At 44.2% G+C, this 288358-nt stretch overlaps 3 protein-coding genes and 1 pseudogene across 10 annotated transcripts; 2 read left to right on the top strand and 2 right to left on the bottom strand.

Moving 5' to 3' along the window:
- The window catches only part of LOC106594926 (major histocompatibility complex class I-related gene protein-like), a 1743-nt pseudogene extending 1320 nt beyond the window's left edge, over positions 1 to 423 (bottom strand).
- Positions 424 to 27154: 26731 nt separating this feature from the next.
- On the bottom strand, positions 27155 to 28625 carry LOC123730791 (cortexin domain-containing 1). Its single transcript, XM_045708759.1, has one exon. The coding sequence runs from the start codon at positions 28539 to 28541 to the stop codon at positions 28359 to 28361; it is 183 nt and encodes a 60-aa protein (XP_045564715.1). The 5' UTR covers positions 28542 to 28625; the 3' UTR covers positions 27155 to 28358.
- A 57000-nt stretch (positions 28626 to 85625) lies between these two features.
- Positions 85626 to 197794, top strand: LOC106587844 (aryl hydrocarbon receptor nuclear translocator 2). 8 transcript variants are annotated; one of them, XM_045708572.1, is made up of 21 exons: positions 85626 to 85941; positions 90651 to 90765; positions 105105 to 105152; positions 107362 to 107412; positions 111600 to 111801; positions 112122 to 112154; positions 112726 to 112939; positions 134938 to 135040; positions 138663 to 138728; positions 140762 to 140847; positions 144823 to 144899; positions 149558 to 149692; positions 151928 to 152002; positions 163836 to 163987; positions 172495 to 172570; positions 176189 to 176312; positions 177118 to 177220; positions 177506 to 177644; positions 182814 to 182964; positions 195066 to 195211; positions 196334 to 197794. In XM_045708572.1, the coding sequence occupies exons 1-21, from the start codon at positions 85911 to 85913 to the stop codon at positions 196430 to 196432; spliced, it is 2226 nt and encodes a 741-aa protein (XP_045564528.1). In that variant the 5' UTR covers positions 85626 to 85910; the 3' UTR covers positions 196433 to 197794. The 8 variants fall into 8 exon arrangements, with proteins under 8 accessions (XP_045564528.1, XP_045564527.1, XP_045564532.1 ...); XM_045708571.1 differs by having other exon boundaries at positions 111588 to 111801; XM_045708576.1 differs by lacking the exon at positions 107362 to 107412.
- A 28513-nt stretch (positions 197795 to 226307) lies between these two features.
- LOC123730786 (alpha/beta hydrolase domain-containing protein 17C) lies at positions 226308 to 273518 on the top strand. Its single transcript, XM_045708747.1, has 3 exons — positions 226308 to 227184; positions 264010 to 264189; positions 272689 to 273518. Exons 1-3 carry the CDS (start codon positions 226700 to 226702, stop codon positions 272906 to 272908), a joined length of 885 nt encoding a protein of 294 aa, XP_045564703.1. The 5' UTR covers positions 226308 to 226699; the 3' UTR covers positions 272909 to 273518.
- Positions 273519 to 288358: the final 14840 nt, after the last annotated feature.

Raw genomic sequence — 288358 nt, 5'->3', positions numbered from 1 at the left:
ATTTTTTATAACATAACAAATCATTAAATGAGTTATGAGAGAAAGTAGATAGTCCATCTTACCTGCGTTGACAACGGTGTAAAACGAATGAATAAATAAAAGGACAGACAGTTTGGCCATGATTTTGAAATGTTCACTACTTTTCCAGTATCCTCACGTAGCAGGTTTCAAGCTCTGAAGTGTCTGACAGACTTTTCTTTTCACTTGTCAAAACAAGGTACGGTACTTTAATTCTGTTGAACGAATCAAACAAGTGAAGGCGGAAATTTAAGACAAAATTAAGCTGAGGGGAGAATGAGGAAGAGAGGGTGAGTCATGCTGCATGTTGCATGTTGCGCACACAGCGAAACACCAGTCAGATGATACTGTAAATGAATTACAAAAAATCCTTGGACCTGAATGTGTGCGTGTGTGTGTATGACTGTGTTCATGTTCTGTCTGTCTGTGTTTGATTCAAATGTGTGCTAGAGTGTGCAGCATGTGTGTGGCTTGAGTCCACAGTGTGTGTGTGTGTGTGTGTGTGTGTGTGTGTGTGTGTGTGTGTGTGTGTGTGTGTGTGTGTGTGTGTGTGTGTGTGTGTGTGTGTGTGTGTGTGTGTGTGTGTATTAGCCTGCTAATCCCGCCCCTCTCTCTGTTTTGCCTGTCCAGCTCTCCTCATACACAAACATACACACAACCACTCCTCCCTCCACGTCTCCTCTCAGATTGTGTGTGCAGGAATGGGAATTTTTAATACCACCTTCTGAACACTTCCCAATCCAGACAAACTTATATAAGAGGCCAAGAAAGATTGTGGACCACTTTGCAAAAAAAAATGTAATCAATGAAACAGTCAAATATTAACCACCATTAGGTATTGTGCTTTGGAATGGGGACTTTGAACCAGTTAGTTTAGGTTGTTTGTGCTTTGGAATGGGGACTTTGAACCAGTTAGTTTAGGTTGTTTGTGCTTTGGAATGGGGACTTTGAACCAGTTAGTTTAGGTTGTTTGTGCTTTGGAATGGGGACTTTGAACCAGTTAGTTTAGGTTGTTTGTGCTTTGGAATGGGGACTTTGAACCAGTTAGTTTAGGTTGTTTGTGCTTTGGAATGGGGACTTTGAACCAGTTAGTTTAGGTTGTTTGTGCTTTGGAATGGGGACTTTGAACCAGTTAGTTTAGGTTGTTTGTGCTTTGGAAGGGGGACTTTGAACCAGTTAGTTTAGGTTGTTTGTGCTTTTGAATGGATATTACAGTAGCCATCTTTTGTTTGAAATTGGCAGGGTGACAATAAATGATGTATGAATTATATTGCCATACACATTTTAAAAACAGCAGCTGTTCATATAAAAGTATGACCAAATACAGTAAATTGCTTATGTTTAGTTGCTATAACTTTCCAACCCTAGACTTTTATAATAGACTTTTCAACAACTAACTAAGTAGTGACTTATTGTAATTTTTTCAGGATGTGGAATGGTAGAAAACAGACAGTCTAACCAAGTTAGGGTTGCAAAATACCACTAATTCCCAACTTTGGGAAAGTTACCAGGATTTTTCAACCCCCATGCAGAGCCAAGACAAGATGGGGCGGCAGGTAGGCTAGTGGTTAGAGCATTGGACTAGTAACTGAAAGGTTGCAAGATTGAATCCCTGAGCTGACAAGGTAAAAATCTGTCGTTCTGCCCCTGAACAAGGCAGTTAATCCACTGTTCAAATCAAATCAAAGTTTATTTGTCACGGGCGCCGAATACAACAGGTGTAGACCTTACAGTGAAATGCTTATTTACAGGCTCTAACCAATAGTGCAAAAAATATATTAGGTGAACAATAGGTAACTAAAGAAATAAAACAACAGTAAATAGACAGGCTATATACAGTAGCGAGGCTATAAAAGTAGTGAGGCTACATACAGACACTGGTTAGTCAGGCTGATTGAGGTAGTATGTACATGTAGATATGGTTAACGTGACTATGGATATATGATGAACAGAGAGTAGCAGTAGCGTAAAAGAGGGGTTGGCGTGTGGTGGGTGGCGGGACACAATGCAGATAACCCGGTTAGCCAATGTGCGGGAGCACTGGTTGGTCGGCCCAATTGAGGTAGTATGTACATGAATGTATAGTTAAAGTGACTATGCATATATGATAAACAGAGTAGCAGCAGCGTAAAAAGAGGGGTTGGGGGGGCACACAATGCAAACAGTCCGGGTAGCCATTTGATTACCTGTTCAGGAGTCTTATGGCTTGCGGGTAAAAACTGTTGAGAAGCATTTTTGTCCGAGACTTGGCACTCTTGTACCACTTGCCATGTGGTAGTAGAGAGAACAGTCTATGACTGGGGTGGCTGGGGTCTTTGACAATTTTTAGGGCCTTCCTCCTAGGCCGTCATTGAAAATAAGAATTTGTTCTTAACTGACTTGCCTAGTTAAATAAAGGTAAAATAAAATAAATAAAAAATATAATATAAACCGTTTCAATGTCAGGGAAACTCTTCTCTGACTGCAGCTGAAGCCTTGTTTATCATTCTAAAGTATTGTTGCCAGAAGCAGTGTTATATTCCATAATGTTCCATAACTATGTGTTTGCGACCTGACATCTAAAAAAATATACATTTTTAAACTTTCCTGTGACTTTGTGTTTTGTCTTCATCCTATTGATTTACTGAGTGACATCTTTATGGTGGAAAATACTGTAGGTAAAATCTGTGCAAAAGTACTGTAAAATGCATTATAAACTGGGTGGTTCAAGCCCTGAATGCTGATTGGCTGACATATATACCACGGGTATGACAGAACATATATTTTTACTGCTCGAATTAAGTTGGTAACCAGTTTATAATAGAAATAAGGCACCTCAGGGGTTTGTGGTATATGGCCAATATACCACGGCTAAGGGCAGCACGTTGCGTCGTGCTTTAAAAACAGCCCTTTGCTGTGGTATATTGGCACTATACCACACACCCTCGGGCCTTATTGCTTAATTATAATCTGGCAGTATAATTTCATTTGACTCTTTTCTTGAACAATGTGCATTATACAAAGGTGATTATTTAACTAGAGTTTAATGAACTGAGTAATGCATAATTAATCCACAGTGCCTGATTATAATGAAATCTAAAGATGTTTTTACACAGATCTATAGTATTTGTCCAGTCATATGGTCCATCACATTAGATGTTATATAGTATCTGTCCAGTCATATGGTCCATCACATTAGATGTTATATAGTATCTGTCCAGTCATATGGTCCATCACATTAGATGTTATATAGTATCTGTCCAGTCATATGGTCCATCACATTAGATATTATATAGTATCTGTCCAGTAATATGGTCCATTACATTAGATGTTATATAGTATCTGTCCAGTAATATGGTCCATCACATTAGATGTTATATAGTATCTGTCCAGTCATATGGTCCATCACATTAGATGTTATATAGTATCTGTCCAGTAATATGGTCCATCACATTAGATGTTATATAGTATCTGTCCAGTCATATGGTCCATCACATTAGATGTTATATAGTATCAGTCCAGTAATATGGTCCATCACATTAGATGTTATATAGTATCTGTCCAGTCATATGGTCCATCACATTAGATGTTATATAGTATCTGTCCAGTCATATGGTCCATCACATTAGATGTTATATAGTATCAGTCCAGTAATATGGTCCATCACATTAGATGTTATATAGTATCTGTCCAGTAATATGGTCCATCACATTAGATGTTATATAGTATCTGTCCAGTCATATGGTCCATCACATTAGATGTTATATAGTATCTGTCCAGTCATATGGTCCATCACATTAGATGTTCCATAATACCAGTCCAGTAATATGGTCCATCACATTAGATGTTATATAGTATCTGTCCAGTCATATGGTCCATCACATTAGATGTTCCATAATACCAGTCCAGTAATATGGTCCATTACATTAGATGTCCCAAAATACCAGTCCAGTAATATGGTCCATCACATTAGATGTTCCATAATACCAGTCCAGTAATATGGTCCATCACTTTAGATGTCCCAAAATACCAGTCCAGTAATATGGTCCATCACATTAGATGTCCCAAAATACCAGTCCAGTAATATGGTCCATCACATTAGATGTTCCATAATACCAGTCCAGTAATATGGTCCATCACATTAGATGTACTTATATTGTTTTCTTGAAGGTGGATTTATGTTTTGCCTAAGAAATGGAAGTTGGTAAAGAATTCATTCAGTGATAGCTCTGTATAAAACTGTTGATTTAAGGAGATTTGTTCTAGGCCTGGGAGGATCAGATTCAATGAATTTGACTGTCTGTTTAAATGTTATGTTTGTTGCTAGTGTAACAGGATTGGTTATGGTTCCTCTTGCAGTTTTTGACTGCAGAAAGACAGTACCATAATTTCCGGACTATTAAGCGCACCTGAATATAAGCCACACCCACTGAATTTAAAAAAAAAACATTATTTTGAACATAAATAAGCCGCACATGTCTATAAGCCGCAGGTGCCTACCGGTACATTGAAACAAATTAACTTTACACAGGCTTTAACGAAACACGGCTTGTAACAAAAATAAATAGGCTTTAACAAAACATGGCTTGTACAAAAATAAATAGGCTTTAACCTGTTGGGGATAGGGGGCAGTATTTGCACGGCCGGATAAAAAACGTACCCGATTTAATCTGGTTACTACTCCTGCCCAGTAACTAGAATATGCATATAATTGTTTGATTTGGATAGAAAACACCCTAAAGTTTCTAAAACGGTTTGAATGGTGTCTGTGAGTATAACAGAACTCATATGGCAGGCCAAAACCTGAGAAGATTCCAAACAGGAAGCGCCCTCTCTGACCATTTCTTGGCCTTCTTTGTCATCTCGCTCTCAGAAGGCGCCAGAACGTTGAATGATGACTCTGCAGTTACTGGCTGAAAAACAGTAGCGCATTTGGTAAGTGGTCGATCTGAGAACAATGAGACGGGTGCGTACGTGCACGTGAAGGGTCCATTTTCTTCTTTGAGTCTTTGAACGAAAACAACTTCTCCCGGTCGGAATATTATCGCTATTTTACGAGAAAAATCGTATACAAATTGATTTTAACCTCTATGGGCTAGGCGGGACGAATTCGTCCCACCTACGTAACAGCCACTTGAAGCCTGTGGCGCGATTTTCAAAACCTTAAAAATCCTATTACTTCAATTTCTCAAACATATGACTATTTTACAGCTATTTAAAGACAAGACTCTCGTTAATCTAACCACACTGTCCGATTTCAAAAAGGCTTTACAACGAAAGCAAAACATTAGATTATGTCAGCAGAGTACCAAGCCAGAAATAATCAGACACCCATTTTTCAAGCTAGCATATAATGTCACAAAAACCCAGAAGACAGCTAAATGCAACACTAACCTTTGATGATCTTCATCAGATGACAACCCTAGGACATTATGTTATACAATACATGCATGTTTTGTTCAATCAAGTTCATATTTATATCAAAAAACAGCTTTTTACATTAGCATGTGACGTTCAGAACTAGCATACCCCCCGAAAACTTCCGGTGAATTTACTAACTTACTCACGATAAACATTCACAAAATACATAACAATTATTTTAAGGATTATAGATACAGAACTCCTTTATGCAATCGCGGTGTCAGATTTTAAAATAGCTTTTCGGCGAAAGCACATTTTGCAATATTCTGAGTACATAGCCCAGGCATCACGGGCTAGCTATTTAGACACCCGGCAAGTTTAGCACTCACCATAATCATATTTACTATTATAAAAGTTTGATTACCTATTGTTGTCTTCGTCAGAATGCACTCCCAGGACTGCTACTTCAATAACAAATGTTGGTTTGGTCCAAAATAATCCATCGTTATATCCGAATAGCGGCGTTTTGTTCGTGCGTTCCAGACACTATCCGAAATGGTAAAGAAGGGTCGTGCGCATGGCGCAAATCGTGACAAAAAAATTCTAAATATTCCATTACCGTACTTCGAAGCATGTCAACCGCTGTTTAAAATCAATTTTTATGCCATTTTTCTCGTAGAAAAGCGATAATATTCCGACCGGGAATCTCCTTTTCGGCAAACAGAGGAAAAAATCACAAAGACGGGGGCGGTCAGGTCACGCGCCTAAGCCCAGAGTCCCTTGATCGGCCACTTGAGAAAGGCGCTAATGTGTTTCAGCCTGGGGCTGGGATGACGACATTCAGGTTTTTCCCGGGCTCTGAGCGCCTATGGACGACGTAGGAAGTGTCACGTTAGAGCAGAGATCCTTAGTAAAAGATAGAGATGGCAAAGAAGTTCCAGAAATGGTCAGACAGGCCACTTCCTGTAAAGGAATCTCTCAGGTTTTGACCTGCCATTTGAGTTCTGTTATACTCACAGACACCATTCAAACAGTTTTAGAAACTTTAGGGTGTTTTCTATCCATATGTAATAAGTATATGCATATTCTAGTTACTGGGTAGGAGTGGTAACCAGATTAAATCGGGTATGTTTTTTATCCAGCCGTGTCAATACTGCCCCCTAGCCCTAACAGGTTAAACAGCGTTTGACATGCTTCGAAGTACGGTAATGGAATATTTTGAAATTTTTTGTCACGAAACACGCCGGGCGCATCACCCTTCGTTACCCTTCGGATAGTGTCTTGAACGCACGAACAAAACGCCGCTATTTGGATATAACTATGGATTATTTGGAACCAAACCAACATTTGTTGTTTAAGTAGAAGTCCTGGGAGTGCATTCTGATGAAGAACAGCAAAGGTAATCCAATTTTTCTTATAGTAAATCTGAGTTTGGTGAGTACCAAACTTGGTGGGTGTGAAAATAGCTAGCCTGTGATGGCCGGGCTATCTCACGTTTATCGTGAGTAATTTAGTAAATTCACCGGAAGTGTTCGTTGGGAATGCTAGTAACATGCTAGTCACATGCTAACGTAAAAAGCAAAACCACAGCTAAATGCAGCACTAACCTTTGATGATCTTCATCAGATGACTCTCCTAGGACATTATGTTATACAATACATGCATGTTTTGTTCAATCAAGTTCATATTTATATAAAAAAAAGCTTTTTACATTAGCATGTGATGTTCAGAACTAGCATACCCACCGCAAACTTCCGGTGAATTTACTAAATTACTCATGATTAACGTTCACTAAATACATAACAATTATTTTAAGAATTATAGATACAGAACTCCTTTATGCAATCGCGGTGTCAGATTTTAAAATAGCTTTTCGGCGAAAGCACATTTTGCAATATTCTGAGTATGTAGCCCAGCCATCACGGCTAGCTAATTTGACACCCACCAAGTTTGGGGCTCACCAAACTCAGAATTACTATTAGAAAAATTGGATTACCTTTGCTGTTCTTCGTCAGAATGCACTCCCAGGACTTCTACTTCAACAACAAATGTTGTTTTGGTTCCAAATAATCCATAATTATATCCAAATACCTCCGTTTTGTTCATGCGTTCTGGTCACTATCCGAAGGGTGACGCGCGAGCACATTTCGTGACAAAAAAATTCAGAATATTCCATTACCGTAGTTCGAAGCATGTCAAACGCTGTTTAAAATCAACTTTTATGCTATTTTTCTCGTAAAATAGCGATAATATTCCAACCGGGCGACGTTGTATTCATTCAAAGGCTGAAAGAAAAAAATTGAGAATTCTCATGAATGCGCATCTCCAGTGTCACTGTTCCCAGGCTCACCACTCACAAATTCTCCTGCTGTTCTTCGCCCAGAGACAGCAGACACCCCATTACACTTTCTGGTGCCTTCTGAGAGCCAATGGAAGCCTTAGAAAATGTCACATTACAGCAGAGATGCTGTATTTTCGATAGAGATGCAACTGAAGGACAACAAATTGTCAGACAGGGCACTTCCTGCTTGGAATCTTCTCAGGTTTTGGCCTGCCATATTAGTTCTGTTATACTCACAGACACCATTCAAACAGTTTTAGAAACTTTAGAGTGTTTTCTATCCAAATCTACTAATTATATGCATATTCTCGTTTCTGGGCAAGAGTAGTAACCAGTTTAAATCGGGTACGTTTTTTATCCGGCCGTGCAAATACTGCCCCCTAGCCCCAAAAGGTTTTAATACACACGGGAAACTGTTAAGCATGAAAACCCCAGTAGGGTTGCAGTTCTTAAGTATGGTCCACCACCAAAAGGACATCCAGCCAATTTGACACAACTGTGGGAAACATTGGCGTCAACATGGGCCAGCATCCCCGTATAACACTTTCAACACCTTGTAGAGTCCATAACCTGACAAATTGAGGCTGTTCTAAGGGCAATATGTGTATGTGTGTACGGTACCTGTTAGATATTGGGGGCATCCTGGGATGTGCTTTTGTATGTTATTGCTGTAAGAGCGCGTTAGCTAGCATGCTCTAACAGTATGTTATTGCTGTAAGAGCGAGTTAGCTAGCATGCTCTAATTGTAATGGTGGCATTAGCTCCTTGCTAATTCAGTTATTATTACAGACAAATCACAAATCTACACCCATCTAATGTGCTTTCTTGTGTCTATCATCAGGAATAAACAGCAATCAACTGGGATCTCTGGATAGACATCCTTTCTCTATTACTCAAGAGATTTACGAAGGACGATCACACTCGGTTACACTGGTGCCGAGACCAGTCTTCTGGTCTTCATGGAGCATCTGTTACACTGGTGCCGAGACCAGCCTGACAGATCACATCTGTTACACTGGTGCCGAGAACCATCTTCTTGTCTTCGTGGGACATCTCTTACACCAGTATACACTAATTGGTCTGAGAAATACTGTGGTTTCTAGAAAAATATAACATTCCTAAAGAAAATCAAAAGACTTGATAGTCATTTGTGTTCAACAGAGAGCCATAAGATATTCTGGTGCATTTTGTGGACATTCATTTGAACAAAGCATTAAAGAATTAATCCGGCAGCCGTGTTTTGAGTGAGTTGGAGTTGGTTTAGGTATGTTTGTTCCTGCAGATGACCATATGACAGGACAATACTCTAAATGTGATAGAACCAGAGATTGATCGTGGACTACAGGAAAAGGAGGGCCGAGCACTCCCACATTCACATCGACGGGGATGTAGTGGAACAGGTCGAGAGCTTCAAGTTCCTTGGTGTCCACATCACCAACAAAATATCATGGTCCAAACACACCAAGACAGTTGTGAAGACGGCACGACAACATCTTTTCCACCTCAGGAGACTGAAAAGATTTGGCATGGGTCCTCAGATCATCAAAAAGTTCTACAGCTGCACCATTGAGAACATCCTGACTGGTTGCATCACCGCCTGGTATGGCAACTGCTCGGCATCTGAATGCAAGGCGCTACAGAGGGTAATGCGTATGGCCCAGTACATCACTGGGGTCAAGCTTCCTGCCATCCAGGACTTCTATACCAGTCAGTTTCAGAGGAAGGCCCTAAAAATGGTCAAAGACTCCAGCCACTCTAGGTATCGACTGTTCTCTCTGCTACCGCATGGCAAGCGGTACCGGAGCGCAAAATCTAACAGCGTCTACCTCCTTAACAGCGTCTACCCCAAAGCTTTGTTATGGCCACTCCAATACCTTGACTTTGCTGTCCTTAAGCCATTTTGCCACAACTTTGGAAGTATGCTTGCGGTCATTGTTCATTTGGAAGACCCATTTGCGATCAAGCTTTAACTTCCTGACTGATGTCTTGAGATGTTCCTTCAATATATCCACATGATTGTCTTTACTCATGATGCCATCTATTTTGTGAAGTACACCAGTCCCTCCTGCAGCAAAGCACCCCCACAACATGATGCTGCCACCCCCATGCTTCATGGTTGGGATGGTGTTCTTCGGCTTGCATGCCTCCCCCTTTTTCCTCCAAACATAACGATGGTTATTATGGCCAAGCAGTTCTATTTTTGTTTCATCAGACCAGAGGACATTTCTCCAAAAAGTACGACCTTTGTCCCCATGTGCAGTTGCAAACCGTAGTCTGGCTTTTTTTTATGGCAGTTTTGGAGCAGTGGCTTCTTCCTTGCTGAGCGGCCTTTCAGGTTATGTCGATATAGGACTCGTTTTACTGTGGATATAGATACTTTTGTATCCGTTTCCTCCAGCATCTTCACAAGGTCCTTTGCTGTTGTTCTGGGATTGATTTTCACTTTTCGAACCAAAGTACGTTCATCTCTAGGAGACAGAACACGTCTCCGTCCTGAGCGGTATTACGGCCGTGTGGTCCCATTGTGTTTATACTTGCATACTATTGTTTGTACAGATGGACGTGGTACCTTCAGGTGTTTGGAAATTGCTCCCTGGGATGAACCAGATTTGTGGAGGTCTACAATTGTTTTTCTGTCTTGACTGATTTCTTTTGATTTTCCCATGATGTCAAGCAAAGAGCCACTGAGTTTGAAGGTAGGCCTTGAAATACATCCACAGGTACACCTCCAATTTACTCAAATAATGTCAATTAGCCTATCAGAAGCTTCTAAAGCCATGAAATCATTTTCTGGATTTTTCCAAGCTGTTTAAAGGCACAGTCAACTTAGTGTATGTAAACTTCTGACCCATTGGAATTGTGATACAGTGAATTATAAGTGAATTAATCTGTCTGTAAACAATTGTAGGAAAAATTACTTGTGTTATGCACAAAGTAGATGTCCTAACCGACTTGCCAAAACTATAGTTTGTTAACAAGACATTTGTGGAGTAGTTGAAAAATTATTTTTAATGACTCCAACCTAAGTGTATGTACATTTCTGACTTCAACTGTATACACTACCGTTCAAAAGTTTGTACTTAGAAATGTCCTTGTTTTTTAAAGAAAAGCACATTTTTGGTCCATTAAAATAACATCAAATTGATCAGAAATACAGTGTAGACATTGTGTCCTCCTCCCAGAGTGCTAAGAGCCTTGGTGTGACCCTGGACAACACCCTGTCGTTCTCCGCTAACATCAAGGCGGTGACGCGATCCTGTAGGTTCATGCTCTACAACATTCGCAGAGTACGACCCTGCCTCACACAGGAAGCGGCACATGTCCTAATCTAGGCACTTGTCATCTCCCGTCTGGATTACTGCAACTCGCTGTTGGCGGGGCTCCCTGCCTGTGCCATTAAACCCCTACAACTCATCCAGAACGCCGCAGCCCGTCTGGTGTTCAACCTTCCCAAGTTCTCTCACGTCACCCCGCTCCTCCGCACACTCCACTGGCTTCCAGTTGAAGCTCACATCTGCTACAAGACCATGGTGCTTGCCTACGGAGCTGTGAGGGGAACGGCACCTCCGTACCTTCAGGCTCTGATCAGTCCCTAAACCCAAAGAAGGGCACTGCGTTCATCCACCTCTGGCCTGCTCACCTCCCTACCTCTGCGGAAGCACAGTTCCCGCTCAGCCCAGTCAAAACTGTTCACTGCTCTGGCACCCCAATGGTGGAACAAGCTCCCTCACGACGCCAGGACAGCGGAGTCAATCACCCCCTTCCAGAGACACCTGAAACCCCACCTCTTTAAGGAATACCTGGGATAGGATTAAGTAATCCTTCTAACCCTCCCCCCCTACCCTCCCCCCCAAAAAAGATATAGATGTACTATTGTAAAGTGGTTGTTCCACTGGATATCATAAGGTGAATGCACCAATTTGTAAGTCGCTCTGGATAAGAGCGTCTGCTAAATGACGTAAATGTAAATGTAATGTTAATACAGTGTAGACATTGTTAATGTTGTAAATGACTATTGTAGCTGGAAATGGCGGATTTGTAATTGAATATCTACATAGGCGTACAGAGGCCCATTATCAGCAACCATCACTTCTGTGTTCCAATTGCACGTTGTGTTAGCTAATCCAAGTTTATCATTTTAAAAGGCGGATCATTAGAAAACCCTTTTGCAATTATGTTAGCACAGCTGAAAACTGTGAGCCTGATTAAAGAAGCAATATAACTGGCCTTCTTCAGACTCGTTGAGTATCTGGAGCATTAGCAATTGTGGGTTCGATTACAGGCTCAAAATACCCAGAAACAAAGAACTTTCTTCTTAAACTCGCCAGTCTATTCTTGTTCTGAGAAATTAAGGCTATTCCATGCGAGAAATTGCCAAGAAACTGAAGATCTCGTACAACGCTGTGTACTGCTCCTTTCACAGAACAGCGCAAACAGGCTCTAACCAGAATAAAACGAGGAGTGGGAGGCCTCAGTGCACAACTGAGCAAGAGGACAAGTGCATTAGAGTGTCTAGTTTGAGGAAAAGATGCCTCACAAGTCCTCAACTGGCAGCTTCATTAAATAGGACCCGCAAAACACCAGTCCCAACGTCAACAATGAAGAGGTGACTCCGTGATGCCTTCTAGGCTGAGTTCCTCTGTCCAGTGTCTGTGTTCTTTTGCCCATCTTAATCTTTTCTTATTATTGGCCAGTCTGAGATATGGCTTTCTCTTTGCAACTCTGCCTAGAAGGCCAGCATCCTTGAGTCGCCTCTTCACTGTTGACGTTGAGACTGGTGTTTTGCGGGTACTATTTAATGAAGCTGCCAGTTGAGGACTTGTGAGGCGTCTGTTTTCTTTATGTTTTAATTTTTTTAATCAATTAGTATATTTGAGTTTAACTACAATATTTGTTGTATTATTTGTTCTGTCTTTTCTGGTGGATTAAATTGAAATTGCAACCAACTTTCTATGGCTTGTTTTAAAAATAGCGATATTTGGGAAATTATTTCCTTTTCAAACAAATGAAAGTGAGAGGTTGTAATCTGAATAAAGGGAAAAAGGCCCTTCTTGAACATTGGTTGAGACAATTTTACTAATTTGCTAGAGAACCAGTTCGGATTTAAGTATAACTTTTACATGAATGAAGCCTTTAGTGAGAGCTCTAATGCTTTAATATTTAATTTCAGTCCTCTGAATTTGTATTCATTATATAAATAGGCCGTTTAATTTTGTCTGGCTTGCCGTTTCAAAAAACATCCTCTATGAGGCTGTGGAGGGATCCAACTTGTGGATTTAAAAGAAAACATGAATCATCAGCGTACAATGACACCTTTGTTTTTAAGCCCTGTATTTCTAATCCCTTGATATTATTTGTGGATCTAATTTGAATAGCTAACATTTCGATGGCCATAATAAATAGATATGCCGATAGTGGACAACCTTGTTTTACTCCTCTTGACAGTTTAAAATTTTCTGAGACATAGCCATAGTTGAATATTTTATACCTAGGGTTACCATACATGATTTTAACCCATTTTGTAAGAGATTCTCCAAAATTGAAATGTTCCAGGCATTTATATATAAACTCCAGTCATACTTTATCAAATTCCCTTTTCAAAGTCTGCTATGAATAGCAGGCCTGGTTTCTCAGATTTTTCATAGTGTCCTATTGTTTCCAGTACTTGCCTTATATTATCTCCAATGTATTGTCCATGTAAAAAACCTCTCTGATTAGAATGAATAATGTTGGACAATACCTTTTTAATTCAATGCACTATACATTTTGCTGGAATTTTTGCATCACAACACTGAAGTGTAAGGGGCCTCCAATAATTTTAAATGGACTGGGTCTTTATATTTCCCACTTGTCTCCTGTTTCAGTAATAATGAAATCAGACCTTCTTGTTGAGTGTCTGATAATCTACCATTTACATAGGAGGGGATAAAACATGCTAATAACAGTCCTCTGAGTATATCAAAAAAGGTTTGGTATACCTCAACTGGCATGCCATCCAGCCTTGGAGATTTCCCGGACTTAAAGGCTTTAATTTCATCAAGAAATTCCTCCTCTGTAATTTCACCTTCACATGAGTCTTTCTGTATGGCTGTTAATTTTACATTATTAAGAAAAACAATTGATTCAGTTAGAGGAGATGGAGGAGACTGAAATGAAAACATATACTTAAAGTACTTTACTTCCTCTTTCAAAATGTTGGTGGTGAATCCTAGGTGACTGGATCATTTGTAACAAGTTTCAGTAAATTATTTTTGGTAGCATTTCTTTGTTGAAGATTTAAAAAACTTATTTGGTGCATTTTTCCCTATTTTCCATACAGCTTTATTATTACACTTGATCTTTGTTGAATAAGTTCCTCCATTTCTTTGAGTTTTTTTTCTCTAACTGATTCTGAGCCTCTAAGGGTCAGTTTTTATTGCTATCTATCTGTTCTGTTAGACCTTCTATTTGCTTTGTTAGTATGGACTCCTTTGACCAAAATGTATTTTGCTTTTGAGATGAGTACTGAATTGCATGACCTCTAAAGGCACATTTAAAAGTGTCCCATACAATAAGCGGATTTGCTGTACCATTGTTATGGTGGAAGAATTCTGTTAGAAATGTCTCTGTCCTAGTTACAAAAAAATATATCATCCAATAGGCTTTGATTAAATTTCCAATATCCTCGCCCACGTGAATATTCCATAAGAATAATGTAATATACCTGCTCCAGCAGGTATATTTCACTGGTCACCCCCAAAGCCAATTCCTCCTTTGGCCGCCTTTCCTTCCAGTTCTCTGCTGCCAATGACTGGAATGAACTGCAAAAATCGCTGAAGCTGGAGACTCTAATCTCCCTCTCTAACTTAAAGCACCAGCTGTCAGAGCAGCTTACAGATCCTTGCACCTGTACATAGCCCATCTGTAAATAGCCCATCCAACTACCTCATCCCCATACTGTATTTATTTATTTATTTTGCTCCTTTGCACCCCAGTATCTCTACTTGCACATTCATCTTCTGCACATCTATCACTCCAGTGTTTAATTGCTTTATCGTAATTACCTCGCCTCTATGGCCTATTTTATTGCCTTACCTCCCTTATCTTACCTCATTTGCACACACTGTACATATACTTTTTCTACTGAATTATTGACTGTAATGTTTGTTTATTCCATGTGTAACTCTGCGTTGTTGTATGTGTCGAACTGCTTTGCTTTATCTTGGCCACGTCGCAGTTGTAAATGAGAACTTGTTCTCAACTAGCCAACCTGGTTTAATAAAGGTGCATTTTTTTTATTTTTTTAAATACCAATTATCTTATGGTCCGACCACATTCTATCAACACTTTGTTCACTTTTTGTGCCAACGAGAATGACAAGATGTCAAAACGACTAGCTTGATTGAGCCTCTGCCATGTATATCTCACTAGGTCAGGATATGTAAGCTTCCAAATATCCACTAGTTCCAATATATATCCATGACATTCATGATTTCCTTAAGAGCATGAGGGTGATAGTTTGTAGTGTGATTTCCTTTACGGTCCATTGAGGTATTTAAAACAGTATTATAATCTCCCACCATAATAAGAGTCTTGTATTGCTTGCCCGGTGTAACGGCTGTCTGTAAGAGGGAACCAAGTTGCAGCAGAGGATGTGTTCATCATTAGAATTTTTATTCAAAAAAGCAAGAGAACACTACAAAATGAACAAAAACGACAGCAAACAGTCCTGTTAGGAAAATACTCTAAACAGAAACAATTACCCACAAAACCCAAAGGAAAAACATGCTCCTTATGTGTGACTCCCAATCAGCAGCAACGAGCTTCAGCTGTGCCTGACTGGGAGCCACACACATGGCCCAAAACAAAGAAATACCAAAACATAGAAAAAGGAACATAGAACGCCCACCCAATGTAACACCCTGGCCTAACCAAAATAAAGAACAAAAACCCCTCTCTATGGCCAGGGCGTTACACCCGGTTAATCATTTATTATACACTGCTCCAAAAAATAAAGGGAACACTTAAACAACACAATGTAACTCCAAGTCAATCACACTTCTGTGAAATCAAACTGTCCACTTAGGAAGCAACACTGATTGACAATAAATTTCACATGCTGTTGTGCAAATGGTATAGACAACAGGTGGAAATTATAGGCAATTAGCAAGACATCCCCAATAAAGGAGTGGTTCTGCAGGTGGTGACCACAGACCACTTCTCAGTTCCTATGCTTCCTGGCTGATGTTTTGGTCACTTTTGAATGCTGGCGGTGCTTTCACTCTAGTGGTACCATGAGACAGAGTCTACAACCCACACAAGTGGCTCAGGTAGTGCAGCTCATCCAGGATGGCATATCAATGCGAGCTGTGGCAAGGTTTGCTGTGTCTGTCAGCGTAGTGTCCAGAGCATGAAGGCGCTACCAGGAGACAGGCCAGTACATCAGGAGACGTGGAGGAAGCCGTAGGTGGGCAACAATCCAGCAGCAGGACCGCTACCTCCACCTTTGTGCAAGGAGGAGCAGGAGGAGCACTGCCAGAGCCCTGCAAAATGACCTCCAGCAGGCCACAAATGTGCATGTGTCTGCTCAAACGGTCAGAAACAGACTCCATGAGGGTGGTATGAGGGCCCGACATCCACAGGTGGGGGGTTGTGCTTACAGCCCAACACCGTGCAGGACATTTGGCATTTGCCAGAGAACACCAAGATTGGCAAATTCGCCACTGGCGCCCTGTGCTCTTCACGGATGAAAGCAGGTTCACACTGAGCACATGTGACAGACGTGACAGAGTCTGGAGACGCCGTGGAGAACGTTCTGCTGCCTGCAACATCCTCCAGCATGACCGGTTTGGCGGTGGGTCAGTCATGGTGTGGGGTGGCATTTCTTTGGGAGGCCGCACAGCCCTCCATGTGCTCGCCAGAGGTAGCCTGACTGCCATTAGGTACAGAGATGAGATCCTCAGACCCCTTGTGAGACCATATGCTGGTGCGGTTGGCCCTGGGTTCCTCCTAATGCAAGACAATGCTAGACCTCATGTGGCTGGAGTGTGTTAGCAGTTCCTGCAAGAGGAAGGCATTGATGCTATGGACTGGCCCGCCCGTTCCCCAGACCTGAATCCAATTGAGCACATCTGGGACATCATGTCTCGCTCCATCCACCAACGCCACGTTGCACCACAGACTGTCCAGGAGTTGGCGGATGCTTTAGTCCAGGTCTGGGAGGAGATCCCTCAGGAGACCATCCGCCACCTCATCAGGAGCATGCCCAGGCGTTGTAGGGAGGTCATACAGGCACGTGGAGGCCACACACACTACTGAGCCTCATTTTGACTTGTTTGAAGGACATTACATCAAAGTTGGATCAGGCTGTAGTGTGGTTTTCCACTTTAATTTTGAATGTGACTCCAAATCCAGACCTCCATGGGTTGATAAATTGGATTTCCATTGATTATTTTTGTGTGATTTTGTTGTCAGCACATTCAACTATGTAAAGAAAAAAGTATTTAATAAGATTATTTCATTCATTCAGATCTATGATGTGTTATTTCAGTGTTCCCTTAATTTTTTGAGCAGGTTAATGAGCCATATCTGTTTATGGTCCAATTACATATTTAAAATAATCCATCTACCTTGCAGATCTGTTTGGACAATTTGCACATTCGGTTCTAAATTACTGTTATTTAATATCATCAGAGATGTGTTCATCTTGTGTGATTTTAATATAAATTGGAAGGATCATAATAATTCAAATAGAACTAAAATGATGAGATATGCCGAGAACTGTGGTTTGAAACAAATGGTTAATGATACTACTAGATCATCAATTAAGTTGGGTCACCATTCGGACACATGCATTGATTTGATCTTCTGTAATATACCATTGCAATGCTTGGAAGCCAGATCAATGCCAGTGGGCTGGACAGACCATAATATTGTGACCATAACCATGAACACCAAGGTTCCAAAAGAAACCCTGTGGTCAAGAGAAATTTTAAAACATTTAATCATGAGCTATTTCAAAATGATTTAGCTGCTGTACCCTGGGAGCTGATATATCTAGAAGATTATTAAAATCACGCTACAGAATGTCTTATTGATTTGCTCACTGATGTAATGGACCATCATGCCCCATTAAGAAAGAGTACAGTTGGGGCTCGTCCATCTCCAAGGACTGATGATGTCCTAGGTTCTCAAAGAAATATGGCAAACGTTTTCGCAGCCAAATCTAAACTAGAAATTGATGAACAGAATTATAGAACACTACATAATTATGCAGTTAAATTAAATCATAAGAACATTTATTTATTGATTGTAAAAATTGTTCTGAAAAGGTATGAAATACAGTAAAGGGCGTATTTGGCACATCTATCTCATCATGCCCATCTAGTGTGGAGGTTGGCGGGAGAACAATAGCAAAACCAGCTGATATTGCCAATAATTTAGCTGATTTTTTAATAAAATTAATTTACTGAGCAATAATGTAAACAACCATTCTTCAAAACAAGCTATTGTCCAATGGATTGATGATCACAAAACCTGCTCTTTTAGTCTACAAATGGTGTCAGTAGAGGAGGTGTTAAACCTATTGAAGTCATTACCCGATGGTAAATCTACAGGTTATGATCTTATGGACAATTTTTTACTTCGCTATGCTGCTCCCCAGATTGCAGCTCCACTAAAATACTTATTTAATTGATCACTGGAAAAGGGGATGTTTGCAGAAGTATGGAAGCATACTAAACTGTGTCCTATTCTGAAAGACAGTAAAGAACCCATTACTCCTGCCAATAGTCAACAAATTAGTCTACTCCCTTCACTCAGTAAGATATTGGAGGGTATTGTGAGTAGACAAATATGGGAGTAAGTGGAAAAGAATGATCTGATTACAGCCAATCAACATGCTTACCGCAAAAATAATTCCACTACCACAACACTGGTTGACATAACTGACCAGTGGCTCAATGCTATGGATAATGGCATGTTTGTGGGTGTACCATATTTAGATTTTAGTGCAGCATTTGATAGTGGATCATGAAATAATTTTGACAAAATTATTATGAACTCAGCAAAAAAAGAAAAGTCCCTTTTCAGGAACCCGTCTTTCAAAGATAATTCGTAAAAATCCAAATAACTTCACAGATCTTCATTGTAAAGGGTTTAAACACTGTTGCCCATGCTTGTTCATTGAACCATAAACCATTTATGAACATGCACCTGTGGAATGGTTGTTAAGACACTAACAGCTTACAGACGGTAGGCAAATAAGGTCACAGTTATGAAAACTTGGGACACTAAGGAGGCCTTTCTACTGACTCTGAAAAACACCAAAAGAAAGATGCCCAGGGTCCCTGCTCATCTGCCTGAACGTGCCTTAGACAACGCTACAGGGAGACAGGACGGACAGATGATCATCCTCGCAGTGGCAGACCTCGTGTAACAACACCTGCACACGATCGGTACATCCGAACATCACACTTGCGGGACAGGTACAGGATGGCAACAACAACTGCCCGAATTACACCAGGAACGCATAATCCCTCCATCAGTGCTCAGACTGTCTGCAATAGGCTGAGAGAGGCTGGACTGAGGGCTTGTAGGCCTGTTGTAAGCCAGGTCTTCACCAGACATCACCGGCAACAACATCGCCTATGGGCACAAACCCACCATCGTTGGACCAGACAGGACTGGCAAAAAGTGCACTTCACTGATGAGTCATGGCTTTGTCTCACCAGGGGCGATGGTCGAAATTGCGTTTATCGTCGAAGGAATGAGCGTTACACCGAGGCCTGTACTCTGGAGCGGGATCGATTTGGAAGTGGATGGTCCGTCATGGTCTGGGGCGGTGTGTCACAGCATCATCGGACTGAGCTTGTTGTCATTGCAGGCAATCTCAACGCTGTGCATTACAGGGAAGACATCCTCCTCCCTCATGTTGTACCCTTCCTGCAGTCTCATCCTGACATGACCTTCCAGCATGATAATGCCACCAGCCATACTGCTCGTTCTGTGCATGATTTCCTGCAAGACAGGAATGTCAGTGTCCTGCCATGGCCAGTGAAGAGCCCGGATCTCAATCCCATTGAGCACGTCTGGGACCTGTTGGATTGGAGGGTGAGGGCTAGGGCCATTCCCCCCAGAAATGTCTGGGAACTTGCAGGTGCCTTGGTGGAAGAGTGGAGTAACATCTCACAGCAAGAACTGGCAAATCTGGTGCAGTCCATGAGGAGGAGATGCACTGCAGTACTTAATGCAGCTGGTGGCCACACCAGATACTGACTGTTACTTTTGATTTTGAACCCCCCCCCCCTTTGTTCAGGGACACATTATTCCATTTCTGTTAGTCACATGTCTGTGGAACTTGTTCAGTTTATGTCTCACTTGTTTAATCTTATGTTCATACAAATATTTACACATGTTAGGTTTGCTGAAAATAAACGCAGTTGACAGTGAGAGGACGTTTCTTTTTTTGCTGAGGTAATGGTTTTAAGGAGGTAGCACTGAAATGTGTACAGTCATATATAACTGACAAGAAACAGTCCATCTACATAAACGGTTAATTTTCTTCCCCTCATCCTTTAAACTGTGGAATACAACAGGGCAGCTGCCTTGGGCCACTTCACTTAATATATACCAATGAACTTCCTTATCCGAAACTCAAGCTACTATATTTGCAGATGATACCACAATTTATACAGCAAGACAATCAGTACAACAAGCTCTACAAGTAGATTTGGAAACTATCAGGGAATGGGCTTGCTGGAACAAACTTGTTTTAAACACCAAGAAAACCAAAGATATGGTGGTCTGTTCCACCAGGAAAAGGCCAACTAATAACAGAGCTGTGAGTCAGGAAGCAGGCGCAGGTGAAACGTTTGATAAAACAAAACCAGTAACGAGACACATACATAAGGCTATGGACATTTGACATTTTATAACATAAAAAAAAACATTAAATTAGTTTGAGAGAAAGTTAAGTCCATTTTACCTGTGTTGACAATGGTGTAAAACTAATGAACAAACAAAAAGACAGACAGTTTGCCCATGATTTTGAAACGTTCACTACTTTTCCAGTATCCTCACATAGCAGGTTTCTAGCTCTGAAGTGACTGACAGACTTTTCTTTTCACTTGTCAAAACAAGGCAAGGTACTTTAATATTGTTGAACGAGTCAAACAAGTGAAGGTGGAAATTTAAGACAATGAAAACTGAGGGTGGAATGAGGAAGAGAGGGTGAACCATGTTGCATGTTGCACACACAGCCAAACACCAATCAGATTTACATTTACATTTTAGTCATTTAGCAGACGCTCTTATCCAGAGCGACTTACAGTAGTGAATGCATACATTTCATTTCATGCATTTTTTTCTTCTTTTTTTTTCTCTTACTGGCCCCCCGTGGGAATCGAACCCACAACCCTGGCGTTGCAAACACCATGCTCTACCAACTGAGCCACAGGGAAGGCTATAACACTGTAGATGACACTGTAAATTAATTACAAATAACGTTCAAATCAAATTTTATTTGTCACATACACATGGTTAGCAGGTGTTAATGCAAGTGTAGCGAAATGCTTGTGCTTCTAGTTCCTAGTTCCGACCATGCAGTGATATCTAACAACTAATCTACCAATTCCACAACAACTACCTTGTACACACAAGTGTAAAGGAATGAATACGAATATGTACATAAAAATATATAAATGAGTGATGGTAGAACGGCATAGGCAAGATGTAATAGATGGTATGGAGTACAGTATATACATATGAGATGAGTAATGTAGGTTATGAAAACATTATATAAAGTGGCATTGTTTAAAGTGGCTAGTGATACATCTAATTACATCAAGATGGCAAGATGCAGTAGATGGTATGGCGTACAGTATATACATATGAGATGAATAATGTAGGTTATGTAAACATTATCTAATATAAATAATATAAAGTGGCAAGTGATAAATTGATTACATCAATTTCCCATTATTAAAGTGGCTAGAGATGAGTCAGTATGTTGGCAGCAGCCACTCAATGTTAGTGATGGCTGTTTAACAGTCTGATGGCCTTGAGATAGAAGCTGTTTTTCAGTCTCTCGGTTTCAGCTTTGATGCACCTGTACTGACCTCGCCTTCTGGATGTTAGCGGGGTGAACAGGCAGTGGCTCGGGTGGTTGCTGTCCTTTATTATCTTTTTGGCCTTCCTGTGACATCGGGTGGTGTAGGTGTCCTGGAGGGCAGGTAGTTTACACCCGGTGATGCCTTGGGCAGACCTCACTACCCTCTGGAGAGCCTTCCGGTTATGGGCAGAGCAGCTGCCGTACCAGGCGGTGATACAGCCCGACAGGAGGCTCTCGATTGTGCATCTGTAAAAGTTTGTGAGTGTTTTTGGTGACAAGCTAAATTTCTTCAGCCTCCTGAGGTTGAAGAGGCGCTGTTGCGCCTTCTTCACCACGCTGTCTGTGTGGGTGGACCATTTCAGTTTGTCCGTGATGTGTACGCCGAGGAACTTAAAACTCTTCACCCTCTCCACTACTGTCCCGTCAATGTAGATAGGGGGGTGCTCCCTCTGCTGTTTCCTGAAGTCCACAATCATCTCTTTTGTTTTGTTGACATTGAGTGCGAGGTTATTTTCCTGACACCACACTCCAAGGGTCCTCACCTCCACCCTGTAGGCCGTCTTGTCATTGTTGGTAATCAAGCTGTAGTGTCGTCTACAAACTTGATGATTGAGTTGGATGCGTGCATGGCCATGCAGTCGTGGGTGAACAGGGAGTACAGGAGAGGGCTGAGAACGCACCCTTGTGGGGACCCAGTGTTGAGGATCAGCGGGGTGGAGATGTTACCTACCCTCACCACCTGGGGGCGGCCCGTCAGGAAGTCCAGGACCCAGTTGCACAGGGCGGGGTTGAGACCCAGGGCCTCGAGCTTAATGACGAGTTTGGAGGGTACTATGGTGTTAAATGCTGAGCTGTAATCGATGAACAGCATTCTTACATAGGTATTCCTCTTGTCCAGATGGGTTAGGGCAGTGTGCAGTGTGATGGCGATTGCGTCGTCTGTGGACCTATTGGGTCGGTAAGCAAATTGGAGTGGGTCTAGGGTGTCAGGTAGGGTGGAGGTGATATGGTCCTTGACTAGTCTCTCAAAGCATTTCATGATGACGGAAGTGAGTCACTGGACTCACCAGGCTGGGGAGACCCACTGGAGGCCTGGTCCGTGGAGGAGGCACAGGACTGACCAGGATGGGGAGACCCCCTGGAGGCCTGGTCCGTGGAGGAGGCACAGGCTTGACCAGGATGGGGGGACCCACTGGAGGCCTGGTCCGTGGAGGAGGCACAGGACTGACCAGGATGGGGAGACCCACTGGAGGCCTGGTCCGAGGAGGCACAGGATAAACCGGGCTGTGGGGGAGCACTGGAGTTCTGGTACGAAGGCTCTTTACCCACACTCCGGGCTGAATGCCCACTTTGGCCCGGCACGGGCGGAGCGCAGCTATTGGGCGAACTGGACCCTCCCAGCGCCCTGGAGACACAGTGCGCAGAGCCGGTGCAGGATAACCTGGATCGAAAAGGCGCACTGGAGACCAGACGCGCTGAGCTGGCACAATCCGTCCTGGCTCGATGCCTGCACTCGCATGGCACTTGCGGGGGGCTGGCCTATAGCGCACCGGGCTATGAACGCGCACTGGAGACACCGTGCACTTAACCGCATAACACGTTGCCTGACCAGTACTGCGCTGCCTCCAGTAAGCACGGGGAGTTGGCTCAGGTCTACCGCCTGACTCCGCCAATCTCCCCGTGTGCCCCCCAAATTTTTGGGGGGGGGGCTGCCTCCAGTGTCCGTCGCTCTCCCTCGGCAGGTTGTTGCAGTGGTCAAATAATTGATCCCATGTCCAGTCAATCCTTGACGCCAACACCTCCAGCGACCAGGATGCCATGACCTCCCGAGCACGCTGCTTCATCCTCTCCTTGTGCTGCTCCTTCCTCCGCTGCTTGGTCCGTTTTTGGTGGGTGATTCTGTAACGGCCGTCGTTAAAGAAAGACCAAGGTGCAGCGGAGGATGTGTTCATCTTGAATTAATTTTAATTGAAAAAAGAGAACACTTGACAAAATAAACAAAATGACAGCCGACAGTTCTGTCAGGTACTAACAACGAAACAGAAAGCACTAAACAGAAACAATCACCCACAAAAACCCAAAGGAAAAACAGGCTATTTATGTGTGACCTCCAATCAGCAACAACGAACTACAGCTGTGCCTGATTGGGAGCCACACACGGCCCAAAACAAAGAAATACAAAAACATAGAAAAATGAACATAGAACGCCCACCCAATGTAACACCCTGGCCTAACCAAAATAAAGAACAAAAACCCCTCTCTATGGCCAGGGCGTTACATTATGCTTAGCTTGTTTGATCGCCTTGCGGAGGGAATAGCTACACGGTTTATATACGGTCATGTTTCCGGTCACTTTGCCCTGATTAAAAGCAGTGGTTCGCACGTTCAGTGAAATCATTAGACCTGAATGTGTGCTTGTGTGTGTGATCATGTTAATTTTCTGTCTGTCTTTCTGTGATACACATATCTGCTAGAGTGTGCAGCATGTGTGTGGCTTGCGTTCACTTGCGCGTGTGTGCAGTAGCCTGCTAAGTCTGCCCCTCTCTCTGTTTTCCTACTGCCTGTCCAGCTCTCCTTATACACACACACACCCACTCCTCCCTCCCCGTCTACTCTCAGAGTGTGTGTGCAGGAATGTGAATTTTTAATGCCACCTTCTGAACACAATTTAGAATCCAAACAAACTTCTATAAGAGGCTAAGTAAGATGTGGAGCACCTTGCCAAGAAAATGACTGACTGTTGCCTTTAAATCAATGAAACAGGAAGAGGAAGGGAAAGTTTTGGGGCCACTCTTGACTTGAATAGACTTGTGGAAAAGATCAGTTTCCAATACAGCTGGTCAAATATTAACCACTATTAGGTATTGTGCTTTGGAATGGGGACTTTGAACCAGTTAGTTTAGGTTGTTTGTGCTTTGGAATGGGGACTTTGAACCAGTTAGTTTAGGTTGTTTGTGCTTTGGAAGGGGGACTTTGAACCAGTTAGTTTAGGTTGTTTGTGCTTTTGAATGGATATTACAGTAGCCATCTTTTGTTTGAAATTGGCAGGGTGACAATAAATGATGTATGAATTATATTGCCATACACATTTTAAAAACAGCAGCTGTTCATATAAAAGTATGACCAAATACAGTAAATTGCTTATGTTTAGTTGCTATAACTTTCCAACCCTAGACTTTTATAATAGACTTTTCAACAACTAACTAAGTAGTGCCTTATTCTTGTGGTAGAAAACAGACATTCTAACAGATTTAGTGTTGCAAAATTCCACTAACTTTCCCAGAATTCCCATGTTTACCAGAAAGAGTGTTTTGATGATTCCTTCTTATTCCCTCCTGATTCCGGAAATCCTCCAACCAGGATTTCTGGAAAACCTGGGAATTTTTGTAAAGTTACCAGAATTTTGCAAACGTAAGCAAAGCCAAGACAAGATAATAAAAACAATTTCAATGCCAGAGAAACTATTATCTGACTGTAGCAAAAGCCTAGTAATGGGTTCAAGTGGAGTCATTTCCCTGGGCGGCTGAACCGACACGCTAATTAGCTAAACGTATTCCTCATTCCTCCTTGCTCGGAAAACCACAGGGATTTCAGACGTCAGATCTCTCCTCCTTCCCCCAGCCGTTTGACTTGGTTTGATTCTGTCTTTGTGTTTGAGGGCAATTTCACACCTGAGTGTGAGATATGAGGGAGATAGGAGGAAGGTTAAGCCCTAAAACGATGGTGTCTGTGTGTGTCGTGAGATGTCACTCGTTTGCCTTCGTATAAAATGGGATCGCGCAGTATGTTCTAGATTAAAGGCTTGTGAGATTCAGCTGGCTGGTGTGACTGTGTGTGTGTGTTTCAAGTTTCAAGTTATAGTGTCACGTGAACAAGTACAGTGAAATGTCTTTGTTGGTGAACTCTTTCCCAACAATGCAGTAATCAATATCAGTAGTACTATGAAGTAAAGTAGATTAAAAAAAATCACAAGTAAGTAAGCTATATACAGGGTCAGTGCCAATACCATCTTTACAATGTGCAGGTATTGTGTGTGTGTGTGTGTGTGTGTGTAGAGTCAGTGCAAAAATAAAAGGATAAATTCAGATAGTCCCTTTAGCCATTTTGTTAGCGATTTAGCAGTCTAATGGCTTGGGGGTAGAAGCTGTTCAGGAGACTGTTGGGGTCAGACTTGGTGCACTGGTACCGTACAGTCAGTCAAGATGCTCTCAGTGGTGCAGCTGTAGAACTTTTTGAGGATTTGAGGGCCCATACCAAATATTTTCTACCTCCTGAGGGGAAAGAGGCGCAGTCACGTCTTCTTCATGACTGTGTGCATTTGTGTGGACCATTTTAAGTCCTGGAGTCATGCGTGGCCACGCAGTCATGGGTGAACAGGGAGTACAGGAGGGGACTAAGCACACACCTCTGCATAGAGAGATTGGGGTTTCACAAAGACAACTGAAGGGACAACTGTTTGCTCCGCTACAGAAGGGGAGTAGAGGAAGAGGGGAGGAGGAGGGAAGGAGGGGAGGAGAAGGGAGAGTCAAGGGAGGGGGAGGAAGGTGTGAAAGAAGACTAAGCATGAGATACAATGACGGAGTATCACACACGCATGCTGAATGTAATAAATGTTGTAGTTGTGCCCCTGAAAGCATGTTCAACAGGAGAACAACTCCGACCTTTACCACAGACTGAGTGTCAGAGCTGGAGGCCTCATTCTGCTGTGGAGAGAAACAGGCTTAGAAAAACAGAGGGAGGGAGGGAGGGAGGGAGGGAGGGAGGGAGGGAGGGAGGGAGGGAGGGATTTATCCTTAAAGGAGTTAGACCATCTACATGACAGCCTGTCTCCCTGAGGAACATTTATTTCCTGAAACTTTATTTTATTCTAATTTAACCTGATTAGCATAATGCTCGTATGTATTAGCTGGTTTGTTTGCAGACAGTGGACCTAACCTTGAAACCTCAAGATTGTCGAGATTTTACATCAAGGATTTGTCCCAAGTGGCACCTTATTATTGTTTTAGTACCCTTGACCATAGGGCTCTGGTTAAAAGTAGTGCACTAAATAGGGAATAGGGTGCCATGGGTCCCATACCAATAGTGTGGTGAGTTGGACTCGAGCTGCAACACAGAATTCAAAATGGTAGCAGCACACTAACTATTTCTAAGTCTTCTATATGAAATAGGAGTTGATGAGAATGGCCCTTAGGGAACTTAGAGAGTTACCCGTGGGTGAACACTGAGCGAAATGTCATCGGGCTTTCCACACGACCCAATTACATGTCCAGATCAAGTAAGATTAGATTCCGTTAGGTTTTCATTTACAGCTAATTACAATCTCACACCAAGACAACTCGCTCATCCAAAAGAGGGTTTTTGTAATTCATAATCATCTTTATTATAGACAGGCTAAATGTAGCACAATCTGGGTTCATATCAAATCGTCACTTGCCGCTAATTTGCCGGTTAATGCTTGTCAATAATCTGCTCAAATCCAAACCGACCCTAATCCCTACCCCCTCTACCCCCTATGCACCGATGAACGTATCGGACAGGTTAAATCACATATCATGGTGATTGCCTTGCTTCATCTTGCCTTCTGATTGGCTAGGAGGTATATTCACCCTATTGCTCACACCTATCCATAGAATAGAGGAGAGGAGTTGATTTGAAATTCAGCCAAGCTTGGCTATTCTGTGGTGTCAGCTGAGGCACTTCATTACATGCAAGTCATACAATCGTTTCACAAGTAATAAATGCACTGGCTAGAGACATAAGTCATCATAACAGAACATAACCATTTTGTGCTTAAACTAATGGGCAGACAGCAGCCGCAAACAAGGATGATTTATGACTGGAAGAGGACAAGGCTGGGGATGATAGCCACAAGTTATTGGAGTGAGGTGCCTGCTCTCAGTTTGGTGGGCAGTGTAGTGTGTGTGTGTGTGTGTGTGTGTGTGTATATAGACTGTAACAGATGACATTATTTCCCACTACTTTGCAATACTGTTGCCTGACACACATTTTCAGACATGACGCATGGATAAAGTTTCTCTGAGCCTTATTAGTCTATAAGCTGAAAAACACAGGCCCTGTTTCATGAGCAGTACTATTATGTAGACAAAGTCATTGTTATTTTCCTTATAAAATGTACAAAACTTCAGATGTTTTTGTAAGATCAATAAATTAACTGAAAAAAGTCCTAAAGTACTAAATAGTCTTTCTCTTCATCATCATCATCATGACCAGTATTGCCTAGTGTGTACAGGAAGCAGTTTACAGGGTGAAGGTGTAGACACAGACTGTAATGCGTCCAGACCATGGTTGATTGTCATCCAGTCCAGCGCTTCTCAAGTACTGACTGATACCAGACAATAGATGTGTTGACAGGCAGTGTTACTGTTTGGGACCATAACTCTCTTCTCCTTTCTTCTACTCTCCTCTCTGGTCAAGCTCTCCTCTCTTCTCCTTTCTTTTGTGCATGTGCGTGTTTACCCACGCTTGCGTTCATGTGCATGTCCCTGCGTGCCTATGCGTCTGCACCCTCACAGGTGTGGTTATATGTGTAACAGCACAGCTTGTTCCCCGCTAGTCATCCAGGTGCTGCTCCTCCCAGGTGGAGGTGGGTATAGCGCTGTAGGGGTCCATGATGACCCGGGCACAGCGGATGATCATGGCCACCAGGAGAAGGCAGAGGAAGGCCACACAGGCCAGCGTCATGCCCTGGTCCACGTCCACAAACTCTGGGTCGGGAGTGGCCCCCTCCTCCATGCCTGCTGCTGCTGCTGTCGTTGTGTCTCTATGTTGTCACTGTCCTCCGCCGCACACACACACACCTCTACCATCCTGAGAATGGTTCTGGAGGAGGGGGAGGAGGCGGGGGAAGGGAGGCGGCAGGAGGGGGAAAGGGAGGAGGCAGGAGGGAGAAAAGAGAGGAGGCAGGAGGGAAAAAGAGAGGAGGCAGGAGGGCAAAAAGGGAGGAGGCAGGAGGGGACAAAATGGAGGAGGCAGGAGGGATAAAAGAGAGGAGACAGGATGGGGAGAAGGGAGGAGGCAGGAGGGAAAAAGGGAGGAGGCAGGAGGGGACAAAAGGGAGGAGGCAGGAGGGATAAAAGGGAGGAGGCAGGAGGGATAAAAGGGAGGAAACAGGAGGCAGGAGGGTTAAAGGCAGGAGGGGGAAAAGGGAGACAGGATGGCCAAAAGGTAGGAGGCAAGAGGGGGAAAAGGAAGGAGGCAGGAGGGGGAAAGGAAGAAGGCATTACGGGGAAAAGGGAGGCAGGATGGACAAAAGGGAGGAGGTAGGAGGGGGGAACAGAAACAGACAGAACAGAGGGCAAAAAGTTGAATATGGTAAAGACATTCCCAACTACTTCTAGCCAGTCAGTAAGCTTTACGTTGTTTTGACAGTAAATGCTAACAGGAAGTTTCTAACTTTAGGACAGTACCTGATAAATAAACCACATCAAAATGACTGTTGATTTTTTATTCAAATCAAATTGTATTTGTCACATGCGCCGAATACAAACAGGTATAGACCTTACAGTGAAATGCTTACAAGCTCTTAACCAACAATGCAGTTTTAAGAACAAATAAGTGTTAAGAAAGTATTTACTAAAATAAACAGAAGTTAAAAAAAGTATAATTAAAAAGAAAATAGGAAAATAACAAATAATTAAAGAGCAACAGTAAAATAACAGTACCGAGGCTATATACAGGGGGTACCGGTACAGAGTTAATGTGCGGGGGAACCTGTTAGTTGAGGTAATATGTATGTGTACGTAAAGGTAAAGTTACTATGCATAGATAATAAACAGAGTAGCAGCAGCGTAAAAATGGGGGTGGGGGGTCAATACAAATAGTCTGGGTAGCCATTTGATTAGCTGTTCAGGAGTCTTATGGCTTGGGGGTAGAAACTATTAAGAAGCCTTTTGGACCTCCAGTACCGCTTCAAATCAAATCAAATTCTATTTGTCACATACACATGGTTAGCAGATGTTAATGCAAGTGTAGCGAAATGCTTCTGCTTCTAGTTCCGACCATGCAGTAATATCTAACAAGTAATTTAACCTAACAATTTCACAACAACTACCTTATACACACAAGTGTAAAGGAATGAATAAGAATATGTACATAAAAATATATGAATGAGCGATGGCCGAACGGCATAGGCAAGATGCAGTAGATGGTATAGAGTACAGTATATACATATGAGATGAGTAATGCAGGGTATGAAAACATTATATAAAGTGGCATTTTTTAAAGTGGCTAGTGATACATTCATTACATCCATTTTTTCATTATTAAAGTGGCTAGAGATGAGTCAGTATGTTGGCAGCAGCCACTCAATGTTAGTGATGGCTGTTTAACAGTCTGTTGGCCTTGAGATAGAAGCTGTTTTTCAGTCTCTCGGTCCCCACTTTGATGCACCTGTACTGACCTCGCCTTCTGGATGATAGTGGGGTGAACAGGCAGCCGCTCGGGTGGTTGTTGTCCTTAATGATCTTTTTGGCCTTCTTGTGACATCGGGTGGTGTAGGTGTCCTTGAGGGCAGGTAGTTTGCCCCCGGTGATGCGTTGTGCAGACCTCACTACCCTCTGGAGAGCCTTACAGTTGTGAGCGGAGCAGTTGCCGTACCTGACAGGATGCTCTCGATTGTGCTTCTGTAAAGGTTTGTGAGTGTTTTTGGTGACAAGCTACATTTCTTCAGCCTCCTGAGGTTGAAGAGGTGCTGCTGCGCCTTCTTCACCACGCTGTCTGTGTGGGTGGACCATTTCAGTTTGTCCGTGATGTGTACACCAAGGAACTTAAAACTTTCCACCTTCTCCATTACTGTCCCGTCGATGTGGATAGGGGGGTGCTCCCTCTGCTGTTTCCTGAAGTCCACGATCATCTCCTTTATTTTGTTGACATTGAGTGTGAGGTTATTTTCCTGACGCCACACTCCAAGGGTCCTCACCTCCACCCTGTAGGCCGTCTTGTCATTGTTGGTAATCAAGCCTACCACTGTAGTGTCGCCTGCAAACTTGATGATTGAGTTGGATGCGTGCATGGCCATGCAGTCGTGGGTGAACAGGGAGTACAGAAGAGGGCTGAGAACGCACCCTTGTGGGGACCCAGTGTTGAGGATCAGCGGGGTGGAGATGTTGTTACCTACCCTCACCACCTGGGGGCGTCCCGTCAGGAAGTCCAGGACCCAGTTGCACAGGGCGGGGTCGAGACCCAGGGTCTCGAGCTTAATGACGAGTTTGGAGGGTACTATGGTGTTAAATGCTGAGCTGTAGTCGATGAACAGCATTTTTACATAGGTATTCCTCTTGTCCAGATGGGTTAGGGCAGTGTGCAGTGTGATTGCGATTGCGTCGTCTGTGGACCTATTGGGGCGGTAAGCAAATTGGAGTGGGTCTAGGGTGTCAGGTAGGGTGGAGGTGATATGGTCCTTGACTAGTCTCTCAAAGCACTTCATGATGACGGAAGTGAGTGCTACGGGGCGATAGTCATTTAGCTCAGTTACCTTTGCTTTCTTGGGAACAGGAACAATGGTGACCCTCTTGAAGCATGTGGGAACTGCAGACTGGGATAAGGATTTCCGTGTGGTAGCAGAGAGAACAGTCTATGACTTGGTGTCTTGAGTCTTTGGAAATGTATAGGGCCTTCCTCTGACACCCTCTGTAGTGCCTTGCGGTCAGAGGCCGAGCAGTTGCCATACCAGGCGGTGATGCAACTAGTCCGTATGCTCTCGATGGTGCAGCTATAGAACATTTTGAGGATCTGAGGACCCATATAAAATCCTTTCAGTCTCCTGAGGGGGAATAGGCATTGTCGTGCCCTCTTCACGACTGTCTTAGTGTGTTTGGACCATGATAGTTCGTTGGTGATGTGGACAACAAGGAACTTGAAGCTCTCAACCTGCTCCACTACAGCCCTGTCGATGAGAATGGAGGCGTGCTCGGCTCTTCCCTATAGGCTGCCTCATCGTTGTCGGTGATCAAGTCTACCACTGTTGTGTCGTCAGAAAACTTAATGATGGTGTTGGAGTCGTGCTTGGCCATGCAGTCATGGGTGAACAGGGAGTACAGGAGGGGACTGAGCACGCACCCCTGAGGCCCCACCATGTTGAGGATCTGCGTGGCAGATGTGTTGTTATCTACCCTTACCATCTCTGTGTGTGTGTGTGTGTGTGTGTGTGTGTGTGTGTGTGTGTGTGTGTGTGTGTGTGTGTGTGTGTGTACGTAAATGAGTGTGTCCACATAAATGCATCTGTGAAGCAGTGTGTCCATTTGTGTGTGTGTGAGCATACGCGCAAATGTTTGTATGTGTGCGTACTGTGTAGTGTGTGTGTGTATCCGTTTGCACATGAGCTCTCAGAGGGCACACCGCTCAACCGCACTATTAATAAACAAGGTAGCTGATCAATTCCCCAAGGCTCTGTCCACTACAGGCTGAACTTTCAGCAAGCACATGCAGGACCAGTGACATTTCAGGACTACAGTGCCTTGCGAAAGTATTCGGCCCCCTTGAACTTTTCGACCTTTTGCCACATTTCAGGCTTCAAACATAAAGATATAAAACTGTAATTTTTTGTGAAGAATCAACAACAAGTGGGACACAATCATGAAGTGGAACGAAATTTATTGGATATTTCAAACTTTTTTAACAAATAAAAAACTGAAAAATTGGGCGTGCAAAATTATTCAGCCCCTTTACTTTCAGTGCAGCAAACTCTCTCCAGAAGTTCAGTGAGGATCTCTGAATGATCCAATGTTGACCTAAATGACTAATGATGATAAATAGAATCCACCTGTGTGTAATCAAGTCTCCGTATAAATACACCTGCTCTGTGATAGTCTCAGAGGTCCGTTTAAAGCGCAGAGAGCATCATGAAGAACAAGGAACACACCAGGCAGGTCCGAGATACTGTTGTGGAGAAGTTTAAAGCCGGATTTGGATACAAAAAGATTTCCCAAGCTTTAAACATCCCAAGGAGCACTGTGCAAGCGATAATATTGAAATGCAAGCGATAAAAAATGCAAGCGACCTACTCTACCATAGAAAATACAGCTTTCTATGGTCAGGACGTGACAGGAAGTTAAAGCCTGGTAGCAAATGGGTCTTCCAAATGAACAATGACCCCAAGCATACTTCCAAAGTTGTGGCAAAATGGCTTAAGGACAACAAAGTCAAGGTATTGGAGTGGCCATCACAAAGCCCTGACCTCAATTCCATAGAACATTTGTGGGCAGAACTGAAAAAGTGTGTGCGAGCAAGGAGGCCTACAAACCTGACTCAGTTACACCAGCTCTGTCAGGAAGAATGGGCCAAAATTCACCCAACTTATTGTGGGAAGCTTGTGGAAGGCTACCCAAACGTTTGACCCAAGTTAAACAATTTAGAGGCAATGCTACAAAATACTAATTGAGTGTACGTAAACTTCTGACCCGCTGGGAATGTGATGAAAGAAATAAAAGCTGAAATAAATCATTCTCTTTACTATTATTCTGACATTTCACATTCTTAAAATAAAGCGGTGATCATAACTGACCTAAGACAGGGAATTTTTACTAGGATTAAATGTCAGGAACTGTGAAAAACTGAGTTTAAATGTATTTGGCTCAGGTGTATGTAAACTTCCAAATTCAACTGTACTGTATTCTATACCATCTACTGCATCTTGCCTATGCTGCACGGCCATCGCTCATCCACCTATTTATATGTACATATTCTTATTCATCTCTTTACATTTGTGTGTGTAAGGTGGTCATTGTGAATTTGCTAGACTACTTGTTAGACATTACTGCACTGTCTAGACTAGAAGCACAAGCATTTCGCTACACTCGCATTAACATCTGCTAACCATGTGTATGTGACCAATAACATTTGATTTGATATGAGAAACGACAGTCTATCATTACTTTAAGACATGAAAGTCAGTCAATCTGGAAAATTTCTAGAACTTTGAAAGTTTCTTAAAACCTGTTAGGGCTAGGGGGCAGTATTTACACCGCCGGATAAAAAACGTACCCGATTTAATCTGGTTACCACTCCTACCCAGTAACTAGAATATGCATATACTTATTACATATGGATAGAAAACACCCTAAAGTTTCTAAAACTGTTTGAATGGTGTCTGTGAGTATAACAGAACTCATTTGGCAGGCAAAAAACTGAGAAGGTTTCATGCAGGAAGTGGCCTGTCTGACAAGGTGTCGTTCTTCTTGTCTCTGTTTATTGAAGAGTGAGGATCTTAGCTGTCCCGTGACACTTCCTACGGCTGCCATAGGGTCTCAGAAGGCGGTAAAAAGCTGAATAGTGGCTTTGCAGGCTCTGGCTGAAAAAAGTAGTGCGTTTGGGTAGTGGCTGGTTACAGTACTGTGAGACTCAGGCTCGTGCCCGCGTCGACCGAAAGCTTTGTTTACTTTCCTCTGTTTAGCTAAATGGACATTCCCGGTCGGAATATTATCGCTTTTTTTTATGAGAAAAATGGCATAAAAATGGATTTTAAACAGCGGTTGACATGCTTCGAAGTACGGTAATGGAATATTTAGATTTTTTTTGTCACGAATTGCGCCATGCGCGCGACCCTGATTTACCATTTCAGATAGTGTCTGGGACGCACGAACAAAACGCCGCTATTCGGATATAACGATGGATTATTTTGGACCAAACCAACATTTGTTATTGAAGTAGCAGTCCTGGGAGTGCATTCTGACGAAGACAACAAAAGGTAATCAAAGTTTTATAATAGTAAATGTGATATTGGTGAGTGCTAAACTTGCCGGGTGTCTAAATAGCTAGCCCGTGATGCCTGGGCTATGTACTTAGAATATTGCAAAATGTGCTTTCACCAAAAAGCTATTTTAAAATCGGACATATCGAGTGCATAGAGGAGTTCTGTATCTATAATTCTTAAAATAATTGTTATGCTTTTTGTGAACGTTTATCGTGAGTAATTTAGTAAATTGTTAGCGAATTCCCCGGAAGTTTGCGGGGAATTTGCTAGTTCTGAATGTCACATGCTAATGTAAAAAGCTGGTTTTTGATATCAATATGAACTTGATTGAACAAAACATGCATGTATTGTATAACATAATGTCCTAGGGTTGTCATCTGATGAAGATCATCAAAGGTTAGTGCTGCATTTAGCTGTCTTCTGGGTTTTTGTGACATTATATGCTAGCTTGAAAAATGGGTGTCTGATTATTTCTGGCTGGGTACTCTGCTGACATAATCTAATGTTTTGCTTTCGTTGTAAAGCCTTTTTGAAATCGGACAGTGTGGTTAGATTAACGAGAGTCTTGTCTTTAAATCGCTGTAAAATAGTCATATGTTTGAGAAATTGAAGTAATAGCATTTCTAAGGTATTTGAAAATCGCGCCACAGGATTCAACTGGCTGTTACGTAGGTGGGACGAATTCGTCCCGCCGGTCCCATAGAGGTTAAAGTGCAGTCGCAAAAACCATCAAGCGCTATGATGAAACTGGCACTCATGAGGACTGCCACAGGAATGGAAGACCCAGAGTTACCTCTGATGCAGAGGATAAGTTCATTAGAGTTACCAGCCTCAGACGTTGCAGCCCAAATAAATGCTTCACAGATTTCAAGTAACAGACACATCTCAACATCAACTGTTCAGAGGAGACTGTGTGAATCAGGCCTTCATGGTCGAATTGCTGCAAAGAAACCACTACTAAAGGACACCAATAAGAAGAGGAGACTTGCTTGGGCCAAGAAACACGAGCAATGGACATTAGACCGGTGGAGATTTGTCCTTTGGTCTGGAGTCCAAATTTTCGATTTTTGGTTCCAACCGCCATGTCTTTTGTGAGACGCGGTGTGGGTGAACGGAGGATCTCTGCATGTGTATTTCCCATCGTAAAGCATGGAGGAGGAGGTGTTATGGTGTGGCAGTGCTTTGCTGGTAACACTGTCTGTGATTTATTTTGAGTTCAAGGCACACTTAACCAGCATGGCTACCACAGCATTCTGCAGTGATACGCCATCGCATCTGGTTTGGGCTTAGTCCCACTATCATTTGTTGTTCTACAGGACATTGACCCAGCCCAACTCCAGGCTGTGTAAGGGCTATTTTACCATGAAGGAGAGTGATGGAGTGCTGCATCAGATGACCTGGCCTCCACAATCCCCCGACCTCAACTAATTTGAGATGATTTGGGATGAGTCGGACCGCAGAGTGAAGGAAAAGCAGCCAACAAGTGCTCAGCATATGTGGGATCTCCTTCAAAACTGTTGGAAAAGCATTCCAGGTGAAGCTGGTTGAGAGAATGCCAAGAGTGTGCAAAGCAGTCATCAAGGCAAAGGGTGGCTATTTGAAGAATCTCAAATATAAAATATATTTTGATTTGTTTAACACTTTTTTGGTTACTACATGATTCTATATGTTATTTCATAGTTCTGATTTCTTCACTATTATTATACAATGTAGAACATAGTGCAAATAAAGAAAAACCTTTGAATGAGTAGATGTTCTAAAACTTTTGACCGGTAGTGTATATGGGCAATTGTACCTTGTTCTAGAGCTGTTTATACGGTGTCCATATTAGGACAGCCTCAGTCTCAGTAGGAGTTATTACATGGACACTGTAGTATACCCTAATTCTACTAGCCAGAAAAAAACATTTAGAGTTACAGCTCCTTAATCATTACATGTCTTTTTAAGAAAAGAAATCCCACCACCAGAATGAGTGATACTGCCTTGCCAGTTTTACACAGGGGGATATACAGTATAGAATAGAGAGTGCAAAGTGAAATAATCAATTGTGGCTGTGTTCAAAGCTTCTGGAAATAACGGAGACACTTAGTCGATATCTGGTGTTATGAAGGATTAGAGCATCCATCACTTTTAATATCCAAGCAGAAAATACAAACAAACCAGGTCTCATGAAATTCCCATTAGTGGTAAACTCTACTTCTCCGCAATTAATACTGTCCACCAGGCCCATTCACAACTGATAGATAAACAAACAAACAAATAAGCAAACATCCTTATCGACAGTAATAAAGACAACACAATAACGCTTTTAATAACGTCCTTTAATTAATCGTTTAGAGAAGTATTTGTTAATAGTCGGTACAGCATCTAATAAATGGTTTATAAATTATTTATTAGAGGCGATTATTATAAAGTATTACTGAGTATTCAACACGTCTGTATGCTGTAGTGAAGGTCAGGATACAACTACACGGAAGCAAAATATGAACGCAACATTTAAAGTGTCCCATGTTTCATGAGCTGAAATAAAAGATCCCATAAATGTTCCACACACACAAAAAGCTTTTTTTTCTAAAATGTTGTACACAAATTTGTACACATACCTGTTAGTGAGCCCATACCATAAGCCCATGAGCCCGTCCTTTGCCAAGATAATCCATCCACCTGACAGGTGTTGTCAGGAAGTCTGTGTGTAGCTGGTGTATAGGAGTCAAGTGCAGGACAGCAGATATGAGTAAATAAAAAGTATTTTACTCAACATATAAACATTTACATTTACATTTTACATTTAAGTCATTTAGCAGACGCTCTTATCCAGAGCGACTTACAAATTGGTACATTCACCTTATGATATCCAGTGGAACAACCACTTTACAATAGTACATCTAAATCTTTTAGGGGGGGGTTAGAAGGATTACTTTGTCCTATCCCAGGTATTCCTTAAAGAGGTGGGGTTTCAGGTGTCTCCGGAAGGTGGTGATTGACTCCGCTGTCCTGGCGTCGTGAGGGAGCTTGTTCCACCATAGGGGTGCCAGAGCAGCGAACAGTTTTGACTGGGCTGAGCGGGAACTGTGCTTCCTCAGAGGTAGGGGGGCCAGCAGGCCAGAGGTGGATGAGTGCAGTGCCCTCGTTTGGGTGTAGGGACTGATCAGAGCCTGAAGGTACGGAGGTGCCGTTCCCCTCATGGCTCCGTAGGCAAGCACCATGGTATTGTAGCGGATGCGAGCTTCAACTGGAAGCCAGTGGAGAGAGCGGAGGAGCGGGGTGACGTGAGAGAACTTGGGAAGGTTGAACACCAGACGGGCTGCGGCGTTCTGGATGAGTTGTAGGGGTTTAATGGCACAGGCAGGGAGCCCAGCCAACAGCGAGTTGCAGTAATCCAGACGGGAGATGACAAGTGCCTGGATTAGGACCTGCGCCGCTTCCTGTGTGAGGCAGGGTCGTACTCTGCGAATGTTGTAGAGCATGAACCTACAGGATCGCGTCACCACCTTGAAGTTAGTGGAGAATGACAGGGTGTTGTCCAGGGTCACGCCAAGGTTCTTAGCACTCTGGGAGGAGGACACAATGGAGTTGTCAACCGTGATGGCGTGATCATGGAACGGGCAGTCCTTCCCCGGGAGGAAAAGCAGCTCCGTCTTGCTGGGGTTCAGCTTGAGGTGGTGATCCGTCATCCACACTGATATGTCTGCCAGACATGCAGAGATGCGATTCGCCACCTGGTTATCAGAAGGGGGAAAGGAGAAGATTAATTGAGTGTCGTCTGCATAGCAATGATAGGAGAGACCATGTGAGGATATGACAGAGCCAAGTGACTTGGTGTATATGCAATACAAAAGCAGAGCCCACAATAACGGACCTTCCTATATAGAAACAATCACTCGCAAACAAACATGGGGGAACAGAGGGTTAAATAATGAACAGGTAATCGGGGGATTGAAAACAGGTGTGTAAGACAAAGACAAAACAAATGGAAAATGAAAAGTGGATTGGCAATGGCTAGAAGGCCGGTGACGTCGACCGCCGAACCCTGCCCGAACAAGGAGAGGGATCGACTTCGGCGGAAGTCGTGACAGGTGTGGCATATCAAGAAGCTGATTAAACAGCTTGAGCATTACACAGGTGCACCTTGTGCTCGGGACAATAAAAGGACACTCTAAAATGTACAGTTTTGTCACACAACACAATGCCACAGATGCCTCAAGTTTTGAGGTAGCATGCAATTGAAATGCTGATTGCAGGAATGTTCACCATAACTGTTGTCAGAGAATGTAATGTTCATTTCTCTACCATAAGCCGCCTCAAATGTCTTTTTAGAGCATTTGGAAGTACGTTCAACCGGCCTCACAACCGCATGTGTAATGTCAGCCCAGGACCTCCTCATCCGGATTCTTCATCTGCATCTGAGACCAGCCACCCGGACAGCTGATGAATCTGTGGGTTTACACAACTGAATCATTTTTGCACACAGTCAGAAACCACCTCAGGGAAGCTCATCTCCGTGCTTGTTGTCCTTACTAGGGTCTTGACCTGACTTCAGTTTGGCGTCGTAACCGACTTCAGTGCGAAAATGCTCACCTTCGATGGCCACTGGCATGCTGGAGAAGTGCGCTCTTCCTGGATTAATCCCGGTTTCGACTGTGCTGGGCAGATGGTAGACAGCTTGTATGGCGTTGTGTGGGCGAGAGGTTTGCTGATGTCAACTTTGTGAACAGAGTGCCCCATGGTGGCGCTGGGGTTATGGTATAGACAGGCATAAGCTACGAACAACGAACACAATTCCATTTTATCGATGGCAATTTGAATGCACAGAGATACCGTGATGAGATCCTGAGGCCCATTGTCGTGCCATTCATCCAACTCCATCACCTCATTTTTCAGTATGATAATGCACAGCCCCATGGCGCAAGGATCTGTACACAATTCCTGGAAGCTGAAAACGTCTCAGTTTTTCCACTCACCAGACATGTCACCCATTGAGCATGTTTTGGATGCTTTAGATCGACGTGTACGACAGGTGTTCCAGTTCCCGCCAATATCCAGAAACTTCACACAGCCATTGAAGGTGAGTGGGTCAACATTCCGCAGGCAACAATCAACTGATCAACTCTATGCGAAGGAGATGTGCCACGCTGCATGAGGTAAATGGTGGTCACACCAGATACTGACTGGTTTTCTGATGCACGTCCCTACCTTTTTTTTGAAGGTATCTGTGACCAACAGATGCATATCTGTATTCCCAGTCATGTGAAATTGATAGATTAGGGCCTAATGAATTTATTTCAATTGACTGATTTCCTTATATTAACTGTAACTCAGTAAAATCTTTGAAATTGTTGCATATTGCGTTTATATTTTTGTTCAGTGTAAATATAAATTCATTACAGTGAATATTAAACTGTATAAAACACAGCTTTCAACAAATAATGACTTTGTGGAAAATAAAAGCCTGGCCAGTGCAACATGTTTAAGTTTTTATATCGTTACTCCTTTAGTATTCTCATCATACAAAGACTATAAAACATGATTAAACTAAGACAAAGTGTTAAACGAGTAACTTTGTGAAAAAGCAGGTTCTGAGTCATCCTGACCAGATGTCTATAAATCCATCTACTGTGGAAATTAGATAAGGAACGCAACCCTAAATTAAGCTATAAAGGAATTGAAAGATGGATAATGAAAGACAGAGGCCACATTTTCACCTCTGATGTTCTTCACATACTCCGCTGCCTGTTGTTTGTATGTCCCTTTTTGTTATTTGCTTGTTTATCCTTTTTACAATGTTTTTTCTTCAGTTACTATCTTTAAAACACAAAGCTATTATTACTTTGTCTCTATTGCTTCCATAATGTCATCCAATGTATTTGTCATGTTCAGTTTTTTATAATATAAAAACATTGACATCCCAGACCTGTGTTATATTACTCCTCTAGTACAGTATATATACAGACCTGTGTTATATTACTCCTCTAGTACAGTATATATACAGACCTGTGTTATATTACTCCTCTAGTACAGTATATATACAGACCTGTGTTATATTACTCCTCTAGTACAGTATATATACAGACCTGTGTTATATTACTCCTCTAGTACAGTATATATACAGACCTGTGTTATATTACTCCTCTAGTACAGTATATATACAGACCTGTGTTATATTACTCCTCTAGTACAGTATATATACAGACCTGTGTTATATTACTCCTCTAGCACAGTATAAAAACAGTAGCATACAGTAGGAGTTCATTTTGTTCAGTTATACAGGTGTAGGATCTTCATTTGATCACCCTTTTGCTGCTGAGACTTTTCCTGCAGTGCAGAAAATTTAGATGAGCTTTGTGATTTACATAGATTCACTGAAAACCCGCACTAACACATGGTTATATTAACAGTATTGCACTTCTCATGTAGTCTAATTTTGTCCAGCTAATAGCCTTTATGGAATAACTGTTCAAATCCTGCTGCTGCTGGATTATTTTGCTGCTACAATACTGGTCAAATGAAGCACGTACACCTGTATATCAGTACTATTCAGCTTCTGAATAACACTATAAAGACAGGATAGTCTTTTAGTTATGGCAACCCCTCTGTATACTACACCCACTGCCAAGAGATCTAGTCCTTAATGACACAGGAGATTGTGCTTGCCCTGTAAACGCCCTCTTCAATCACTGCTTTTATTAACTCCCAAAGATGCATACATGTACAGTATGCGCTACATGTGCAAATTTGAGGTTTTTCATGAATAATAATGATACAGCAGTATCTGTTCATTCGGAAAGGGCTTTTCAAACCAACTAAACTACACTAACTTACTAAAACACGATGATGTGTACTAAGAGCTTTGCAGCAAGACAATCTACCTGTATCATGGTCTATGTGGTGAGCCAGTGAGCCGATCTGTCAGCAGTAAGTACTCAGTGTCTGTGCGTGTGTGTGTGCTTCTATGAGCAGTTAGAGCTCAGACAAACCCAGTCTGGTATAGCAGCAGTGTTCCTGACTAACCCAGTCTGGTATAGCAGCAGTGTTCCTGACTAACCCAGTCTGGTGTAACAGCAGTGTTCCTGACTAACCCAGTCTGGTATAACAGCAGTGTTCCTGACTAACCTAGTCTGGTATAACAGCAGTGTTCCTGACTAACCCAGTCTGGTATAGCAGCAGTGTTCCTGACTAACCCAGTCTGGTATAGCAGCAGTGTTCCTGACTAACCCAGTCTGGTATAACAGCAGTGTTCCTGACTAACCCAGTCTGGTGTAACAGCAGTGTTCCTGACTAACCCAGTCTGGTATAACAGCAGTGTTCCTGACTAACCCAGTCTGGTATAACAGCAGTGTTCCTGACTAACCCAGTCTGGTGTAACAGCAGTGTTCCTGACAAACCCAGTCTGGTATAACAGCAGTGTTCCTGACTAACCCAGTCTGGTATAACAGCAGTGTTCCTGACTAACCCAGTCTGGTATAGCAGGATGTTCCAGACTAACCCAGTCTGGTATAGCAGCAGTGTTCCTGATTAACCCAGTCTGGTGTAACAGCAGTGTTCCTGACTAACCCAGTCTGGTATAACAGCAGTGTTCCTGACTAACCCAGTCTGGTATAACAGCAGTGTTCCTGACTAACCCAGTCTGGTGTAACAGCAGTGTTCCTGACTAACCCAGTCTGGTTTAACAGCAGTGTTCCTGACTAACCCAGTCTGGTATAACAGCAATGTTCCTGACTAATCCAGTCTGGTATAACAGCAGTGTTCCTGACTAAACCAGTCTGGTATAACAGCAGTGTTCCTGACTAACCCAGTCTGGTATAACAGCAGTGTTCCTGACTAACCCAGTCTGGTGTAACAGCAGTGTTCCTGACTAACCCAGTCTGGTGTAACAGCAGTGTTCCTGACTAACCCAGTCTGGTATAACAGCAGTGTTCCTGACTAACCCAGTCTGGTATAACAGCAGTGTTCCTGACAAACCAAACTGGTATAACAGCAGTGTTCCTGACTAACCCAGTCTGGTATAGCAGGATGTTCCTGACTAATCCAGTCTGGTATAACAGCAGTGTTCCTGACTAATCCAGTCTGGTATAACAGCAGTGTTCCTGACTAACCCAGTCTGGTATAGAAGGATTTTCCTGACTAATCCAGTCTGGTATAACAGCAGTGTTCCTGACTAACCCAGTCTGGTGTAACAGCAGTGTTCCTGACTAACCCAGTCTGGTATAGCAGAATGTTCCTGACTAACCCAGTCTGATATAACAGCAGTGTTCCTGACTAACCCAGTCTGGTATAACAGCAGTGTTCCTGACTAATCCAGTCTGGTGTAGCAGCAGTGTTCCTGACTAACCCAGTCTGGTATAGCAGGATGTTCCTGACTAACCCAGTCTGGTATAACAGCAGTGTTCCTGACTAACCCAGTCTGGTATAGCAGGATGTTCCTGACTAACCCAGTCTGGTATAACAGCAGTGTTCCTGACTAACCCAGTCTGGTATAACAGCAGTGTTCCTGACTAACCCAGTCTGGTATAGCAGGATGTTCCTGACTAACCTAGTCTGGTATAACAGCAGTGTTCCTGACTAACCCAGTCTGGTATAACAGCAGTGTTCCTGACTAACCCAGTCTGGTGTAACAGCAATGTTCCTGACTAACCCAGTCTGGTATAACAGCAGTGTTCCTCTGACTAACCCAGTCTGGTATAACAGCAGTGTTCCTCTGACTAACCCAGTCTGGTATAGCAGCAGTGTTCCTGACTAACCCAGTCTGGTATAACAGCAGTGTTCCTGACTAACCCAGTCTGGTATAACAGCAGTGTTCCTGACTAGCCCAGTCTGGTGTAACAGCAGTGTTCCTGACTAACCCAGTCTGGTGTAACAGCAGTGTTCCTGACTAATCCAGTCTGGTATAGCAGCAGTGTTCCTGACTAACCCAGTCTGGTATAGCAGCAGTGTTCCTGACTAACCCAGTCTGGTATAACAGCAGTGTTCCTGACTTACCCAGTCTGGTATAACAGCAGTGTTCCTGACTAACCCAGTCTGGTATAGCAGGATGTTCCTGACTAACCCAGTCTGGTGTAACAGCAGTGTTCCTGACTAACCCAGTCTGGTATAACAGCAGTGTTCCTGACCAACCCAGTCTGGTACAACAGCAGGATGTTCCTGACTAACCCAGTCTGGTATAACAGCAGTATTCCTGACTAACCCAGTCTGGTATAACAGCAATGTTCCTGACTAACCCAGTCTGGTATAACAGCAGGATGTTCCTGACTAACCCAGTCTGGTATAACAGCAGGATGTTCCTGACTAACCCAGTCTGGTATAACAGCAGTGTTCCTGACTAACCCAGTCTGGTATAACAGCAGTGTTCCTGACTAACCCAGTCTGGTATAACAGCAGTGTTCCTGACTAACCCAGTCTGGTATAGCAGCAGTGTTCCTGACTAACCCAGTCTGGTATAACAGCAGTTTTCCTGACTAACCCAGTCTGGTATAACAGCAGTGTTCCTGACTAACCCAGTCTGGTATAACAGCAGGATGTTCCTGACTAACCCAGTCTGGTATAACAGCAGGATGTTCCTGACTAACCCAGTCTGGTATAGCAGCAGTGTTCCTGACTAACCCAGTCTGGTATAACAGCAGTGTTCCTGACCAACCAAACTGGTATAACAGCAGTGTTCCTGACTAACCCAGTCTGGTATAGCAGCAGTGTTCCTGACAAACCCAGTCTGGTATAGCAGGATGTTCCTGACTAATCCAGTCTGGTATAACAGCAGTGTTCCTGACTAATCCAGTCTGGTATAACAGCAGTGTTCCTGACTAACCCAGTCTGGTATAGAAGGATTTTCCTGACTAATCCAGTCTGGTATAACAGCAGTGTTCCTGACTAACCCAGTCTGGTGTAACAGCAGTGTTCCTGACTAACCCAGTCTGGTATAGCAGAATGTTCCTGACTAACCCAGTCTGATATAACAGCAGTGTTCCTGACTAACCCAGTCTGGTATAACAGCAGTGTTCCTGACTAATCCAGTGTGGTGTAGCAGCAGTGTTCCTGACTAACCCAGTCTGCTATAACAGCAGTGTTCCTGACTAACCCAGTCTGGTATAGCAGGATGTTGCTGACTAACCCAGTCTGCTATAACAGCAATGTTCCTGACTAATCCAGTCTGGTGTAACAGCAGTGTTCCTGACTAACCCAGTCTGGTATAACAGCAGTGTTCCTGACTAACCCAGTCTGGTATAACAGCAGTGTTCCTGACTAACCCAGTCTGGTATAGCAGCAGTGTTCCTGACTAACCCAGTCTGGTATAACAGCAGTGTTCCTGACTAACCCAGTCTGGTATAACAGCAGTGTTCCTGACTAACCCAGTCTGGTATAGCAGGATGTTCCTGACTAACCTAGTCTGGTATAACAGCAGTGTTCCTGACTAACCCAGTCTGGTATAACAGCAGTGTTCCTGACTAACCCAGTCTGGTGTAACAGCAATGTTCCTGACTAACCCAGTCTGGTATAACAGCAGTGTTCCTCTGAATAACCCAGTCTGGTATAACAGCAGTGTTCCTCTGACTAACCCAGTCTGGTATAGCAGCAGTGTTCCTGACTAACCCAGTCTGGTATAGCAGCAGTGTTCCTGACTAAGCCAGTCTGGTATAACAGCAGTGTTCCTGACTAACCCAGTCTGGTATAACAGCAGTGTTCCTGACTAACCCAGTCTGATATAACAGCAGTGTTCCTGACTAACCCAGTCTGGTGTAACAGCAGTGTTCCTGACTAACCCAGTCTGGTATAGCAGCAGTGTTCCTGACTAACCCAGTCTGGTATAGCAGCAGTGTTCCTGACTAACCCTGTCTGCTATAACAGCAGTGTTCCTGACTTACCCAGTCTGGTATAACAGCAGTGTTCCTGACTAACCCAGTCTGGTATAGCAGTATGTTCCTGACTAACCCAGTCTGGTGTAACAGCAGTGTTCCTGACTAACCCAGTCTGGTATAACAGCAGTGTTCCTGACCAACCCAGTCTGGTATAACAGCAGGATGTTCCTGACTAACCCAGTCTGGTATAACAGCAGTGTTCCTGACTAACCCAGTCTGGTATAACAGCAGTGTTCCTGACTAACCCAGTCTGGTGTAACAGCAGTGTTCCTGACTAACCCAGTCTGGTACTACAGCAGGATGTTCCTGACCAACCAAGTCTGGTATAACAGCAGTGTTCCTGACTAACCCAGTCTGGTATAACAGCAGTGTTCCTGACTAACCCAGTCTGATATAACAGCAGTGTTCCTGACTAACCCAGTCTGCTATAACAGCAGTGTTCCTGACTTACCCAGTCTGGTATAACAGCAGTGTTCCTGACTAACCCAGTCTGGTATAGCAGGATGTTCCTGACTAACCCAGTCTGGTGTAACAGCAGTGTTCCTGACTAACCCAGTCTGGTATAACAGCAGTGTTCCTGACCAACCCAGTCTGGTATAACAGCAGGATGTTCCTGACTAACCCAGTCTGGTATAACAGCAGTGTTCCTGACTAACCCAGTCTGCTATAACAGCAGTGTTCCTGACTAACCCAGTCTGGTATAACAGCAGTGTTCCTGACTAACCCAGTCTGGTATAACAGCAGTGTTCCTGACTAACCCAGTCTGGTATAACAGCAGTGTTCCTGACTAACCCAGTCTGGTGTAACAGCAGTGTTCCTGACTAACCCAGTCTGGTACTACAGCAGGATGTTCCTGACCAACCCAGTCTGGTATAGCAGCAGTGTTCCTGACTAACCCAGTCTGGTATAACAGCAGTGTTCCTGACTAACCCAGTCTGGTATAACAGCAGTGTTCCTGACCAACCCAGTCTGGTATAACAGCAGGATGTTCCTGACTAACCCAGTCTGGTATAGCAGCAGTGTTCCTGACTTACCCAGTCTGGTATAACAGCAGTGTTCCTGACTAACCCAGTCTGCTATAACAGCAGTGTTCCTGACTTACCCAGTCTGGTATAACAGCAGTGTTCCTGACTAACCCAGTCTGCTATAACAGCAGTGTTCCTGACTTACCCAGTCTGGTATAACAGCAGTGTTCCTGACTAACCCAGTCTGCTATAACAGCAGTGTTCCTGACTTACCCAGTCTGGTATAACAGCAGTGTTCCTGACTAACCCAGTCTGGTATAGCAGGATGTTCCTGACTAACCCAGTCTGGTGTAACAGCAGTGTTCCTGACTAACCCAGTCTGGTATAACAGCAGTGTTCCTGACCAACCCAGTCTGGTATAACAGCAGGATGTTCCTGACTAACCCAGTCTGGTATAACAGCAGTGTTCCTGACTAACCCAGTCTGGTATAACAGCAGTGTTCCTGACTAACCCAGTCTGGTATAACAGCAGTGTTCCTGACTAACCCAGTCTGGTATAACAGCAGTGTTCCTGACTAACCCAGTCTGGTACTACAGCAGGATGTTCCTGACCAACCCAGTCTGGTATAGCAGCAGTGTTCCTGACTAACCCAGTCTGGTATAACAGCAGTGTTCCTGACTAACCCAGTCTGGTATAACAGCAGTGTTCCTGACTAACCCAGTCTGGTATAACAGCAGGATGTTCCTGACTAACCCAGTCTGGTATAGCAGCAGTGTTCCTGACTAACCCAGTCTGGTATAACAGCAGTGTTCCTGACAAACCAAACTGGTATAACAGCAGTGTTCCTGACTAACCCAGTCTGGTATAGCAGGATGTTCCTGACTAACCCAGTCTGGTATAACAGCAGTGTTCCTGACTAATCCAGTCTGGTATAACAGCAGTGTTCCTGACTAACCCAGTCTGGTATAGAAGGATTTTCCTGACTAATCCAGTCTGGTATAACAGCAGTGTTCCTGACTAACCCAGTCTGGTGTAACAGCAGTGTTCCTGACTAACCCAGTCTGGTATAGCAGAATGTTCCTGACTAACCCAGTCTGATATAACAGCAGTGTTCCTGACTAACCCAGTCTGGTATAACAGCAGTGTTCCTGACTAATCCAGTCTGGTGTAGCAGCAGTGTTCCTGACTTACCCAGTCTGCTATAACAGCAGTGTTCCTGACTAACCCAGTCTGGTATAGCAGGATGTTCCTGACTAACCCAGTCTGCTATAACAGCAATGTTCCTGACTAATCCAGTCTGGTGTAACAGCAGTGTTCCTGACTAATCCAGTCTGGTGTAACAGCAGTGTTCCTGACTAACCCAGTCTGGTATAACAGCAGTGTTCCTGACTAACCCAGTCTGGTATAACAGCAGTGTTCCTGACTAACCCAGTCTGGTATAGCAGGATGTTCCTGACTAACCCAGTCTGGTATAACAGCAGTGTTCCTGACTAACCCAGTCTGGTATAACAGCAGTGTTCCTGACTAACCCAGTCTGGTATAGCAGGATGTTCCTGACTAACCTAGTCTGGTATAACAGCAGTGTTCCTGACTAACCCAGTCTGGTATAACAGCAGTGTTCCTGACTAACCCAGTCTGGTATAACAGCAGTGTTCCTGACTAACCCAGTCTGGTGTAACAGCAATGTTCCTGACTAACCCAGTCTGGTATAACAGCAGTGTTCCTCTGACTAACCCAGTCTGGTATAACAGCAGTGTTCCTCTGACTAACCCAGTCTGCTATAACAGCAGTGTTCCTGACTAACCCAGTCTGGTATAACAGCAGTGTTCCTGACTAACCCAGTCTGGTATAGCAGGATGTTCCTGACTAACCCAGTCTGGTATAACAGCAGTGTTCCTGACTAACCCAGTCTGGTATAACAGCAGTGTTCCTGACTAACCCAGTCTGATATAACAGCAGTGTTCCTGACTAACCCAGTCTGGTGTAACAGCAGTGTTCCTGACTAACCCAGTCTGGTATAACAGCAGTGTTCCTGACTAACCCAGTCTGGTGTAACAGCAGTGTTCCTGACTAACCCAGTCTGGTATAACAGCAGTGATGACACACTGTTGTCCCTAGGTACAGGGTCTTGACCTGTCTGTTCCTGACTAACCCAGTCTGGTATAACAGCAGTGTTCCTGACTAACCCAGTCTGATATAACAGCAGTGTTCCTGACTAACCCAGTCTGGTGTAACAGCAGTGTTCCTGACTAACCCAGTCTGGTATAGCAGCAGTGTTCCTGACTAACCCAGTCTGGTATAGCAGCAGTGTTCCTGACTAACCCAGTCTGCTATAACAGCAGTGTTCCTGACTTACCCAGTCTGGTATAACAGCAGTGTTCCTGACTAACCCAGTCTGGTATAGCAGTATGTTCCTGACTAACCCAGTCTGGTGTAACAGCAGTGTTCCTGACTAACCCAGTCTGGTATAACAGCAGTGTTCCTGACCAACCCAGTCTGGTATAACAGCAGGATGTTCCTGACTAACCCAGTCTGGTATAACAGCAGTGTTCCTGACTAACCCAGTCTGGTATAACAGCAGTGTTCCTGACTAACCCAGTCTGGTGTAACAGCAGTGTTCCTGACTAACCCAGTCTGGTACTACAGCAGGATGTTCCTGACCAACCCAGTCTGGTATAACAGCAGTGTTCCTGACTAACCCAGTCTGGTGTAACAGCAGTGTTCCTGACTAACCCAGTCTGGTATAGCAGAATGTTCCTGACTAACCCAGTCTGATATAACAGCAGTGTTCCTGACTAACCCAGTCTGGTATAACAGCAGTGTTCCTGACTAATCCAGTGTGGTGTAGCAGCAGTGTTCCTGACTAACCCAGTCTGCTATAACAGCAGTGTTCCTGACTAACCCAGTCTGGTATAGCAGGATGTTGCTGACTAACCCAGTCTGCTATAACAGCAATGTTCCTGACTAATCCAGTCTGGTGTAACAGCAGTGTTCCTGACTAACCCAGTCTGGTATAACAGCAGTGTTCCTGACTAACCCAGTCTGGTATAACAGCAGTGTTCCTGACTAACCCAGTCTGGTATAGCAGCAGTGTTCCTGACTAACCCAGTCTGGTATAACAGCAGTGTTCCTGACTAACCCAGTCTGGTATAACAGCAGTGTTCCTGACTAACCCAGTCTGGTATAGCAGGATGTTCCTGACTAACCTAGTCTGGTATAACAGCAGTGTTCCTGACTAACCCAGTCTCGTATAACAGCAGTGTTCCTGACTAACCCAGTCTGGTGTAACAGCAATGTTCCTGACTAACCCAGTCTGGTATAACAGCAGTGTTCCTCTGAATAACCCAGTCTGGTATAACAGCAGTGTTCCTCTGACTAACCCAGTCTGGTATAGCAGCAGTGTTCCTGACTAACCCAGTCTGGTATAGCAGCAGTGTTCCTGACTAAGCCAGTCTGGTATAACAGCAGTGTTCCTGACTAACCCAGTCTGGTATAACAGCAGTGTTCCTGACTAACCCAGTCTGATATAACAGCAGTGTTCCTGACTAACCCAGTCTGGTGTAACAGCAGTGTTCCTGACTAACCCAGTCTGGTATAGCAGCAGTGTTCCTGACTAACCCAGTCTGGTATAGCAGCAGTGTTCCTGACTAACCCTGTCTGCTATAACAGCAGTGTTCCTGACTTACCCAGTCTGGTATAACAGCAGTGTTCCTGACTAACCCAGTCTGGTATAGCAGTATGTTCCTGACTAACCCAGTCTGGTGTAACAGCAGTGTTCCTGACTAACCCAGTCTGGTATAACAGCAGTGTTCCTGACCAACCCAGTCTGGTATAACAGCAGGATGTTCCTGACTAACCCAGTCTGGTATAACAGCAGTGTTCCTGACTAACCCAGTCTGGTATAACAGCAGTGTTCCTGACTAACCCAGTCTGGTGTAACAGCAGTGTTCCTGACTAACCCAGTCTGGTACTACAGCAGGATGTTCCTGACCAACCAAGTCTGGTATAACAGCAGTGTTCCTGACTAACCCAGTCTGGTATAACAGCAGTGTTCCTGACTAACCCAGTCTGATATAACAGCAGTGTTCCTGACTAACCCAGTCTGCTATAACAGCAGTGTTCCTGACTTACCCAGTCTGGTATAACAGCAGTGTTCCTGACTAACCCAGTCTGGTATAGCAGGATGTTCCTGACTAACCCAGTCTGGTGTAACAGCAGTGTTCCTGACTAACCCAGTCTGGTATAACAGCAGTGTTCCTGACCAACCCAGTCTGGTATAACAGCAGGATGTTCCTGACTAACCCAGTCTGGTATAACAGCAGTGTTCCTGACTAACCCAGTCTGGTATAACAGCAGTGTTCCTGACTAACCCAGTCTGGTATAACAGCAGTGTTCCTGACTAACCCAGTCTGGTATAACAGCAGTGTTCCTGACTAACCCAGTCTGGTATAACAGCAGTGTTCCTGACTAACCCAGTCTGGTGTAACAGCAGTGTTCCTGACTAACCCAGTCTGGTACTACAGCAGGATGTTCCTGACCAACCCAGTCTGGTATAGCAGCAGTGTTCCTGACTAACCCAGTCTGGTATAACAGCAGTGTTCCTGACTAACCCAGTCTGGTATAACAGCAGTGTTCCTGACTAACCCAGTCTGGTATAACAGCAGTGTTCCTGACTAACCCAGTCTGGTGTAACAGCAGTGTTCCTGACTAACCCAGTCTGGTACTACAGCAGGATGTTCCTGACCAACCAAGTCTGGTATAACAGCAGTGTTCCTGACTAACCCAGTCTGGTATAACAGCAGTGTTCCTGACTAACCCAGTCTGATATAACAGCAGTGTTCCTGACTTACCCAGTCTGGTATAACAGCAGTGTTCCTGACTAACCCAGTCTGGTATAGCAGGATGTTCCTGACTAACCCAGTCTGGTGTAACAGCAGTGTTCCTGACTAACCCAGTCTGGTATAACAGCAGTGTTCCTGACTAACCCAGTCTGGTATAACAGCAGGATGTTCCTGACTAACCCAGTCTGGTATAACAGCAGGATGTTCCTGACTAACCCAGTCTGCTATAACAGCAGTGTTCCTGACTAACCCAGTCTGGTATAACAGCAGTGTTCCTGACTAACCCAGTCTGGTACTACAGCAGGATGTTCCTGACCAACCCAGTCTGGTATAGCAGCAGTGTTCCTGACTAACCCAGTCTGGTATAACAGCAGTGTTCCTGACTAACCCAGTCTGGTATAACAGCAGTGTTCCTGACTAACCCAGTCTGGTATAACAGCAGGATGTTCCTGACTAACCCAGTCTGGTATAGCAGCAGTGTTCCTGACTAACCCAGTCTGGTATAACAGCAGGATGTTCCTGACCAACCCAGTCTGGTATAGCAGCAGTGTTCCTGACTAACCCAGTCTGGTATAACAGCAGTGTTCCTGACTAACCCAGTCTGGTATAACAGCAGTGTTCCTGACTAACCCAGTCTGGTATAACAGCAGTGTTCCTGACTAACCCAGTCTGGTATAACAGCAGTGTTCCTGACAAACCAAACTGGTATAACAGCAGTGTTCCTGACTAACCCAGTCTGGTATAGCAGGATGTTCCTGACTAACCCAGTCTGGTATAACAGCAGTGTTCCTGACTAATCCAGTCTGGTATAACAGCAGTGTTCCTGACTAACCCAGTCTGGTATAGAAGGATTTTCCTGACTAATCCAGTCTGGTATAACAGCAGTGTTCCTGACTAACCCAGTCTGGTGTAACAGCAGTGTTCCTGACTAACCCAGTCTGGTATAGCAGAATGTTCCTGACTAACCCAGTCTGATATAACAGCAGTGTTCCTGACTAACCCAGTCTGGTATAACAGCAGTGTTCCTGACTAATCCAGTCTGGTGTAGCAGCAGTGTTCCTGACTAACCCAGTCTGCTATAACAGCAGTGTTCCTGACTAACCCAGTCTGGTATAGCAGGATGTTCCTGACTAACCCAGTCTGCTATAACAGCAATGTTCCTGACTAATCCAGTCTGGTGTAACAGCAGTGTTCCTGACTAATCCAGTCTGGTGTAACAGCAGTGTTCCTGACTAACCCAGTCTGGTATAACAGCAGTGTTCCTGACTAACCCAGTCTGGTATAACAGCAGTGTTCCTGACTAACCCAGTCTGGTATAGCAGGATGTTCCTGACTAACCCAGTCTGGTATAACAGCAGTGTTCCTGACTAACCCAGTCTGGTATAACAGCAGTGTTCCTGACTAACCCAGTCTGGTATAGCAGGATGTTCCTGACTAACCTAGTCTGGTATAACAGCAGTGTTCCTGACTAACCCAGTCTGGTATAACAGCAGTGTTCCTGACTAACCCCGTCTGGTATAACAGCAGTGTTCCTGACTAACCCAGTCTGGTGTAACAGCAATGTTCCTGACTAACCCAGTCTGGTATAACAGCAGTGTTCCTCTGACTAACCCAGTCTGGTATAACAGCAGTGTTCCTCTGACTAACCCAGTCTGCTATAACAGCAGTGTTCCTGACTAACCCAGTCTGGTATAACAGCAGTGTTCCTGACTAACCCAGTCTGGTATAGCAGGATGTTCCTGACTAACCCAGTCTGGTATAACAGCAGTGTTCCTGACTAACCCAGTCTGGTATAACAGCAGTGTTCCTGACTAACCCAGTCTGATATAACAGCAGTGTTCCTGACTAACCCAGTCTGGTGTAACAGCAGTGTTCCTGACTAACCCAGTCTGGTATAACAGCAGTGTTCCTGACTAACCCAGTCTGGTGTAACAGCAGTGTTCCTGACTAACCCAGTCTGGTATAACAGCAGTGATGACACACTGTTGTCCCTAGGTACAGGGTCTTGACCTGTCTGTTCCTGACTAACCCAGTCTGGTATAACAGCAGTGTTCCTGACTAACCCAGTCTGGTATAACAGCAGTGTTCCTGACTAACCCAGTCTGATATAACAGCAGTGTTCCTGACTAACCCAGTCTGGTGTAACAGCAGTGTTCCTGACTAACCCAGTCTGGTATAGCAGCAGTGTTCCTGACTAACCCAGTCTGGTATAGCAGCAGTGTTCCTGACTAACCCAGTCTGCTATAACAGCAGTGTTCCTGACTTACCCAGTCTGGTATAACAGCAGTGTTCCTGACTAACCCAGTCTGGTATAGCAGTATGTTCCTGACTAACCCAGTCTGGTGTAACAGCAGTGTTCCTGACTAACCCAGTCTGGTATAACAGCAGTGTTCCTGACCAACCCAGTCTGGTATAACAGCAGGATGTTCCTGACTAACCCAGTCTGGTATAACAGCAGTGTTCCTGACTAACCCAGTCTGGTATAACAGCAGTGTTCCTGACTAACCCAGTCTGGTGTAACAGCAGTGTTCCTGACTAACCCAGTCTGGTACTACAGCAGGATGTTCCTGACCAACCCAGTCTGGTATAACAGCAGTGTTCCTGACTAACCCAGTCTGGTATAACAGCAGTGTTCCTGACTAACCCAGTCTGGTATAGCAGCAGTGTTCCTGACTAACCCAGTCTGGTATAGCAGCAGTGTTCCTGACTAACCCAGTCTGGTATAACAGCAGTGTTCCTGACTAACCCAGTCTGGTATAACAGCAGTGTTCCTGACTAACCCAGTCTGGTATAACAGCAGTGTTCCTGACTAACCCAGTCTGGTATAGCAGCAGTGTTCCTGACTAACCCAGTCTGGTATAACAGCAGTGTTCCTGACAAACCAAACTGGTATAACAGCAGTGTTCCTGACTAACCCAGTCTGGTATAGCAGGATGTTCCTGACTAACCCAGTCTGGTATAACAGCAGTGTTCCTGACTAATCCAGTCTGGTATAACAGCAGTGTTCCTGACTAACCCAGTCTGGTATAGAAGGATTTTCCTGACTAATCCAGTCTGGTATAACAGCAGTGTTCCTGACTAACCCAGTCTGGTGTAACAGCAGTGTTCCTGACTAACCCAGTCTGGTATAGCAGAATGTTCCTGACTAACCCAGTCTGATATAACAGCAGTGTTCCTGACTAACCCAGTCTGGTATAACAGCAGTGTTCCTGACTAATCCAGTCTGGTGTAGCAGCAGTGTTCCTGACTAACCCAGTCTGCTATAACAGCAGTGTTCCTGACTAACCCAGTCTGGTATAGCAGGATGTTCCTGACTAACCCAGTCTGGTATAACAGCAGTGTTCCTGACTAACCCAGTCTGGTATAACAGCAGTGTTCCTGACTAACCCAGTCTGGTATAGCAGGATGTTCCTGACTAACCCAGTCTGGTATAACAGCAGTGTTCCTGACTAACCCAGTCTGGTATAACAGCAGTGTTCCTGACTAACCCAGTCTGGTATAGCAGGATGTTCCTGACTAACCTAGTCTGGTATAACAGCAGTGTTCCTGACTAACCCAGTCTGGTATAACAGCAGTGTTCCTGACTAACCCAGTCTGGTGTAACAGCAATGTTCCTGACTAACCCAGTGTGGTATAACAGCAGTGTTCCTCTGACTAACCCAGTCTGGTATAACAGCAGTGTTCCTCTGACTAACCCAGTCTGCTATAACAGCAGTGTTCCTGACTAACCCAGTCTGGTATAACAGCAGTGTTCCTGACTAACCCAGTCTGGTATAGCAGGATGTTCCTGACTAACCCAGTCTGGTGTAACAGCAGTGTTCCTGACTAACACAGTCTGGTATAACAGCAGTGTTCCTGACTAACCCAGTCTGGTGTAACAGCAGTGTTCCTGACTATCCCAGTCTGGTATAACAGCAGTGATGACAAACTGTTGTCCCTAGGTACAGGGTCTTGACCTGTCTGTTCCTGACTAACCCAGTCTGGTATAACAGCAGTGTTCCTGACTAACCCAGTCTGGTATAACAGCAGTGTTCCTGACTAACCCAGTCTGATATAACAGCAGTGTTCCTGACTAACCCAGTCTGGTGTAACAGCAGTGTTCCTGACTAACCCAGTCTGGTATAACAGCAGTGTTCCTGACTAACCCAGTCTGGTGTAACAGCAGTGTTCCTGACTAACCCAGTCTGGTATAACAGCAGTGATGACACACTGTTGTCCCTAGGTACAGGGTCTTGACCTGTCTGTTCCTGACTAACCCAGTCTGGTATAACAGCAGTGTTCCTGACTAACCCAGTCTGGTGTAACAGCAATGTTCCTGACTAACCCAGTCTGGTATAACAGCAGTGTTCCTCTGACTAACCCAGTCTGGTATAACAGCAGTGTTCCTCTGACTAACCCAGTCTGGTATAGCAGCAGTGTTCCTGACTAACCCAGTCTGGTATAGCAGCAGTGTTCCTGACTAACCCAGTCTGGTATAACAGCAGTGTTCCTGACTAACCCAGTCTGGTATAACAGCAGTGTTCCTGACTAACCCAGTCTGGTGTAACAGCAGTGTTCCTGACTAACCTAGTCTGGTGTAACAGCAGTGTTCCTGACTAATCCAGTCTGGTATAGCAGCAGTGTTCCTGACTAACCCAGTCTGGTATAGCAGCAGTGTTCCTGACTAACCCAGTCTGCTATAACAGCAGTGTTCCTGACTAACCCAGTCTGGTATAACAGCAGTGTTCCTGACTAACCCAGTCTGGTATAACAGCAGTGTTCCTGACTAACCCAGTCTGGTGTAACAGCAGTGTTCCTGACTAACCCAGTCTGGTTTAACAGCAGTGTTCCTGACTAACCCAGTCTGGTATAACAGCAGTGTTCCTGACTAACCCAGTCTGGTATAACAGCAGTGTTCTCGACTAACCCAGTCTGCTGTAACAGCAGTGTTCCTGACTAACCCAGTCTGGTACTACAGCAGGATGTTCCTGACCAACCCAGTCTGGTATAACAGCAGTGTTCCTGACTAACCCAGTCTGGTATAACAGCAGTGTTCCTGACTAACCCAGTCTGGTATAGCAGCAGTGTTCCTGACTAACCCAGTCTGTTATAGCAGCAGTGTTCCTGACTAACCCAGTCTGGTATAACAGCAGTGTTCCTGACTAACCCAGTCTGGTATAACAGCAGTGTTCCTGACTAACCCAGTCTGGTGTAACAGCAGTGTTCCTGACTAACCCAGTCTGGTGTAACAGCAGTGTTCCTGACTAATCCAGTCTGGTATAGCAGCAGTGTTCCTGACTAACCCAGTCTGGTATAGCAGCAGTGTTCCTGACTAACCCAGTCTGCTATAACAGCAGTGTTCCTGACTAACCCAGTCTGGTATAGCAGTATGTTCCTGACTAACCCAGTCTGGTGTAACAGCAGTGTTCCTGACCAACCCAGTCTGGTATAACAGCAGTGTTCCTGACCAACCCAGTCTGGTATAACAGCAGGATGTTCCTGACTAACCCAGTCTGGTATAACAGCAGTGTTCCTGACTAACCCAGTCTGGTATAACAGCAGTGTTCCTGACTAACCCAGTCTGGTATAACAGCAGTGTTCCTGACTAACCCAGTCTGGTATAACAGCAGGATGTTCCTGACCAACCCAGTCTGGTGTAACAGCAGGATGTTCCTGACCAACCCAGTCTGGTATAACAGCAGGATGTTCCTGACTAACCCAGTCTGGTATAACAGCAGTGTTCCTGACTAACCCAGTCTGGTATAACAGCAGGATGTTCCTGACTAACCCAGTCTGGTATAACAGCAGTGTTCCTGACTAACCCAGTCTGGTATAACAGCAGTGTTCTTGACTAACCCAGTCTGGTATAACAGCAGTGTTCCTGACTAACCCAGTCTGGTGTAACAGCAGTGTTCCTGACTAACCCAGTCTGGTACTACAGCAGGATGTTCCTGACCAACCCAGTCTGGTATAACAGCAGTGTTCCTGACTAACCCAGTCTGGTATAACAGCAGTGTTCCTGACTAACCCAGTCTGCTAAAACAGCAGTGTTCCTCATTAACCCAGTCTGGTATAACAGCAGTGTTCCTGACTAACCCAGTCTGGTATAACAGCAGTGTTCCTGACTAACCCAGTCTGGTATAACAGCAGTGTTCCTGACTAACCCAGTCTGGTGTAACAGCAATGTTCCTGACTAACCCAGTCTGGTGTAACAGCAGTGTTCCTGACTAACCCAGTCTGGTATAACAGCAGTGTTCCTGACTAACCCAGTCTGGTGTAACAGCAGTGTTCCTGACTATCCCAGTCTGGTATAACAGCAGTGATGACAAACTGTTGTCCCTAGGTACAGGGTCTTGACCTGTCTGTTCCTGACTAACCCAGTCTGGTATAACAGCAGTGTTCCTGACTAACCCAGTCTGGTATAACAGCAGTGTTCCTGACTAACCCAGTCTGATATAACAGCAGTGTTCCTGACTAACCCAGTCTGGTGTAACAGCAGTGTTCCTGACTAACCCAGTCTGGTATAACAGCAGTGTTCCTGACTAACCCAGTCTGGTGTAACAGCAGTGTTCCTGACTAACCCAGTCTGGTATAACAGCAGTGATGACACACTGTTGTCCCTAGGTACAGGGTCTTGACCTGTCTGTTCCTGACTAACCCAGTCTGGTATAACAGCAGTGTTCCTGACTAACCCAGTCTGGTGTAACAGCAATGTTCCTGACTAACCCAGTCTGGTATAACAGCAGTGTTCCTCTGACTAACCCAGTCTGGTATAGCAGCAGTGTTCCTGACTAACCCAGTCTGGTATAGCAGCAGTGTTCCTGACTAACCCAGTCTGGTATAACAGCAGTGTTCCTGACTAACCCAGTCTGGTATAACAGCAGTGTTCCTGACTAACCCAGTCTGGTGTAACAGCAGTGTTCCTGACTAACCTAGTCTGGTGTAACAGCAGTGTTCCTGACTAATCCAGTCTGGTATAGCAGCAGTGTTCCTGACTAACCCAGTCTGGTATAGCAGCAGTGTTCCTGACTAACCCAGTCTGCTATAACAGCAGTGTTCCTGACTAACCCAGTCTGGTATAACAGCAGTGTTCCTGACTAACCCAGTCTGGTATAACAGCAGTGTTCCTGACTAACCCAGTCTGGTGTAACAGCAGTGTTCCTGACTAACCCAGTCTGGTTTAACAGCAGTGTTCCTGACTAACCCAGTCTGGTATAACAGCAGTGTTCCTGACTAACCCAGTCTGGTATAACAGCAGTGTTCTCGACTAACCCAGTCTGCTGTAACAGCAGTGTTCCTGACTAACCCAGTCTGGTACTACAGCAGGATGTTCCTGACCAACCCAGTCTGGTATAACAGCAGTGTTCCTGACTAACCCAGTCTGGTATAACAGCAGTGTTCCTGACTAACCCAGTCTGGTATAGCAGCAGTGTTCCTGACTAACCCAGTCTGTTATAGCAGCAGTGTTCCTGACTAACCCAGTCTGGTATAACAGCAGTGTTCCTGACTAACCCAGTCTGGTATAACAGCAGTGTTCCTGACTAACCCAGTCTGGTGTAACAGCAGTGTTCCTGACTAACCCAGTCTGGTGTAACAGCAGTGTTCCTGACTAATCCAGTCTGGTATAGCAGCAGTGTTCCTGACTAACCCAGTCTGGTATAGCAGCAGTGTTCCTGACTAACCCAGTCTGCTATAACAGCAGTGTTCCTGACTAACCCAGTCTGGTATAGCAGTATGTTCCTGACTAACCCAGTCTGGTGTAACAGCAGTGTTCCTGACCAACCCAGTCTGGTATAACAGCAGTGTTCCTGACTAACCCAGTCTGGTATAACAGCAGTGTTCCTGACTAACCCAGTCTGGTATAACAGCAGTGTTCCTGACTAACCCAGTCTGGTATAACAGCAGGATGTTCCTGACTAACCCAGTCTGGTATAACAGCAGTGTTCTTGACTAACCCAGTCTGGTATAACAGCAGTGTTCCTGACTAACCCAGTCTGGTGTAACAGCAGTGTTCCTGACTAACCCAGTCTGGTACTACAGCAGGATGTTCCTGACCAACCCAGTCTGGTATAACAGCAGTGTTCCTGACTAACCCAGTCTGGTATAACAGCAGTGTTCCTGACTAACCCAGTCTGGTATAACAGCAGTGTTCCTGACCAACCCAGTCTGGTATAACAGCAGGATGTTCCTGACCAACCCAGTCTGGTATAACAGCAGTGTTCCTGACTAACCCAGTCTGGTATAACAGCAGTGTTCCTGACTAACCCAGTCTGGTATAACAGCAGTGTTCCTGACTAACCCAGTCTGGTATAGCAGCAGTGTTCCTGACTAACCCAGTCTGGTATAGCAGCAGTGTTCCTGACTAACCCAGTCTGGTATAACAGCAGTGTTCCTGACTAACCCAGTCTGGTATAACAGCAGTGTTCCTGACTAACCCAGTCTGCTAAAACAGCAGTGTTCCTGACTAACCCAGTCTGGTATAACAGCAGTGTTCCTGACTAACCCAGTCTGGTATAACAGCAGTGTTCCTGACTAACCCAGTCTGGTATAACAGCAGTGTTCCTGACTAACCCAGTCTGGTATAACAGCAGTGTTCCTGACTAACCCAGTCTGCTAAAACAGCAGTGTTCCTCATTAACCCAGTCTGGTATAACAGCAGTGTTCCTGACTAACCCAGTCTGGTATAACAGCAGTGTTCCTGACTAACCCAGTCTGGTATAACAGCAGTGTTCCTGACTAACCCAGTCTGGTGTAACAGCAATGTTCCTGACTAACCCAGTCTGGTATAACAGCAGTGTTCCTGACTAACCCAGTCTGGTATAACAGCAGTGTTCCTGACTAACCCAGTCTGGTATAACAGCAGTGTTCCTGACTAACCCAGTCTGGTATAGCAGGATGTTCCTGACTAACCCAGTCTGGTATAACAGCAGTGTTCCTGACTAACCCAGTCTGATATAACAGCAGTGTTCCTGACTTACCCAGTCTGGTATAGCAGGATGTTCCTGACTAACCCAGTCTGCTATAACAGCAGTGTTCCTGACTAACCCAGTCTGGTATAACAGCAGTGTTCCTGACTAACCCAGTCTGGTATAGCAGGATTTTCCTGACTAACCCAGTCTGGTATAACAGCAGTGTTCCTGACTAACCCAGTCTGGTATAACAGCAGTGTTCCTGACTAACCCAGTCTGATATAACAGCAGTGTTCCTGACTAACCCAGTCTGGTATAACAGCAGTGTTCCTGACCAACCCAGTCTGGTATAACAGCAGTGTTCCTGACTAACCCAGTCTGGTATAACAGCAGTGTTCCTGACTAACCCAGTCTGGTATAACAGCAGTGTTCCTGACTAACCCAGTCTGGTGTAACAGCAGTGTTCCTGACTAACCCAGTCTGATATAACAGCAGTGTTCCTGACTAACCCAGTCTGGTATAACAGCAGTGTTCCTGACCTACCCAGTCTGGTATAGCAGGAGTGTTCCTGACTAACCCAGTCTGGTATAACAGCAGTGTTCCTGACTAACCCAGTCTGGTATAACAGCAGTGTTCCTGACTAACCCAGTCTGGTATAACAGCAGTGTTCCTGACTAACCCAGTCTGGTATAACAGCAGTGTTCCTGACTAACCCAGTCTGGTATAACAGCAGTGTTCCTGACTAACCCAGTCTGCTATAACAGCAGTGTTCCTGACTAACCCAGTCTGGTGTAACAGCAGTGTTCCTGACTAACCCAGTCTGGTATAACAGCAGTGTTCCTGACTAACCCAGTCTGGTATAGCAGCAGTGTTCCTGACTAACCCAGTCTGGTGTAACAGCAGTGTTCCTGACTAACCCAGTCTGGTATAACAGCAGTGTTCCTGACTAACCCAGTCTGGTATAACAGCAGTGTTCCTGACTAACCCAGTCTAATATAGAAGGATTTTCCTGACTAATCCAGTCTGGTGTAGCAGCAGTGTTCCTGACTAACCCAGTCTGGTATAGCAGCAGTGTTCCTGACTAACCCAGTCTGGTGTAGCAGGATGTTCCTACCTCAGGAGGTGAAGTGCGGTCTGGCTGACTGGAACTGACTTGCCTGATTGGACTGAAAGCCCAGGTCAGGCTGCACACTGAAACTCTCAATGGCTTTTACAGGAGACACCTGAGTAGCAGCAAGAGTTTCTCTTTCTGTCTCCCTTATTTTTCACCTCTCTCTCTTTATCCAGGATGAATCACGTCCGGTCGTGATTGGGAGTCCCATAGGGCCGTCATTGTAAATAAGAATTTGTTCTTAACTGACTTGCCTAGTTAAATAAATGTTAAATAAAAATAAATAAATAAACACATCCCTCTGTTGATTTATCAGTCTCTCTCCCGTCTCTTTCTCTCTCTGTAATCTACAGACCTAAACCACATGTCAGTCTGTCTCAGTGGCTTTAACACATACAGGCCTCCGCTGGTTGTTACAGTCCAACCCCTATTCAGACATTCAGACAGAGGCCTGTAGCAGTCCTTTACCCTTTAGCAGAAACTATCTTCTACTAGCAGACATTTTCCCTTGACAGGTGCACTGCACTGTGTACCATTGTGTACCGTACTGACCCAGCAGTTCTGTCCATCTGAGAGAGCAAGAGACAGAGCGACCGAGATCAGACCAGAGGGGAAAGGAGAAAATAATCAGCTTTAATAATGCATCTCTCCCTTTCCCATCTATCACATGGCTTTCAAAGAGCCTATTTGGTTCTGTACCTGAGAGACCAAGGAAAAGGTTAAGAGGGAACCTGTGTCAGCACCTTTGAGATTACCGTACATTCATCACCCTAATAATAAGGAGTTTTCTTACACAGAAGAGTTCAGTTAACTTTTTTTCTTGCTGTTGTTTGTCCTTATGAAAGGGTGGATCTCTCTCTCTCTCTCTCTCTCTCTCTCTCTCTCAGCTGTAACCTTGGTAACTCCATTAGCAATTTAATGGAGAATTCCAGCTGACTCCGTCAACCAAAGCCTTTTCTGACAAAACAGCCTCCTTTCATCTTTGAATTAACTCAGCCAGCGCAGAGGCAACATGTACAACCGTACAGCTTTGATATGTCCATCTGTTTATGCAAATATACACAGACAGAGAGAAAGAGAGAGAGGGGGGTGAGACAGAGAGAGAGGGGAGAGGAAGAGAAATAGGGAGAGAAAAGATAGAGCCAGACCCATCAAACAACTCCTCCAGTTTGTCATTGTAAAGAGAAACACCCGACATTTCTGAATGATACAGTTTTCTTTTTTCCTTGAGTTCAGAGGTCATTTGGATGTATTGCCTGGCCTTTGAATGACTGTAATCTGATATATTATATCAGAAAGTGTTTTGGAAGATATGTAAGTGGGGGGAAGATAAGACACAATATATTGAATATAGCTCAGTACAATTAATGATATTCTAAGGTCTTAGCACCCACCCCAACCCCCCTCTGTCTTCTCAGTGGAAACTGCCGCCACCTTCAGCATACAAATCAACCAGATTAGTGTGTTAGCCGAAGCAAGGTAGAATAAATGGAATGTTTTTAATGATAAAACTTATTCCAGGTTGTCTCTGGCATGCAAATTTACTTGAAAAAAGACAACTCCAATTGTCTAAAGAGTGGGAGTGATTTATATTACTGTCATCAGCCTACAGCATACATACCGTACCTAAAGAAAAACTCTGGACCCTTGGTAAAGGCCATAACTACTATAGAAGAGCTTCACTAAATAAGATCATACAGTGATGACAAACTGTTGTCCCTAGGTACAGGCTATAACTACTATAGTAGAGTTTAACTCCATTAGATCATACAGTGATGACAAACTGTTGTCCCTAGGTACAGGCTATAGCTACTATAGTAGAGTTTAACTCCATTAGATCATACAGTGATGACAAACTGTTGTCCCTAGGTACAGGCTATAACTACTATAGTAGAGTTTAACTCCATTAGATCATACAGTGATGACACACTGTTGTCCCTAGGTACAGGCTATAACTACTATAGTAGAGTTTAACTCCATTAGATCATACAGTGATGACACACTGTTGTCCCTAGGTACAGGCTATAACTACTATAGTAGAGTTTAACTCCATTAGATCATACAGTGATGACAAACTGTTGTCCCTAGGTACAGGCTATAACTACTATAGTAGAGTTTAACTCCATTAGATCATACAGTGATGACACACTGTTGTCCCTAGGTACAGGCTATAACTACTATAGTAGAGTTTAACTCCATTAGATCATACAGTGATGACAAACTGTTGTCCCTAGGTACAGGCTATAGCTACTATAGTAGAGTTTAACTCCATTAGATCATACAGTGATGACAAACTGTTGTCCCTAGGTACAGGCTATAACTACTATAGTAGAGTTTAACTCCATTAGATCATACAGTGATGACACACTGTTGTCCCTAGGTACAGGCTATAACTACTATAGTAGAGTTTAACTCCATTAGATCATACAGTGATGACAAACTGTTGTCCCTAGGTACAGGCTATAGCTACTATAGTAGAGTTTAACTCCATTAGATCATACATTGATGACAAACTGTTGTCCCTAGGTACAGGCTATAGCTACTATAGTAGAGTTTAACTCCATTAGATCATACAGTGATGACACACTGTTGTCCCTAGGTACAGGCTATAGCTACTATAGTAGAGTTTAACTCCATTAGATCATACAGTGATGACACACTGTTGTCCCTAGGTACAGGCTATAGCTACTATAGTAGAGTTTACCTCCATTAGATCATACAGTGATGACACACTGTTGTCCCTAGGTACAGGCTATAGCTACTATAGTAGAGTTTAACTCCATTAGATCATACAGTGATGACACACTGTTGTCCCTAGGTACAGGCTATAGCTACTATAGTAGAGTTTAACTCCATTAGATCATACAGTGATGACAAACTGTTGTCCCTAGGTACAGGCTATAGCTACTATAGTAGAGTTTAACTCCATTAGATCATACATTGATGACAAACTGTTGTCCCTAGGTACAGGCTATAGCTACTATAGTAGAGTTTAACTCCATTAGATCATACAGTGATGACACACTGTTGTCCCTAGGTACAGGCTATAGCTACTATAGTAGTTATAACTAAGGCCCAGAGTAAAAAAATAAAATAAACAAACAAAAACCTCCTGGCCCCAAGCATACAGCAGCCAGATAGAAGAGCCAGAGTCAGAGTCAGAGCCAGTCAGAGCCAGAGCCAGAGCCAGAGCCAGAGCCAGAGCCAGAGCCAGAGCCAGAGTCAGAGTCAGAGCCAGAGCCAGAGCCAGAGTCAGAGCCAGTCAGAGCCAGAGCCAGAGCCAGAGCCAGAGCCAGAGCCAGAGTCAGAGTCAGAGTCAGAGCCAGAGCCAGAGCCAGAGCCAGAGCCAGAGCCAGAGCCCAGTGTGACATCAAGTGCATTGGTGTCTTTCTAACAGCACACAGTGATCAATGATAATGACTCCTATATCAGTGGCTAATTACAATGGTGAATAGGCTTCATTATGAAGTGTTTCTGCTTAAACCACTAGGCAGGGCCATATGGGCACCCATCCATTAGTAAGTAAACACACACACACACACACACACACACACACACACACACACACACACACACACACACACACACACACACACACACACACACACACACACACACACACACACACACACACACACACACACACACACACACACACACACACACACACACACAAATGCATGTGTACGCATGCGCACACACGCATGCACACACATTCAGACACACACACACCGTCTCACCATCTCTCATGTACCTTGCATTGGAGGTGGTGTATTTATACATGAGGGGGTCTGGGAAGCATTACCCCCATACAAAGAGACGAGAGGGAGAAGTGGAGAGAAGGAGGAAGTGGGGGAGACAGAGAAACTGAGACAGAGTAGGATAGAGAGAGAGAGAAAGACACAGAGAGAGAGAGATACAGAGAGAGACACACAGAGAGAGACACAGAGAGAGACACAGAGAGACAGAGAGTGGTAGAGATGGAAAGCAGAAGAGACAGAGAGAGACAGTGCTCTGTGGAAGTAAATAAATGGCTTGTGTCTGCATTATTTCAGCTGGACTACAGTTTGACACAAACAACCTCTCATAACGATCTGCTATGATTAACAAGCTGCAATCGTGGGAAGAGCATAAATGAATCCCCAGTCAGTCATTCACACAGACACAGACACAGACACACTGATAACCTCTCCCCTGTGTGAGCCCTGGGTAGAAGTGTCAATCAGTCAGTCAGGGATTAGAAGGCAGGAGAGAAATGGCAACCTATTCCTTACTGGCCCTGCTCAACAGTAGTGTACTATATAGGGAATAGTCTATGGGCCCTGCTCAACAGTAGTGTACTATATAGGGAATAGTCTATGGGCCCTGCTCAACAGTAGTGTACTATATAGGGAATAGTCTATTGGCCCTGCTCAACAGTAGTGTACTATATAGGGAATAGTCTATGGGCCCTACTCAACAGTAGTGCACTATATAGGGAATAGTCTATGGGCCCTGCTCAACAGTAGTGTACTATATAGGGAATAGTCTATGGGCCCTGCTCAACAGTAGTGTACTATATAGGGAATAGTCTATTGGCCCTGCTCAACAGTAGTGTACTATATAGGGAATAGTGTGCCATTTGGGACGCAGTCAGAGGCTGATTTAGAGGAAGAGTTTCATTGGTTAAGCTATTTGCTGTATGTATGTCCTACAGCAGAGTTCATTCCATCCTACCATGCAGAAAAATAACACATAGAATTGAGTTTTACGTCTTTCCTTAATCCAGTAAACATGAATGTATTGCCTAGTCACTCAGTCACCGCTATAAAGCAGGCTTTTTGGCAGTTAGACACAACTACAGTGTTTTCCTCTATGATTTCGTGTTTTCGTCTATGGATTTTTTTGAGTGAAGGAAGAAATTGCTTTGAATGTCTGCGCAAGACGGATAACGGCATCCGTATGACTGTCAGCCGTGAATGAGTTCTATTGTGAGTTTGTTTCCACAGTGCATGTTTGGTTGAATTGTTTAGAAAAGCCTTAATCTCTGTGTATTGTATGGTGTTGTCTGGTGTGGTGTAGGGGTTAAAGAGTCTAGCTGCTGACTCTATTCATCCTTACCCATCTGCCACAGGAGAGGGAGGGGAAGAGTGGGTAAAGGGAGAGAGAGACAGAGTAACACTTGAGAGATAGAGGGAAGGAGAGGGAGGGGCCGTGCAGAAAGGGGTGGCAGAGGGAGAGGGAGAGAAAGAGAGAGAGGGAGAAAGAGAGGGAAGGAGAGAGGGAGAGAAAGAGAGGGAGGGAGAGAGGGAGAGAATCAGAGGGAAGGAGAGAGGGAGAGAATGAGAGGGAGAAAGAGAGGGAAGGAGAGAGGGACAGAATGAGAGGGAAGGAGAGGGACAGAATGAGAGGGAAGGAGAGATGGAGAAAGAGAGGGAAGGAGAGAGGGAGAAAGAGAGGGAAGGAGAGAGGGGGAGAGAGAGAGAAAGAGAGGGAAGGAGACATCAAGAAAGAGGAATAGATGCAGGAATAACCAGAGGGGAGAGAGAGAAATAAACAGAAAGAGGAAGAAGAAAGAGAGGAGAGAAAGAGAAAACAAGAGAGAAGGGGGGGTTGAAAGAGAGCAAAAGAGAGTGTAAGGGTGAAAGAGATAAAGAGACCAGGGAGAGAGGGATGAAAAGACAGAGAAACCAAAGATCTGTTCTGTGTTCATGTTCACTGACTCCTCTGTCTGAACAGGATCTCTCTCTCTCTCTCTCTCTCTCTCTCTCTCAATAAAACATTTTTAAAAAGAAGTGAAAGAGCTGGAGGGGTGAAAACGACAAAAGTCTGTCTCCTTATTCCCACAGACAGTGTTACAGTAGAATGATGCTTGGGGCCAGATGGAACTCGATAATAGTTCAGGGAAAGGCCTGGCACTTTGATTCCACACAATACTATTCCACATAACCCCTCGCTGGAGTCGCTAGCTAACAAATTAAAGCTAACCGCTGAGGTGGCATGTTTTCTTGGGGGGTGGGTGGGAAAGGAAACTAAAACACCATAAATCTATGTCCCTGTTTGTTGTGGCCTTGACAGGACCAATGATTTCCCCCTGGGTCCCTGATTGTCCGTTAAGGACTCTTTAGGATTTTCCTGCCCCAGCAAGGTGACCCCAAACCTGGGTAGGATTTCACCTGGAACCACCCTGCTGGTACTACACAAAAGAGACCTCTTGGGTTGATCTTTTATGCCCCAATAAGAGTTTGTTGCCTATACATTAATGTCAACTTTAAAGCAGCGGGTGGCTGGGTGATAAACTGCTGGGTTTAGACTAACGGTGGTGATTCAACATGTAGAATTGTCAGGAAAGGAATAGAAAATGACGGCCGATGTTCTGTGGTCAGAGGTGACAAGACGGCCACCGTCTTCTTTCAGCCGTTCAGTGTTGTTATTCCCTCCGCAAGGCATTCAAACAAGCGAAATGTCGGTATAGGGACAAAGTGGAGTCGCAATTCAACGGCTCAGACACGAGACATATGTGGCAGGGTCTACAGGCAATTACGGACTACAAAAAGAAAACCAGCCACGTCACAGACACCGATTTCTTGCTTCCAGACAAACTAAACACCTTTGCCCGCTTTTAGGATAATACAGTACCACCAATGCACCCCGCTACCAAGGACTGCAGGCCCCCCATCCTTCTCCGTGGCCAACGTGAGTAAGACATTTAAATGTATTAACACTCGCAAGGCTAGGATCATATCACCTCCACCCTACCTGATACCCTAGACCAACTTCAATTTGCATACCGCCGCAATAGGTCCACAGAAGACGCAATCACCATCACACTGCACACTGCCCTATCCCATCTGGACAAAAGTAATACCTATGTAAGAATACTGTTCATTGACTACAGCTCAGCATTCAACACCATAGTACCCTCCAAGCTCATCATTAAGCTTGAGACACTGGGTCTTAACCCCGCCCTGTGAAACTGGGTCCTGGACTTCCTGATGGGCTGCCCGCAGGTGGTAAAGGTAGGAAACAACATCTCCACTTCGCTGATCTTCAACACCGGGGCCCCACAAGAGTGCGTGCTCAGCCCCCTCCTGTACTCCCTGTTCACCCATGACTGCGTGGCCATGCACGCCTCCAACCCAATCATCAAGTTTGCAGACGACACAACAGTAGTGGGCTTGAATACCAACAGCGACGAGACAGCCTACAGGGAGGAGGTGAGTGTCAGGAAAACAACCTCTCACTCAACGTCAACAAAATAAAGAAGATGATCGTGGACTTCAGGAAACAGCAGAGGGAGCACCCCCCTATCCACATCGACGGGACAGAAGTAGAGACAAACTACCTCCAGGACACCTACAGGACCCGATGTCACAGGAAGGCCAAAAAGATCATCAAGGACAACAACCACCCGAGCCACTGCCTGTTTACCCCGCTTCCATCCAGAAGGTGAGGTCAGTGCAGGTGCATGAAAGCTGGGAACGAGAAACTGAAAAACAGCTTCTATCTCAAGGCCATCAGACCATTAAACAGCCATCACTAACATAGAGAGGCTGCTGCCAACATACAGACTCAAATCATTGGCCACTTTAATAAATGGATCACTAGTCTCTTTATTAATGGCACTTTAATAATGTTTACATATCCTCTATGGGCAAGCGTCCCACCTACTCAACAGCCAGTTGAATCCTGTGGCGCGTTATTCAAATCCTTAGATATGCTATTACTTCAATTTTTCAAAAATATGACTATTTTACACCATTTTAAAGACAAGACTCTCGTTAATCTAACCACACTGTCCGATTTCAAAAAGGCTTTACAACGAAAGCAAAACATTAGATTATGTCAGCAGAGTACCAAGCCAGAAATAATCAGACACCCATTTTTCAAGCTAGCATATAATGTCACATAAACCCAAACCACAGCTAAATGTAGCACTAACCTTTGATGATCTTCATCAGATGACAACCCTAGGACATTATGTTATACAATACATGCATGTTTTGTTCAATCAAGTTCATATTTATATCAAAAACCAGCTTTTTACATTAGCATGTGACTAGCATGTGACTAGCATTCCCACCGAACACTGCCGGTGAATTTACTAAATTACTCACGATAAACGTTCACAAAAAGCATAACAATTATTTTAAGAATTATAGATACAGAACTCCTATATGCACTCGATATGTCCGATTTTAAAATAGCTTTTCGGTGAAAGCACATTTTGCAATATTCTCAGTAGATAGCCCGGCATCACAGGGCTAGCTATTTAGACACCAAGCAGGTTTAGCACTCATCAAAGTCAGATTTACTATAAGAAAAATGTTATTACCTTTGTTGTCTTCGTCAGAATGCACTCCCAGGACTTCTACTTCAATAACAAATGTTGGTTTGGTCCAAAATAATCCATCGTTATATCCAAACAGCGCGTTTTGTTCGTGCATTCTAGACACTATCCTAAAGGCTAAATAAGGGTGACGAGCATGGCGCAATTCGTGACAAAAGAATTCTAAATATTCCATTACCTTACTTCGAAGCATGTCAACCGCTGTTTAACCTGTTGGGGCTACAGGTTAGCAATGAACCCCGAGCCGGGATTGCTAACAAGGCTGGAAATTCAAAACATCAAAAATCTAATAATTTCAATTTCTCAAACAATCAACTATTTTACACAATTTAAATGATAAACATCTCCTTAATCTAACCACATTGTTCGATTTTCAAAGAGGCTTTACGGCAAAAGCATAAAGTTAGATTATGTTAGGACAGTACATAGCCACAAAAGTACAAACATCCATTTTCAATTCAAGGTCAGGCGTCACCAAAAGCAGAAACCAGCTTGAATTATGCACTAACTTTTGTCAATCTCCATCAGATGACACTCCTAGGACATTATGTTATACAATACATGCATTTTTTGTTCCATCAAGTTCATATTTATATCCAAAAACAGCATTTTACAGTAGCGTGAAATTCAGATTTTTTCTTCTCTGAAATGCTTCCGGTGAACATAACAAAATTACTATTCGAAAACATTGGTAAATTATAATATTGTCATTCAAAGAATAATATATTATCATCTCGTAATTGCTACCGAATGGCCAGATCTCAAAATAACTTTACTGGGAAATCACATTTTGCAATAAACGGGGTGCTATGCTAAGAACAACAGGCTATGCTATACAGTTAGCATCATCTAAAATCGATAATAACATTGTAAATACCCCCTTACCTTTGATTATCTCCATCAGAAGGCAGGATCCCAGGTCCGGAAGGCATTCCAGGTCCGGAACAAATGTGGTTTCTTTTGACAAAGTTCATAATTTATGTCCAAATAACACCAAGTACTTAGCGTTCATTATGCTCCCACAAAACGTGGTGGGGGCTGGTAAAATCACGCCGAAAAGCTAAAAAAACCTAGTAAATAATCTATTTATGTTCGTTCAAACATGTCAAATGTTGTTTAGCATTAATCTTTTGGTCCATTTTTAACGTTAAACATCAGTAATATTTTCACACAACCTATCCTATGTCTAGATAAAAAATGATGACAAACTCACGTTTCTCAGATTGTTGCGAAATGAATCCTTTCTCACTATGGTATCTATAAAACAATGACACTAAATAGTACAGTCACAAAATTCACATTTTTTTTGATCTATTTTTCACAGGTTTTTGCCTGCAATATGAGTTTTGTTATACTTACAGACACCATTCAAACTGTTTTAGAAAATTCAGAGTGTTTTCTATCCGAATGTGTTAATAATATGCATATCCTAGCTTCTGAGTTGGTGTAGGAGGCAGTTAAAAATGGGCACATATTTTTTTCAAAATGTCTCAATACTGCCCCCGAGCCCCAACAGGTTAAAATCAATTTTTATGCCATTTTTCTCATAAAAAAGCGATAATATTCCGACAGGGAATCTGCGTTTAGATAAACAGACAAAGGAAAACAAAGCATTCGGTCGAAGCGGGCACGCGCCTAAGCCCATAGTACTCTGAGTGGCCACTTGCCAAAAGCGATAAAGTGTTTCAGCCAGAGCCTGCCTCGATATCGTTCAACGTTTTCCCGGGCTCTGAGACCCTATGGAAGACGTAGGAAGTGTCACGTTATTGCACAGATCCTGAGTCTTCAATAAAAAGAGCCAAGATGAAACACTACTTCTCAGACAGGCCACTTCCTGCTTGAAATCTTCTCAGGTTTTGGCCTGCCATTGGAGTTCTGTTATACTCACAGACACCATTCAAACAGTTTTAGAAACTTTAGGGTGTTTTCTATCCAAAGCCAATAATTATATGGATATTCTAGTTACTGGGCAGGAGTAGTAACCAGATTAAATCGGGTACGTTTTTTATCCAGCCGTGTCAATACTGCCCCCTAGCCCTAACAGCATATCTAACATTACTCATCTCATATGTATATACTGTATTTTATACCATCTATTGTATCTTGCCTATGCTGCTCAGTCATCACTTACCCATATATTTACATGTACATATTCTTATTCCATCCCTTTAGATTTGTGTGTATTGGGTAATTAATGTGTAATTGTTAGATTCCTTGTTAGATATTACTGCACTGTCAGAACTAGAAGCACAACCATTTCACTACACTCGTATTAACATTTACGTCATTTAGCAGACACTCTTATCCAGAGCGACTTACAGTAGTGACTGCATACAGTTCATACATTTTTTTATTTGTTTTAATTTCCGTACTGGTCCCCCGTGGGAATCGAACCCACAACCCTGGCGTTGCAAACACCATGTTCTACCAACTGAGCCACACGGAATCAATATTAACTGCTAACCATGTGTATGTGACCAATAAAATTTGATTTGATTTGATTTGATTTACATACAGACACACAGATAGACACACTGACTGTTAACCACACTAAAAAACTATTCCACACTACAGCAAAGTAAACAAAATCAAACACTTTCCAAACCAAACCACAGAACAACAGAGCACAGCTAATAGTAATTTAAAAGAAATGTAATGTTGACAGTAAATAGCCACGGAAGTATACAGTATCTCCTAACTAGCTACAGAATAACTATAGCAACGGAAGTATCAGTATCTCCTAACTAGCTACAGAATAACTATTGCAACGGAAGTATCAGTATATTCTAACTAGCTACAGAATAACTATAGCAACAGAAGTATCAGTATCTCCTAACTAGCTACAGAATAACTATAGCAACGGAAGTATCAGTATCTCCTAACTAGCTACAGAATAACTATAGCAACAGAAGTATCAGTATCTCCTAACTAGCTACAGAATAACTATAGCAACGGAAGTATCAGTATCTCCTAACTAGCTACAGAATAACTATAGCAACGGAAGTATCAGTATCTCCTAACTAGCTACAGAATAACTATAGCAACGGAAGTATCAGTATCTCCTAACTAGCTACAGAATAACTATAGCAACGGAAGTATGAGTATCTCCTAACTAGCTACAGAATAACTATAGCAACGGAAGTATCAGTATCTCCTAACTAGCTACAGAATAACTATAGCAACGGAAGTATCAGTATCTCCTAACTAGCTACAGAATAACTATAGCAACGGAAGTATCAGTATCTCCTAACTAGCTACAGAATAACTATAGCAACGGAAGTATCAGTATCTCCTAACTAGCTACAGAATAACTATAGCAACGGAAGTATCAGTATCTCCTAACTAGCTACAGAATAACTAGAGCAACGGAAGTATACAGTATCTCCTAACTAGCTACAGAATAACTATAGCAACGGAAGTATCAGTATCTCCTAACTAGCTACAGAATAACTATAGCAACGGAAGTATCAGTATCTCCTAACTAGCTACAGAATAACTATAGCAACGGAAGTATCAGTATCTCCTAACTAGCTACAGAATAACTATAGCAACGGAAGTATACAGTATCTCCTAACTAGCTACAGAATAACTAGAGCAACGGAAGTATCATTATCTCCTAACTAGCTACAGAATAACTATAGCAACGGAAGTATCAGTATCTCCTAACTAGCTACAGAATAACTATAGCAACGGAAGTATACAGTATCTCCTAACTAGCTACAGAATAACTATTGCAACGGAAGTATCAGTATATCCTAACTAGCTACAGAATAACTATAGCAACGGAAGTATCAGTATCTCCTAACTAGCTACAGAATAACTATAGCAACGGAAGTATGAGTATCTCCTAACTAGCTACAGAATAACTATAGCAACGGAAGTATCAGTATCTCCTAACTAGCTACAGAATAACTATAGCAACGGAAGTATGAGTATCTCCTAACTAGCTACAGAATAACTATAGCAACGGAAGTATCAGTATCTCCTAACTAGCTACAGAATAACTATAGCAACGGAAGTATCAGTATCTCCTAACTAGCTACAGAATAACTATAGCAACGGAAGTATCAGTATCTCCTAACTAGCTACAGAATAACTATAGCAACGGAAGTATGAGTATCTCCTAACTAGCTACAGAATAACTATAGCAACGGAAGTATCAGTATCTCCTAACTAGCTACAGAATAACTATAGCAACGGAAGTATCAGTATCTCCTAACTAGCTACAGAATAACTATAGCAACGGAAGTATCAGTATCTCCTAACTAGCTACAGAATAACTATAGCAACGGAAGTATGAGTATCTCCTAACTAGCTACAGAATAACTATAGCAACGGAAGTATCAGTATCTCCTAACTAGCTACAGAATAACTATAGCAACGGAAGTATCAGTATCTCCTAACTAGCTACAGAATAACTATAGCAACGGAAGTATCAGTATCTCCTAACTAGCTACAGAATAACTATAGCAACGGAAGTATGAGTATCTCCTAACTAGCTACAGAATAACTATAGCAACGGAAGTATCAGTATCTCCTAACTAGCTACAGAATAACTATAGCAACGGAAGTATCAGTATCTCCTAACTAGCTACAGAATAACTATAGCAACGGAAGTATCAGTATCTCCTAACTAGCTACAGAATAACTATAGCAACGGAAGTATCAGTATCTCCTAACTAGCTACAGAATAACTATAGCAACGGAAGTATCAGTATCTCCTAACTAGCTACAGAATAACTATAGCAACGGAAGTATGAGTATCTCCTAACTAGCTACAGAATAACTATAGCAACGGAAGTATCAGTATCTCCTAACTAGCTACAGAATAACTATAGCAACGGAAGTATCAGTATCTCCTAACTAGCTACAGAATAAGATATTCTAGCTGTAGTAGTCCTGTCGTTCGTTGATCAAATGTCTACTCTTCCATTCCTGGCAACTTAAGAATGGGCTGTGTCCCAAATGACCCAATTTCCCCTATTTAGTGCAACAGTTTTAGTGGGCTCCTGAGTGGCGCAGTGGTCTAAGGCACTGCATCTTAGTGCTAGCGGTGTCACTACAGGCATCCTGGTTCAAATCCAGGCTGTATCACAACCAGTTGTGATTGGGAGTCCCATTGGGTGGTGCACAATTGGCCCAGCATTGCCTGGGTTTGGTTGGTGTAGGCTGTCATTGTAAATAATAATTTGTTCTTAACTGCCTTGCCAAGTTAAATAAATAAAAACATTTGAACAGAGCCCTAGTGCACTATGTTGGGATAAAGGTGCCATTTGGGATGCATCCATAGAGTCATGAGATGGAGAATTCCTGGCAACTAATCTTGCATGGAAGGCAAACCCAGGGCAAGACAACAGAGCAGGATCCTCTGAAGAGCAATGTCCAATGGCAGGTCAGATTTACTATAATGCCCTCTTTAAGTACCCATCAAGGAACTCTGATGTCAAACCTGATAGTGGTAATCATTTCTAAATAGACCCAACTGATACTGAGCCAAAGAGCAACGTGCTCTTCCCCTGCCAGCTCGGTCTCTCTCTCTCATGCCCAGCACAGACTGCCTGCTCACTCCAAAGACATAGAAATCTGAACTCTGGACTCCTGTTAGATGCAACAAATTGGGCCTGCTCAGCAGAATGTTAGGCCCGGAATCAATCTGATTGTGGGTTGTCGACAATCCGGCTTTTAAAAGGCAATGTTCCCGTATTTGCGGAGATTGCATTGTTGAATTGGCTTGGGCCTGGAAAGTGCACTAGACTATGGTAGAATTATCTAACAAAAGTAGTAGAAAAGCTATTCTAAAGAGCTTTAAGTTTTCTGATCTCTCAACTGATCGTCTCATTAGCCCAGACTGTAGCAGAGGGGGTATGAAAAACTATGCTTGTATGATGAGTAACCTTGTCTGAATACTTTCTAAAACTGAAAGAGACTTAAAATGGATTATGGATAAAGCTAAGCAGTCTCAACACTTCAGTCTACAGAGCTCATCATACATATTGAGCAGGTTGGCATTTTTTGAGATGGCTCATGTACTGGAGGCAGCTAGGCAGAGTGTCACTCGCTGACACAGCTGCTAAGTCATAACATCTGATTTGGACCCTAACCTTAACCACACTGCTAACCAAAATGCCTAACCATCAAAAAGCACATTTTTGTTTTAATGAATTTTTACAATATAGCCAATTTTGACTTTGTAGCTGGCCCATCTAGTGGAAACTCAGTTCTGCCTCCAGGACAAGACTCATGGCGATAAACGTCAACCTGCAAATATTGAGGTGATTTTTAATCAGGTGAAGGCTTGTCTCCACTACTTGTTTCATTAGGCTTACCAATCTCCTTTTCAGCTTCTTGGGCCAAACAGAGTTTTATTGTTTCCGTTGTTCATGACGGGGTGAATCTTGTCTCTGTAATTCAGATATAGAACTATAAAATTCAGTGTTGCCTCAGACAGTTCATCTGTTCTACATTCATTATGATACCTGAGCTACCCCCAGAGGGATATATTGAACTGATATATTGAACAAAACACACACATACACAAACACACTCAAGTTTGACGCACAAACGCACACAGACACTCCCGAGGGGTGCAGCAGTCTAAGACACTGCATCTTACTGCAAGAGATGTCACTACAGTCCCTGGTTCGAATCCAGGCTGTATCACATCCGGCCGTGATTGGGAGTCCCATAGGGCGGCACACAATTGGCCCAGTGTCGTCCGGGTTTGGCCGGGGTAGGCTGTCATTGTAAATAAGAATTTGTTCTTAACTGACTTGCCTAGATAAATAAAGGTTACACACACACACATTAACATATGCTCAAAATATGTATTGATATTAAAACAAAATCCTTCAAGGAGTTGATAGACTTCAGAGGGATATTTAAATGTGAAGGTTACAGTTTGGCCATTCAAGTGAAAGACAACAGGCATTTGACTGGGGATTGATCTGCTGCCTTCAGGGTTGAGCAGTCCAGGGGCAGCAGCACTACTGCTAGACCAGCCCGCATCTGGTACCTTTCCTGCTAATTGACTGTTGTTAATTATTCCCTAAGAGAAATTCTCTTTGATCTTCTCAGTTCTCTAGAAGTCAGAGATCACACCTATGGCCTAAAGGAAGCATAGACCAAAACCCATTCCTCCCCCTCTCTCTCTCTCTCTCTCTCTCTCTCTCTCTCACACACTTCTCTCTATTTCTCCTTTTGTTGTTTATCGATGACAGCATTCAATTTCTACTGCGTAGCCAGACATCCGAAGCCTCATGGATTGAAAACAGGAGTAATGTGGGTAATATCTGCAAGTCATTGGAAACAGAACGCACCAATAATCTGTGGATCAGGGGGCATATGTATCAAACGTCTCAGAGTATGTGTGCTGATCTAGGATCAGATCTCCCCTGTCCATGTAATCTTATTCATTATGATCTAAAAGGCAAAACTGACACTCTGCACTTATACTCTGAGACGCTTGATATATACAGACCCAAAGTACTGTAGGCATGTCAAATAGGGCTAGACGGACTTTCTGCAACACAGTGCTCCATCTTTGGCTAAAGCTGGCACAGACTGGTGCCCATGGGTCACGGCTAGGAGAGAATATATCTAAATCTATATTTCCCCCCACTGCAGTGAAAACATCAAAAGAGCAGATACTTTTTTTTAAGTAAAACCTCTAATGTGTCAATGTTAACATCATTTTCTGCGCCGAAATTGATCTGAGCATTGACTTCTACCTTATTGTTCTTGATGGCTGTGCTTCTGAATCAATGTTAGTGTGTGTGTGTGTGTGTGTGTGTGTGTGTGTGTGTGTGTGTGTGTGTGTGTGTGTGTGTGTGTGTGTGTGTGTGTGTGTGTGTGTGTGTGTGTACATGCGTGTTTCCATGCGTGTGCATGCATGTATGGTTTAGTGGAAAAAGGTATGCCTTATGTAAACTATGTGAGTGTGTGTGTACGGATATACTGACTCTGGAATATCGACTTGCTAAAAGCAACATATAACAGAACATAATCATGATCATTTGGACTGAACTCTCTGATATCTCAGGTCCCATTCAATTAAATAAGTGAGTTAGTTCCACTAGAATGATAGCAGGTTTAATTGGAGAAGATACTCTCTGCGTTTCTGAAGACATTTAATGACAAGTGTTTCCTCCGATAAATTTCTAAAGTGCCGACTTTGCAGTATAAAAAAACTGAAGGTTCCCAATCTCTATCCGCCTCGCACTGATTTGGGTCATAGCTACTGACTGTTGGTACAGTGCTGCAGTCATTTTTTTAGGTTTACTCACTGCAGCACTGAAACAAATGTATTGACAGAATCGTAGTAAAAAATGGCCCTTAGAAGAGAAGCTGTATCGTTCTAAACCCATAATTGTTGTTAAAGGGGCAATCTGGGATTCAACTACTATACCTATTGAAATAAGCTCATAAGTTATATTTTTCAAGAAACAATGATATATATAAATCATTTAAAAGTCTAAAAACGTAAATACTAATCCCAGATTGCCTCTTTAAAGTAGTGAATCCCCATAGTTGCAGCCAACTCACACCTAATCGACTTCAGTATTCAATGTTTGTCCAGGTCCCGTAGGATGTGGGGAGATGCCTCAATACTGTTCACTAGGGGCAACGTGAGCACCTGTTACCATCTAGTAGGCTGGCGGTTTGCTAGGGTGTTGTGGATTGGGATAGAGGAACCGCTTAAACCCCTGGCCTGATAATTGTGGGTTCAATCCCAGTGCTAGACAATCGTATTCGTTTTTTCTGTTTTAACCCTTACCTTAACCAGTCGGAATTAATGCCTCAAATTTACCATCAAAATGTGATGTTAATTCCCCCCCTGGACAAACGTTGAATACTGAAGTGAGACCGTGAGTTCTTGTTGATAGTTGAACCTTAGAACAGAAGCTGTCTTCATTCTCTCCGATATGAAGAACATGAAAGTAACAGAACAGAAAGCAATCTGTGTTCTGTGGCCAACTCAACAAGCCAAGCCTCTGGGCTAACAGCATCTCTGCTCTGGCTCCACTTGAGCTGTCACTGAGGAGAGAGAGCCACTTCGGAACAGAGAGCCGGCGAAGAGGCAAATCCACACACAGTCATATACTGTAGCCTCCACACACACACAGTCATATACTGTACCCTCCACACACACACAGTCATATACTGTACCCTCCACACACACACAGTCATATACTGTACCCTCCACACACACACAGTCATATACTGTAGCCTCCACACACACACAGTCATATACTGTAGCCTCCACACACACACAGTCATATACTGTAGCCTCCACACACACACAGTCATATACTGTAGCCTCCACACACACACAGTCATATACTGTTCTCAAACCCTACTACAACACACACACACACACACACCAGAGGACGCTGGTGGGAGGAGATATAGGAGGACAGACTCATTGTAATGGCTGGAATGAAATGAATGGAACGGTATCAAACACATCAACCATATGGAAACCACATGTTTGACTCCGTTACATTAATACCATTCCAGCCATTACAATGAGCCGTCCTCCTATATCTCCTCCCACCAGCCTCCACTGACACACATATACACACACACACTCCCGAAACACAAACCCCCAAAACAACTATACACACATTAAGACATCAACACACCCTTCACAGACATACAGAATGAAAAACTGTTGCCAGCAGGAGAGAGAGAGAGAACAGACGTACAGAAACAGAAGACACAGAGAAGAGAGAGAAAAGAGAGAATGTTCCTACCTGCTCTCCTCACATCCTGTGCTCCTGAAGGTAAGAGGGAGGGAGAGTGAACAAGAGAGGAGGAGGATGAAGAAAAAAGAGACGGCGGGACTCCAGAGAGAGAGAGAAGGGGAGAGAGACAGAAGGAAAGAGAGGCAGAGAGAAATGGTGAGAGAGGGAGGGAGAGTGGGATGAGAGAGATTGGGAGAGAGGTAGAGAGAAAAAGTAAGAGGGAGGGAGTAGAGAGAGAGGGAAAGGGAGCAACAGAGGAGAACAGAAGAGGGAGTGGCGTAACGTGTCCGATCATCATGTACACAGAGGACCACAGCACAGAAGACACTCTGTGTTAATCAAGAACACATACCGGTCCTTTACCTCAATACAGCACGCTGCACTGATTGTCACTACTGGTGGGTAGGTGTACGTGTGTGTGTGTGTGTGTGTGTGTGTGTGTGTGTGTGTGTGTGTGTGTGTGTGTGTGTGTGTGTGTGTGTGTGTGTGTGTGTGTGTGTGCGTGTGAATAGGCATGTTGCCTGAGTGTGTTTCTGTATGTTTGTGTCTGTTTCTACACAAGTTGCATGTGTGTGTATGCATTTATGTGTGTGTGTGTGTGTGTGTGTGTGTGTGTGTGTGTGTGTGTGTGTGTGTGTGTGTGTGTGTGTGTGTGTGTGTGTGTGTGTGTGTGTGTGTGTGTGTGTGTGTGTGTGTGTGTTTAGTGTATCAGCCAGTACAGAACTAGCCCCTCCTCCCCCAGCCCAACTACATCTGGCCCTTTTTTGGACACTGTGTTAACAAACCTCCAAACGAGCTTCAATGCCATACAACACTCCTTCCGTGGCCTCCAACTGCTCTTAAATGCAAATAAAACTAAATACATGCTTTTCAACCATTCGCTGCCCGCACCCGAACCTGCCCGACCGACTAGCATCACTACTCTGGACGGTTCTGACTTAGAATATGTGGACAACTACAAATACCTGGGTGTCTGGCTAGACTGTAAACTCTCCTTCCAGACTCACATTAAGCATCTCCAATCCAAAATTAAATCTAGAATCGGCCTTCTATTTCGCAACAAAGCCTCCTTCACTCATGCTGCCAAACATACCCTCGTAGAACTGACTATCCTACCGATCCAAGACTTCGGCGATGTCATTTACAAAATAGCCTCCAACACTCTACTCAGCAAACTGGATGCAGTCTATCACAGTACCATCCGTTTTGTCACCAAAGCCCCATATACCACCCACCACTGCGATCTGTATGCTCTAGTCGGCTGGCCCTAGCTACATATTCGTCACCAGACACACTGGCTCCAGGTCATCTATAAGTCTTTGCTAGGTAAAGCTCTGCCTTATCTCAGCTCACTGGTCACGATAACAACACCCACCCGTAGCACGCGCTCCAGCAGGTATATCTCACTGGTCACCCCCAAAGCCAACACCTCGTTTGGCTGCCTTTACTTCTAGTTCTCTGCTGCCAATGACTGGAACGAATTGCAAAAATCGCTGAAGCTGGAGACCTATATTTCCCTCACTAACTTTAAACATCAGCTATCTGAGCAGCTAACCGATCGCTGCTGCTGTACATAGCCCATCTGTAAATAGCCCATCCAATCTACCTACCTCATCCCCATATTGTTTTTATTTACTTTTCTGCTCTTTTGCACACCAGTATTTCTACTTGCACATCATCATCTGCTCATCTTTCACTCCAGTGTTAATCTGCTAAATTGTAATTACTTCGCTACTATGGCCTATTTATTGCCTTACCTCCTCATGCCATTTTCACACACTGTGTATAGACTTTCTTTTTTTTCTATTGTGTTATTGACTGTACGCTTGTTTATTCCATGTGTAACTCTGTGTTGTTTGTGTCGCACTGCTTTGCTTTATCTTGGACAGGTCGCAGTTGTAAATGAGAACTTGTTCTCAACTAGGCTACCTCGTTAAATAAAGGTGAAATAAAAAAATAAAAACATTTTTTATTAACTCTCTGCTGTGTTCAGTCCCTAAAGCCTTAGTCACCAGAAAAAGTACAGACAGACAGACAGACAGACAGACAGACAGACAGACAGACAGACAGACAGACAGACAGAAAGGAATACACAATACCCTCATCTCTTCACTACTCCTGAGAGACTTACGCTCTTCTCCTCTTGTCCTTTGGGACCTGTCAGCCCTCCCCACCCCCCCGGTCAAGGACAAACAAGACAAGAGGGGGGAAGAACAGTGTGTGAAGAACACAAGTTATTTATTTCTTCCTTTACACACACACACACACACACACACACACACACACACACACACACACACACACACACACACACACACACACACACACACACACACACACTTGTCATACAGCCCAAGTTTTGTTAAACTATAAGAATACAGTTTGCATAATAACACGTAAATACACCCAGTCTGTTGCAGGTTGCACTGCTTTGACACTTTACTGCAATGTTAGGAGCTAGTAACACAAGCTGTACTCACTATAACATCTGCTAAACTGTGTACGTGACCAAAAAACTTTATATTGGCTCAGGGGTAACGTTTCCCCTAGGTACAGATCTAGCATCAGCTTCCCCTCCCCCAATCCTGACTACTCCTAACCATTCCTAACTTATCCTAACCATTAGTGGGGAAATGCTAAACTGATCTAAGATCACTGTCTAGGGGGCAACTTGGGGGCAGCTTGGCTATGGGTCATTCTCTCACTCTCTTTCCCACTCAGTTTGCCCACTATTTATACTCTTATTGATTACATTAGAGAATCCCAGGAGGAATTCCCTAGCCTGGGTAGCATTCAGGGACACTCCATCATTCCCTTGTGTCAGAGCAGTTGGCTAGAGCAAAACCAGACTCCAGACTGGTACCCAGGCAAATGACAAATGAGTCTGGAGAAGGACAGCCAGATTTGGTGGGAGTCAGACATTTAGCAACCCAACTTCCAGATGAAACGAGCCCAGGGCACTTTTTGGCAGGCAAGTTTTTGTCTAGAGGATTGGTTGGCATTAAGATTTCAGGCCCTATAAATCAGAATTAATTCATGTTTTATATTATTTTATTAATCTCTTTTATTGTGTTTTTGTTTTTATGTCCTTCATTTCACTTCTTTACTGCTAAGTGTGTTGTGATAGAAAAAGCACTTTAAATGGGCTCAGCGATTATAGGCACTGCATCTCAGTGCTAGCGGTGTCACTACAGACCCTGGTTCAATCCTGGGCTGTATCACAACCGGCCGTGATTGGGAGTCCCATAGGGCAGCGCACAATTGGCCCAGCATCGTCCGGGTTAGGGATTGGCCGGGATAGGCCGTCATTGTAAATAGGAATTTGTTCTAAACTGACTTGCCTAGCTAAATAAAGGTTAAATAAATAAATAAATAAATATTTTATTTGAATGAGTTAGCCAGCTAACTTTCCAAAATATTCTGGTACAACTCCACATTGGTAAACAAAGATGGGCAAAATGGAAACTCCATAAGACATACTCCACTAGCTTCAGGTTTTTATTTTAGGATGCAGAGATTTAACGGTTATCTCTGAACGTTAGCTTGATAACTCATTGATCTTGCTTTGTGGTATCTAAGGGACCTTAACCAAACACAGCAACACAGCATGCTACCACCTTACTGTGAACAAAAAAACAAACAATTAAGGCGGTTTGTTTACAGCCAATGAGAATCCCCCAGGCTAGCCACATACAAATGAGAACTTATAACAATGCAGCAACACAGTAATAATCTGATTACTTGCATTGGCTATGTTTAATTGCAGTAAGGCCTATACATTTTAGGTATATTTATCTGGAGGCTTTGAATTAAGTCAATTGATTAGTAAATATATACAATACACTACACACTGCAGTAACAAATCCACCGGTTGACAACAAAAACATTGCACAATCAATACTGTTGTCAGACTTTATCCTCGGGCATAACTTTTACCTTGAAAACTATTCTTTCTTAGGAATTGGTCTCTTTAAATTACATTCTGCACAGCTATGTAACAAGACAAACATGTCGCTATGAAAAGTATTGTACTGCATTAGTCTCTCAAGGTAATGGTGGTTAGCTAGTAGAATACATTTATTTTATAAATCACTGTAAGTTTTCTGTATTAAATTCGTTTTTTTCCCCCACCATCTGAGAAACTGCAAGCAGAGGGCTTAACATTCTCAAAATTCCCAATAAATGTAAACTCTAGCCCTGCAGATGCTATGTGGAATCCAAACTAGATGTCTGCAATTTTGAAAGTAAATGTTTTATGTCATGTTCTACATTGTTGACACAAATCGGCATTTCCCTTCAGTGGTTTATAGTAGACCGAGACATATTCACATTTAGTCTAAAGGCATGCTCAATGTCTTATTAACACACAATGTCATACTGTAAATATGACTGACCACCAATGAAAATCAATATAAAACATAAATATATTGTAATGAATGTGGAAAGAACATTACATTTTAAACTTTGCAATGGTACTAGAATGAGTGTACAAAACATTAGGAACTCCTTCCTAATATTGAGTTTCACCCCCGTTTGCCCTCAGAACAGCCTCAGTTCGTTGGGGCATGGACTCTACAAGGTGTCGTTCCACAGGGATGCAGGCCCATGTTGACTCCAATGCTTCCCACTGTTGGTGTCAAGTTGGCTGGATGTCTTTCGGGTGGTGGACCATTCCTGATAGACACGGGAAACTGTTGAGCATGAAAAACCCATCAGTGTTGCAGTTCTTGACACACTCACAACGGTGCGCCTGGTACCTACTACCATACCCTGTTCAAAGGCACTTAATTATTTTGTCTTGCCAATTCACCTTTTGAATGGCACATACAGAATCCTTTCTCAATTGTCTCAAGACTTAAAAATCCTTCTTTAATCTGTCTCCTCCCCTTCATCTATACTGATTGAAGTGGATTTAACAAGTGACATCAATAACGGATCATAGTTTTCACCTGGGCAGTCTATGCCATGGAAAGAGCAGGTGTTCCTAATGTTTTGTACACTCAGTGCACGTAATGGAGAGGAAAACTTGAAATGTAATCTAGAGACAGACGAGTTAGAATATTTATCTCTTCTGAGAAAAACAGAGCAGTTAGGTGTGCCTTTGCCTAATGGGGGGTGTATTATCTAATGATACAGGTACAGAGCTGCAGATACTTGCAACAGGTTCATTAAAACCAGGAAAGTATTAGTAAATGTTGACCACAACCGTGTGAAATATCCTAAGGCTGCAACAGCTACACTATATTACAGTAGTTTTAGACATGAGTAGGCCTATAAATATTCAACTAAAGAATCCGCACAGTTTGGCCTACAAAACTGAAAAATATGAGACTCTCACGAACACGATGGTGTTCTCCGTTTTGCTCTACGACCCACACAAACATCATGGGACTCGTCTGAAGTTGGTACGAACTTCTGGTAGCGTCGGAACAGTTTGGCGCACAAACTATGATCCCTCTTTGGAAAGGTGAGAATCTCATGAACACCTACAGTACATATCAGTTGTTTTGCTCTAGGATGCCCACAAGCCTTACAAGCCTTGTCTAAAGTTAGCCTGGTACTAATTTAAAACACTTATGGAAGTATATGTATATTGAAGTAGTTTGTGCCTAAAAAAAAGGCAGGTGAACAGTTGGGTAGGCCAGGGGTTAAGTTTGAAATAGGAATAGGCCTACAATCAACATAATGGTCACAGATACCATCTGTAATTACATGTAGTTTGAAATTATTGGTGTAACACAGTAACTCATTCCTAGATTAGGCCTACAGAAAAATCTGAAACCTAAACCCAAGTTTACCTTCCTTTTATCTCTTTTGGAGTAAATTATCTTTCCGCTGTCTTCACTTGTGTTGCATTTTGTACATCAAATTGTAACTATAACCCTACTGACAAAATTAAAACATACATTGAAAAAAAAAGCTAATATTGTGAGTTAAATCAGGATGGACAAACTCCCAGAATCTTGCTGGTTTGTGCAGATTCTGAAACAATGCCCTGTGGATTCATCCATTTAAAATGATCTGTGACATTGGAAGTCATGCCCTCTATGCATCTCAAGTGGATTGATCTTCACATCAAACACATGGAGCTAGTTCTCGTTTCCATCTCATAGTTTGACAATGATACAATGGTGAAAAACACAAGGTCTTTTACAAAGTGAGCGCTGTTGAAGCGCCACAAATGCTTACAAAGCAAACATTTGGCCTATTTGGGATTACATTTTAGCCTACTTGATTTGGCTGTTCTATTCTATATGAAAGATAGGACCACGATTCAACAAGTGAATACTGGCAAAGGATGTTAGGCTACTGTATCTCACTGACATTAGCTGACTTTTCATCTTTCAAAGCTTAATTTGACTCAAAGCAAAAATAGTCTACACAGAATTAATTCAAGTGAAGTCTCGCGGTGTTTAGACACCTTTCAGACATCTTGCATTTTTCAGTCTGAAAGAACGAATTTATAAAATACCGTTGACTTCATCGGGCCAAGCGAACCCGAAATAACAGGGCCTTTATTGTTGATATTCGTGACTTATTTGTATTTCGACCGAATGCATGTGAGGCTATAGGTGGCTGAACCGAGAGCTCGCGTGTCAAACCACTGAGTGGATTGTCTCTCCCGGGGCTCTCGAGCCGTATTGTGCGTCATTTTCATAGCTGCATTTTGTTTTTCTATCGAGGCAACATGGCAACTCCCGCCGCGGTAAATCCATCGGGTAAGTCGCGATTTTATCTTAAGGAAAAAGCAAAAACAGTGGGGGTTTAATGGTGATTATATCTTTAAAATGTATTTTTGACATTTACCGAAATGGAAAGCTGAAGACGCGGACGTCAGGCTCACAGTGCTCCAGCTCTCCACAGCATCCCCTTCCCCCACGGTGCTATCGCAGCCTCAAAACACTTTCTGTACACCTAGAAACTCATTTTCTTCATTATAGCGTGAACATACGTCCATTGTTTACACACACAGCCTATGATAGGGGCAGAAGCTTTTTAATGTATTGCATGTATTATCTGCACGCAAAATGAGATACTGGTTGCGTTTTGGCTCAACCCAACAGGCAGCTAGTTAGCTGCTGCTACGTGCTCTGATTTCACTGAACAGCCAGTCCCCCTCACGATACAAAGGTTATTTTGCATATCCGAGCCCTTGGCCTATCGACGTAAACTCGGGCGATTTGAGTCGAGTCATTTCGATGTTTGTCACTGGTGTCAGTCACAGCGATTTGTTGGTCCATCTCCATCGCCGGTTAATTCGATAGTCATTAACTAGATGAAATCTGCAGCTTGCTGGGCGCTAACAGCACTTTTGTAGCCTGGCTTTCTTTACTCAATGTTATTTGAGGAAGAAGTTAACGTTTTTAGTGAACGGCCTAAATAGTAACCTAGTGGCCTAGCTAGTGTTATATGCATGACCAGTAAAACTAACTTTATCTGCCTGTGTTTGAACCTTGAAGCTCTATTTGTCATGTAATGACAGTCAAAGGTGTTAATTACATTGTTGCTGTTATGTAGTCATTACGTTGTTACATTGTTACTGAGCAAATAAATGTACACACAGCATACACTTTGTTTTCAGATTTGTACTGTATTACGGAAGTACTAGGCTACAATGCATCCTTAGCTGAGGTGCAGTTATATCGCTGGCGCTCTTATTAATATAATCAATTCTGGGCAATGATACAAGTTTGGTAGTGATATAGGAGAAAACATTTAGAGGAAGGCAAACAATGGTGTATATACGCATTGCTGAATTGCTGCTTGCCATCAAATATGTGTAGGCTATGGAATGTAGCCTGAGCCTTGTGTGTTGAAAAATAGTACTCTAAAAATAGGCCTAAATCTTACGTTTCCTGATGTGCATTCACTCCAGTTCTATTTGCTCTGGTTAGCCTAGGCCTGATGTCTTTTATACAGTAACGTTAACTGATTATTGAAACTAACTGTTCTACTGCCAAAAACATTTAATAAGAAATTCATCTTCGATTTTACTGTCATTTCCAATAATAACCACAACAGCAGGCCTCTCTCTCTCATTGGATATGCAAATTGAAGTGTAATGAAGAAATACCTGGGGTGTTAACAGCACCGTGGCTGCATATAGAGTTGCCATGTGAAGAGAAGCATGGAACATAGAGTGGCTGCATATAGAGTTGCCATGTGAAGAGAAGCGTGGAACATAGAGTGGCTGCATATAGAGTTGCCATGTGAAGAGAAGCATGGAACATAGAGTGGCTGCATATAGAGTTGCCATGTGAAGAAGAGCGTGGAACATAGAGTGGCTGCATATAGAGTTGCCATGTGAAGAGAAGCGTGGAACATAGTGGCTGCATATAGAGTTGCCATGTGAAGAGAAGCATGGAACATAGAGTGGCTGCATATAGAGTTGCCATGTGAAGAGAAGCATGGAACAGAATGAACAACCAACTGATTATTACCTGGGTTGCTTCCCAATAATATTTAATTTCTCTTGAAGAGTACACTCGTTAACTACTTCTCACGAATCTAAAAGCATTGCATTCAAAAATAAATGCATTTACCAAAGAGCATTATTTTTCATTAAAGCCAGATTACATAATGCATTAATCTCCTCTTATCACAGTAACAAACCTATTTGTCAGATTATGCAATAGGCTATAATCCATGTTTGTTGTGTTTTGTTGTGAGAGCCAGTGATATTATGTCGTCTTTGGGTGGATTGAAGAAGCGTGCTGAAAGATTAGGCTACACAGGGAATGCTGCTACTAGACATGGTGGCGCTGCTCCTAAGTAATGATAGGGGAAACCCTGGCTGTCCTCTCCAGTACTAGCCTCCTGTAGCCAGACACTGTGTGTCCTGGCTGTCCTCTCCAGCCCAGCCTCCTGTAGCCAGACACTGTGTGTCCTGGCTGTCCTCTCCAGCCCAGCCTCCTGTAGCCAGACACTGTGTGTCCTGGCTGTCCTCTCCAGCCCAGCCTCCTGTAGCCAGACACTGTGTGTCCTGGCTGTCCTCTCCAGCCCTAGCCTCAAGTAGTCAGACACTGTGTGTCCTGGCTGTCCTCTCCAGCCCAGCCTCCTGTAGTCAGACACTGTGTGTCCTGGCTGTCCTCTCCAGCCCTAGCCTCCTGTAGCCAGACACTGTGTGTCCTGGCTGTCCTCTCCAGCCCTAGCCTCCTGTAGTCAGACACTGTGTGTCCTGGCTGTCCTCTCCAGCCCAGCCTCCTGTAGCCAGACACTGTGTGTCCTGGCTGTCCTCTCCAGCCTTAGCCTCCTGTAGTCAGACACTGTGTGTCCTGGCTGTCCTCTCCAGCCCAGCCTCCTGTAGTCAGACACTGTGTGTCCTGGCTGTCCTCTCCAGCCCTAGCCTCCTGTAGTCAGACACTGTGTGTCCTGGCTGTCCTCTCCAGCCCAGCCTCCTGTAGTCAGACACTGTGTGTCCTGGCTGTCCTCTCCAGCCCAGCCTCCTGTAGCCAGACACTGTGTGTCCTGGCTGTCCTCTCCAGCCCTAGCCTCCTGTAGTCAGACACTGTGTGTCCTGGCTGTCCTCTCCAGCCCAGCCTCCTGTAGCCAGACACTGTGTGTCCTGGCTGTCCTCTCCAGCCCTAGCCTCCTGTAGCCAGACACTGTGTGTCCTGGCTGTCCTCTCCAGCCCAGCCTCCTGTAGCCAGACACTGTGTGTCCTGGCTGTCCTCTCCAGCCCAGCCTCCTGTAGCCAGACACTGTGTGTCCTGGCTGTCCTCTCCAGCCCTAGCCTCCTGTAGCCAGACACTGTGTGTCCTGGCTGTCCTCTCCAGCCCAGCCTCCTGTAGCCAGACACTGTGTGTCCTGGCTGTCCTCTCCAGCCCAGCCTCCTGTAGCCAGACACTGTGTGTCCTGGCTGTCCTCTCCAGCCCAGCCTTCTGTAGTCAGACACTGTGTGTCCTGGCTGTCCTCTCCAGCCCAGCCTCCTGTAGCCAGACACTGTGTGTCCTGGCTGTCCTCTCCAGCCCTAGCCTCCTGTAGCCAGACACTGTGTGTCCTGGCTGTCCTCTCCAGCCCTAGCCTCCTGTAGCCAGACGCTGTGTGTCCTGGCTGTCCTCTCCAGCCCAGCCTCCTGTAGCCAGACACTGTGTCCTGACTGTCCTCTCTGTTAAGTTCATGTTTTAAGTATCCCTATATTTCTGTTATTACGGGGCTATCACTCAGTCAAGAGTGTGCCTGCGCAGAAAGTCTGTTCGTTGATGGACCTAGCCGAGAGTGTAATGGCTACCTTGTAGTGTGTTCATACGGTATAGTAAACTTTGTTAAACTGGAACCTTGTCATTGTGTCATTTCGAGTTAACACTCTCCAGCCCTAGCCTCCTGTAGCCAGACACGGTGTTCCTGGCAGTCCTCTCCAGCCCAGCCTCCTGTAGCCAGATGCTGTGTCCTGGCAGTCCTCTCCAGCCCTAGCCTCCTGTAGCCAGATGCTGTGTGTCCTGGCAGTCCTCTCCAGCCCAGCCTCCTATAGCCAGACGCTCTGTGTCCTGGCAGTCCTCTCCAGCCCAGCCTCCTGTTGCCAGACGCTGTGTGTCCTGGCAGTCCTCTCCAGCCCTAGCCTCCTGTAGCCAGATGCTGTGTGTCCTGGCAGTCCTCTACAGCCCTAGCCTCCTGTAGCCAGACACAGTGCTCCTGGCTGTCCTCTCCAGCCCTAGCCTCCTGTAGCCTGACACAGTGCTCCTGGCTGTCCTCTCCAGCCCTGTGTAGCCAGACACTGTGTTCTCACCTAGAACCACAGTATGCCATGCTATGTCTGGCTACCACTTCCTGAGCACTAGTTATTATGCATGTATGAGTTGAAGTGTTGTTTATATACCTCTAGGCTACTTCATGAATGAATGAATTGGTTGGTTGGTTCTTTGCTGGGGTCTGCATTGGATCTGGGGTTTTTCCAAGACAGAGAAAAGTAGAAGCTAGTGGAGGAGACAGAGAGGGAAGGATAGGAAGGGGAGGGAGAGGAGAGGGGAAACGCTAGCTTGTATCAAATATTAACAAAACTGCTGGGAGCACTGGGGCAGAGAAGGGGGTTTGTTTAGCATATCCATAACATCTGGCTGAAGGAGTGAATGAGTAGACCAGAGAGAGAGTAGACCAGAGAGAGAGAGAGAGAGAGAGAAAGAGGGTGAGTTGGTAGGCCTGGGAGAAGGCACAGAGAGAGAAATTGTGATTTGGCATGCAATGTGCTTCAGCTCACCACCCAGCACGATACGGAGCGCCATATTCAGTCTTTCTGTGTCCTAAAACAGGCTGGATTTAGGCTACATTGAAAACAACAGAAAAGCCACCATTGCATGTTCTTCTGGAGGTTCCACATGGCCATGTCCACGCTTTCAGAGTAATATTAATGCAGCTGTAATACAGTCACAATGTCACACAATGACTAATGCCATGTTCTCATGTGGTACCTTTTCTCTGTCCCCTGTTCCAGAGATGGGCAGTGAGTTGCCGGGGCCCGTTACTATGCCGGGGGCGGTGGTGGGGGCGGGCCAAGTGAGGATGGGCGGAGCCATGCCGGGCCGCGGGGGCAAGAGGAGATCCGGAGGGTGAGTACTATTTTATATCTGCATTTTACCCACAAGGCTATTCCACAGGTGTTCCAGGAGTATTACACCAGTATATCAAGAGTATTCCATGTTTATCCCAGGACCAAATATCAATAGAATTGCTTCATTATTCCAATTAGCGAACTTCAGGCATGGATAACAAAAACACAGAGCAAGCACACAGGCCAATATTCCAATGTTGAATTTCAAAGAAGCTTTATTAGCAGGACAGAGTAACACGCCGGAGATATACAATGTATGATAGTTTGATATAGTGCCACCGAAAAAAGCAAACAGTAATCTCATATAGCTGCATGTATGATTAAAAAAACATTCTTAGGTTGAAGACAGAGGTAACAGAAGATTACGGGGGTATTCCACGGTACGTTAACCCCCGGGGTGAAATCAGGACATATTTACCCCATGCCCTGGCATTCTGCCTATACAACAACATACAGTGCATTCGGAAAGTATTCAGACCCCTTTACCTTTTCCACATTTTGTTACATTACAGCCTTATTCTAAAATTGATTAAACCGTGTTTTTCCCCCTCATCAATCTACACACAATACCCCATAATGACAAAGCAAAAACAGGTTGGATGGGGAGCGTCGCTGCACAGCTATTTTCAGGTCTCTCCAGAGATGTTAGATTGGGTTCAAGTCCGGGCTCTGGCTGGGCCACTCAAGGAGATTCAGAGACTTGTCCCTAAGCCACTCCTGCGTTGTCTTGGCTGTGCTCTTAGGGTCATTGTCCTGTTGGAAGGTGAAACTTAGCCCCAGTCTGAGGTCCTGAGCGCTCTGGAGCAGGTTTTCATAAAGGATCTCTCAGTACTTTGTTCCGTTCATCTTTCCCTTGATGCTGACTAATATCCCAGTCCCTGCCGCTGAAAAACATCCCTACAGCATGATGCTGCCACCACCATGCTTCACCGTAGGGATGGTGCCAGGTTTCCTCTAGACGTGACACCTAAGGGCAAAGAGTTCGATCTTGGTTTCATCAGACCAGAGAATCTTGTTTCTCATGATTTGAGAGTCTTTAGGTGCCTTTCGGCAAACTCCAAGCGGGTGTCGTGTCTTTGGCTATGCCGGATTAAGTGATATGACATGCTAACTTATAAAATGATTTCTCTGTAATTAATATTACCTGATTAAGCTAATCATGTAAATGTAATTAACTAGAAAGTCGGGGCACCACGGAAGAACGTTTATAGAGCCGTTATCTTCCGAATAAACTCTTAACCTCTCTAGGGCAGGCGGGACGAATTCGTCCCACCTACGTAACAGCCAGTTGAATCCTGTGGCGCGATTTTCAAATACCTTAAAAATCCTATTACTTCAATTTCTCAAACATATGACTATTTTACAGCTATTTAAAGACAAGACTCGTTAATCTAACCACACTGTCCGATTTCAAAAAGGCTTTACAATGAAAGCAAAACATTAGATTATGTCAGCAGAGTACCCAACCAGAAATAATCAGACACCCATTTTTCAAGCTAGCATATAATGTCACAAAAACCCAGAAGACAGCTAAATGCAGCACTAACCTTTGATGATCTTCATCAGATGACAACCCTAGGACATTATGTTATACAATACATGCATGTTTTGTTCAATCAAGTTCATATTTATATCAAAAAACAGCTTTTTACATTAGCATGTGACGTTCAGAACTAGCATACCCCCCGCAAACTTCCGGGGAATTTACTAACAATTTACTAAATTACTCACGATAAACGTTCACAAAAAGCATAACAATTATTTTAAGAATTATAGATACAGAACTCCTCTATGCACTCGATATGTCCGATTTTAAAATAGCTTTTTGGTGAAAGCACATTTTGCAATATTCTAAGTACATAGCCCAGCCATCACGGGCTAGTTATTTAGACACCCGGCAAGTTTAGCCTTCACCAAAATCAGATTTACTATTATAAAAGTTTGATTACCTTTTGTTGTCTTCGTCAGAATGCACTCCCAGGACTGCTACTTCAATAACAAATGTTGGTTTGGTCCAAAATAATCCATCGTTATATCCGAATAGCGGCGTTTTGTTCGTGCGTCCCAGACACTATCCGAAATGGTAAATCAGGGTCGTGCGCATGGCGCAATTCGTGACAAAAAAATTCTAAATATTCCAATACCGTACCTCGAAGCATGTCAACCGCTGTTTAAAATCAATTTTTATGCAATTTATCTCGTAAAAAAGCGATAATATTCCGACCGGGAATCTCCTTTTCGGCAAACAGAGGAAAAAAAACACAAAGACGGGGGCGGCCAGTGCACGCGCATAAGCCCACAGTCCCTTGATCGGCCACTTGACAAAGGCGATAATGTGTTTCAGCATGGGGCTGGAGTGACAACATTCAGGTTTTTCCCGGGCTCTGAGAGCCTATTGGAGCCGTGGGAAGTGTCACGTTACCGCAGAGATCCTTTGTAATTGAATGAGATGTCAAAGAAAGACAATAAATGGTCAGACAGGCCACTTCCTGTAAAGGAATCTCTCAGGTTTTGACCTGCCATTTGAGTTCTGTTATACTCACAGACACCATTCAAACAGTTTTAGAAACTTTGGAGTGTTTTCTATCCAAAGCCAATAATTATATGCATATTCTAGTTACTGGGCAGGAGTAGTAACCAGATTAAATCGGGTACGTTTTTTATCCAGCCGTGTCAATACTGCCCCCTAGCCCTAACAGGTTAAAATACTTTGTAATATTTTACATCGATAGCAGTCAATATTAACCCTTGTCTTATTTTCAGTCTCATAATGAAAGTTGTAAATTCTTGGCTATCTTCACGAACCCTGGCTAACAAGTTGAATCAGCAATACAAAATTGGGTTTAATTATTTATTTACTAAATACCTAACTAATCACACAGAATTACAAATACACCGAATACAAATGATGTCATACACAAACCGTCCTGGTGGACGGAACCTGTATCATGGCTGGTTACACAAAGGAAAGGGGGTTGGGCTTGAATGACAGAGCGAGAAGATTTAGGAACAAAGAAACAGCAGCTATGCTAACGTAAATACATTATCTTATGCATTCTAAATTACCGCCCATTTGGAAAAGGAAAATGCAATAAATATTTACTCTGAGCTGCGCTTCGGTAGATTGGTCGTAGATGCTGGCCGGGTTGGCCAACAGATCTTCCTGTAAACTCGGAAGAATGTCTCTGGTGGTAAATTGGATACGTGGTGGTATCTTCGTCCGTCTGTTAGACTGGATCCGTCGTCCGTCCTTTCCTAGCCCCCGTCGACAGCGGCCGCTGCTAACTCAACGGCTAGGAAGTATCACTTCTGTAGTGAATAAGCTCAAAGTTCATACCAGTTCATACCATAGCTCACGCCGAGGTTGGCTTAGTTCTGTCCTTGACATGTGTGTCCTTCTAACGTAGAGGCTGCAGACCTCACGTACTGGAACCACTGGTTATCTTTTCGTCAAAGGCTTACATAGTGGAGAGGGGGGAAGGATGTGTTTCATCGTTTAGAACCCCTCCTCTTCACAGGGGTGGGCCACTGATCAAGCAGGGCACTTTCCTTATGAAAACCCAAATCTCTCATTTGGAAGCTAAAATTACATTTAATCTCCTAACAAACAATTTCAATATCAAACATTTCAATTGCATAACAATTCCATGTTACTCTGATAACTAGAGGGCGTATACTTTCTCAGGTACAGTTTATGTCGTCCTGTCATCAATCATAATGTCTCAGATGACAACCGAACCTTACATACATACTCATTACGTTCCAAAGCATATTTCCAACTGGTTTTATTACCAAAATATGGTTCCTTTCCCCATTTGTTTGATGTTCCCAGACTCTCTATATTTAACCTGTTAGGGCTAGGGGGCAGTATTGACACGGCTGGATAAAAAACATACCCGATTTAATCTGGTTACCACTCCTACCCAGTAACTAGAATATGCATATACTTATTACATATGGATAGAAAACACCCTACATTTTCTAAAACTGTTTGAATGGTGTCTGTGAGTATAACAGAACTCAAATGGCAGGTCAAAACCTGAGAGATTCCTTTACAGGAAGTGGCCTGTCTGACCATTTCTTGAACTTCTTTTCCATCTCTATCATTTACTAAGGATCTCTGCTCTAACGTGACACTTCCCACGTCGTCCATAGGCGCTCAGAGCCCGGGAAAAAACAGAATGTCGTCATTCCAGCCCCAGGCTGAAACACATTATCGCCCTTCTCAAGTGGCCGATCAAAGGACACTGGGTTTATGCGCGTGACCCGACCGCCCCCGCCTTTGGGATTTTTTCCTCTGTTTGCCGAAAAGGAGATTCCCTGTCGGAATATTATCGCTTTTCTACGAGAAAAATGGCGTAAAAATTGATTTTAAACAGCGGTTGACATGCTTCGAAGTACGGTAATGGAATATTTAGAATTTTATTGTCACGAATTGCGCCATGCGCGCGACACTTCTTTACTATTTCGGATAGTGTCTGGAACGCACGAACAAAACGCCGCTATTCGGATATAACGATGGATTATTTTGGACCAAACCAACATTTGTTATTGAAGTAGCAGTCCTGGGTGTGCATTCTGACGAAGACAACAAAAGGTAATCAAACTTTTATAATAGTAAATATGATTATGGTGAGTGCTAAACTTGCCGGGTGTCTAAATAGCGAGCCCGTGATGCCTGGGCTATGTACTTAGAATATTGCAAAATGTGCTTTCACCAAAAAGCTATTTTAAAATCGGACATATCGAGTGCATAGAGGAGGTCTGTATCTATAATTCTTAAAATAATTGTTATGCTTTTTGTGAACGTTTATCGTGAGTAATTTAGTAAAATGTTAGCGAATTCCCCGGAAGTTTGCGGGGGGTATGCTAGTTCTGAACGTCACATGCTAATGTAAAAAGCTGTTTTTTGATATAAATATGAACTTGATTGAACAAAACATGCATGTATTGTATAACATAATGTCCTAGGGTTGTCATCTGATGAAGATCATCAAAGGTGAGTGCTGCATTTAGCTGTCTTCTGGGTTTTGGTGACATTATATGCTGGCTTGAAAAATGGGTGTCTGATTATTTCTGGCTTGGTACTCTGCTGACATAATCTAATGTTTTGCTTTCGTTGTAAAGCCTTTTTGAAATCGGACAGTGTGGTTAGATTAACGAGAGTCTTGTCTTTAAATAGCTGTAAAATAGTCATATGTTTGAGAAAGTGAAGTAATAGGATTTTTAAGGTTTTGAAAATCGCGCCACAGGCTGCCAGTGGCTGTTACGTAGGTGGGACGCAAGCGTCCCACCTAGCCCATAGAGGTTAACACAGGCTATTCAAGTCCTTCAGTAGGGTCAGAGAGGGGAAGGGAGAAAGGTATTTATGGGGGGGGGGGGGGTCATAAACCTTACCCACAGGCCAACGTCATGACACGGGCTATCAGGTGCCTTTTACTGAGGAGTGGCTACCATCTGGCCATTCTACCGTAAAGGCCTGATTGGTGGAGTGCTGCAGAGACGGTTGTCCTTCTGGAAGGTTCTGCCATCTCCACAGAGGGCTCTTGGTCACCTCCCTGACCAAGGCCCTTCTCCCCAGATTGCTCAGTTTAGCCGGGCGTCCAGCTCTAGGAAGAGTCTTGGTGGTTCTAAACGTCTTCCATTTAAGAAAGATGGAGGCCACTGTGTTCTTGGGGACCTTCAATGCTGCAGAATTATTTTGTACCCTTCCCTAGATCGGTGCCTCCACACAATCCTGTCTCGAAGCTCTACGGACAATTACTTTGACCTCATGGCTTGGTTTTTTTCTCTGACATGCACTGTCAAATGTGGGAACTTATATAGACAGGTGTGTTCCTTTCCAAGTCATGTCCAATCAATTGAATATACCAATCAAGTTGTAGAAACATCTCAAAGATGATCAATGGGAAACATGTGCCTGAGCTCAATTTTATGTCTCCTAGCAAAGGGTCTGAATGCTTATGTATATAAGGTATTTCTGTTTTCTATTTTTATACATTTTGTCATTATGTGGTATTGTGTGTAGATTGTGTGTAGATTTACATCAATTTTAGAGTAAGGCAGTAATGTAACAAAATGTGTAAAAGTCAAGGAGTCTGAATACTTTCCGAATGCACTGTATCCATTATACATCTAGCCTACACAAACATGAAGAAATAAAAGCGAAAGCCATCCAGGCAATATGGCAACTCGACATGACACGGAACACAACAGGGACCCGTCCAGGGCATCTTTTATTTACTCCTTACATGAATGTCTGTGGATAGAAAAACTGGAGTCATTTCCAGTAGGAGCCTGACTAAGACGGTCAACAACATATACTGACACAGAGTAATGATCCTCAATTTTCACTGAGATAGGCTTGTGCTCGGTGGAAGCATGCTGTATGTATACTGTATTACCTCTACTATCACGCATAACCATGCATACTGCATTACCTCTACTATCACGCATAACCATGCATACTGCATTACCTCTATTATCAGACATAACCATGCATACTGCATTACCTCTACTATCACACATAACCATGCATACTGCATTACCTCTACTATCACACATAACCATGCATACTGCATTACCTCTACTATCACACATAACCATGCATACTGCATTACCTCTATCTGACATAACCATGCATACTGCATTACCTCTCGTATCAGGCATAACCATGCATACTCCGTTACCTCTCGTATCAGGCATAGCCGTGCATACTGCGTTACCTCTCGTATCAGGCATAGCTGTGCATACTGCGTTACCTGTCGTATCGGGCATAGCTGTGCATACTGCGTTACCTCTCGTATCAGGCATAGCCGTGCATACTGCGTTACCTCTCGTATCAGGCATAGCCGTGCATACTGCGTTACCTCTCGTATCAGGCATAGCCGTGCATACTGCGTTACCTCTCGTATCGGGCATAGCCGTGCATACTGCGTTACCTCGTGTATCAGGCATAACCATTTGTACTGCATTACCTCTACTATCATGCATAACCATGCATACTACATTGCCTCTACTATCACACATAACCATGCATACTGCATTACCTCTACTATCACGCATAACCGTGCATATTGTATTACCTCTACTATCAGGCATAACCGTGCATACTGCATTACCTCTCTTATCAGGCATAACCGTGCATGCTGCATTACCTCTCGTATCAGGCATAACAGTGCATACTGCATTACCTTAACTATCAGGCATGCATACTGCATTACCTTTCCAATCAGACATAACCATGCGTTTCACATTACCTCTCTTATCAGACATAACCATGCATACTACGCTGTGACATGTTAGTCTGTGTAGGTGCTTTCTATTTCCTGGTTTCCTTGGTTACTAACCTCCCTATAACTGGAGGAGAAGATCTGAGGTCCCTCCCCTGAGACCTTCTCTCCTCCAATGCGTTTTGAGAAGGAGGCAAGGAGAGGGGACGCGGGGAATCGAGGAAAGACAGTTGAGAAAGAGCCATTGAATGGGGCAAGCCACACTACTGAGGGACTGCATGTGACAGACAGAGACAGACAGGCAAGCAGACAGAGTGATACTTAGGAATACAGAGACAGACAGCCAGACAAGCAGACAGAGTGATACTTAGGAATACAGAGACAGACAGCCAGACAAGCAGACAGAGTGATACTTAGGAATACAGAGACAGACAGGCATGCAGACAGAGTGATACTTAGGAGACAGGCATGCAGACAGAGTGATACTTAGGAGACAGGCAAGCAGACAGAGTGATACTTAGGAATACAGAGGCAGACAGGCAAGCAGACAGAGTGATACTTAGGAATACAGAGGCAGACAGGCAAGCAGACAGAGTGATACTTAGGAATACAGAGACAGACAAATTCTCATCAGTCACTTATTATCAGAAGAATGAGTAGGAGAGAAGATTATTATCACAGACTATAGCATTAAGGTGAAGGCTGTAATTACTCAGCACTCAACTCATGACACTACTCAGTGACTGTGTTCCTTTATACCTCAGTTATAACAGTAAATGGTCCTCTGTTTAACTCTATCTTGGTCCGTCATCAGGTGCGAACTCGACCGGAGGCTGAATTCAGTCAAGCCTAAGAATCATTCACAATCTCAGTCATATATGCTCTAGCTAATCAGTCATCAGATTATGTGAAATGTACTGGTGTACATTGCTTTGACACACACACACACACACACACACACACACACACACACACACACACACACACACACACACACACACACTAAGAACACAGATCGCTGTATCAAGACATCACAGGTCAGTTCAGTAGTCTGTTAGACACACAGGCGTGAGGTGAGATTGAAAAACGCCACTCTGGAAGAGTCATCACTAGTGGCATGGCAACCTTTCAACTACAGAGGCGGCCTCAGCGGTTTGCACATCCCACGCTTCCTCTATGCTCTGAACAATACCTACTTGATTGTACCTTTTTTAATAATAACAATATGTTTTATTTCTATAGTGCTGTTCATGTGAAAGGCAAACAATGCAAATTGCTTTACATTACAAAGGCAACGTGCAAAAACAGACGTAACACCTCTGGAACAGTTTGTCATTCTGACGTGTTTGTCCGTTCAGTGTGTTGACCCCCTAGTCTAAAACAGTAAGGCGTTAAAGGTAGAGGTCGACCGATTATGATTTTTCAACGCCGATACCGATTATTGGAGGACCAAAAGCCCGATACCGATTAATCGGCCGATTATTATTATATATATTTTTTATAATGACAATTACAACAATATTTAATGAACACTTATTTTAACTTAATATAATACATCAATAAAATCAGTTTAGCCTCAAATAAATAATGAAACATGTTCAATTTGGTTTAAATAATGCAAAACAAAGTGTTGGAGAAGAAAGTAAAAGTGCAATATGTGCCATGTAAGAAAGCTAATGTTTAAGTGCCTTGCTCAGAACATGGGAACATATGAAAGCTAGTGGTTCCTTTTAACCTCTATGGGCTAGGTGGGACGCTAGCGTGCCACCCGTGGTGCACTCCATCAACAGCAGGTGCATTTCAAGAGCGGCAAATTTGAATCCAAATAAATGTCAAAATTCAAATTTTTCAAACATACAACTATTTTACACCCTTTGAAAGATAAACATCTCCTTAATCTAACCACGTTTTACGATTTCAAAAAGGTTTTACGGCGAAAGCATAAATTTAGAGTATGTTAGGACAGTACATTTACAAGAGTTGTGTGTAATGTTTTGTCAATTCAAAGACAGGGTCACCAAAACCATAAAACCAGCTAAAATGATGCACTAACCTTTTACAATCTCCATCAGATGACACTCCTAGGACATTATGTTAGTCAATGCATGCATTTTTAGTTCTATCAAGTTCATTTTTATATCCAAAAACAGCGTTTTACTATGGCATTGATGTTGAGGAAATCGTTTCCCTCCAATAACCGGCAGTCAAGTCAGCGTCACAAATTAAATAATTAAAATGAGAAAACATTGGTCAAATATTATATTGTCATTTAAAGAATTATAGATTTACATCTCTTGAACGCAATCAACTTGCCAGATTTAAAAATAACCTTACTGGGAAATCACACTTTGCAATAATCTGAGCACTGCGCCCAGAAAAATACGCGTTGCGATAGACTAGACGTCATGTTGGGGAGATCTAAAATCAAAAATACTATGTAAATAATCCATTACCTTTGATTCTCTTCATCAGATGTCACTTCCAGGTATCACAGGTCCATAACGAATGTAGTTTTGTTCAAAAAAGCTCATCATTTATGTCCAAAAATCTCCGTCTTGTTAGCACATGATCTAAGCCAGCCGGACTTCTCGTCATGAACGAGGGGAAAAAATATATTTACGTTCGTTCAAACATGTCAAACGTTGTATAGCATAAATCATTAGGGCCTTTTTTAACCAGAACATGAATAATATTCAAGGTGGACGAATGCATACTCTTTTATAACGTATTGGAACGAGGGTACCCAACATGAACTCGCGCGCCAGGTGTCTAATGGGACATCATCGTTCCATGGCTCTTGTTCGGTCAGATCTCCCTCCAGAAGACTCAAAACACTTTGTAAAGGCTGGTGACATCTAGTGGAAGCAATGGGAAGTGCCAAAATATTCCTCAACCCCTGTGTTTTTCAATGGGATAGGTTTAAAGGCAATACAACACATCAGGTATCCACTTCCTGTCAGAAAATGTCTCAGTGTTTTGCCTGCCAAATGAGTTCTGTTATACTCACAGACACCATTCAAACAGTTTTAGAAAATTTAGGGTGTTTTCTATCCATATGTAATAAGTATATGCATATTCTAGTTACTGGGTAGGAGTGGTAACCAGATTAAATCGGGTATGTTTTTTTATCCAGCCGTGTCAATACTGCCCCCTAGCCCTAACAGGTTAACATGAGTCTTCAATATTCCCAGGTAAGAAGTTTTAGGTTGTAGTTATTATATTATTATAGGAATTATAGGACTATTTCTCTCTATACGATTTGTATTTCATATACCTTTGACTATTGGATGTTCTTATAGGCACTTTAGTATTGGCAGTGTAACAGTATAGCTTCCGTCCATCTCCTCGCTCCTACCTGGGCTCAAACCAGGAACACATCGACAACAGCCACCCTCGAAGCAGCGTTACCCATGCAGAAGAAGGGAAAAAACTACTCCAAGTCTCAGAGCGAGTGACGTTTGAAACGCTATTAGCGTGCACCCGGCTAACTAGCTAGCCATTTCACATCGGTTACACCAGCCTAATCTTGGGAGTTGATAAGCTTGAAGGGGTGGAACGTTCCAACAGGAATCTGTTCCAAAAAAACATAAAGTAAAAGGTTGCCAACCAACAACGCATACAAAGTAGCAACGCATACAAACCTAGCTAACTAGCTGCCGAATAGGCATCAACTCACCACGTAGCGTATTCTTAATGTTTGTCCATAGGCAAACAGACATGCGAGGACAGACATTTTTCGGAATAAACGTGATGAGTGAAAAACGCAATGAAATAGACCACTCCCTACCCGGTATCTTATTCTGCCGCTATACAACTTTGTATGCGTAGTTTTTTGGAAACCTTGTTATTTAGGAAGTTTTTGGAATAGATTCCTGTTGGAACGTTCCACAAATTATACCCACCCAGGTTGAAGTCATAAACAGAGCAATGCTTGAAGCACAGTGAAGTGCTGTTTGAATGAATGCTTACGAGCCTGCTGCTGCCTACCACCGCTCAGTCAGGCTGCTCTATCAAATCATAGACTTAATTATAATATAATAAACACACAGAAATACGAGCCTTGGGTCATTAATATGGTTGAATCTGGAAACTATCATCTCGAAAACAAAAGTTTTTTTCTTTCAGTGACATACGGAACTGTTCCGTATTTTATCAAACGGGTGACTAAGTCTAAATATTCCTGTTAGGCATTGATGTTTAGGTACATTGGTGCAACGACAGTACTTTTTTCGCAACTTGCGCTTGTTAAATCAACACCCGTTTGTCGAAGTAGGCTGTGATTCAATGAAAATTAACAGGCATCGCATCAATCATATGCAACGCAGGACACGTTAGATAAACTAGTAATATCATCAACCATGTGTAGTTAACTAGTGATTATGTTAAGATTGATAGTTTTTTATAAGTCTAATGCTAGCTAGCAACTTACCTTTGCTTCTTGCTGCCCTCGCGTTACAGGTGGTCAGCCTGTTAATCCTTGTGGAGTGCAATGTAAGGCAGGTGGTTAGAGCGTTGGACTGGTAACTGAAGGTTGCAAAAACGAATCCCCCCTGAACAAGGCAGTTAACCCCCGGTTCTAGGCCGTCATTGTAAATAAGAATGTGTTCTTAATCTGACTTGCCTAGTTAAATAAAGGTGTAAAAAAAAAGTTAAAGGTATGATTTCTTCTCAGGTTGCGTTGTAACGCTAGGGTGTAGTGGGTGCAGAGTCAGGAGCAGGAGGCAGAGAATGCAGGGTGGTTTATTTATTCAACACACAACGGCAAAACACAAGCCGCCCCAACAGCGAACTAGAGCGCACACAAAAAACCAAAGTGCCCAAACACATGGGACAAAACAGGTCGGCGGAACATACGCGCTCGCACCTCAAAATACAAATGAGCGTGCATACACAAGCAATACAGCAAACAAATAATCCCGCACACAGAGCAGGCGGGCCTCCTGGCTAAAATAGCCCAGCTAATCAGCCCAAACCAAAAACAGGTGCACACAATAAAGGAAAGGGGGAAAAGGGAATCAGTGGCAGCTAGTAGGCCGGCGACGACGACCGCCGAGCGCCACCCCAACAGGAGGGAGAGCCGCCTACGGTAGGAGTCATGACATGCGTTGTTTCTTGACACACTTGCTTACTATTTATTACATGTTGTGTTAACAGCAACCTTGAAATGTACTCAAATGCTGCATAAGAAAAGACTCCTCAGAAATGTGGCCGTAACTTAAGGTTTTTAATGCTCTTTCTGATACTCTTCAATCAAATGTCTCAGTGAAGTTGAGTTGTAGTGTTTTCATCATAACATGTCGACTGCAGGGCCCATGGGCCCTAGTCCAAAAGTGGTGCACTATAGGGGCAAAGTGTGCCATTTGAGACTCAGTCTTAGTGTCGAGGGACGCAGAGGAAATTGATTCATTTTCTGTTTGGCAGTGACTATGCATTTCACAATTTCTGTTGCTGTTGCACCAGGGCCTTGTTCAGTAGGAACAGGGGAGGAAATAAGCATTCTCATTGTTCAGTAGGAACAGGGGAGGAAATAAGCATTCTCATTGTTCAGTAGGAACAGGGGAGGAAATAAGCATTCTCATTGTTCAGTAGGAACAGGGGAGGAAATAAGCATTCTCATTGTTCAGTAGGAACAGGGGAGGAAATAAGCATTCTCATTGTTCAGTAGGAACAGGGGAGGAAATAAGCATTCTCATTGTTCAGTCGGAACAGGGGAGGAAATAAGCATTCTCATTGTTCAGTCGGAACGGGGAGGAAATAAGCATTCTCATTGTTCAGTTGGAACAGGGGAGGAAATAAGCATTCTCATTGTTCAGTAGGAACAGGGGAGGAAATAAGCATTGTCATTGTTCAGTCGGAACAGGGGAGGAAATAAGCATTGTCATTGTTCAGTAGGAACAGGGGAGGAAATAAGCATTGTCATTGTTCAGTAGGAACGGGAGGAAATAAGCATTGTCATTGTTCAGTAGGAACAGGGGAGGAAATAAGCATTGTCATTGTTCAGTCGGAACAGGGGAGGAAATAAGCATTGTCATTGTTCAGTCGGAACAGGGGAGGAAATAAGCATTGTCATTGTTCAGTCGGAACAGGGGAGGAAATAAGCATTCTCATTGTTCAGTAGGAACAAGGGAGGAAATAAGCATTCTCATTGTTCAGTAGGAACAAGGGAGGAAATAAGCATTCTCATTGTTCAGTAGGAACAAGGGAGGAAATAAGCATTCTCATTGTTCAGTAGGAACAGGGGAGGAAATAAGCATTGTCATTGTTCAGTAGGAACAGGGGAGGAAATAAGCATTGTCATTGTTCAGTAGGAACAGGGGAGGAAATAAGCATTGTCATTGTTTAGTAGGAACAGGGGAGGAAATAAGCATTCTCATTGTTCAGTAGGAACAGGGGAGGAAATAAGCATTGTCATTGTTCAGTAGGAACAGGGGAGGAAATAAGCATTCTCATTGTTCAGTAGGAACAGGGGAGGAAATAAGCATTGTCATTGTTTAGTAGGAACAGGGGAGGAAATAAGCATTCTCATTGTTTAGTAGGAACAGGGGAGGAAATAAGCATTCTCATTGTTTAGTTGGAACAGGTGAGGAAATAAGCATTCTCATTGTTTAGTAGGAACAGGGGAGGAAATAAGCATTCTCATTGTTCAGTAGGAACAGGGGAGGAAATAAGCATTCTCATTGTTTAGTTGGAACAGGGGAGGAAATAAGCATTCTCATTGTTTAGTAGGAACAGGGGAGGAAATAAGCATTCTCATTGTTTAGTAGGAACAGGGGAGGAAATGAGCATTCTCATTGTTCAGTAGGAACAGGGGAGGAAATGAGCATTCTCATTGTTCAGTAGGAACAGGGGAGGAAATAAGCATTCTCATTGTGGTATCTCTGTTTGAATGTTTTTAAATTTTGTATCCACTGGATTAGAAAGCTAGAAAGAGTTGGCTGTCAAGCTAATTTCCCTCAGCAGGAAAATATAAGCATACAGCCATAAAACAATGGCAACACACACACACAAATATGGACAGTTTGCGCACACACACACACACACACACACACACACACACACACACACCCTAGACTAGATGAGTAACTGTTTTGGTCTTTGATTGCAGGATGGACTTTGATGACGAGGATGGGGAAGGACCAAGTAAATTTTCAAGGTGAGAACAGTGAACGATGGCCGACTGATATTTCCATGTAGTAAGTGTCACTCATTGTTATAACAAATAACTCTTTCTATGAGAAGCAGTCAAGTTCTAGACTTGAAGTTGTTGCTATGAGTGTTTATTATACAGAATTCCATATTTTGTACAATCATTCCTTGTTGTCATCTTATTGCTATGGACATTCAATCACATTTACCAAACTCATTGTTTCATATTTTCAAGCGTTTTAACATTTTTGATCTGTTAAACGTTTTTTTTTGTTCCTCAAAAGCAGCTTCAGCTGTCTTCCACCCACAGGCATTCTCTCACGTGTTGTTTTTCTCCAAAGTGTGGTTTTTCCTCTATTCTGTGTTCTCTCAGATTTATCCAGAGTTCCCTGGCAGCAGTGGTCTCTGTTAGTGGAGTGGGGACAATGCCCTCTGCTGGGGAGAAGATAAACTACAACAGCATGTTGTATATAATGAGAAACACACTACTACCTCTGCCACATTACTAACTCTCTCATTTTAAAGTTGATGAGAAGAGCCTACCAAACAACCAGAGCCTATTGACCAAAAATACCACATTGATAAATAGTGTGCTTTGTTGCAGACATCCAGCATGCCACTGCTTATTATAAAAAGTGTTCTCACACACCTTCTGAAAGTCTCTTGTTACTCCATACCTGACCAGGCCACGGGAAGTCCTATTTTTCAACTTCTCTCCCCTGTCTAGTCCACTCTAGTGAGGCCTTCTTAGAGGCCAGAGAGTACCGATCCCATAGGGCTCTGGTCAAAAGTAGTGCACTACATAGGGAATAGTTAGCACTTTTACAGCCACTTAATACAACGCATGCCCATTTTCTGCTGTAACACCCATTACCTGTCCTGTGCATGTTGCTCTCATCAAAATATCTAACACTTTTTAAAGCCCATAAATAGCATGTGTATCATTCTAATTCTACACGTGTTATCCCTTATTCAGGCTACCATGTTCAGGTTACTGTGTTATCCCTTATTCAGGCTACCATGTTCAGGTTACTGTGTTATCCCTTATTCAGGCTACTGTGTTCAGGTTACTGTGTTATCCCATATTCAGGCTACTGTGTTCAGGTTACTGTGTTATCCCTTATTCAGGCTACCATGTTCAGGTTACTGTGTTATCCCTTATTCAGGCTACCGTGTTCAGGTTACTGTGTTATCCCATATTCAGGCTACTGTGTTCAGGTTACTGTGTTATCCCATATGCAGGCTACTGTGTTCAGGCTACCGTGTTCAGGTTACTGTGTTATCCCTTATTCAGGCTACCGTGTTCAGGTTACTGTGTTATCCCTTATTCAGGCTACCGTGTTCAGGTTACTGTGTTATCACTTATTCAGGCTACCGTGTTCAGGTTACTGTGTTATCCCTTATTCAGGCTACCGTGTTCAGGTTACTGTGTTATCCCTTATTCAGGCTACCGTGTTCAGGTTACTGTGTTATCACTTATTCAGGCTACCGTGTTCAGGTTACTGTGTTATCCCTTATTCAGGCTACCGTGTTCAGGTTACTGTGTTATCCCTTATTCAGGCTACCGTGTTCAGGTTACTGTGTTATCCCTTATTCAGGCTACCGTGTTCAGGTTACTGTGTTATCCCTTATTCAGGCTACAGTGTTCAGGTTACTGTGTTAGGGTGTGTTCAGGCTACCGTGTTCAGGTTACTGTGTTATCCCATATTTAGGCTACTGTGTTCAGGTTACTGTGTTAGGGTGTGTTCAGGCTACCGTGTTCAGGTTACTGTGTTAGGGTGTGATCAGGCTACTGTGTTCAGGCTACTCTTCTCAGGCTACTGTGTTAGGCTACTGTTCTCAGGCTACTGTGTTAGGCTACTGTTCTCAGGCTACTGTGTTAGGCTACTGTTCTCAGGCTACTGTGTTAGGGTTTGGTCAGGCTACCGTTTTCAGTCTACTGTGTCAAGCTACTGTTCTCAGGATACTGTGTTCAGGCTACTGTGGTACTGTGTTCAGGCTACCGTGTTTAGACTACTGTTCTCAGGCTACTGTTCTCAGGCTACCGTGTTTAGACTACGGTTCTCAGGCTACTGTTCTCAGGCTACTGTGTTCAGGCAACTGTGTTAGGGTGTGGTCAGGCTACTGTGGTCATGCTACTGTGTTCAGGTGTTTGCGTCTCAGTGAGTGGTGTCCCAGGTGTTACATGCTTTGTTCTTCTCTGCTCCTCTCTCTAGGTATGATGATGATGATCAGATACCTGGTGATGATAAGGAGAGATATGCCAGGTAGGCCTGGCCTGCTAGAGCTCCACAGGATTTCACTGACTCACCCCACCTCCCAGGGCTTGACTAAAACACTTACCTAACGTTTACAGCAGTGTCAGGTTACACCTGCTCTTTTCACCAGTGAATAAAACACTACATGTATTTTTTTTTAAACACTAACTGTTTAGCGTGGATAAAAGGGATGTTTTTACAGTTGTCTTTCATTCCTTAATGGAAATATCAGGTGTAAACTTAATTTCAAACAGTGCAGCCAAGCACTGAGTGAATTTGACCCACAGAGCTGTGGAGACTTGGATAGAATACGGTCAAAAGGAAAGCCTGAATGCCCAGGGACTTTAAATGGAAAGCCTAAATTCCCAGGGATTTCAGATGGAAAGCCCAAATTCTCAGGGATTTCAGTTGGAAAGCCTAAATTCTCAGGAATTTCAGATGGAAAGCCTAAATTCTCAGGAATTTCAGATGGAAAGCCTAAATTCTCAGGAATTTCAGATGGAAAGCCTAAATTCTCAGGAATTTCAGATGGAAAGCCTAAATTCTCAGGAATTTCAGATGGAAAGCCTAAATTCTCAGGAATTTCAGATGGAAAGCCTAAATTCTCAGGGATTTCAGATGGAAAGCCTAAATTCTCAGGGATTTCAGATGGAAAGCCTAAATTCTCAGGGATTTCAGATGGAAAGCCTAAATTCTCAGGGATTTCAGATGGAAAGCCTAAATTCTCAGGGATTTCAGATGGAAAGCCTAAATGCCCAGGGATTTCAGATGGAAAGCCTAAATTCTCAGGGATTTCAGATGGAAAGCCTAAATTCTCAGGGATTTCAGATGGAAAGCCTAAATTCTCAGGGATTTCAGATGGAAAGCCTAAATTCTCAGGGATTTCAGTTGGAAAGCCTAAATTCTCAGGGATTTCAGATGGAAAGCCTAAATTCTCAGGGATTTCAGATGGAAAGCCTAAATTCTCAGGGATTTCAGATGGAAAGCCTAAATTCTCAGGGATTTCAGATGGAAAGCCTAAATTCTCAGGGATTTCAGATGGAAAGCCTAAATGCCCAGGGACTCCATACCCCTGGACATTTACAGTAATGTTGATTAATGTGCAAGTCAAATTCAAGTAAATCATACCAATTCAAAAATCTATCAAAGCTCCCCTAATTTATATTACTAACTCTGAATACAAACATAATTTTCAAAATTGACAATTTATTAATCTGATGTTTTATTCATCATTCATCTTCATAATGTATTTATGCCACCAGACCTCTGCTATGGAAATGAAGGTTCTGTCCCAAATGGCTACCTATTCAGTTAGTGCTGACTCAAAAAGGGCTTGTATGGAAACCTCACCCTATTCAGCTAGTGCTGACTCAAAAAGGGCTTGTATGGAAACCTCACCCTATTCAGTTAGTGCTGACTCAAAAAGGGCTTGTATGGAAACCTCACCCTATTCAGTTAGTGCTGACTCAAAAAGGGCTTGTATGGAAACCTCACCCTATTCAGTTAGTGCTGACTCAAAAAGGGCTTGTATAGAAACCTCACCCTATTCAGTTAGTGCTGACTCAAAAAGGGCTTGTATGGAAACCTCACCCTATTCAGTTAGTGCTGACTCAAAAAGGGCTTGTATAGAAACCTCACCCTATTCAGTTAGTGCTGACTCAAAAAGGGCTTCTATGGAAACCTCACCCTATTCAGCTAGTGCTGACTCAAAACTTGGCTTGTATGGAAACCTCACCAATTCGATTAGTACTGACTCAAAAAGGGTTTGTATGGCAACCTCACCAATTCGATTAGTACTGACTCAAAAAGGGTTTGTATGGCAACCTCACCAATTCAATTAGTACTGACTCAAAAAGGGTTTGTATGGCAACCTCACCTATTTGGGACATTAGAAATACAGTGCCTTCAGAAAGAATTCACACCCATGGACTTTTCCCAAATTTTGTTGTGTTACAGCCTGAATTTAAATTGATTCAATTTAGATGTTTTTGTCACTGTCCTACACACAATACCTCATAATGTCGAAGTGTTTACAAATGAATTACAAATGAAAATCTGAAATGTCTTGAGTCAATAAGTATTCAATCCCTTTGTTATGCAAGCCTAAATAAGTTCAGGAGGAAACATTTGTCACAAGTTGTATGGACTCACTCTGTCTGCAATAATAGTGTTTAACATGATTTTGGAATGACTACCTCTGTACCCCACACATACAATTTTCTGTAAGGTCCCTTAGTCGAGACATGAATTTCAAACACAGATTCAACCACAAAGACCACAGAGGTTTTCCAATGCCTAGCAAAGAAGGGCATCTATTGGTATATGGGTAAAAAATAAAGTAGACATTGAATATTTCTTTGGGCATGATGGAGTTATTCATTACACTTTAGATGGTATATCAATACACCTAGTCACTACAAATACACAGGCGTCCTTCCTAACTCAGTTGCCAGAGAGGAAGGAAACCGCTCAGGGATTTCACCATGAGGCCAATGGTGACTTTAAAACAGTTAGTTTAAAACTGAGGATGGATCAACAACATTGCAGTTACTCCACAATACTAACCTAATTGACAGAGTGAAAAGAAGGAAGCCTGTACAGAATACAAATATTCAAAAACATGCATCCTGTTTTCAACAAAGCAAAGCAATTCACTTTGTGTCCTGCATAGAAAGTGTCAAGTTTGGGGCAAATCCAATACAACACATTACTGAGTACCACTCCATATTTTCAAGCATAGTGGTGGCTGCATCATGTTATGGGTATGCTTGTAATCGTTAAGGACTATGGAATTTTTCAGGATTTAAAAAAACTGAATGGAGCTAAGCACACCCCAAATCCTAGAGGATAACCTAGTTAAGTCTCCTTTCCAACAGACACTGGGAGAGGAATTCACATTTCGGAAGGACAATAACCTAAAACACAAGGCCACATCTACAATGGAGTTGCTTACCAAGAAGACAGTGAATGTTCCTGAGTGGCTGAGTTAGTTTTGACTTAAATCTGCTTGAAAATGTATGGCAAGACCTCAAAATGGTTGTCTAGCAATGATCAACAACCAATTTGACAGAGTTTGAAGAACTTGGGCACATGTTTCACAATCCAGAGATTTACCCAGAAAGACTCACAGCTGTAATCGCTGCCAAAGGTGATTGTAACATGTATTCAACCCAATGAGTCAATACTTATAAGTAAGATATATTAGTGTTTTATTTGACACATTTTTGACATTACCAAGTATTTTGTTTAGATCTTTGAAAAACATGACAATTAAATTCATTTTAATCCCACTTTGTAACAACAAAATGTTGGAAAAGTCAAGGGGTGTGAATACTTTCTGAAGGCAATGTATGTTATTCACACATGACGTTCATGATCAAATAAATGAACATAGAATTTGAGGACCCGTCTATCCGTAGCTCAGAGATTGTGTTCTGGTCTGCTGTGTTCTTTAATCCCTGTATGTTCTTTATGTCCTCAGAAGACAAACTCAAACGCTGAAAAGCAACTGAATAACTTCTCTTCTCCTAACTTCCCTTTAGTCTTCTCTAGTACAGAGTATTATGGTTCTTAGAGTACGTGCACATACTCCTATCTCCAAGAATGGCTGACAATGAATTCAGTTTAAGTGAAAGTGTGTATCCAGCCATAGGTAGGTGTTGAACAACCAAGTTTGAAGTCGGTTCACTAGAGTTTACCATACTGTATTAAAACTAACATACTAAGCTTTTAACACCCAAAGTTCCAATTCAAACCAAGGGAGGTGAATGATTTTGTAGGCAGCCTGTCCGGCCTAAGCACTGCTAGGGGAAACACTGGTATATGCAGATGGTTGTCACTGGATGCTCATGTTAGAAAAAAAACGGCATTATCATGAAATCAGAATTGGGTTTAGGGTTATGGTGCATACACATCAATGCTAAAAGAAATGCACAAACACACACCAAATCGTCCCACAGTACAGCCTCAAAGACCCCTTCTGTCTGCTCCATACTTTTCACTGATTTGTGAATTTAAAGATAAGAAATGATGTTTACATTTATATCCTGTCAACTGTGGCCAACCAGTGACGACCACCACCCCCGGGTGTCTACAGCTCTGATCTGGAGCCGTGTGATAACCCCCCCCCCCCGACCACCAGCGACGCTTCCCCCTATGTGTCTAAATCCTCCTCTCTGTTCCAGAGAGAACCACAGCGAGATAGAGCGGCGTCGCCGTAACAAGATGACCCAGTACATCACGGAGCTGTCGGACATGGTGCCCACCTGCAGCGCTCTGGCCCGCAAGCCAGACAAACTGACTATCCTCCGCATGGCCGTGTCCCACATGAAGTCCATGAGAGGGACCGGGAACACGTCCACTGACGGGGCGTACAAGCCCTCGTTCCTGACCGAGCAGGTATTATAGGTGGGGGTGACGATGGCCGCGTTTCAGGCTGACTACATTGCAGACAACTACCAGATCTCACAAAGTGTAAAGTGTTTAAGCTAACTGCATCGTATGATATCGCATGATATTGCAATCTGATAACCCAACTGCGCTGTCGATGAAATGGCACACGACCATTGGTTGATGCCATGCAATGACTGCAATGTAGTCGACCTGGAACACGACCAATGTGTGTGTGTTTTGTGGGTGGGTTGGTCATGGGGGCTGATGTGCGCGTATCTGTGTGTGTGTGCGTTTTGCGTGTGTGTGTGTCTGTGTGAGTAATTTAGCAGGGTCTACAAACCCTCCTCCTCAGCAAACAGGTAATAATAAAACAACTTTATTTGTATAGCACATTTCATACAGAGACCGCAACTCAAGGTGCTGTACATAATAAAATAGTAATAATAGTCATTAAAAAGTAAACAATAAAAAGACAAAGTAACATAAAAGGCAATAAAAGCAGCATAATATGATCAAAATGAATACAAACACATAGGAATTAGAGATGAAAAAGAGTACATAAATAAACTAGTACAAAGCCAAACTGAAAAGGTGAGTCTATGAACTGGTTTTGTTCTGTTCTCTTTGACTCTGCATTTGGGTTCTGTACGTTGGGTCTGCACATCTGTGCAGCTCTACAAATGATATCCGCTGACACAATTTCCTGTCAGCATATTGATCTTATCAATTTGAAATAAATAAAGCTTTTGCAGGCTGTCTGTCATGTCCCCTGCCTCTGCCCTTGGCGTGTGTGTCTGTTTGTCCCGGATTTTCACCAATGGTATGTCAGTCAATACTGTATATCCCTCATCTTTACTGTGACGTGTGTTTCTGCTCTGCCATCACACACGTGTGTGTGTTCTGTTTCTCTTTTCTCCTCTCGTCTAATAGGAGTTGAAGCACCTCATCCTGGAGGCGGCCGACGGCTTCCTGTTTGTGGTCGCCGCGGAGACGGGCCGCGTGATCTACGTGTCTGACTCGGTGACGCCGGTGCTCAACCACCCGCAGTCGGAGTGGTTTGGCAGCACGCTGTATGAGCAAGTGCATCCTGACGACGTGGACAAGCTGCGGGAACAGCTCAGCACCTCAGAGAATTCCATGACAGGTAGGAATACTGCTATACACATTGATATTCCCTAGTGAAAGCTATGTTGGTTCGCAATACTGTTCAGGAATACTGCTATTCCGTTAACTAGAACTCCATGTCAGAGGTAGGAATGTTGGTTGTGAATGCTGCTTAGGAATACTGCAGTTTCCCAAGCTAGAACTCCACGATAGGTAGGAATATTGGTCCGCTATACCGTTCAGGAATAACACTGTTCACATAGCTAGAAGTTCTTGCACGTGTCCTTGCCAACCAACTGCTACCCCTGTCTGAGGAAGTACTCCCAGAATCACAGTGTTGCTTCCGCCCATCCAGAGGTACTGCAGATATGATCTTCAAAGCACGCCAGCTACAAGAGAAGTGGCGGGGACAAGGCCGGTGAAAAAAGCTACACATCAGTAAAGAGCGCAGTCTGCTGATAGAATGCCCTTTTTTTAATTCTCATCTGAGTGGAGAAGTGCAACTGACGCACAAAAATAGTCTGATGCCGAGCAGAAAATATTTTTGGGGATCTGCGTTTACAAAATGCAGCAAGAGATTTCTTACGTGTTTTATATATTTGTTCCTTCGTGAAAAATTGAAGAATTCTGCGTTAACGCAACCCTTGAGTTTAAATTGCTAGTTAAGTAAGTTACTGAATTAATAAGATAACGGCCCATCATGTTGTGTAAGCTTTCTGTTTGAGAAGTCAAAGCCCTTTGGATTAATTAGCAGTGGCAGCTGTACAGATATCTTTTGATTTCCTTGCTTTTGTCTCCTCTCCGTTCTCGTCCCGAGCAACTCCAGACAGACAGAGCTGCTTCAGAGCAGACAAAACTTTGTTAATTTGTACATTGTCTCTCGTTCACATTTGTTTGTAAATGTCCAAACTCACAAAACATTACATTCGGTAGCTCCTACCTATATATATATGTAGGTAGGAGGGGGGTGGCAGGCAGGTAGCCTAGTGGTTAGAGCGTTAGGCCAGTAACTGAAAGGTTGCTGGATCGAATCCCCGAGCTGACAAGGTAAAAATCTGTCGTTGTGCCCTTGAACAAGGCAGTTAACCCACTGTTCCCCGGTAGGCCGTCATTGTAAATAAGAATTTAGTTAAATCCACTCGGGGCTCCCGAGTGGCGCAGCGGTCCCTGGATCCAAGCTGCATCACATGCGGCCGTGATTGGGAGTCCCATAGGGCGGTGCACAATTGGCCCAGCATCGTCTGGGTTTTGCCGGGGTAGGCCGTCATTGTAAATAAGAATTTGTTCTTAACTGATGTGCCTGGTTAAATAAATTAACTTTATGAGCTGGATTGTCTGTCTTTGCAAGTTTGTTTATTTTCGCACTTTTGCGCTTGTTAGCATATTTAGCTAACAGCTTCCAGGGAAATGAACTTTTACTTGTGCTAATTTTGTTAGCATTCAGGTAACGGATGCCTAATGGTCTTTTTTTTGCGCCCCCTTATGCACTAAGTCGGTAATACCGTAAACCCCGGAATGAGAGAAGGACGGTATGATATGAAAATCTAGAAACCGTACTACACACACAGCACGGCCCCTGCTAGAGCGTCACCTCTCTCTACCTCCGCTCCCTTACGCTTTATCTGCTTGAGTTAATAAAGTAGCTTAAAAATGTACTTTTCTGCTGCTTCCCTCACTCGGTTGGACCGGGTCTGGAGCCGACCAGGTCTATACGGAACAGGTCTAGTTGTCCTCGGGTCCGTTCGGAACGGGTCTCCTATTTTAAAATGTGCATATCTGTTCCGGATGGGAAAGCCCCAGGTCCATTTCGGAACGGGTTCAACTTTTTTAACCTGTGAAGGCCTTTACGCCACACTTCTGGTGGACACTAAAATACAGCTGCCCTGACAAGTTCATCGGAATACTGGTCTACAAAGCTGTTATCCTTCCCACATTGCTATACGGAGTGCATGGACCACCTACAGTAGATACCTGAAAGCACTGGAACAACACCTGCAAAGATCCTCACGAAAAATCCTGAGGATCAGTTGCGAGGACAGGCACACCAACAGCAGCGTCCTGGAGGAGGCCAACATAAACAGCATCATCACTACTACACGGAGTGTACAAAACATTGGGAACACCTTCCTAATATTGAATTGCACCCCTTTTTGCCCTCCGAATAGCCTCTATTTGTCGGTGCATGGACTCTACAAGGTGTCGAAAGCGTTCCACAGGGAAGCTGGCCTATGTTGAATGCTTCCCGCAGTTGTGTCAAGTTGGCTGGATGTCCTTAGCGGGAAACTGTTGAATGTGAAAAACCCATCAGGATTGCAGTTCTTAAGACCAAACATTTGCTTTTGAATGGGGTATGGTAGTAGGTGCCAGGCACACTGCTTTGAGTGTGTTAACTTCTCTAGGGTAGGGGGCACTATTTTGACGTCCGGATGAAAGGCGTGCCCAAATTAAACTGCCTGCTTCTCAGACTCAGAAGGTAGGATATGCATATTATTAGTAGATTTGGATAGAAAACACTCAGTGAAACCCCCGAGGACAAACCATCCTCCCCCCAAAAATTCATCCTACCACTGTTTTCAATAGCTGTCACTTTTATTATAAGGCGAAATCCTCCCCAATTGCAGTTCCTAGGGCTCCCACTAGATGTCAACAGTCTTTAGAAAGAGTTTCAGGCTGGTTTTTGCAAAAATTAGGTGCAAAAAGTGGCTCCCATTTTAGCTGTAGTGTTGCCATGCGCATGGACAAGAGCGCGTTCTTTTTGTTTATCTCCGGTAAAGACAATAACGATTCTCCGTCTTAAATTTTATCATTTATTTACGTATTAGGGTACGTAAGGTTTGATTATAAACGTTGTTTGACTTGTCTGGATAAGTCTATTAGTAACGTTTGGGATTCATTTTGTATGCATTTTGATGGAGGGAAACCGGTGGATTAGTGAATGAAGCGCGCCAGCTAAACTGAGTTTTTATGGATATAAAGAAGGACTTTATCGAACAAAAGGACCATTTGTAATGTAACTGGGACCTTTTGGAGTGCCAACAGAAGACCTTCAAAAGTAAGGCATATATTATATCGCTATTTCTGACTTTCGTGTCGCAACTGCCTGGTTGAAAAATGATTTGCAGGGCACTGTCCTCAGATAATCGCATGGTGAGCTTTCGCCGTAAAGCCTTTTTGAAATTTGACACAGCGGCTGGATTAACAAGAAGTTAAGCTTTATTTTGATGTATTACATGTATATTTTCATGAAAGTTAATTATTTATAATACTGTAGTTTGAATTTGGTGCTCTGCAATTTCACCGGATGTTGTCGAGGTGTGCCGCTAGCCGTAACAGGTTAAATGTTTTGTCTTGCCCATTCACCCTCTGAATGGTACACATACACAATCCATCTCAATTGTCTAAAGGCTTAAAAATCCTTCTTTAACCTCTTACATCTAGACGTTCCGCTAGCGGAACACCTGCTCCAATATCCAATGATGGGCGTGGCGCGAAATACAAACTCCTCTAAAATACAAAAACTTCAATTTTTCAAACATATGACTATTTCACAGCATTTTAAAGATAAGACTCTCCTTTATCTAACCACACTGTCCGATTTCAAAAAGGCTTTACAACGAAAGCAAAACATTAGATTATGTCAGCAGAGTACCAAGCCAGAAATAATTAGACACCCATTTTTCAAGCTAGCATATAATGTCACATAAACCCAGAAGACAGCTAAATGCAGCACTAACCTTTTATGATCTTCATCAGATGACAACCCTAGGACATTATGTTATACAATACATGCATGTTTTGTTCAATCAAGTTCATATTTATATCAAAAACCAGCTTTTTACATTAGCATGTGACGTTCAGAACTAGCATACCCCCCGCAAACTTCCGGGGAATTCGCTAACATTTTACTAAATTACTCACGATAAACGTTCACAAAAAGCATAACAATTATTTTAAGAATTATAGATACAGACCTCCTCTATGCACTCGATATGTCCGATTTTAAAATAGCTTTTTGGTGAAAGCACATTTTGCAATATTCTAAGTACATAGCCCAGGCATCACGGGCTAGCTATTTAGACACCCGGCAAGTTTAGCACTCACCAATATCAGCTTTACTATTATAAAAGTTTCATTACCTTTTGTTGTCTTCGTCAGAATGCACTCCCAGGACTGCTACTTCAATAACAAATGTTGGTTTGGTCCAAAATAATCCATCGTTATATCCGAATAGCGGCGTTTTGTTCGTGCGTTCCAGACACTATCCGAAATGGTAAAGAAGGGTCGTGCGCATGGCGCAATTCGTGACAAAAAAATTCTAAATATTCCATTACCGTACTTCGAAGCATGTCAACCGCTGTTTAAAATAAATTTTTACGCCATTTTTCTCGTAGAAAAGCGATAATATTCCGACAGGGAATCTCCTTTTCGGCAAACAGAGGAAAAAATCACAAAGGCGGGGGCGGTCGGGTCACGCGCCTAAGCCCAGAGTCCCTTGATCGGCCACTTGAGAAAGGCGATAATGTGTTTCAGCCTGGGGCTGGGATGACGACATTCTGTTTTTTCCCGGGCTCTGAGCGCCTATGGACGACGTAGGAAGTGTCACGTTAGAGCAGAGATCCTTAGTAAAAGATAGAGATGGAAAAGAAGTTCAAGAAATGGTCAGACAGGCCACTTCCTGTAAAGGAATCTCTCAGGTTTTGACCTGCCATTTGAGTTCTGTTATACTCACAGACACCATTCAAACAGTTTTAGAAACTTTAGGGTGTTTTCTATCCATATGTAATAAGTATATGCATATTCTAGTTACTGGGTAGGAGTGGTAACCAGATTAAATCGGGTATGTTTTTTATCCAGCCGTGAAAATACTGCCCCCTAGCCATAACAGGTTAAACTGTCTCTTCCCCTCCATCTACACTGATTTGAAGTGGATATAACAAGTGGGATCATAGCTTTCACTTGGATTCGCCTAGTCAGTGTATGTCATGGAAAGAGCAGGTGTTCCTAATGTTTTGTACACTCAGTGCATAATACAGCACCAACTCTGATGGAATTCCATGTCACCCGGATGCCCAACTCACGCCTCCCGAAGTAGCTGATGCACTCCCAGTTGAAGGAAGGTTAGTGAGCCCCTGGCGGGCAAAATAAATGCTACAAATACAACATAAAACGAACCTTAAGAAATTCCACATCACCTTCAACAACTGGGAGGAAACCATGCTAAACAGACACAACTGGGAGGAAACCATGCTGAACAGACACAACTGGGAGGAAACCGTGCTGAACAGACACAACTGGGAGGAAACCGCGCTGAACAGACACAACTGGGAGGAAACCGCGCTGAACAGACACAACTGGGAGGAAACCGCGCTGAACAGACACAACTGGGAGGAAACCACGCTAAACAGACACAACTGGGAGGAAACCGTGCTAAACAGACACAACTGGGAGGAATCCGCGCTAAACAGACACAACTGGGAGGAAACCGCGCTAAACAGACACAACTAGGAGAAAACCGCCCTAAACAGACACAACTGGGAGGAAACTGCGCTAAACAAACACAACTGGGAGGAAACCGCGTTAAACAAACTCAACTGGGAGGAAACCGCGTTAAACAGACACAACTGGGAGGAAACCGTGATAAACAGACACAACTGGGAGTAGAGGTCGACCGATTATGATTTTTCAACGCCGATTAATCGGACGATTTGTTATTTATTTATTTATTTGTAATAATGACAATTACAACAATACTGAATGAACACTTATTTTAACTTAATACATCAATAAAATCAATTTAGCCTCAAATAAATAATGAAACGTGTTCAATTTGGTTTAAATAATGCAAAAACAAAGTGTTGGAGAAGAAAGTAAAAGTGCATTATGTGCCATGTAAGAAAGCTAATGTTTAAGTTCCTTGCTCAGAACATGAGAACATATGAAAGTTGGTGGTTCCTTTTAACATGAGTCTTCTATATTCCCAGGTAAGAAGTTTTAGGTTGTAGTTATTATAGGAATTATAGGACTGTTTCTCTCTATATGATTTGTATTTCATATACCTTTGACTATTGGATGTTCTTATAGGCACTTTAGTATTGCCAGTGTAACAGTATAGCTTCCGTCCCTCTCCTCGCTCCTACCTGGGCTCAAACCAGGAACACATCGACAACAGCCACCCTCGAAGCAGCGTTACCCATGCAGAGCAAGGGGAACAACCACTCCCAAGTCTCAGAGCGAGTGACATTTGAAACGCTATTAGTGCGCACCTGGCTAACTAGCTAGCCATTTCATATCGGTTACACCAGCCTAATCTTGGGAGTTGATACGCTTGAAGTCATAAACAGTGCAATGCATTGCGAAGAGCTGCTGGCTAAAAGCACGGAAGTGCTGTTTGAATGAATGCTTACGAGCCTGCTGGTGCCTACCATCGCTCAGTCAGACTGCTCTATCAAATCATAAACTTAATTATAACATAATAACACACAGAAACACGAGCCTTAGGTCATTAATATGGTCAAATCTGGAAACTATCACGTTTATTCTTTCAGTGAAATACGGAATCGTTCCGTATTTTATCTAACGGGTGGCATCCATAAGTCTAAATATTCCTGTTACATTGCACAACCTTCAATGATATGTCATAATTATGAAAAATCCTGGCAAATTAGTTCGCAACGAGCCAAGCGGCCCAAACTGTTGCATATACCCTGACTCTGTGTGCAGTGAATGGAAGAGAAGTGACACAATATCACCTGGTTAATATTGCCTGCTAACCTGGATTTCTTTAAGCTAAATATGCAGGTTTAAAAATATATACTTCTGTGTATTGATTTTAAGAAAGGCATTGATGTTTATGGTTAGGTACAGTCGTGCAACGATTGTGCATTTTCGCAAATGCGCTTTTGTTAAATCATCCCCGTTTGGCAAAGTTGCCTGCCTTTGTTAGGAAGAAATAGTATTCACACAGTTCGCAACGAGCCAGGCGGCCCAAACTGCGGCATATACCCTGACTCTGTTGCAGAGGTGACACATGTTCCCTAGTTAAAAGAAATTCACGTCAGCAGGCAATATTAACTAAATATGCAGGTTTAAAAATATATACTTGTGTATTGATTTTAAGAAAGACATTGATGTTTATGGTTAGGTACAAGTTGGAGCAACGACAGTCCTTTTTCACAAATGCGCACCGCATCGATTATATGCAACGCAGGACAGGCTAGATAAACTAGTAATATCATCAACCATGTGTAGTTAACTAGTGATTATGATTGATTGATTGTTTTTTATAAGATAAGTTTAATGCTAGCTAGCAACTTACCTTGGCTTCTTACTGCATTCGCGTAACAGGCAGGCTCCTCATGGAGTGCAATGTAAAGGAGGTGGTTAGAGCATTGGACTAGTTAACCGTAAGGTTGCAAGATTGAATCTCCAAGCTTGACAAGGTAAAAATCTGTCGTTCTGCCCCTGAACAAGGCAGTTAACCCACCGTTCCTAGGCCGTCATTGAAAATAACAATGTGTTCTTAACTGACTTGCCTAGTTAAAAGATATTTATTACAAATAAATAAATAAAAAATATTGGCAAATCGGTGGCCAAAAATACCGATTGTTATGAAAACTTGAAATCGGCCCTAATTAATCGGCCATTCCGATTAATCGGTCGACTTCTAACTGGGAGGAAACCGCGCTAAACAGACACAACTGGGAGGAAACTGCGCTAAACAGGCACAACTGGGAGGAAACTGCGCTAAACAGGCACAACTGGGAGGAAACCGCACTAAACAGACACAACTGGGAGGAAACCGCGCTAAACAGACACAACTGGAGAGAAAAACATTTAGATTGTGACGGTCCCATCCTGGTCTATACCCAACTCTCTGACAGATAGTGATGGTCCCATCCTGTTCAATACCCAACTCTGACAGATAGTGATGGTCCCATCCTATTCTATACCCATCTCTCTGACAGATAGTGATGGTCCCATCCTGTTCTATACCCATCTCTCTGACAGATAGTGATGGTCCCATCCTGTTCTATACCCAACTCTCTGACAGATAGTGATGGTCCCATCCTGTTCTATACCCATCTCTCTGACAGATAGTGATGGTCCCATCCTGTTCTATACCCATCTCTCTGACAGATAGTGATGGTTCCATCCTGTTCTATACCCATCTCTCTGACAGATAGTGATGGTCCCATCCTGTTCTATACCCAACTCTGACAGATAGTGATGGTTCCATCCTGTTCTATACCCAACTCTCTGAAAGATAGTGATGGTCCCATCCTGTTCTATACCCATCTCTCTGACAGATAGTGATGGTCCCATCCTGTTCTATACCCAACTCCCTGACAGATAGTGATGGTCCTATCCTGTTCTATACCCAGCTCTCTGACAGATAGTGATGGTCCCATCCTGTTCAATACCCAACTCTGACAGATAGTGATGGTCCCATCCTATTCTATACCCATCTCTCTGACAGATAGTGATGGTCCCATCCTGTTCTATACCCATCTCTCTGACAGATAGTGATGGTCCCATCCTGTTCTATACCCAACTCTCTGACAGATAGTGATGGTCCCATCCTGTTCTATACCCAACTCTCTGACAGATAGTGACAGTCCCATCCTGTTCTATACCCAACTCTGACAGATAGTGACGGTGGTCTTCACTCTTATTCTCATTCCCAGAAGTCTGTGACAGATTCTATTGCGTCCTATAAAGGGAAAGGGGGATACCTAGTCAGATCCACAACTGAATACATTCAACTGAAATATGTCTTCCGCATTAAACCCAACCCCTCTGAATATAGCTCAGTAAGCCATACTTTAGCTATGGAATTCTACTCCAAACTGTTTCATCAATAGTTAAGATAGTTAAAACCTCTCTGGTTAGGATGACTAACAAGAATGACTGTTTCCCTGCCTGGAAGAAAGGTGTGCATCCATAAAACACTGTATTGTATCTGACAAGGAGGGATATACAATAACTGTTCACTAGAGGGCACTGTAGCCATGTGAATACCACCATCAATCTGTCCTCGCATAGACTCTACAGCCTCTCTTCTGAATCTAATGGTCCACAACACACAGCCATCACACACTCTTCTCTCCCTCTGGAGAATATCGAGGACGCACATGCATAGAGACTCACACTTTGATACACACACACTTACACACACGTGCCCTTTGAAGTCAGTCAGAGCATTAGAGCCTTGGCCCATTGTGAAACCTAGTGTAACTAAACTAACTATGTTTTGTTCTGTCTGGCCTTCTTTCTCCCCCTGTTTTGTGTGTGTGTGTGTGTGTGTGTGTGTGTGTGTGTGTGTGTGTGTGTGTGTAGCGTTAGCCTGCCTGCCTGCCTGCCTGTATGTGCATGATTAGAATCAAGTGTGTTTGCCAGCTCGCTGACAGAGAGAGACCAGACAGATCAGTTCAGGCTACTGTTGTTTTGTTTGGAGCAGTTGTTGCTGTCTGCAGCTTAGTGATGGAGCAGTTGTTGCTGTCTGCAGCTTAGTGATGGAGCAGTTGTTGCTGTCTGCAGCTTAGTGATGGAGCAGTTGTTGCTGTCTGCAGCTTAGTGATGGAGCAGTTGTTGCTGTCTGCAGCTTAGTGATGGAGCAGTTGTTGCTGTCTGCATCTTAGTGATGGAGCAGTTGTTGCTGTCGGCAGCTTAGTGATGGAGCAGTTGTTGCTGTCTGCAGCTTAGTGATGGAGCAGTTGTTGCTGTCTGCAGCTTAGTGATGGAGCAGTTGTTGCTGTCTCCAGCTTAGTGATGGGAGTCATAGTGATGGAGCAGTTGTTGCTGTCTGCAGCTTAGTGACGGGAGTCATAGTGATGGAGCAGTTGTTGCTGTCTGCAGCTTAGTGACGGGAGTCATAGTGATGGAGCAGTTGTTGCTGTCTGCAGCTTAGTGATGGGAGTCATAGTGATGGGAAGAGAAGGTTGTTGAGGAGGTCAATTCAGGTCAATAACTCCTTATTTCTCCCATAAGGACCAATGGTACGTTGTGGCCACCCCAAAAAATGTACAACAAAAAAAACGAATATATCTATCATTGTGTACAATGTGATGTGTTAGCATATGTAATACATGTCAGTACATGGTTATGGTCGTTGATAGGAGTGTTAGGGGTTATCCAGGGTTAGCAGAGGTTTTCAGACCTCAAGTCGTCATTTTTGCAACAGAACATCGTCTCTAATAATGTTCAGTAAACTTTGGTTTTGGAGTGGGAGTGAGACAGTGAGTCTTCTACAGTAATCCTACAGAGTGCTAACAACATGCTCCCAGTGTGAAATTCAATTGAACATGATTTCCCAAATGGTACTCGTTTCACTATGAAGTGCACTACTTTTGACACAAGTCCTATGGGCCCTGGTCAAAGGTAGTACACTATATAGGGAATAGGATGCCATTTGGGATGCATCCTCTCTCCGAGTTCCCCCTCATCTGTTCTGAGCCGCCCCATGTAAAACTCTGCTGACATTTCTCCTCCGCTCTGACACACACGGATGTTCCCGTCGCCTCCCAAACCACACGTCTCAGATTAACACCGATTGCTGCACGGGGGTGGAATATACTCCCCTGAAACTGGAACATTTAACTGATTTCATCTCCAAGCTGGTGTCTTCTCAGTGTAGCCTGATCATTTGTCCTGGAGTGGAAAACAGCTCCAGATAAAATATTTAGCCTGCATCAGCCCCTGATCAGCCTGTGATATGTTTCTCACTGATTGAGGTGTGTGTGTGTGTGTGTGTTTATGTGTGTGATTAGCCTCATGTTTCACAGTGATTGAGTGAGCCCGGTTACTCCTCCCACGCCCTCGCATGGCTAATGAGCTGTTTGCATGCCGAGGTTACTGATTGGATGAGCATGCATATTATATGAATAGGGATTGGACCAGGCCGAAAGTGAATGAGGACCCGCTGGCAAAGTGAGAGATGAAATGCTTCAACCTCCATTCCGTCTGTGGGTGTGAGGGTGGGTTGGAGAGGGGGAGGGAAAGGGGGCTGGAGTGGTAGGTATACATTTGGATTCACTTCACATGGCTTCGCTCTGAGTTTAATCTGTCAGAAAGAGATGGGGAGAGATGGATAGAGGATGGATAGAGGATGAAGGGATGGATAGAGGATGAAGGGATGGATAGAGGGAGGATAGCGGAAGAAGGGATGATAGAGGGATGAAGGGACGGATAGAGGGATGACTCGATGGATACCGGATGAAGGGATAGATTGAGATGGATGAAGGGATGGATAGAGGGATGAAGGGATAGAGGATGAAGGGAGGGATAGAGGATGAAGGGATGGATAGAGGGAGGATAGCGGAAGAAGGGATGGATAGAGGGATGAAGGGACGGATAGAGGGATGACTCGATGGATACCGGATGAAGGGATAGATAGAGATGGATGAAGGGATAGATTGAGATGGATGAAGGGATGGATAGAGGGATGAAGGGATAGAGGATGAAGGGAGGGATAAAGGAGGGATAGTTGTCTACATCTAGTCTCTGGGTCCTGTCTGGATAATGAAACTACATGTACCCCAGCCTCTGGGTCCTGTCTGGATAATGAAACTACATGTAGCCTCAGCCTCTGGGTCCTGTCTGGATAATGAAACTACATGTCTCCCCAGCCTCTGGGTCCTGTCTGGATAATGAAACTGCATGTATCCCCAGCCTCTGGGTCCTGTCTGGATAATGAAACTACATGTACCCCAGCCTTTGGGTCCTGTCTGGATAATGAAACTGCATGTATCCCCAGCCTCTGGGTCCTGTCTGGATAATGAAACTACATGTACCCCAGCCTTTGGGTCCTGTCTGGATAATGAAACTACATGTACCCCAGCCTCTGGGTCCTGTCTGGATAATGAAACTACATGTAGCCTCAGCCTCTGGGTCCTGTCTGGATAATGAAACTACATGTAGCCTCAGCCTCTGGGTCCTGTCTGGATAATGAAACTGCATGTATCCCCAGCCTCTGGGTCCTGTCTGGATAATGAAACTACATGTAGCCTCAGCCTCTGGGTCCTGTCTGGATAATGAAACTACATATACCCCAGCCTCTGGGTCCTGTCTGGATAATGAAACTACATGTATCCACAGCCTCTGTGTCCTGTCTGGATAATGAAACTACATGTAGCCTCAGCCTCTGGCTCCTGTCTGCGTAATGAAAATACATGTATCCTCAGCCTCTGGGTCCTGTCTGGATAATGAAACTACATGTAGCCTCAGCCTCTGGGTCCTGTCTGGATAATGAAACTGCATGTATCCCCAGCCTCTGTGTCCTGTCTGGATAATGAAACTACATGTATCCACAGCCTCTGGGTCCCGTCTTGATAATGCACACTGACTCTGAAGTATTTGTTTACACTCTACTTTCCTGTGTGTGTGTGTGTGTGTGTGTGTGTGTGTGTGTGTGTGTGTGTGTGTGTGTGTGTGTGTGTGTGTGTGTGTGTGTGTGTGTGTGTGTGTGTGTGTGTGTGTGTCTTTGTGTGTCAGGGTTTATGTTAGAAAAACGTGGCGCGGGACAAAGGCAAAGTTCCCCTGTCCAGTGTCTGTGTTCTTTTGGCCATCTTAATCTTGTTGTTTGTTTTATTGGCCAGTCTGAGCTTTTTCTTTGCAACTCTGCCTAGAAGGCCAGCATCCTGTGGAGTCGCCTCTTCACTGTTGACGTTGAGACTTGTGTTTTGTAGTACTATTTAATGAAGCTGGCAGTTGAGAACTTGTGAGGCATCTGTTTCTCAGCTAGACACTCTTAATGTAGTTTTCCTCTTGCTCAGTTGTGCACCGGAGCCTCCCACTCCTCTTTCTATTCTGGTTAGATCCAGTTTGCGCTGTTCTGTGAAGGGAGTAGTACACAGAACAGCGCAAACTGGATCTACACAACAAGAAAGTTCATTGTTTCTGGCCATTTTGAGCCTGTAATCGAACCCACAAATGCTGACGCTCCAGATACTCAACTAGTCTAAAGAAGGCCAGTTTTATTGCTTCTTTAATCACCACGACAGTTTTCAGCTGTGCTAACATAATTGCAAAAGGGTTTTCTAATGATCAATTAGCCTTTTAAAATGATAAACTTGGATTAGCTAACACAACGTGCCTTTGGAACACAGGAGTGATGGTTGCTAATAATGGGCCTCTGTACGCCTATGTAGATATTCCATTACAAATCTGCCGTTTCCAGCTACAATAGCCATTTACAACATTAACAATGTCGTCTACAATGTATTTCTGATCAATTTTATGTCATTTTAATGGACAAAAAAAAAAAATCTTTCAAAAACAAGGACATTTCTAAGTGACCCCAAACGTTTGAACGGTAGTGTACATATTATATTTGAGATTCTTCAAAGTAGCCACCCTTTGCCTTATTGACAGCTTTGCACACTCTTGGCATTCTCTAAACCAGCTTCATGAGGTACTCACCTGGAATGCATTTCAATTAACAGGTGTGCCTTGTTAAAAGTTAACTTGTTTAATTTCTTTCCTTAATGCGTTTGAGCCAATCAGTTTTGTTGTGACAAGGTGGGGGTGGTATACAGACAGAAGATAGCCCTATCTGATAAAAGACCAAGTCCATATTATGGCAAGAACAGCTCAAATAAGCAAAGAGAAATGACAGTCCATCATTACTTGAAGACATGAAGGTCAGTCAATCTGTAAAATTTCAAGAACTTTGAAAGTTTCTTCAAGTGCAGTCGCAAACACCATCAAGCACTATGATGAAACTGGTTCTCATGAGGACCGCCACAGGAAAGGAAGACCCAGAGTTACCTCTGATGCAGAGGATAAGTTCATTAGAGTTAACTTCATCTAGATTGCAGCCCAAATAAATGCTTCACACAGTTCAAGTAACAGAAACATCTCAACATCAACTGTTCAGAGGAGACTGTGTGAATCAGGCCTTCATGGTCGAATTGCTGCAAAGAAACCACTACTAAAGGACACCAATAAGAAGAAGAGACTTGCTTGGGCCAAGAAACACGAGCAATGGACATTAGACCACTGGAAATCTGTCCTTTGGTCTGATGAGTTCAAATGTGCGATTTTTGGTTCCAACCGCTGTGTCTTTGTGGGGCGCAGAGTAGGTGAACGGATGATCGCCGTATGTGTGGTTCCCACCGTGAAGCATGGAGGAGGAGGTGTGATGGTGTGGGGGTGCTTTGCTGGTGACACTCAGTGATTTATTTGGAATTCAAGGCACACTTAACCTGCATGGCTACCAAAGCATTCTGCAGCGATACTCCATCAGTGGGACTATCATTTGTTTTTCATCAGGACAATGACCCAAAACTCACCTCCAGGCTGTGTAAGGGCTATTTGACCAAGAAGGAGAGTGCTGCATCAGATGACCTGGCCTCCACAATCACCTGACCTCAACCCATTTGAGATGGTTTGGGATGAGTTGGACTGCAGAGTGAAGGAAAAGCAGACAAGAAGTGCTCAGCATGTGGGAACTCCTTCAAGACTGTTTGAAAAGCATTCCAGGTGAAGCTGGTTGAGAGAATGCCAAGAGTGTGCAAAGCTGTCATCAAGGCAAAAGGTGGCTACTTTGAAGAATCTCAAATATAAAATATATTTTTGGTTACTGCATAATTCCATTTGTGTTATTTCATAGTCTTGATGTCTTTGCTATTATTCTGCAATGTAGAAAATAATAAAAATAAAGAAAAACCCTTGAATGAATAGGTGTGTCCAAAATTTTGACTAGTACTGTGTGTGTGTGGTTATAATAAAAAAATATATATACAATAAAAATATGTGGCGGATTTGAAATGATGCAGACAATTACATGTATGGAAGCTACATTCTATCTGCAGTTTTTAAGCTGATCTAACCCCCCTCCAAACAAAATAAACACTTATAGGTGAAATGTCAACTGGTATTTCCATCAATGAACAGGCTAACAACCATTATTTTGCTATGTTGTTTTATTCCCGATAATTGGCCGGCGCCAGTTTTATTTATCTGCTTTTCATATTACCAACTAATGGAAACCCTGGTGTGTGTGTGTGTGTGTGTGTGTGTGTGTGTGTGTGTGTGTGTGTGTGTGTGTGTGTGTGTGTGTGTGTGTGTGTGTGTGTGTGTGTGTGTGAAACCAACCAAGTCAAGACAGCTGGCTCTGCTCTTCCAGAACCATGACTAAATATTATGTGTATAACAAACTTCTAAACCTCACTTCTCTGTAAATGATGATTGTACTACTACTTTGCATGGGAAGCTATTGTTTAGCAGTCGGCAGCAACTGAACTCTATGTAGTTGGTGGGTCTTGATCTAAACTCTTGAGTTAAACCAGTGGTAACACGACCTAGGCATGCACAGTTTGATTTCCTGTAACAATAGTTGTTCCCCATATTAGGACGTGATCAGGTATATCTTCAACAATCGTCTGTGTTCATCATTCCTTGACATTAAAGCTGCAATATGTAACTTTTTGGGCGACCTGACCAAATTCACATAGAAATCTGAGTTATAGATCTCATTTAAAGCAAGTCTAAGAAGCAGTAGACCTGTTCTATGTGCACTATTTCTATGCTTGCCGTTCTTATGTTTTGTTTTTGCGTCTTTAACCAGCTTTAAACAGCTGAAAATACAATATTTTTTGTTATAGAAAATATATTTCAGAGGTTTAGATTGTACAATGATTCTCTACACTATACTTGCTCGTTTTGTCACAAACTGAAATTAGGCAAACTATTTGAATTTTAGCATCCAGGAAATGGCGGAGCGATTTCTGCATAGTGTACCTTACTGCATAAATCCTATCGGCTGCTATCTATGTTCCAAAAGGTCTAAGCCATAGGGCTAATCGATGCCGTAACTATGGTCCCTGGAACTATGAACTATGTTGTTATTTTGGTCATTTGACTACAGGTAGCTGTGGTTGCTAAGTGAGAGAGGATGCTTGGTTGCCAGCCAGGCACATTCATCTGTGCCTGGTTATCATTCCATCATTGTTGTGTATCCCCTGGCCATTCAGAGATGGAACAATGACAGAGTTTTCACACCTGGGTTGTGTTGAATTGCAAACCGTAGTAAAACGTTTTGCAAAGGAAAAACAAATCTGTATTCAGTGTTTCCCCTAAGATTTGTTTTAACAGCAGTGGCAAAGTGTTGGTGTTTTTGCTGTTTTAAAGCTAATTTCTTACAATTCTACACATTTTGCCATGGCTTATGTCTTGTTCTTATGACTCAAACATTATAACAAAATCAGTAGAGGCACCGTGCCATGACATTGAGAATTTTAGATTCTTTCTGACTATCTAGTTTTTATTTTGATGATTGTTAGTTCTCAAAGATAATATTATTTAAATATATATAGGTCCATTATCTTTCCTACTTACTTTATATCTGGTAATAGTTGTTTTAAGTTTACACTGAAAACTTTTTACCATCCCGATTTTATTTAATCTTTTTGTATTTTTTATTTTGTTTGTCATTTTCTCTCGATTGACCCTGGTTTTCAAAATCTGACTCTTTCACTGAAAGTCGACCAGTAGAAGCAGCAGTGACATGGCAGCTGTTGAGGACTTCAGTGGCCTGTCACTGCTTTATCTTATCTCCTTTGAGTGTCACACTCCATAGACACACATGGTTTGATAGCACATACCGCACATTCCTTTTGTGTGTGTGGCGCACCTAGACCTTAAACAACCCCTAGCACTACACATAGAAACACATGGTTTTTGGACTGGATGGTAGTTGGCGTACACACACACACATATCAACACACACACACACACATCACACACAGTCTACAAATGTCTGCATGATCCCTTCATTTCCTCTCGGTTTCCCTGAAATCATCACTAAGTGGAGACCATCCCTGACCAATGGGGATCACACACACACACACACACACACACACACACACACACACACACACACACACACACACACACACTATATAAACGGGAGCTCAACACAAATCAACACACTAACACAGCTGATGGTGTCCAGACATGTGCAGCAGTGTTTTTCTTCTCCCTCTACCCTGCAGTGTTTCACATGGAATTAGTTCCAGGATAAACTTTACCTGTTGTGCTCAACTGACAGATGGAGAGAAGCAGAGGATAGCTTCACACACACACACACACACACACACACACACACACACACACACACACACACAGCAGCTAGCCCCCCAGCTTTCCTGCTAACAAGAGAACATGTTAGTCATCTCCTCCAGACAAGCCTGGGAATTCACTGATTAAACTATCTCCTCGTTAAGTCATTTACCGAAACCCAAGCCCTGTGTGTGTGATAACTTCTCTCCTGTCGCCTGTTCTCTGCTGTCCTGGAAGCCCAGCCAAGCCTAACCTCCGTCAGTTAGAACATGAGGTCACACAAACACAGCAGATGAAACTCACTCTCACACAAACAAACTTGTTTGCACTTGTTGGTGTCTTAGTGTGTGGGGGTGTGTTGATCTCTCAGGGGAAATAACATGATGTAGCCAATGTGTTCCTGGTCTGGTTTTTTGTTTGGGAAACATACCTCTACTCTCCTGTCTCCATCCTCTTCATGGTAATAATACAGGTAAATAACCTCATCTCCTGTCTCCATCCTCTTCATGGTAATAATACTGGTAAATAACCTAGTCTCCATCCTCTCCATGGTAATAATACAGGTAAATAACCTCATCTCCTGTCTCCATCCTCTTCATGGTAATAATACTGATAAATAACATAATCTCCTGTCTCCATCCTCTTCATGGTAATAATACTGGTAAATAACCTCATCTCCTGTCTCCATCCTCTTCATGGTAATAATACAGGTAAATAACCTCATCTCCTGTCTCTATCCTCTTCATGGTAAACCATGGTAATAATACTGGTAAATAACCTCATCTCCTGTCTCCATCCTCTTCATGGTAATAATACTGGTAAATAACCTCATCTCCTGTCTCCATCCTCTTCATGGTAATAATACTGGTAAATAACCTCATCTCCTGTCTCCATCCTCTTCATGGTAATAATACTGGTAAATAACCTAATCTCCTGTCTCCATCCTCTCCATGGTAAACCATGGTAATAATACAGGTAAATAACCTCATCTCCTGTCTCCATCCTCTCCATGGTAATAATACTGGTAAATAACCTCATCTCCTGTCTCCATGGTAATAATACTGGTAAATAACCTAATCTCCTGTCTCCATCCTCTTCATGGTAATAATACTGGTAAATAACCTCATCTCCTGTCTCCATCCTCTTCATGGTAATAATACTGGTAAATAACCTAATCTCCTGTCTCCATCCTCTCCATGGTTAACCATGGTAATAATACTGGTAAATAACCTCATCTCCTGACTCCATCCTCTCCATGTTAATAATACTGGTAAATAACCTCATCTCCTGTCTCCATCCTCTTCATGGTAATAATACAGGTAAATAACCTAATCTCCTGTCTCCATCCTCTTCATGGTAATAATACTGGTAAATAACATAATCTCCTGTCTCCATCCTCTTCATGGTAATAATACTGGTAAATAACCTCATCTCCTGTCTCCATCCTCTTCATGGTAATAATACTGATAAATAACATAATCTCCTGTCTCCATCCTCTTCATGGTAATAATACTGGTAAATAACCTAGTCTCCATCCTCTCCATGGTAATAATACTGGTAAATAACCTCATCTCCTGTCTCCATCCTCTTCATGGTTATAATACTGGTAAATAACATAATCTCCTTTCTCTCTTGTCTCCATCCTCTTCATGGTAAACCATGGTAATAATGAACCTTTTAGGGACAGACGTTCCGCTAGCGGATATCCAATGGTAGAGCGTGGCGCGAAATACAAATACCTAAAAAATGCTATAACTTCAATTTCTCAAACATATGACTATTTTACACCATTTTAAAGACAAGACTCTCGTTAATCGAACCACATTGTCCGATTTCAAAAAGGCTTTACAGCGAAAGCAAAACATTAGATTATGTCAGGAGAGTACCCTGCCATAAATAATCACACAGCCATTTTCAAAGCAAGCATATATGTCACAAAAACCAAAACCACAGCTAAATGCAGCACTAACCTTTGATGATCTTCATCAGATGACACTCCTAGGACATTATGTTATACAATACATGCATGTTTTGTTCAATCAAGTTCACATTTATATCAAAAACAAGCTTTTTACATTAGCATGTGATGTTCAGAACTAGCATACCCACCGCAAACTTACGGTGAATTTACTAAATTACTCATGATAAACGTTCACAAAATACATAACAATTATTTTAAGAACTATAGATACAGAACTCCTTTATGCAATCGCGGTGTCAGATTTTAAAATAGCTTTTCGGCGAAAGCACATTTTGCAATATTCTGAGTACATAGCCCGGCCATCATGGCTAGCTATTTTGACACCCACCAAGTTTGGCCCTCACCAAACTCAGATTTACTATTAGAAAAATTGCATTACCTTTGCTGTTCTTCGTCAGAATGCACTCCCAGGACTTCTACTTCAACAACAAATGTTGTTTTGGTTCCAAATAATCCATAGTTATATTCAAATAGCTCCGTTTTGTTCGTGCGCGCGAGCGTATTTCGTGACATAAAAATCAAAATATTTCATTACCGTACTTCGAAGCATGTCAAACGCTTTTTAAAATCAATTTTAATGCTATTTTTCTCGTAAAATAGCGATAATATTCCAACCGGGCGACGTTGTATTCATTCAAAGGCTGAAAGAAAAAAATGGAGAATTCTTGTGAACGCGCCTCTCAGTCTCACTGTTCCCAGGCTGACCACTAACAAATTCTTCTGCTGTTCTTCGCCCAGAGACAGCAGACACCCCATTACACTTTCTGGCGCCTTCTGAGAGCCAATGGAAGCCATAGAAAATGTCGCGTTACAGCACAGATGCTGTATTTTCGATAGAGATGCTACAGAAGGACAACAAATTGTCAGACAGGGCACTTCCTGTATGGAGTCTTCTCAGGTTTTGGCCTGCCATATGAGTTCTGTTATACTCACAGACACCATTCAAACAGTTTTAGAAACTTTAGAGTGTTTTCTATCCAAATATATTATATGCTATTATATGCATATTCTAGTTTTTGGGCAGGAGTAGTAACCAGATTAAATCGGGTATGTTTTTTATCCGGCCGTGAAAATACTGCCCCCTATCCCAAACAGGTTAAGTAATAAGGCCCGAGGAGTGGCATATGGCCAATATATCATGGTTAAGGGCTGTTCTTATGCACGATGCAACGCAGAGTGCCTGGAGTGCCTGGACACAGCCCTTAGCCGTGGTATATTGGTCGCATATAAACTGGTTACCAACATAATTCGAGCAGTAAATATACATGTTTTATCATACCCGTTGTATACGGCTGTCAGCCAATCACAATTCAGGACTCAAACCACCCAGTTTATAATGGTAAATAACCTGTGCATGCGGGTTTTAGAGAAGTGTTTCAGAGCAGTGTTTTTTTTTATTTGTTTTTTTTACTCGAACCAATGGAGCTTGAAAACCTGTCAACAATCCATGAGAAAGACCCTAGGAGATACATGTGGTAAAGCTTATCAACACGTTCAAAACCCAGAGCCCCAGGGAGATAATGTCTTTATCTAAACATAGTGGTCAGTCCATAGAGGTAGAAAGAGGTCTCATCTCGTACTTTAAAATGGTGGAAACCTTCAATGGCAATGTCCGTGCTAAGACGGGTTGTATTCGTCCAGAGCTCTCTTTCAGCCTTCAGGGGTCAGTCTCAGGAAGAGGGGGAGCTGAGATCCTTGTATCCTCTCCAATACAAGACTATAGCCAAAACTACAATCCAGCCTTTAGCTGGGGTCAAACACTGGCCGCCTCCCTCCCTTGAGGATCCACTGCAATAATAGAACAGTATAGATGACCACATCAATGCTTTGGGAGGCAGCAGAGTTAACATTGTCTAATGCTGCATTCATTACACTAATGTTACTGGCAGGTTGTCCATATGTCCAGTTTCAACATTAAACCCCCCACCTGTCATCAACATTCCTTGTCAAATGCCCCCCCGGCCTTGAATTGGCCTGTTGTGTAGTCTATAGCTGGAATGTGAATTGTGGAGAGTACGATGTGTTGTGTGTGTGTGCTCGCTCATACTCGTTTTTGTGTGTGTGTGTGTGTGTGTGTGTGTGTGTGTGTGTGTGTGTGTGTGTGTGTGTGTGGCTTGAATCCGCTCCTTGTCCTGCTGAATAACCTCTGGCTGGCGCTAGCTAACTCGATAGCTGTTAGCATGATCTAAGCCCCCAGTCATCTAACAAACAAATTAGTTGCAACGCAGCTCAGACTGACTGTGTGTGTGGAGGAGGAATTCCTCTGGAATAAAAACACTGGGGTCAGCTGGAATGGATCGCTGCAGGACACACACACACACACACACACACACAAAGCTTATTTGTCTGGAATTACTGTAGACATGTTTTTCCTACAGACTAGTCAGTAATGATGCAGCTAATAGTCTAAATGGGGTGAAGAGGAAGACAGACAGAGGGAGAGAAAAGGAAGAGACATTCTCTCCATTTATTACATTAGGCTAAATATCAGGAATTATATTGTTTTTCCTCTCCAAACACTTAATGAGAAACGAGGGAGCGATACACTGACGAGTCAATCACCACCTTCCGGAGACACCTGAAACCCCACCTCTTTAAGGAATACCTGGGATAGGATTAAGTAATCCTTCTAACCCCCCCCCCCCCCAAAAAAAGATATAGATGTACTATTGTAAAGTGGTTGTTCCACTGGATATCATAAGGTGAATGCACCAATTTGTAAGTCGCTCTAGATAAGAGCGTCTGCTAAATGACGTAAATATAAAATGAACAAAAATGTTCTGTCCCAGACGGAAACGGTGGTGCAGCTCTACTCCCGAACCTCAGGATGCCGCAAGGCTGTGTGTGTGTGTGTGTGTGTGTGTGTGTGTGTGTGTGTGTGTGTGTGTGTGTGTGTGTGTGTGTGTGTGTGTGTGTGTGTGTGTGTGTGTGTGTGTGTGTGTGTGTGTGTGTGTGTGTGTGTGTGTGTGTCTCATCTCATGTTCTTTTCTCTGTCTCAGGGCGTATCCTGGACCTGAAGACAGGAACAGTGAAGAAAGAGGGGCAACAGTCTTCTATGAGGATGTGCATGGGCTCCAGACGATCCTTCATCTGCAGAATGAGGTGTGTGTCTCTGTCTGTGTGTGTCTCTGTCTGTGTGTGTGCTAGTGTGCACGTACAATATATCAACTGGATCCATCTCTCCATCTGCGGGGGATTTAAAGTGATGAACACCTGTGTTGTAAACTCACTCCCAATAGGACTCGTCCATCCTTTAAAACTTAGTCTTCTCTGATATGTAGATACCTTCGTCTCCCTACATCAGCAATCATCCAGTCTTTGGTTCACACCTGCCTGGGAGATGCGTTCTGCATCCCAAATGGCATCCTATTCCCTATATAGTGCACTACTTCTGACCAGGACCCATAGAGTGCACTATATAGGGAATAGGGTGTCATTTGGGACGTAGACTGTGATGAGTGTGTAGCCATAATCTATTTCACCCCCCCGCGGCCATCGAACCATATGCTTTCCCCCCGCGGCCATCGAACCATATGCTTTCCCCCCGCGGCCATCGAGCCATATGCTTTCCCCCCGCGGCCATCGAACCATATGCTTTCCCCCCGCGGCCATCGAGCCATATGCTTTCCCCCCGCGCCATCGAGCCATATGCTTTCCCCCGCCGGCCATCGAGCCATATGCTTTCCCCCGCGCCATCGAGCCATATGCTTTCCCCCCGCGGCCATCGAGCCATATGCTTTCCCCCCGCGGCCATCGAGCCATATGCTTTCCCCCCGCGGCCATCGAGCCATATGCTTTCTATCCCCAAGATGAAGTGAAGACACCATTGGTTAAAGTGATGGATGCTTCCATAGCTCACACGTCATTTATGTATGACCTATCCTGCTGCAGATATTTCAATAATCAGGAATCCATAAGGTTGGGAATCCAGTTTAGAATCCCCCCTGGGTGGGTGTGTTTGTGTCATGCACCACCGCCCCCTCCCACTCGCTTCAACCCTGAGCGCTACTTTTGTTTATTTCATTCTCAGGATGTTTACAAACCGGTTCCTCTAATGCCCACAGAATGACCGAATGTTTTTGAACTTGACCGTTTGACTGGAGCGGGTTTTAAAAAACCCAGACCACCGACACGTGTTTCCCGTTGTTTCCGATGCGGCCTGGCGTGCGTAAAGCTTCGTTAGCACAGAGATGTTTGTTGTCTGCTTCACTCACATTACACAGATGCTAATCACGCTTTGTTAGGACGACTGGAATGTGTGTGTGTCTTTTGTTCCTTTTGCTATTTAGGCCGCTTGGCAAATTGAAAACAGCATGCAGGGATGACTGTCTGCACTCTGCGGTGACCACAGCTGAGAATACACAACACACACACAGATCCCCGAACAGCATGCCATGCAACCAAGTGGAAAGGAATTGTTCATTCTTCAACGTCATTTCAGGGAAGCTAATATTAGCTAACTCCAGAAGGGCAGAAGATGATGTCCTCTTGAACCTTTTGTTGATCAGTGGAAAAACCCAGGTTGTCCCTCCTCTCTGCTCTCAATGATACCTGACTCACCGGCTGAAAGAAACTCACATGTCAAATGGCTTCCATCTTGGTTTCCATAATGTGAGACTGTGTAGACTTGGTTACAGCAGTTAAAGCTGACATCACTGTCCATAAATCTCTTTTTCTGCTTCTTTTAAACTTCCTTTATCCAGGTCCTCAGGTCTCTGTGAGATACAGTCTGTTCTGTAAGAGAGACCTGGTCCAACAGTACATGTTGTTTTCCCTCTCCATTTCTATGCAGTCATCTAATCAGTACACTTGTCATTTAGCAGACATGAAAACACACACACACACACACACACACACACACACACACACACACACACAAAAAAAGCAGGTTCAGATTTCAAATGTATTGTTCTCATTGAGGAGAATCCTATCCACAGCAACATGGCAACACACCAAACAAGATTTTTCCAATAACACTCACCATGCCTGTGTTCTAAATGGCACCCTATTCCCTATATAGTTCATAGGGCTCTGGTCTAAAGTAGTACGCTATATAGGGAATAGGGTGCAATTTGTCCTGCATCCGTCGTCTCACACAGCGAACATAACAGTACATTATATAATGTCAGGCACTGGTTATTTGTTCTCTGTGTGTGTGTGTGTGTGTGTGTGTGTGCGTGTGTGTGCGTGTGCGTGTGTGTGTTCTGGTTTATGGTCCATACACCTCATCAGTGCTGTGGGTTGACATGTCCCCAGTTCAGCAGCTCATGTGTTCTAGCTCTCTGGTCTAAACATCTCTCTGATTAACATTAGTCTCTGTCTCCTCCCACTCCGTTCCTTTCTCTGTGTTTGTGTCTGTCTGTTTCTGCTTGACTGTGTGTGTGTGGGGGGGGGCCCAGAGGTACCATTGTATGTATGACGTATAGCAGGGTTCCCCAACTTGCGGGTGATTTTATTTGCCCCCAAGTATCCGTAGCAACAAAGAATTGACATGATTGTAAAAACAGTCAGCTCCAAGTGATGTACATTTTGGAAATCTGTTCCAAAGTATTCCCACGCATACCAGAGAGAGATGTGATCATATACAAATGTGAGGTTTGAAATTATTGTTTTGGTCAAATATTCTTCTTGTCAAATATGCAGTCTACAAATTATGTAATTATGTTCCGACCCCCTGAGCATCCGCTCAAGAAAAGATCGTCCCGTGTCTGAATCTAGTTGATCTCTGATGTATAGTGTCCTGTGTGTTTCTCAAAGATCGTCCCGTGTCTGAATCTAGTTGATCTCTGATGTATAGTGTCCTGTGTGTTTCTCAAAGATCGTCCCGTGTCTGAATCTAGTTGATCTCTGATGTATAGTGTCCTGTGTGTTTCTCAAAGATCGTCCCGTGTCTGAATCTAGTTGATCTCTGATGTATAGTGTCCTGTGTGTTTCTCAAAGATCGTCCCGTGTCTGAATCTAGTTGATCTCTGATGTATAGTGTCCTGTGTGTTTCTCAAAGATCGTCCCGTGTCTGAATCTAGTTGATCTCTGATGTATAGTGTCCTGTGTGTTTCTCAAAGATCGTCCCGTGTCTGAATCTAGTTAATGATCTCTGATGTATAGTGTCCTGTGTGTTTCTCAAAGATCGTCCCCTGTCTGAATCTAGTTAATGATCTCTGATGTATAGTGTCCTGTGTGTTTCTCAAAGATCGTCCCGTGTCTGAATCTAGTTGATCTCTGATGTATAGTACCCTGTGTGTTTCTCAAAGATCGTCCCGTGTCTGAATCTAGTTGATCTCTGATGTATAGTGTCCTGTGTGTTTCTCAAAGATCGTCCCGTGTCTGAATCTAGTTAATGATCTCTGATGTATAGTGTCCCGTGTCTGAATCTAGTTGATCTCTGATGTATAGTGTCCTGTGTGTTTCTCAAAGATCGTCCCGTGTCTGAATCTAGTTGATCTCTGATGTATAGTGTCCTGTGTGTTTCTCAAAGATCGTCCCGTGTCTGAATCTAGTTAATGATCTCTGATGTATAGTGTCCTGTGTGTTTCTCAAAGATCGTCCCGTGTCTGAATCTAGTTGTTGATCTCTGATGTATAGTACCCTGTGTGTTTCTCAAAGATCGTCCCGTGTCTGAATCTAGTTAATGATCTCTGATGTATAGTGTCCTGTGTGTTTCTCAAAGATCGTCCCGTGTCTGAATCTAGTTGATCTCTGATGTACCCTGTGTGTTCCTCGTCAGATGTGGCAGCACCCCACTGGACCACATCTCTCTCAACCGACTGTCCAACATGAGGAAGAGATACAGGTGAGACAAACAGACGTCAGCTCTCACTTTACTATTCATACCTTTCTTTTTTTACTAGATGTTCTTCTCCCCTGTCTCAATATGGCCTTAGAAATAAATAAACGTACCAATGATTTAGCTCTTCAGAGATTAGATCATTGGAATGTTTTTATTTAGAAGGCCATATTGCGACAGCTCCCATTTGACTTGTGTAACTACATTGTCCAGCAGACAAATGAAAACTATGGCCTGCGCTCACATGACTGTGTTTTGTTGATTGGGCCTAAGGTCCGTACAGGGCTAGGGAAAAAGCTTTCCAGTTCTCTGCACCTTTCGCTTGGAACAAGCTTCAGGTCCTGAAATTACAGGAGCTTGTCCCTTTTTAAATGAGTTTAAAGCTAGGTTGAACACTCTGATGGAAAATGAAGTTGCACCACACTTTCCAAAACTATCTTGCTGTAGTGTTTTATGTTGTAAATGTGTCTGCAACTTTGTGTGCTGCTATTTTGGCCAGGTCTTGAAAAAATCTGAGACTAACCTCGTCAAATTAACATCAAACATTTTTATAAAGCCCTTTTTATTTGAGCCGTTGTCACAAAGTGCTTTACAGATACCCAGCCTGAAACCCCACAGAGCAAGCAGTGTAGATGTAGAAAACTGTGGCTAGGAGAAACTCCCTAGAAAGGCAGGAACCTAGGAAGAAACCTAGAGAGGAACCAGGCTAGCAGATAAATCTTCTCCCTGTTCTTCTCCTCCTCTCTCTACCTCTTCTATCCTCCCCCCATCTCCCTTCATCAGGCTAAGATAACTTGTTTGTGTGTACGTTCATGTTTACATGTGCAACTTTACGTGTGTTGGGTTTTTTCTGCCATTGAAATCCTTGGGTGGCCGCATAACAATTGTTTCGGTCCAAACATTGTATATAGAAAAAGTGTACAAAACATTAGGAACACCTTCCTAATATTGAGTTGCACCCCCTTTTGCCCTCAGAACAGCCTCAATTCGTCGGGGCATGGTGTCAAGTGTTCCACAGGGAAGCTGGCCCAGGTTTACTCCAATGCTTCCCACAGTTGTCAAGTTGGCTGGATGTTCTTTGGGTGGTGGACCATTCTTGATACACGGGAAACTGTTGAGTGTGAAAAACCCAGCAGCATTGCAGTTCTTGACACACTCAAACCGGTGCGCCTGGCACCTACTACAATACGCCATTCCAAGTTTTTTTTGTTTAGTTTATTCATTCGACCATTTTAAAAACAAGCACACATTAAACTTAAAAGCCATACATGCACATGAATAAAATCATGGAGGATAACACACAATAAAGTCTGGGACTTATTTCCATTGTGGTCCTCTTGAGACAAGATGGCTGGACAATATCCAACACAGTATGGCAGTGAAATAATAAGGCAAGGCACTTAAATGTTTTGTCTTGCCCATTCACCCTCTGAATGGCACATGTCTCAAGGTTTAAAAATAATTATTTAATCTGTCTTCTCCCCTTCATCTACAATGATTGAAGTGGATTTAACAAGTGACATCAATAAGGGATCATAGCTTTCACCTGGATTCACCTGGTCAGTCTGTCATGGAAGGAGCTGGTGTTCCTAATGTTTTGTACACTCAGTGTATATTTTTTAATAATATAATCTTTGACAACTAACAATCACCAAAATAAAAGCTAGACAGTCAGGGAGAATTGACATTTCCACAATGAATTTAGCAGTGTTGATGTTGTTATTATGTTTGAGCAAAAGAACACAGCATTAGCCATTACAAAATGCATAGAAATTAGCTTTAAAACTGCAACATTTCTCTCTCAGCGTCATGGGAAAATGTATAGAATTGCAGGAAATTGGCTTTAAAAAATAGCATTTTTCACGCACACCTGCCACGCCCACCACCTAAGCCCATTATTGATCCATTAAAAACCCTGGTGTGTATTGTTAAATGTGTGTATTGTTAAATGTGTGTGTTGTTAAATGTGTGTGTTGTTAAATGTGTGTGTTGTTAAATGTGTGTGTTGTTAAATGTGTGTGTAATCTGATTGTTTCTAGGAACGGTCTGGGACCCTCGAAGGAGGGAGAGGATCAGTACTCTGTGGTGCACTGTACCGGCTACATCAAAGCATGGCCCCCAGCAGGTATCTACTGACCATACACAACCTTTTATCTCCCTAACTAGGTCAACTAATAGATTTGTTGATGCTAGCAGTGTGTGGGTTTTCCATTCAAAACATTGACAACAGTGGTGGTAGCAGAACACACACGCACACATGCACAAACGCATACACACGCATACACACACATACACATGCACACACGTGGCATCCAGGATGGATGGGGGTCAGAGATCACACATGACCTCGGATGCACTCGTTGACACACACTCCAACTCTTTCAAGTGTTTACAGAGTCACGCAACCCCCCGGCCTGGAATTCTGTCTGCAATTCCCATGAGTGTTTTGGGATTCAGAACCAGGTGTCTAAATGGGGGGGTGGGGAGCAACTTTCAGCATCACAGTATGAAATGTATTTCAACTGCTTTGAGGCTATACTGAATGATTCCCAGAATCCCCGATCACACGGACACGCCACATGTGTGTGGAAATCGTTGACACATGTTTAACTTCCTGGGACATAAATAGACCAGTGGAATGTTCTGGACTGTCAGTCTATCGCTCGCCCACTATCAGTCTTAAGGTACTAAATCAGACGCATCACCCGCGTGCACACACGCGAAAACAGCACAAGAACTGGTAGAATGTAGCTTATGTCTCATGTCAGCTCTTCTGGGTCCATGTTCAGAAAGCATCTCAGATTAGGAGTGCTGATCTAGGATCAGGTCCTCCCCTGACCATGTAAAAGGAAATCCTAGATGAGCTCTCCTTCTCTGAGTGTCTTTCTGAACAAAGGCCCTGGGGAGACTAAAGTGGACAGAGGTCAGGTAGTAGGATGGATGGTATGGCTGGGATGGAACATCAAAATGATAGTTGTGTATATTATTGAATCTAGAGTATATTATTGAATCTAGACGGATGTGTCCCAATTGGCACCTTATTCACATATGGCTCTGGTCAAAAGTAGTGCACTATACAGGGAATATAGTGCCATTTGGGCCGCAGGCTACTTCTTGCATTGACGTGGCTGGCTAGTTGGTTGACTATGCATGTAAAAGTCCTCAACACAGATTCTCTTGTTTGTTATTTATTTATTTTTAACTTTTTTTTTTATTTGTCATTTGAAAAATTATACAGACAATAAGACAAACGGATAGAAAAACACACTGATCCCCTACTGGAGGGGAGAGGAAAGGGCAGGGGAGGGGAGGGGAGGAGGGGGGAGGGAGACCTGTGAACAGTCTTCATTATGACTAATAGGTGTTTTTGTGTTGTCAAGGAAACAAGAAAGGAATTCATTACTGTGGGAAACTGATATCAACATTTAAATCAATGAAGACTTAAACTCTCTCTTGCTCATTCTCTTTCCCTCCTCTCCCTCCTTCCCTTTGTGATGTATATGAATATGGATACTGGCAGTAAGAGATTTTGGATATTTGTTCCGGATGATTTGTGTGGGTGTGTGTTTGTGTGTTTTATCTGCTTGCGCCTCAGCTGTTCTGGAGAAAGCAGCTTGTACAGCACACTGGTACGGTACTAGACTACACAGTGTCATGCTGAAAATTAGAGGTCGACCGATTAATCGGAATGGCCAATTAATTAGGGCCGATTTCAAGTTTTCATAACAATTGGTAATCGGCGATTAAACGCCGATTACATTGCACTCCATGAGGAGACTGCGTGGCAGGCTGACCACCTGTTACAGCAAGGAGCCAAGGTAAATTGCTAGCTAGAATTAAACTTATCTTATAAAAAACAATCAATCTTAATATAATCACTAGTTAACTACACATGGTTGATGATATTACTAGTTTATCTAGCTTGTCCTGCGTTGCAAATAATCAATGCGGTGCTTGTTAATTTATCATTGAATCACAGCCTACTTCGCCAAACGGGTGATGATTTAACAAGCGCATTCGCGAAAAAAGCACTATCGTTGCACTAATGTACCTAACCATAAACATCAATGCCTTTCTCTAAAATCAATACACAACTACATTTTTAAACATGCATATTTAGTTAATATTGCCTTGCTAACATGAATTTCTTTTAAATTTATTTAAACATGCATATTTAGTTAATATTGCCTTGCTAACATGATTTTCTTTTACATTTATTTGTGTCACTTCTCTTGCGTTCTGTGCAAGCAGAGTCACGGTATATGCAGCACCTGGAAGACCAATGGTGAAGACCATTTTTTCCTAACAAAGACCTTAATTAATTTGCCAGAATTGTACATAATTATGACATAACATTGAAGGTTGTGCAATGTAACAGCAATATTTAGACTTAGGGTTGCCGCCCGTTAGATAAAATACGGAACGGTTCCGTATTTCACTGAATGAATAAACGTTTGGTTTTCGAAATCATAGTTTCCGGATTTGACCATATTAATGACCTAAGGCTCGTATTTCTGTGTATTTATTATATTCTAATTCTGACTGAGTGGTGGTAGGCAGCAGCAGGCTAGTAAGCATTCATTCAAACAGCACTTTCCTGCATTTGCCAGCAGCTCTTAGCTGTGCTTCAAGCATTGCGCTGTTTGTGACTTCAAGCTTATCAACTCCCGAGATTAGGCTGGCAATACAAAAGTACCTCTTAGAACATCCAATAGTCAAAGGTATATGAAATACAAATGGTATAGAGAGAAATAGTCCTATAATAACTACAACCTAAAACTTCTTAACTGGGAATATTGAAGACTCATGTTAAAAGGAACCACCAGCTTTCATATGTTCTGAGCAAGTAACTTAAACGTTAGCTTTCTTACATGGCACATATTGCACTTTTACGTTCTTCTCCAACACTGTGTTTTTGCATTATTTAAACCTAATTGGACATGTTTCATTATTTATTTGAGACTACATTTATTTTATTTATGTATTATATTAAGTTAAAATAAGTGTATTGTTGTAATTGTCTTCATTACAAATATATATGTAAAAATCGGCAGATTAATCGGCATCAGCTTTTTTGGTACTTCAATAATTGGTATCGGCGCTGAAAAATCATAATCGGTCGACCTCTACTGGAAATATACACCACACTGGTACGGTCCTAGACTACACAGTGTCATGCTGGAAATATACACCACACTGGTACGGTCCTAGACTACACTGTGTCAGGCTGGAAATATACACCACACTGGTACGGTACTAGACTACACTGTGTCAGGCTGGAAATATACACCACACTGGTACGGTCCTAGACTACACAGTGTCATGCTGGAAATATACACCACACTGGTACGGTCCTAGACTACACAGTGTCAGGCTGGAAATATACACCACACTGGTACGGTACTAGACTACACTGTGTCAGGCTGGAAATATACACCACACTGGTACGGTATTAGACTACACTGTGTCAGGCTGGAAATATACACCACACTGGTACGGTACTAGACTACACTGTGTCAGGCTGGAAATATACACCACACTGGTACGGTACTAGACTACACTGTTTCATGCTGGAAATATACACCACACTGGTACGGTCCTAGACTACACAGTGTCATGCTGGAAATATACACCACACTGGTACGGTACTAGACTACACTGTGTCAGGCTGGAAATATACACCACACTGGTACGGTACTAGACTACACTGTGTCAGGCTGGAAATATACACCACACTGGTACGGTATTAGACTACACAGTGTCAGGCTGGAAATATACACCACACTGGTACGGTACTAGACTACACTGTGTCAGGCTGGAAATATACACCACACTGGTACGGTACTAGACTACACTGTGTCATGCTGGAAATATACACCACACTGGTACGGTACTAGACTACACTGTGTCAGGCTGGAAATATACACCACACTGGTACGGTACTAGACTACACAGCATCATGCTGGAAATCACCTCAACAACACAAAGTTCACATCTGAAACCACACATTTGCACTTTATTAGATAGCTGTCATCTTGATATCTCTCTCTTGTATTTAATATCTTTCTCTCTTTTCTCTCCTCCTTTCTCTCTATGTCAGGTATGACCATACCAGAAGAAGACACAGAGGCAGGACAGACCAGTAAATACTGCCTTGTGGCCATCGGAAGACTGCAGGTACCATCGTGTGTGTGTGTGTGTGTGTGTGTGTGTGTGTGTGTGTGTGTGTGTGTGTGTGTGTGTGTGTGTGTGTGTGTGTGTGTGTGTACATGCTCTGGTTGGGTGGGTGTATATTGTGCATGAGAAGGTGTGACCTGAGAGCACGGGGTTGTCGGGGAGCATCAGTATAGGAGGATTACAGTAATGGAGCAGACAGGTGGAACGAGCACTGAAGACCTCTTCCCATCCTACCATAACTCAACCAGTTCAACCCTTATTCCCGTGTCCAACATCTACCATCTCCTACCTTAACCTTCTCAGCTCCCAGATTTCTCTGATGTTTTAGAGGGAGTTGAACCACTACTGTCCCCTCATAGTATCCCATATACCCCCCATACTCAACTGGTGGACCGCAGTCTGTGTCCCGGCTTACTCCGTCAGGCTTCGATCCCTGGTATCATGTAAACACACATAAGACATGAAAACAATTGTCAAATTGCAGGACATTAGCTGTACAACTGCCTAGCAATTCTCTACCCCTTGCAAAATGTGTAGAATTGTGTGAAATTAGCTTGAAAACGTAAAGGGTGCTTACATGTGCATAAGACACACCAGACATGTACAGTATCTGGCTAAATGGTCAAAACAGTTCATATTTTCTGTTAAGTTTTGATAAAACCTTTTCTACTGTATCTCAAACGCTGCCAATTTAACCACTTGGGACAGTTTTCAGGGCCAATTAACCACTTGGGACAGTTTTCAGGATCAATTAACCACTTGGGACAGTTTTCAGGACCAATTAACCACTTGGGACAGTTTTCAGGGCCAATTAACCACTTGGGACAGTTTTCAGGGCCAATTAACCGCTTGGGACAGTTTTCAGGACATTGTAATCCAGATTTCGTCTCTCCTTGCTTTTGGACACAACTGAAGTCTTTATGAGACCACATCACATGCTACAACAAATCTAATGTTTATATGATCTGATGACATTAGGAAGAAACAGGCCTTTGGTGTCTTGAACGGAAGCTAATGGGGGAACAGAATTGAACACAACACATTTGCGTCCCACCTAGTCAACAGCCAGTGGAATCGCGTGGCGCGAAATACAAATACCTAAAAAATGCTATAACTTCAATTTCTCAAACATATGACTATTTTACACCATTTTAAAGACAAGACTCTCGTTAATCTAACCACATTGATTTCAAAAAGGCTTTACAGCGAAAGCAAAACATTAGATTATGTCAGGAGAGTACCCTGCCAAAAATAATCACACAGCCATTTTCAAAGCAAGCATATATGTCACAAAAACGAAAACCACAGCTAAATGCAGCACTAACCTTTGATGATCTTCATCAGATGACACTCCTAGGACATTATGTTATACAATACATGCATGTTTTGTTCAATCAAGTTCATATTTATATAAAAAAACAGCTTTTTACTTTAGCATGTGATGTTCAGAACTAGCATACCCACCGCAAACTTCCGGTGAATTTACTAAATTACTCACGATTAACGTTCACAAAATACATAACAATTATTTTAAGAATTATAGATACAGAACTCCTTTATGCAATCGCGGTGTCAGATTTTAAAATAGCTTTTCGGCGAAAGCACATTTTGCAATATTCTGAGTACATAGCCCGGCCATCACGGCTAGCTAATTTGACACACACCAAGTTTGGCCCTCACCAAACTCAGATTTACTATAAGACAAATTGGATTACCTTTGCTGTTCTTCGTCAGAATGCACTCCCAGGACTTCTACTTCAACAACAAATGTTGTTTTGGTTCCAAATAATCCATAGTTATATTCAAATACCTCCGTTTTGTTCATGCGTTCAGGTCCGTATCCGAAGGGTGACGCGCGAGCGCATTTCGTGACAAAAAAATTCTAAATATTCCATTACCGTACTTCGAAGCATGTCAAACGCTGTTTAAAATCAATTTTTATGCTATTTTTCTCGTAAAATAGGGTAATATTCCAACTGGGCGACGTTGTATTCATTCAAAGGCTGAAAGAAAAAAATTGAGAATTCACATGAACGCGCATCTCCAGTGTCACTGTTCTCAGCCTGACCACTCACAAAATCTCCTGCTGTTTTTCGCCCAGTGACTGGAGAGACGTCATTCCACTTTCTGGCGCCTTCTGAGAGCCAATGGAACCCTTAGAAAATGGCACGTTACAGCAGAGATGCTGTATTTTTGATAGAGATGCCACAGAAGGAGAACAAATTGTCAGACAGGGCACTTCCTGTATGGAGTCTTCTCAGGTTTTGGCCTGCCATATGAGTTCTGTTATACTCACAGACACCATTCAAACAGTTTTAGAAACTTTAGAGTGTTTTCTATCCAAATCTACTAATTATATGCATATTCTCGTTTCTGGGCAAGAGTAGTAACCAGTTTAAATCGGGTACGTTTTTTATCCGGCCGTGCAAATACTGCCCCCTAGCCCCAACAGATTAAACATGTTCCTGAAAAAGTGCCCCGTATTCATACAGCTTCTCAGAGTAGGAGTGCTGATCGAGGATCAGTTTAGTTTCTTAGGTCTTGATGAATTAGATTAAATGGACAGGGGGAACCTGATCCTAGATCAGCACTCCCACTATGAGACGCTTTATGAATAAGGGCCCTGAAGGCTCCAAATATAACCTTCCTAGTACTCCCATCCTCCTCCTGCTTTTTACCTTCTACTTCATAGTGCCACCTTTAATCTCTCTCACATATATCTAACTCTCCGGTCCCTCCACCCTTTAATCTCTCTCACATATATCTAACTCTCCGGTCCCTCCATCCTTTCATCTCTCTCACATATATCTAACTCTCCGGTCCCTCCACCCTTTCATCTCTCTCACATATATCTAACTCTCCGGTCCCTCCATCCTTTAATCTCTCTCACATATATCTAACTCTCCGGTCCCTCCACCCTTTAATCTCTCTCACATATATCTAACTCTCCGGTCCCTCCATCCTTTAATCTCTCTCACATATATCTAACTCTCCGGTCCCTCCACCCTTTAATCTCTCTCACATATATCTAACTCTCCGGTCCCTCCACCCTTTCATCTCTCTCACATATATCTAACTCTCCGGTCCCTCCATCCTTTAATCTCTCTCACATATATCTAACTCTCCGGTCCCTCCATCCTTTAATCTCTCTCACATATATCTAACTCTCCGGTCCCTCCACCCTTTAATCTCTCTCACATATATCTAACTCTCCGGTCCCTCCATCCTTTAATCTCTCTCACATATATCTAACTCTCCGGTCCCTCCACCCTTTCATCTCTCTCACATATATCTAACTCTCCGGTCCCTCCACCCTTTAATCTCTCTCACATATATCTAACTCTCCGGTCCCTCCACCCTTTAATCTCTCTCACATATATCTAACTCTCCGGTCCCTCCATCCTTTAATCTCTCTCACATATATCTAACTCTCCGGTCCCGCCATCCTTTAATCTCTCTCACATATATCTAACTCTCCGGTCCCGCCATCCTTTAATCTCTCTCACATATATCTAACTCTCTGGTGCCTCCATCCTTTAATCTCTCTAACTCTCCGGTCCCTCCACCCTTTAATCTCTCTCACATATATCTAACCCTCTTGTCCCTCCATCCTTTAATCTCTCTAACTCTCCGGTCCCTCCACCCTTTAATCTCTCTCACATATATCTAACTCTCCGGTCCCTCCACCCTTTCATCTCTCTCACATATATCTAACTCTCCGGTCCCTCCACCCTTTAATCTCTCTCACATATATCTAACTCTCCGGTCCCTCCACCCTTTAATCTCTCTCACATATATCTAACTCTCCGGTCCCGCCATCCTTTAATCTCTCTCACATATATCTAACTCTCTGGTGCCTCCATCCTTTAATCTCTCTAACTCTCCGGTCCCTCCACCCTTTAATCTCTCTCACATATATCTAACCCTCTTGTCCCTCCATCCTTTAATCTCTCTAACTCTCCGGTCCCTCCACCCTTTAATCTCTCTCACATATATCTAACTCTCCGGTCCCTCCACCCTTTCATCTCTCTCACATATATCTAACTCTCCGGTCCCTCCACCCTTTCATCTCTCTCACATATATCTAACTCTCCGGTCCCTCCATCCTTTAATCTCTCTCACATATATCTAACTCTCCGGTCCCTCCACCCTTTAATCTCTCTCACATATATCTAACTCTCCGGTCCCTCCACCCTTTAATCTCTCTCACATATATCTAACTCTCCGGTCCCTCCACCCTTTAATCTCTCTCACATATATCTAACTCTCCGGTCCCTCCATCCTTTAATCTCTCTCACATATATCTAACTCTCCGGTCCCTCCATCCTTTAATCTCTCTCACATATATCTAACCCTCTGGTCCCTTCATCCTTCTCCTCTGCTTTTAAGTAGCAAGGGAGGAACTTCACATTCTTAGGCAGCATGTTTTAGGAGGTGAAGAGGCCTGAGGTTTTATGTGACCATGTCCAAAGAGACATCTCCCACCTGATGAAAAGTCAAGAGGTTAAGAGAAAAAATGCACTAATAGCAATTGGGGGGATGTTTAAAGTTTCAGCAAGTCTGTCAAAACCTTTGTAACAATGTTTCATCAGTCAATTTTCCTGAGGTTTTTATTAACTCATTAATTAATTGATGGCATGTTCCCTCTCATCTCCTAGGTGACCAGTTCTCCCGTTTCCATGGATATGAACGGCCTGACGGTTCCCACGGAGTTCCTGTCGCGCCACAACTCAGACGGCATCATCACTTTCGTGGACCCGCGGTGCATCAACGTGATTGGATACCAGCCTCAGGTTGGTTCCTCCCCCTACTTATCACAATCAGGGTCGCGTTTAGTAGGGCACGATGATGCGAAACATTTAAAAAATTGCGAAACGTAACCGGAACAGCCTGTGATGCCACTCGTCAGAGTTCACAATAGAACCCCTATGGTGAACTGGAGCCGCTAATTCCATGCCCACTCATCACAAATGTTGCGATAATGTTGCAAAACATAACCTGTTTACCTGAAACGGTCTGCGAGGTCACGTCAAAGCATTCTGTTATTTTATCAAGAGGAACACATCTGTGGTCAGTAGGGATGTAACCTGTTAATAGATTTCCTACCCCCCTTGATGAAATGGAGCAGCTCGTTCGATGCCATGTCACAGACTGTTAAATGTAAAGATGACAAAAAGTGTTTTGGGGCGGTGTTTCCCCTGTCATTGGAGAATTCTGTTCAGCAGATTTCATTTGAAATTGAAGAGGCCCGAAATGTTGACATCATGGTCATTATGCACTGCCTGGAAAATAATCTATGGGAAACACCAAGTATGTACTAAATAGCTTTTTTGGGTATGCAACAATAGTATGTTTTTTAGTATGTATAATTGAAAAAAAGAAATAAGTAGACTTTAAATGCCAGGATGTCATAGTCCTTTCCTAGTATGAATTCGCTGCTCTCTATTGAGGAAGAGAATCTTCTGGCCCAGCTGATGATCAGATCAAGGAGACAGGCTGTACCAGTAGTCCTTGTTTTCAGCTGTCCCACCATGTTAGATCAGCAGTGAAAGAGAGGAAGGGACATATGCATTTTCACAGAAGCTATAGAAACCCTGGTTCCTAATATTGCCTTATGAAGAGAGATGACCCCTGTTTGATGGCTTGTAATGTAAGACCGCTGTCTGGAAGTGTGTTAGTACGTACATGTGAGTTTACAGACACAAGTTACAGTAGGGCCTTTTTAGATGACAATCCAACTGCAGCTCTTAAACATGATGACTTACAAGTGTAAACACAGACAACTATCTTTTAAGTTATTGTAAGTTATTTAAAGCTTCAATAACTTAAGATTGAAGTGTTGTCCATTTTCCCAGCCTGACTCTTGATAGGTCAGATGTTGGTTGAGACTGTAGGATAGAGTTACAGTGTAAAGAAAGCATGTACACATATAGTGTTTTTCCGAAGCGCTTGAATTTAGCCTACACCAGAATACAGACCAACATTTTAAACCTGACAGACTGTTGACCGATCAATCCATTAAACATTTAGGGTTGGACATTTTTTAATAACTTTCTACACATTCCCCGATTTTCCTGGTTAATCAATCCTGATTCCAGTTCATTTACAGCCGGGACTTCAGGAAGATCTGGGAATTTTGGTCAAATAGCGTTCTCTCCCAGTCCACCCCTCTCCTTTCCACGCCATTCACACTACAGAAACAGATTAGCGAAAATGGGCCGATTCCTGCCATAAAGTCGCATTATTAGGATGAGAAAGTGATCACTTGGCAGGATGCGAGTTTCTTTTGTGATTGATTTACCTTGTTAATGTATAATCATGTATGATTGTCTACAGCGCAGCTGCTATGTGTATGTAGGATGTTTGCATTTCGCTACAAGCATTTCGCTACACTCGCATTAACATCTGCTAACCATGTGTATGTGACCAATAAAATGTGATTTGATTTGTTTAACGAAGAGCGTTTTTCCCCCCAAATGGCACCCTAAAGCATGCACTACTTTTGTTTTTGCCCTATGGGTCCTGGTCAAAAGTAGTCCACTAATAGGCCAAGGAATAGAGTGCCATTTGGGCCGCACACCATTCATTTCTTTCCCCTCCATGACAGGAAGAATGATTTAAATATGTATCACTGGCTCGATCTCAAATCCTCTGCCCTCAATCTCCTCAGCCCTTTCTTAATCGTATTGGAGGAGAAGGTCCAAGGTCCCTCCCCTCAGACCTTTTTCTGCAATGAGAAAGAGCCGGGGAGAGCGGATGCAAGGAATGGAAGAAAGATTAATTGAGAAAAGGCCATTGACTCAAGTCCAAGGGTCTGAATGATGTATGATCTGTATGGCCTGTTGTCCTAAGTCCTGGACTAAAAGGCATTGTCAATACAGAATCTCCATTGAAAATGTTTTTTTGTCCAGGAATTTGACAAAGTTTCAAAATTAATATATTGTACATGTATTTCAGGATTTGAAATTGACCTGAAGTGTGTAGTTTTATTAATGTGTGTGTATTTATTGTGTCATTGTCTTGTGTAGGATCTGCTGGGGAAAGATATCCTGGAGTTCTGTCACCCAGAGGACCAGAGTCACCTGAGAGAGAGCTTTCAACAGGTACGGAGAGAAGGAGAGGTGGATGAGGGAGGAGGGACGAAGGGAGGGTGGAGGAGAGCGGTATGAGGAAGATTTATGTCACTCAGAGGACTACAGAGAGACCTCTTGAGAGATTTTTCTACAGGTACTACACCACCAGAGGGAGGGGGGGGGGAAGAGGAGAGGGGGAAGAGGAATAGAAGAGAAGGATGGGGTGATAACAGAAGGACATGATGATCAGAGGAGAGAATAGGAGTGACAGAGGATGGGTGGAGGAGAGAATAGGAGTGACCGAGGATGGGTAAAGGAGAGAATCGGAGTGACCGAGGATGGGTAAAGGAGAGAATCGGAGTGACCGAGGATGGGTGGAGGAGAGAATAGGAGTGACCGAGGATGGGTAGAGGAGAGAATAGGAGTGACCGAGGATGGGTAGAGGAGAGAATAGGAGAGACCGAGGATGGGTAGAGGAGAGAATAGGAGTGACCGAGGATGGGTAGAGGAGAGAATAGGTGAGACCGAGGATGGGTAGAGGAGAGAATAGGAGTGACATAATGAAATGATCGATGTGCAGGAATGCTCCTGAGCCACTTCTCTCCTCCAACCAATGATGAAATGATGAATGAAGTGCATTTGTAGGGAGATTTTCAACAAGTCTCATTTAAGCTTGGGCAGTATACCGTATGCTGGGGTAGCCACGGGGTGGGTTTTCAATACAGGCAATAGCATTGAAACTATCTCTGAAGTTTTTAAATACATTTTATTTTTTTGTAGCTAGTTTTTAAGTAAATACATGCTGTCAACTTTTGCAATACGTTAGGAGATAAAGCAGATTGCGTTCTTCATTTCACGCCACATTATTTTTCATTATGAAGCTTACCGTAGTTCCCCAGAACAGTTGAGCCAGTCACATGTTTGTAAATAGCACAACGGGAGAAAGCAGGAGCGACTGATTCCAGCTGTGTATTGACTGGGGTCACGTTTTATATTGAAAGACAAGTGATCAGTGTTAGCAGTTGATTTTACTCTTCAACCCCAAAGAAAATCAAAGGGAGAAAAATAGGTTTATTCAAAGAGAAAAAATATAGTTGTTATGCTGGGAAGTAGATGGGAGACGTTAATTCTTCCCTGTCCTCAGTGACTCTCCACAGAACAAAGGGACAGGATGTAATTTATAACCCAACCCGTAGCCTGTGGTTGCCCAATTAGAATTCATAGCAGTAAAATTGGGCCAATGGCCAAATAACAAGTATCCTGTTTCAGGCTCAATGTACAGTTGTGCCAAAAAGTTTTGAGAATGACACAAATATTAATTTCCACAAAGTTTACTGCTTCAGTGTCTTTAGATATTTTTGTCAGATGTTACTATGGAATACTAAAGTATAATTACAAGCATTTCACAAGTGTCAAAGGCTTTTATTGACAATTACATGAAGTTGATGCAAAGAGTCAATATTTGCAGTGCTGACCCTTCTTTTTCAAGACCTCTGCAATCCGCCCTGGCATGCTGTCAATTAACTTCTGGGCCACATCCTGACTGATGGCAGCCCATTCTTGCATAATCAATGCTTGGAGTTTGTTTGTCCACCCGCCTCTTTGAGGATTGACCACAAGTTCTCAATGGGATTAAGGTCTGGGGAGTTTCCTGGCCATGGACCCAAAATATAGATGTTTTGTTCCCTGAGCCACTTAGTTATCACTTTTGCCTTATGGCAAGGTGCTGCATCATGCTGGAAAATGCATCGTTCGTCACCAAACTGTTCCTGGATGGTTGGGAGAAGTTTCTCTCGGAGGATGTGTTGTTACCATTCTTTATTCATGGCTGTGTTCTTAGGCAAAATTGTGAGTGAGCCCACTCCCTTGGCTGAGAAGCAACCCCACACATGAATGGTCTCAGGATGCTTTACTGTTGGCATGACACAGGACTGATGGTAGTGTTCACCTTGTCTTCTCCGGACAAGCTTTTTTCCGGATGCCCCAAACAATCGGAAAGGGGATTCATCAGAGAAAATGACTTTACCCCAGTCCTCAGCAGTCCAATCCCTGTACCTTTTGCAAAATATCAGTCTGTCCCTGATGTTTTTCCTGGAGAGAAAGTGGCTTCTTTGCTGCCCTTCTTGACACCAGGCCATCCTCCAAAAATATTCGCTTCACTGTGCGTTCAGATGCACTCACACCTGCCTGCTGCCATTCCTGAGCAAGCTCTGTACTGATGGTGCCCCGATCCTGCAGCTGAATTAACTTTAGGAGACAGTCCTGGCGCTTGCTGGACTTTCTTGGGCGCCCTGAAGCCTTCTTCACAACAATTGAACCACTCTCCTTGAAGTTCTTGATGACCTGATAAATGGTGGATTTAGGTGCAATCTTACTGGCAGCAATATCCTTGCCCGTGAAGCCCTTTTTGTGCAAAGCAATGATGACGGTACATGTTTCCTTGCAGGTAACCATGGTTGACAGAAGGAAAAACAATGATTCCAAGCACCATCCTCCTTTTGAAGCTTCCAGTCTGTTATTCAAACTCAGTCAGCATGACAGAGTGATCTCCAGCCTTGTCCTCGTCAACACTCACACCTGTGTTAACCTCTATGGGCTAGGTTACCTACGTAACAGCCACTGGCAGCCTGTGGCGCGATTTTCAAAACCTTAAAAATCCTATTACTTCAATTTCTCAAACATATGACTATTTTACAGCTATTTAAAGACAAGACTCTCGTTAATCTAACCACACTGTCCGATTTCAAAAAGGCTTTACAACGAAAGCAAAACATTAGATTATGTCAGCAGAGTACCAAGCCAGAAATAATCAGACACCCATTTTTCAAGCCAGCATATAATGTCACCAAAACCCAGAAGACAGCTAAATGCAGCACTCACCTTTGATGATCTTCATCAGATGACAACCCTAGGACATTATGTTATACAATACATGCATGTTTTGTTCAATCAAGTTCATATTTATATCAAAAACCAGCTTTTTACATTAGCATGTGACATTCAGAACTAGCATACCCCCCGCAAACTTCCGGGGAATTCGCTAACATTTTACTAAATTACTCACGATAAACGTTCACAAAAAGCATAACAATTATTTTAAGAATTATAGATACAGACCTCCTCTATGCAGTCGATATGTCCGATTTTAAAATAGCTTTTTGGTGAAAGCACATTTTGCAATATTCTAAGTACATAACCCAGGCATCACGGGCTCGCTATTTAGACACCCGGCAAGTTTAGCACTCACCATAATCATATTTACTATTATAAAAGTTTGATTACCTTTTGTTGTCTTCGTCAGAATGCACACCCAGGACTGCTACTTCAATAACAAATGTTGGTTTGGTCCAAAATAATCCATCGTTATATCCGAATAGCGGCGTTTTGTTCGTGCGTTCCAGACACTATCCGAAATAGTAAAGAAGTGTCGCGCGCATGGCGCAATTCGTGACAATAAAATTCTAAATATTCCATTACCGTACTTCGAAGCATGTCAACCGCTGTTTAAAATCAATTTTTACGGCATTTTTCTCGTAGAAAAGCGATAATATTCCGACAGGGAATCTCCTTTTCGGCAAACAGAGGAAAAAATCCCAAAGGCGGGGGCGGTCGGGTCATGCGCATAAGCCCCGGTCCCTTGATCGGCCACTTGAGAAAGGCGATAATGTGTTTCAGCCTGGGGCTGGAATGACGACATTCTGTTTTTTCCCGGGCTCTGAGCGCCTATGGACGACGTGGGAAGTGTCACGTTAGAGCAGAGATCCTTAGTAAATGATAGAGATGGAAAAGAAGTTCAAGAAATGGTCAGACAGGCCACTTCCTGTAAAGGAATCTCTCAGGTTTTGACCTGCCATTTGAGTTCTGTTATACTCACAGACACCATTCAAACAGTTTTAGAAAATTTAGGGTGTTTTCTATCCATATGTAATAAGTATATGCATATTCTAGTTACTGGGTAGGAGTGGTAACCAGATTAAATCGGGTATGTTTTTTATCCAGCCGTGTCAATACTGCCCCCTAGCCTTAACAGGTTAACGAGAGAATTACTGACATGATGTCAGCTGGTCCTTTTGTGGCAGGGCTGAAATGCAGTGGAAATGTTTTTGGGGGATTCAGTTCATTTGCATGGCAAAGAGGGACTTTGCAATTAATTGCAATTCATCTGATCACTCTTCATAACATTATGGAGTATATGCAAATTGCCATCATACAAACTGAGGCAGCAGACTTTGTGAAAATTTGTATCATTCTCAAACCTTTTGGCCGCGACTGTATAGACCATTTGGACCAATGAGAACTTGCCACATGTAGCTATACAGTGGGGGGGAAAGTATTTGATCCCCTGCTGATTTTGTACGTTTGCCCACTGACAAAGAAAGGATCAGTCTATCATTTTAATGGTAGGTTTATTTCAACAGTGAGAGACAGCATAACAACAAAAATATCCAGAAAAACGCATGTCAGAAATGTTATAAATTGATTTGCATTTTAATGAGGGAAATAAGTATTTGACCCCTTCTCAATCAGAAAGATTTCTGGATCCCAGGTGTCTTTTATACAGGAACAGTAGCTCCACATCAGTCAGAGTGCTGTCTGCTGATAGAATGATGGAAAACAGTAGCTCCACATCAGTCAGAGTGCTGTCTGCTGATAGAATGATGGAGAACAGTAGCTCCACATCAGTTAGAGTGCTGTCTGCTGATAGAATGCCTGTTGGTGAATTGTCATCCCAGTGGAGAAGTACAGCTGAGGGACAAGGTTGCTCTGATGCCGAGCAGAAATGACAATAAGAAGAATTTTAGATCTGCATTTACAAAACACAGCAAGATATTTCTTACCAGTTTCATGCACCTGTGTGGCTCAGCTGGTAGAATATGGCGCTTGCAACGCGAGGGTTGTGGGTTCGATTCCCACGGGGGACCAGTATGAAAAAAGTATGAACATTTATAGATAAGATCGTCTGCTAAATGACAAAAATGTAAATATATTTTTCCTGTGTAAAATGAAGAATTCTTTGTTAACACGACCCCTACGCTTAACTTGCTAGTTATCTAGTATGTGGCTAAGTAAAATAAGGTGATGGGGCATCATAATGTGAACAAAGAGGTTGAATTACAACAAAGAAGTTGAATTATGCTGTCTGGCAGTAAAGCCTTTGTCTTCCTGTCACACGCCAGTGGTTCCACTCAGGTCCTCTCCTGACCCTGTCACCCCGAGGTGAAGCGGGAGGCGCTCTTTATTTAAACACCAGTAGTCTGTCATTATGGTTGAATTAGACTGTGTAGAACAGACAGCCCGTTAGAACCGACAGCCCGTTAGAACCGACAGCCCGTTAGAACCGACAGCCCGTTAGAACCGACAGCCCGTTAGAACCGACAGCCTGTTAGAACCGACAGGCCTTTAGAACAGACAGGCCTTTAGAACAGACAGGCCTTTAGAACCGACAGCCTGTTAGAACCGACAGGCCTTTAGAACAGACAGCCTGTTAGAACAGACAGCCCGTTAGAACCGACAGGCCTTTAGAACAGACAGGCTTTTAGAACAGACAGCCATGTTCACTACTTCTGACCAGGGCCCATGTTCACTACTTCTGACCAGGGCCCATGTTCACTACTTCTGACCAGGGCCCATGTTCACTACTTCTGACCAGGTCCCATGTTCACTACTTCTGACCAGGGCCCATGTTCACTACTTCTGACCAGGGCCCATGTTCACTACTTCTGACCAGGGCCCATGTTCACTACTTCTGACCAGGTCCCATGTTCACTACTTCTGACCAGGGCCCATGTTCACTACTTCTGACCAGGGCCCATGTTCACTACTTCTGACCAGGGCCCATGGGGAAAACCTGGGAAATTGGGGAAAGTTACTGGAATTGTACAACCCTAGACTCACCTGTAAATGAAACTATCAGAAACATGCTCTTTCTCAGGGGTGAGTTTCCACCAAACCATCAAGATCATCTTTAGCATTGAGACCATCGTTCATTCATTACCTACCGATGGACTTAGTAACCCACCTGGGGAATTAAAGGTCATAAATCTAGAGCCTTCGTCTGCCTAGCCTAAAGACTGGAGCCATGCCAAGGACTGGCAGACAGGCTAATACTATTGGCCAATCTGTAATGGTTTAAGATGTGCTCTGGAACACACTGCAGGGTCCAGTTTAGAAGGGTGAAACGTTCACAACTTCGCGGATAGAAATGTAAGGAATAGAGCAAACCCTATTGCCTAATCCTAATAAACTGGACTGACAGATCTGTTGTACATGATATATTTCTATCTGAGCACCCAGGTGTGTGTCCTCTGCATTGCTGTTCAGTGTGTCTGCCAGGGGAGCGCCGTGTACTGAACACCAGCAATGAGGTGAAAGGTGAAATATCAACATGTGTGTGAGAGAGACTATCCTTGAGGAATGTTTTGTTAGGGCAATATTATTTTACATGTTTCCTTGCAGGGAACAGAAACCCCACACACACTTACCTTTCTGACAGGCACACACACACACACACACACACACACACACACACACACACACACACACACAAAATGTCTAAGACACGCACTCCTTACCCTCTGACACACAGATTCTCTCATCTGGCAGAGAGCTCACATCCACCTGTCTGGCCCAGATATCTCCTGATATGAGCAGCACAGAGACCTCAGCTCTATCACCCAGAGCTAACTGACAAGCCCTGTCAGCACACACACACATACATACTGCCTGCAGCACCACAGACAGACATAGAGACAGACAGGTAGCGCCAGACAGACAGACACAGGCAGCGCCAGACAGACAGACACAGGTAGCGCCAGACAGACACAGGTAGCGCGAGAGAGACTGACAGACACGGGTAGCGCGAGAGAGACTGACAGACACGGGTAGCGCGAGAGAGACTGACAGACACGGGTAGCGCGAGAGAGACTGACAGACACGGGTAGCGCGAGAGAGACTGACAGACACGGGTAGCGCGAGAGAGACTGACAGACACGGGTAGCGAGAGAGACTGACAGACACGGGTAGGCGAGAGAGACTGACAGACACGGGTAGCGCGAGAGAGACTGACAGACACGGCTAGCGAGAGAGACTGACAGACACGGGTAGCGCGAGAGAGACTGACAGACACGGGTAGCGCGAGAGAGACTGACAGACACGGGTAGCGAGAGAGACTGACAGACACGGGTAGCGAGAGAGACTGACAGACACGGGTAGCGAGAGAGACTGACAGACACGGGTAGCGAGAGAGACTGACAGACACGGGTAGCGAGAGAGACTGACAGACACGGGTACGCGAGAGAGACTGACAGACACGGGTAGCGAGAGAGACTGACAGACACGGGTAGCGCGAGAGAGACTGACAGACACGGGTAGCGCGAGAGAGACTGACAGACACGGGTAGCGCGAGAGAGACTGACAGACACGGGTAGCGCGAGAGAGACTGACAGACACGGGTTAGTGCGAGAGAGACTGACAGACACGGGTAGCGCGAGAGAGACTGACAGACACGGGTAGCGCGAGAGAGACTGACAGACACGGGTAGCGCGAGAGAGACTGACAGACACGGGTAGCGCGAGAGAGACTGACAGACACGGGTAGCGCGAGAGAGACTGACAGACACGGGTAGCGCGAGAGAGACTGACAGACACGGGTAGCGCGAGAGAGACTGACAGACACAGGTAGCGCGAGAGAGACTGACAGACACGGGTAGTGCGAGAGAGACTGACAGACACAGGTAGCGCCAGACAGACAGACAGACAGACAGACAGACAGACAGACACAGGCAGGTAGCGAGACAGACGGACAGGTAAAGTGACAGGTGAAGGGACAGACGGACAGGTAAAGGGACAGGTGAGGGACAGACGGACAGGTAAAGGTACAGGTGAAGGGACAGACGGACAGGTAAAGGTACAGGTGAAGGGACAGACGGACAGGTAAAGGGACAGGTGAAGGGACAGACGGACAGGTAAAGGGACAGGTGAAGGGACAGACGGACAGGTAAAGGTACAGGTGAAGGGACAGACGGACAGGTAAAGGGACAGGTCAAGGGACAGACGGACAGGTAAAGGTACAGGTGAAGGGACAGACGGACAGGTAAAGGTACAGGTGAAGGGACAGACGGACAGGTAAGGGGACAGGTGGAGGGACAGACGGACAGGTAAAGGGACAGGTGAAGGGACAGACGGACAGGTAAAGGTACAGGTGAAGGGACAGACGGACAGGTAAAGGGACAGGTGAAGGGACAGACGGACAGGTAAAGGGACAGGTGAAGGGACAGACGGACAGGTAAAGGTACAGGTGAAGGGACAGACGGACAGGTAAAGGGACAGGTGAAGGGACAGGTAAAGGTACAGGTGAAGGGACAGACGGACAGGTAAAGGGACAGGTGAAGGGACAGACGGACAGGTAAAGGTACAGGTAGAGGGACAGACGGACAGGTAAAGGGACAGGTCAAGGGACAGACGGACAGGTAAAGGGACAGGTGAAGGGACAGACGGACAGGTAAAGGGACAGGTGAAGGGACAGACGGACAGGTAAAGGGACAGGTGGAGGGACAGACGGACAGGTAAAGGGACAGGTGGAGGGGCAGACGGACAGGTAAAGGGACAGGTGGAGGGACAGACGGACAGGTAAAGGGACAGGTGGAGGGACAGACGGACAGGTAAAGGGACAGGTGAAGGGACAGACGGACAGGTAAAGGGACAGGTGAAGGGACAGACGGACAGGTAAAGGGACAGGTGGAGGGACAGACGGACAGGTAAAGGGACAGGTGGAGGGGCAGACGGACAGGTAAAGGGACAGGTGGCGGGACAGACGGACAGGTAAAGGGACAGGTGGAGGGGCAGATGGACAGGTAAAGGGACAGGTGGAGGGGCAGATGGACAGGTAAAGGGACAGGTGGAGGGACAGACGGACAGGTAAAGGGACAGGTGGAGAGGGGCAGATGGACAGGTAAAGGGACAGGTGGAGGGACAGACGGACAGGTAGAGAGAGAGAGACGCTGGTACCTTTATGTTCAGGTATTGACAGTCCAATAGCTTTGGCTCTCAGCTGTGTGTCAGCTTTGATTGGTTTGTATGCGATTGACTTTTGTGCAACACAGTTTTTCTTGGCAGAAAACCATTTTTGTTTTCCCAGCCTACTGACCGTTAATTCATTTAAAATCATCAGAGGCAGGTAATGACCACACACACACACACACACACACACACACACACACACACACACACACGTAGAGTGTAGGAACCACTCCAGCTCAGGTAATGAAAGATTGAGAGATAGAGATGAGGGTTGTAAGTATTTTTCACTCAAATGCACTTCGTTCTCTTGCACACCATCTCTGTCTTGCTCTCTCTCTCCCTCTCTCTCCTGCTCTCTTTCTCTCCCTTCACCTCACCTCCTCTCTACCTCCTGTCTCTTTCTGTGTAGTTGCCACTATCAGTCCAGCCTCAGTCGCTGACAGTAGAGTAGAAGTATTGGGATAATTGGTGGTCCGTCTTACCAGCTGCGTCCCAGATGACACCCTATTCCCTTTATAGTGCACTACGTGCTCTGGTCTGAAGTAGTGCATTATGTAGGGAATATAGTGCCATTTGGGGTGCACCCTCTGGGCTGCAGCCCCATCCAGCCCTGGCCTTTCACTTCCTGGGATAGTCTCTCATACAGGTAATCATGACCTAGAAGACACAAACACACACAAAAACAGAGATACAAACAAGCACGGACACACACCTTCCAGTGTCTCTGTAGGTGAATCTCAAATCACGCTTAGTTCCATACACATAGTGCACTACTTAGCCCCAGGCTCAGGACAACAGTGGTGCAGTACATAGGGAATAGTGTGCCATTTGAGATTTGCTGCCAAGAACGACAGACTGCTCCACTATCTCTTCCTGTTACTGAGGTCACAGGTCATACATTCTGACCAATAGGATGCTCACTCCCTCCCTAGGCCATGTTTAAGCAATGAGAAACGCGGCTAATCCACATTTGCTCAAGTCAATAAGGAAATCAAAATTAGATGACATTTCTGGCCTTCTCCCACTGTTGTTTTGCTGGTGGTGCCCTCTGTGTGGAAGGAAAAACACTCTTCCATGTCTCTGAGATTGTCCACAGAGCTTTCATTACGATTGGCCATTTCAGATCCCCTAACTGAAAGCCATTTTGCATTTAGATGCAACGAAGCACATCCATTAGCCAGACTGACAGGTGAGGTTCACCGGTATGCTTATATATATATATATATATATATATATATATATATATATATATATATATATAGAGAGAGAGAGAGAGAGAGAGAGAGAGAGAGAGAGAGAGAGAGAGAGAGAGAGAGAGAGAGAGAGAGAGAGAGAGAGAGAGAGAGAGAGAGAGAGAGAGAGAGAGAGAGAGAGAGAGAGAGAGAGAGAGAGAGAGAGAGAGAGAGAGAGAGAGAGAGAGAGAGAGAGAGAGAGAGAGAGAGAGAGAGAGAGAGAGAGAGAGAGAGAGAGAGAGAGAGAGAGAGAGAGAGAGAGAGAGAGAGAGAGAGAATTTTATTTAACCAGGTAGGCTAGTTGAGAACAAGTTCTCATTTGCGACCTGGCCAAGATTGAGCATAGCAATTCGACACATACAACAACAGAGTTTCACATGGAGTAAACAAACATAAAATCAATAATACAGTATAAAAATCGATATACAGCATGTGCAAATGAGGTAAGATAAGAGAGGTAAGGCAATAAATAGGCCATGGTGGCAAAGTAATTACAATATAGCAATTAAACACTGGAATGGTGGATGTGCAGAAGATGAATGTGGAAGTAGAGATACTGGGGTGCAAAGGAGCAAGATAAATAAATAAATACAGTATGGGGATGAGGTAGATTGGATGGGCTATTTACAGATGGGCTATGTACAGGTGCTGTGAGCTGCTCTGACAGCTGGTGCTTAAAGCTAGTGAGGGAGATATGAGTCTCCAGCTTCAGAGATTTTTGCAGTTCGTGCCAGTCATTGGCAGCAGAGAACTGGAAGGAGAGGCAGCCAAAGGAAGAATTGGCTTTGGGGGTGACCAGTGAGATATACCTGCTGGAGCGCGTGCTACGGGTGGGTGCTGCTATGGTGACAAGTGAGCTGAGATAAGGCGGGGCTTTACCTAGCAAATACTTGTAAATGACCTGGAGCCAGTGGGTTTGGCGACGAGTATGAAGCGAGGGCCAGCCAACGAGAGCATACAGGTCGCAGTGGTGGGTAGTATATGGGCCTTTGGTGACAAAACGGATGGCACTGTAATAGACTGCATCCAATTTGTTGAGTAGCGTGTTGGAGGCTATTTTGTAGGTGTGTGTGTGTGTTTGTTCAGAATGGTGGGAGAGGTATGGGTGGGGAGATTAGACTGGTTGGAACCGAAAACCTAAAATCTTCTGAAGTCCACCAGATTTCCACGCTCCACACCAAAGATGGAGAAACTCTGAGGAAGACGTCAGTTTGATGGAGATGGATTAAAGCTGACCAAATAAGAAATGAATCAGCCTTTTTTTGTTGAGTACTCCCAACTCCTTCCTGCCTCAAATTACTCCTTTTTTTTCTTTGTAAGATGGAGGAACATTTCTCTCTCCTCTCTGTCTCTACAATATGTGCTGTTTTGAATTTGCTGATTTAAGCGTTTATATGTTGACCCCCCCCCACAAACACACACGCAAGGTTCCCCTGCCCTCCACTCTAGGTGGTCAGATTGTTTGTGATGTGCCTTATCTAACCTTTGTCCTCCCTCCCCCTCTCCTTCCCTCTCTCTCTCCTTCCCTCTCTCCTTCCCTCCCCCTCTCCTTCCCTCCCCCTCTCCTTCCCTCCCTCTCTCCTTCCCTCCCTCTCTCCTTCCCTCCCTCTCCAGGTGGTAAAGTTGAAAGGCCAGGTGTTGTCTGTGATGTACAGGTTTCGTATGAAGAACAGAGAGTGGATGTTAATCCGCACCAGCTCCTTCACCTTCCAGAACCCCTACTCCGATGAGATCGAGTACATCATCTGTACCAACACCAACGTCAAGTAGGTGGACGCACACACACGGACCGACGCGCACACACAGAAATATTTACTTACATTGATCACACACACAGAGATAGATACTGAATAATAAAAACGTGTGTAAATTGTTGGCACACGTTTCATGTCCTGGGACAGACATGGACCAGTGGAATGTTCTAGACCAGGGTTGGTCCTGCCCCCCTGGTGCACTTTTTTGCCCTAGAACAACACAGCTGATTTGAAATAATCCTAGCTTGATGATGAGTTGGAAAGATGTCTTCTTTTGAATGGGATTCTAACATGTCCGAAGGAAATCCTCAACAGAAATACTGTGAAATGAAACTCCTCCTGGATTCTTTTTACATCTTTGAGTGTTGTACCTTCTGCATGTGTCTGGACTGGAATGACTCTACACACACCGCTGACACTTCACTCATTGCTCTGGTTGTTAACACACAGTCACACATACACACACACACACACATGCACACACAGTGCTCGTGCAACCAACACACACTTACTGACTATTAACACCAGTGTGACAGCATACAGGTCTGCTGCCCCAGTCAGTCAGTCAGTCAGCCATAATATTGACAGTACATGGCGTTGGAATGGTAGCAGTGTGTTTTGCTACCAACTGTTAAAGGTTCAGTATGGAGGATAATATTAACAGTGTGTTATTGATTCACGCCATGTTAATAAGGTGTTAAATTAAACATTTAAGGAAAGTATGTGTGTGTGTGTGTGTGTAACTTGGCCCATTTTCCCTTCTCTAAACAGTGTGTTTTGTAGGAGACAGGTTCCAGGTTGTGTTTGTTTTGGTCCCTCAGGTTCCACAAACCTGTTGGTTGGAACTGGGAGTACTGATCTAGGATCAGATCCCTCTATCCATGTGTTTTTATTCATTGTGATCTAAAAGGCAAAACTGATCCTAAGTCAGCACTCCTACTCTGAGAGGCTTGATACATAATGTCCCCATTGAATATGTGCTGTGACCAGGCCTCCAGTCTTAAAAGCTTTCAGTTTTCTTCTGGTCCACCATGATGTGCATACCAATGGCTTTAAACACAGCCTTTAGCCATCAGCCTAGAAGGACTAGAGTGACCAGTTATAATAGTCACCTTTTTATTTCCTGCATAGCGTTTCCACACCTTTTACACTTAATTAGCGCTGTTAGCATTAGCATTTATGTTACTCAATGCCCTTACCAGTGATGCCATATTTTGTCTGTTTGGGAAACACTGCTGTAGCAGGCCCATTTATCCCCTCTAGCTGTAGCAGGCCCATTTATCCCCTCTAGCTGTAGCAGGCCCATTTATCCCCTCTAGCTGTAGCAGGCCCAGTTATCCCCTCTAGCTGTAGCAGGCCCATTTATCCCCTCTAGCTGTAGCAGGCCCATTTATCCCCTCTAGCTGTAGCAGGCCCAGTTATCCCCTCTAGCTGTAGCAGGCCCAGTTATCCCCTCTAGCTGTAGCAGGCCCAGTTATCCCCTCTAGCTGTAGCAGGCCCATTTATCCCCTCTAGCTGTAGCAGGCCCAGTTATCCCCTCTAGCTGTAGCAGGCCCAGTTATCCCCTCTAGCTGTAGCAGGCTCATTTATCCCCTCTAGCTGTAGCAGGCTCATGTATCCCCTCTAGCTGTAGCAGGCCCAGTTATCCCCTCTAGCTGTAGCAGGCCCAGTTATCCCCTCTAGCTGTAGCAGGCCCATTTATCCCCTCTAGCTGTAGCAGGCCCAGTTATCCCCTCTAGCTGTAGCAGGCCCAGTTATCCCCTCTAGCTGTAGCAGGCCCAGTTATCCCCTCTAGCTGTAGCAGGCCCAGTTATCCCCTCTAGCTGTAGCAGGCCCAGTTATCCCCTCTAGCAGAAACTGTATTGTAGAGTGTATGTGTGTGTTTGTGGATGCGTGTGCATGTTTTTGTGTGTATGTGCACGCCTGAGCATGTTTGTGTTTACGTACACGTGTTAACCTGTTAAGTGCGTGTGACTGCTTACCTGCACGGTTTTTCACCTGCACTACCAGGTCCTGGTCAGTAGGGGGCAGTAGCATCACTGTTGATTTTGTCACCGTGCCTAAATAGAGGCCAGAGAGGAAAAGGAAAGGCCTTTTAGTGGTTGAAAAATCAGAGAATGGGTGCAACCCTCATACCCCAGGACCATCAACATTGACTTTAAACTTGATCCTGACGCTTCCAACACTAACATCCCACTCACACTCCAGAGAACTGGGGAAACACTGGAAGAGTTCCGTTATTCCGTTTGGTTTAGATTGCTAGATTGTGATTGTTCTGCTCTCTCCTCCACCCGTTTGTGTGTGTGTGTGGAAACATGCTCTGAAACATCATTTTCTCAATCTCCTCAGACATTATAATGACTTAAGGAAGGTAGTAACAATGTTTCTGGAGATCAGATTAGTGGAGTAAACATTTGTGTGTGTGTGTGTGTGTGTGTGTGTGTGTGTGTGTGTGTGTGTGTGTGTGTGTGTGTGTGTGTGTGTGTGTGTGTGTGTGTGTGTGTGTGTGTCCCTGTGTGTGCTCCGTTGTGTGGCAGCGTTCTCTCTAGCTGAGGTGAGAGCCAGGGCAGTGGAAACCTGGCTGCATAAAATATCTAATCTCATTCATCAACCCTCTACAACAGTTGTGAAGCTCAGCATCTGACCACTGGGGTACCTGAGCCAGTCTCACCCAGCGACACACACACACACAGGGTTATGAGACAGACCATCTATCTGGTTGTTGGTGTAACTGAGTGTTTCTCTGTAGTAAATGTATTGTCCGTGAGAGACACCACTCTGTTTCTTCTCTCTCATCTCTGGTGTGCCCTCGTTCACTTCCCCTCCAAGATTTAAGAGTTTGATTGATGTCGAGCGACTGCCATATTTCTTTCCTATGGGCCCTGGTCAAAACCACTGCACTATGTAGGGAGTAGGATGCCATTTAGGACGTAGCCCAATGCTTTAACATTCTTGAGGGGGAGTGAATGAGTGCACACTTCATATATTAGGGAAAGAATATAGGGATCTGGACAATGTGTTTACTCTCCTGGGTTATATCCCCCTCTCATATTGGATATCTCTTCACCAACGATAGATTACACACCCAATCATTTGTGGAGACCTAGCTGGGCATATATCCATGTATACAGCCCATATATTGCCACACACACACAGAGTGCAGGCCAGGCCGTATGTCATTACTGTGGTAGCAACTACTACTGGACCAAATAAAGAAAGTAAGATGTAGTTGTGTGGGAAGCCAGTGGAGAAAGCCCTGTTATTTCAGAGCTGGCTGCAGTACACACTGTGGGCCTTGGACAATGAAAATACCATACAATGCATGGTGAATGCACCTACACTATACATACAACAGTATGTGGACACCCCTTCAAATTAGTACATTAGGCTATTTCAGCCACACCTGTTGAACACACAGCCATGCAATCTCCACAGACAAACATTGGCAGTATAATGGCCTGTAATGAAGAGCTCAGTGACTTTCAATGTAGCACCGTCATAGGATGCCACCTTTCCAAGCAGTCAGTTTGTACAATTTCTGCCCTGCTAAATCGTCTGTCCTCGGTTGCAACACTCACTTCCGAGTTCCAAACTGCCTCTGGAAGAAACGTCAACACAATAACTGTTCGTGAGGAGCTTCATGAAATGGGTTTCCATGGCCAAACAGCCCCACACAAGCCTAAGATCACCATGCTCAGTGCCAAGCGTTGGCTGGAGTGTTGTAAAGCTCACCGCCATTGGACTCTGGAGCAGTGGAAACGCGTTCTCTGGAGTGATGAATCACGCTTCACCATCTGGCAGTCTGACGGATGAATATGGGTTTGGCGGATGCCAGGAGAATGCATAGTGCCTGTTTTTCATGGTTCGGGCCCCTTAGTTCCAGTGAAGGGAAATCATAACGTTAGAGCATACAATGACATTCTAGACAATTCTGTGCTTCCAACTTTGTGGCAACAGTTTGGGGAAGGCCCTTTCCTGATTCAGCAGGACAATGCCCCCATGCATAAAGCGAGGTCCGTACAGAAATGGTTTGTCGAGATTGGTGTGGAAGAACTTGACTGGCCTGCACAGAGCCCTAACCTCAACCCATTGAAAACCATTGGGATGAATTGGAACGCTGACTGCGAGCCAGGCCTAATCGCCCAACATCAGTGCCCGACCACACTGACGCTCTTGTGTCCCCGCAGCAATGTTCCAACATCAAGTGGAAAGCCTTCCCAGAAGAGTGGGGGCTGTTATAGCAGCAAAGGGGGGGACCAACTCCATATTAAAGCCCATGATTCTGGAATGAGATGTTCAATGAGCAGGTGTTCACATACTGTTGGTCATGCAGTGTATCTGGATTAAAGGGAATCCAACATTGTAATGGAGAGTGTGTATTCTAACAGCTGCATGGTAGTGTGGTCTATGTTCCAACTGGCTTTCTGACTGTCCTTTAGCCTGCAGGAGTGCAGAAGGAGATGACTTTGGAACCATGACAGACCCACACCTCACACACTGCCCCTTCTCAGTGTGCCTCAGTTGTTGAGCAAGCCAACAGAGCCATCTGTAATGGTTAGTAATGTTGGCTGGCTCTAGGTTGGAACCATAAACTGAGATATTAGAGGCTAGCCTCCACTTCTGGGACTGTTTCTGGGACTGTTTCTCTTTAGGAAGTCATCCGTGGAGGGCTTTTGTGTGTGCGTGCGTGCATTGGCATTGGCATTGTTACCATGGCTACCAGCCTCAGGCTGCCCGCTTGCACCCTTGCTACATCCCATCAGCCACTGCTACGTGACCTGGCTGCTTCCCTCAGAACTCCACTATTAGGCCAGCTCTGAATGTGTGGGCAGAGCACACACACACACACACACATCATAGCAGCCAAGTCACCAATGAAGCCATTCCCCATCCGCTGTTTAACACCGCTGGAGTTTACCCAGGGGCATCAGAGCAGAACAACAACAAATTATTAACCTTAGTAACTCATCTGCATCACACACGCACGTACAAGTGCACACATACACACACACTTACAAACCCACACACACACGTCAGACACACACACTCTGAACCTCTGGCCCTGATGTGAAATAAATAAATAACTGGTTCCATTTTCATAATAATGTTTCTTCCCGACCGTGTGATGCAGAGTGCTGTACAGGTGCTTAAACAGGACACTGTGGAACTGTGCTGGAAACTTGGAGACGGCTTGGCTGGACTTATTTTATGCACATTCTTCAGAAGTTCAAATATCCTCTGGAGTTTTCCTGGCCAAGTGTTATCCATCTTAGTCCTCTCTCAGTCCAGGTGACCTCTGTGTGCTCACCCCTCCTCCCTCCCTACATCTCTACCTCCTATTCTCCTCTACTCTCCTCTCGTCTGGGAGAGAGAGAGAGAATATTCACTGCAGGTGTCTCTTTGAGAGGACACTAAACATAATGGGGTTTTGAAGTAGTTTGTTTTCCTCAGTGGAAGCTCTTTATTCCTAGTGACAGGTGTTTTTGATCAGGACACAAACACACAGGCATACACACACTGGCGCTCTGGCCGTCATATATTCTAGTTACTCACATTAGGTTTGTTGTCAGACGCTAGGCTCTTATAGGCTGTGACGGCCAGGGCCACTAAGTTCAGCACAGCACCAGTCTATGTACACTGCTAGGGGACGCTTTCATGCTGTTAACGCGTTTCCATCTCTCTCTCTCTCTCTCTCTCTCTCTCTCTCTCTCTCTCTCTCTCTCTCTCTCTCTCTCTCTCTCTCTCTCTCTCTCTCTCTCTCTCTCTCTCTCTCTCTCTCTCTCTCTCTCTCTCTCTCTCTCTCTCTCTCTCTCTCTCTCTCTCTCTCTCTCTCTCTCTCTCTCTCTCTCTCTCTCTCTCTCTCTCTCTCTCTCTCTCTCTCTCTCTCTCTCTCTCTCTCTCTCTCTCTGACATTCAGGAATTGATTTGAGGCAGGAAAGGAGGAAGTAGTTTCTCTTTCTCTCTCATTCTTTCTGTTAGATATTCAGTCATTTATTTGAGACAGGAAAGGAGGACTGTTGTGATGTACTTAGAGAGAGAAAGCAAAAAGAGACAGAGATGAGCTGTCAATTTCCTAAGGTCTGTCTGTGGACTCAAACCTAACTGGTCCTCTGTAGTCTAAAGTGGCCTCCTCCTCTCCTCTCCTCATCGCGTCTCCTCAGAGAGAGAGAGAGAGCTGCATACTTCTCATGGCAGGAGAAGAAAAACTGTTTGTTTCTCTCTGGGTAAATAGGAAATGTCAGGGTTGGATGCTCCAGAAAATAACTTAGCAGGAAATCACTCCGAGGCTTCTGAAATTAAGGGCCTGAATTAGATTCTGTGGTGCAATTTGCCAGCGACAAATGGATTCCAGGCACAAGTGTGTGTGTGTGTGTGTGTGTGTGTGTGTGTGTGTGTGTGTGTGTGTGTGTGTGTGTGTGTGTGTGTGTGTGTGTGTGAGAGAGAAATACAGTCATTCTGTTGCCAGCTTACTAATGATGCATAAGAGCTGACAGGAGACATTCTGTCTGGAAATGGTTGAGTTTAAAAACAGCTCTTGAAACATCTTATTGCCGCCACATTGACTATTGGGAATATTTGTTTGCATGCAGGTGTTGCTCTTCTTGTTTAGGCATTTACAATACACTGACTCTGCAACAATGGATGTATCCCAGCCGGTACCCTAAGAGTCAACGACTATTGACCAGGGCCCATAGGAAGCTATGAAGGGAAAAGGGTGCCATTTGGGACACAGGTCATTTTATTCATTACATAACCTTTCCCCTACAAAACAAAAAGGCCTGTTTTTGAGAGTACCGAATTAGAATCTGTTGTTTCCCAGTGTATAGAAGACACAGTTAGAATCTGTTGTTTCCCAGTGTATAGAAGACACAGTTAGAATCTGTTGTTTCCCAGTGTATAGAAGACACAGTTAGAATCTGTTGTTTCCCAGTGTATAGAAGACACAGTTAGAATCTGTTGTTTCCCAGTGTATAGAAGACACAGTTAGAACCTGTTGTTTCCCAGTGTATAGAAGACACAGTTAGAACCTGTTGTTTCCCAGTGTATAGAAGACACAGTTAGAATCTGTTGTTTCCCAGTGTATAGAAGACACAGTTAGAACCTGTTGTTTCCCAGTGTATAGAAGACACAGTTAGAACCTGTTGTTTCCCAGTGTATAGAAGACACAGTTAGAATCTGTTGTTTCCCAGTGTATAGAAGACACAGTTAGAATCTGTTGTTTCCCAGTGTATAGAAGACACAGTTAGAACCTGTTGTTTCCCAGTGTATAGAAGACACAGTTAGAACCTGTTGTTTCCCAGTGTATAGAAGACACAGTTAGAATCTGTTGTTTCCCAGTGTATAGAAGACACAGTTAGAATCTGTTGTTTCCCAGTGTATAGAAGACACAGTTAGAATCTGTTGTTTCCCAGTGTATAGAAGACACAGTTAGAACCTGTTGTTTCCCAGTGTATAGAAGACACAGTTAGAACCTGTTGTTTCCCAGTGTATAGAAGACACAGTTAGAACCTGTTGTTTCCCAGTGTATAGAAGACACAGTTAGAACCTGTTGTTTCCCAGTGTATAGAAGACACAGTTAGAATCTGTTGTTTCCCAGTGTATAGAAGACACAGTTAGAATCTGTTGTTTCCCAGTGTATAGAAGACACAGTTAGAATCTGTTGTTTCCCAGTGTATAGAAGACACAGTTAGAATCTGTTGTTTCCCAGTGTATAGAAGACACAGTTAGAATCTGTTGTTTCCCAGTGTATAGAAGACACAGTTAGAATCTGTTGTTTCCCAGTGTATAGAAGACACAGTTAGAATCTGTTGTTTCCCAGTGTATAGAAGACACAGTTAGAATCTGTTGTTTCCCAGTGTATAGAAGACACAGTTAGAACCTGTTGTTTCCCAGTGTATAGAAGACACAGTTAGAATCTGTTGTTTCCCAGTGTATAGAAGACACAGTTAGAATCTGTTGTTTCCCAGTGTATAGAAGACACAGTTAGAACCTGTTGTTTCCCAGTGTATAGAAGACACAGTTAGAATCTGTTGTTTCCCAGTGTATAGAAGACACAGTTAGAATCTGTTGTTTCCCAGTGTATAGAAGACACAGTTAGAATCTGCTCCTTGTTAAGAGGCAGAGCCTGGACAGCTGTGAGTAGGGAGAGAGAACTAGAGCAAGGGAAAGAGAGAAAACAAGGGAATGATGAAGACAGAAAGGGATGGAGAGGGGAGAGAGCAGCCTGTTACCCCCTATAGTCATTCAGCACAGATGGACAGACCAGCTTGTAGTCTGTATTTAATAGTATTCACAAAGGACCCTTGGGTTTTTCCAGTTGGTCAATGTTCTGATTTGTTCTACAGCCGTTAGGGTGCCAGGTGTGGTATCTTGCTGGTACGTTTGGATGCTGGTGTTTTGCTATTGTGTATCACTAACTTGACCATCTGTTACTAATAATACAATCTAAAGAGGAAACATCAAAGCGATGGTATTGTGTGATTCTGTGTTAATGTGTTGTCATTGTGTGTGTTCTCCAGGCAGCTCCAACAGCAGCAGCAGGCAGAGCTGGAGGTCCATCAGAGAGACGGCCTGACAGCCTATGACCTATCACAGGTACCCCACAGGACCCCTATAGCTGGCCTTATACCTGCCTGTTCATAATATAACATATAACATTGTGTCTTCCCTATACCCACTGTACCCAGTGTGGCCCACTTACCTGTCCATACCCCTGGCTTTTCATGCTAGACAGCTTCTGAAGCTGTTGATTGTATATCATTAAAGGCCCAGTGCAGTCAAAAATGTGATTTTTCTCTGTTTTATATATATTTACATACTATGAGGTTGGAATAATACTGTGGAATTGTGAATATTATGATAATGCCCTTTTTTTAGGTTAAGAGCTATTTGAAAAGACCGCCTGAAATTTCAGCCTGTTTTTGGTGGGATGGCGTTTTGGTCTGCCTGGTGACATCACCAGGTGGTCAATTAGTTAATAGACCAATAAGAAAGCGTTCCAAACCTCTCTGCCAATAACAGCTAGTTTTCGGTTTTCCCCTCACAGAAATTGCTCTTTGCAAAGAAGCTATTTTTGTTTCTTTATGACCATTTTAATTCAAAACAATTACAGTAAGGTAATTGTTACCCATAAATTATTTAATATTGAGATTAAAAAAATGGCTGCATTGGACATTTAAGAGGGCTCAACTGTATAACAGGCTTGGGGTCAATTCCATTTTAATTCAGTCAATTCAGGAAGTTAACAGAAATGTAATTTGTCCTCGATGCTTGTCTGAGGGAAAAAAAAACATTGAAATTGGAATTTCAGTTTAGCTCCTGAACTGACTAAATTCAAATGGAATTGATCCCAATCCTGCTGTATAAATACACTTTCTAAGGTTTCATTAAGTGAAGAGGTCCTTCTGTCCTCTCTTTCTAGCTGTTGACTGTACATCAGTTTCTAGGGTTTCATTAAGTGAAGAGGTCCTTCTCTCCTCTCTTTCTAGCTGTTGACTGTACATCAGTTTCTAGGGTTTCATTAAGTGAAGAGGTCCTTCTCTCCTCTCTTTCTAGCTGTTGACTGTACATCAGTTTCTAGGGTTTCATTAAGTGAAGAGGTCCTTCTCTCCTCTCTTTCCTTTAGCTGTTGACTGTACATCAGTTTCTAGGGTTTCATTAAGTGAAGAGGTCCTTCTCTCCTCTCTTTCTAGCTGTTGACTGTACATCAGTTTCTAGGGTTTCATTAAGTGAAGAGGTCCTTCTGTCCTCTCTTTCTAGCTGTTGACTGTACATCAGTTTCTAGGGTTTCATTAAGTGAAGAGGTCCTTCTCTCCTCTCTTTCTAGCTGTTGACTGTACATCAGTTTCTAGGGTTTCATTAAGTGAAGAGGTCCTTCTCTCCTCTCTTTCTAGCTGTTGACTGTACATCAGTTTCTAGGGTTTCATTAAGTGAAGAGGTCCTTCTCTCCTCTCTTTCTAGCTGTTGACTGTACATCAGTTTCTAGGGTTTCATTAAGTGAAGAGGTCCTTCTCTCCTCTCTTTCTAGCTGTTGACTGTACATCAGTTTCTAGGGTTTCATTAAGTGAAGAGGTCCTTCTGTCCTCTCTTTCTAGCTGTTGACTGTACATCAGTTTCTAGGGTTTCATTAAGTGAAGAGGTCCTTCTCTCCTCTCTTTCTAGCTGTTGACTGTACATCAGTTTCTAGGGTTTCATTAAGTGAAGAGGTCCTTCTCTCCTCTCTTTCTAGCTGTTGACTGTACATCAGTTTCTAGGGTTTCATTAAGTGAAGAGGTCCTTCTCTCCTCTCTTTCTAGCTGTTGACTGTACATCAGTTTCTAGGGTTTCATTAAGTGAAGAGGTCCTTCTCTCCTCTCTTTCTAGCTGTTGACTGTACATCAGTTTCTAGGGTTTCATTAAGTGAAGAGGTCCTTCTCTCCTCTCTTTCTAGCTGTTGACTGTACATCAGTTTCTAGGGTTTCATTAAGTGAAGAGGTCCTTCTCTCCTCTCTTTCCTTTAGCTGTTGACTGTACATCAGTTTCTAGGGTTTCATTAAGTGAAGAGGTCCTTCTCTCCTCTCTTTCTAGCTGTTGACTGTACATCCGTTTCTAGGGTTTCATTAAGTGAAGAGGTTCTTCTCTCCTCTCTTTCTAGCTGTTGACTGTACATCAGTTTCTAGGGTTTCATTAAGTGAAGAGGTCCTTCTCTCCTCTCTTTCTAGCTGTTGACTGTACATCAGTTTCTAGGGTTTCATTAAGTGAAGAGGTCCTTCTCTCCTCTCTCTCTAGCTGTTGACTGTACATCAGTTTCTAGGGTTTCATTAAGTGAAGAGGTCCTTCTCTCCTCTCTCTCTAGCTGTTGACTGTACATCAGTTTCTAGGGTTTCATTAAGTGAAGAGGTCCTTCTCTCCTCTCTTTCCTCTAGCTGTTGACTGTACATCAGTTTCTAGGGTTTCATTAAGTGAAGAGGTCCTTCTCTCCTCTCTTTCTAGCTGTTGACTGTACATCAGTTTCTAGGGTTTCATTAAGTGAAGAGGTCCTTCTCTCCTCTCTTTCTAGCTGTTGACTGTACATCAGTTTCTAGGGTTTCATTAAGTGAAGAGGTCCTTCTCTCCTCTCTTTCTAGCTGTTGACTGTACATCAGTTTCTAGGGTTTCATTAAGTGAAGAGGTCCTTCTCTCCTCTCTCTCTAGCTGTTGACTGTACATCAGTTTCTAGGGTTTCATTAAGTGAAGAGGTCCTTCTCTCCTCTCTTTCTAGCTGTTGACTGTACATCAGTTTCTAGGGTTTCATTAAGTGAAGAGGTCCTCCTCTCCTCTCTTTCCTTTAGCTGTTGACTGTACATCAGTTTCTAGGGTTTCATTAAGTGAAGAGGTCCTTCTCTCCTCTCTTTCTAGCTGTTGACTGTACATCAGTTTCTAGGGTTTCATTAAGTGAAGAGGTCCTTCTCTCCTCTCTTTCTAGCTGTTGACTGTACATCAGTTTCTAGGGTTTCATTAAGTGAAGAGGTCCTTCTCTCCTCTCTCTCTAGCTGTTGACTGTACATCAGTTTCTAGGGTTTCATTAAGTGAAGAGGTCCTTCTCTCCTCTCTTTCTAGCTGTTGACTGTACATCAGTTTCTAGGGTTTCATTAAGTGAAGAGGTCCTTCTCTCCTCTCTTTCTAGCTGTTGACTGTACATCAGTTTCTAGGGTTTCATTAAGTGAAGAGGTCCTTCTCTCCTCTCTTTCTAGCTGTTGACTGTACATCAGTTTCTAGGGTTTCATTAAGTGAAGAGGTCCTTCTCTCCTCTCTTTCTAGCTGTTGACTGTACATCAGTTTCTAGGGTTTCATTAAGTGAAGAGGTCCTTCTCTCCTCTCTTTCTAGCTGTTGACTGTACATCAGTTTCTAGGGTTTCATTAAGTGAAGAGGTCCTTCTCTCCTCTCTTTCTAGCTGTTGACTGTACATCAGTTTCTAGGGTTTCATTAAGTGAAGAGGTCCTTCTCTCCTCTCTTTCTAGCTGTTGACTGTACATCAGTTTCTAGGGTTTCATTAAGTGAAGAGGTCCTTCTCTCCTCTCTTTCTAGCTGTTGACTGTACATCAGTTTCTAGGGTTTCATTAAGTGAAGAGGTCCTTCTCTCCTCTCTTTCTAGCTGTTGACTGTACATCAGCAAGGGGGATATACTCACACCCTTGTATAAATAAAGTTAGTATTACTAAATGAAGTTATCCTTCCCTCCTGTCTCCCTCCAGGTGCCCGTTCCCAGTGTGGGAGGAGGGGTTCACGAGGCGGGCAAGAACACTGACAAGACGGACACCATGTTCTCACAGGAGAGAGACCCGCGCTTTGCTGACATGTACTCCGGCATCTCAGGCTGTACGACATCTAGTTATTTTCTCACCTCTACTCGTCTTGTTACGTGTGTGTGTGTGTGTGTGTGTGTGTGTGTGTGTGTGTGTGTGTGTGTGTGTGTGTGTGTGTGTGTGTGTGTGTGTGTGTGTGTGTGTGTGTGTGTGTGTGTGTGTGTGAATGTAAAACAACCTCCACACAACTCAATCAGAACTGGACTTTCTCCTCTCTCTCTCGCTCTCTCTCCCTCTCCATTCCCTCCCTCTCTCTGACTGTGTGGTGTATTTTATCTCTCTCCCTCTCCATTCCTTCCCTCTTTCTATCTCTCCATTCCCTCCCTCTCTCTGACTGTGTGGTGTATTTTATCTCTCTCCATTCCTTCCCTTTTTCTATCTCTCCATTCCCTCCCTCTCTGACTGTGTGGTGTATTTTATCTCTCTCTCCCTCTCTCTGAATGTTTCTGTCTCTCTCTCCCTCCCTATATCTGTCTGGCTCTCACTCTGTCTCTCCCTCCATCTCTCTTTCCCTCTGTCTTTCTCTCTGTATGTCTCCCTGTCTCTGTCTCCCTGTCTCTGTCTCCCTCTCCCTCTCTCTCTCTGTATGTATCTTTGTCTCTCTCCCCCTCTCCCTGTATGTCTCTCTCTCTCTGTCCCTCTCTCTGTCTGCCTCTCTTTCTGTCTCTCTGTCTGCTTTTCTTTCTCTCTCTCTGTATGTCTCTATTTGTCTGTCTTTCCCTCTTTCTAAATATCTTCCTCTGAATGTCTCTCTGAATGTCTGTCTCTCCCTCTATATATCTCTCTCTATAAACGGTGTGTGTATTGTGTGGTTCCAGCTGGTGAGAAGAAGATGATGGTTCCTTCGTCTACGGCGGGAGGTCAGCAGCTCTACTCCCAGAACTCTCCCTTCCAGCCCGGACACTCTGCCAAGAGCTTCAGGTACACCTCTCTGTGTGTCTGTGTGTGTCTGTGTGTGTGTCTGTGTGGGTCTGTGTGGGTCTGTGTGGGTCTGTGTGTGCGGGCATGCATGCACATTAGCATGTGTGTTTAAAGTTGAAAGCCATAGGGAAAGACAGGGCCTCAGGTGATGGTTAAACAATTGAGCAGACTAGAGTTGACAGATGTGAACAGTTAAATGTGTTGTTAAAGTATACATTAAATATGACCGTCTGCAGGGGCCCATATAAAGTCTGTCTGTCTGTCTGTCTGTGTTTTTTTACACAGCTCCTCAGTGATCCATGTCCCGGGGGTGAACGATATCCAGCCGTCGGGATCGTCCAATCAGAACCTAGCTCAGATCTCCAGACAGCTCAACCCAGGACAGGTGACCTGGACTGGCAACAGACCCCCGTTCTCTGGCCAGGTAACACACACACACACACACACACACACACACACACACACACACACACACACACACACACACACACACACACAGACTATTAACATACCCTACCTTCTCAGGCCAGGTCTCACACACACAGGACTAGTAACATACCCTACCTTCTCAGGCCAGGTCTCACACACACAGACTAGTAACATGCCCTACCTTCTCAGGCCAGGTCTCACACACACAGGACTAGTAACTGACCCTACCTTCTCAGGCCAGGTCTCACACACACAGGACTAGTAACATACCCTGCCTTCTCAGGCCAGGTCTCACACACACAGACTAGTAACATACCCTACCTTCTCAAGCCAGGTCTCACACACACAGGACTAGTAACATACCCTACCTTCTCAGGCCAGGTCTCACACACAGGACTAGTAACTGACCCTACCTTCTCAGGCCAGGTCTCACACACACAGGACTAGTAACTGACCCTACCTTCTCAGGCCAGGTCTCACACACACAGGACTAGTAACTGACCCTACCTTCTCAGGCCAGGTCTCACACACACAGGACTAGTAACATACCCTACCTTCTCAGGCCAGGTAAAAAACACAGACCTGAACATGTAGCAGAGATGATTTGTGTTGTGAGTAGAGTCAGACAGAATCCAGAAATCTGAAAGTGAATAAATATCTGTAGAATCAATCCAGACGTGGTTCCATTCCAGATGTAATGCGTAGGTGTTTTCTAGTCAGGCAGACGACACACTGATCACACACTGACTCCCATAGCTACTGCTACAGAATGTAGTCATGTCTCCTTTGATTGACAACAGCTAGCCAATAGCATCATTAGCATTTCTAATGAAATGCGTTTCAGTGGTCGCTATGCAGATTCTCTTTCCTTCTCTCTCTCTCTTTCTCCTCGCTTCAGTGAATCTCATCAGCAGAGCCTGATAATGGTGTGTGTGTGTGTGTGTGTGTGTGTGTGTGTGTGTGTGTGTGTGTGTGTGTGTGTGTGTGTGTGTGTGTGTGTGTGTGTTCTCTGATCTGCATATCGGACCACACGACATGCGTGCTAAGGGGTGTGTGTTGAGCATATGGTGTTTAGCAGGATCATCTGTCTTCTCCTCAATCTACACCAGTAACACACACACGTCTCTCTGCTAGTCTAGTACAACACACACGTCTCTCTGCTAGTCTAGTAAAACACACACGTCTCTCTGCTGGTCTAGTACAACACACACGTCTCTCTGCTAGTCTAGTACAACACACACGTCTCTCTGCTAGTCTAGTACAACACACACGTCTCTCTGCTAGTCTAGTACAACACACACGTCTCTCTGCTAGTCTAGTACAACACACACGTCTCTCTGCTAGTCTAGTACAACACACACGTCTCTCTGCTAGTCTAGTACAACACACACGTCTCTCTGCTAGTCTAGTACAACACACACGTCTCTCTGCTAGTCTAGTAAAACACACACGTCTCTCTGCTAGTCTAGTACAACACACACGTCTCTCTGCTAGTCTAGTACAACACACACGTCTCTCTGCTAGTCTAGTACAACACACACGTCTCTCTGCTAGTCTAGTAAAACACACACGTCTCTCTGCTAGTCTAGTAAAACACACACGTCTCTCTGCTAGTCTAGTACAACACACACGTCTCTCTGCTAGTCTAGTAAAACACACACGTCTCTCTGCTAGTCTAGTACAACACACACGTCTCTCTGCTAGTCTAGTACAACACACACGTCTCTCTGCTAGTCTAGTAAAACACACACGTCTCTCTGCTAGTCTAGTAAAACACACACGTCTCTCTGCTAGTCTAGTAAAACACACACGTCTCTCTGCTAGTCTAGTAAAACACACACGTCTCTCTGCTAGTCTAGTACAACACACACGTCTCTCTGCTAGTCTAGTACAACACACACGTCTCTCTGCTAGTCTAGTAAAACACACACGTCTCTCTGCTAGTCTAGTAAAACACACACGTCTCTCTGCTAGTCTAGTACAACACACACGTCTCTCTGCTAGTCTAGTACAACACACACGTCTCTCTGCTAGTCTAGTACAACACACACGTCTCTCTGCTAGTCTAGTACAACACACACGTCTCTCTGCTAGTCTAGTACAACACACACGTCTCTCTGCTAGTCTAGTAAAACACACACGTCTCTCTGCTAGTCTAGTACAACACACACGTCTCTCTGCTAGTCTAGTACAACACACACGTCTCTCTGCTAGTCTAGTAAAACACACACGTCTCTCTGCTAGTCTAGTACAACACACACGTCTCTCTGCTAGTCTAGTAAAACACACACGTCTCTCTGCTAGTCTAGTAAAACACACACGTCTCTCTGCTGGTCTAGTAAAACACACACGTCTCTCTGCTAGTCTAGTACAACACACACGTCTCTCTGCTAGTCTAGTACAACACACACGTCTCTCTGCTAGTCTAGTACAACACACACGTCTCTCTGCTAGTCTAGTAAAACACACACGTCTCTCTGCTAGTCTAGTACAACACACGTCTCTCTGCTAGTCTAGTAAAACACACACGTCTCTCTGCTAGTCTAGTAAAACACACACGTCTCTCTGCTGGTCTAGTAAAACACACACGTCTCTCTGCTGGTCTAGTACAACACACACGTCTCTCTGCTGGTCTAGTAAAACACACACGTCTCTCTGCTAGTCTAGTACAACACACGTCTCTCTGCTAGTCTAGTAAAACACACACGTCTCTCTGCTAGTCTAGTAAAACACACACGTCTCTCTGCTGGTCTAGTAAAACACACACGTCTCTCTGCTGGTCTAGTACAACACACACGTCTCTCTGCTGGTCTAGTACAACACACACGTCTCTCTGCTAGTCTAGTACAACACACACGTCTCTCTGCTAGTCTAGTACAACACACACGTCTCTCTGCTAGTCTAGTACAACACACACGTCTCTCTGCTAGTCTAGTAAAACACACACGTCTCTCTGCTAGTCTAGTACAACACACACGTCTCTCTGCTAGTCTAGTACAACACACACGTCTCTCTGCTAGTCTAGTACAACACACACGTCTCTCTGCTAGTCTAGTACAACACACACGCCTCTCTGCTAGTCTAGTACAACACACACGTCTCTCTGCTAGTCTAGTACAACACACACGTCTCTCTGCTAGTCTAGTACAACACACACGTCTCTCTGCTAGTCTAGTACAACACACACGTCTCTCTGCTAGTCTAGTACAACACACACGTCTCTCTGCTGGTCTAGTACAACACACACGTCTCTCTGCTGGTCTAGTACAACACACACGTCTCTCTGCTAGTCTAGTACAACACACACGTCTCTCTGCTAGTCTAGTAAAACACACACGTCTCTCTGCTAGTCTAGTACAACACACACGTCTCTCTGCTAGTCTAGTACAACACACACGTCTCTCTGCTGGTCTAGTTCAACACACACGTCTCTCTGCTGGTCTAGTACAACACACACGTCTCTCTGCTAGTCTAGTACAACACACACGTCTCTCTGCTAGTCTAGTAAAACACACACGTCTCTCTGCTAGTCTAGTACAACACACACGTCTCTCTGCTAGTCTAGTAAAACACACGTCTCTCTGCTAGTCTAGTTCAACACACACGTCTCTCTGCTAGTCTAGTAAAACACACACGTCTCTCTGCTAGTCTAGTAACAACACACACGTCTCTCTGCTAGTCTAGTACAACACACACGTCTCTCTGCTAGTCTAGTAAAACACACACGTCTCTCTGCTAGTCTAGTACAACACACGTCTCTCTGCTAGTCTAGTAAAACACACGTCTCTCTGCTAGTCTAGTAAAACACACACGTCTCTCTGCTAGTCTAGTACAACACACACGTCTCTCTGCTAGTCTAGTAAAACACACACGTCTCTCTGCTAGTCTAGTACAACACACACGTCTCTCTGCTAGTCTAGTACAACACACACGTCTCTCTGCTAGTCTAGTAAAACACACACGTCTCTCTGCTAGTCTAGTACAACACACGTCTCTCTGCTAGTCTAGTAAAACACACACGTCTCTCTGCTGGTCTAGTACAACACACACGTCTCTCTGCTGGTCTAGTACAACACACACGTCTCTCTGCTAGTCTAGTACAACACACGTCTCTCTGCTAGTCTAGTACAACACACACGTCTCTCTGCTAGTCTAGTACAACACACACGTCTCTCTGCTAGTCTAGTAAAACACACACGTCTCTCTGTTAGTCTAGTAAAACACACGTCTCTCTGCTAGTCTAGTACAACACACACGTCTCTCTGCTAGTCTAGTACAACACACACGTCTCTCTGCTAGTCTAGTACAACACACACGTCTCTCTGCTAGTCTAGTACAACACACACGTCTCTCTGCTAGTCTAGTAAAACACACACGTCTCTCTGCTAGTCTAGTACAACACACACGTCTCTCTGCTAGTCTAGTACAACACACACGTCTCTCTGCTAGTCTAGTACAACACACGTCTCTCTGCTAGTCTAGTACAACACACACGTCTCTCTGCTGGTCTAGTACAACACACACGTCTCTCTGCTGGTCTAGTAAAACACACACGTCTCTCTGCTAGTCTAGTACAACACACACGTCTCTCTGCTAGTCTAGTACAACACACACGTCTCTCTGCTAGTCTAGTAAAACACACACGTCTCTCTGCTAGTCTAGTAAAACACACACGTCTCTCTGCTAGTCTAGTAAAACACACACGTCTCTCTGCTAGTCTAGTAAAACACACACGTCTCTCTGCTAGTCTAGTAAAACACACACGTCTCTCTGCTAGTCTAGTACAACACACACGTCTCTCTGCTAGTCTAGTACAACACACACGTCTCTCTGCTAGTCTAGTAAAACACACACGTCTCTCTGCTAGTCTAGTAAAACACACACGTCTCTCTGCTAGTCTAGTAAAACACACACGTCTCTCTGCTAGTCTAGTACAACACACACGTCTCTCTGCTAGTCTAGTACAACACACACGTCTCTCTGCTAGTCTAGTACAACACACACGTCTCTCTGCTAGTCTAGTACAACACACACGTCTCTCTGCTAGTCTAGTACAACACACACGTCTCTCTGCTAGTCTAGTAAAACACACACGTCTCTCTGCTAGTCTAGTACAACACACACACACTAAAAAAAAATTCCTTCTCTCTCTCTCTCTATCCAGTCCACTAAGGCCCAGTCCAGTCCGTTTGGGATAGGCTCCGGCCACAGTTACCAAGGAGACCCATCTTCCTACAGCCCCCTGTCCTCCCCGGCCACCTCATCGCCCAGCGGCAACGCCTACTCTGGACTGGCCAACCGGAGCACGGCGTTCGGTAAGCACCAGCCAATCACAGCAAAGCATTCCATCAAAAAGATGTTCTTCTCATTCTCTTCCAGGATTTATCCAATCATGTTTGATCAGTGATAACATCAAAGTGTGTGTGTGTGTGTGTGTGTGTGTGTGTGTGTGTGTGTGTGTGTGTGTGTGTGTGTGTGTGTGTGTGTACATACTCCGGAATGCTGGCCTTCTAGGCAGAGTTGCAAAGAAAAAGCCATATCTCAGACTGGCCAATAAAAGATTAAGAAAGGCAAACGAACTCTGGACCGAGGAACTCTGCCTAGAAGGCCAGCATCCCCAAGTCGACTCTTCACTGTTGACGTTGAGACTGGTGTTTTGTGGGCACTATTTAATGAAGCTGACAGTTGAGGACTTGTGAGGCGTCTGTTTCTCAAACTAGACACTCTAATGTACTTGTCCTCTTGCTCAGTTGTGCACCGGGGCCTCCCACTCCTCTTTCTATTCTGGTTGGAGCCGGTTTGCACTGTTCTGTGAAGGGAGTAGTACAGTGCGTTGTACGAGATCTTCAGTTTCTTGGCAATTTCTCACATGTAATAGCCTTAATTTCTCAGAACAAGAATAGACTGACGAGTTTCAGAAGAAAGTTCTTTGTTTCTGGCCATTTTGAGCCTGTAATTGAACCCACAATTGCTGATGCTCCAGATGCTCAACTAGTCTTAAGAAGGCCAGTTTTATTGCTTCTTTAATCAGCACGACAGTTTTCAGCTGTGCTAACATACTTGCAAAATGGTTTTCTAATGATCAATTAGCCTTTTAAAATGATAAACTTGGATTAGCTAACACAACTTGCCATTGGAACACAGGAGTGATGGTTGCTGATAATGGGCCTCTGTACGCCTATGTAGATATTCCATGAAATAGTCTGCCGTTTCCAGCTACAATAGTCATTTACAACATTAACAATGTCTACACTGTATTTCGGATCAATTTGATGTTATTTTAACCTCTCTTGGGCAGGTGGATTTTACATTGCCGCGTGATGTTCAGAAAATATTTTGCCTCCAATACTGCCGGTGAATCAGCACAACAATTTACAAAAATACTCATCATAAACGTTGATAAAATATTAAACTGTTATTCAAAGAATTGTAGATGAACATCTCCTTTATGCAACCACTGTGACAGATTTCAAAAAAGCTTCACGGGGAAAGCACACTTTGCAATAATCTGAGTACGGTGCTCAGAAAACAACAGCAGGCAATACAGATACCCACCATTTTGGAGTCATCTAAAATCATAAATAGCATTATAAATATTCACTTACCTTTGATGATCTTCATCCGAAGGCACTTCCAGAAATCCCAGGTCCACAATAAATGCTGTTTTGTTTGATAAAGTCCATAATTTATGTCCAAATAACTCCTTGTTGTTTCCGCGTTCAGTAAGCTACTCCAAGTGTAGGAAGCGTGGCCAAAATGTCACAACGAAAAGTCAAAAACGGTTATATTTACGTTCGTTCAAACGTTGTATAGCTTCAATCTTTAAGGCCTTTTTAACTTAGAACTTAAATAATATTCCAACCGGACGATTCCAGTGTCTTGAAAAACGTTTTGGAACACAGCTAACTCTCACGTGAATGCTCGCCAATGAACTCATTTGCTTTCCTGAGTCAACAACTTCCAACTTCCTCTGTTCATCATAGACGCCTCAAACAACTTTCTAAAGACTGTTGACATCTAGTGGAAGCCTTAGGAAGTGCAAAATGAAAACTAAGTCACTGTGTGTTCGATAGGCAATGACTTGAAAGGACAACAAGCAACAGACTTCCCGGTTAGATTTTTCTCCGGTTTTTGCCTGCCATATGAGTTATGTTATACTCACAGACATCATTCAAACAGTTTTAGAAACGTCAGAGTGTTTTCTATCCAAATCTACTAATAATATGCATATTCTAGTTCTTGGGCCCGAGTAGTAGGCCGTTTAATTTGGGTACGTTTTTCATCCGGCCGTGAAAATACTGCCCCCTACCCTAGAGAAGTTAATGGACAAAATAATTAGCTTTTCTTTCAAAAACAAAGACATTTCTAAGTGACCCCAAACTTTTAAAATAATGTTTATATATATACTGTTTATATACATACTGTTTATACCCTGCTAGGTTTGCAAAATTCCAGTAATGTTCCGTACATTACCAAGTTTTCCAGAAATCCTGGTTGGACGATTCCCAGATTTCCTGCTCTTTCCCTCTTGATTTTGGGAACCTTCCAATCGGGATTTCTGGAAACCTTCCAATCGGGATTTCTGGAAACCTTCCAATCGGGATTTCTGGGAACCTTCCAATCGGGATTTCTGGGAACCTTCCAATCGGGATTTCTGGGAACCTTCCAATCGGGATTTCTGGGAACCTTCCAATCGGGATTTCTGGAAACCTTCCAATCGGGATTTCTGGAAACCTTGGGAATTTGGGGAAAGTTACTTAACCAAATCTGGGTCCTAACTTACAAACCTGGGTCCTAACCTACAAACCTGGGTCCTAACCTACAAACCTGGGTCCTAACCTACAAACCTGGGTCCTAACCTACAAACCTGGGTCCTAACCTACAAACCTGGGTCCTAACCTACAGGTTTTGGTGCAGACTTTGTTCCTGCCAAGCGCTCGCACACCTGACTCTTCTCTGATGAGTTGAACCCAGAGCCTGGGACAGCCTTTATCTTTCATGATTGGCCATTTGGGATCATGTTGAGGCTTTCACAGTGTTCTCTTGAAAAGCCTGAAAATAGTAGGAATTGGAAATGTCTGTTCTTGTCCTCATAGCCTGTGTCTGTGTGGTAGAGGCTTGGTTGAACGTGTGTGTGTGTGTGTGTGTGTGTGTGTGTGTGTGTGTGTGTGTGTGTGTGTGTGTGTGTGTGTGTGTGTAGTACATCTGGTAAAAGGCATGTTTTTTCTACTTGTCAGGTGTCGGCCCGTATCATCAAACTGTCTATGCTCTTCTATAGTGACATACCAGCTGACCTCTTAACATTCTGTCTGACATTCTAACATCCCTGTGGGACAGCAGTGGGTCTTCATTAATGTGGCATGTTTCTGTCCTCTTAACATTCTGTCTGACATTCTAACATCCCTGTGGGACAGCAGTGGGTCTTCATTAATGTGGCATGTTTCTGTCCTCTTAACATTCTGTCTGACATTCTAACATCCCTGTGGGACAGCAGTGGGTCTTCATTAATGTGGCATGTTTCTGTCCTCTTAACATTCTGTCTGACATTCTAACATCCCTGTGGGACAGCAGTGGGTCTTCATTAATGTGGCATGTTTCTGTCCTCTTAACATTCTGTCTGACATTCTAACATCCCTGTGGGACAGCAGTGGGTCTTCATTAATGTGGCATGTTTCTGTCCTCTTAACATTCTGTCTGACATTCTAACATCCCTGTGGGACAGCAGTGGGTCTTCATTAATGTGGCATGTTTCTGTCCTCTTAACATTCTGTCTGACATTATGGCTAAATCTGCTTTACGTATATTTAACATCCACACATACCACGTTTAACACACACACACACACACCACGTTTAACACACACACACACACACACACACACACACACACACACACACACACACCACGTTTAACACACACACACACACACACCACGTTTAACACACACACACACACACACACCACGTTTAACACACACACACACACACCACGTTTAACACACACACACACACACACACACCACGTTTAACACACACACACACACACACACACACACACACACACACACACCACGTTTAACACACACACACACACCACGTTTAACACACACACACACACACACCACGTTTAACACACACACACACACCACGTTTAACACACACACACACACACACACCACGTTTAACACACACACACACCACGTTTAACACACACACACACACACACACCACGTTTAACACACACACACACACACACACACACACACCACGTTTAACACACACACACACACCACGTTTAACACACACACACACACACCACGTTTAACACACACACACACACACACCACGTTTAACACACACACACACACACACCACGTTTAACACACACACACACACACCACGTTTAACACACACACACACACCACGTTTAACACACACATACACACACACCACGTTTAACACACACATACACACACACCACGTTTAACACACACATACACACACACCACGTTTAACACACACATACACACACACCACGTTTAACACACACACACACACACACCACGTTTAACACACACACACACCACGTTTAACACACACACACACCACGTTTAACACACACACACACCACGTTTAACACACACACACACACCACGTTTAACACACACACACACACACCACGTTTAACACACACACACACACACCACGTTTAACACACACACACACACCACGTTTAACACACACACACACACCACGTTTAACACACACACACACACACCACGTTTAACACACACACACACACCACGTTTAACACACACACACACACACACACCACGTTTAACACACACACACACACACACCACGTTTAACACACACACACACACACACCACGTTTAACACACACACACACACACCACGTTTAACACACACACACACCACATTTAACACACACACACACCACATTTAACACACACACACACCACGTTTAACACACACACACACACCACGTTTAACACACACACACACACCACGTTTAACACACACACACACACACCACGTTTAACACACACACACACACACCACGTTTAACACACACACACCACGTTTAACACACACACACCACGTTTAACACACACACACACACACCACGTTTAACACACACCACGTTTAACACACACACACACACACACCACGTTTAACACACACACACACACACACCACGTTTAACACACACACACACACACCACGTTTAACACACACACACACACCACGTTTAACATACACACACACCACGTTTAACACACACACACACACCACGTTTAACACACACACCACGTTTAACACACACACACACACACACACACACCACGTTTAACACACACACACACACACACACCACGTTTAACACACACACACACACACACACACCACGTTTAACACACACACACACACACCACGTTTAACACACACACACACACACACACACCACGTTTAACACACACACACACACACACCACGTTTAACACACACACACACACCACGTTTAACACACACACACACACACCACGTTTAACACACACACACACCACGTTTAACACACACACACACACCACGTTTAACACACACACACACACACCACGTTTAACACACACACACACACACCACGTTTAACACACACACACACACACACACACCACGTTTAACACACACACACACACACCACGTTTAACACACACACACACACACACACACACCACGTTTAACACACACACACACACACCACGTTTAACACACACACACACCACGGTTAACACACACACACACACACCACGTTTAACACACACACACACACACACACCACGTTTAACACACACACACACCACGTTTAACACACACACACACACACCACGTTTAACACACACACCACGTTTCACACACACACACCACGTTTAACACACACACACACATCCACATTTAACACACACACACACTACGTTTAACACACCACGTTTAACACACACACACACATCCACATTTAACACACACACTACGTTTAACACACACACACACAGCCATTACCCCTTTCACCCCATGACTTCAGATGGGGTGAGAGGATCCCAGGCACGCCAAGTGAGGTTACCCAAACATGTGTGTACACACACACACACACAGGAATGTGAAAACATTGTGAACATATCCTTTAGGGTGATTTTAGAAGTGAAGTGTTGACAGTACAGTGTACGTCCATGTCTTTTGGGAAATGTTATGTAAAGTGAGATCATGTTTTAGCAATGTACCATCTCCACAAAGGAAACCTGGTAACATACCTAAACCGCTCCATGTGAGCTGTGCACTGAATATCTCTGTTGGACTAGTCATTCATAGGGTAGAGGTTAAAGGTCAAAGCTAAACGTACTATGTGCTGGGGTTGCCTTGCAGTCCAACCAAGCGGAATGGAATCCACACCAGATATTCAGCAGCTACAGGGAGAAAGCAGAGCGGAAAGCGGAATGGAATCCACACCAGATATTCAGCAGCTACAGGGAGAAAGCAGAGCGGAAAGCGGAATGGAATCCACACCAGATATTCAGCAGCTACAGGGAGAAAGCAGAGCGGAAAGCGGAATGGAATCCACACCAGATATTCAGCAGCTACAGGGAGAAAGCAGAGCGGAAAGCGGAATGGAATCCACACCAGATATTCAGCAGCTACAGGGAGAAAGCAGAGCGGAAAGCGGAATGGAATCCACACCAGATATTCAGCAGCTACAGGGAGAAAGCAGAGCGGAAAGCGGAATGGAATCCACACCAGATATTCAGCAGCTACAGGGAGAAAGCAGAGCGGAAAGCGGAATGGAATCCACACCAGATATTCAGCAGCTACAGGGAGAAAGCAGAGCGGAAAGCGGAATGGAATCCACACCAGATATTCAGCAGCTACAGGGAGAAAGCAGAGCGGAAAGCGGAATGGAATCCACACCAGATATTCAGCAGCTACAGGGAGAAAGCAGAGCGGAAAGCGGAATGGAATCCACACCAGATATTCAGCAGCTACAGGGAGAAAGTGTTTTAGATGACAGATGTTGCTGTCGTTACATATGAGACATTAAAAATGGAAAAGAACTGACGGCAGCACTTTCATAAACCTCTCCCCCTCAGTCGTCCAGAATCTGTCCAGGATATACTTTACTGTTGGAGCAGAACATCTAGCTTGTGCTTTTAAATAGTGTATTAGAATGTATTAGTAGTAGTGGCACATCTCAGGGCACCATGTCTCTCTCTCCTCTGTCCTCTCTGTCTCTCTATCCTCTGTCCTCTCTGTTTCTCTCTCCCTATGTCTCTGTCCTCTCTCTTTCTCTCTCCTGTCTTTTTGTTAATCTCTCTCAGCTGGGGGGAATGGGTGTCTGGTCTAGCCATGACCATCTGATGAGCTTTTAATGTTCAATCATTACACTAATGGACTAGTTCTCTATCCTTCTGTCTCTTTATGTCTCTCTAACACACATAGTCTCCCTTTGTCCTTCTGTCTCTTTATGTCTCTCTCTCCTCCGGGCTAGTCTTGGTGCAGAGACAGAGAGACAGAGGTGAGGAGAGATATTAAGAAATAGAAGTGAATTACAGCCGATCTCTTTCTCAGCACTTCTCATTTCCTCTGTTGTTGTCTGTTTTGTCATTTCCCTTTATTGTTGCGTTTGTTTACTTTGTCAGTCATTTACCGATTTGTTTCCATTCTATAAACAAACAATCATCCCTCCGCTCACCTGGCTAATCGTTCCTCCCTCCCTCCCTCATTATTTACGGCAATAAGCTGTCAAGGTTCCGTGTGCTGAGTGTGTTTATGGTCATCTCTCTCAGCAGCAGGATATGACTTACGCTATGGGATATATTGTAGAGCTTATCAATCTGCTTCTGTTTAATGTGGAGAGACCTCTCCACACACACACACACACACACACACACACACACACACACACACACACACACACACAGAGAGAGAAGTCATAGCTCTGAAATCATCTCCCTACAGGGTGTCATGCAGTGTGTTAGTGCACCAGACAGTATTTGTCTCCCTGTGTGTCTGTCTGTCTGGCTCAGTATGTGTCTGTCTGTAGAGAGGAGAGAGGAAATGAAGTGGAGCGACTGCTGCTGTGTTTCTCACTTGTGAGAGTGTGTGATGTCATCACAGTGGGACACAGTCAGGCTGCTCCTCAATGCTCTGTGTGTGAGGTCATCACAGTGGGACACAGCCAGGCCGCTCCTCAATGCTCTGTGTGTGAGGTCATCACAGTGGGACACAGCCGCTCCTCAATGCTCTGTGTGTGAGGTCATCACAGTGGGACACAGCCGCTCCTCAATGCTCTGTGTGTGTGAGGTCATCAAAGTGGGACACAGCCAAGCCGCTCCTCAATGCTCTGTTTGTGTGAGGTCATCAAAGTGGGACACTGCCAGGCTGCTCCTCAATGCTCTGTGTGTGAGGTCATCACAGTGGGACACAGCGAAACTTCTCCTCAATGCTCTGTGTGTGAAGTCATCACTGTGGGACACAGCCAGGCCGCTCCTCAATGCTCTGTGTGTGTACATGCATCCATAAATGTGTGTGTGGCTGAGCACGTGCGAGTGGCAGTCCGTGCGCGTGCGTGTGCGCATACGTCCATGTAACTGAGATATCTCCCTGTCTTTAATATTCCATCTTGGAGGGACATGTAATTTAGATATCTCACTGTCTTTAATATTCCATCTTGGAGGGACATGTAATTTAGATATCTCACTGTCTTTAATATTCCATCTTGGAGGGACATGTAATTTAGATATCTCACTGTCTTTAATATTCCAGCTTGGAGGGACATGTAATTTAGATATCTCACTGTCTTTAATATTCCAGCTTGGAGGGACATGTAATTTAGATATCTCACTGTCTTTAATATTCCATCTTGGAGGGACATGTAATTTAGATATCTCACTGTCTTTAATATTCCAGCTTGGAGGGACATGTAATTTAGATATCTCACTGTCTTTAATATTCCATCTTGGAGGGACATGTAATTTAGATATCTCACTGTCTTTAATATTCCATCTTGGAGGGACATGTAATTTAGATATCTCACTGTCTTTAATATTCCATCTTGGAGGGACATGTAATTTAGATATCTCACTGTCTTTAATATTCCATCTTGGAGGGACATGTAATTTAGATATCTCACTGTCTTTAATATTCCAGCTTGGAGGGACATGTAATTTAGATATCTCACTGTCTTTAATATTCCAGCTTGGAGGAACATGTAATTTACATGCCCTCAATACATCATACCACATACCTCAGTTTATTACCCAGTATGAGTTCTGCCTGTGGATTATTCCTGATGTGTGGCCCAGATGGCACCCTATTCCCTATATAGTGCACTTTATAGGGCTGTGCTCAAAAGTAGAGCACTATATACTGTTGAAGTCGGAAGTTTACATACACCTTTGCTAAATACATTTAAACTCAGTTTTTCACAATTGTTGACATTTAATCTTAGTAAAAATTCCCTGTCTTAGGTCAGTTAGGATCACCACTTTATTTTAAGAATGTGAAATGTCAGATGCTCTGTGGAGAGAATTATTTATTTCAGGTTTTATTTCTTTCATCACATTCCCAGTGGGTCAGAAGTTTACAAACACTCAATTAGTATTTGGTAGCATTGCCTTAAAATTGTTTAACTTGGGTCAAACATTTCGGGTAGCCTTCCACAAACTTCCCATGATAAGTTGGGTGAATTTTGGCCCATTCCTCCTGACAGAGCTGGTGTAAATGAGTCAGGTTTGTAGGCCTCCTTGCTCACACACGCTTTTTCAGTTCTGCCCACAAATGTTCTATGGGATTGAGGTCAGGGCTTTGTGATGGCCACTCCAATACCTTGACTTTGTTGTCCTTAAGCCATTTTGCCACAACTTTGGAAGTATGCCAAAGTATGCCAAATGGTCATTGTCCATTTGGAAGACCCATTTGAGACCAAACTTTAACTTCCTGACTGATGTCTTGAGATGATGCTTCAATATATCCACATCATTTTCCTCCCTCATGATGCCATTTATTTTGTGAAGTGCACCAGTCCCTCCTGCAGCAAAGCGTCCCCACAACATGATGCTGCCACCCCCATGCTTCACAGTTGGGATGGTGTTCTTTGGCTTGCAAGCCTCCCCCTTTTTCTTCCAAACATAACAATGGTCATTATGGCCAAAGAGTTCTATTTTTGTTTGATCAGACCAGAGGACATTTCTCCAAAAAGTACAATCTTTGTCACGATGTGCAGTTGCAAACTGTGGTCTAGCTTTTTTATGGCGGTTTTGGAGCAGTGGCTTCTTCCTTGCTGAATGGCCTTTCAGGTTATGTTGATATAGGACTCGTTTTACTGTGGATATAGATACTTTTGTACCTGTTTACACCAGCATCTTCACAAGGTCCTTTCCTGTTGTTTTGGGATTGATTTGCACTTTTCGCACCAAAGTACGTTCATCTCTAGGAGAGAGAACGCGTCTCCTTCCTGAGCGGTATGACGGTGTTTATACTTGCGTACTGTTGTTTGTACAGATGAACGTGGTACCTTCAGGCATTTGGAAATTGCTTCCATGGATGAACCAGACTTGTGGTGGTCTACATTTTTCTTTCTGGGGTCTTGGCTGATTTCTTTTGATTTTCCCGTGATGTCAAGCAAAGAGGCACTGAGTTTGAAGGTACGCCTTGAAATGCATTCACAGGTACACCTCCAATTGACTCAAATGATGTCAATTAGCCTATCAGAAGCTTCTAAAGCCATGACATCATTTTCTGGAATTTTCCAAGCTGTTTAAAGGCAAAGTCAACTTAGTGTATGTAAACTTCTGACCCACTGGAATTGTGATACAGTGAATTATAAGTGAAATAATCTGTCTGTAAACAATTGTTGGAAAAATTACTTGTGTCATGCACAAAATAGATGTCCTAACCGACTTGCCAAAACTATAGTTTGTTAACAAGAAATGTATGGAGTGGTTGAAAAACGAGTTTTAATGACTCCAACATAAGTGTATGTAAACTGCTGACTGTAGGTACTAGGGTCCCAGTAGGGAGGCCCAGCTAGGTCTGTGTCTTTGTGCAGTGGTTTGACTGGTGACTGTAGGTACTAGGGTCCCAGTAGGGAGGCCCAGCTAGGTCTGTGTCTTTGTGCAGTGGTTTGACCGCTGACTGTAGGTTAGGAACACCTAGGTGAAATATCAGACACCTTGAGTACACTCAGCAAATCAATACATTTATGAGTAGGATCTCTTCCTCGTTACAATGGCTCTGACATATTAGTGGTACAGAAACACACACACACCCCAAACACTGATTTATATTTGATAAATGACATGTCTCTCTAGGAAGCCAACAGCACGTGGCTCTCCCCATCTGCTCCTCTCAGATAAGGATTTATTGACTAGTCAGGTCAAGACTGCAAAGCTGTTTATGACGTCAGCAAGATAAAACATTGGTTTTACAGCCTTACTAACTACTGCATAACTTCCCCCTGTCGTGGTATGTAGGTGTTTTATGGGATAGGGAGATGTGTGTGTGTGTGTGTGTGTGTGTGTGTGTGTGTGTGTGGTGTGTGTGTTAAAGTACATGTCTACATACATGAATGCAGACCTGCATGTTGGTGCTGGCATCCAGCTCTCCAGAAACATTCCTAACAGCATCTCTAACCTCTCCCCTGAGGGAGATATGTATTATTCCCTACATAGTGCACTACTTTTGATCAGGGTTGTCTATATATAGCACTATATAGGGGACGGGTGGCATTTGGCATGTAGACATGTATTAGTGCTGGGCCTGTAGGGAACAGAGAACATTGATGACCATATCCTATCTGAACACCAAGGGTGGTGAAGGGTCACCTCACACTAACGCAATGTGTTGCTGACTGCTCACTGTGTCTCTCCTCCCTCTCTCCTCCTCCTCTCCCTCCTCGCTCTCCCTCCTCCTCCCTCCCCCCTCCTCCTCCTCCTCCCTCTCCCCCTCCCCCTCTCCCTCCTCCTCCCTCCCCCTCCTCCTCCTCCCTCTCCCTCCCTCTCTCCTCCTCCCTCTCCCCCTCCTCCCTCTCCCTCCTCCTCCTCCTCCTCTCCCTCCTCTCCCTCCTCCCTCTCCCTCCTCCCTCTCCCTCCTCCCTCTCTCCCTCCTCCCCTCCTCCCTCTCTCCTCCTCTCTCCCTCTCCCTCCTCCTCCTCCTCTCCCTCTCTCCTCCTCCTCTCCCTTTCTCCTCCTCCTCTCCCTCTCTCCTCCTCCTCTCTCTCTCTCCCTCCTCCTCCTCCTCTCCCTCTCTCCTCCTCCCTCTCTCTCCCTCCTCCTCCTCCCCCTCTCCCTCTCACTCCTCCTCTCCCTTCTCCTCCCCCTCCTCTCTCCCCCCCCCCTCTCTCTCTCTAGATGTGTCAGGAGAGGGCAGTCAGAGTGGGGGTCAGTTCCAGGGTCGGCCCAGTGAGGTCTGGTCCCAATGGCAGAACCAGCACCACGGCCAGCAGGGAGGAGAGCCACACTCTCACCCCAACCCCTCCCAGACAGAAGTGTTCCAGGTAATACAGAGAAACGCCCTAACCCCTCCCAGACAGAGGTGTTCCAGTTAAGAGACACACCCTAACCCCTCCCAGACAGCGGTGTTCCAGGTAACAGAGACACACCCTAACCCCTCCCAGACAGCGGTGTTCCAGGTAACAGAGACACACCCTAACCCCTCCCAGACAGCGGTGTTCCAGGTAACACAGAGACACACACCCTTACCCCTCCCAGACAGCGGTGTTCCAGGTAACAGAGACACACCCTAACCCCTCCCAGACAGCGGTGTTCCAGGTATCACAGAGACACACACCCTAACCCCTCCCAGACAGCGGTGTTCCAGGTATCACAGAGACACACACCCTAACCCCTCCCAGACAGCGGTGTTCCAGGTAACACAGAGACACACACCCTTACCCCCTCCCAGACAGCGGTGTTCCAGGTAACAGAGACACACCCTAACCCCTCCCAGACAGCGGTGTTCCAGGTATCACAGAGAGACACACCCTAACCCCTCCCAGACAGCGGTGTTCCAGGTAACAGAGACACACCCTAACCCCTCCCAGACAGCGGTGTTCCAGGTAACAGAGCCACACCCTAACCCCTCCCAGACAGCAGTGTTCCAGGTAACAGAGACACACCCTAACCCCTCCCAGACAGCAGTGTTCCAGGTAGAGAGACACACCATAACCCCTCCCAGACAGCGGTGTTCCAGGTAACAGAGACACACCCTAACCCCTCCCAGACAGCGGTGTTCCAGGTAACAGAGACACACCCTAACCCCTCCCAGACAGCAGTGTTCCAGGTAACAGAGACACACCCTAACCCCTCCCAGACAGCGGTGTTCCAGGTAACAGAGACACACCCTTACCCCTCCCAGACAGCGGTGTTCCAGGTAGCACAGAGAGACACTAACTCTTCCAGGTATCATGCACACCAATCCCAAGCTCCAATATCCTACAGTAATCCATGTGTATGGGAGGCAGGAAGAGAGGCCACCTTGGACACACTGGGCTTCAATGGCTTATTTCCTCTCCTTCCCTGGCCTGAGCCCAGTGTACACAGTGCTGTCTGATATGGCTCCACATGAAAGTCTGTGTCCCTGACCTTTCCTCTCTCCCTCCCCGTCTGTCTCTCTGTAGGACATGTTGCCGATGGCAGGAGACCCAACACAAGGAACAGCCAACTACAACATTGAAGACTTTGCTGATCTGGGCATGTTCCCTCCCTTCTCCGAGTAGAACCCTTTAACGTTCTATCAATGGAACACTGCTCTGTTCTTCCACTAGAACCCTCTGATAGTGGAAAAGGAATAGAACACAATGTGCATCCGTTCCTTCATGGCTACCCAACCCCACACACACAGTTTATCACACACTAGCAGTAGAGCACAGTGAATGTCCAGATGCACCCTCTCATAAACACACACACACTCTGACACATACCTCTGTCCTTTACAAGAAGAGAGTTGGTTCTATAGAAGACTGGTACATTGCTAGTGGTGTACTGACCTTTTCCTTTGTAATAATGTCTTCATTCACTTAAATGATGCCTGTTCTTTTAACAGAGGCTTGTGAATTTAAAGGTGCAATCTGTAACTTTAATTTCCCCTAGTGGCATGTTGAAGTACTACAAAATAGGCAAAAGAAGCAGTAAAAAATACAAAGCCTGGAAAATTCACCAATGCAGACTCCCCCCTTCCGTTTGCAAACAATTGCAGAGGCAGGCAGCACTTTTGGGGGGGAAACAAAAATTACAGATTGCACCTTTTAAGCTTCCAATATCCACTTTGCACTCCATTTGAAGTCTACTCTGCCAAACTGCTCCAGGCCAAGAGACACTCACCACGCTGATCAATGTTGGTGCCATCGATACATATTATCATACAGTATGTCACTGCTGCTCCTCCCTCAGTATTACATTAAGCTTTATGATGTAAATTATACCTATATGTAGTGATGTTCATAACGCCTAGCTAAAACCTACGGAAGTCTAGAAGGATTCTGTGTAGAAAAAATAAAAATAAAGATTTCACTCACCGGCAGAAGTCGCTAAGCTACAATGCTTAAGTGCACTTCATCGAAGCTAACCGCTAAAACTCACCAGCTTGCTAAAAAGGGAAAAAGCGCCATATCGCCAAAGCAACGCAGTTCAGTATATATACTAGTTTAGTGTATCCTTGTGGCTCTCGCTGCTCTACTTTATAACTTTATTATATTCTCTTTTCTGATTATTAACAGAGACTGAATACTACTTTATAGCGAGGGAACTTTTACATGATAGATTGTGTACTGTGTTTCTGGTTAATGACTGATGGGACAAAATCTACAACTGGAATCCTTTGCTTAAAAAAAATCTAAAAATGTATGTTTTTGTAAATAATGTGATTTTTATGTTGACTTGTTACTTTTACACAGTATACGTTGTTTTTTTGTGTAGGTTTATGTAGGTGTCATCAATGTGAGTACATATTTAACTATCGGTATTTAGTTTAGTCTTAATTGTACATGAGTTGAAGGAACCTGTATAAAATTGTGTAAATGTTACCCATTATTTTTGTTTAACACATTTTTGTGCTTGTGAAAATAAATGTTTATTGGTTACGTGGCTTCTAATCAAAGAAGTGTTTCCGGGCAGATTTTTGTGTCACGGAATATAGTGTAGAAATAATAAACACAAAACCATAAAGTGCAAGAAGAACATTGGAGAACACAGGGGGAACGTGGTTTTATTTCTAATTGTTCCAGACAAGTAATAGTGTGCCATTGTTTGAGACACATCCTTGTCCGGTGTTTTTGTAAAGGAGACAATCTCCAATCTAGTCTAAAGATTAGATTTACCAAGGGAAATGTTAGGTCTGTCTCTACTGTAGGTTTCCATTTCTTGTCAAAACATATAGTTGTGAGAAGACGTGTGTGTTTATCACTCATTCATTGGAGTCCTCCCGAGCCCTGTCCTAGTGCCAGTAGCAACAGTGTGCCCTTCCTTTCTGGGAGGAATCAGGGTGGACGTGAGGGAGGTGCTGAGTTGGGATCTCCCATAGTTCACAGTCTAAAGGTGTGTGTGCTTGAGTACCTACTTGTGTGTGGTGATTTCACAGGCGTGTCCCTCTGTCTTTCCACACTATCACTTCACACAAGACAAGATGGGTGTGTGTCTGTTTTCCTTTAGGTGGAACTGGTGGACTTACCGGGACATGAGTCTGCAGAAAGAACATCAAAATGGCTGTTTCAGTAGTAAAATGGCTACCGCTTCCTTTCTCTTTCCTTCACGAACACACTGAGATGACTAGATATGAGGCAAAATGGTAAAAACACTGCTGAACTTGGAAAAAGGAAGTGACATGGTAAGAAAACCTTTTAAAAAGTGTTAGATACAGCCACTCTCTTGACCTTGTCACACTACTGTTAGGCCTACTAGGTGACCTGAGCCGAGCTGTACTATGCAAGCCTGGTTATGCACCCAGACTTATACAGTTGTGATAAAGAAAGTACACCCTTTGAAAAGTTTTTTTTTTTTTTTAACACACATTTGGGCACATGGACATTTGAGCTAAATTCCAACCACATTCATTGATAAAGGTAACCCAATGGAACAAAAAACACACAAAAATGTACTTTGAAAATGTTATGCAATTAACGGCAGGTAGCCTAGTGGTTAGAGCGTTGGGCTAGTAAGGTTGCTAGATCGAATCCCCGTGCTGACAAGGTAAAAATCTGTCGTTCTGCCCCTGAACAAGGCAGTTAACCCACTGTTCCTAGGCCATCGTTGTAAATAAGAATTTGCTCTTAACTGACTTGCCTAGTTAAAAAGGTTAAATAAAAAAATAAACAATTAAAATGACCAAAAATGTTTCCTTATGCAGAAAAAATGTGTACTTTACCATCACCTACAATGGCTAAAATGTGGATCTGGTGCACCAATACAGGTGCAAATTATTTGGAAATCATTTGAGAGTACCTTGGGAGGGTACAGCCTTCCATAAAGATTAGAAACTTGGTTTGGTGGTAGTACATCAGCCAAGATCAAAAGACCTCAGAGGCCCTCAGAAGAAAGATTACTGATGACCATGAGTCTGGGAGGGGTTACAAATCCATTTCCAAGCAATTCCAAGAACATCGTTCTACTGTCCGACAGATCATGCAAATGGAGAAAATTCCAGACCACTGGCAATCTACCTAGGACAGGTCGTCCCACCAAATTCAGCCCAAGAGCTGACCGAAAGATGCTCATAGAAGTCTCTAAGAACACCAGGATAACATCAAGGGGTCTACAGGCCTCTCTTGACACAATCAATGTCAAAGTGCATGAGTCAACTGTCAGAAAGAGACTGCACAAACTTGCCCTACGTGGAAGGTCAGGAAGGAAGAAGTCTGCTCTCAAAAACGAATATCAAGACCAGAGTGACTTTTGCCAGACAACACCTGGGTAAAGACCAAAACTACTGGAATAATGTGCTCTGGACAGATGAGTCAAAGGTGGAGTTGTTTGGCTGCAATTCCAGACGCCATCTTTGGCAAAAACGAAACACTGCCTTTGAACAGAAGAACCTCATACCAACCGTAAAGCATGGAGGCGGTGGAATTATGGTTTATGGCTGCTTTGCTGCCTGAGGGCCAATTTGCCATCATTTAGTCAACCATAAATTCCATGTTGTACCTGAGAATTCTTGAGGAGAATGTGAGGCCATCTGTCAAGAAGCTGAAGCTGAACGGAACATGGATCTTTCAACAGGACAATGATCCAAAACACACAAGCAAAGCTACAACAGAATGGCTCAACAAGAAGAAATGGAGGGTTATGGAATGGCCGAGTCAAAGCCCAGATCTGAATCCTGTCAATGCTGTGGGGGGACTTGAAGCGGGACGTGCATGCAAGAAATCCCTCGAACATTACAGTGCTGCTTCAACAGTGTCAAGAAGAGTGGGGAAAATATTCCTCCCAGTCGATATAAGAGACTGATAGCCAGTTACAAGAAATGGCCACAAAGTTATTTCAGCCAACACCAGCTATTGAAGCTAGGGGTTTCCTTTTTTAATTAAAAAAAAACAACTTATTTTAGATATTTTTTTATGAATAAATGATTGCAAAATAAAGTCTTTCAGTTTCATTACATATACATCTGTCCAAATAAAAATACTTTCCAGGGGGTGTACTTATTTTCCCCTACTGTATTTAGAGTTTGTCAGCTTTAAGAACACATGCAATGCTATGGTTCTGCGTCCACCATAGTTGCCGAAACTTTGCTTGAAAGAATGGTCTGAGAGGAAAATATTGGAGATGGCACACTGAAAAGGGTTTCAGTGTGAGCGGGGTTTATGGGAGGATTCAATAACACTTCACAGGAGATGGATGTGTGTGTTTTCAGGTGGCTCTAGTGTATTTAACCTACTTGGACCTTGTTCTCCTGACACCAGTGTAACTACTCTACTGAATCTGGTTGCTTTCAAAAAACACATCCTGAAATGTTACTGTACAGCTTGAATGATAGACCCTAGTGTTAAGACAGTGGAACTTGTTGCTCATTGTGAACAAGCTAGCTTGCTAACGTCATGTACAATGTGTGTCTTGCAAATCGCATCCTAAAGGTGATATTTTCAGGTCTTTTGAAAGCAAAATGTATTTTGGAGAACTGTCACAAACACACCAGGGAACCGCAACAGGGTACCGAATTCATATGTGAAAATGACCTCGAGGGTCTGGAGAGCCAAATTTATGACATACAGTGATTTCAAGGTATTCATATCCCTTGACTTATTCAAGCAATCAATCACATTTATTTATAAAGCCCTTTTTAAATCAGCATATGTCATAAAGTGCTATACAGAAACCCTGCCTAAAATCCCAAACAGCAAGCAATGCAGATGTAGAAGCACGGTGACTAGGAAAAACTCCCTAAGAAGAAACCTAGAGAGGAACCCGACTCGGAGGGTTGGCCAGTCCTCTTCTAGCTGTGCCAGGTGGAGATTATAAGAGTACATGGCCATTTAAGGCAGATTGTTCTTCAAGATGTTCAAATGTTCATAGATGACCAACAGGCAAATAATAATCACCGTGGTTGTAGAGGGTGCAACAGGTCAGTACCTCAGGAGTAAATGTCAGTTGGCTTTTCATAGACGCATTCAGAGGTCGAGACAGCAGGTGCGGGAGAGAAAGTCAAACAGCAGGTCCGGGACAAGGTAGCACATCTGGTGAACAGGTCAGGGTTCCATAGCCGCAGGCAGAACAGTTGAAACTGGAGCAGCAGCACGACCAGGTGAACTGGGGACAGCCAGGAGTCATCAGGCCAGGTAGTTCTGAGGCATGATCCTAGGGTTCAGGTCCTCTGGGAGGGGAGGGAGAGAGGGAGAATTAGAGGGAGCATACTTAAATTCACACAGGACAGCAGATAAGACAGGAGAATTACACCAGATATAACAGACTGACCCTAGCCCCCTGGCACATAGACAATTGCAGCATAGATTCTGAGATGGGTGGGTCGGGGGACACTGTCGCCCCGTCCGACGATACCCCCGGACAGGGCCAACCAGGCAGGATATAACCCCACCCACTTTGCCAAAGCACAGCCCCCACACCACTAGAGGGATATCAATAGACCGCCAACTTACTACCCTGAGATGAGGCTGAGTATAGCCTATGAAGATCTCCTCCAACGTGCGAGCCCGAGGGGGCGCAAAACCGGACAGGAAGATCACGTCTCTGACTCAACCCACTCAAGTGATGCACCACTCCTAGGAGTGACATGGAAGAGCACTAGTAAGCCAGTGACTCAGCCCCTGTAATAGGGTCAGAGGCAGAGAATCCCAGTGGAGAGACAGCAAGGGCAGTTCGTCGCTCCAGTGCCTTTCCGTTCACCTTCACACCCCTGGGCCAGACTACACTCAATCATAGGACCTACTGAAGAGATGAGACTTTGGTAAAGACTTAAACATTGAGACTGAGTCTGCGTCTCTCACATGGATAAGCAGATCATTTCATAAAAATGTAGCTCTATAGGAGAAAGCCCTGCCTCCAGCTGTTTGCTTAGAAATTCTGTTTGCTAATTCCACATTTTACAGCCTGAATTCAAAATGTTATTTACATAAGTATTCCGAACCCAGAGTCAATACATGTTAGAATCACCTTTGGCAGCGATTACAGCTGTGAGTCTTTCTGGGTAAATCCTTTTAAACACTATTATTGTACACAGTAAGTACATGCAACTTACGTTAACCAAATTAATCTTGAACATATTTAGGCTTGCCATGACTAAGGGGTTGAATACTTAGACTCAAGACATTTCAGCTTTATTTTGTATTAATTTGTAAAAATGTCTAAAAACATAATTCGACTGACATTAGGGGGTTTTGTGTGTAAAAGCAACGAAGGCCTGTAACACCAGGCTGGGGTTAACCGTGAGGTTAGCATTAACTCTGAGGGATCCAGGTAGATCCTCACTGAGATTGCTATATTACAGTGTCCGTGGTTCTAGATGACCACATTGGCCACGTTCCAGGCTGACTACATTGCAGACGCATGCCAGATCTCACAACAACTGGATAGGTATTTAACATATCAGCTAACCACATCATGTGATATAGCAATCTGATTCCCAACTGCGCAGTCTGACGTGGCACACAACCATTGTTGATGCAATGCATGTAGTTGGCCTGGAACGTGATCAATACAAACTGAAATCCATGGGCATGACCGTGGTCACGTTCCAGGCTGATTATTGTAGTCATGTTGCACTTAGCAACCAATGGTTGTGTGCCACATCGTCAACTGTGCAGTCAAGCATCAGATTGCTATAGCATACCATGTGGTTAGCTGATACAGTATGTTTAACACCTATCAAGGCGATGTGAGATCTGGCTGCCGACTGCAATGTAGTCAGCCTGGAACGTGGTCAATAGAGTAGGCCTATCAAAATACAAAGACAATTGATGCAGATAAGGGATATACACAAAAAAACACAAACAACAATGTGCAATGGGCTAATTAACCACGCTCAAGTGTTGAGTAATGCTACCTGAGACCTGAAGACGTGCGTTAGCCCGTTGAGCTAACACAGCCATCGGGGCGCTAACACAGCCATCGGGGCGCTAACACAGCCATCGGGGCGCTAACACAGCCATCGGGGAGCTAACACAGCCATCGGGGAGCTAACACAGCCATCGGGGAGCTAACACAGTCTTGTGTCTCTCAGGAGACCCGTATTTAAACCCTAGTCTTTCACACTTCAATGAAAATTTTCCATTGAAAGGGCTTTTTAGTCCAGGACTAAGCTTCATCTGTGTCTGGGAAACCAGACCAAAGTGTATTGTTAATTAGTGTGTGGAATGTGTGACCTCCAAAGCACAGCCGAAGCAACACGATTCCCCAAGTAAACAGGTTGATGGTGTTTTGGGGTTTGTTGCCGTTGTCCGTGCAGAAGAGCGTGATTGAAGCCTGTCAGCACACAGACTGACAGACAAACAGAAAGACAGACGCAAAGCCCAGCCCTGGCAAACACGGCAGATTTCACCGCAGATTCCAAATCTCATCTCAGTGGTGATTGCAGAGCCTGGAGCAGAGAGCTGTGTGAACGACATGCCTTCCTAAAGCACAGCATTAACAATACTTCAGCTTGTCTCTTTCAAATAAACACCAGGCTACCAGCTATGAGGTTATGACAATCAGGCATGATAGACTATGGTAGACGCCAGACAAACACCAGTGCATGTAGCTACAGAAAGACCACGCATGTTTCAGAGCTTAGCAGATGTCAGATAGGTATTTACAGGCTAATCTTAGTGCGTGTCATGTCAGGTAGGAATGCAGGCCAGGCAGCCATTTATAAATGACTACCTGTACATTCAAGACCTCGTAAATAGATTCTGGAGAGGTGTTACCAAGTGAGCATGCCAGAGTGTGTGCGGTGTGTGTGAAACTGAGCTGACAGAGAGAAATCAGAGAAATCAAAGCATATGGGCGACATCATCTCACACATCCACTGTGAACAAACATTGCCTCTTAAAGGTAACTGTTGATTTACTATACATGATGAGGGAGATTTACTGTATGTAGTTATTTCTTCCTCATTCTGGTCAGGACACATGGTCATAACTAGGTCTTGGACTGTTTCCTGGTCAGGGCACGTGGTCATAACTAGGTCCTGAACTGTTTCCTGAACTGTTTCCAAATCTTGATAATTAGTTGATTATTTGTATCAGCTGTCTAGTGCTAGGGCAAAACCAAAACACACACCCAGGGGGTGTGGGGGGCCCAGGACCAAGTTTGGGAAACCCTGCCGTAGGGCATCAATTATAACTGGTGTTACCCACTTCTATTAATCAGACGCATTGTAGTGTTTCGTGGTTGAGTGCTTTTACAGCACAGGTACATGAATATGACGGTTTCCTACCACTGAGGGGCAGGAAGGAAAGGGCGCTCATTGGCTAGGAGCTTTACCCTTAGGCAGAATGTGTGATTTTGTTTCCTTGTCATATCCCTCACAGGAAGCGAGGCTTTAAAGAACAATTCTGTAGAGATGAACGGAATGAATCAGATTCTGCTTGTTTCATAATTTTCTCTCGATCTCACGTCGAGAGCCAGAGGCAGATTCTTTTTTATTTTATGTCTTCTATGCCTTTTTCTGCGCACTCAACTGTTAAAGGTTCTACAGTGGATTTAATATGATGGCTAAAGCATTTCACTGCTGTCTTATTCAGCTGTTTGTAGCTTCAGGACTTTAAAACTAGTACCATTAGTAACATGCTTGTGTACTTTATCCAATCAATGTAACACCTTACCAGCAGCTAGGCTACTAGCTGAAGGCTGAATACAACAATTTGCTGAAGTCACCAATGTCCATTTGCCTAAGTAAATAAATATAATTTGTCATTTTAACGTCAATTGGATGATTTACACTAAAGGTTATTGAGTTAAACTCATTCAATTAAAGTCAAACCTCTGTCTTTTAACCCCAGGGGAGTGAGGTTGCTGAAAGCAGGAATCGTCCCCCGGCCTTCTATCCTGATCGGCCCAGGCCCCGGCTGGACTGAACCCAAGGAGGAGGTATGCAGGGCTGGTGTCTGCCAGGGGCCTTCTGGGGGTTAAATCTCCTCCAGCTGGGAGCCTATCAGTGTGGGAAACCGTGGGGGTCAAATATGTGCGTGATTGCATGTCAAATCAAAGTTTATGGGTCACGTACTGAGATTCCCAGATGTTTTCACAGGTGCACTGAAATGCTTGTGTTACTAGCTCCAACAGTGCAGTTATAATACACACATAATCCATAAAGTAAAAAGAAAGAAATTAAGAAATATCAGAATGAACAATGTCAGTCTGGAAAACACACACACACACACACACTACATGACCAAAAGTATGGGGACACTTGCTCGTCAAATACATTCTCATTTACACCACTCCAGCCGACGCTTGGCATTGCACATGGTGATCTTAGGCTACTCGGCCATGGAAACCCATTTCATGAAGCTCCCGATGAACACTTCTTGTGCTGATGCCGTTTGGAACTCGGTAGTGAGTGTTGCAACTGAGGACAGGCGATTTTTACACGCTTCAGCACTCGGAGGTCCCGTTCTGTGAGCTTGTGTGGCCTACCACTTCGCGGCTAAGCCGTTGTTGCTCCTAGACGTTTCCACTTCACAATAACAGCACTTACAGATGACCGGGGCAGCTATAGCAGAGCAGAAATGTGACGAACTGACTTGTTGGAAAGGTGGCATCCTATGATGGTGCCACGTTGAAAGTCAACTGAGCTCTTCAGTACGGGCTATTCTACTGCCAATGTTTGTCTATGGAGATTGCATGGCTGTGTGCTCGATTTTAGCCATGCTGGTTAAGTGTGCCTTGAATTCTAAATAGATCACAGATAGTGTCACCAGCAAAGTACCCCCACATCATTACACCTCCTCCTCCATGCTTCACGGTGGGAACCACACATGCGGTGATCATCTGTTCACCTACCCTCTCCACTGGGATTCTCTGCCTCTAACCTTATTACAGGGGCTGAGTCACTGGTGTTCTTCCATGCCGTCCCTAGGAGGGGTGCGTCACTTGAGTGGGTTGAGTCACTGACGTGGTCTTCCTGTCTGGGTTGGCGCCCCCCCTTGGGTTGTGCTGTGGCGGAGATCTTTGTGGGCTATACTCGGCCTTGTCTCAGGATGGTAAGTTGGTGGTTGAAGATATCCCTCTAGTGGTGTGGGGGCTGTGCTTTGGCAAAGTGGGTGGGTTTATATCCTGCCTGTTTGGCCCTGTCCGGGGGTATCATCGGATGGGGCCACAGTGTCTCCTGACCCCTCCTGTCTCAGCCTCCAGTATTTACGCTGCAGTAGTTTGTGTCGGGGGCTAGGGTCAGTCTGTTATATCTGGAGTATTTCTCCTGTCTTATCCAGTGTCCTGTGTGAATTTAAGTATGCTCTCTCTAATTCTCTCTTTCTCTCTCTCGGAGGACCTGAGCCCTAGGACCATGCCTCAGGACTACCTGGCATGATGAGTCCTTGCTGTCCCCAGTCCACCTGGCCGTGCTGCTGCTCCAGTTTCAACTGTTCTGCCTGCGGCTATGGAACCCTGACCTGTTCACCGGACGTGTTACCTGTCCCAGACCTGCTGTTTTCAACTCTCTAGAGACAGCAGGAGCGGTAGAGATACTCTCAATGATCGGGTATGAAAAGCCAACTGACATTTACTCTTGAGGTGCTGACTTGTTGCTCCCTCGACTACTACTGTGACTATTATTATTTGACCATGCTGGTCATTTATGAACATTTGAACATCTTGGCCATGTTCTGTTATAATCTCCACCTGGCACAGCCAGAAGAGGACTGGCCACCCCTCATAGCCTGGTTCCTCTCTAGGTTTCTTCCTAGGTTTTGGCCTTTCTAGGGAGTTTTTCCTAGCCACCATGCTTCTACACCTGCATTGCTTGCTGTTTGGGGTTTTAGGCTGGGTTTCTGTACAGCACTTTGAGATATCAGCTGATGTAAGAAGGACTATATAAATACATTTTATTTTATTTGATACTCTGCGTCTCACAAAGACACGGCGGTTGGAACCAAAAATCTAAAATCTAAAACTAAAGGACCGATTTCCACCGGTCTAATATCCATTGCTCGTGTTTCTTGGCCCAAGCAAGTATCTTCTTGTTATTGGTGTCTTTTAGTAGTGGTTTCTTTGCAGCAATTCGACCATGAAGGCCTGATTCATGCAGTCTTCTCTGAACAGTTGATGTTGAGATGTGTCTGTTACTTGAACTCTGTGAAGCATTTATTTGGGCTGCAATCTGAGGCCAGTAACTCTAATGAACTTATCCTCTGCAGCAGAGGTAACGCTGGGTCTTCCATTCCTGTGGCGGTCCTCATGAGAGCCAGTTCATCATAGTGCTTGTTGGTTTTTGCGACTGCACTTGAAGAAACTGACTGACCTTCATGTCTTCAAGTAATGATGGACTCTTTGTTTCTCTTTGCTTATTTGAGCTGTTCTTGCCATAATATGGACTTGGTCTTTGAAAATGGTTGAGAAAATGCCAAGAGTGTGCAAAGCTGTCATCAAGACAAAGGGTGGCTACTTTGAAGAATCTCGATATATAAAATATATTTTGATTTGTTTAACACTTTTTTGGTTACTACATGATTCCATATGTGTTATTTCATAGTTTTGATGTCTTCACTATTATTCTACAATGTAGAAAATAGTAAAAGTAAAGAAAAACCCTTGAATGAGTAGGTGTGTCCAAACTTTTGACTGGTACTGTATATAATGTGTGTACATGAATAGAAAAGGTGTGTACAGCACTAGTTATATAGGATGAGCCATGACTAGATTACAGTATATACATATAGAGTGGGTTAAACAGTATGTAAACATCATTAATGTGACCAGTGTTCAATGACTATGTACGTAGGGCAGTAGTCTCTAAGGTGCAGGGTAGAGTACCAGGTGGTAGCTGGTTAGTAACAGTGACTAAGGTGCAGGGTAGAGTACCGGGTGGTAGCTGGTTAGTAACAGTCTCTAAGGTGCAGGGTAGAGTACCGGGTGGTAGCTGGTTAGAACAGTCTCTAAGGTGCAGGGTAGAGTACCGGGTGGTAGCTGGTTAGTAACAGTCTCCAAGGTGCAGGGTAGAGTACCGGGTGGTAGCTGGTTAGTAACAGTCTCTAAGGTGCAGGGTAGAGTACCGGGTGGTAGCTGGTTAGTAACAGTCTCTAAGGTGCAGGGTAGAGTACCGGGTGGTAGCTGGTTAGTAACAGTCTCTAAGGTGCAGGGTAGAGTACCGGGTGGTAGCTGGTTAGTAACAGTCTCTAAGGTGCAGGGTAGAGTACCGGGTGGTAGCTGGTTAGTATCAGTGACTAAGATCCAGGGCAGGGTACTGGGGGAGGCCGGCTAGTGGTGACTATTTAACAGTCTGATGGCCTGGAGATAGAAGCTGTTTATTAGTCTCTCTGTCCCAGCTTTGATGCACCTGTACTGTCTCCTCCTTCTAGATGGTAGCGGGGTGTACAGGCAGTGGCTCAGGTGGCTTAAGACCCTCACAAACTTCTACAGATGCACCATTGAGAGCATCCTGTCCTTTATGATCTTCTTGGCCTTCCTGTGACACTGGGTGCTGTAGATGTCCTGGAGAGCAGGCAGTGTGCCCCTGATGTTGCGTTGGGCTGACTACACCCACATCTGGATAGCCCTGCGGTTGCGAACGGTGCAATTGCCATATCAGGCGGTGATACAGCCCGACAGGATGCTCTCAATGGTGCATCTGTAGAAGTTTGTGACGGTCTTAAGGGCCTAGATGAATTTCTTCAGCCTCCTGCTGTGCCTTCTTCACCACACAGTGTGTGTGAAGGGACTATTTCATCTCTTTAGTGATGTGCACACTGAGGAACTTTAAGCTTTTGGCCCTCTACTGCGACCCTGTCGATGTGGATGAGGGTGTGCTCTCTCTGCTGTCTCCTGTAGTCCACAATCAGAACCTTCGTTTTGTTGATGCTGAGGGAGAAGTTATTTTCCTGGCACCACTCCACCAGGGCGTTTGTGTGTGTGTGTGTGTGTGTGTTTGCTTAATGGAGCATGTGTAGACTCTTCAGACAATAAGCGTGCAGCTTGCCTGAGAATGGACTCCCATAGGCCCATTAAGGCATCATTCCTACAGAAAATGAATCCGCCTCGATCTAAGTGCAGATGCTGGCGTCCAAATCCCCCCCCCAGCAAGACATCTCAGATCAAAAAACAATGGCCTTTGGCTGCTTGTCTAGGTGTCATTAAGTGTGTCTTTGCTTTTCTGTGGGAGTGAGGGCTTTGATAATGGAAGTCTATTATCAGGGCAAGCTCAGAACATCAGATTCAGTACTGTTGTTGCGCTAGCGTAGCTGTAGACTGCAGTCTGATGACCTCAGATTGTTGTTGTTCCAGGGGGTGATCATAGCCGTAAAACATCTCTTCTCCATCTCCCCAGTGGGTAAAGTATCATTTGTCTTGGTCCCTTTGATCGTTAAGTGCCGCAGAATGGCTGTTTCCTCTCTCTAGCTGAAATCAACACTGTTATTTAACTCTGAGGATTTTAGATGAAGTCCGTCAGTGGTTGGTAGTGATGTGATTGTGGAGCGTGTGTGTGTGCGTCTGAATGTTTGTATGCTCTGTATGTGTGTGTGCTCCTGAGAACACTTCTCTTCCCAGAAGGAGTGAGTCAGGTACTGTTGAGTAATCAGCTGAATTGGCTCCCTTCATTGTTGATGTGAATACTGTGTGGCTATGGTGAAGGAACCAGGTTATATTAGTGTCTTTGACGTTGCCTGAACAAAAGCCTTGGGAGAGTCCTGGTCAATTGCGAACGTACGCTACCCGGTGACTTCTCCCTGTTTGCTCAAAGCCCTTTTTATTGCACCATCTGGGTGCGTCGGCTACTGTCTTGTTATGCTAATACAAGAGGGTTACGTCCCAAATGACACCCTATATAGTGCACTATGTTATGAAACACATAACATAGGCACCCTATAGGGAATAGGGTGCCATTTGGGATGCAATCTAGGGTATGGCAATGAAAGGATTTACGGTCCCCAGCATTGCGTGAACCGGAAATTGGAGTTTAGTTTTTGGGCAGAGATTTCCCCCTGGCAGACGATAGGCATGGCAGGGAGAGGGAGGGAGGGGAGCAAACACATACAGGAAGTAGATGTTGATAGAGTTGGCAGAGAGAAGAGGTACGGGAGTGCTGATGCACAAAGCGGGAAGCTGGCTAGAGTGTGACTCTAAAGGCGTCATATCCTCATTGTGCCCTCTGAAAGAACAAGCTATGGTTATGACACACAGCTGGTTATCACGTTATGAAACACAGCTGCTTATGTCATGTTATGAAACACAGCTGGTTATGACCAGTGGTGCAGTGGAAGGTAAACGCACTTAAACGATCCCACCTTTTTATTTTGTGCATATGGTTAACCCACCTTTTGCAGAAAAGTGCATTGAAAGTATAGGGAGCTTTACTTTACTCACCCTGACCAGCGTTTTTCTACCTTTTTATTAGCACTATATCACTAGTTATGATAGTCTCCTTATCACACTCTTCACAGTATGCCTCTGTCTCCCTATTTTCGATATCTCTCTGTCTCTGGCCTCTGTTCTGTCACTCACTCCCCACCCATCTCTTTTCTCTGGGCACTTGCTCCCTCACCTCCATTAACCCTGTAATGGATTTAACGAGGTGGCATTACAAAATGATGAACTAGTCAACCTCACATAAAAACCTACTTTAAAGTTGTTTGACATAAGAACAAAGTCTTGTTGCAGCCTAGTATTTGTCTAGTTGATTTAATAGATATGGCACTGTGCACATTTTTGTGGTAGCCATTGTAGGTCTAGCATGAAAATATTTGTTTAAAGTTGAGAACTCTTCCAGATATTGCGGTCATAAGGATGACGCTCTTAAACAAAATACTTTTTAAGACTGAAAGTCAGACAGCCATTTTAGCACCACGAGCTGATATGCATTTGCAGTGATTGTGTGTCTGGGTGATTGTTACCAAATCCTTTGGGCTGGGGTGTGAGTGATGAATTAGTCTAAGTACAGGCTTTAGCACCACCCAGAGTAGCCTCTAGCCTTACAAAATAAAGGCTCTTATGAAAGAATGTATTTTTAAAGGAACACATTCTGCTTCATTTGATTACACTTACTGTTTCAAATGTAGAGTTCTCTTCTCACATCTACCACAGGCACAGCTGAGTACATGGACATGAGATACCATTAGAATACAAATACTGCAATGTGTCAAAACATGGGATGGATTATTGTGCAGACAGCTTGGCAGTAAGAGGTCTGTTATAGCAGAAATTCAAGACGGTGATTGTTGTCCCTGCTTGTGACCGGACTTTAACCCAACCCTCCATTCTCATCGGCCTTAGAGAGACAAATCTAAACCCCTCTCTCTCATAGCTGGAATCAGATCTATTTAAAACAAACATTCACTCCAGGTTAAAAAGTTGTCCTTTGGCACTGATCTAGGATCAGCTTACCCCTCTCGACATCCAACCCTTAACCACTAAGGGGACACTCAAAACAGGCCGAAGATCAGTCTCATACTACTCCACAAACAAATCATATGGAGGGGAAGCCATGACCTTGCCAGTTGGGTAGAGGCAGCGATCAGCAGGCTGTCTATCTTATTTGTCTTGGGATAGACAAACCCTTGTTCTATCCTAAGGGCAGAATTTCACAACTAGAGGGCAGCTTGTGCAACTGAACCAACTTGCCGCCCACCAGTACACATTTTCATTGTAGCCCCGGACAAACACTCCTCATTCAACTCACTGATGGCTTAATGATTAGTTGACAGGTTGAATCGGGTGTGCTTGTCCGGGGCTACAGTACAAATGTGTACTGTTGGGGGAACTCGAGGACTGGAGTTCAGAAACACTGTTCTAATGCATTTCATCAGCTGATTTTCATAAGAAAATGTCCTAAGAAAAGGATATTTTTACACAGAACAGAAAATTGCAGATTTCACTTATTTAGACACTGGTAAAGTGATGGAGATAAAAAGGGGAAATCTACAGTTGCTTCATCCATTTTTGGACTTCTGAAGCAATGCAATGTACCCAATGATTCTTGAAGAATATAACTTATGCCTCATGAACTTAGTTCAGCTGTCATACCCCATCAGAACCCAGAATATAAGCTTGTTCACTCCAATGTTTGAAAAACAAAGTAAATGTAAAAACACCATATGAGCATATCATTTTGATATTATGGATCGTCAGTCCTTGCATCCATAGCTCCGTCTATGAATCAGAGTGGTTACATTTCTCCAACCCTAACCCTCATCTTTTTAATGAAACGGTTGGGGAAAACGCTTTGTTATTGTTTCAACTGCTGATTGTTGCATTAAACCGGGCATTACTAGCACGTACTGAACTAAATGTTTACTCTCTCTAATGGCTTTGCTAATGAGGCTTTTGTAAACTTGAAATGTGTGAACTTGTTCAAATGTCTTACTAGTGCTTTTGCTCAAGTGCAGTGAGTGACATGTACTTTGCTCAGGGCCCAGATCATGTTACATGATATGAAACAAGGGATATGGTGGCCAAACTGGCCAGCGCCAATTTCTCCCACAGTTTGTGTTTAGCCTATCATAGCACACTGAAACTAAGAGGGGGGGGGTTAGAAGGATTACTATATCCTATCCCAGGTATTCCTTAGAGGTGGGGTTACAGGTGTCTCCGGAAGGTGGTGATTGACTCCGCTGTCCTGGCGTCGTGAGGGAGCTTGTTCCACCAGTCGGGTGCCAGAGCAGCGAACAGTTTTGACTGGGCTGAGCGGGAACTGTGCTTCCGCAGAGGTAGGGGGGCCAGCAGGCCAGAGGTGGATGAACGCAGTGCCCTTGTTTGGGTGTAGGGCCTGAAGGTACGGAGGTGCCGTTCCCCTCACAGCTCCGTAGGCAAGCACCATGGTCTTGTAGCAGATGCGAACTTCAACTGGAAGCCAGTGGAGTGTGCGGAGGAGCGGGGTGACGAGAGAACCTGGGAAGGTTGAACACCAGACGGGCTGTGGTGTTCTGGATGAGCTGTAGGGGTTTAATGTCACAGGCAGGGAGCCCCGCCAACAGGGAGTTGCAGTAATCCAGACGGGAGATGACAAGTGCCTGGATTAGGACCTGCGCCGCTTCCTGTGTAAGGCAGGGTCGTACTCTGCGAATGTTGTATAGCATGAACCTACAGGATTGGGTCACCGCCTTGATGTTAGTGGAGAACGACAGGGTGTTGTCCAGGGTCACGCCGAGGCTTTTTGCCCTTCCTCGGGAGGAAGGGCAGCTCCGTCTTGCTGAGGTTCAGCTTTAGGTGGTGATCCGTCATCCACACTGATATGTCTGCCAGACATGCAGAGATGCGATTTGCCACCTGGTTATCAGAAGGGGGAAAGGAGAAGATTGTGTGTCGTCTGCGTAGCAATGATAGGAGAGACCATGTGAGGATATGACAGAGCCAAGTGACTTGGTGTATAGCGAGAATAGGAGAGGGCCTAGAACAGAGCCCTGGGGGACACCAGTGGTGAGAGCACGTAGTGCGGAGACGGATTCTCGCCACGCCACCTGGTAGGAGCGACCTGTCAGGTAGGACGCAATCCAAGAGTGAGCCGCGCCGGAGATGCCCAGCTCGGAGAGGGTGGAGAGGAGGATCTGATGGTTCACAGTATCAAAGGCAGCAGATAGGTCTAGAAGGATGAGAGCAGAGGAGAGAGAGTTAGCTTTGGCAGTGCGGAGAGCCTCCGTGACACAGAGAAGAGCAGTCTCAGTTGAATGACCAGCCTTGAAACCTGACTGATTTGGATCGAGGTCATTCTGAGAGAGATAGCAGGAGAGCTGGCCAAGGACGGCACATTCAAGAGTTTTGGAGAGAAAAGAAATGGATACTGGTCTGTAGTTGTTGACATCGGAGGGATCGAGTGTAGGTTTTTTGAGAAGGGGTGCAACTCTCGCTCACTTGAAGACAGAAGGGACGTAGCCAGCGGTCAAAGATGAGTTGATGAGCGAGGTGAGGTAAGGGAGAAGGTCTCTGGAAATGGTCTGGAGAAGAGAGGGGATAGGGTCAAGCGGGCAGGTTGTTGGGCGGCCAGCCATCACAAGACGCAAGATTTCATCTGGAGAGAGGGGAGAAAGAGGTCAATGCATAGGGTAGGGCAATGTGAGCAGGACCAGCGGTGTCGTTCGACTTAAACGAGGATCGGATGTCATCGACCTTCTTTTCAAAATGGTTGACGAAGTCATCCGCAGAGAGGCAGGAGGGGGAGGAGGATTCAGGAGAAGGTGGCAAAGAGCTTCCTAGGGTTAGAGGCAGATGCTTGGAAGTTAGTGGTAGAAAGTGGCTTTAGCAGCAGAAACAGAGGAGGAAAATGTTGAGAGGAGGGAGTGAAAAGATGCCAGGTTCGCAGGGAGGCTAGTTTTCCTCCATTTCCGCTCAGCTGCCCGGAGCCCTGTTCTGTGAGCTTGCAATGAGTCGTCAAGCCACGGAGCAGGAGGGGAGGACCGAGCCGGTTGGGAGGATAGGGGACAGAGAGTCAAAGGATGCAGAAAGGGAGGAGAGGAGGGTTGAGAAGGCAGAATCAGGAGATAGGTTGGAGAAGGATTGAGCAGAGGGAAGAGATGATAGGATGGAAGAGGAGAGAGAGCGAAGGTTGCGACGGCACAATACCACCTGAGTAGGGGCAGAGTGAGTAGTGTTGGAGGAGAGCGAAAAGGATACAAGGTAGTGATCGGAGACTTGGAGGGGAGTTGCAGTGAGATTAGTAGAAGAACAGCATCTAGTGAAGATGAGGTCAAGCGTATTGCCTGCCTTGTGAGTAGGGGGGACGGTGAGGTCAAAAGAGGAGAGGAGTGGAAAGAAGGAGGCAGAGAGAAATTTGTCAAAGGTAGACGTAGGGAGGTTAAAGTCACCCAGAACTGTGAGGGGTGAGCCATCCTCAGGAAAGGAACTTAAAAGGCGTCAAGCTCATTGATGAACTCTCCAAGGGAACCTGGAGGGCAATAAATGGTAAGATGTTAACCTCTCTGGGCCAGTGGGACGCTTGCGTCCCACCTACTCAACAGCCAGTGTAATCCCATGGTGCAATATTCAAATACCTTAGAAATGCTATTACTTCAATTTCTCAAACATATGACTATTTTACACCATTTTAAAGACAAGACTCTCGTTAATCTAACTACACTGTCCGATTTCAAAAAGGCTTTACAACGAAAGCAAAACATTAGATTATGTCAGCAGAGTACCCAGCCAGAAATAATCAGACACCCATTTTTCAAGCTAGCATATAATGTCACATAAACCCAAACCACAGCTAAATGCAGCACTAACCTTTGATGATCTTCATCAGATGACAATCCTAGGACATTATGTTATACAATACATGCATGTTTTGTTCAATCAAGTTCATATTTATATAAAAAACCAGCTTTTTACATTAGCATGTGACTAGCATTCCCACCGAACACTTCCGGTGAATTTACTAAATTACTCACGATTAACGTTCACAAAAAACATAATTATTTTAAAAATTATAGATACAGAACTCCTTCATGCACTCGCTATGTCCGATTTTAAAATAGCTTTTCGGTGAAAGCACATTTTGCAATATTCTGAGTAGATAGCCCGGCCATCACAGGCTAGCTATTTTGACACCCACCAAGTGTGGTACTCACCAAACTCCGATTTACTATTAGAAAAGTTTGATTACCTTTGCTGTTCTTCGTCAGAATGCACTCCCAGGACTTCTACTTCAATAACAAATGTTGGTTTGGTTCCAAATAATCCATAGTTATATCCAAATAGCGGTGTTTTGTTAGTGCGTTCAAGACACTATCCAAAGGGTAAAGAAGGGTGATGCGCCCGACACGTTTTGTGACAAAAAATGTCAAAATATTCCATTACCGTACTTCGAAGCATGTCAAACGCTGTTTAAAATAAATTTTATGCTATTTTTCTCGTAAAAAAAGCGATAATATTCCGACCGGGAGTCGTTGTTTTCGTTCAAAGAGAGAGAAAGTAAACATGGTGTCGGCTCGTGCCTCCAGTCTCATTGTCCTCAGATCGACCACTTACCAAATGCGCTAATGTTTTTCAGCCATGGCCTGCAAAGCCACCATTCATCGTTCTGGCGCCTTCTGAGAGCCTATGGGAGCGTTAGAAAATGTCACGTTATGCCAGAGATCCCCTGTTTTGGTTAGAGATGATCAAGAAGGCCAAGAAAGTCAGAGAGAGCGCTTCCTGTTTGGAATCTTCTCAGGTTTTGGCCTGCCAAATGAGTTCTGTTATACTCAGACACCATTCAAACAGTTTTAGAAACTTTAGGGTGTTTTCTATCCAAATCAAACAAGTATATGCATATTCTAGTTACTGGGCAGGAGTAGTAACCAGATTAAAAATTGGGTACGTTTTTTTATCCGGCCGTGCAAATACTGCCCCCTATCCCCAACAGGTTAAGCTTGAATGGGCTAGTGATTGTGACAGCATGGAATTCAAAGGAGGAGATAGACAGATGGGTCAGGGGAGAAAGAGAGAATGTCCACTTGGGAGAGATGAGGATTCCAGTGCCACCACCCCGCTGACCAGATGCTCTCGGCGTGTGCGAGAACAAGATTAAATATCTGCTTTGAGTGGACAACTAGACATTTGATGCAGTTAAAAATGCTTGATCCCTGTCGGTCTCCATTCATTTGAGAATGCACGTCAACGTATACAAGAGGAACATAGGGCAGAGGATGAAAGAGATGTGTGCGTTGTTCATACCTACCTAGGGTTGATGAAGGGCAGATGACGAGGCGAGTAGGTACATTACATTCTAGGATGCTTCTCTTAACATGTGCGTGTCTGTGAGTGACTGGTAGATGCCTAGACCACAGAACACTAACATGTTATTTATATGGTGCATATGGGCACCCATGGAGGCTGCTGAGAGGAGGATGGCTCATAATGGCATCAAACACATGGAAACCACGTGTTTGATACCAGCCATTACCACAAGCCCATCCTCCCCAATTAAGGTGCCACCAACCCCCTGTGATGGGCACATGCCTCCACTTTACAGCTGCATGGGGCTCTACATGGGAATTGAAGTTATGCTAAGAAAAGTTATGCTTATCTCCTCCGAATATTAAACAGATGGGTTGGAGCAATCGGCACTTTATACTCCATTTAATTTCCCAGGCAGCCAAGTGGTTTTCAGACAAGTCCCAGGCCACGTCTCTCTGCACACTGTCAGCTTTAAGCACATTAGTCTATCTGGTCATGTGCGTCATCCTTCTAGCTATGATAAATCCAGCCCCGTCTCGACTCCATATGGTTATTACTGATTGTGGCAGTGTGTCCGAGTGCGTGTTTGAGATTGCAATGTGTGTTTGAGAGAGTACAACTGTGTGTTTGTGTTACGTTGGTGGATCCACACCAGTGGGATTCTATGATACTGCAGAAACACCACTCCCAACTACAACACACACAAGAAAAAGATGCAAGTTGCAACCTCTATGGCAGGGGTGTCAAACTCATTCCATGCAGGGCCTGGTGTCTGCAGGATTTCGTTTTTTCCCCTTTCAATGAAGCCTAGACAACCAGGTGTGGAGAGTTCCTTACTAATCAGTGACCTTAATTCATCGATCAAGAACAAGGGAGGAGCGAAAACCCACAGCCACTCGGCCCTCTGTGGAATGAGTTTGACACCTCTGCTCTATGGTATTCAAATATATGCTTTCACGCTAATTCACATTTCCACTTACCAGAAATACTTTGGTGTTAAGAATTAACTACAATTCAGGTGAGAGGACTAGACTTGAATGCAACACTTTAACTAGTTGCCTTATACACAGATCCCTAGCAACTCAACAAGCACCAGATGCTACTAATTGCTAATCAGCCTCCACACCTGTCCGCACTCAGCTTAATCACCACTGCCTCCCTACCTAAACCTGACCAAACTAACATTCCTCCTCTTTGCTCTGCAGTGCATGTCAAGTCACTAGCCTTATCAAGTTGTGCATCCCATCTCCACCTTCTAGCTAGTATCTCTTAGGTTCTTCCACAGATCTCCGGATTGCCATCACCACAGCAACCTAACGACAATGTCTACCTTAGACTCCAAGCCACACTCTAGAGTCCACCGATCAATCATGAGCTGCTCAATTCTGTACAGCCATGAACATAAAATCAAAAACAAATAAATCCTTAACTTCTACCACACCCTCCCTAACCCCATTAAACTTTATCTATATTATGCTGAAACACTCCACCCTTATGGTTGTTGACATGCTGAACAATTCTTTGAACAGTAACATGTTACCCCCCATATCTATTTTCCCGTCTCCACAATAACCTTCAACCTGGCATTTTTGCTTTCCACAACCCGAGTCGTATTGATAACCTTACCAATAAAAGCTATGAAGTCAACTTTATTCATTATCAAAGTGTCCTTTGACACCGCACAGTCATGAGCACAAGATTTTTGAACAGGCCTTGAAACCATGCCAGGACCACCTGAAGCACCAGCCCCAACAATAGGTCCACCTACTACAGGTACATCCATGTAAACTTCTTGATCCAAATCAGTCAGGTTTCAAGACTGGCCATTCAACTGAGACCGCTCTTCTCTGTGTCAGAGGCTCTCCGCACTGCTAAAGCTAACTCTCTCTCCTCTGCTCTCATCCTTCTAGACCTATCTGCTGCCTTTGATACTGTGAACCATCAGATCCTCCTCTCCACCCTCTCCGAGTTGGGCATCTCCGGCGCGGCTCACTCTTGGATTGTGTCCTACCTGACAGGTCGCTCCTACCAGGTGGCGTGGCGACAATCCGTCTCCGCACCACGTGCCCTCACCACTGGTGTCCCCCAGGGCTCAGTTCTAGGCCCTCTCCTATTCTCGCTATACACCAAGTCACTTGACTGTCATATGCTCACCTGGTCCCTCCTATCATTGCTACGCAGATGACACAATTAATGTTCTCCTTTCCCCCTTCTGATAACCAGGTGGCGAATTGCATCTCTGCATGTCTGGCAGACATATCAGTGTGGATGACGGATCACCACCTCAAGCTGAACCTCGGCAAGACGGAGCTGCTCTTCCTCCTGGGGAAGGACTGCCCATTCCATGGTCTCGCCATCACGGTTGACAACTCCATTGTGTCCTCCTCCCAGAGTGCTAAGAGCCTTGGCGTGACCCTGGACAACACCCGGTCGTTCTCAGCTAACATCAAGGCGGTGACCCGATCCTGTAGGTTCATGCTCTACAACATTCGCAGAGTACGACCCTGCCTCACACAGGAAGCGGCGCAGGTCCTAATCCAGGCACTTGTCATCTCCTGTCTGGATTACTGCAACTCGCTGCTGGCGGGGCTCCCTGCCTGTGCCCTTAAACCCCTACAACTCATCCAGAACACCACAGCCCGTCTGGTGTTCAACCTTCCCAAGTTCTCGCACGTCACCCCACTCCTCCGCACACTCCACTGGCTTCCAGTTGAAGCTCGCATCTGCTACAAGACCATGGTGCTTGCCTACGGAGCTGTGAGGGGAACGGCACCTCCGTACCTTCAGGCTCTGATCAGTCCCAACACCCAAAGAAGGGCACTGCGTTCATCCACCTCTGGCCTGCTGGCCCCCCTACCTCTGCGGAAGCACAGTTCCCGCTCAGCCCAGTCAAAACTGTTCGCTGCTCTGGCACCCCAATGGTGGAACAAGCTCCCTCACGACGCCAGGACAGCGGAGTCAATCACCACCTTCCGGAGACCTGAAACCCCACCTCTTTAAGGAATACCTGGGATAGGATAAAGTAATCCTTCTACCCCCCCAAAAAGATATAGATGTACTATTGTAAACTGGTTGTTCCGTTAGATATCATAAGGTGAATGCACCAATTTGTAAGTCGCTCTGGATAACACGTAAATGACGTAAACATTTACGTAAATGACGTAAACAGTTACGTAAATGACGTAAACATTTACGTAAATGACGTAAACATTTACGTAAATGACGTAAACATTTACGTAAATGACGTAAACATTTACGTAAATGACGTAAACATTTACGTAAATGACGTAAACATTTACGTAAATGACGTAAACATTTACGTAAATGTAAACTCCATCAGTCTGACAGTAGGTCCACCTACTACAGGTACATCCATGTAAGCTCCATCAGTCCGCACTGCAGTTCTACCAATCTGTTTTATGGCCTCTGCATACGATACATCATGAATGATCCTATATCTGAGCCGCTCTCTATACCTGGCATCCACCAAAAGCTGCAGTGTTCTCCCCCACAATTACAGCACTTAGCCTTCACATTGCTTCCACATCCACTGTAATCACTTTCCTCTCCACACTTGGCACAGCTTTTCTTTACAGAGCTCCATGCCCTATTATTTGGCATTTAAAACACTGCAGTGCATGTGACAAATTCTGTAACATTGAAACTTAGAAATCCTAGCTGTACTTTTCCCATCAAGACTTTCTCAAACCTCAGCATCACTAATAAGCTTCACTGATTTGACCCTCTTTCCTACTGATCAACATTTTGGCCACAATCACTCTGTCCCCCTTCACATTTTATTTAATATCTGTAGCCAGATTTTTTTATTTAACCAGGTAGGCCAGTTGAGAACAAGATCTCATTTACAACGGCGACCTGGCCAAGATAAAGTAAAGCAGTGCGAGACAACAGCAGAGTTACACATGGGATAGACAAACGTACAGTCAATAACACAATAGTAAAATCTATATAGAGTGTGTGCAAATGTAGAAAGGCAATAAATAGGCCATAGTGGCGAAATAATTACAATTTAGCATTTACACTGGAGTGATAGATGTGCAAGTAGAGATACTGGGGTGCAAAAGAGCAAAAAATATAGCGGGGATGAGGTAGTTGGGTGGGCTATTTACAGATGGGCTGTGTACAGGTGCAGTGATTGGTAAGCTGCTCTGACAGCTGATGCTTAAAGTTGGTGAGGGAGATGTAAGTCTCCAGCTTCAGTGACTTTTGCAATTCATTCCAGTCATTGGCAGCAGAGAACTGGAAGGAAAGGCAGCCAAAGCAGGTGCTGGCTTTGGGGATGACCAGAGAAATATACCTGCTGGAGCACGTGCTATGGGTGGGTTTTGCTATGGTGACAAGTGAGCTGAGATAAGGCGGGGCTTTACCTAGCAAAGACTTAGATGACCTGGAGCCAGTAGTTTTGGCGATGAATATGAAGCGAGGGCCAGCCAACGAGAGCATACAGGTCAGTGGTGGGTAGTATATGGGGCTTTAGTGACAAAACAGATGGCACTGATACTACATCCAATTTGCTGAGTAGAGTGATGTAGGCTATTTTGAAAATGACATCGCCGAAGTCAAGGATCGGTAGGATAGTCAGTTTTACGAGGGTGTTTGGCAGCATGAGTAAAGGAGGCCTTGTTGTGAAATAGGAAGCTGATTCTAGATTTCATTTTGGATTGGAGATACTTAATGTGAGTCTGGAAGGAGAGTTTACAGTCTAACCAGACACCTAGGTATTTGTAGTTGTCCACATAAAGTCAGAACCGTCCAGAGTAGTGATGATAGTCTGGCGGGCAGGTGCGGGCAGCGATTGGTTGAAGAGCATGCATTTAGTTTTACTTGCATTTAAGAGCAGTTGGCGGCCACAGAAGGGTATTTATGGCATTGAAGCTTGTCTGGAGGTTAGTTAACACAGTGTCCAAAGGAGGGCCAGATGTATACAGAATGGTGTCGTCTGCGTAGAGGTGGATCAGAGAATCACCAGCAGCAAGAGCGACATCATTGATGTATACAGAGAAGAGAGTCGGCTCAAGAATTTAACCCTGTGGCACCCCATAGAGACAGCCAGAGGTCCAGACAACAGGCCCTCTGATTTGACACACTGAACTCTATCAGAGAAGTAGTTGGTGAACTAGGCGACGCAATCATTTGAGAAATCAAGGCTATTGAGTCTGCCAATAAGAACACGGTAATTGAGAGTCGAAAGCCTTGGCCAGGTTTATGAATACAGCTGCACAGTATTGTCTTTTATCGATGGAGGTTATGATATCGTTTAGGACCTTGAGCGTGGCTGAGGTGCATCCATGACCAGCTCTGAAACCAGATTGCATAGCAGAGAAGGTACGGTGGGATTCAAAATGGTTGGAGATCTGTTTGTTAACTTGGCTTTAAAGACCTTAGAAAGGCAGGGTAGGATGGCTATAGGTCTGTAGCAGTTTGCATCTAGAGTATCTCCCCCGTTGAAAAGGTGATGACAGCGGCATCTTTCCAATCTTTAGGGATCTCAGACGATACAAAAAAAAAAGAGGTTGAACAGGCTAGTAATAGGGGTTGCAACAATTGTGGTGGATAATTTTAGAATGAGGGTCCAGATTGTCTAGCCCAGCTGATTTGTAAGGGTCCAGACTTGGCAGCTCTTTTAGAACATCAGCCATCTGGATTTGAGTGAAGGAGAAGCGGGGGGGCTTGGGCAAGTTGCTGTGGGGGGGGGGTGCAGGACTGTTGGCCGGGGTAGCCAGGTGAAAAGCATGGCCAGCCGTAGACAAATGCTCATCGAAATTCTCAAATATCGTGGATTTATCGGTGGTGACAGTGTTTCCTAGCCTCAGTGCAGTGGGCAAAAACTGAGTTTGTGCTACAGGATACACATTTCTGTTTGAAAAAGCTAGCCTTTGCTTTCCTGACTGACTGTGTATATTGGTTCCTAACTTCCCTCAAAAGCTGCATGTCACTGGGGCTATTCGATGCTAATGCAGTACACCACAGGATGTTTTTGTGCTGGTCTAGGGCAGTCAAGTCAGGAGTGAACCAGGGGCTATATCTGTTCTTAGTTCTACATTTGTTGAATGGGGCATGCTTATTTAGGATGGTGTGGAAACACTAAGAAGAAATAGGTATCTCACTGTTGCCGCTTGTTATAGACCCCCTTCAGCCCCACAGCTGTGCCCTGGACACCATATGTGAATTGATTGCCCATCTATCTTCAGAGTTCGTACTGTTAGGTGACCTAAACTGGGATATGCTTAACACACCGGCCGTCCTACAATCTAAGATGGATGCCCTCAATCTCACAAATTATCAAGGAACCTATCAGGTACAACCCTAAATCCATAAACATGGGCACCCTCATAGATATCATCATGACCAACTTGCCCTCAAAATACACCTCTGCTGTCTTCAACCAGGATCGCCGCGATCACTGCCTCATTGCCTGCGTCGTAATGGGTCCGCGGTCAAACGACCACCCCTCATCACTGTCAAACGCTCCCTAAAATACTTCAGCGAGCAGGACTTTCTAATCGACCTGGCCCGGGTATCCTGGAAGGATATTGACCTCATCCTGTCAGTAGAGGATGCCTGGTTCTGGATAGATGGGTATTCAAAGTTAGAAGCTCGAATTGTTTGGGCACTAACCAGGATAGTATGACAGAAGTCTTCAGGCTCTCTTTGCAATAGATTGCAACTCCACCCCCTTTGGCAGTTCTATCTTGACAGAAAATGATGTCTTTGGGGATGGAAATATCAGAATTTTTGGTGGCCTTCCTAAACCAGGATTCAGACATGGCTAGGACATCAGGGTTGGCTAAAGCAGTGACTAAAACAACCTTAGGGAGGAGACTTCTGATGTTAACATGCATGAAACCAAGGCTTTTAGAGTTACAGAAGTCAACAAATGAGTGACCTGGGGAGTAGGTGTAGTACTGGAGGCTACAGGGCCTGGGTTAATCTCTACATCACCAGAGGAACAGAGGAGTAGGATAAGGCTATGGCTAAAGGCTATAAGAACTGGTCTAGTGCGTTGGGAACAGAGAATAAATTGAGTTCTGGGCGTGGTGGAATAGAATCAGGGCATAGTGTACAGACAAGGGTATGGTAGGATGTGAGTACAGTGGAGATAAACCTAGGTATTGAGTGATGAGAGGTTGCATCTCTGGGGGCACCAGTTAAGCCAGGTGAGGTCTCCGCATGCGTGGGACAGAAGAGCCATCTAAGGCATGTTGAGCGGGACTGGGGGCTCTACAGTGAAATAAAACTAACCGAAACAGCAGCAGACAAGGCATATTGACATTAGAAAGAGGCATAAAGCAATCACAGGTTTTGGTCGGGAGAGCTAAGACAACAGCTAAATGGCAATGAATGGGCAAAGGGGGTCAGTTAGGTACACACAAGGCCTGAGTTCGAGGCTGGGGCCGACATATAAACAGAGGTAGTGTTAATATACAGTCCAGCAGGCTTCAGCTGTGTAGCCGAGTGATCATAAGGTCTAATGAGCAGCAATAGGAGGGTCAGGGAGCCATTCTGTAGTCGCTACCACGCTAGGCAAGCGGGAGACACGGCGTTCAGAAAGCTAGCGGGCCGGGGATAGCAGATGGGTCTTCGGCGACGTCGCAACGGAAAAGTCTGTTGAAACCACATCGGACGATTACGTCGGCAGACCAGTCGTGATGGATCGGCGAGGCGCCATGTCAACAATATGGGGTCCAGGCCAATTGGCAAGATATTGCGACCCCAGTGATGACTCCCTTCAACCTAACATAAGCACCAGGGACATGTCTTTTAATCTTCTCTTGCTGAGCCTGGCTACCACACAATATAAACAATCTACCATTTCAAATGAACCAAGCTAATTTCACATCACCTACTTCTTTCTCTATGGCATTAGTTAGATAGGGTGTAAGGCCCTGTGGTCTTATCAAACACCATCACCACTCCAACACATCACTACTCTTGCCCTCTTTACTAGATGCTCCAATGCTTTCTGTATCAAGATCTCACTTCTTCCTGTTATGTACAACGCTTGGAGGAGGAAACACCCTGCTACAAATCAACTCCCCATGGGGTGAAAGAGGTATGTGATTGTAGGTAAGGATGACAAAGAAATTCCCTGTACATGGTATTATCTCCTTAACACGGTAATGTGGGGGAAAGGGGCTAGACAGAACCAAAGCAAAGAAAGTAAAAGTTAAAGCACCCCCTCCTAACCTTTTAGCACCTCCTGGCACACTAACCAAAATACAGGGGGTGGTCTGCCCAGGTCTTACCTAGTGTGCATAGACAGTAAATACTACAGGTTATGTATGCCCGCAAGCCTCTTGCCTAAGCACTCCCAAGGTACCTTCTCCTTCCCCCCTGGGAACAAACAGAATAATTACTAACAAAGTGAACAATTTCAATAATCAAAAACACTGCATCCCATAGGCATTTAAAAAAAAACACTAAGGCCTACCTCAGAAGTAGCAGCTACAAAATACCTTCAACAAAACTGTCACTGAGTAGCACCAACCAACACAGAATATCAAAGAAGCTCCCTCCTTTTGATAAAGGAACACTGGCTTTTATCCAGCTGGAGAAGGAGTTGGTAATTGAAAACAGCTGTTTCCCCTGACGAGAGGGAGGGTTCAGAGCTCCAATCATCGATTGGGGCGACCAATCAGCTGCTTAGAATCCAGGAAGCCATCCTGAAATACACACATACTAACACATACAAACCCAAAACACAGAAACTGGGGAACGTAACATATGTCTTTCCACTACTGACCATTCTGGTCATTGACCCTTATCCTCCCACTCCATAACATCAGAACTGACACCCATATTGTTGCATCACCCACTTTTTCTAGATTTCGTCCGCACGACTCGCTCCCCGTTGCGACCTCGAATCTGTATGTCAGACATTTACTAGCCTTTAGTGCTGAGCATTAAGCAACATTTGGGGGGGGTGATCACAACCAACTGACAGGTGCATATACCGCCACCTATCATTCTCACATGCATTACATTTTCTCAATGAATATTCTAAACCTATTTATATTTCTGGTCCTTAAACTGTCCATTTTCTTTTCACAGCAATTTGCATGTTTGTTTCCAACCCAATGGATCTACAACTAATGTACATTTATTCAGATGCAATTACAGGAAAAGCAACACTATTTCCATTCAAACTGTGGTTTCAGGCAAACGATTGATGTAGCTAGCATGAACAAAGCTGTTGCATGATTGCATATGCATTAGAGAAAACACTCATATTTCAATAATAGCCTACTATCAAGTGAGTGACTGCATAATATGCATATTATTGCTACTACGGTTCTGTCATCAACATGATTTTGACGAAAAAGTGCGAAAGGATATCCGGTTCGACCGGAAATCTTATATTTGGCGTTACTGCTGAAAGATATGGCTGCATACATTGTATTAGCCTGCTAACTCGACGTTTACGTTTGACATAAGCTTAAGTCTTCGACCAACGTTTTGAAATTGTATGACAACAAGGAAGTTATATCGCTTCTGTAGACACCAAAAAAAATCGTTAACCATGTTAACGACTTTCTGAGTTTTGTAAATCACGTTAGCTACCAAGCTATACAAAGGAGAAACCAGTTAGCCAGCTACTAGCCTAGCTAGTACTAGGTGGCTAGCTTGTTTAGCTCCTTACGAAGTGTTTTATTGTTATTTTGTTACCAGCCAGATAAAAAAAACAGAGCTGGATACATTTGCTGGTGTTACAAAGAAAAAGCGTCAATCGAGCCTCAATGCCCGAACAAGGCCCAAGGATGAATGGTTTTTCCCTCGGCGAACTATGCTGGCTATTCTGTTGCCCGCCCTGCCCCAGTCGCATCGCATCCAAACTAGCCTTTCTCCCTCCCGAACCCACGTACTCCGTACACACCGATGCTAACGGGACGAGTAGCCTGCATCTAACCGAGCGAGCAGACTGGCAGTACTCCCAACGCGAACTGGACGCTGTCGAGGTGTTCAACACCAGAACCAGTCGGGGAAACCGACTGGGTTGCATGTTTGTACGATGCGCACCCAACAGCCGGTACACGTTGCTCTTTTCCCACGGTAACGCAGTGGACTTAGGCCAAATGTGCAGTTTCTACATCGGCCTCGGCTCGAGGATAAACTGCAACGTCTTCTCGTATGATTATTCGGGCTACGGTGTCAGCAGCGGGAAACCGTCAGAAAAGAACCTGTATGCGGACATCGAGGCTGCCTGGCAGGTGCTAAGGAACAAGTGAGTATAGCACTAGCCTATACAGCCAGTGTCAACAAGCTAACATGCAAGCTACATAGCTAGTTGGGTTTATTGTATTGGGCTTTGTTAGTTAGCCAACGTTTGCTAGCTACCGTACTCCATTTCTATGGCTGCCCCCCTCCCTCTCCATATTTGATTGCTATGACAACCACTATAACATGCCTGCACAGCTTTTTTATTGATTTGCCTACACAGCTGAGAGCAGAGCATTAGCTATTCATTTATATGGCTGAGATGACTGGTAACATTAGATTCTGTGCACACGTTTAGGTGGTAGCTAGTTGCATAGTGATTTGATACTTTGCACATATTCAATTGATTTTGTGGCATGCTACTCTGAACATGTCCAGAAGCTTCCATGTTTAAACTTTGATGATCTGTGCAGGCCAGACAACTCCTCTTGAAGCCCACACTGGAACTTTAAACATTAATTTACAATAGTTTGTGTCTTATACTTAATCAGGTAAAACCTTCTGAATGTGTCCAAAAACGTTGATCTTCCAGAAATCATAATAACAGGTTTGACGTGTCTCCTCTTTATGCGGAGGACAGAGAGCTTTAGTTATAAACTAGCCATAGCAGGTGACACTAGCTTACTAGCCCAGCTATGAGATGCTTAAGGCAGGGTCAGGGCAGGACAGACTGCCTGGCATTTTAGTTGCTAGATTACTGAGAGACAACTGCCAACTCCCAGCTTCCTTTCCTTGTTTACTTGCTCTTTATCCTGACAGGCTGTTAGTTCCTTCAGTTTCAGATAGTGTGACTGTCTGTCGCATAACTCTTCAATGTAGGCCTATGCCTTGCACAGGAGGCTGGTGGCACCTTAATTGGGGAGGACAGGCTTGTGGAGTGGAAGCAGTGGAATGGTATCAAACACATGGTTTCCAATATTATAAGCCATCCTCCCCTCAGCAGCCTCCACTGATGTCTAGGTGCTGCCCATGTGACTTAACTCCCAAATTAAGTCGGAAGTAAAGGAAGCCTGGTGCAACTCTGCTGCCGGCGCCTTTTCAGTTCCACATTCAATATTCAAGACAACGACAGTGGTTGGATAAAGCAGAAACTTATAGGCAGCCATGTTGCTAGTCTTAATGAATATCCACCAGAAAAGAGACCCAAAATTGTTATTTTGTTCCTCTGCCTATTCCCCAAAAGTGTGCATGGATGAAAAGTAATGGAAAGTAATGTACTGGTGTAAGGGCTATGATGGAAACTCCCTCCAGCCCAATGCTTTGTCATTTACCACGTTTCTAGCCACAGTTTTTCTGAAAGTAAAGTCCTACTGTATAAAACAAAATCAGGACAGCTGTTATGGAAACAGGAAGTTTCGGTACAATTTTGATAAATGCCAAATTTGTTCGTTAAACATGGTTTGATCTTTTTGTCCGTAAAATTAATTATGCGAGAAATGGCAGTAGAAATGCTGATATATTGTTATAATAACCATATTGAAGTGGTGTGATTATATGGTGTGTGTGGTCCTTCCGCTACAACACGGGGAAACCATGCAGTGTGTTAGGCTGCAGATGAACTTCACAGGCTGGTGAAAGTGCCAGTGATCAGGTTGATGCTGCTTTCCAATAAATATCAAGAGTCTTCTAGGAACATGGTCGACGCTTAACTGCCGTTTGACAAAAAATGTTCTCGCTCTTAGTCTTGTCCATAATCTCATCATGTAGACTAGCCTACCCGCACAGCCTACCCGCACTGTATCTGTGAGCGGTTGGCTAGAGCGCATGTGCCAAGACCAGAGTAGGCACATTTGCTATTTAATTCAACAGTTTTCGTGACAACTATTATTTGGTACATGAAAACTAAAGCAAAAAAAAATACATTTTGTGTCTACTGTCATCAGCAAAAAGTCAGTTTGGTGGCTCACCACTGGTAGGGAAGATGTGCATATTTCTTTTCATGTGGCATTTTGAATATTCGCATGAAAACCTTCCAATTGGATGGAAACCTAGCTAGAGAGGGGGATAGAACGAGGCCACACTTCAGGTAGAAGGAGCAAGTTAGAAAATAAATAGTCTAATGAATAGTATGTTGGAAACTGGGAACCTCTCCCACCATAACTGGACCACTCACACCAGGGGTTGTGTTTATGAAGGAAACAACAACATCAGGAGACGGTGTGAAAGGTTGAGCAGTGAAGCAGTGTCTTAAATGTTTCTCAGCTCTTAAGGTTTCAGTACTGGCTACTTTCACATTGGGATAGGGTCAAGACCAGGGATCAGTTTGGCTGGCTACTTTCACATTGGGATAGGGTCAAGACCAGGGATCAGTTTGGCTGGCTCCTTTCACATTGGGATAGGGTCAAGACCAGGGATCAGTTTGGCTGGCTCCTTTCACATTGGGATAGGGTCAAGACCAGGGATCAGTTTGACTGACTCCTTTCACATTGGGATAGGGCCAAGACCAGGGATCAGTTTGACTGGCTCCTTTCACATTGGGATAGGGTCAAGACCAGGGATCAGTTTGACTAACTCCTTTCACATTGGGATAGGGTCAAGACCAGGGATCAGTTTGACTGACCTCTTTCACATTGGGATAGGGTCAAGACCAGGGATCAGTTTGACTGACTCCTTTCACATTGGGATAGGGCCAAGACCAGGGATCAGTTTGACTGACTCCTTTCACATTGGGATAGGGTCAAGACCAGGGATCAGTTTGGCTGGCTCCTTTCACATTGGGATAGGGTCAAGACCAGGGATCAGTTTGGCTGGCTCCTTTCACATTGGGATAGGGTCAAGACCAGGGATCAGTTTGACTGACTCCTTTCACATTGGGATAGGGCCAAGAACAGGGATCAGTTTGACTGACTCCTTTCACATTGGGATAGGGTCAAGACCAGGGATCAGTTTGGCTGGCTCCTTTCACATTGGGATAGGGTCAAAACCAGGGATCAGTTTGGCTGGCTCCTTTCACATTGGGATAGGGTCAAGACCAGGGATCAGTTTGGCTGGCTCCTTTCCTTTCACATTGGGATAGGGTCAAGACCAGGGATCAGTTTGGCTGGCTCCTTTCACATTGGGATAGGGTCAAGACCAGGGATCAGTTTGGCTGGCTCCTTTCACATTGGGATAGGGTCAAGACCAGGGATCAGTTTGACTGACTCCTTTCACATTGGGATAGGGTCAAGACCAGGGATCAGTTTGGCTGGCTCCTTTCACATTGGGATAGGGTCAAGACCAGGGATCAGTTTGGCTGGCTCCTTTCACATTGGGATAGGGTCAAGACCAGGGATCAGTTTGACTGACTCCTTTCACATTGGGATAGGGTCAAGACCAGGGATCAGTTTGGCTGGCTCCTTTCACATTGGGATAGGGTCAAGGCCCGGGATCAGTTTGGCTGGCTCCTTTCACATTAGGCTATTGTGTCAAATAGCCCACTTGGTATGCAACTTTTTAGGGAAGTTAGGAACCAATATACACATGCAGTTAGGAAAGCAAAGGCTATCCTTTTCTAACAGAAATTTGCATCCTGTAGCACAAACTCAAAAAAGTTCTGGGACACTGTAAAGTCCATGGAGAATAAGAGCACCTCCTCCCAGCTGCCCACTGCACTGAGGCTAGGAAACACTGTCACCACCGATAAATCCACGATAATCGAGAATTTCATTAAGCATTTTTTTTACGGCTGGCCTTGCGTTCCACCTGGCTACCCCTACCCCGGTCAACAGCCCCCCCCCCCACAGCAACTCGCCCAAACCTCCTCCATTTCTCCTTCACCCAAATCCAGATAGCTGATGTTCTGAAAGAGCTGCAAAACTGGACCCCTACAAATCAGCTGGGCTAGACAATCTGGACCCTCTCTAAAATTATCTGCCGAAATTGCTGCAACCCCTATTGCTGGCCTGTTCAACCTCTCTTTCGTATCGTCTGAGATTCCCAAAGATTGGAAAGCTGCCGCGGTCATCCCCCTTTTCAAAGGGGGAGACACTCTAGACCCAAACTGCTACAGACCTATATCCATCCTACCCTGCCTTTCTAAGGTCTTCGAAAGCCAAGTTAACAAACAGATTTCCGACCATTTCGAATCCCACCGTACCTTCTCCGCTATGCAATCTGGTTTCAGAGCTGGTCATGGATGCACCTCAGCCATGCTCAAGGTCCTAAAAGATATCATAGCCACTATCGATAAGAGACAATACTGTGCATTCATCGACCTGGCCAAGGCTTTCGACTCTGTCAATCGCCACATTCTTATCGGCAGACTCAACAGCCTTGGTTTCTCAAATGACTGCCTCCCCTGGTTCACCAACTACTTCTCTGATAGAGTTCAGTGTGTCAAATCAGAGGGCCTGTTGTCCGGACCTCTGGCAGTCGCTATGGGGGTGCCACAGGGTTCAATTCTCGGGCCGACTCTCTTCTCTGTATACATCAATGATGTCGCTCTTGCTGCTGGTGATTCTCTGATCCACCTCTACACAGACGACACCATTCTGTATACTTCTGGCCCTTCTTTGGACACTGTGTTAACTAACCTCCAGACAAGCGTCAATGCCATTCAACTCCACTTCTGTGGCCAACTGCTCTTAAATGCAAGTAAAACTAAATGCATGCTCTTCAACCGATTGCTGCCCGCACCTGCCCGCCCGTCCAGCATCACTACTCTGGACGGTTCTGACTTAGAATATGTGGACAACTACAAATACCTAGGTGTCTGGTTAGACTGTAAACTCTCCTTCCAGACTCACATTAAGCATCTCCGATCCAAAATTAAATCTAGAATCGGCTTCCTATTTCGCAACAAAGCATCCTTCACTCATGCTGCCAAACATACCCTTGTAAAACTGACCATCCTACCGATCCTTGACTTCGGCGATGTCATTTACAAAATAGCCTCCAACACTCTACTCAACAAATTGGATGCAGTCTATCACAGTGCCATCCGTTTTGTCACCAAAGCCCCATATACTACCCACCACTGCGACCTGTATGCTCTCGTTGGCTGGCCCTCGCTTCATACTCGTTGCCAAACCCACTGGCTCCAGGTCATCTACAAGTCTTTGCTAGGTAAAGCACCGCCTTATCTCAGCTCACTTGTCACCATAGCAACACCCACCCGTAGCACGTGCTCCAGCAGGTATCTTTCACTGGTCATCCCCAAAGCCAATTCCTCCTTTGGCCGCCTTTCCTTCCAGTTCTCTGCTGCCAATGACTGAAACGAACTGCAAAAATCACTGAAGCTGGAGACTCATATCTCCCTCAATAGCTTTAAGCACCAGCTGTCAGAGCAGCTCACAGATTACTGCACCTGTACATAGCCCATCTGTAAATAGCCCATCCAACTACCTCATCCCCATACTGTTTATTTATTTATCTTGCTCCTTTGCACCCCAGTATCTCTACTTGCACATACATCTTCTGCACATCTATCACTCCAGTGTTTAATTGCTATATTGTAATTACTTTGCCACTGTGGCCTATTTATTGCCTTACCTCCCTTATCTTACCTCATTTGCACACACCGTATATAGACTTTTTCTACTGTATTATTGACTGTATGTTTGTTTATTCCATGTGCAACTCTGTGTTGTTGTATGTGTTGAACTGCTTTGCTTTATCTTGGCTAGGTGGCAATTGTAAATGAGGACTTGTTCTCAACTAGCTTACCTGGTTAAATAAAGGTAAAATAACAGGGGTGCCCTTTTGATTGGTGCCGTTTTTATAAACTAATTACTTTTAACATTTTATTTTTAGTCTCTTTTCTCAGCTTGAAATGCAACAAATTGCCTGTTGAACTAGATACTTTCTCACGAACTCATTAATCTTGATAAAAGTCCCCTCCCTTCTGCCACCACACGCTTGTCCTCATCGCATGCACCAGCTTCCCACCTGCGCCGGGCAGCGAGTTTGAAAAAAATACTGTCTATCGGTTTCTTTGGAACTGCTGACATATGTTGGGTTTATCATCTAGCCTACACTAGACATGATCAGCTGGTACAGTATACCCAGGAGTGCATCTAGCAAGGAAGTACTGTTTCTAACTCCCTTTTAATCTGTCGTTCTAGCTTGGTTAGCTGTTTTTTGTTGTTGCAGAAAATAAAGGCCTATGTTTTAAAAAACCATGTATGATGAATTGGGCTACAGGAGTAGTAGAAACGTTTGAATGAGCACCTGCCCCATCAAAGGTCTCTGCATGGCCCTGGAGCTAGGCCTATTGATTCCACCGCTAAGGCCCTATTCCGTCATATCACACCTATGGAAGGGAGTGAATGAGGGCACTAGTGAGGGTACCACTGTTTGGAATGGAATGCAGCCTGTGTATATCAACAAATAGGAAACTACAGTCATTACTGCTCTAAGCCTTGTAAACATTAGATTGTTCGGCTAGTAGTCCAATTGTGTAGTGAGATGAGGTTAGATACACTTTGAATGCATAGTGGTTTCACTTAGTGATGCACCGATATGACATACCGATATCCAATATTCTCCTTGCCAAAAAAACGATACCGATATTTACAATTGTAGCTGCCTTTTAGCGTTCTAGTGCAGTTTAAATAGTTGAAACACACACACACTGACCAAAAAGTTATTTTGTTGGCATTTACGTATGTCCCCTTTACCAGTAAAACACAATCAAAACCTCTTTCTTTCACTTACTTGCTGTTTCATTGTTCATTTGTTCAGTCTCAACCAGGATTTCATCATACATGTCAAGCAGTGAAGTTTCAGCTCTGTCTGTGGCCTCTCTTCCTCGGAGCGCACTGTCACTGTGTCTGTTTCCATCTTGTCCAGCTGTGTTTGAAACATTTCACGTAAACCCTGTTTCTTGTCTGAGTCGAAGTAGTGGTCCTTGTACCTAGCATCAAGCATGGTGGCGACACAGTAAAGAGGCTCAGAGAGAATGCCACCGAATCGCTTGTTCACAGCCTGCCGATACAGACCGTGGGGTTTTGTTGAGCAGGCGTGTCAATGCCATGACAGAGGGTATCCCGTCGGCTACATACGCAGTTGATTAGCTTATTTCTTGAGTCCGTTCGATTGGCGCTAGGAGTGTGTTCAAGTTTCAAATGTTCTCAAAAGTCATTGAAATGGCAGCAGTGGTATGAGAACCAGCACATTCTTGAGCTTGCAATACGGCTTTCCTCAGTACGAAATCCTCGTCGACCCACTGTGCTGTCAGACTCGGCATGCTCATGGGGCTGACATTGCTGGTCCAAATATCAGTCGTGAAGCTAATAGCAGTAACATAGCAAGTAACTCATAGATGTGAGTTTCAACAATTCTGTGTAACTCTGGTAGGGCAACATCTGAAAAATAGACCTACTTGGTAGTGTGTACCGGGGCTCGAGGTGCTCGACCAGTCGGCGAAAGCCGACATCATCCACGACAGAATGGTTGATTGTCAAGGGCAATGAATTCCATTATCTTGGCATTAATGGATTTTGCCTTTGAGTTGTCTCGCTGAAATTTCCTTACTCTTTGAAATGACTGCTCAACTTAAACTTGTTTAGTTGTTGGAAGTCTGCGCTTAGTATTTTTCAGATTTTGTTCTGTGTAGCGCTGTGTTTTTCGTGGCGTCATTACATTATCTAGGTATGCATGTCAGCTTTGACATCGTTTTTGCATATCGGCGTTAAACTGGACATCGGGTTGAAGCTGATTTTGGCATTTTTAGCTAATATCGTCCGATTCCGATATGTTCACCGATATATCGTGCATCCCTCGTTTCACTAGCTGACCAATCTCACAATGTGTGTTAAGCTCTTAGGAATATTATTTTCACCTTATAAGTTATTTTAATACTTTACTCTGCATTTTCTTGGAACCATTAGTCTCCCTAAAAATTGTGAAATATAAGCTGTGTTAATGAAATTGATTCATTCTATAGGCTACATTTAACAGTGACTCCAGGCTTGATCACTCAAGTGTGAGTCTTTACCAGTTCAAAGCCAGGGAGAAAAGCCTTTCAATTCAAACCGTGATCCTTATTAGGTCGAGGAATAACCATTTTGCTAAATTGCACCTTGTGCATTCTACTATTAAAACTTTCAAGAGTAAGTTGAACCCCACACACACACACACACACACACACACACACACACACACACACACACTTTGCCAACCACGGGTCTAGACTCTAGCTAACCACCATATACTAAAATATCCACACCAGCCACTAGCCAGCCAACCATATATCATGACTTAGAATATTATGAATATTAGGCTATATTATGAATATTAGGCTATATTATGAGTATTAGGCTATATTATGAAGTTATTTAACAGCATTGAAGATAAATCATAACCAGTAAAAATATTATAGGTCTAGCTAACTAGCAGATTTACATTCAGCTGATAGCCTACCCTCTTTTCCCCATGTCAATCATGTCTTTGGGTCACACTGGGCAGCAGGTAGTGGTTAAGAACATTGGGTCAGTAACAGGAAATTGGTTCTAATCACTGAGCAGACTAGGTAAAAGATCAGTCTGTGCCCTTGATCAACCCCCTTAACCCCAATTGCTCCTGTAAGTCTGCTAAATGACTCAAATGTAACGAACTAGCTTGCAATTTGTGATGAGTGAGTGTGTTGCATTAATAAATAGGCCTATGCTAAAACAATAAGTAGCTACAGAAGCAGTTTGTACAGTATGTTATACATTTCTAGATATGAATTCTGAAAGTATATCTTTTTTATATGGTGCTTTTTATTTTTAGCACCTGTCCCCTGAAAGGTCTGTGCACGGTCCTGCACACCACCAGTGTTCAACAAAGGAATAGAGTCCTCGGACTAGCTCCTTTTGTTATTTCCAACAGTTTAAGCTACCTTTTCTTATTGGGCTATTGTCGCTTGGCAGCAATTCTCAAGCAAGGTGGTGTCAAACCATTTTCCCTGGACTTGTTTGACACAATCAGCCTTTTCAGGAGCATGTCAGCTGTAATTGAGTGAGCAAATGAATGGCTCTATAAAGTGGGCTGCTGCTGCCCTGGCGTGCTTCAGGAGAAGCCAGTGTGACACGTTGAGAGCCTGCCTTCAGTGCCTGGTGATAAAGCCCCCTTCAGTCACAATGACCTGGTGATAATGTCCCCTAGTGTGGGAATGCATTTGTGTTTGCAATTGTGTAAGCCTTTCATCATTCCTCTCTTAAACAGCAGTTTGAGTGATACATGTTTGCCTGCCTGTAGGCAGGACTATATCATTATCAACTTCCCACCACTATTTCAACTAGTTTAATTTGCATTCTAGTCTGCTGCCTTCCGATGGGTAATGGCAGGAGCTTCTCCATCATAAACCTCACAGCCATCCTGTCATGGGGATCTGCCACCATATTTGTTATATTGTGTTTATTGTACTTATCAGTTCAGTGCAACCGTGGCATCTTTACCAGTGTTGCAGCCAACTTCACGTCATTCAATGCTCTGTGAGCTTTCTTTGGCCTTATTTTTTAATACAGCTACAGATTACAGACGAACAAATTACTTACACACTGTAATTCATTTTGTTTGCTTGCTGTCACACACTGATCAATAATCCTCGCACTGAACCTCTTTCCTCAAATGAACATGAATTAAAAATAGGATCACAGAAGAATAACACGTACTCCAGCCAGGCCATCTCATCTCCCATTCCAAACATGTCTCTAATTAAAACTGGATTTGACAGATCGTCTGAATGCCATTGAAGGGAGAGCCTTTAATAACTCCTCCTTTTGTGCGTTAAAAATGAAAACATTTCATTATGCCCTGACCCTCCTGAGCTGCCTGCCCATGCATGAAAACACTTAATAATTTCTCCGCTCTTTGAGGTGGCCGGCGTACCTGCGGAAAATATTTATGTTTATTCAATATCTTTTTAATCACATTTGGTGGGAAACCATTAAGATTGTGCCTGGAAACAAACGCGTGCGCACGCACACAACCAATTTGATTTCTTATAAATGAAAAAGGCGTACCTCGGGCAACTCTCTTGAATTGGACAAAGTTGACTAGTGTTCAGTTACAGAGATGGCTACATCAATACTGCTCATTAACGGCTCACTTGATGTGGTGTGTCTCATTCCTGTTGAGTGGTTGGAGAGCCCATATCTCCCAACCACCCTGCCTGTAACACACTGACTTCACATCTCTCGGATGCCATTGATTTAAAGCGATAGTTAACCCAGAATATCAGTCTGTCTGCAGGTTTTAGACTAAAAGGGGTCTGTTGTGTCGATCCCACTATATGCGTTCAGAGAAATCCGCAGGCCTCAGTCCCATTTGAATTGGAAAGATTGTCAGTGGCACCATATTATTCCATTTCATTAAATGGTGCCCATCTTTTCCACTGTTTGACTTGAGACAGTTTTTTAGGTATACGTGAAGGCATCTGTCATTCTTTTATACAGGGGTGGGTGGTGAAGTAGGCCTATCCCTTGAAGCAGGGTGCATGCTTTGGTTTGCCCCTGCACTACCCAGCTGATTCAAATAACCAACTCATCAAGCTTTGATTATTTGAATCAGCTGTGTAGTGTTAGGGCATACAGTGAGGGAAAAAAGTATTTGATCCCCTGCTGATTTTGTACGTTAGCCCACTGACAAAGAAATTATCAGTCTATAATTTTAATGGTGGGTTTATTTGAACAGTGAGAGACAGAATAACAAAAAAAAAATCCAGAAAAACGCATGTCAAAAATGTTATAAAATGATTTGCATTTTAATGAGGGAAATAAGTATTTGACCCCCTCTCAATAAGAAAGATTTCTGGCTCCCAGGTGTCTTTTATACAGGTAACGAGCTGAGATTAGGAGCACACTCTTAAAGGGAGTGCTCCTAATCTCAGCTTGTTACCTGAATAAAAGACACCTGTCCACAGAAGCAATCAATCAATCAATCAGATTCCAAACTCTCCACCATGGCCAAGACCAAAATTGAAAATAACCGTATAATGCACGAGGACGGAGGCCTGCACATGCCTAGTCAAACAACTGACATGACATTGATAGGCCTGTCTTGCCTGTTATTTTGGCATTAATACGCGGCACATAATCAGTTTGCAAACAATGTAAAAAATTATATATAATTGAGTTAATAAAGCCGCATACAAACATGGTCTCTTTTTGGTTTTCTTGAGTAAAGCAGCTCCAAAACGCAGGTGTTTCAGCCTAGCTCAGTGCTTTCTGTGGTAGAGGGGTAGGCCAGCAGAAAATAGGAACATTGCACGGTGATTAGCTCAGCATTGCACCGTGATTGGCTCAGTGTACTGTCACTCATGGGGACACTACATCACCCACATTTAGTAAGGGTAGACATAAAAAATGTGAGTCCTTGGGTTCTGCCATAGACTTCGATAAGAAGTGTCCATCAAAGAAGGCTCAAGGTCATTGGCCACAGATATAACGTGATTTGAAGTTGTTTTATCTACAGTAGCTTTGATTGGACTGATCATGTCAACATCTTACTTTCAAAAATGTTTTACCTAGCAGTCATCATCATGAATCAAGTCGACAATCTACTGGCAAATCCTTTTTAATCCTTGTCATACGAAGAGAAATAATGAAGAGAAATAATATATAAAAACGTATCAGTACTCATCGGCCAAAAAGATTACACAAGTTGGAAATGAGACGTTTGGAAGGAATCAGTGGCTAACTGCAAGCTTCGCAAAGAAACTGTACATTTCAAAAGTGCTGAACAAATACTTATATTGACTACGTCCGTTGTCGCTTGCTCATCAATGTCTTAATCGAAATTATGGATTCCCTCTTATCTGCTTGTCGTCCCCTTATGCCATAGTTTGTACATCTCGATTGTCAATAGAAACCACATTTGTTTAAGCAAGTCAGCCATATCAGATCTGTTTTTTAAAAGGCAGTAAATGAGGCTGAATGAACTGTTTTGCTGCCAGACAAGGCTCCGCTGAAAGCCAGGTGTAACAGTGGTAAGGTGTTGGGACTCCACTGTTCGGACAGCTTTATGTAGGCCCTAACAGTTTGTGGGCACCGTTTGTCACCGTTATAGTGCAATTAATGTTTTGTTTAGTGTAGTGGCTTTGCTGACATGCATCCCACATTTTTTTTTTTTTGCCCCACCAAGATTTACATGCTAAAATCGCCACTGTTCTCTCATTACTTTCAATTATCCTGGAGAATCCTCCTCAGTCTCTGAAAACCTGGCGTCACCTCAAGTCATATTTACATTTGACATTTAAGTCATTTAGCAGACGCTCTTATCCAGAGCGACTTACAAAATGGTGCATTCACCTTATGATATCCAGTGGAACAACCACTTTACAATAGTGCATCTAAATCTTTTAAGGGGGGGGGGGGGGTTAGAAGGATTACTTTATCCTATCCTAGGTATTCCTTAAAGAGGTGGGTTTACGGTGCCGTTCCCCTCACAGCTCCGTAGGCAAGCACCATGGTCTTGTAGCGGATGCGAGCTTCAACTGGAAGCCAGTGGAGAGAGCGGAGGAGCGGGGTGACGTGAGAGAACTTGGGAATGTTGAACACCAGACGGGCTGCGGCGTTCTGGATGAGTTGTAGGGGTTTAATGGCACAGGCAGGGAGCCCAGCCAACAGCGAGTTGCAGTAATCCAGACGGGAGATGACAAGTGCCTGGATTAGGACCTGCGCCGCTTCCTGTGTGAGGCAGGGTCGTACTCTGCGAATGTTGTAGAGCATGAACCTACAGGATCGGGTCACCGCCTTGATGTTAGTGGAGAACGACAGGGTGTTGTCCAGGATCACGCCAAGGTTCTTAGCACTCTGGGAGGAGGACACAAGGGAGTTGTCAACCGTGATGGCGAGATCATGGAACGGGCAGTCCTTCCCCGGGAGGAAGAGCAGCTCCGTCTTGCCGAGGTTCAGCTTGAGCTGGTGATCCGTCATCCACACTGATATGTCTGACAGACATGCAGAGATGCGATTCGCCGCCTGGTTATCAGAAGGGGGAAAGGAGAAGATTAATTGTGTGTCGTCTGCATAGCAATGATAGGAGAGACCATGTGAGGATATGACAGAGCCAAGTGACTTGGTGTATAGCGAGAATAGGAGAGGGCCTCGAACAGAGCCCTGGGGGACACCAGTGGTGAGAGCGCATGGTGCGGAGACAGATTCTCGCCACGCCACCTGGTAGGAGCGACTTGTCAGATAGGACGCAATACAAGCGTGGAGATGCCCAACTCGGAGAGGGTGGAGAGGAGGATCTGATGGTTCACAGTATCAAAGGCAGCAGATAGGTCTAGAAGGATGAGAGCAGAGGAGAGAGAGTTAGCTTTAGCAGTGCGGAGAGCCTCCGTGACACAGAGAAGAGCAGTCTCAGTTGAATGCCCAGTCTTGAAACCTGACTGATTAGGATCAAGAAGGTCATTCTGAGAGAGATAGCAGGAGAGCTGGCCAAGGACGGCACGTTCAAGAGTTTTGGAGAGAAAAGAAAGAAGGGATACTGGTCTGTAGTTGTTGACATCGGAGGGATCGAGTGTAGGTTTTTTTCAGAAGGGGTGCAACTCTCGCTCTCTTGAAGACGGAAGGGACGTAGCCAGCGGTCAAGGATGAGTTGATGAGCGAGGTGAGGAAGGGGAGAAGGTCTCCGGAAATGGTCTGGAGAAGAGAGGAGGGGATAGGGTCAAGTGGGCAGGTTGTTGGGCGGCCGGCCGTCACAAGACGCGAGATTTCATCTGGAGAGAGAGGGGAGAAAGAGGTCAAAGCACAGGGTAGGGCAGTGTGAGCAGGACCAGCGGTGTCGTTTGACTTAGCAAACGAGGATCGGATATCGTCAACCTTCTTTTCAAAATGGTTGACGAAGTCATCCGCAGAGAGGCAGGAGGGGGGGGGGAGGGGGAGGAGGATTCAGGAGGGAGGAGAAGGTAGCAAAGAGCTTCCTAGGGTTAGAGGCAGATGCTTGGAATTTAGAGTGGTAGAAAGTGGCTTTAGCAGCAGAGACAGAAGAGGAGAATGTAGAGAGGAGTGAGTGAAAGGATGCCAGGTCCGCAGGGAGGCGAGTTTTCCTCCATTTCCGCTCGGCTGCCCGGAGCCTTGTTCTGTGAGCTCGTAGTGAGTCGTCGAGCCACGGAGCAGGAGGGGAGGACCGAGCCGGCCTGGAGGATAGGGGACAGAGAAAATCAAAGGATGCAGAAAGGGAGGAGAGGAGGGTTGAGGAGGCAGAATCAGGAGATAGGTTGGAGAAGGTTTGAGCAGAGGGAAGAGATGATAGGATGGAAGAGGAGAGAGTAGCGGGAGAGAGAGCGAAGGTTGGGACGGCGCAATACCATCCGAGTAGGGGCAGAGTGAGAAGTGTTGGATGAGAGCAAGAGGGAAAAGGATACAAGGTAGTGGTCGGAGATTTGGAGGGGAGTTGCAATGAGATTAGTGGAAGAACAGCATCTAGTAAAGATGAGGTCAAGCGTATTGCCTGCCTTGTGAGTAGGGGGGGAAGGTGAGAGGGTGAGGTCAAAAGAGGAGAGGAGGGGAAAGAAGGAGGCAGAGAGGAATGAGTCAAAGGTAGACGTGGGGAGGTTAAAGTCACCCAGAACTGTGAGAGGTGAGCCATCCTCAGGAAAGGAACTTATCAAGGCGTCAAGCTCATTGATGAACTCTCCAAGGGAACCTGGAGGGCGATAAATGATAAGGATGTTAAGCTTGAAAGGGCTGGTAACTGTGACAGCATGGAATTCAAATGAGGAGATAGACAGATGGGTCAGGGGAGAAAGAGAGAATGTCCACTTGGGAGAGATGAGGATTCCAGTGCCACCACCCCGCTGGCTCGATGCTCTAGGGGTATGCGAGAACACGTGGGCAGACGAAGAGAGAGCAGTAGGAGTAGCAGTGTTATCTGTGGTAATCCATGTTTCCGTCAGCGCCAGGAAGTCTAGGGCCTGGAGGGTAGCATAGGCTGAGATGAACTCAGCCTTGTTGGCTGCAGACCGGCAGTTCCAGAGGCTGCCGGAGACCTGGAACTCCACGTGGGTCGTGTGCGCTGGGACCACCAGGTTAGAGTGGCAGCGGCCACGCGGTGTGAAGCGTTTGTATGGCCTGTGCAGAGGGGAGAGAACAGGGATAGACAGACACATAGTTGACAAGCTACAGAAGTGTTGTTTCTTGTATTATTGTCTCTTGTGTCTTTAGAGAACTGTTTCACTTTGATATCCTTTTTCTTCTGTCCTGATTTTCTCTTTCTTTTCTTCTGTTAACTAGATATTCTTTGTTGTTCTTCGTTAGCTAGCTAGCTTCTTCCAAAAGAGTCCCTAGCAACTGCTTAGCAACTGGTAAACAATTCAGCTTGCTAAGATGACTACAATTTTATGAAAAATAGTTATTTTTCAAAAGCCTATCTTCTTTGTTTGTTGCTTGTTTTTTCTCCTATTCAGTCTTGCAGTTTTCTTTTGCTTTTTTCCGATGTACTTCACTCTAAAAACCATGTAAATTTCAATATTTGTAGGAGCTCATGTCATATGTACAGTGCCTTCAGAATATTCACACGCCTGGACTTTTTCCACACTTTGTTGTGTTATTTTAAATGGATTGCATTTAGACTTCAGGCCCTATGTCACTGGCCTACACACAATACCCCATAATGACGAAGTGGAACTATGTTTTTTGATATTTTTACAAAATAATAAAAAATGAAAAGCTGAAATGTCTTGAGTATTCAACCCCTTTGTTATGGCAAGCCTAAATAAGTTCAGGAGTAAACATTTGCTGAACAAATCATTTACTAAGTTGCATGGACTCACAGTGAGCAATAAGTGTTTAACATGATTTGTGAATGACTACCTCATCTCTGTACCCCACACATACAGATAATTGTAAGGTCCCTCAGTCGTGCAGTGAATTTCAAACACAGATTCAACCACAAAGACCAGGGAGGTTTTCCAATGCCTCGCAAAGGGCAAAAATAAAAAAGACAGTGAATATCCCTTTGAGCTAGTTATTCATTACACTTTGGATGGTATATCAATACACCCAGTCACTTCAAAGATACAGGCATCCTTCCTAACTCAGTTGCTGGAGAGGAAGGAAACCCGTCAGGGAATTCAGTATGAGGCCAATGGTGACTTTAAAACAGTTTGTTTAATGCCTGTGATGGGAGAAAAATGAGGATGGATCAACAATATTGTAGTCACTCTTTAATACTAATCTAAATAACAGTGATAAGGAAGCCTGTAGAGACTAAAAATATTCCAAAACACGCACACTGTTTGCAGCAAGGCACTAAAGCAATACTGCAAAAAATGTGGCATAGCAACTAACCTTTTCTCCCGAATACAAAGTGTTATGTTTGCAATTTCGATTTAGATCAATATACTTGGGTGAACTGTTGGAATCACAGAAATAGAATGATTATTCAAATTCTATAGTTAAAATGTAATATTGGGCACTGAATAATAGTGTTGTTTGACATGACAAGGAATGAAAAAGACATGGAGGCGTTCATAGAATTAGGAATTACAATACTAATAGATTCTCAATGGAGGCGTTATGTCGACAGGGTAGGAACCAAATTGTTGGTCAGTGTTTCCCAGGGGAGTGGGACCCTATAATCTTTGGTTACATTAAAATGTTATCTTACTTCATGTAGTTAACATATGCTTTGCCTATTCCTCTCTGATTTAGGCCTACACCAAAACACAGCTAAGGGCAGTCACAAAGTTAAGGGACAGATTCCTTGAATGTCATTGCTTTCAGATGACAATGAAAAGAATCAGAAAAACCTCCTTTATTGGTTTCATTCTTTCATTACTACTTGTCTTTCTCTGCCATCCCTCACTGTTGCCGGGGTAACGCTGGCGGGAGTGGAGGCGTGCCGCGGCATAGATGAAGTGTGGTTTCCCCCCATGCCCTGAGACAAGATTACTGCCCCATTTAGAGGAGATGGCTGAATGCTAGGGAAGGGCCAGGCACAATATCCCCAAGCTTCCAGAAATGATTTGGTCTGTTATAATACCCTACCTGTAGAATCAATTCAAATCCAACCTTATGTAGGCCTTCTGAACATGAATGCATAGGGTTTTGCCAGCTGAACATGCAGGTTACTCAGTGCATTAAAAGTACTGATAAGAAAGTGAGGATGAAGTGTTCATGATGTCAGATCATATACCAGAAGTTCACAGCATGGCCTTAATATACACTGCTAAAAAAAAATAAAGGGAACACTTAAACAACACAATGTAACTCCAAGTCAATCACACTTCTGTGAAATCAAACTGTCCACTTAGGAAGCAACACTGATTGACAATACATTTCACATGCTGTTGTGCAAATGGAATAGACAACAGGTGGAAATTATAGGCAATTAGCAAGACACCCCCAATAAAGGAGTGGTTCTGCAGGTGGAGACCACAGACCACTTCTCAGTTCCTATGCTTCCTGGCTGATGTTTTGGTCACTTTTGAATGCTGGCGGTGCTTTCGCTCTAGTGGTAGCATGAGACGGAGTCTACAACCCACACAAGTGGCTCAGGTAGTGCAGCTCATCCAGGATGGCACATCAATGCGAGCTGTGGCAAGAAGGTTTGCTGTGACTGTCAGCGTAGTGTCCAGAGCATGGAGGCGCTACCAGGAGACAGGCCAGTACATCAGGAGACATAGAGGAGGCCGTAGGAGGGCAACAACCCAGCAGCAGGACCGCTACCTCCGCCTTTGTGCAAGGAGGAGCAGGAGAAGCACTGCCAGAACCCTGCAAAATGACCTCCAGCAGGCCACAAATGTGCATGTGTCTGCTCAAACGGTCAGAAACAGACTCCATGAGGGTGGTATGAGGGCCCGACGTCCACAGGTGGGGGTTGTGCTTACAGCCCAACACCGTGCAGGACGTTTGGCATTTGCCAGAGAACACCAAGATTGGCAAATTCGCCACTGGCGCCCTGTGCTCTTCACAGATGAAAGCAGGTTCACACTGAGCACGTGACAGTCTGGAGACGCGGTGGAGAACGTTCTGCTGCCTGCAACATCCTCCAGCATGACCGGTTTGGCGGTGGGTCAGTCATGGTGTGGGGTGGCATTTCTTTGGGGGGCCGCACAGCCCTCCATGTGCTCGCCAGAGGTAGCCTGACTGCCATTAGGTACCGAGATGAGGTCCTCAGACCCCTTGTGAGACCATATGCTGGTGCGGTTGGCCCTGGGTTCCTCCTAATGCAAGACAATGCTAGACCTCATGTGGCTGGAGTGTGTCATCAGTTCCTGCAAGAGGAAGGCATTGATGCTATGGACTGGCCCGCCCGTTCCCCAGACCTGAATCCAATTGAGCACATCTGGGACATCATGTCTCGCTCCATTCACCAACACCACGTTGCACCACAGACTGTCCAGGAGCATGCCCATGCGTTGTAGGGAGGTCATACAGGCACGTGGAGGCCACACACACTACTGAGCCTCATTTTGACTTGTTTTAAGGACATTACATCAAAGTTGGGTCAGCCTGTAGTGTGGTTTTCCACTTTAATTTTGAGTGTGACTCCAAATCCAGACCTCCATGGGTTGATAAATTGGATTTCCATTGATTATTTTTGTGTGATTTTGTTGTCAGCACATTCAACTATGTAAAGAAAAAAGTATTTTAATAAGATTATTTCTTTCATTCAGATCTAGGATGTGTTGTTTAAGTGTTCCCTTTATTTTTTTGAGCAGTATATTTTCTGTGGCTGCATCCGAAATGACACCCTGATCCTATTATAGGCTAGACCAGGGTTTCCCAAACTTGGTCCTGGGGCCCCCCCTGGGTGCATGCTTTGGTTTTTGCCCTAGCACTACACAGCTGATTTCAAATGACCAACTCATCAAGCTTTGATTATTTGATTCAGCTGTGGAGTTGTAGGGCAAAACCCAAAATGTGCCCCCGGGGGGGGGCAGGACAGAGTTTGGGAAACCCTGGGCAAGTACACTACTTTTGTTTTTGCATGGGTTGCTTGGTGCTCTGCCCAAAGGAGTGCACTATAGGAAATGAGGTGCCATTTCAGACTTGTACACTAATATAGGCCTTCTGATTTAGACTGGTCTACCTAGCTAGCTGGGCTACCTCAACCTCCCTAGCCTTGGTAATGCTCTGCAGGCAGGTGTGATATGTCCAGATTACCACAGGAGCAGCTTTGTAAATGAGGTCACCCTCTGCATTAATCTGCCCTCGGGTACAGTACTGTAAAGTCCTGTGGCTGCCATACCCTGCCTAGTAACACACGGCTGCATTTCATTCCAGATAGGTTTTTCTCCTTGCTTGCTCAACGTTTCCGAGATGGTCGTGCCATGTTATTGTTGAAATAGTGGTGAAGAGACACTTGACATACACATGACGCAGAGCTGTAGTCGTGACTCACTGTTGTGCCCTGCCTGACCCCCTGAGGTTACAGGGAGACAGAATTTACAGCGCTCCTTACACAACATGTTGGCCTTCTGCTTTATGGGCTTGAAGTACATGTCTGTCGGTCGTAAATCTCCTGTATCTTCACATCCCGACTCACCCGACCCTTGGGACTGTCTCTATGACAGGTTGGGGGTGGGAGAGAAGGGACAGTGTTACACTGGTTCACCTGTAGGTGGTGTTTGATCATCCTAATGTAACCTAGCTGATGTTCTGGTCTTCAGGGAGTATTTTCCAACACTGCAATCATAGAGGCCTATTTACCCAGCTGGTCTAATGTTCCTGGATATTCTCAGATCTTTTATAGGCCCTATATCTAAAAATATAGCCTAGTTCATGTAGCCTTTGTCTAGCTGAAATCACAGGTGGGCCAAAAATCGCCATGTTTTAGACCTAACTCGGCTGCCAATACACTCAACCTAGGCCTACCTACAGCCTAACCACAAACACATTTGACTCTCTGTAGAGACAAGTTGGGGGTTTATCACTGTATCCTGATATTAGACTGTTGTAGCAGATCAGAGGAGGCTGTAGATTTCCCAGGTTCTTTCAGGGCCCTCCCATAATCCACTGCTCAATTCATGGAATCACCAGGAGATGAAAGGTCAGTGTGCTTTAGCCAGGCCTGACATATTTATTGGCCTGTGTGTCATGGTTAGGCCTGGCTACCTGTTAATGACACTGTTGCTTGACAGAGGGACATGCCTCGCTCCAAAAGGTATGGTTATAAACGGCTATTAACCATTAGTAGGCCTAGATATTATTTTAACCATCATTTGGTCTAATTTATTTGACCTACTTCAGTGAATGTCCTTAAGTCACTTTATCCTTACCTACAGTATATGTACATAGCTACCTCATACCCCTGCACATTGACTTGGTACTGGTGCTCCCTGCATATAGCCATGTTATTACCTCATACCCCTGCACATTGACTTGGTACTGATACCCATGCATATAGCCATGTTATTACCTCATACCCCTGCACATTGACTTGGTACTGGTGCTCCCTGCATATAGCCATGTTATTACCTCATACCCCTGCACATTGACTTGGTACTGGTACCCCTGCACATTGACTTGGTACTGGTACCCCTGCATATAGCCATGTTATTACCTCATACCCCTGCACATTGACTTGGTATTGGTGCTCCCTGCATATAGCCATGTTATTACCTCATACCCCTGCACATTGACTTGGTACTGGTGCTCCCTGCATATAGCCATGTTATTACCTCATACCCCTGCACATTGACTTGGTACTGGTGCTCCCTGCACATTGACTTGGTACTGGTGCTCCCTGCATATAGCCATGTTATTACCTCATACCCCTGCACATTGACTTGGTACTGGTACTCCCTGCATACAGCCATGTTATTACCTCATACCCCTGCACATTGACTTGGTACTGGTACCCCTGCATATAGCCATGTTATTACCTCATACCCCTGCACATTGACTTGGTACTGGTGCTCCCTGCATATAGCCATGTTATTACCTCATACCCCTGCACATTGACTTGGTACTGGTACTCCCTGCATATAGCCATGTTATTACCTCATACCCCTGCATATTGACTTGGTACTGGTGCTCCCTGCATATAGCCATGTTATTACCTCATACCCCTGCACATTGACTTGGTACTGGTACTCCCTGCATATTTGCCATGTTATTACCTCATACCCCTGCACATTGACTTGGTACTGGTGCTCCCTGCATATAGCCATGTTATTACCTCATACCCCTGCACATTGACTTGGTACTGGTGCTCCCTGCATATAGCCATGTTATTACCTCATACCCCTGCATATTGACTTGGTACTGGTACTCCCTGCATACAGCCATGTTATTACCTCATACCCCTGCACATTGACTTGGTACTGGTGCTCCCTGCATATAGCCATGTTATTACCTCATACCCCTGCACATTGACTTGGTACTGGTACTCCCTGCATACAGCCATGTTATTACCTCATACCCCTGCACATTGACTTGGTACTGGTACCCCTGCATATAGCCATGTTATTACCTCATACCCCTGCACATTGACTTGGTACTGGTGCTCCCTGCACATTGACTTGGTACTGGTACTCCCTGCATATAGCCATGTTATTACCTCATACCCCTGCACATTGACTTGGTACTGGTACTCCCTGCATACAGCCATGTTATTACCTCATACCCCTGCACATTGACTTGGTACTGGTACCCCTGCATATAGCCATGTTATTACCTCATACCCCTGCACATTGACTTGGTACTGGTGCTCCCTGCATATAGCCATGATATTACCTCATACCCCTGCACATTGACTTGGTACTGGTACCCCTGCATATAGCCATGTTATTACCTCATACCCCTGCACATTGACTTGGTACTGGTGCTCCCTGCACATTGACTTGGTACTGGTACTCCCTGCATATAGCCATGTTATTACCTCATACCCCTGCACATTGACTTGGTACTGGTACTCCCTGCATACAGCCATGTTATTACCTCATACCCCTGCACATTGACTTGGTACTGGTACCCCTGCATATAGCCATGTTATTACCTCATACCCCTGCACATTGACTTGGTACTGGTGCTCCCTGCATATAGCCATGTTATTACCTCATACCCCTGCACATTGACTTGGTACTGGTACCCCTGCATATAGCCATGTTATTACCTCATACCCCTGCACATTGACTTGGTACTGGTGCTCCCTGCATATAGCCATGTTATTACCTCATACCCCTGCACATTGACTTGGTACTGGTACTCCCTGCATATTTGCCATGTTATTACCTCATACCCCTGCACATTGACTTGGTACTGGTGCTCCCTGCATATAGCCATGTTATTACCTCATACCCCAGCATATTGACTTGGTACTGGTACCCCTGCATATAGCCATGTTATTACCTCATACCCCTGCACATTGACTTGGTACTGGTACTCCCTGCATATTTGCCATGTTATTACCTCATACCCCTGCACATTGACTTGGTACTGGTGCTCCCTGCATATAGCCATGTTATTACCTCATACCCCTGCATATTGACTTGGTACTGGTACTCCCTGCATACAGCCATGTTATTACCTCATACCCCTGCATATTGACTTGGTACTGGTACTCCCTGCATATAGCCATGTTATTACCTCATACCCCTGCACATTGACTTGGTACTGGTGCTCCCTGCATATAGCCATGTTATTACCTCATACCCCTGCACATTGACTTGGTACTGGTACCCCTGCATATTGACTTGGTACTGGTACTCCCTGCATATAGCCATGTTATTACCTCATACCCCTGCACATTGACTTGGTACTGGTGCTCCCTGCATATAGCCATGTTATTACCTCATACCCCTGCACATTGACTTGGTACTGGTACTCCCTGCATATAGCCATGTTATTACCTCATACCCCTGCACATTGACTTGGTACTGGTACTCCCTGCATATAGCCATGTTATTACCTCATACCCCTGCATATTGACTTGGTACTGGTGCTCCCTGCATATAGCCATGTTATTACCTCATACCCCTGCACATTGACTTGGTACTGGTACCCCTGCATATAGCCATGTTATTACCTCATACCCCTGCACATTGACTTGGTACTGATACTCCCTGCATATAGCCATGTTATTACCTCATACCCCTGCACATTGACTTGGTACTGGTACTCCCTGCATATAGCCATGTTATTACCTCATACCCCTGCATATTGACTTGGTACTGGTACTCCCTGCATATAGCCATGTTATTGTTATTCACTGTGCAATTATTCCTTGTGTCACTAAATATTTAATTTGTTACTTTTTATTTTTAACACTGCATTGAAGGACCCGTAAGCAAGCATTTCACTGTTAGTCTACACCTGTTGTTTATGAAGCATGTGACAAATAAAATTGGATTTGATGTCCTATTGAGAGCCTGACAACTAACCTGCCTTGTTGCTAAGCTACATGTTGGAAACTAAGTATAGGTTCAGATATGGAACCATATTTCTTGTCCAGTTTGAATCCCTGTAATAAATCATATAAAACAGGCTGCTAATTGTTGCCAATAAATGAAAATGATGAATAAGCAGACCTTCAAATCCCTCCTCACAACTTCACCTGGCCATGCACATCTTCTCTACACCAGCTCTAGTCGCAACTTCACCTGGCCATGCACATCTTCTCTACACCAGCTCTAGTCACAACTTCACCTGGCCATGCACATCTTCTCTACACCAGCTCTAGTCACAACTTCACCTGGCCATGCACATCTTCTCTACACCAGCTCTAGTCACAACTTCACCTGGCCATGCACATCTTCTCTACACCAGCTCTAGTCGCAACTTCACCTGGCCATGCACATCTTCTCTACACCAGCTCTAGTCACAACTTCACCTGGCCATGCACATCTTCTCTACACCAGCTCTAGTCACAACTTCACCTGGCCATGCACATCTTCTCTACACCAGCTCTAGTCACAACTTCACCTGGCCATGCACATCTTCTTTACACCAGCTCTAGTCACAACTTCACCTGGCCATGCACATCTTCTCTACACCAGCTCTAGTCACAACTTCACCTGGCCATGCACATCTTCTCTACACCAGCTCTAGAGTCACAACTGGTTTTGTGGAGGAACTCTCCTTCTTTCTTAACATTCACATCAATAAACAAGCTAGTGTATGCTGATGTCGCTCATTACAGTTCTCACACAGCCCCATCATTTAGGCTTAGCCCCGTGCTGCACGTCTGTTTACGAGCAGCTAATAACATTGCACTAAATTATTCATTGGTGGGAGGCTTAGCTTTATCAATCCCGCTGAATTCATTTGACCCTTTTCCCCACCCATAAAGCACGTGAACATTGAACCATATCCACGAGGGGATTAAGTCATTACGGCAAAATAATTGAAAACTATTTAGAAAGGGGTCTGGAATGTACGTTATGCCCAGTTTCTAATCCTCCACAGCTGTCGACATGTTTGGGGGATTTGGGACAAGGATCAATCAAACACTCACTGTCATGTTGGCAGTGTCTTCTTAGAAGCCCTCAGTGGTGCGTCATGGTCTCTTTGTGCTCCAGGGACTAAGGACTTGACAAAGCGTAGCCCTACACCAGTTGTTTCATCCTCCAGAGGGGATGTGCTTTTTAATGCTCCTTTTCTACAAGCGTTAACTTCTTGGGGCTATGTGGGACGCTAGCGTGCCACCCGTGGTGCACCCTATCAACAGCATGTGCATTTCAAGTGCGGCAAATTTGAAACCAAATTAATGTCAAAATTCTAATTTTTCAAACATACAACTATCTTACACCCTTTGAAAGATAAACATCTCCTTAATCTAACCACGTTGTCCGATTTCAAAAAGGTTTTACGGCGAAAGCATAAAGTTAGATTATGTTAGGAGAGTACATTGACAATAGCTGTGTGTAATGTTTTGTCAATTCAAAGACAGGCGTCACCAAACCATAAAACCAGCTAAAATGATGCACTAACCTTTTACAATCTCCATCAGATGACACTCCTAGGACATTATGTTAGACAATGCATGCATTTTTAGTTCTATCAAGTTCATATTTATATCCAAAAACAGCGTTTTACTATGGCATTGATGTTGAGGAAATCGTTTCCCTCCAATAACCGGCAGTAAAGTCAGCACCACAAATTAAATAATTAAAATTAGAAAACATTGGTAAAATATTATATTGTCATTTAAAGAATTATAGATTTACATCTCTTGAACGCAATCAACTTGCCAGATTTAAAAATAACCTTACTGGGAAATCACACTTTGCAATAATCTGAGCACTGCGCCCAGAAAAATATGCGTTGCTATACAGACAAACGGCCATGTTGGAGAGATCTAAAATCGAAAATACTATGTAAATAATCCATTACCTTTGATTCTCTTCATCAGATGTCACTTCCAGGAATCCCAGGTCCATAACGAATGTAGTTTTGTTCAAAAAAGCTCATCATTTATATCCAAAAAGCTCCGTGTTGTTAGCACATGATCTAAGCCAGCCGACTTCTCGTCATGAACGAGGGGAAAAAATATATTTACGTTCGTTCAAACATGTCAAACGTTGTATAGCATAAATCATTAGTGCCTTTTTTAACCAGAACATGAATAATATTCAAGGTGGACGAATGCATTCTCTTTTATAACGTATTGGAACGAGGGTACCCAACATGAACTCGCGCGCCAGAGTCTAATCGGCCATCACCGTTCCATGGCTCTTGTTCGGTCAGATCTCACAGTAAAAGACTCAAAACACTTTGTAAAGGCTGGTGACATCTAGTGGAAGCAATAGGAAGTGCCAAAACATTAATCAACCCCTGTGTGTTTCAATGGCATAGGCTTAAAGGTCATTCAACACATCAGGTATCCACTTCCTGTCAGAAAATGTCTCAGGGTTTTGCCTGCCAAATGAGTTCTGTTATACTCACAGACACCATTCAAACAGTTTTAGAAACTTTAGGGTGTTTTCTATCCATATATAATAAGTATATGCATATTCTAGTTACTGGGTAGGATTAGTAACCAGATTAAATCGGGTACGTTTTTTTATCCAGCCGTGAAAATACTGCCCCCTAGCCCCAACAGGTTAAGGCTTTTTAACTCCATGCCCCTTTTGTGTTTTCAGGCAAATTGGGTCAACGGGGCAAATGGTTATAATGTGGGTGAAGTGCACCAGAGTACTCCATAAACGCTTGGCTGACCCCGGCCCTACTGCTCCCTCAGGATGATCATCCTGTCTCTTCCCTGTTCCCTTCCTACCGTGGCGTGGTCTAGCTAGCCTCATAGCTTGGCTGGTGCTCTGTGGGAGAAGCAGATTCTAGTATGGACAGTAGAGTATAGGCCAAGCTAAAGAGAGGCTGGGTTACAGTTGATGGTAATGTGCCCACATCCAGCAGACTGTGCAGGCTCTAGGCTATTAGACCATGTGACCTAACATGGAAAAACTCCAGGGCCTGGCTTAAAGATATATCCTTTGAAAAGAAAGGAAAAGACGAAACTCTGAAATCATCTATGCAGCACCCTTCTGCCTCACGGGGGTGGAGTATCAGTTTCAACGCAGCACCCTTCCGCCCCACGGGGGTGGAGTATCAGTTTCAACGCAGCACCCTTCCGCCCCACGGGGGTGGAGTATCAGTTTCAACGCAGCACCCTTCCACCCCACGGGGGTGGAGTATCAGTTTCAACGCAGCACCCTTCCGCCCCACGGGGGTGAAGTATCAGTTTCAACGCAGCACCCTTCTGCCTCACGGGGTGGAGTATCAGTTTCAACGCAGCACCCTTCTGCCCCACGGGGGTGGAGTATCAGTTTCAACACAGCACCCTTCTGCCCCACGGGGGTGGAGTATCAGTTTCAACGCAGCACCCTTCTGCCCCACGGGGGTGGAGTAGCCGTTTCAACGCAGCACCCTTCTGCCCCACGGGGGTGGAGTATCAGTTTCAACGCAGCACCCTTCCGCCCCACGCGGGTGGAGTTGACCAGTTGCGTATGGTTTGAGCCTAGATGTTAATGGACCTTTGTGCCTCATTTCTGTGCACTCTCCACAGCCTGTGACCAGTTGTCAGAGCTGTCTAGGTGGTCTCTGCCAGGCTGTTTTCCACTGAATCGTTTCAATTATGACAGGAGTATAGACCTCTCTCCTCTCACCTCTCCTCAGGCTGGCCATCCCAGTGCCTCAGGCATCCATGGACATATGACCTGACCAGTTCTGAACCTCCTCTGTCCTTCTAAGAGAATACCTACTCATGCTGTTTAACAAGTTGTTAATGAGCATCTTTAACCCAGCATGTATTCCTATGTGATAACATGGTAATATTATTATTTTCCTTAAATAAGACATGGGGACATTGAATGACAATTGGTGCGTAATATGAGTAGCTAGATGGAAACACAGGGCAATAGGCTGAAACGTGGCTGAAACCCAGATACAGAAAATAACTAGTGTAAAGAATCAAATAAAAACTCAATTACGACAACACAAAGAAAACAAAAACAGCCAATATACAGGAAAGGACAAAATGGTAGGAAATTAAAAAACTAAAATCTCACATTCATTATTAATGCATTGAGAACGGCGAATGGGCTTGTAGAATGCCAAGGCTAGGTCTCGCTAAATGTCATCAGAAGTTCAAATTAAATTGTCTGTACCGCCGAATACCCGAGGCCCTTGCCCCTTTGTCCTCTCCACGTAGCTTACATCCTTGGAAATGTTCTCTGAACACATTTGCACATACTGTAGGCTGCACCATGGTTTAAAGTGGCTTCCTCTCCTCGTCTTCTCCTTCATCTGACAATTTGAGGGTTGAAAGTATTGTTGGTAGTGTCTACTTGGAATTCGCATGAGTGCAAATGACGGCAAGGAGACGAGAAAACGAGAGGAAACTACTTGAGATGCACACCTGGAGTTTGATCAATTCTTAGGCAGGATGCTCTGAATAACAACCAATAAGATCCTCTCTTCAAACAAAAGTGCTCAACTCCAACTTCTTCTAACAAACTATACTTCCAATTAAACATCTGATTTATTGTGATAGAAAACACCAAAGAAATTCACTAGAATGGGTGAGCTGGTATTTGCAGTCGTATTTCCACAACAAGTTTGGTTTTGTGATGTTTCAACTCCAGTCTGAGGATTTAATTCACCTCAGAGCTGGGGTATTTTCAGGGTAAACTGTAAAGACTGTCAACCGGAGGGAAGTTTCTGCCTGAAAACATCTGCAAATGTTTGTTTTGGCTCCCATGAGCCGTTTCGCAAAACTGAGACTACTGTATGTAAGGCGCTTTATCTCGCTAACACCCTTCTCTTGCGACACGAACCACTCTTTTAGTTCATGTCCAAGGCACTTAGGGCTTGCTTTCATTATTTCTGCTACCTGTTAACTCACTCTTCTTCTGGTTCTAGTGAATGCTCGTGAGTTCAACTCGGTGCTGGCTTTTTGACTTGAAGGTTGATTTCAAGTCTGTATATTTGGCATGCTGTGATGATTAGTCTACTGTTATAAGGATTCAGCAGCCCACAAGTGTGAGGACTTTTTGAGTGAGCACTTCTTGATTTGACAATGTTTCCCAGTACAACTGCTTTCATTCTTGCTCTGCTCTCTCTCTCTCTCTCTCTCAGCCTAACTCTTTCTCTTTATGGTAAAAAGTATGACATGTACGGGGGAATGCAAACCTAGCCTATATATTGGGCTACATTTTGTTGGTTTGTTACATAGTGGACTTTCTTGAGGTCGATTCAGTGCTGACCTGGATGTCAAGGTTGCCCTGTCGTGCTAGCCCCATTTTTTCCATTGAATCTCACCAATGGATGTTTGTTTATGGAAACATGGCATCCACACTGGGCTTGACTACTCTTTTGAATATCTCTTTTCCTCTCCAGTAGTTCTCTCTCTGTAGCTTTCCTTCCATTCAGTGCCTCTGGTGTTTGGACAAGTGTTTTCACTAAACACTTTATTTTCCCTCACTCCACATGTCACTGCTTCTCCAAACACTGGGTTATGATCAATTCCCTGATTTAGCATGGAATAAGAGAATGTTCTTGTTTTTGTCCAGTTTAAACGCAATTCGATTTCCTGTCCATTTTTCTCTCTCGAGCGAACGGCCCTTTTTCCAGTCATACTTTGGCAGTGGATGTCTTTTTAAATTCCACATCTGAAATCACCACTTGGTGTGTCTCAGTGACTTTTTGACCTGTTTATCTCAATGCCTGACCTTTACTCAGGTCAGGGGTCATTATTCCTCATATTGGAGACCCACATGGTTTGTTTGCAGGCATTTCTTATTTTCTTCTAACCCAGTTCTAATATACCTCATTCAACTAGGCTTGAATATTCACTACATTGGTGTTAGAATGGCGTCTGATATGGTATGTTAATACTGAGCTGGAACAAAAATCCTGTACACCTTGTTGCTTTCTCCAGTACTGGGAGAACACTGCCTTAGGGACTTCAATAACAGCCGTGTCTGCAAACAAAGATGTCCAGCCTGTGATGCCTTAGCAGGGGAAATTAAAAGGGAAGTGGACTTGTCTCATCCTTTAAACATCCCTGGTTAATAAATACCTGCGTCAATCAGCAGTTGAAACGATAACAAAGCGTTTGCTAAAAAGCTGAGGGATAGGGCTATAGAAATGGAACCACTCTCAAATTCATACACAGTGCTATGGATGCAAGGACTGACCATCCATGATATAAAAATAATAGTTTTAACCATGTTTTGAGGTTATACAGTGTTTTTTGTTTTTACATTTACTTTGTTTACAAACATTGGAGTAAAGCTTATTTTGGGTTCTGATGTGGTAGGACAGTTGAACTCAGCTCCTGAGGCATTTCTACGTTATATTCTTTAAGAATCAGTGGGTCCATATTATAGATATTACAGCTTGCCTCTAAGGCCAAAACCATGAACTTTTCCTCCTGGATGGAACAGTTAGATTTGGGTCGGGATCTTGTTATTAAAGCTCTCTTGGCTGACTGGATGAAAAGCGAGGGGCACGTCGTTCACTCACTCCTCTGTTTCTGTGTTTATTTCTTGGTTACACTATTTTCCTCACTCACCTTCTTGTTCTCTCTAGCTGCCTCTCTCAAACACACAAACGTTGTAATTTGAACTATCGTGGGGCCGTGACTGGTGTCCTGTAATATAGGTATCTTATTGATACTGGCTCAGTTTCCTACTGTAGGCAGTTAGCTGCCTAGTGATTGCAACATTGGAACTATCTGATGTGAATAGATGACAACGATGTTTAGTTTCCAAGTGCTACTGAATAAGCTCAACTGAAATGCACCAATTACACATGATCCACAATGCACCAATTACACATGATCCACATTACTCTAATATATCAATCCAATCCAAATCTTTTATGTTGATCTGGCCTAGGACGGCAGCAGAACTGCTAGGACCAGGCCTGACTAACACAATTTGCCTCTAATTTACTTGCGTTTGCAGCGGACCTTTGCCTGCTCAAAGTGAGCCGCTGCTGTTGGGAAGTCCAAACTGTCCTACTCCTTGGAGTAGCTTAATGTGCATCAGCCTCGTTATGGTGTCTTCGAGAAGGAGCGATCTGGAAGCCATCGGCCTCGTTACTGTGTCTTTGAGAGAGCGCGCTCTGGAAGCCATCTTTACTCTGTTTTGGAGAAAGAATCCCCTCTCGGGCTCAGTGAAACGGGCATAATCAACACAATCTGGGAAAATGTTGCCCAGTCGGGGTGTACTTAGCTGGTCCCTTATGGGAACCTCACATCTTTTGCGTGAGTGAAAATAGAAACACACATGAATTTCCCAGCAGCCTGAGGATTCATTAACCCATGCAGTATATTTGCCTTTGAAGTTAGAGCACGTCGACTGGCATTTCCATCATTTATAAAAAGCATTAGGCATTGGGCCGGCAGCATTGGGCCGGCAACATTTTGGCTGACTTTATCGGCTTTTCATTTATTTTTGGGGGCCAAAAGCCAGCATTTACTGACTAACAGAAACCCTGGCGCACACCCTCAAACACACACACCCAATCACACACCTCCTTCAACCCTCCGCCTCCTTAGCTGGGCCTAATTGTACAGCGTAATTTCATGGGTAAATTTACATGCACCTACTCACCTTCCACATATTTAGCCATGCCTAACTGTAAGGCATCTTAGCTTGTGGAGAGTTGTGTAAGCCTTTGATTCACCCCCATGCATTCCACACATTCTTGGAGTTCTCAGAGTTCATTCTAAAAGGCCCAACAAAGCAGAACGTGACGTTGAGGGCAGTCTCAGGGAACACCGTGTACAGTACTCCCTTCCTCTCTGCCTTGCCTGCCTTTGTACGCACACACACACACACACACACACGCACACGGGGTTCACAGCTGTTTTGTCTCCCCGGGAACTTTCACCTTCAAAGGGGACTAGCCTTTAGGTCACGTATCAAATGTGTTTCCATTTTGTCGGCAGACTTCACCGCATACCTGACACACAGCTCCTCGAAGATCGGGTTCCCTGAGGTTTGCTCTCGCCATGGGAAAGCCTGCCAAGAGTGGAGGAGGAGGAGTAGTGGGAGAATGAAATGTAGGGCTGTCCTCTCGCTCCCTCTGTCCTCCACCCATCCATCCCTTATTTTATCTCAATGCTGTAGCTTGAGGTTTTATAGGGCAGAACTGATGCCTGAAGTGTGTGTGTGTGTGTGTCAGTGTACCAGGCAGACAGCTGCCCCGGGCCGCAGCACTGGCAGACAGGCTTTAAAGTGACAAATGATCCTCCCCTATTCGGTCTGCTGCCTCCCACTACGGGCCTAGAGACTAAGCTACATAGCAACGTAGCTGAGCTACATACAGTGTGTATATATAAGTATAGCTCTGTACACAAGTCTGGATTTAACTACACAGCTCTCCTTTCACTGTGTAAACTCATCTCAACTCTAACTGATGTGCTGATAAGAGTAGATGTTTCATGTCAGTTGGATTTGAAGGGTTAAGTATATCATGATGTCATCAATGTTATTTCATGACATCCTCTGTAGCTCAGTTGGCAGAGCATGGTGTTTGCTACTACAAGATAGTGGGTTCAATTCCTGGGACCACCCATACATAAAATGTATGCCAGCATGACTAAGTCGCGTCGGGCTAAAAGCCTCTGCTAAATGGCATGTATTATTATATTGTATTGTTTACGTATTACATTATAAACTTTCTGTTATGGCGTGTTGTTGTACAGGGATGTCATGTTGGGTTAGATAGGAGATATCGTCTCCTTGTTGTACAGGGATGTTAGATAGGAGGAGGTATCGTCTCCTTGTTGTACAGGGATGTTAGATAGGAGGAGGTATCGTCTCCTTGTTGTACAGGGATGTTAGATAGGAGGAGGTATCGTCTCCTTGTTGTACAGGGATGTTAGATAGGAGGAGGTATCGTCTCCTTGTTGTACAGGGATGTTAGATAGGAGGAGGTATCGTCTCCTTGTTGTACAGGGATGTTAGATAGGAGGAGGTATCGTCTCCTTGTTGTACAGGGATGTCAGATAGGAGGAGATATCGTCTCCTTGTTGTACAGGGATGTCAAATAGGAGGAGGTATCGTCTCCTTGTTGTACAGGGATGTCAGATAGGAGGAGGTATCGTCTCCTTGTTGTACAGGGATGTCAGATAGGAGGAGGTATCGTCTCCTTGTTGTACAGGGATGTCAGATAGGAGGAGGTATCGTCTCCTTGTTGTACAGGGATGTCAGATAGGAGGAGGTATCGTCTCCTTGTTGTACAGGGATGTCAGATAGGAGGAGGTATCGTCTCCTTGTTGTACAGGGAAGTCAGATAGGAGGAGGTATCGTCTCCTTGTTGTACAGGGATGTCAGATAGGAGGAGGTATCGTCTCCTTGTTGTACAGGGATGTCAGATAGGAGGAGGTATCGTCTCCTTGTTGTACAGGGATGTTAGATAGGAGGAGGTATCGTCTCCTTGTTGTACAGGGATGTCAGATAGGAGGAGGTATCGTCTCCTTGTTGTACAGGGATGTCAGATAGGAGGAGGTATCGTCTCCTTGTTGTACCGGGATGTCAGATAGGAGGAGGTATCGTCTCCTTGTTGTACAGGGATGTCAGATAGGAGGAGGTATCGTCTCCTTGTTGTACAGGGATGTTAGATAGGAGATATCGTCTCCTTGTTGTACAGGGATGTTAGATAGGAGGAGGTATCGTCTCCTTGTTGTACAGGGATGTTAGATAGGAGGAGGTATCGTCTCCTTGTTGTACAGGGATGTCAGATAGGAGGAGGTATCGTCTCCTTGTTGTACAGGGATGTCAGATAGGAGGAGGTATCGTCTCCTTGTTGTACAGGGATGTCAGATAGGAGGTATCGTCTCCTTGTTGTACAGGGATGTCAGATAGGAGGAGGTATCGTCTCCTTGTTGTACAGGGATGTCAGATAGGAGGAGGTATCGTCTCCTTGTTGTACCGGGATGTCAGATAGGAGGAGGTATCGTCTCCTTGTTGTACAGGGATGTTAGATAGGAGGAGATATCGTCTCCTTGTTGTACAGGGATGTTAGATAGGAGGAGGTATCGTCTCCTTGTTGTACAGGGATGTTAGATAGGAGGAGGTATCGTCTCCTTGTTGTACAGGGATGTCAGATAGGAGGAGGTATCGTCTCCTTGTTGTACAGGGAAGTCAGATAGGAGGAGGTATCGTCTCCTTGTTGTACAGGGATGTCAGATAGGAGGAGGTATCGTCTCCTTGTTGTACAGGGATGTCAGATAGGAGGAGGTTTTGTCTCCTTGTTGTACAGGGATGTTAGATAGGAGGAGGTTTCGTCTCCTTGTTGTACAGGGATGTTAGATAGGAGGAGGTATCGTCTCCTTGTTGTACAGGGATGTTAGATAGGAGGAGGTATCGTCTCCTTGTTGTACAGGGATGTTAGATAGGATGAGGTATCGTCTCCTTGTTGTACAGGGATGTTAGATAGGAGGAGGTATCGTCTCCTTGTTGTACAGGGATGTTAGATAGGAGGAGGTATCGTCTCCTTGTTGTACAGGGATGTTGGATAGGAGGAGGTATCGTCTCCTTGTTGTACAGGGATGTTAGATAGGAGGAGGTTTCGTCTCCTTGTTGTACAGGGATGTTGGATAGGAGGAGGTTTCGTCTCCTTGTTGTACAGGGATGTTGGATAGGAGGAGGTATCGTCTCCTTGTTGTACAGGGATGTTAGATAGGAGGAGGTATCGTCTCCTTGTTGTACAGGGATGTTAGATAGGAGGAGGTATCGTCTCCTTGTTGTACAGGGATGTTAGATAGGAGGAGGTATCGTCTCCTTGTTGTACAGGGATGTTAGATAGGAGGAGATATCGTCTCCTTGTTGTACAGGGATGTTAGATAGGAGGAGGTATCGTCTCCTTGTTGTACAGGGATGTTAGATAGGAGGAGGTATCGTCTCCTTGTTGTACAGGGATGTTAGATAGGAGGAGGTATCGTCTCCTTGTTGTACAGGGATGTCAGATAGGAGGAGGTATCGTCTCCTTGTTGTACAGGGATGTCAGATAGGAGGAGGTATCGTCTCCTTGTTGTACAGGGATGTCAGATAGGAGGAGGTATCGTCTCCTTGTTGTACAGGGATGTCAGATAGGAGGAGGTATCGTCTCCTTGTTGTACAGGGATGTCAGATAGGAGGAGGTGTCGTCTCCTTGTTGTACAGGGATGTCAGATAGGAGGAGGTGTCGTCTCCTTGTTGTACAGGGATGTCAGATAGGAGGAGGTATCGTCTCCTTGTTGTACAGGGATGTCAGATAGGAGGAGGTATCGTCTCCTTGTTGTACAGGGAAGTCAGATAGGAGGAGGTATCGTCTCCTTGTTGTACAGGGATGTCAGATAGGAGGAGGTATCGTCTCCTTGTTGTACAGGGATGTCAGATAGGAGGAGGTATCGTCTCCTTGTTGTACAGGGATGTCAGATAGGAGGAGGTATCGTCTCCTTGTTGTACCGGGATGTCAGATAGGAGGAGGTATCGTCTCCTTGTTGTACAGGGATGTTAGATAGGAGATATCGTCTCCTTGTTGTACAGGGATGTTAGATAGGAGATATCGTCTCCTTGTTGTACAGGGATGTTAGATAGGAGGAGGTATCGTCTCCTTGTTGTACAGGGATGTTAGATAGGAGGAGGTATCGTCTCCTTGTTGTACAGGGATGTCAGATAGGAGGAGGTATCGTCTCCTTGTTGTACAGGGATGTCAGATAGGAGGAGGTATCGTCTCCTTGTTGTACAGGGATGTCAGATAGGAGGAGGTATCGTCTCCTTGTTGTACAGGGATGTCAGATAGGAGGAGGTATCGTCTCCTTGTTGTACAGGGATGTCAGATAGGAGGAGGTATCGTCTCCTTGTTGTACAGGGATGTCAGATAGGAGGAGGTATCGTCTCCTTGTTGTACCGGGATGTCAGATAGGAGGAGGTATCGTCTCCTTGTTGTACAGGGATGTTAGATAGGAGGAGATATCGTCTCCTTGTTGTACAGGGATGTTAGATAGGAGGAGGTATCGTCTCCTTGTTGTACAGGGATGTTAGATAGGAGGAGGTATCGTCTCCTTGTTGTACAGGGATGTCAGATAGGAGGAGGTATCGTCTCCTTGTTGTACAGGGAAGTCAGATAGGAGGAGGTATCGTCTCCTTGTTGTACAGGGATGTCAGATAGGAGGAGGTATCGTCTCCTTGTTGTACAGGGATGTCAGATAGGAGGAGGTTTTGTCTCCTTGTTGTACAGGGATGTTAGATAGGAGGAGGTTTCGTCTCCTTGTTGTACAGGGATGTTAGATAGGAGGAGGTATCGTCTCCTTGTTGTACAGGGATGTTAGATAGGAGGAGGTATCGTCTCCTTGTTGTACAGGGATGTTAGATAGGATGAGGTATCGTCTCCTTGTTGTACAGGGATGTTAGATAGGAGGAGGTATCGTCTCCTTGTTGTACAGGGATGTTAGATAGGAGGAGGTATCGTCTCCTTGTTGTACAGGGATGTTGGATAGGAGGAGGTATCGTCTCCTTGTTGTACAGGGATGTTAGATAGGAGGAGGTTTCGTCTCCTTGTTGTACAGGGATGTTGGATAGGAGGAGGTTTCGTCTCCTTGTTGTACAGGGATGTTGGATAGGAGGAGGTATCGTCTCCTTGTTGTACAGGGATGTTAGATAGGAGGAGATATCGTCTCCTTGTTGTACAGGGATGTTAGATAGGAGAAGGTATCGTCTCCTTGTTGTACAGGGATGTTAGATAGGAGGAGGTATCGTCTCCTTGTTGTACAGGGATGTTGGATAGGAGGAGGTATCGTCTCCTTGTTGTACAGGGATGTTGGATAGGAGGAGGTATCGTCTCCTTGTTGTACAGGGATGTTAGATAGGAGGAGGTATCGTCTCCTTGTTGTACAGGGATGTTGGATAGGAGGAGGTATCGTCTCCTTGTTGTACAGGGATGTTAGATAGGAGGAGGTATCGTCTCCTTGTTGTACAGGGATGTTGGATAGGAGGAGGTATCGTCTCCTTGTTGTACAGTGATGTTAGATAGGAGGAGGTATCGTCTCCTTGTTGTACAGGGATGTTAGATAGGAGGTATCGTCTCCTTGTTGTACAGGGATGTTGGATAGGAGGAGGTATCGTCTCCTTGTTGTACAGTGAGGTTAGATAGGAGGAGGTATCGTCTCCTTGTTGTACAGGGAGGTTAGATAGGAGGAGGTATCGTCTCCTTGTTGTACAGGGATGTTGGATAGGAGGAGGTATCGTCTCCTTGTTGTACAGGGATGTTGGATAGGAGGAGGTATCGTCTCCTTGTTGTACAGTGATGTCATGTTGGGTCAGGTATCTCCTAGGAGGATGATGGTAGTAGTCTGGGTCTGATCGATTCACCTTCATTTGTTTCTTTACTTTTTTTATCACCCCCTTTCCTTCATCTCCTTGTCCACAACTATTGGTCTGTCTCTCTCTCTCTCTCTCTCTCTCTCTCTCTCTCTCTCTCCCTCTCTCTCGCCTAACCCCTCTCTCTCTCTCTCTCTCTCGCCTAACCTCCTTCCTCTCCAGGTATGGAGTGACCCCAGAGAACATCATTCTGTACGGCCAGAGTATCGGCACGGTACCCACGGTGGATCTGGCGGCGCGCTACGAGTGTGCCGCCGTCATCCTGCACTCACCTCTTATGTCCGGCCTGAGAGTGGCCTTCCCTGACACGCGCAAGACCTACTGCTTCGACGCCTTCCCCAGGTGGGTTATTATGGGGTGAGATGATGAGATAGTGGGTCGGTGGAAGTAGATGGAGTCTAGGGACAGAGGGAAGGGATGTTGGATGTGTTAGCTTTCTTGGCCTGTTGTCTTTGACTGACAGTTGAAATACAGCCATGTGCCACAGCCCTGATTTTGGATTTTGGGTAGGTAGTGTTATCTCTCTCCTGCAGGGTGCTGAGGGGATGTTAAAACCTGTTAGGGCTAGGGGGCAGTATTGACACGGCTGGATAAAAAACGTACCCGATTTAATCTGGTTACTAGTCCTGCCCAGTAACTAGAATATGCATATAATTATTGGCTTTGGATAGAAAACACCCTAAAGTTTCTAAAACTGTTTGAATGGTGTCTGTGAGTATAACAGAACTCATATGGCAGTCAAAACCCTGAGACAAATCCTGACAGGAAACTGAAATCTGATGTGTGGATATCACTTCAAACATTTGCCATTGAAACACACAGTGGCTTGCGATTCATTTAGCACTTCCTAAAGCTTCCACTAGATGTCCCCAGTCTTTACAAAGTGTTTTGAGCCTCCTACCATCAAAATTGACTGAAAGAGAGGATGTTTACCTTGGTCACAGGAAATGGGCCATTACCATTGTGACTTCGGCGCCCATGGGTACTCTCCCTTTTCGAAACGTTTTGAAAGACAATGCAACCATCCCAATGGAATATTATTGAAGCCCTGGTTGAAAAAAGCCCCTAAAGATTTATGTTATACAACGTTTGACATGTTTGAACGAACTTAAATATATATTTTTGCTCATTCCTGACGACAAGTCAGACGCACACGGTACATTTTCACTAGCCTTCGGAGCGCGCTAACGCTATTGGGACATAAATTATTAACTTTTTTGAACAAAACTACATTTGTTATGGACCTGGGATTCCTAGAAGTGCCTTCTGATGAAGATAATCAAAGGTAAGGGATTATTTACAATAGTATTTTTGATGGTTGATCGTTCCAAGATGGCTCAAAACATGTATAGCCTAGACTATTTTTCTGGGCATACCACGTCGTTTATTGCAAAGTGTGATTTCCCAGTAAAGTTATTTTTAAATCTGGCAAAGAGATGGCATTCAAGACATGTTAATCTATAAGTCTTTGAATGACAATATTACATTTTAACAATGTTTTCGAATAGTAATTTTGTAAATTGTAGCGCTAATAAACCGGAAGCATTTGAGGCAAAATATTTTCTGAACGTCATGCGTCGATGTAAAATGCTGTTTTTATATATAAATATGAACTTTATCGAACAAAAAATGCATGTGTTGTGTAACATGATGTCCTAGGAGTGTCATCTGATGAAGGTTGTCAAAGGTTAGTGCTGCATTTAGCTGTGTTTTGGGTATTTGTGATGCATGCTAGTTGCTTTGAAAATGGCTGTGTGATTATTTCTGGCTGGGTACTCTGCTGACAATCTAATTTACATTTTACATTTAAGTCATTTAGCAGACGCTCTTATCCAGAGCGACTTACAAATTGGTGCATTCACCTTATAATATCCAGTGGAACAACCACTTTACAATAGTGCATCTAAATCTTTAAGGGGGGTTAGAAGGATTACTTTATCCTATCCCAGGTATTCCTTAACCTGTTAGGGCTAGGGGGCAGTATTTGCACGGCTGGATAAAAAAAATGTACCCGATTCAATCTGGTTACTAATCCTACCCAGTAACTAGAATAGCCATATACTTATTATATATGGATAGAAAACACTCTAAAGTTTCTAAAACTGTTTGAATGGTGTCTGTGAGTATAACAGAACTCATTTGGCAGGCAAAACCCTGAGACATTTTCTGACAGGAAGTGGATACCTGATGTGTTGTATTACCTTTAAACCTATGCCATTGAAAAACACAGGGGCTGAGGAATATTTTGGCACTTCCTATTGCTTCCACTAGATGTCACCAGCCTTTACAAAGTGTTTTGAGTCTTCTGGAGGGAGATCTGACCGAACAAGAGCCATGGAACGATGATGGCCCATTAGACACCTGGCGCGCGAGTTCATGTTGGGTACCCTCGTTCCAATACGTTATAAAAGAGTATGCATTCGTCCACCTTGAATATTATTCATGTTCTGGTTAAAAAGGCCCTAATGATTTATGCTATACAACGTTTGACATGTTTGAACGAACGTAAATATATTTTTTTCCCCTCGTTCATGAAGTGAAGTCCGGCGGGCTTAGATCATGTGCTAACAAGACGGAGATTTTTGGACATAAATGATGAGCTTTTTTGAACAAAACTACATTCGTTATGGACCTGTGATACCTGGAAGTGACATCTGATGAAGAGAATCAAAGGTAATGGATTATTTACATAGTATTTTAGATCTCCCCAACATGACGACTAGTCTGTATCGCAATGCGTATTTTTCTGGGCGCAGTGCTCAGATTATTGCAAAGTGTGATTTCCCAGTAAGGTTATTTTTAAATCTGGCAAGTTGATTGTGTTCAAGAGATGTAAATCTATAATTCTTTAAATGACAATATAATATTTTACCAATGTTTTCTAATTTTAATTATTTAATTTGTGATGCTGACTTGACTGCCGGTTATTGGAGGGAAACGATTTCCTCAACATCAATGCCATAGTAAAACGCTGTTTTTGGATATAAATATGAACTTGATAGAACTAAAAATGCATGCATTGTCTAACATAATGTCCTAGGAGTGTCATCTGATGGAGATTGTAAAAGGTTAGTGCATCATTTTAGCTGGTTTTATGGTTTTGGTGACCCTGTCTTTCAATTGACAAAACATTACACACAACTCTTGTAAATGTACTGTCCTAACATACTCTAAATTTATGCTTTCGCCGTAAAACCTTTTTGAAATCGTAAAACGTGGTTAGATTAAGGAGATGTTTATCTTTCAAAGGGTGTAAAATAGTTGTATGTTTGAAAAATTTGAATTTTGACATTTATTTGGATTCAAATTTGCCGCTCTTGAAATGCACCTGCTGTTGATGGAGTGCACCACGGGGGGGACGCCTGCGTCCCACCTAGCCCATAGAGGTTAAAGAGGTGGGGTTTCAGGTGACTCCGGAAGGTGGTGATTGGCTCCGCTGTCCTGGCGTCGTGAGGGAGCTTGTTCCACCATTGGGGTGCCAGAGCAGCGAACAGTTTTGACTGGGCTGAGCGGGAACTGTGCTTCCTCAGAGGTAGGGAGGCGAGCAGGCCAGAGGTGGATGAACGCAGTGCCCTTGTTTGGGTGTAGGGCCTGATCAGAGCCTGAAGGTACGGAGGTGCCGTTCCCCTCACAGCTCCATAGGCAAGCACCATGGTCTTGTAGCGGATGTTTTGCTTTTGCTGTAAAGCCTTTTTGAAATCGGACAACGTGGTTCGATTAAGGAGAGGTGTATCTATAAAACGGTGTAAAATAGTCATATGTTTGAGAAATTGAAGTTATAGCATTTATGAGGTTTTGCATTTAGCGTGACGCGATTCCACTGGCTGTTGATTAGGGTGGGACGCAAGCGTCCCACTGGCCCAGAGAGGTTAAGGTGCAGCAGTAGGTACGTAGGTAGGTAGTAACTCTCCATGCTAGCTAGCTTTGAAAGGATGGCGGCTGAGCTCACAGACCTATTGAAAAATAGGACTCCCAGGTCTCGGTCTCTGGCTGGCCTCTATCAGATACCTGTAATATCCATAAGGGTTTGTATTGTGTCCCCCCTGGTCATATACCATGAGCAGCTACTTCCTGTACTTTGCAAGGTAGAAAATAAGTCTTGGTTATCAGATGGAGAACAAGCTATTAGGATGAGAAATACTGTACATTTGGTGCAGGTGGGAGGAACAGATAGCATCAAACTGTTATCAGCCCTCAGCCCTGACACCTGTCGAACAATGGCATCAAACTGTTATCAGCCATGAGATCTGTGGGTAGAAGAGGAGGGGGGGTGGAGAGCGGGCTGAAGTTGAATCTGCAAGTGGCTCTCCTAAACTGGGACTGCTATAGAGGACTGCTATTGAGGCCTACAGGTAACTGCCAAAATAATGGAAACACTTGAGTAAATGAGGGTTCTGTGGTCTCTGTTATGGTGTGGAGAGCAATATCCTGGCATGGGTTAGGACCTCTCATCCCCTTAGAGGGTCTCTGTTACAGTGCCTTGCAAAAGTGTTCATCCCCCTTGGCATTTTTCCTATTTTGTTGCATTACAACCTGTAATTTAAATTGATTTCTATTTGGATTTCATGTAATGGACATACACAAAATTGTCCAAATTAGTGTAGTGAAATGGAAAAAATAGCATGTTTCAAAAAATTATAAAAAATAAAAACTAGAAAAGTGGTGTGTGCGTATGTATTCACTCCCTTTACTATGAAGTCCCCGGGTGCAACCAATTACCTACATAAGTGGCATAATTAAAGTCCACCTGTGTGCAATCTAAGTGTCACATAATCTACACACCTGTTCTGAAAGGGCCCTGAGTCTGCAACACCACTAAGCAATGGGCACCACCAAGCAAGCGGCACCATGAAGACCAAGGAGCTCTCCAAACAGGTCAGGGACAAAGTTGTGGAGAAGTACAGATCAGGGTTGGGTTGTAAAAAATATCCGAAACTTTGAACATCCCACGTTGCACCATTTAATCCATTATTAAAAAATGGAAAGAATATAGCACCACAACAAACCTGCCAAGAGAGGGCTGCCCACCAAAACTCACAGACCAGGCAAGGAGGGCATTAATCAGAGAGGCAACAAAGACACCAAAGATAACCCTGAAGGAGCTGCAAAGCTCCACAGCGGAGACTGGAGTATCTGTCCATAGGACCACTTTAAGCCGTACACTCCACAGAGCTGGGCTTTACGGGAAGAGTGGCCAGAAAAAAGCCAAAAGCCATAAGCAAATGCTTTTGGTGTTTGCCAAAAAGCGTATGGCAGACTCCCCAAACATATGGAAGAAGGCACTCTGGTCAGATGAGACAAAGATTTCGGTTTTTGGCCATCAAGGAAAAAGCTATGTCTGGCGCAAACCCAACACCTCTCATCACCCCGAGAACACCATCCCCACAGTGAAGCATGGTGGTGGCAGCATCATGCTGTTGGGATGTTTTTCATCGGCAGGGACTGGGAAATTGGTCAGAATTTAAGGAATTATGGATGGCGCTAAATACAGGGAAATTCTTGAGGGAAACCTGTTTCAGTCTTCCAGAGATTTGAGACTGGGACGGAGGTTCACCTTCCAGCAGGACAATGACCCTAAGCATACTGTTAAAGCAACACTCGAGTGGTTTAACCTCTTACATCTAGACCGCTCCAATATCCAATGATAGGGCGTGGTGCGAATTACAAAGTCCTCAAAAATCCCAAAACGTCAATTTTTCAAACATTACTATTTTACACCATTTTAAAGACAACTCTCCTTTATCTAACCACATTGTCCGATTTCAAAAAGGCCTTACAACGAAAGCAAAACATTTAGATTATGTCAGGAGAGTACCCAGCCAGAAATAATCACACACCCATTTTTCAAGCTAGCATATAATGTCACAAAAACCAAAACCACAGCTAAATGCAGCACTAACCTTTGATGATCTTCATCAGATGACACTACTAGGACATTATGTTATACAATACATGCATGTTTTGTTCAATCAAGTTCATATTTATATCAAAAAACAGCTTTTTACATTAGCATGTGACGTTCAGAACTAGCATACCCACCGACACTTCCGGTGAATTTACTAAATTACTCACGATAAACGTTCACAAAAAACATAATTATTTTAAGAATTATAGATACAGAACTCCGTTATGCAATCGCTATGTCAGATTTTAAAATAGCTTTTCGGTGAAAGCACATTTTGCAATATTCTGAGTAGATAGCCCGGCCATCATGGCTAACTATTTTGACACCCACCAAGTGTGGTACTCACCAAACTCAGATTTACTATAAGAAAAATTGGATTACCTTTGCTGTTCTTCGTCAGAATGCACTCCCAGGACTTGTACTTTACACCCAATGTTGTTTTGGTTCCAAATAATCCATAGTTATATCCAAATAGCGGCGTTTTGTTCTTGCCTTCAAGACACTATCCGAAGGGTGACGTGCCGGTGCGTATCGTGACAAAAAAATTCAAAATAATCCATTACCGTACTTCGAAGCATGTCAAACGCTGTTTAAAATCAATTTTTATGCGTTTTTTTTCTCGTAAAATAGCGATAATATTCCGACCGGGAGACGTCGTTTTCGTTCAAAGACTGAACATGTAAAATGGACTCTTCACGCGCGCACCCATTTCATTGTTCTCAGATCGACCACTAGCCAAATGCACTACTGTTTTTCAGCCAGGGACTGCAGAGTCATCATTCCCCGTTCTGGCGCCTTCTGAGAGCCTATGGGAGCCTTAGAAAATGTCACGTTACAGCAGAGATCCTCTGTTTTTGATAAAGAGGGTATAGAAGGCCAAGAAATGGTCAGAGAGGGCACTTCCTGTTTAGAATCTTCTCAGGTTTTGGCCTGCCATATGAGTTCTGTTATACTCACAGACACCATTCAAACAGTTTTAGAAACTTTAGGGTGTTTTCTATCCAAATCTACTAATTATATGCATATTCTAGTTTCTGGGCAGGAGTAGTAACCAGATTAAATCGGGTACGTTTTTTTATCCGGCCGTGAAAATTCTGCCCCCTATCCCAAAGAAGTTAACTGACTTGCCTAGTTAAATAAAGGTCAACAAATGTTGTTGTTTTTTTTAAATAAAAAAAAATCGGCCAAATCGGCGTCCAAAAATACCGATTTCCGATTGTTATGGAAACTTGAAATCGGCCCTAATGAATCGGCCATTCCGATTAATCGGTCGACCTCTAGTGTATATATCATATGTAGTGCACATAAGGTGCGCACACCCCCTCTGTATGACGTGTAGTTAATGGTTTGGCAGCGTGCTGTGTGGAGTCAGTCTCTACACCCCTGCTGTTACTGCGCCGCTACAAGACGGAAGATGGATACACTACTAATGCCCCCAAGGAGGTCCATTTGTCTTAATGTGTTTGTCTTCCCCACTCTCTCCCTTTTCTTTCTTTCTCTCCCTTTTCTCTCTTTCACTCCCTTTTCTCTCTTTCTCTCCCTTTTCTCTCTTTCTCTCCCTTTTCTCTCTTTCTCTCCCTTTTCTCTCTTTCTCTCCCTTTTCTCTCTTTCTCTCCCTTTTCTCTCTTTCTCTCCCTTTTCTCTCTTTCTCTCCCTTTTCTCTCTTTCTCTCCCTTTTCTCTCTTTCTCTCCCTTTTCTCTCTTTCACTCCCTTTTCTCTCTTTCTCTCCCTTTTCTCTCTTTCACTCCCTTTTCTCTCTTTCTCTCCCTTTTCTCTCTTTCTCTCCCTTTTCTCTTTTTCTCTCCCTTTTCTCTCTTTCTCTCCCTTTTCTCTTTTTCTCTCCCTTTTCTCTCTTTCTCTCCCTTTTCTCTCTTTCTCTCCCTTTTCTCTCTTTCTCTCCCTTTTCTCTCTTTCACTCCCTTTTCTCTCTTTCTCTCCCTTTTCTCTCTTTCTCTCCCTTTTCTCTCTTTCTCTCCCTTTTCTCTCTCTTTCTCTCCCTTTTCTCTCTCTTTCACTCCCTTTTCTCTCTCTTTCACTCCCTTTTCTCTCTCTTTCACTCCCTTTTACTCCCTTTTCTCTCTTTAACTCCCTTTTCTCTCTTTCACTCCCTTTTCTCTCTTTCACTCCCTTTTCTCTCTTTCACTCCCTTTTCTCTCTCTTTCACTCCCTTTTCTCTCTCTTTCACTCCCTTTTCTCTCTCTTTCACTCCTTCTCTCCCTTTTCTCTCTTTCACTCCCTTTTCTCTCTCTTTCACTCCTTTTTCTCTCTTTCTCTCCCTTTTCTCTCTTTCACTCCCTTTTCTCTCTTTCTCTCCCTTTTCTCTCTTTCTCTCCCTTTTCTCTCTTTCTCTCCCTTTTCTCTCTTTCTCTCCCTTTTCTCTCTTTCTCTCCCTTTTCTCTCTTTCTCTCCCTTTTCTCTCTTTCTCTCCCTTTTCTCCCTTTCACTCCCTTTTCTCTCTTTCACTCCCTTTTCTCTCTTTCACTCCCTTTTCTCTCTTTCACTCCCTTTTCTCTCTTTCACTCCCTTTTCTCTCTTTCACTCCCTTTTCTCTCTTTCACTCCCTTTTCTCTCTCTTTCACTCCCTTTTCTCTCTCTTTCACTCCTTTTCTCTCTCTTTCACTCCTTCTCTCTCTTCTCTCTCTTTCACTCCTTCTCTCCCTTTTCTCTCTCTTTCACTCCCTTTTCTCTCTTTCACTCCCTTTTCTCTCTTTCACTCCCTTTTCTCTCTTTCTCTCCCTTTTCTCTCTTTCTCTCCCTTTTCTCTCTTTCTCTCCCTTTTCTCTCTTTCTCTCTCTCACTCCCTTTTCTCTTTCTCTCGCTGTCTCTCCCTTTTCTCTCTCTTTCTTTCCCTTTTCTCTCTTTCGCTGTCTCTCTGCCGCGCGGGCTCTCGCTTTGTTAAAGCATTGATAAAATGTAACCCCTTCTCTCTCCCCAGCATCGACAAGGTGTCCAAGGTGGTGTCGCCGGTGCTGGTGATCCACGGCACGGAGGATGAGGTGATCGACTTCTCGCACGGCCTGGCTATGTACGAGCGCTGCCCGCGTGCCGTGGAGCCCCTGTGGGTGGAGGGCGCCGGGCACAACGACATCGAGCTCTACGCCCAGTACTTGGAGCGACTCAAGCAGTTCATCTCCATTGAGCTGCCCACATCCTGATCTCCCTTGGCCTCCTCCACTAAAACCTAGAGGGGGGCTGCGTATCAAGTCTAAAATGGCTTCCTTTTTTCTTTCCTTGATCTGTGCAGAGAGAAGTTGATTGGTGGAAATTTGATACCTGAAATCCACCATGTTGGTTTGTATTGTTTATCGGTGCAGATGTTGGAGAGGAGGGGAGGAAGTGTTGAGATGCTTCCCCCAGGGCTTAACCAGGTCAGGCTGAGCTGAGCCAGGCCAAGGCATCCCCGGTGCTCATATGTGGACAGGTCTCTTTGCCAAGGAGCTAGGGCCCGCTCAGTATTTGCACTTGCTCTTCAATCTGGATCTCGATTTGATTCTCCTTCTCTCTCTCGCTCTATCTCTGCCGGTGGGGATGTGATAAATTCCCTCTTGTTCTCTCCATTTCATCTTTTTCTCTCTCTTATGCTCATGATTGATTGACTTTGTATTCTTTTATACCTGATGAAGAACAATCTGTTTTGCACCTCAGATACATGATTGATGTTCTTGCTTGTTTGTTTTTGTTTAAAATTGTTTAGTATTTTTTTTTCATTCAGGGTGAATTCAAACGAATGCACTTTTATTGTGCAGATATTTTCAGGTAATCAAACTGTATGTTCTGATGTATGTTTTTTGTTCTCTTATTGACATTCCATGTGTTTCACAACACAGAGAAACTCATTCCCATCTTGTTTTCAAGGCCAGTGTGTGTGACCGTGTGAGAGATGGGTGTGGTTGAAAAACGTCATTACCCAGCTCACCCCTGGGTGTCTCACCTCTGTAACAGTGCTCTTGTTAACTGGAGGTCATGTGGAAAGAAGGGCCAGGTGTTTTTCCTCAACTGGGGTTTTCAGTGAGGGACACCACCTGACCCTAATGATGACACTAGGCCATGTATCAAATAAAAACACACTTACAATGTACTGTAATTGAACCTGTGTCCCAGGACTGAATCAGCCCCTGACCTCGCGGCCTGGATTTGAACACCCCTATGGAGAATCCCAAATCAACCCCTAGCCAGTACTGTCTCTAGACACACCTGATCAACCCCTAGCCAGTACTGTCTCTAGACACACCTGATCAACCCCTAGCCAGTACTGTCTCTAGACACACCTGATCAACCCCTAGCCAGTACTGTCTCTAGATGACACCTGATCAACCCCTAGCCAGTACTGTCTCTAGACACACCTGATCAACCCCTAGCCAGTACTGTCTCTAGATGACACCTGATCAACCCCTAGCCAGTACTGTCTCTAGATGTCACCTGATCAACCCCTAGCCAGTACTGTCTCTAGATGACACCTGATCAACCCCTAGCCAGTACTGTCTCTAGACACACCTGATCAACCCCTAGCCAGTACTGTCTCTAGATGACACCTGATCAACCCCTAGCCAGTACTGTCTCTAGACACACCTGATCAACCCCTAGCCAGTACTGTCTCTAGACACACCTGATCAACCCCTAGCCAGTACTGTCTCTAGACACACCTGATCAACCCCTAGCCAGTACTGTCTCTAGACGACACCTGATCAACCCCTAGCCAGTACTGTCTCTAGACGACACCTGATCAACCCCTAGCCAGTACTGTCTCTAGACACACCTGATCAACCCCTAGCCGGTACTGTCTCTAGACACACCTGATCAACCCCTAGCCAGTACTGTCTCTAGACGACACCTGATCAACCCCTAGCCAGTACTGTCTCTAGACACACCTGATCAACCCCTAGCCGGTACTGTCTCTAGACACACCTGATCAACCCCTAGCCAGTACTGTCTCTAGACGTCACCTGATCAACCCCTAGCCAGTACTGTCTCTAGACACACCTGATCAACCCCTAGCCAGTACTGTCTAGACATCTAGAGACAGTACTGGCTAGGGGTTGATCAGGTGTGTCTAGAGACAGTACTGTCTCTAGACACACCTGATCAACCCCTAGCCAGTACTGTCTCTAGACACACCTGATCAACCCCTAGCCAGTACTGTCTCTAGATGTCACCTGATCAACCCCTAGCCAGTACTGTCTCTAGATGACACCTGATCAACCCCTAGCCAGTACTGTCTCTAGACACACCTGATCAACCCCTAGCCAGTACTGTCTCTAGACACACCTGATCAACCCCTAGCCAGTACTGTCTCTAGACACACCTGATCAACCCCTAGCCAGTACTGTCTCTAGATGACACCTGATCAACCCCTAGCCAGTACTGTCTATAGACACACCTGATCCACCCCTAGCCAGTACTGTCTCTAGATGACACCTGATCAACCCCTAGCCAGTACTGTCTCTAGATGTCACCTGATCAACCCCTAGCCAGTACTGTCTCTAGATGACACCTGATCAACCCCTAGCCAGTACTGTCTCTAGATGACACCTGATCAACCCCTAGCCAGTACTGTCTCTAGATGTCACCTGATCAACCCCTAGCCAGTACTGTCTCTAGATGTCACCTGATCAACCCCTAGCCAGTACTGTCTCTAGACACACCTGATCAACCCCTAGCCGGTACTGTCTCTAGATGACACCTGATCAACCCCTAGCCAGTACTGTCTCTAGATGTCACCTGATCAACCCCTAGCCAGTACTGTCTCTAGATGACACCTGATCAACCCCTAGCCAGTACTGTCTCTAGACACAGCTGATCAACCCTTAGCCAGTACTGTCTCAAGACACCCCTGTAGATCTGAAAGGAGCAGATTTAAACAGTTTTCATGTTTTTCTGCCTTGCTGTTCGGAGGAATTTTTTTTTACCATATTGCTAAGACCTTTCCATTCATTTCAGATCTAGAGGTATGCCTTGGTCGTAGGAGTTGATTTGGGATTCAGCACCAGTGTAGATGTTTTTCTTCAGAAGTTTTCCATGAAGCCATTTTGTTCGTCTGTTCAGAATTAAGATTGTGTTTAACGTAAATGCTTTGGGTTGCTGTTTGTCAGTATGTACCTGTTCCTTTCATTTCAACACTACAAATAAAGCCTTAAGTCTGTGGACATTTCACCCTAACATTCCTGTAGACTTGAGTTGGGGAGTCTCATGGTCTGCAGGGGGACTGACTGCTGCTATCGGTTCGGTTGGAGGGATCTTCTCAATCACTGTGAAAAGATGTTTTGGGGTAATACTTCACCTAATGCAATCTCAATGAGTCTTCACATGTAGATGAGAGATTTTTGAGCCATCTCACCACCTTTTGCAGATTCTGGCTGTATCCCTTTTTCCTAGGGGTAAGGGGGGATTCCCCCCCAACAGACCTCTTCCCTGCTTCCCATCTCGTTTCACTCCAAAGAACTCTGCAAGTGTCACCAAGACTACGTTTTGGAAGAAACACTGCATGCAAACAACTTTTCATAAAGGACATTTTGAGTGTAGAGAGTGAAGAAGCCAGAGGAATCACTGGGTTGAAGTATTCTGCAGATGTTCTCAGCTGGAAAAAGAGAAACGCTACACTGCTCAGTGTCCTTTTCGAAGGAGGAGGTATAATTGAAGGATATGTACGTAGCAACTTGTGATTAACGTTTTGACTGATCAGTGTATTGCTGTGAGGTGATGGCTGTATTTTGCGGTCGTGGTTGGGTTTTCGTGTGATGAGTAAAAGATTCTAGTGTTTTCTCGTCATAACTTACTAAGGGGCCTATGTTTTGACACAGCGAGCCCTTTTACTTAACATCTAGTTTTTTCTGCTTGTCTTTTTTAAAAAACGAAAAACTCCTTTAGTCCCATTTATTGTTTTGATACTGACATTTTTACGATGTTATTTTCCAGTAAATGTTGATAGATTTACACTCTAATGCCGGTTGTCAGAACCATATGTAATGTATCTATATATCCTCTATACATAATATAAAACATTGATTTAAGGGCTATTCTAGCCTTCTTGAGTTTAACACTGGAGTCACAGTATGCAAATCTAATGCATAAAAAAAACTAGTGGGTACAGAGGTTTATTAGTGTTAAACTGACAAAGAAAAAGCCTTAAATGTGCCGTGCTACAGATTGTCATTCATGTTGGCTGTGTTGCTTTCAGGCAACACGGTGGATGTTTTAATGCTTAATGGAATAAAGAATGCATGGAATTACATATACTTGTCTGTTCTATTGTTTTTAAACGTATTATCTCGGTCTACTACTGTGCTGATGTTCCTGTCCATGTTCTAGCATCCATGAAGGACCATTTATTTTTACTTTATTTTACACCTGAGTAAATGAGGGATACAAGGTATTTTGAAAGCAGTTGCTTCCACACAGGTGTGGTTCCTGAGTTAATTAAGCAATTAACATCCCATCATGCATAGGGTCATGTATAATAATGCCCAGTTGATTATTATTTTGGCTACCATGGCTAGAAGTGATCTGTGACTTTGAAAGAGAGGTCTCAAAGGAGCATAGGGGCTTTAAAGGTTGTGTGTGTCTGTCACCAGATCTCAACCCAATTGAACACTTATGGGTGCAACTCTATATTAGGAAGGTGTTTTTAGAGGCCACTAGTCATGCGTTGCTCAGTTTACTAAACTCTCGTTGAATAATCACCTCCATGGTAGCCTGGGATAGTAAGCTTTATAGCTAGTTACTAGCTTTATTATAGTTACAGTATATTGGGTGGCAGGTAGCCTAGTGGTTAGGCTAGCCTAGTGGTTAGGGGTGTTGGGCCAGTAACTGAAAGGTCGCTGGTTCGAATCCCAGAGCCGACTAGGTGAAAACTCGGTCTGTGTCCATGTGCAAGGCTCTTAACCCTAATTGCTCCTGTAAGTCTCTCTGGTTAAGTGACTTGCTAATCTGCTAAAATGACATAAAATACAGAGTACTGTAGGTTATAGGCAATACTCTTTCAGTGTTATGAAATCTCTGTAGTCCAGGGATGGCGAGGGGAAACTTGAAGCCTCTTGTGAGAGTATAGGAGCAGCGTGAGTAGTGCGAGAGTGTACACTGGCCAGCTGCCAGGCTTAGGGGCTCCAGGCGAGGAAGGGGAGGTGAGCCAGCAACCTGTTTTACATGTCTGGGTGTCTGCCTGGAGGCTGGGAGCTGGGGTCTGGGGCAGTGTACAGACAAAGATATGTGTTATTGAGGTGTTTACCTGATATGACTGTTGCCATCTGGGGTCTGAAGCCTTATGTAGTAGCTACTATACAGTGCATACGAAGGATTGGTCCTTGGAGCCGAATAGCAGTGTTTACCTCTAATTGAATAGGGAGCCGGATTGGTATTTTTTAATTTTATTTCACCTTTATTTAACCAGGTAGGCAAGTTGAGAACAAGTTCTCATTTACAATTGCGACCTGGCCAAGATAAAGCAAAGCAGTTCGACAACATACAAAAACAGAGTTACACATGGAGTAAAACAACATACAATCAATGATACAGTAGAAACAAATAAGACTATATACAATGTGAGCAAATGATGTGAGATAAGGGGGGTGAAGGCAAAAAAGGCTATGGTGGCAGAGTAATTAAAGTATAGCAAGTAAAACACTGGAATGGTAGATTTGTTATTTGAAGAAAGTTCAAAGTTAAAATATAAATAATATGGTGCAAAGGAGCAAAATAAATAAATACAGTAGGGGAAGAGGTAGTAGTTTGGGCTAAATTATAGATGGGCTATGTACAGGTGCAGTGATCTAGGAGCTGCTCTGATAGCTGGTGCTTAAAGCTAGTGAGGGAGATAAGTGTTTCCAGTTTCAGAGATTTTTGTAGTTCGTTCGTTCCAGTCATTGGCAGCAGAGAACTGGAAGGAGAGACGACCAAAGGAGGAGTTGGCTTTAGGGGTGACCAGAGAGATATACCTGCTGGAGCGCGTGCTACAGGTGGGTGCTGCTATGGTGACCAGTGAGGGGGGACTTTACCTAGAGCCAATGTATTTGGCGCGGATTATGAAGCGAAGGCCAGCCAACGAGAGCGTACAGGTCGCAGTGGTGGGTAGTATATGGGGCTTTGGTGACAAAACGGATGGCACTGTGATAGACTGCATCCAGCTTGTTGAGTAGGGTATTGGAGGCTATTTTGTAAATGACATCGCCGAAGTCGAGGATTGGTAGGATGGTCAGTTTTACGAGGGTAAGTTTGGCAGCATGAGTGAAGGATGCTTTGTTGCAAAATAGGAAGCCAATTCTAGATTTAACTTTGGATTGGAGATGATTGATGTGAGTCTGGAAGGAGAGTTTACAGTCTAACCAGACACCTAGGTATTTGTAGTTGTCCACAAAATTTAAGTCAGAACCGTCCAGAGAAGTGATGCTGGACAGGCGGGCAGGTGCAGGCAGCGATCTGTTGAAGAGCATGCATTTAGTTTTACTTGTATTTAGGAGCAGTTGGAGACCACGGAAGGAGAGTTGTATGGCAATGAAGCTCGTCTGGAGGGTTGTTAACACAGTGTCCAAAGAAGGGCCAGAAGTATACAGAATGGTGTCGTCTGCGTAGAGGTGGATCAGAGCTTCACCAGCAGCAAGAGTGACATCATTGATGTATACAGAGAAAAGAGTTGGCCCAAGAATTGAACCCTGTGGTACCCCCATAGAGACTGCCAGAGGTCCGGACAGCAGGCCCTCCGATTTGACACACTGAACTCTATCAGAGAAGTAGTTGGTGAACCAGGCGACGCAATCGTTTGAGAAACCAAGGCTACTGAGTCTGCCGATGAGGATGTGGTGATTAACAGAGTCAAAAGCATTGGTATGACTATGTTGCGTCTACATACTGTACAGAGCCACTTGTTAAAAAGGGTTTCATTTGTGTGGTGTGGTGGCAGCAAGCACAATTGAAAGTTAGAAGAAAATCTAACATAAAAAAGGACACGTGAGTTTTCATATCAAAGTCCCAAGATGTGAGAATTCACTGTAGAACTTCAGGAATGTATTACATTTGCATTGGGGATTATGATCAAGCACGTTGACACTTGATCTGAGAAAACACTAGCCATCCAGTGGACCCAAGCACTGCAACAACTACGTTTAACAAGCACTGCAACAACTACGTTTAAACAAGCACTGCAACAACTACGTTTAAACAAGCACTGCAACAACTACGTTTAAACAAGCACTGCAACAACTACGTTTAACAAGCACTGCAACAACTACGTTTAAACAAGGACTGCAACAACTACGTTTAAACAAGCACTGCAACAACTACGTTTAACAAGCACTGCAACAACTACGTTTAAACAAGCACTGCAACAACTACGTTTAAACAAGCACTACAATAACTACGTTTAAACAAGCACTGCAACAACTACGTTTAAACAAGCACTGCAACAACTACGTTTGAACAAGCACTGCAACAACTACGTTTAACAAGCACTGCAACAACTACGTTTAAACAAGCACTGCAACAACTACGTTTGAACAAGCACTGCAACAACTACGTTTAACAAGCACTGCAACAACTACGTTTAAACAAGCACTGCAACAACTACGTTTAAACAAGCACTGCAACAACTACGTTTAAACAAGCACTGCAATAACTACGTTTAAACAAGCACTGCAATAACTACGTTTAAACAAGCACTGCAACAACTACGTTTAACAAGCACTGCAACAACTACGTTTAAACAAGCACTGCAACAACTACGTTTAACAAGCACTGCAACAACTACGTTTAAACAAGCACTGCAACAACTACATTTAAACAAGCACTGCAACAACTACGTTTAACAAGCACTGCAACAACTACGTTTAACAAGCACTGCGACAACTACGTTTAACAAGCACTGCAACAACTACGTTTAAACAAGCACTGCAACAACTACGTTTAACAAGCACTGCAACAACTACGTTTAACAAGCACTGCAACAACTACGTTTAAACAAGCACTGCAACAACTACATTTAAACAAGCACTGCAACAACTACGTTTAAACAAGCACTGCAACAACTACGTTTAAACAAGCACTGCAACAACTACGTTTAAACAAGGGCATTTGTAGTTTAGTTTTTATCTTAATACACATATGGGTAATTCCACGGTTACAGAGGGATGTTGAGACTCAGACTTTTCACTTTAAAATGTATGCCAAACAAAAAACAATGATTGCAAAGAGCAGTGCAGATGTAAAGGTTGGTAACAGAATGACTGCACCAACAGCACAAACGGTCATTCTGTTACCAACCTTTGCATCTGCACTGTTATACGAGTAAATGTGTTTTTGTAAAATGTTCAGTGTAAGTTAAAAGTTGTCAAGTTGAATGTCTGTAACTTTGCAATCATTGGGTTTTGTTTGGCATACATTTTAAAGTGAAAAATCTGAGTTTCAACGTCACTCTGTCACTCTCATATCTAAAGACAAGCTCTGTAGCTGCAGTGATCTATTGAAATGTCCTTACTACTCTCTCCTCCTCTCCCTCTCACTCCCTCCCTTGCTCGCTATACCATCCCCAAACTAAAGTAGCAGCACAAACATCAAGTTAAATGTAATCATCCCATGCAGATTTGACTGCTCAAGTCCTTCAGTAATCAATGTGTAGGCTAATTAAATATTTTGTCTAATTCCAGCATTCCTCAGATAATGCCATAAATCTACAAGGATTATTTAGTAGGAAATTACTGATTAACCAGCTAATCCATTTCTGGCCCTTGATAGATTTAAGTGATCCTTTAACCACAGGTTTAGGATCAGTTGATCATCCCCACATTTGAACTTGAAGTTAATTTCTCTTAGAGGTCATGGGCTGGTCACATCCGTACTGTACATGACGTGTGAGATGTGGAAAAGGTCTGGATGTGTGGTAGGGTGATTAAGGTTCCTGTGAACCTTTTTCCCTGGTGCAAGACAATGACCCTGGCTGGCTGTTTCCTCAGACCATCTTCCTCACTGGGAATTCTGTAATTCCCACACTCAGCTGGAATGAACACTGATTACGCACACTTCCCCATAGACATAGAGACAAAGACATACACACTCACCTCCTGAAAGATTTACAGAGACACACTTTCCACATACGCACTCGCACACACTCCCAGATACCCACACACGTCCTGAAACAGACAGACATCCCACAGCCCACCAAATCCCATGGGCATCCTCAACTAATAATGTAATGTCTAGCCTGAGCAGTGAGTTGTCCACTACCCTCAAGTCAGGTTCTATCTTCAGGGGAAATGTAACAGGCTTTCAGCCTGAGCAGGTTACTAACCTTCATAGAAGAGTGAGTCTAATGATTAAACTGTAGTGCTTGGGTTTCCTTTTGTTCTAGTAATCTAACATTTTTAGACATCCTATTGATTTATCTGTTTTCTTTGAGTTTCTGGCGATTACCCTGAAACTTCTGAAGCAACATCGACCTGAGGGAGTGCACCATCCAGGTTCCTGAGGAGATCTTGAGGAGAAGATGGGGATGGATCGTCTACACCCTCCGAAAGGCCCCCTTCATCCCCACCGGGCATAGACATGCTCTATCCTGGAGCCCACAAGGCCCCTCCATCCCCACCGGGCATAGACATGCTCTATCCTGGAGCCCACAAGGCTCCTCCATCCCCACCGGGCATAGACATGCTCTATCCTGTAGCCCACAAGGCTCCTCCATCCCCACCGGGCATAGACATGCTCTATCCTGGAGCCCACAAGGCCCCTCCATCCCCACCCGGCATAGACATGCTCTATCCTGGAGCCCACAAGGCTCCTCCATCCCCACCGAGCATAGACATGCTCTATCCTGGAGCCCACAAGGCTCCTCCATCCCCACCGGGCATAGACATGCTCTATCCTGTAGCCCACAAGGCTCCTCCATCCCCACCGGGCATAGACATGCTCTATCCTGGAGCCCACAAGGCCCCTCCATCCCCACCGGGCATAGACATGCTCTATCCTGGAGCCCACAAGGCCCCTCCATCCCCACCGGGCATAGACATGCTCTATCCTGGAGCCCACAAGGCTCCTCCATCCCCACCGGGCATAGACATGCTCTATCCTGGAGCCCACAAGGCTCCTCCATCCCCACCGGGCATAGACATGCTCTATCCTGGAGCCCACAAGGCTCCTCCATCCCCACCGGGCATAGACATGCTCTATCCTGGAGCCCACAAGGCCCCTCCATCCCCACCGGGCATAGACATGCTCTATCCTGGAGCCCACAAGGCTCCTCCATCCCCACCGGGCATAGACATGCTCTATCCTGGAGCCCACAAGGCCCCTCCATCCCCACCGGGCATAGACATGCTCTATCCTGGAGCCCACAAGGCCCCTCCATCCCCACCGGACATAGACATGCTCTATCCTGGAGCCCACAAGGCCCCTCCATCCCCACCGGGCATAGACATGCTCTATCCTGGAGCCCACAAGGCCCCTCCATCCCCACCGGGCATAGACATGCTCTATCCTGGAGCCCACAAGGGAAACGGAATAGAGCACGCCCACGCAACACTGTAGGTGAGAGCTTGAGGCAATAGAGAATCCTGGAGGCTGGAGAGGTACTTACTTAGGAACTTAACAGGATTAGGTACAATGTGGAACATAAGTCTTCCACAAGACAGAACTACTTGGAGATGGTGTTCCATGACAGACCACAGCCCTTCATCTCATTTCCCACTGTAATTCTCCAGGTTTCCTTTTAGTCTGGAGATAAGTACCTGAAGAAGAGTGGGAATAGGGTTGACAAATTTCAGTACCTTTCCCAAAGTTCCCAGATGTTCCAGAAATCCCAGTTGGAAGATCAGCAGGAAATCCAGAATCCTCCAACCAGGATTTCTGGAAAAAGTAGGAATTTGTGAAAATTGCATACATTATGCAACCCTACATGGGATGGAGAGGAGTCATCGATGGCCTATGCTCCCTGCAGGAGTAAAGTAATTTCAATGTTCTTCCACTTTGTTGTATGTGTAGTAGTCAGATTTTTTCCAGTAGACTTCCTTTAGCTTGTGGATATAAATCCAATAACATATTGTTGATGTGGACATTCTTTCCTAATGTATTTAGGTATTACTCTACACACAAGCACGTGCTCTAGCGTACCTACCGAGAAACAAGTTGGAAAAACTCAACTCTATCAATGAACAGTGAGGGGTTCTTCCACCTTGAAGTAGTTGTCAATGACAGTAACACTAAGGTATATTCAAAGCATGCATGTCTCACTGCTAAGCCATTCTCTGCTCTCTTTCACTCCATCTTGCCTTCCTCTCTATCTCACCCGCTCTCTCTCCTCTCTCCCTGTCTTCTCTTTCCCTGTCTCACTCCTTCTCTTTCCCTGTCTCACCCCTCCCTCTCTCTCCCTGTCTCACCCCTCCCTCTCTCTCCCTGTCTCACCCCTCCCTCCCTCTCTCCCCGTCTCACCCCTCCCTCTCTCTCCCTCTCTCTCTCACCCCTCCCTCTCTCCCCGTCTCACCCCTCCCTCCCTCTCTCTCCCTCTCCCTCTCACCCCTCCCTCTCTCCCCGTCTCACCCCTCCCTCTCTCTCTCTCTCCCTCTCACCCCTCCCTCTCTCTCCCTCTCCCTCTCACCCCTCCCTCTCTCCCTGTCTCACCCCTCCTCTTCGTTGCAGCATTGATAACGTTCTCAGCCTTCATTATCCCAATTCCTTACAATTCTGAAGATGGACCGCTACTGGCACACACTCACCCCGTGTCTCAGCTGATGGAGGTCATTGTAGAGGAAATGGAAGCCCTCTCCTGGAACTGGCCTCACACTGAGGGAGTTCCTGACAACTGTGGAACAGGCCTCACACTGAGGGAGTTCCTGACAACTGTGGAACAGGCCTCACACTGAGGGAGTTCCTGACAACTGTGGAACAGGCCTCACACTGAGGGAGTTCCTGACAACTGTGGAACAGGCCTCACACTGAGGGAGTTCCTGACAACTGTGGAACAGGCCTCACACTGAGGGAGTTCCTGACAACTTTGGAGCAGGAGCTCACTATCTGACATGGTTTCCAAAAATGTGGAACGCACTCACTGACTCAGTTGTTCTCTATAGCAACACAACACACTGCCAGAGGAGGGTTGGTAGGAGGGAAGGAGAGGGAGGAGGTGGATGGAAGGAGGGGTTTCAGGCAACGTTTCATAATCAACTGATTAAAAGTAATCATGTAGTTCATAGTCTATTCATAACACTGTTTATAGCCTTGATAATTTCAATGGGAAATAGGCTAATTATTCAGCAGTGTTTATCCTACTCATCTATCGAGACTTTGGGTGGAAGGAGGGGATTGGAAGGAGGGAAGGCGAGGGAGGAGGGAAGGTGAGGGAGGAGGGGGTGGAAGTATGGAAGGAGAGGGAGGAGGGAAAGAGGGGGGTAGAAGGAGGGAATGAAAGGGTGAGGGGACACAGGGACCAGTGTTCCCTTCCAGTTCCTCTCTATCAGTAGCCTAAAGTAACTCTCTCTCTCTCTCACACGCACATGCACAGGAGGTGGTCAGAGTTGTGCAAATTGAGAGATGACACATTGTGATTTTTTCTGTTATATATCTTTCCTTTGGATTGGCCATTTTCGACACAATCTTGCATGAAGAGTTATAATTGGACATACATTGCCAGGTGGTTTCAAATTATTTTTGTTTGCAGCTTTATTTTTTGGGGCTATTGGTTTATGTTTTACTCTTTTAACATTTAGGCTACCCATGCTGTACGTTATGCAAGTAACGGCGGCAGAGTCTAGTAACTAAAAACCCTGGTCTAGTTGAACACCTGTATAGATAGCGTTCTAACACCGTAAATGCCGGGTGCCCAGCCCGGCCATGTGAATTCAAATGTCCTCTCACAACGACACCGGGAGAGAGCGAGGAGGAGGAGAGGGAGATCTGTAACGTTCTCCTATTAGCCGGTGCGACTGAAAGCCAACAATTCAGTGAGGATAATCCGTCTCCAGCAACAACAAGGAGGCTAGGCCAAATATGTGCGCCGTATTTAATGAGGACCTCTGACTGTGTGGAAATTACATTACTATAGTATACTTTTTGATTGCGATAGTAGGCCTATCATGCATTTTTGAAAACGCATCGTTGTCTATACTGTGATACAGTATCTTCGAGCGGAGATGGGAGCTGTATAGCAGTGAGGAGCTAGGTTTTTAACTCGGAGCATGCCTCGGTGCCACAGTGTCTCGGTATTAGGTAAACATGACGGGGCCGGCTGCCAAACGCCGGTGATAATTCCCCCAGCACTGTCCCTTGTTCCTGCTCTGAAGTTAGACTGCTAACGTCTGACACACAGACGCACAGCGCTCTTTAGCTCTGGTGGGTCTCACTTTATTCAGTTATCAATCGGCATTGATCAGGCAACGTTTCATAATCAACTGATTAAATGTAATTCTATAATTCACAGTCTATTCATAACTCTGTTTATAGCCCTGATCATTTAAACGGGAAACAGGCTTATTATTGAGCAGTGTTTAGCCGACTCATCTACCGAGACTTCACCTCAGCAGTCCTATCTCGAAATATACACAGCATGTATACAGTTTCATTGCTCAAATCCCATTTAACAGCGGCCCCTACGGATGACTACTGGGACATATTTTACAGTATTTACCAGTAGCCCTATTCATCCTGAAAGCAGCTGCTTACAGGGATAGGACAGTTCCAATGAGGTGGTCTTTCTGTAGCCTAAGGCTATGGCAGTACTCAGCGGGGATTCCTGAAGGCTAACTGGCCAGCTATCCAGACCTGATCCAGACTAAGCTTTTGGTTGACAGGTGGGTTTGACTTAAACAGTATCTAACCAGAAAGAGGTATGTTAACTTTGGTATTGTCTATAGCAGTGGTTCCCAAACTTTTATAGTCCCGTACCCCTTCAAACGTTCAACCTCCAGCTGCGTACCCCCTCTAGCACCAGGGTCAGCGCACTCTCAAATGTTGTTTTTGCCATCATTGTAAGCCTGCCACACACACACACTATACGATACATTTATTAAACATAAGAATGAGTGTGAGTTTTTGTCACAACCCGGCTCGTAGGAAGTGACACAGAGCTCTTATAGGACCAGGGCACAAATAATAATATAATAATAATCAATAATTTTGCTCTTTATTTAACCATCTTACATATAAAACCTTAATTTGTTCATCGAAAATTGTGAGTAACTCACCACAGGTTAATGAGAAGGGTGTGCTTGAAAGGATGCAGATACTCTGCAATGTTGGGTGGTATTGGAGAGAGTCTCAGTCTTAAATCCTTTTCCACACACAGTCTGTGCCTCTATTCCACTCTCACATACTGTAGGTAAGTGGTTGCAAAGGGCATCAGTGTCTTAACAGCCCAATTTGCCAAGGCAGGATACTCTGAGCGCAGCCCAATCCAGAAATCTGGCAGTGGCTTCTGATTAAATTCAATTTTCACTGAACCGCTTGTTGCAATTTCGATGAGGCTCTCTTGTTCAGATATAGGCAAGTGGACTGGAGGCAGGGCATGAAAAGGATAATGAATCCAGTTGTTTGTGTCATCTGTTTCCGGAAAGTACCTGCGTAATTGCTCACCCAACTCACTCAGGTGCTTCGCTATATCACACTTGACATTGTCCGTAAGCTTGAGTTCATTTGCACACAAAAATCATACAATGATAGAAAGACATGTGTGTTGTCCTTGTTAATGCAGACAGAGAAGAGCTCCAACTTCTTAATCATAGCCTCAATTTTGTCCCGCACATTGAATATAGTTGTGGAAAGCCCCTGTAATCCTAGATTCAGATCATTCAGGCGAGAAAACAACATCACCCAGATAGGCCAGTCGTATGAGATACTCGTCACCATGCAAGCGGTCAGGCAAGTGAAAATTATGGTCAGTAAAGAACTTTAAACTTGTCTCTCAATTTAAAAAAAACGTGTCAATACTTTGCCCCTTGATAAGCAGCATATGTTGTAAAAGCGTTACATGGTCGATGCCCATATCATTGCATAGTGCAGAAAATACACGAGAGTTCAGGGGCCTTGCTTTATACAAAGTTAACCATTTTCACTGTAGTGTCCAAAACGCCTTTCAAGCTGTCAGGCATTCCCTTGGCAGCAAGATCCTCTCGGTGGATGCTGCAGTGTATCCAAGTGGCGTCGGGATCAACTGCTTGCATACCATTACCACTCCACTATGTCTCCTTGTCATGGCTTTTGCGCCATCAGTACAGATACCAACATGAGCAACAGCCCCTCAAAAAAGGTGAATCACATTTTTATTTGGCGTACCACCAACGGCATTGCCCAGTTTTGGAATACCTGGTCTATAGAACCCCCCCAAAATGTTATTGCTTGCTTCATATATGACACCCCTAAAGGTTTTATATGGAACCTTTTTGTAGGGTTCCTTGATCAGAACCCCAGGGTTTATTTTTCACTGAACGAAAATTGGTTCTATACAGAGTCCTTGGGTTCCATATAGCAGCCTGGTCTCATAGAGTAGACGTAACATAATAAATGTAAATCCTGAAAACTCAAATTAGAATGATATGTTACTTTTGGTATGGTTACATAAAACAGAAGGTATCTTAGGGAAAAGGAGGGGGGGGTAGGGTTAGGTTTAGCTAAAAGGGTTAAAGTTAGGGGTAGGGTTAGTATAC

The sequence above is a fragment of the Salmo salar genome, chromosome ssa26 (genome assembly GCF_905237065.1).
Source record: "Salmo salar chromosome ssa26, Ssal_v3.1, whole genome shotgun sequence".
Lineage (NCBI taxonomy): Eukaryota > Metazoa > Chordata > Actinopteri > Salmoniformes > Salmonidae > Salmo > Salmo salar.
This window is presented reverse-complemented; position numbering and strand designations above follow the sequence as displayed.

What these genes read in the sequence shown, in the direction of transcription:
- LOC123730791 (XM_045708759.1), bottom strand. Translation starts at nt 28,541, where the DNA reads ATGGAGGAGGGGGCCACTCCCGACCCAGAGTTTGTGGACGTGGACCAG.
- LOC106587844 (XM_045708571.1), top strand. Translation starts at nt 85,911, where the DNA reads ATGGCAACTCCCGCCGCGGTAAATCCATCGG. An exon ending in TGTACCAACACCAACGTCAA is followed by an intron (nt 163,988 to 172,494) that starts GTAGGTGGACGC and finishes TGTGTTCTCCAG; the next exon opens with GCAGCTCCAACAGCAGCAGC. An exon ending in GTACTCCGGCATCTCAGGCT is followed by an intron (nt 176,313 to 177,117) that starts GTACGACATCTA and finishes GTGTGGTTCCAG; the next exon opens with CTGGTGAGAAGAAGATGATG.
- LOC123730786 (XM_045708747.1), top strand. Translation starts at nt 226,700, where the DNA reads ATGCCCGAACAAGGCCCAAGGATGAATGGTTTTTCCCTCGGCGAACTA. An exon ending in TGGCAGGTGCTAAGGAACAA is followed by an intron (nt 227,185 to 264,009) that starts GTGAGTATAGCA and finishes CTTCCTCTCCAG; the next exon opens with GTATGGAGTGACCCCAGAGA. An exon ending in TGCTTCGACGCCTTCCCCAG is followed by an intron (nt 264,190 to 272,688) that starts GTGGGTTATTAT and finishes CTCTCTCCCCAG; the next exon opens with CATCGACAAGGTGTCCAAGG.